Below are 279,124 nucleotides of genomic sequence, written 5' to 3'. Positions count from 1 at the left end.
GCTAGGGCCGGTATGCTAGTGTTGGTGTCAGTTTCGTAGCAGGTAACGTAGGCTGGCAGGTATTATGCCGCCACCCTGTTTCCCCATTCCCTGCGCAGCGACAGAGCAACCGCTCTCTGTGTGTAGTGGCGCAAGCAAAATGGCTCGTTGAGTCACTTTCTTCCTCCCGTACACACAACTGGGAAGACCCCGCCCCACACACACTTCTTTTCAACACGCACGCACACACACACTATGGTGACCAAGTGCCACATCACTTCATCGTTGGGCGCCTCCGCCCATTGCCTACACACACTGCTCGTTCGTTTCCTGCCGCTGCTTAACAGAGCATTCATTCCGTAACATATCCGGCCGCCGCACAAGAGAGGTTTAATTTTCGGTTCCCAGCCGTACGGAACCATGGCCACCATTTTCTTTGCATCCCGTATGGCCAGCTAGTGCGGCCAGTTTCAACACAGCTTCACCATCTCCACATACATTTACGCGGGTCATCATCGAATACAAGTGAAAAATAGCTCTTCCCGATTTACTCTTCATCCAAGAGAGAGAGAAAACGGTGGCCCTTCGTAACTACAAAGCGCACCACCTCCCACACCTCGGCGATGCGCAAATTTTTCAAGCCCAACACAGCAGCTTTGTCCGTACGTATCACTGTCCCGCTAGTGGGGTTTTATTGGTAATTTTTCGCTGCCAGTTCGCTTTCACGCCAGAGAGCAAAACGTTCACTGCCAACGGACTGCAATCCGTGCTGCAAAAGGCATATAGGGTGGAATTCACGCACGAAATCTCGAAAGAAAATTACCCGCAAGACGCACAGAACACACACACGAAAACCGTCAGATGAGTTGCAAGTTGGAAAATGAAATGCAGTAAAAGTTCGTTTATCCGTTCGGTTTGCCTATCGGCACGGATAAAACGCGACTACGAGTAATTGGCAATGGCCGAGCCGTGGTGGCATTTGCACAGTAGAGTCCGTGCCTTCCTGATTCAAATTCCGATTCAAAAACAGCAGTTGAGCAACAGTTTTTTTATTGTGACTCCGAAACATTCTATTGCGCAAGAAGCACTGCTTTGTTGTTAGCACTGAAGAACAAAGATATTGCTTTCGTTTAGCAGAATGTAGTTTTCATTAGCCAACGGCACACCTATTTTACACTCTAGACATGTTGCGGAAGAAGCCAAGTGAACTTTAGCCATGGCTTATCATGTTAAGAAGATAAAAAAGTGGAGTCGTCTGGTTCATTGTTGATTTACCTGGTGGTCACAATGTTGTGGTTATTGAAGAATCATAAATTCTGATGGTGTCAAAAGTCTGAATATTGCATTGGCTGAGTCATGAGTGTGAAGCCGCGTTACACGTTACAGAGCTGTTGGCTACCGGAACAATGATCATAATGATGTGAAGATCAGTCATGCAATATCATATTGTTTTTATAGGAATACGAACCATTTTAAAGCGACCAATTGTCTATATGAATGAAAATTATTTATTGTCTTTATTCTTTTAATATCGGGTGACTACATATATGTGTAATAATGAAATCGAGTAAATGATTTTCACCGAATTGCAATAAATTCTTTGCCCCTTTGGTACCTTCGATACGGTCATATCAGCTACGAGATAGTTAGATTTACTATCTTGTAAGCCTTTTCACTCAAATGGGCCTAGAATTTAATTATGAAGAACCGTTGCTGATTGTTGTAGTTGAGGGCCTCAAAAAAATCGAAATTGTTTGTTTGTTGTCCACTACTAAAAGCAATTCAAATAAAATTACCCACGCAACAACACTTACTTTTCCGCCCTGAAGTACACTTTGCTGCTAGCTAACCGTTTTTGTATCTGATCGAATGTTTTACCCTTTGTTTCCGGCACGAATAGAAATACGAAAATGGCACCAAGCATACAGAATCCACCAAACAGCCAAAATGTGCCAGCCTCGCCTAGCCCATTCCGAAGCGGATTAAACGTTTTCGTCATCATAAAGGACAGTGCGTAGCTGGTGAACGTTGCCAGCGAGCTGGCGAGATCTTTCACGTCGATCGCAAACACTTCACCGATCATGATCCACGGTACGGGCCCAAAGCCGATCGAAAACATCGTCACAAACAGGGACAGCGCAAACACGGGTAGCCATTCGAGATCTTCCACCTGTGCTGGGCTGTTTTGCAATAGATGAAAGTACACGCCCAGCACAACATGCGATACGCACATTATGATGGCCGAAATCATTAACAGCCAGCGGCGTCCGACTCGATCGACGGTGAATGCTGCCAGCAGTGTGCCGAAGAACTGCATTGCACCCACGATAATGGTAGCGACCTCGTGGTTAAGCGAATCCGAAGCGTTCTGTTGAACAAAGAGCACGGCGTGTTATTAAGCGAATCGGAGAGTATTTTGTATGTAATTTACCATGAAAATATCTGTAGCATAAAACAGTACCGCGTTGATGCCAGACATTTGCAGGAACGTTACCAGCCCGATCATCGCAAGCAGCGCACTCAACGTTTCCGGGGTGAATAATGATTTCTTAATCGATTTCTTGGGTTGATTCAGCAGTGCGTCCTGTTCCAGCTGGAGCTGCTCTATCTCGTAAAAGCATCACATTTTGGTCCTCGCAACCATTTGAGCGTCTCGACTGCTTTAGTTTTGTGGCCCCGTTTAAGCTACGAGGAGGAATGTAGATAATGCGAGTTTTTAGTTTCATTTTTTTCATTTCCTTCGATTGCAGTGCTACACCAACCAAGCAGGAAGGAGTTTCTGGCATCAGCATGAATATGGGACCGAACAGCAGGACGATGAATCCGGAAATAATATTCAACTGGAACACATTCACGCCAGCGGAAATGCTGAATGACATCAACATGCCCAGGTTCAGCATGAGCTGGAAGAAACTGCCCACAGTGCCCCGAATACGTTGGTCTGCTATTTCTCCAATGTAGATAGGAACGGACATCGAGTAAGCGCCTGCAGCGAATCCCTGCAGCAAGCGGCCCAGATACATCATCACTATGGCTTGGGCCCACGTCAACAGCACCCATCCTGCAATGCAGACAATAAGCACTCAGGCTTGACCAACAATGATTCACTCGGCCTACTACGACCATCAATGCACACCCAAAAGTAGTGGTAAAACGAAGAAAAGGATGGTATTTTTGCGTCCCTCCGATTTCAGCATCATCCCGCATGGTATGGCCGCAATCGCACCACCGATAGGCATAAAGGCAATCGTCCAAGAAAATTGATCGTCAGTCAGGTTGAGGTTTCCTTCGCCATTTTCGAGTATCTGGGGTCCTGCTGGTGCGGACCAGCCAAATACCATTCCGATCGTTAGTACGCCATAGGAAGCTGTAAACGGTACGCATTATTACGAAATAGAGAGAAAAAGGAAGATCAATCGTCCAACCGCCTCAATCTGTCCGGAGATATGTGCTGGAGCTCATCGATCATTTTATCAGCGTTTCAGATAATTATCATACTCATTGATACTACTCATTGATCGGTTAGTTATCTCGTCACTGTCAAACACGTGTTGGTTTATGCTTCAAAACAAAAACAATTCGTTTACGCAATCTCACACATATATGAATCTTATCACATCCACAGACAATTGATTTTTAATTTGTTAACCTAGCACATGTCGCCGAACGTTCAAATTCTTTAGCGTGTGAAATCCTTAGTTACACATTTTAATGTTGCACCAACACGAACAATTAAAAACTGTGACACTTCTTCGGTAAGAAGAGAATCGAATTTCACCACTCAATTACCTGCTAAAGCCGCGATGTATTGATTTTGATGTGCGAAATAGTATGGTAGCTTGCCCATCCTTGCGCACCAACTACGCACCAGTATTACTGTAGGTGCGAATGGTTTAAGATCAGTCTAAGCAATACGAACCATTACACTCTAGCTGTGTCACCTAACCATTTTACAGTAGCACTGAAGTCCAAAACCGTTGATAAGCGGCGAAATCAAATCACACTTCTGAAAGCTGATTTTTATTGTGATGCGTTATCAGGCTTAAGATTACGCCGATAAGATCCGTAATTGATGAAGCATGGATCATTGTGTCTGTTTCAGACAAATTGTGTTAGGCAAAATTAAATGGGCTGTATCTTCGCTTTTTGTTGAAACGTTCAGGGAAGCACTGGATGGTTTTTATGTTTTGTTAGCGATGTGATTTAGAGTCTACCCTTTTTATTCTCTTCGTGAACTGTCGGTTAGCAAGTTCTGTTTCGTATTTTGATAAACAAGACTGAAATAACGATTGAATGAAGTGTTTTTGCTAATCTGAATTCCGGTAGTAAAGCGACTCGTGCATCACATTTAAAAAACGAAATGCCCGCTCAAATGAAGCTCTTGCAGCACAGTGTTCAATTCTCGGTCAGGAGAAACATGCTAAGTGTGGAATTTATACGATGGTTTGAAATATTTGCTTTCATTATACGATAGCAATATGCTTAAATATATTTCAGCTATCATTTAACCTCGTTAATTTGTTTTTGTTATTTCTTTTAGTTACATGCGCAAACTTAAAACTTTTTTTTCTCACCTGTAATCACAACTGTCAAAAATGCGCGTAAATGTATTGGTGAGAGAAGCGTCGTGAGCGTACCTTCCACCGTCACACGTTTTGTTTATAGGCGTCAAACACTTTGACATCGGCAAACAGTGGCACCGAGTGGCATTTTCTTTTCACGATACTTTACTTGTTGTATAGCTTTAGAATCGGAGATAATTTCCGTAGCTCAATCCGCTACTACCGTGTTACGGCTGCTGGTTAAGGCTGCTCGTTCGTGCGTTTCCGTGACCGGCTGCAATTGTTCGATTTGCGCGATAGTCAAACACTCTGCAGCAAAGCACGCCGCAAAATGACACAACAACTAAAGGACCAGCTTAAGTTTGATATAGTAAGTTGTTGCATCGTGATGGATTGTCATTGTAATACGTTTGGTAAACCAATTTCCAACCTATTCCCTGTCTGGCTAGGAATGGGGCCATGAGCGATTAGTTCGGGCGCAGCAAACGGTCGAAGTGCGACCATTCGATGTGGAATCCTGGTCGCTTTTGGTACGCGAAGGGCAAAGCCGGCATGTGAACGAGGTAAAACACGACAAAAATTGCAACAAAAACAGTTAGATACAGTGTGCTGAAATGCACTAAAATATGTCACATTACTTGTAGGTTCGATCGTTGTACGAATCGTTGGTGTGTGTATTTCCGACGACCGCTCGGTACTGGAAGGTGTACATCGAGCAGGAGATGAAGTACCGCAATTACGAGCGAGTGGAGAAGCTCTTCCAGCGGTGTTTGGTCAAGATCCTAAACATCGATCTGTGGAAACTTTACCTGACTTACGTGAAGGAAACGAAAGCTGGACTCAGTACACACAAGTAAGCGTTCCCAGAACCACCCATTGGGGTAGCATAATTTTGAGTAACCTTCATTACCTTACCTTGCTTTTGTTTGTTTTAGGGAAAAGATGGCACAGGCGTACGATTTCGCGCTAGAAAAGATCGGCATGGATCTGCACTCGTTCTCCATCTGGACCGACTACATCATGTTCCTGAAGAGCGTCGATGCTGTGGGCAGCTATGCGGAAAATCAGAAAATAACGGCCGTCCGGAAGGTGTACCAACGCGCGGTCATCACGCCAATCATCGGCATCGAACACCTGTGGAAAGATTACATCGCGTTCGAGCAGAACATTAATCCGATCATATCGGAAAAGATGAGCGTGGAGCGGTCGCGAGATTACATGAACGCGCGGCGCGTTGCGAAAGAGCTGGAAATTGTGACCAAGGGTCTGAACCGGAACCTGCCGGCCGTACCACCGACGGTAACGAAGGAAGAAATTAAGCAGGTGCGTGTGACGATCGGAAAAGAGCAAAGGCTCAGCTGGTGACATATGTAGTCATTGCCGATTCAATAATGCATTTACTTTGACAGGTGGAGCTGTGGAAAAAGTACATTGCGTTTGAAAAGTCCAATCCGTTGCGCAGTGAAGATAATGCGCTAGTAACACGCCGCGTTATGTTTGCAATCGAGCAATGTTTGCTCGTTCTTACACATCATCCAGCCGTGTGGCATCAGGCGGCTCAGTATCTCGATCAAAGCTCGAAGCTGCTCGTGGAGAAAGGGGTACGTAACCGAACGAATCCCGGTAAAGGACTTTAAAGCAAGGTTGTGTGTGATTCTTATCATCGATTTTAGGATCTCAATGCGGCCAAAGTATTCAGCGATGAGGCAGCAAACATTCTGGAGCGTGCTATCAACTCTGTGTTGAGCCGCAACGCGTTACTCTACTTTGCTTATGCCGATTTCGAGGAAGGGCGGTTGAAGTACGACAAAGTGCACCAGATGTACAATAAGTTCCTCGCGATTAACGACATTGATCCGACACTGGTACGTGTTGTGTTTGTCACGGGTTTACGAGTGGTGAAAATGACACATTTTTCCTTGCTTTCCCATTTTTAGGCTTACATACAGTACATGAAGTTTGCACGCCGGGCGGAGGGAATCAAATCGGCCAGAGCCGTGTTTAAGAAGGCACGCGAGGACGTGCGCTCCACCTATCACGTGTTTGTGGCGGCCGCACTGATGGAGTACTATTGCAGCAAGGATAAGGATATCGCCTTTCGGATATTCGAACTGGGGCTGAAACGCTTCGGTGGTAGTCCTGAATACGTCATGTGCTACATCGACTATTTGTCGCATTTGAATGGTACGTTCAGCAGCGTAAGCATGTCGCGTTTGCATCGGAATACTTCAAAAGCTCAACTGTTTCTTATTTTTAGAGGACAACAACACCCGCGTCCTGTTTGAGCGGGTGCTCTCGTCGGGAGGACTAACGCCACAGCTGTCGGTCGAAGTTTGGAACCGCTTCCTGGAGTTCGAGTCCAACATTGGGGATCTGTCTAGTATCGTGAAGGTCGAGCGTCGCCGCAGCGCCGTGCTGGAGAAGCTGAAGGAGTTTGAAGGCAAGGAAACGGCGCAACTTGTTGATCGTTACAAGTTTCTTGATCTCTACCCATGCTCGCCGTCCGAGCTGAAATCGATCGGGTACAGCGAAACGCGAGGAATGCTCAGCGTGACCGGGGTGAAACCGCCGCCCGCACCAGTCCCGGAGCAGCCGGAGCAGCCGCAGCAGCTTGCCCGGCCCGACTTCAGCCAGATGATACCGTACAAACCGAAACCGAATGCATTCCCAGGCGAGCATCCCGTGCCGGGTGGTACGTTCCCGCAGCCGGCTGCACTTGCCGCCTTGTGCGCTATTTTGCCACCGCCCGTAAGCTTCCAGGGTCCGTTCGTTTCGGTCGACAAGATAATAGAAGTGTTCAATCGCATCCAACTACCTGAAGGTACGTTCTACGCCTACCAACTTCTAGTATGTTTAGGCGATTTTTCAGCGCATGTTAAATTTTGTTTTGGTTTTCCGTTCCATAGTTCCCCACCGCCAAGCGATAGTACTGCCGATTCGAGATTGTTCGAGCTCGCCAAATCGGTCCACTGGATCGTGGACGATAGTACGTACGCGAGCGAAGGTGGCCTTAAGCGGCGGCGCATGGCACCGGGCGGAGAGGACAGTGACGATGAAGCGGTGGCACCAGCCCCGCCCGCCAACGATATCTACCGTCTAAGACAGCAGAAACGGTTCAAGTGAATGCATGATGATAGCCTGCGACGCCACGGGATTATGCTTTTAGGAACAGTGTTTCGCCCGCTGCCGGAAACATACATAGTTGTAACATATATTTGTAAGGACTAGGCGAGCTCGTCATATCCACGCTCTGAGAAAGTTTTAGAGGACAAAATCATTGTGGCTGGTAATCAGCATACCGGAATGTACAGAGGCAGTGTGCGATGCAAACATTCGGCCACGGGCAGGTATGAATGACGTCTAACATGAATAAAACAAACAAACGAAACCCTGTATAGATAGAAATGATCGATGCCGCCGGGTCTGGGGCAGTGTTTTTCACTTTGCTTCTAGGAAGTTTGATAGTTTTTATTGTGCAAAAATACGTTCAATAACTGTAGAGCAGTAATGCGTCGATCTGCGGCTCGGCATGAAAACAACGTAGCGCCGAAGGTTCCGGCCTGCATCCCGTCAGTAGCATAGCTCGGTTCACAGGAAATAAGGCGTAATGCGCTGGCTTGGTATGACGCGTTCTTCGTTCGGGACGGCTTTGAATATTTTCACCTTTGGATCATCAATGTCATTTTCTTTAAACTCTAGTATCGAGGCGACGTTGCCACAGCGGTAGCAGTAGTTCGGTGCCGACCAGACCGTCACCAGCTTTCGGTCGAACTGGTAGTTAATACCCTCGTGTACTAGCTGATGCGCCCGGCAGATCATCTTCAGCATGTTGATCTCCATAAAGTCGCGCGTCACCGCCGACCCGAACAGCCAGCCGGCACCGCGCGGACTCTCCGCCCACGTGTCGATGTCGTCCGGATCCGACCAAACCAGATCACAAAATGCGCCCTTGTGCGGTATCTCCTGGTCACGGTTAATGGTTCGAATTTGATCGAGCGTTTTGATTTCCGGACTAAGGCCACCGTGAACGCAAAGAACTTGTTCTTCAATAATCTGGAAGTGGGAAGTGCGAAGCAGAAACATGCCCGTTATCAAAACTGTCTACAGTGCACGGGAGGGAGATGGACATATCCTGCTTTCCATCGGCGTGCTCTTACCGCGGCAATTGTTAGAAGGTCAAACACCCTACAGCAATACTTCCACGGACTAGCGTTACCGTACTTCGTGTAACATTCATCGTAAAATCCGTACACTTTGGTGATTTGGCGCGACTCGTGGTTTCCTCGCAGCAGCGTGATTTTGTTCGGGTACCGTGCCTGCAAATCGGAAAATTGCGCGCTCGTCAAACAGATCATGCCAGCCCCCGGGACGGGGCGAGGTACACCCTACCGTACCTTTAGCGTAAGCAAGCGCGTGAACGTTTCCAGACTGTAGTATCCCCGATCCACAAAGTCTCCCATAAAGATGTAGTTCGTGTCCGGCACTTGGCCACCGGTGCGGAACAACTCTTCCAAATCGTAAAACTGCGAACGACAAGAAGCGAGCGGTGTAAGGGCGATGGATGGGGAATTGAAAATAGACCTGCAGGTGTCCCCGCCACGAACGACAAAAATCGCCCGCAGCGCATGGATCCGAGGGTTGGGATGGGCCACGGGGCAAGTGCGGCCGGGCATTTATTCTTATCGCCCTCGCACCGGCCGACCGGCGGTGACGCGTGATTCATCTAAATATATACGCAGTTCGGTAAGAAAGATGACGGGGCGGGTGACAAAACGAACCTGTCCATGGATATCGCCGCAAACGGTGACGGGTGTGCTGACGGGCTGTACGTTCGATTCCTCGATCAGCAGCTCGCAGACGATGTCGCACAGCTTCTTGAGATCATTTTCCGGCAGGTACTTGCACTGCTTCACAATTTCGATCCACTGGTCCAGGTCCGAAGCCATGGCTCCGCGGGTACGCTGCTGGCAGGGAGTGGGGGTGGAAGATTCGTGGTCGCTTTGTAGGATTTATCTCGGACACGGTGATATGGGGTAGCGAAATCTTGCGAAGAAACAACACAATGCGAGTCACCCCTTCGGCTCTTCTGTGTGGAACCTGCTGTCAAACAAAGGTCGACGTTAAGTTGATCAAGGTTAGTAGTAGTGTGTTTTTGACCGTAATTTTTGATGTCGCTATAAATTCATTTACTAAACATTGAATGTCACAACTCATAAAATAAATGAGAAAAAACGTATGAAATTGCACTCTTTTCATTGATGCGATAAGTTCTGTGAGTTGCTGCCAAAGCCGTAACGGCATGATTTGAAACATGTCCGTGTCACACGTCGCGCCCATCCATCTTGACCAGCAACCTGTCAAACGCCGAGAAGGAAGGAGCCAAGAAAAGAAACACTCTGCGCAATCAATCGATCGGGGAGGCAGGAAAAATCGAGTTTTTCACCTCGTCCAGAAAGGAAAAGCTCTGGTTCGCTCGTGTCCTCTGCGTGTGTGTATCCGCGACTCCGATTGCATTCGCGCAATGATGTAGTGCATTGCGTACGCTTTACACGGTCCCAAAATCGAAGTCGAATTCCTTCGGTGCGATAAAAAAAAGAAGCCCCCTTGTTGTATATCGAGAGCCGTCACTACGCACACACAGCAGAAGTTGGAACGGGCAAAGGCGAAAACCTACCAAATAGTGCTGTGGTGCTGAACCGTTCGGCAGACGAAAAGTCAAGGGCCAGTGCGTGCGTGCGTGCGTGCTTGCGTTACTGAGTGTGTCCGGCGGAGGAGGTACTCCGCACAGGTGGTGAAAAAGAAACAAATCCGTGAAAGTTTGCGAAGGGTGCTTGGATTTGTCGACCGAAGACGGCGGCGACCCGTTCAACGACAGGAAGAGGAATTGTGTGTGCGTGTGTGTGTGCACTTGTAAGAAAGGCACAGACGGTACAGAACAAAGTGTTGTGCGGGGTGTGAAAGCGTTTGCGCTGTTCTACAGCGTTTTGTGCGTGCAAACTAAACAGTTGAACAGCGGCAGCCCATCAACAGCACCAGCATGGAGTCACTGATTCCGATCGTGAACAAGCTGCAGGATGCGTTCACGCAGATGGGGGTGCATATGCAGCTTGACCTGCCACAGATCGCGGTGGTCGGCGGCCAGTCGGCAGGAAAATCGTCCGTGCTGGAAAATTTCGTCGGAAGGTCAGTTGAGTATATGCAGTAGCAGTAGTGGCGATAAGATATGAAGCAGAGAGCACGAAAAGCGTGTGAAGGGGGAGGGAAAAGTCGATGCTTTTTGTCGATTCATTCATTACTCATTCTAAAACACCACCTCCCTTCCATCCAGCCCGAGCTGTCAACGATTGATCGTAGCGAAAGGGTTTTCCCAGGGTTTTTTTTTGTTGTTTTTTGCATAACATGTCTTCCTCTTTGCGGGGGAGGCGATTGTGTATCCCTTGTTGTGTTTAATCCTTCGGCCCATGTAATGTGAGAAGGATGGTGGTTCCTTCATCCCATGCTCAAACAAGAGAAGAGCGCGCGCACACACATACACGCGCGCAAGACTGTGAAACTGACGGAAGTGTCATTGGGGCGAGTTTGAAGGCACCTCATCAAACATGATTCACCTATTCCGCCGCGCGAATGTGGGGTGTGGGATGGATTTTCAGTCGGTACAATTCGCATACGTTCGTAGAAAAGGGGGAGGGCATTTTTTTAAAAACGGGGGAGCTGAAATTGGGGAGTCTCCTCGTACGTTTTCGTTGCCGTTTTGGTGTGCTGTGTGTGAGTATGCATTGTACTGTGTGCTACGGAACAAACGGGCTGACCGTACACGGTTTATGTGCGACTAGGATAGCGCAAGCGAGAGAGAGATGAGAGACAGAGAGGGCGCGTACGAAAGAGAACAAAATGAGCAGGAGAGCGAACTGCGTGCGATAAGACGAGCGAGAACAAGATAGCGGGGAACCTTCTTCGCGAAAGAGCGCGCGCGGTCCAACCCTCCCACCCTCAATATGAGCGGGTCTAGCGGCGGGGCTCTTCTTGGGGTGTCACCCCGTGTGTCGTGTGTGTGTGTGTGTGTGGAAGCTATCAGAGGAGTCGAAAAATAATCGATAATAGAGTGGACTTTTATCGAGACACACCGTCCGCGCGTCCTACGCTCTGTGCTCCGCTACATTTCGAACGAGCACCGTGCACACCTCCATTGCCTACACACGTCCAAAGGGGGCCAAATAATGATTTTTCTAACCTCCCCCCCCCAAAAAAACAACCATAATTGAAGAACCAGCAGTTTATGGAGGCGGCGGCAGCGGCGGTGGCACCCTTATCTAAAGCTACGGGTCGTTTCGGAGGTTTTACTTTTTCATTGCTTCTCCCTCTCCCTCTCTCCCCCCGCCATCGTCATACTCTGAGAACAGTGAGCATTGGCGTGCTCTAAAGTCATCGGTTTGCTCACAATCGTGCAATGTGCACTGGGATGACCTACCAACACCATCCAGCACAGATGCAAACGCGCACACAGAGCACTGCTGGTGGAGCGAAACATCTGAGCAAATACTCGTCGGCACATGGAGAGAAAACTCCCACAGGCGTCGCATGACGGTCGGTGAGCTGTGACGTATGTGCGCAGGCAGCATGTGGGGGGAAGGACCATGGTGTTGGAAGTGAAAATATTTACACTTTTCTGCCCTTAATCTAAACCCCCGATCGTATGTTCCTGCCTAAGATGAATGCTATCTTGTACCAGCAAATTACAAAACAGTATTTAATGCAATCAGTGTGGTGCCCTTGTCCCCCCTCAGGTTGTAAGCGTAGAATCTAACCGCGTGTCCTTCTGCTCTCTCATATTCTCGCTCAAATTATTTTGTTGTCTACTCACAAACGAACCCCCCCCCCCCCCCCTCCTCTATCGGAGCACCACGGGAGCAGAGCAACGCACACTTGTGCACCATCACGTCTACGTGTATATCTACAAACACTTCCGCTTTCGTCCTTACTTGCGCGTTAGTAGTGGAGCTTGCAGAAGGAAGAAAAAATTACATAATATCCACGATAACGGGTGAAGACGACGGGAAGGTGGTTTTGCAACTGCAGCGCGTTCTTTTCCCCCATTCGTTTGCGAGTGTTGCGCTGCTGCTGGCGTATGTCCTTCGAAACATCAGGTGGAGTGAAAGAACGGTGGACAGGAAATGACACATTCTCGACTAAAACGAGTAGAAGAAGCTCATTTAACCATGACTAACGTTTAGCATCACTTCGCATCATGACGTGATGCTGATGGGGAACTGCGGGCAATCGACACGACACGGGATATGGGGGATACACAGCTTTTCCTCCCTCGATTACGGGCAGGAAACAGAGGCACATTCATTACGAGACGACTTGCAAGAAAGATAAAAACACTTTTCGATACGAGATAGGCACACACACAATGAGCATTGCTGTTCGACCAACAGCAGGGACCGGGCACAATTGCAAGCTGCTGCTGTTCTATAGAGCGTGTACAGTTAAATGGTGTGTTGCGTTGGACACTATCCAGCAGTAAAGCTGCATGTCATTAGTACTAAAACTTACTGCACGTTATCATTCGTATCGGATTTGTTATTGATTTGGTGCTTTTATTGTTCCATTACAGAGATTTTCTCCCCCGAGGATCCGGCATCGTAACGCGACGACCATTGATTTTACAGCTAATCAATGGAACTGTGGGTAAGTTGGATTGAGTCAACGAAACAAAAAGGCAACAAAGAAATACCATGAGTTTAATATATCATCCTATGTTGTACCACAGAATTTGGAGAGTTCCTTCATCAGAAGGGTAAGAAGTTCTCCAACTTTGAGGAGATTCGGCAGGAGATCGAAGCGGAAACCGATCGCATTACCGGTAGCAACAAGGGTATCTCAAACATACCGATTAATCTTCGCGTGTACTCGCCGCATGGTAAGGTGACGTGTGAAGTTCATCCATAGTGACGGTTTAGTAAAAAAATGTTGCTTTTGCGTGTTCCATTTCAGTACTCAACTTGACGCTTATCGATTTGCCCGGTTTGACGAAGGTACCGATCGGCGATCAGCCAGCCGACATTGAGAACCAGATCAAGGGCATGATCTTTCAGTTCATCCGCAAGGAAACGTGTCTGATTTTGGCCGTCACGCCCGCCAACACCGATTTGGCCAACAGTGATGCGCTCAAGCTGGCCAAAGAGGTCGACCCGCAGGGCGTCCGGACGATCGGTGTCATCACCAAGCTCGATCTGATGGACGAGGGAACGGATGCGCGCGATATTCTCGAGAACAAGCTGCTGCCGTTGCGCCGTGGCTACATCGGCGTGGTGAACCGGTCGCAGAAGGATATCGAGGGCAGAAAGGACATCCATGCGGCCCTGGCCGCGGAGCGCAAGTTCTTCCTGAGCCATCCGAGCTATCGGCACATTGCCGATCGGCTCGGCACGCCGTATCTGCAGAAGGTGCTCAATCAGCAGCTGACCAACCATATCCGTGATACGCTGCCGAGCGCTGCGCGATCGGCTACAGAAGCAGATGCTAACGCTGGAGAAGGACGTGGATCAGTACAAACATTTCCGCCCGGACGATCCAAGCATCAAGACGAAGGCTATGCTGCAGTAAGTTCAATGCGCGCGCAAGATCGAGGGCGGGGCGAAGCGAACGCGTGTTGGTTTTAAATGGGCGATTCATCTGCTTTATCTTCCAACAGAATGATCCAGCAACTGCAGTCGGATTTCGAGCGCACAATTGAAGGTTCCGGTTCGGCGCTAGTCAACACGAACGAACTTTTCTGGCGGTGCCAAGATCAATAGAATATTCCACGAGCGATTGCGTTTCGAGATCGTCAAGATGTCGTGCGACGAGAAGGAGCTGCGGCGTGAAATTTCGTTCGCCATTCGCAATATTCACGGTATTCGTGTCGGTCTGTTCACCCCGGACATGGCGTTCGAGGCGATCGTAAAGAAACAAATCTCCCAGCTCAAGGAACCGATCCTGAAGTGTGTCGATCTGACCGTCTTGGAGCTGTCTAATGTTGTGAGAATTTGCACAGACAAGGTATGGTAGGCGCGGTGTGTTGGTTGCTTTCGTTAGTGCGGAATGAAGTATGTAATTTAAAAAAAAAATCTCGCCTTGCCTTTTGTTTCCTTGCCAGATGGCTCGTTATCCGCGTTTGCGCGATGAGACGGAGCGTATCATTACTACGCACATTCGCCAGTGCGAACAAAAGGCCAAAGAGCAGATGATGCTGCTGATCGACTACGAGCTGGCCTACATGAACACCAACCATGAGGATTTCATCGGTTTCGCAAAGTGAGTGTCCGGGTGGGGGCGGTAGTGCTTTGGGTATGTCATTGAATGATTGTCGTAAATATTTGATTATTCCCGCAGTGCTCAAAGCAAAACCGAAAATGCGGTCAAGACGGGCACTCGCAACCTTGGCTCGCAAGTGATCCGCAAGGGACACATGTGCATTCAAAACCTCGGCATCATGAAGGGTGGCTCGAGACCGTACTGGTTCGTGCTAACGTCCGAGAGCATCTCGTGGTTCAAGGATGAGGACGAGAAGGAGAAGAAATTTATGCTGCCCCTGGACGGGCTGAAGCTCCGTGACATTGAGCAAGGATTCATGTCCCGGCGACACACGTTCGGTCTGTTCAATCCAGACGGACGTAACGTTTACAAGGTAATATGCTGTAGAGCACCCATGAGAGTTGGTTCGGGAAGCATCAACGTTGAAGGTTTGAATGCTAAATATTGTTCTTTCTTTCCACAGGATTACAAGCAATTGGAGCTGTCTTGCGAAAGCACTGATGATGTGGATTCATGGAAAGCATCCTTCCTGCGTGCGGGTGTGTACCCTGAAAAGGATACTCCCGCCAACGGAGATGAGGTGAGTTTGTTGTTGCATTACATCCTGATACCAGTGGCAGAACAGTAACTCTTCTAACATGAACATTGTCGACACAATGATACTGTAAAAAACACGTGATTCTGAGAAGAGTGTAATTGGGTGATGATTTTTCAACATCAACTGCAAATTCGTGACTGATTTCATTCTATCTTTTTCTCACTTTTGCACCATTCGCGATCATCGAAGACGGAAGCGGAGGTTGGTTTAATAATTGTTTTATTAAATAATTTGTTGACAGAGGTTGTTCCCCCCACATCCTGCTTCCAGATAGGTTTCTACTCCACTTCCTTTACAGCACAATATAGATGTTTCCGTTGTCATGTCTGTCCCTAGTAGCACTTTAATCAACACACATTCTCTTTGCTATCGGTCCAACACATCGGTCACCGCTTAAAATTTGGTCAGTGGGTTAACAAATTTAGCCAGTCCACAAAGGACGATTTGTAAAATGGGGCCGAGCATTCCATTGGCTTACTCTCCCGCGGGTCGTTTGCTTTAGAAGAAAGTTATTGCCTTACATATCCGTCAACCGTTTAACGAGTTGTTTGATCGTTCGTCCTGTTAAATTGTTTAACTCATTTCAGAAATTGCTATCGCATCAGCAATCTCTAGTAGATGATGTTAGTAAGACAGATACTGAAGTACGCAGTAATGTATTTATGAGATGTGTTTTCCTTTGGTTTTGGATTGTCCTCATTTTAAAATCTACTTCAAATAGCTCAATATCAATTTCATCTAACACTACAACGATGATCCTACCAGCTATAACATTAGTAGGACTACATAGAATATGTTTTCTTTACATGTATTGGACTAATTTCAATTATGTTTTTCGTAACAAAACAGCTGCTGAGTACAGCACACTAATATTGTATAGCGAAAATGCGTTGTTTCATATATCGTTTTTATAACTTGGTTAACTTATGGTTGAAATGTTTGATATTAAAAGTACAATGTTTGATCATCAAATCAAATTGGCACTATTCTATGTGTTTATCATCCTCTGTATCCCTTGTTCTCTCTTACTCTGAAATACACATCTGTAACATATACTGATCAGTTTCGGGGGAAAATGTTGTAGTGCGGTTGTTGCACTGTAACACTGTTTCCTTCAATGTGTTGCCAGACGGTTTGGGTGGTTTGGCTTAGTGTGTGCTGTGGTATTTTTGCTTCACATGTTTTGTTACTAATGAAATGTAAGCAAACCTGCAATTAAAGATGGTGCTTTGGTTTGGATTTCACAAGCTAATATAATTATATTGCCGTGTATTAGATATAGACGTTTAACATGATAATGCGTCCCAATTCCCACAGGAGAGTGGAGGCGAAAGTGGTCCAACTGGACAGTCCCTTGATCCGCAGCTGGAGCGCCAGGTAGAGACGATACGCAATCTTGTCGAATCGTACATGCGCATCGTCACCAAAACTACCCGTGACATGGTTCCGAAAGCTATTATGATGCTCATCATTAACAATACCAAGGATTTCATCAACGGCGAGCTGTTGGCGCATTTGTACGCTACCGGCGATCAGGTATGATTGGGATTGTGTCTAATGTGCCAGTTGGAACATTAGAAGAATGAAAAAAAACGACGGTATTTATTTATTCTTCCAAACCCAAAGGCCTCGATGATGGAGGAAAGCGCGGACGAAGCACAAAAACGTGAAGAAATGTTGCGAATGTATCACGCGTGCAAGGAAGCGCTGCGTATTATTGGTGAGTAGTAGCATGGCCATGTTCGGGGTTGCTGTCAGTGTGTTTAATCTGCCATCTGGTGCTTGTTGTCATTCCCCAATTTTAGGTGACGTATCGATGGCTACCTTCTCTACGCCCGTACCACCACCGGTGAAAAATGATTGGTTGTCGAGCGGTCTCGACAACCCGCGGCTGTCTCCCCCGAGCCCGGGCGGTCCGCGTAAAGCTGCACCACAGCAGCAGGTAAGCGTGCCATACCTTGCCCCGCTGTTTCGTGCTGTCTGATCGGGCGCGGACGTTCAAGCGATTGTTGACTCGATGTTGTTACTCTCTGCTTTTCCAGGGTTCGCTCAGCTCTATGGGAGCTCCGGCTGGCCGGGGACCACCACCAGCACCTGCTAGTGCTAGGCCGGCTCCGGCAATACCGAACCGACCTGGAGGTGGTGCCGCACCACCCCTGCCCGGTGGCCGTCCAGGTGGCCAGGCACTACCGGCACCATTGATTCCATCGTAAGTATTACCGTTTCCATGCTCGTTTATCTTTCTTTTGGTTTTTTGCTTGTTTTTTTTTTATCTTCTATTTAAACATTTAAAACAAAGGGTGCTCTACTAAATTATCTATTTCAATAGCGATCTTATTTATTAATTTATGATATCATTATGGTTCTGTTGTAACTTTGTTTAACTTTGTACCCTTTCGCGAGGGATTGCCATTGCACTGTGCGATTCTATAGGTACACAGTTGTTCAGTGTTTCCGTTACGCTTTGAATCATTCTTCGCTTTGGTTTTACATTGTTTACGCTTAACCGCATCTGATTTACCGTAGGCTTTCTGTCAGTTCTGTTGCTTTTCTTTTGAGTAACAGTTTTGAAATTTACCGCAAGTAATGTTCGTATTTGTTGTCTGTCTTTTTTTAATTAACACCCTCCAAACCTAACTTTTACAGGCGGCGTTAAAAACTAACTAAACATAGCGAGCAAAGTAAACACACGAAACGTACACGTGAAAAGAAATCTCCTTATCGTATGAAACATGCAATTTATGTAGAGATATATACATATTATACATATACAAATCATACGCATATGTGCAAATGGATCGTTAACTTGTAGAGAAAAGTATGCAGAATGCGATTGGCGAGTTAGTTTCAACAAAACAAAACAAAATTTAGCAGGAATAAAAAAAACACAAAGTTTAAACAGGAATGCAGTCAATCTAACAGACAGGAAGGACGGTATCATCTACCGAACCAACACTAAACTCACACGGAAGAGTTAACTATCTCGTGTTTGATGATGACGGGTTGATCCAGTAAAACAGTATCTAAAAACAACAACAAACAAATTGTTATATTAAAAATTGTTCCACGCAAACAAACATTATGTATGGGTGGAAGAGTGAACCAAAGCAAGTATAATTTAATTTTGAGATATATTGTAAAAATGGCATCACATTTTTTTTGTGCGAATTTCAACCGTGAAATTATTAAAACAACAATTCTGTTACTCATACGAACGGCAATCTCCCATTGCTTGCATTGCCCATTGCTGCGATTAGTTATGTCTTTCTCTCTAAAACAGTGATGCATTTTGAGGCATGTTATTGTTTAGTCGTTGTGTTATACAGCTTATTTGAGCGTTTGAAGGATACGTTTCATTGCGTGTGAGATTTAACCCCTAGCTGGGCCTCATTGCCTCCCTTCCCTTCAAACGATAGAGTAATGTGTAAAGCCCGTTAGTTAGTTAGTTTTCATCGCCAGTTGTATGTGTTAGGATGCGAGTGGTGTAAATCACGAATCACAATCGCAAAGCAAGTAGGAGAGTAGTAGAGAAACGATGCACTTTCCATGTTGTTGTAATACGTTTATGAAAACTAAATCCAAATGTCGAATCCCTACTTATATACTTACAAACACGGAGAAACAATCATGCAAACCCTTGAAACGATCGTTAATTAGAGTATTGTACGTTAATGCTTCATTTTCCCATCTTCCCCATCACTTTGTGTTTGGCGACGAACACCACGCGCACGGTGTGACGTTCACTCTCCCCTTTGCTATGCGCGCGCGCACATTATCATCACACACCCACCCACCCACACACCGATCCAGGCGTCCGGGTGGTGGTGGTTCCGTTGCTGGCATGGCACAGATGCTTCCGGCCAGCACCAGGCAACAGATCAACCAGCAGGTCGGACAGGCCGTCACCAATGCCGCCATGAACGAACTGTCGAATGTGTTCGCCTCGAAGTTCAAGTAAAGTATTCCGCTTCCAGTTTGTGCATTTTCATCCCAAATTTACACTTGCTCTGTAATGTGTGTTGATGTCACCCGGGGAGGGCGTTGTTTGTGGTGAAGGGAAGGCGAGAGAAGAGAAGAAGAAAAAAAAAACACACAGGACAAATCAAATAATCACACCTAAAACCATGACTTGGGCGCGACTAAATGCATACACCTCCTTCACTGCTACATGCCATGTGTGTTTCGTGCGTACTCCCTCCTATATAGCGCATCCTTTAATGCTGCAAATGTATTGCCGTTAAACTCCTGCGACTGTGCATGTCCCCATTACTATCGGTTTTTCCCACCGGCGTGTTGTTACTTACGTTGTTATGGCGGGGGCTTATTGTTAGGGTAAAAAAGGGGGTAAAAACCGGGCTGCAAACACTACACCGCTTGTCTGAAGCGATAGTCCAATAGAGTCTGGTTTATAAATAGTGCAACAAGCAGCTGGTTAATGCGTATCAGGATGCGCATCAGAAGCAAAAGGAAACATTCCACATAGTGTAGTATCACGTATGGTAAAGAACTTAAAATGGAGGAATAAAACACACTAACTACCAGTAGAGTATCAGTACAGGCGCAACCCACGCGGAAACATTCATTGTGCACTGCTAACCCCGATGGAAGAACGATTTTCATCCAAATTGCGTAAACCACGCTGCACCTGCACCGACATGAGGATAGCTGCAAAACATGTTGATGTGTTGATTGTGTGTTTGAACGCTTTAGTGTCTTTGTGTGTCTAGTTTTAAAATGCAAAAACAAAAACAACTGCACCCATCCAGTATGGTGCGCAACCCCGAAAAACAGAAGAGAACGAGAAAAGGAAAGTGAAAATACATCAGCACTGTTGCGAATACAAATACCAGAGAAGTCTGCAGCATAGGCAAGGACTAAACACTATCCCTAAATAATCTAAACAAATCCACTCAAAATGTTTCATGCATTCTAAAGAAGAAAAAAAAACACAGAAACAAGAACATGATAACCAACTATAGATGCACCAGCAAATAAAAACAATACGGCGAACCATAATTTCTTCTAATGTTGCGAATGAAGTACTAATGATATTAATGGGCGGCAAGTTTCACAGCGCACTTATCCTCCCAGTACGGAAATGCTCTGCGGAGTTGTAGTGGAATTCTATCATACAAAATTCATTCCTCTATCGGATGCCCTCTAAAACCCGCAGCTTCGGGCTCTTTAATTATACCAATTCACACACAAACACAACACGCACACTCATACACATGATCCATACGAATCAGAACGATGCATTGTTGGGTGCAACGACAAAGTGTGCACTTCCAGTTGCATCAGAGGTGGTATTCACAGCACACACACACACAGGACAGATAGAAAATACAGAACAGGCGAGCGAGAGAAAACGGTACCAGTAAGAAAAAGACACAACAAAAATATTACAAGAAATGAATATAAATATATACATATGCATATATAAATATAGTTCAAAGATAACGTTGTTCACTGTTTGCGTGCGCGGATAATATTTAAAGAAAACGCTTAAAATTGTAGAAGTTTATAGAAACGAAGCTGTGAGCCGAGAACGATAGCAATGTAGTCGAAACCTAAGCAAAACGAAACACACACACACACACCGTACAAGGGGGAGGAGAAGACCGGCCGCTAGTAACGATGGAGCAGGCAGGCAAGCAGAAACAACCAACAAATGTAAAAGAAGCGTTGTATATTCCGTATAGTTTAGTGTACGGCAGGCAGTTCCCGCAACAGTTTTGTTTTAAGTATTTTATTTCGTTAAACTCATACCACCCATACAAATTGTGCTTTGTATATGCATCCTACTTTGGGTTTTCTGTATGATTATAGTTTGAGCTTTCTTGGTGTACATTGTTACTTCCTAGTTGTGTAACATTGTAACATTGCACTTGTTTTTTTCTTCATCTTTTGAATCACAATGGAGTTACGATACGAATTGGTACGAATGTCTCTCTATTCTCTGCTGCTGCGTCTAGCTCAGCTTGAGTTCTTTCGTGCAATTGTTGGTTGCGCAGGCTCTTGTTACATACAATCTTTTCATGCGATTGATTTTAATCAATGGCACAACAATAAGCAACATTATTATGGTGAAATCGAGAAACGTAGGGTTACAACGTATATAGGTCAATTAGTATTGTATCTGTTGTTATTACGAAGCCTGTTTAAATCATGAAAGGATGTGAGCATTTTCTCTTTACAATCATTAGCCGTAGCGACTGCAATTAGTTCCCTCAATCAGGACCAGGACGCCATGGACTCAATTTCATTTGCTTTAGTTTATTTATCAACAAAAGCCCAGAAAAAGATAATGTAATTAATCCCTCTTTCAGGTTGCAGAATTGATTAAAAAAAACCTTATTCCTGCTGCCCTTCCTTGCATTGTTGTGGAATGGGCTGAATGTTGACATTTTATATGATACATTTTAAATCATCATTTTAATATCCTGTTTTTTGATTGAATGCTTTTTTTGCTGCGCCTAATTTTAATGTTGTGTTCAATAAGTCGGATATGGTGTTTTTTTTTTAAAGTTTCACCCGAAACTGTGTTTTCCTTCCAAACCCGAAAACCAATTTATTTTATGAATAAAAATGGTAAAATGTAGTGTTCTTGTAGTAATCAGAAAACAAACTGTACTACCGTTATGTTTAGGCTGGATATTCTTTCCCCCTCTCTCTCACTCTAAATAATACTAAAGCTTCTAAATCTAGTAAAGCAAACCATTAAAGGTCTTGAAATCACTTTCCTGAAGCTGGTTAATTATGTTAAAGGTAAACCCGATGCAGAATCTCTATTCTGTCGTGCATGTTATATCAGTTTGAATCCGCCATCTTCAATGAATAATAGGGCGCGTATGCAATACCAAACACAAAACTACGCGTACCAATAGCAAAAAGGCAAATTGAAGAAAAGAAGAGTTAAACATACAAAACATACAATTTCATCAACATGCGCTTTGAAGAGAATGCAGAAGTAGAAGAAGAAAAAGAAGAAGATGAATAAGAAGAAGAAGCAGAAGAAAAAGAAGAAGAAGAAGAAGAAAAGGGAAAAGGATTCGATACTTACTGATGTAAATCGAAAATGAAAGCAAATGAAACACACTCATAAACACTGACACACCCTCACACGTGAGTAAACAATGCAAGCAAAACATCAACATGTACCAACAGTACAGAAAAGAAAGGCACACAAAAAGAAAAGAAAAATGCATTCTCCAACATATATAAAAACAAACACACGTAATAAGCAACGAGCAAACAATGTATAAGGATGTGCGATAGACGTACCACCATGATGCAAGACAGGTGAAACAGATGAGAGAAGGAGAAAGGAACGAAACCAACAAAGCGAGATCAACTGAAACAAACAAAACCAGAATAAGAACTATACATATTATATCTATTCTATGACAGAGAAAAATAAAGTATAACATAATTAATTGGAATTGAAGCTGGGTGCGGGATAATAATGGGATAATGGATGAAACGTTTGTGCTGTGAAACTCATTATTCGCATGTCTGTCCGTTCGTTCGTCTGTCTGTCTGTCTCAACTGTCTGTCTAACTGCTTCTACCGCCCTGTATGGGAGGCCGGCTGCCTCCGTGAGGCGGTAATCGGAATGGCGATGAACTAGCTCTGCTTTGCTCTCGGGTCGCCTGGTTGCGTGGCATGGTGGTTTGCTGTCTCTTCTATTCTAACGTTCAACTAATGCTCCACACTCTGGGGCGCTCGGGGGATTCATTTGCTAACAATGTATGTTTCCATCTACTAGTTTGTGAGAATATGGGATTGGTTTGGATTGGGTAATTAATCTTTGTTTGTCCTTACTCGCATTACGTACTGCGTCACTTTTAACGCCTTTCTATTCTGTTTAACTACTATTGTATGCATTTCCTTCATAATCGCAATTACCCACACGTCGCACTTGTATTTAGAAAACAACCATTTTTGTGTAATTCTTTCAACTCCTAAACTGACCCGTGTTCTGTTAAATTATTGTAGTCGACCTGCCCAGAATGCGCCACCGCGCCTACCGGATCGACCGTACAATGCCATGGGCCGGCCATGAACGTGACCATATATACATATATGCTTGAATGAGGATGTAAAAAGGTGCAAAAAAAACAGGAGTGTGATGAAGAGCATGATGGATTGTAAAACCAGAGCCGAGCAGTCGCCGTTATTGTGTTGTTGGTAGTAGCGAAAACTGTGTGTAGTGAGGTAATGTAAGAAGCGCCCGCTCCCGCTTGGTCCATGGACCAGAAACACAACTAACACGTGAACTATTTGTTAAGTGTATAGTTCCTTGCTTTTCCTTCTTCTACACTGCCCCCCCCACCCCACACACACACACACACACACACACACACACACACACACACACACACACACACACACACACACACACACACACACACACACACACACACACACACACTCAAACATACCTAACACGGGAGTGGGTGCGCATAGTTGGTCTCACATTGAGCCACATCATCTTCGATCTTTGCGACCGATCATCAGCTTCTTTCTTTTCCTATCAAGCTTTGGAAGCGATCGTGTCGCACCGATGCTTTCTTGCCTCTTTTTCAACCTTTTGCTCAGTACGGGATGATAAGTACGTGCAGCCGAAAGGGTATCGAAACCATTCCGTTTTGGGTCAAACAAACAACCTGCAAAATGTGGGCCAAAATATCGAGATAGACGAGTGAGGGAGTATAGTGTGGCGATTTATACAGGTTTAGTAGACGATTGTTCAGGTTTAGGCTGCTACAGGGTATAATTATGCTGCTGCTGCTTGTTTTTAGTTAGTTAGTTAGAAAGGAATGTTAACTTATGAGACCTTTGTGTACCACATGGACTGGATATCACCTGGTGGTAGGTAGCAGCGATTATAGGCTACGAGTGTCACCGGTGCAGGCTGTACAGAAGTTTAAGGAGCATCAACTGTAGAACGGAAATAGCGTACGCTTAGAACAATTCAAACACAGGGTATGCACGATACGATATTAGAATAGTGAGAATACATTACAAAGCATAGCCACATTTCGTACTGGTACTGGTTGGTAGTTGGGCGGCTAGTTCCGCGTCTTGGCTGTCCCTATTCCAGTACTCACTAGCCCTCGCGACTCCCTTTCGAGCGATCGAACGGTGAAACAACACTAAGACCGACGAAGTATTAACGTGTTAGGGACATTTGCTTAGACTGTGTAGAAAGGACGATAAGAGCTAGCTGCTGCCTCCTCCCATCTAGCCTGGAACGATTTGCGAAATTAGCAGAATGGACTTAAGCTTAATCTAACAATTATTCTTCATCGAGCGCAATGGGCATTTCGGATGATCATCCCCCGAGTCCAGTCCGTCACACACATACACATACACACACATCAAAGCTCAACACTATTCTAACGTGCTAAAGTATTATTTTGTACATTTCTTGTCATATAATATTTTGTAAATAAATCACCCTGGATGGTGGAAAAAGCGAACGGTAGAAGAGTTTGCAATGCTCCTTTCCAGAACGGCGATGGCTGGAGGGCCACGTCATGCATTCCTATTTTTCCAACGGACCAGAGATACCTCATCTATCGTGTTTAGTGGCTTCGGTGCCATTCTTCTTCTTCACACAAAGTACATATAGAAGTTTGCAGCACAGCAAAGAAGCTGTAATAAATAAGCCATGGCCGGACGTATGTGGTATACTTTTTTTTTCAACGGTTTATTTGTTGTTGTTTTATCCGAACACAATATTGTTTTCACATTCGTTTCTATTCGTTCCTGTTTACCAATGGTCTTGTTGTTGCCTAAGTTTAATGTCTTATGTGCCCTGACCCCACGCCTGCCACTGTCCTGCGTTAATCTAAATGTATCCGTTCTAACCGTATCCCCGGAAGCTTCCACAACTTCCAAGTGTTGAGCGAGGGGAGGCGAAAAACAGGCTCAAAACTGTGCGCAGCGTGCGCTTTGCTTCTCTTCGATTCGAAGAAGATTGAACAAAAAAAGGAGAAAAATAAATACCCATTTTCACGCTGCATTCATCTGGTGCACAATCCTTGTAGCAGGCGCGTGGTGTGGTGGTGGTGACACGGGCTGCCGCAGTGGGGCGACAACCGGCAAAAGGCATGATGGCGATGATGAGCAAAGCGAGAGATCCGCCGCTCAAAAACCGCGCTTATTTCAGACGATGTGGTTACAGTTCCGTCTTGACGTACTTGTGCTTCAGCTCCTCGATGCGCTTGATGAAATCAGTCTTTTCCAGGCACCCGTCGCATTCCTCATCCCAATCGGAGAGAATCTTCTTCAGATCGCGCACCTTCAGCTTCTTCAGATCGACGGCATTCACATCGATTTGTTTGTCTGCAATCGAAACGGGAGCGAGAAATAGTGAGTGGAGCCAATTGGTGACGAAAGTGGGATTGATTCCCACCATTACCCGTTGCTCTTACCGTATCGCAAATCACAGATTTGAGCGTCCTTCTTCTTGAGCTTCTCGCAGATCTTTTCGGCCGGCATGGACCAGCTGATCGGTTTGGACAGCTCACCCAAGATACCGGTGGCAGAATCTTCGACACCGCCAAGGTAGTAGCACTGCGTGGATGCGTGGCGCAAGCGAAGAGAAGAGATGGGAGTATAATTACACACGCTCCGGGCGGGACCATTCCACGGGGCAACTACTTACGAAACGCTGTTCCTTGTTTTTGGACTTCTTACAGAACGCCCGGAACTCGTCCTCTATCCGTTTGGTGTCCTTCTTTGTCTCATCCGACAGTGTTTCCATAAATGTGTTTACCGTCTTCACGCAGACTGGAATGGGGTCGACGTGGGAGGCGGGAGGGTGAGAGACAATTGCAAAACGTTCGTATTAGAGAAATCGTTCTATTTTACGACACACGATTGGTGGAGGATGGCAATTCTTACCTTCACAATCACCTTCCCGCAGGGCGGTACTGTGTGGGAGCAGGAACAGGATCAGACAAACCGTGCCCAGCAGCACTAATCGGCCGCTTAGAAACTTGCGTTCGGCCATTCTGTAGCTAGAATATCTCGGGAGGATGAATATTCCGTTGCTTAATTACAATGCTAGCCTCTTGGTTCCGCCCGGGGCAGATCTGTGTGCGTTCGTAACAGTGTTACGGACTCTTTTGTAAAATGGGAACCTCTATTGTGGCCTGTTGCTGCCTGTACGGTAGCAGTAGAGAAAAAGCGATCCGTGGCCAAAGCTGATTCGGTATCGTCACCCAGAACTCTGGTCTCTTCCCGGCTACAAATATAACGGAACGCCAAAGACGACGTGTACCTGTCGAATTGGCAGACAGCTCCCAAGTAGCATTTTTGTGCGGAGGGTCATACAAAAGTCAGATAAGAGAGTTTGTTGGACAGTGAGTTGTGTTTAGAAATTAAAGAAAACGCATTAGAACTGACGCAAATTAATACACATTAGAAGTAGAAACTTAAAAATATAAACTACTATTAATAACAGATCGGTAATTTATACATTGCTTTAGTTTATCATTTTTTTTGGAAGAGCCTTTTTTGATGTCTGGAGACTGTTCGTAGTGGTGGGTTCTTATTGGAATTTCCAATTGGATGGAACGATTCCGTTCCTATCCGAATTGTTCAAACGTTCCGTTGCATACTTTGATGGGAGAGAAAAAAAGGGTAATACTAAGTGCGTTTTCGAGGTGAACGGTCATCATTTTGTTGTTTTCCTTAAATTGTAAAATAAGCGTTTAAATGGTTAAAATGCTCATCAACGTTGAACAGGTATGTTTACTTAATAAAAATGACGATTAAGCCACAAAATATAAACTCTGTAATATTGCTTACCACAATATGTTATAGCCTATAGGCAAAGAGCAGCTAATATACTGTTTTCCGGGCCAGTTTCATGTGTGAACGGCATTATTCAACAATCGCGCGAGTTTTTTCAACAGCCCAGCTGTCATAAATAATGAGAGCCGCTGAAAAACATCTTGAAAGTTTTTAATAATGCTGTTCACATTGAAAACTGAGCCGGAAAACAATGTAATACAAAATGTTGCAAGCCCTATAACCACACAAAAAGACAAAAGAAATTGAAAACCCCGCCTCAGGTACAAGTTGGATAAAGAAAAGCTTTTAGTACATCTGATTGCTGCAGTAATAGGTGTTACACTTTATTTTAAAGTACATTTCCGTCACATTATTGGGGGAAAAACGATTTCGTAGAAGGTGCATTACACTCAGATGAGCTTCATATCTGATTCCGTGCGTGAGAAGTGTTTGGTCATATTGGCCGTTCCAAACACTCGATGATGTTCCCTCAGTCGAACGGCATTGATCTGCAAACAGAAGAGAGCATTGACGGAGTTCAATATTCTTTTTTGATGCAATGAAGTGCCCTCTGTTACCTCAATGAATCCCGTCGACGAGTAGGGTGAAAAGTTACCATGCACCTCCATCGATGCCAGCTCTTGGTTGTACAAGGAGTGCATAGACTCTCGCGATGTGACCATAACTGTGGCGTAATACAGGCACAAATGCAGATGAGATACAACAATCGTTAGCCTTCCCCCCTTTGCCGCTTCTTACCGTGTCCCTTGAACATTTCCACCACCACCTTGCCGGACACGTGCTTCTGCGACTCGAGGATGCACTTGCGCACGTACTCAGCCTCGGGCGCGTACCAGTAGCCGTTGTACACGTAGTCTGCCATCCGATCGGCAAGATACTTTTTTACCCGCAGCACCTCCCGATCGAGGCAGTAAATTTCCAGATCCCGGTGCGCACAGTGCAGCACGGTTACGCCGGGCGTCTCGTAGACGCCGCGCGACTTCAACCCAATGTACCGGTTCTCCACGATATCGATCCGTCCCACGCCGTGCTCGCCGCCGGCCTTGTTCAGAAACGCCAGTATGTCCACCGGTCTTTCCATCGTTCGCCCACTGACCAGCTCGGTGACGCGCACCGGCAGCCCGGCCTTGAACACGATCTCGGCCACGGTCGGTGTGTCTGGGGCGCGGGTTGGCGATTGCGTTAGCTGGTACAGCTCTTCCGGTGCCGCCACCGACGGGTCCTCCAGGATGCCCGACTCGTAGCTGATGTGCATAATGTTCGCATCCATCGACCAGGGTGCTTTCGTGGTGGCACTCACCGGGATATTCGAGCGCTTCGCGTACTCCAGCAGATCCGAGCGGCCCTGGAATCGCTGGCAGAACGTTTCCATGCGCCACGGGGCGATGACGCGGATCGTTGGGCTGAGCGCGTAGCAGCTCAGCTCGAAGCGAATCTGATCGTTGCCCTTGCCGGTGGCGCCGTGCGAGATGTAGCTGCAGCCACGCTGCACCGCCACATCCATCAGGCCCTTGGAGATGCAGGGCCGCGCCAGTGACGTCCCGAGCAGGTACCGGTCCTCGTAGATTAAACCCATCTGTACCGCCGGCCAGACAAACTTTTCCACGAAGAAATCCTTCATGTCCTTCACCACCACATCGGCGGCGCCGATCTTGAGGGCCTTTTCGCGTGCCGCCGCAAAGTCCTCCGTTTGGCCCACGTCGGCCATAAAGCAGATCACCTCGTAGTCCTGCTCGAGCAGCCATTTCAGGATGCAGCTCGTGTCCAGCCCACCCGAGTAAGCTAGCAAAACCTTTTCTTTGCTCATTTTCGTGAACTTCCGACGAGAGGGCGTGTAGAGAATTAAAGCTCGACCGTTGATTTACCGTTGATGTTCGTTCACTCTGTTGATCTGATGTAGTCGGCAGCTGAGCGGTAACTGTGGCAACTTGCCTACTACTGCGTGTGCTGCTGAATGGGTGTGTGCTCGTTGTTCTCGGCTATGTTCGTCGCGTACTGATAATGGCACGGGCCTGTTGTGACTTTCCCTCCCGAACACACCCCAAATCCGTACACAAACCCCCACAGCAAATCGTGCGAGGATCAGCCTATCGCCCTGATCTCTGACCCTCCCCGGTCGCCGGTACAAGCTTCCAATCGAGTAAAACGGAGTCATACCGTCCGGGAGATGCGAAAACCTGTGATGCGACGTAAACAATTCCAGTATTTTTGGTTCCCGGTCCCAGAGAACTGTTACGCGTCAAATCAAGTCAAGTGCACCAGGTTTGATTATTTCAAGCAGTTTTATTTGCCCAATAAATGTGTGTGTGTATCTGTTTGTGTGATTTTTGTTTGTTTGTTCGTCTGTTTTGTAGGCTGTTGCTGTTGTTCTTACGGATTTCACTGGGCTGCTGAAAATTTTAATTAACACCCATGTTACTAAGATTCTTATTTACCATCTTTACCCGCCCGCTCCTACTAGTAGCACAACACAGTATGTTTGCATTGCGTGCTTCTGTTTTTTTATCTTGTTTCATGTTTCACTTTTCTCACGTCCATCCACATTTGTTCGTTCGTTTGTTATAATCTCTTTTCCTCTACCATCCGTTTTTCTTCCACATTTTCCCCCTATTGCACACGCTATCGCCCTTTCTTGACATTTTATATTGTTTTAATATATTAAATCATTTTATAGGTTCTGTTTCTCGTCTACAATTGAACATTCTTCCACCTTTCCATGTCTGCTATGCTCACTGGCAGCTGATACCTCCTTGCATTCGCGCTAGTGCGAGCATTGATTGGGAGCCGAGAGGGGAACGCGCAAACACAAACCACTTTTCGCCCCCTGTTCCTTCCTCGCCACCCGAGAGCGCCCGTTCGGCGGTTGCGAACGAGATAATTTCATTATCTATTGCTATTTTCTTGACTCAATTAATCGAGCTTTTTCTTCTCATCGAGTCCGACTTCTCAGCCGGTCGACATCATATAGACAAGTTAGACTTTTGCATCATTTATAGTTTAGCGTTTAGTTTTGCGTTTCATGTTGCTGTAATCTTTTTTTTTTCTTCTTTAATTATTATTCCTATTGTGTTTAATCGGCTAATGGTTTCTAATAGGATTTTGTGTCTCTTACTGCTTTCCAGAAGCTCAGAGTGTGTGTGTTAACAAGAATGTGAAATTCGGTTAAAAATTAAGCCTTTTCAAAAATGGGGTACGGGTATATTCTCTCTCATCTTCTGACCTGCTATGTATTTGGACGTTAGATGTTTTTAGTTTTGTTGAAGGTAAACAGGTATGGTTCAGCTGTTTTTTTTTTTTATGTTCATTGTGGCTGTCTATTTGCTTAATGCAGCAGTGTTTTGCCGGGTGCCGATTGAAACAGAAACGCATTCGAGGATGTAATTATATGCAACCAGCACAGTAAAAGTTCAGCCACGAGCAGCTTAGCTGACCGAACGATGAAAGCTTCAGATGGATGTATCGCATGTTTGGAGATACAAAACTATGTTCACTGTTTCCGTACAGGATTCGAATCGAGAAACGAGCATCTATAATAAGCTACAAAATGTACAACTGCGTTTCGCCGTGAATGAATAGAAGCTCTTACGTTTTAGCAAACTACCTGTGCAAGCATCGTAATGTTTATTTTGTGTAAGTTAAATTACTGTTTCATGAAATCAAGATTCTAAGAGAGGGATGTATTGGCATGGCCCAATACCACACTTGCACGAAAATGGAAACAATCCGTTATGAAGGCAGCTAATAGCTCTTGGGAGAACCTCAAAAAAACAGAAACAATCACAACAACACGACGGAGCTGTGGGACTTTTACAGTACTCCTCCCCCCCTTTCCCGCTCATGCCACGCCACGAAGGCTCTGGTTGGTTGTTTGTATCTTGTCTATACATGCGCTTCACTGGCGTCTGGGCCAACCATACCATACCTTCCAACACACTGTTTTACTTTTCTTCACGTTACGTTTGTTCGGTTTCCTCCGTTTGCGACATTCATCAACATAGAGCGCTTCTTATGTTTGATAATCATTTCGTTTGGTTCTATGCTTCAGAGAGTAGTAGTAGTAGTAGTTGTAGAGAATTATCATTACACCAGCGGGTGCGAAACGGGTTTCCGAAGCGTATATAAATCTGTTTAAAAATAATTAATTCAAAACTATATGGCATTTTGCACAACTCTCGCGGCGCGGAGCGCGTGACCGTTGAGTGTATATTGAGTTATAACTATTGATTATATTTCTCCTTTTCCTTCGCTGATGGCGTGTAGTGCCATCGGGAAATAATAATAATAATATGTAATATACGGCGCGGAGTGTGGCCGTGACAACTATGAACACCTCTTTTTTGGATCATGCTTCTCGCTTCCATACATCACTAAGCACACTAGCATTCAAATTATACATAGCTTCCATTAATCAGTATGTACGTGTCAAAACTATATTCCATCGTTTGTATACAGTAAACTACTAATATATTGCTCACAATGGTAGAAACCAAAGCACAGTCGATACATACTCAACAGACCAAAAAGGAACTACACGGAAGTACGGAGAGAAATCAAAATAACGTATAATAATAAAATGAACACGTTACGTTATAGCGCTCAAACAAACACGTACGCGCTCGGTTTGGCTTCGTGTGGGGGATGTTCATTCGGGTGACTAGCGTAATTCGAAGCAGAATGGAGGATGATTCTCGACCAAAATCTCGATTCTCTTATAGGCGACACTCATGGCAACACGTTACGATTACATCAAGCACCACCGGCAATCCACGGGCCCGTGCCTTTGGTAAGGATTAACTCGTATGTTGCATTTTGCTTGCTGTGTAAAGTGTGAAGTGTGCCCCACTGACTTAACCTTCCAACGGTCTGAGAGATGGCATTACTAACCGAGGCCAGTATTGGAATGTGCGCGCCACTGTGTTATTGCACGAGAGCTGTGCCTGGTGGTGAGAAAGCACACTAGATCATACAACGTTCTTACATCAAATAGATGACTCTTTATCTAAAGGAAAAAAAAGCTGAGTATTATTTACCACTTCAACGGGACACCGAAACGTCGACTGACTTCCTCCGGAATCCCGTCGTGTTTTCTTAGTATCTCATATAGAAAGAGCGTTAGAAAATTGTTACGACATCATTACGGTGTGTGTGTGTGTGTGTCTTACGACGAGGTGAATAAAATAGTAAAGTTGATTACAGTATTGCATTTCCCGAAAAAAATGCACTGCCCGCCAACGCTTGCGGGGCAGATGCGGAAAAGAAAGAAAACAGATACGCAAGCAACAGAATCACATAATCAGCATCAAAACGTGGCGTACGATAACGAAGAAAACATAGTTTTTAACCCGGTGCGAGCGAACGCGCACCGGAAGCCCTTAACTTCTACACACTAATAAATAGCATCGTGGCGGAACGCCGCCACCTGTGTCTGTGCTGTCCCGCGTTTTGGCTGCAGCGAATGTTAGCTCCGCAATCCAGTTTGTGTTAATCGAATAGTAGGTATCTGCTGCTATCCGCGCTGGACTATTCTCTGTCGTAATTCTTTGCGCAAAATTCCCCGAAGTAAGAGAGAATACTTCCTGTATGTGTGTATTCTCTTAGTTTTGTTTACTATTCTGCTAGCAATATAAGAGCTTTGAAATCGTGTACAAATTACCTACACATCATCGACCCCGTAACGACGACGACCGGCACACATGAGAAGAGGGCGTCGTGCGCGGAGTGCAGAGACGTTCCACCGCGGCACCGCAGTCGGTGTGGGAAGCGTCAGCGTCTTTCTATGCGATGCGCTTACGTCGGACACAGCACCTTGAGAATGTAGTCCGTCAGCAGTGTAGGAACGGTTGGACTGTCCTCGTTGATCGCTTTCAGTACTGCAACGGGAACCACAAAACCGGGGATAGTGTGAGCATAATCGATTAAGCGATAAGTGTGTTATTAAGGGATGCTTACTCTTAATCAGCACTTGCAGCGTTTGATTATCGGGTGTACTGTTCAGCTGGTAAGGAATGACCGTGGTCAGATACTTTGGATCCATGCCTGAGGGAATGCAGCCAAAAGTCGAGAGAGAGAGAGAGAGAGAGACATTCAAAGATTATGTGGGGATTGTAAAAAAAAGGTCATCTTCCAGCTTGCTTTGCAACGCACTACTTACCCGAACTGTTTGTGGCACCGGCCGATCCTTTGCCCCCTGCCTTTCCCTTCTTCTTTTCCACGTGGTACTGGCGGCGACGGTTCTGGACGGCCAGCAGCAGCGAGATGAACGTGTTCTTGAGCTCCTTCTCGTACTCCAGCTCGTCGCGCAGTGCCAGCTCCGAGATGAGCGTCTCGGAGAACTCGCGAATCAGCACCTCCATCTCCATGTACAGCTCGTTTAGCTGCGTGATCGACAGGGAGCGCAATTCTAGAGCGAAACAAAAGGTACGTTAGAATATGCTGCCCCAAATGTTGTTTCTTTGCCCTGTTCCTCACTTTCTTCGTACAGCGGCGAGCCGAGCACTTCCTTGGCCTTCTCAATCACTTCATTCTCGAGCTGCCCGTCCTCCGAGCCGGTCTCGTCCATGATGTCATCGATCTCCTTGATCACCTCGTCCGCCGTCTTGATCGGTTCGTTGTCCGCGTGCAGGCCGCCGAGTATGAGCGCATGCATGTCGAGATCGCTGGCGACCGCTTCGTCCTCCGAGCTGAGATCCTGCAGCAGCTCATCGTCCGGTGTGCCGGGCTTGCGCATGCCAAGGTTCAGCGCCGGGACGTGCATCTGGCGCGCGTACGTTTTCGACCAATCGATCGGTAGAATGTTGCCAAAGTTGCCCGTAATAGTCCACCACATCCTGTCGGAGGTTGAGAAGAGCGGTAACATGGGTAAGAAAAAACGTATATGCGAGGGAGGAATTAAAAGGTATTTTGCTTGTGAATACCCAGCGCAATTGCAGTAATGATGTTGGTTGAAAGATAATAAATCATAAGATTAAATCCATTTCGTTACAATCCTCCTGCGTGTGTAACATGGGCTGGGCATAATAAATCTGCGTGCCACACCAGGCGGTAGTGACCCATTATGACGAGGAGCTTTTTTAAGGCTCAAACACTGGGGCTTCTCCCTCAATGCTACTGGCGTATTGGACATCCATTATCCGAATACTGCATCGCCCCAATGCCCAATAATTGCTGCCACTGGTTCAAGGTCGCGTGGCGCACTGACACATGAGCGTCGCTACGGAAGCTTCGTGTTACACTTCCTTCTCCGTAACTGGGTCTTGCCGTTTTGTCACTAATCCTTTCTATATCCGCGTTCGCGTTCGTTGTGTGTTTTTTCCCCAATGTCGCGGACGTTCTGCTAACGATTCTGTCCACCAAGGAATGGCTTTTGGCATTTGAAAAGCGCTAGCTTGGGGGAGTGTGAGTTCTTTTCTTCCTTAACATGACTCATGGACCCATGCACCATACGAGCACCGTATGCACGTGTTGAGCATGTGTATCGATTCGTTTCTGGACGGTATGTGTATAGTAGTAATAGAGCGGTCCTACTATTAATTTATTCAACGTTAATTACACTTTAACGCTTTCCGCGTTACGACATTGCTTTCTTTTTACAATGCAAACGAGCTATGGAAAGGAAGCATATAGCATGATGTTTTTTATTAAGAATAATTCTGAAGACTCTATGCAATGCGTATTTGTGTGCATAAAGGGGTAAGAAAGAGGCAAACCAATCAGTGCAAACCGAAAGCCTTCGATGCATGTTTCATCATCAATTGCAAATGTGCAAATGATGAACTGTTTCCAGCTCTTGCTTGTGGCGTATTACATAAATAAAAATTCAAAACGAAAAGAGTTGAGCCAAATAGAAAAGCAGAACCGCACGAGGCCTATCGTTATGAAGCCCATTCGAATGCGCCATCAATAATCAACCATACAGCGCTGGTGCATGAGCCCCAATAATGCACAAAAATAGCACCAGTTTGCCTATCAATGTAATCAACGTGTTGTAGCGGTTAGACGAAAAAAAAAAACATAAAATACAGTGTGAAGATTATTGATTTTTTTTTGCAAATGCTTCTCCGGACTACACGGTGGTGGTGGTGGATGTTTGTTATAAACATATGACAGCGAAAAGCCACCAAACATAGTAGGCCCAAAACGCGCAGTGCGTTTCCCTTGCTACGCAAAGTTTGTTTGCGAAAGGTTTTTCTTTTTTTTTATTATGTTGTTATTATATGCTTGCGCAAACTGTCCGCTGGGGGCGGGGGGTTGTTTCTCCGCCTTTACTCTCTCGCGATGATGAGCAGCAACGCGGCAATCGCTTGCCGATTGGGGCAATTTTATGACAACGGGGTGCCAAAACTCCTCCCCGGCTCGCATACTTTCTTCTTTTAGGGCTATAATTTTCACGTGAAAAGTTCATTCAGACGGTAGTTGGGAGAAAATGGTTCAGCCGCCACGAGTCGCTGCCGTACGCAGCGCTTCCTTTCGCTCTGGCTGAGGATCCAAGACCAATGCATTTGGGGGAAGCGGGAGTCTTGGGTGGGGCGGGGACCGAATGGATGACGCTCCGTCCGTGAAATAAAATTAAACTGATGACTAATTTGCTTCAATCACTCCCGCCCGACCACCGCAACCGGCACGGCTCGTCTGCGTAAAAATGGTGCTACGTGGTGGCGGTGCTATGTACGCAAGAGTGTGTGGTCCTACTGCGGCCTGCCCACAACCCCAGCCGTCCCCGGATTTGCCACCCACAACGGTCACACTTACTGGCACTCGTTCATGATTTCCTCCTGCGAGCGGACCTGCACCGGGGCCAGCTCCTCCACCGACTGCTCGTAGTTGCCGAAGCATTTCGTGATCTTCTCGTCGAACGTGTTGACCAAATCCTCCAGACTGCCGGTGAACGCTTCCGCAAAGTCGACGTTGTCTTTGATCGGTCCCACCTTAATGTTGTTGTTGTTGTTGGCAGTGGTGGTGGTGGTGGTGGTGTTCGAGTCGCCCCCACCCCGCACCGTGTCGTCCCCGAGCAGCAGGTTGTCGTTCAGCTCGTTCAAGTCGTCATCCTTCTGGTTCTGCTGCTGCTGCTGGTTGCCGTCAAGCGAACGGAGCGATTCTTTCAGATTGTTCAGATTCAGCGTGTCGCTGATGGTTACGGCCGCCGTTTTGCCGTTGGCCACATTCGAGGACTGGTACTCGACCGGGCCCCACTCGTCGCTCTCCTCGAACTGTGCCAATGGTGCCTCGAATTTGAGTTCGGCCATCTTATTAGCCAGGTCCCGCATCACTTTTTTTATTGCGCAAAACTACACACTCGCGTCGAGAGGGGAGGGTGGGGGGTGGGGAGGTTTCAAAGAGAATGGCACACTAACACGGGCGGAAGGGCAGAACGGGGGGTGGTGGCACGGGTAGTACTGTTCAATAGACAGCAATTATTTGTTTTCCGCAACTTGGAATGTTGGAGGAAAGGGGGTTGGAATCGTTCACTAAAAGGTAGAAGAATATCACAAAACACACACACACGCACACAGGTTTTGCCTTCCGCAAGGGGACACACACCGCAACCCCAAACTTTCTCTCTTCGGCCCGCTCGCACGCCCTGCACAACCAACACTCACGCACAGCCACAAATGGGCCCTTTTGGACGAATCGAAACCGAACCAGCGGGAGGGCTACGCTTCTTTATCATCCGCATACGACACGAAAACAATCCAAGTGGCACTAGCTTTTTTACACCTCTCAACCAAGCCCGCGACACCACAGCACCAGCAAGTCCCCAACAGAACAAAGCACCAAACCCAGCGCAGTAGTGAGAGCGATTACGCCGCGACGAAAAGCACTATGTCGGTCGGTCGATATCGCAGTACCACGGGTAATGTTGTTCGTTTTTCCTGCGTGTTGAAAATTCTGCACCAAACCACCCTTCTTCGGTTGCTCCAATGTTTTGCACAGAGCAGTCCGGCGAGAGTTTTCTCCTCTCCAGCGCCCGGCAGCGCGAGCGGGACGGAGCAAACCACTGCTAAAGGGCACGGTGGGCGAACCGTTGGACACGCAGCTGTCACTCGGGTCATATGACATATTGAACATACAATAAATTGGATGCATAAACATTGTTAAAAAGATTTTATTTGTTACATGAAAACATGTTTTTTACAGTAAATAAAAAGTGTGTGCCATGTTTAAGGAAAATACAGAATGAAAATAATGTTTAATATTTTCACCCACTGTGCTACGCTGCACGTGTATATAATAGTCAAGTTGAAAAGTTCGTAGAAACAAGGCACATTTAACTTTTCTTAGTAAAAAAAAACACATCGTTCGTTTGGAAGAAAACACAACAAATCAGCATCGCGCATTGTCCTTACAATTTTGCAATATTTTCCCTAAACTATCTCGCTTAAATTTACGTAAGCTGCAATATTTGCAGTTTTGAGAGATATATATGCCATGAATCAAGCATGAAAAGGACACCTTATTTGAGAATGTATAACCTTCAGAAACGAGCGATCGACAAACCCGAATAACGATTCTATATATTCTGTTCCTAGGGGAAAAAGAAATACCGAAAAATGAAGTGCATCTAATGATACATAAAATCGAAAATAAATTTCAATCCCCCTTTGCCGGGATGCTGCATGCGCCACCGTTATCCGTTTCCCAAGCGCTGTTGTGATCCTCGCTGGCTGGTAAATATGCTGCAACCCCTACAATTCCACTCCCCCCCCCCCCCCATCCATCCCCCCTAATGTAATGCACGCGTTCGATCGTGTTGCGCTGCTTCTTGAGCATTCTACGGGAAAAAGAAGTTCAATTTGCAGGGGAGGACTACGTGATTTTCCACACCTGCATGTGTGTGCGTGTGCGTGTGTGTGTGTGAGAGAGTGTAGTAAGTTGCAAAAACACAGAGAGCATGAGCGAGTAGCAATGAGCGAATTGACGCACGAACGGAAGAAAGAGACACCATGCAAGGGGGTGAACTCTTTGCACTCTTGCCGTCTTGCGTTCCTGCCAGAGCCCTTAACAACGTGCTTATCGACGCTCCGCACCCATACAGCTACACGGACGGCGTGCGTGCGTGTGCGTGCCTGCTGCAAAGAGAGTATGCGAAGAAAATCCAGCATTGAAAGGCACACCGTTCTTCGTCTCGGGTGCGTTTTCGGTGGGTTCCCGACGCACAGCAGGAAAAGACATCCCCCCCCCGAGGGGTGGTACAGGCAGTGTAAGCGAGAGAGAGAGAGAGAGACGAAAGTGCGGGCCAGTTGGGGCCAAATCCTGTGTGGGTGCTAGAAGAAGGAACACGACGGGTTTTTGTTTGTTGCGAACAACGGTGGAACGGTCGCAAGTAGCAATAGAGATACAATCGGGGTAGAGATCGTCCCGACTAGACTCTTGGTACAGTGAAGTGTGTGTGTGTGTGTGTGTGTGTTTGTGTGTAGTGTAGTGTAGTGTAGCAGCACAATCCCTGCTCAAGAGGTTCCCCCGGGGGCTGCGGGGTCGCCCAGTGCAGAAGAAGGAAGAAAATAGAAAAAAAAGGTAGCTTATTTTATCCCCGGCAGTGTCTTTGCGTGAACAGTTCCATCTCGAAACCGCTGGTGCGCGGTGGTGGTGTGGTTTATTGTTTGCTGTGCAGCAACGGGAGGGAGGGGGGAGGCAGTCGAAAGAAAATGTCGGCCAGTTATGTGTGGTGAGGATCAATCGATGAGGCAACGGGGTGCACTAAAGGTGGTTAGTGAGTAAGGGTACAGGGCAGTAGTAATCGCGACATAAGGGAAAAATCCATTCCTTCCTATCGTTGCCTTCTACCGAGTCGTCGAAATTTTTGCATTAATTTGTGGGTGCAAATGCGCTCCCTCCCGAAGGGTGTTGCGGGTTGGGGTTTGGCTGCTATTGCGTCGAGAGGTGATGATAATATTATCGAGACGAGGACAACACACAGAGAGCAGATTGGCATTGATGATATGCTGCTGGGGTGCTTGTGCTGCTGCTGCTGCTGCTGAGGGGTTGGTTGCTTTGCTAACTCTCGCGCCTGTGTGTGCGCCTCGCTGGTGTATATGTGTGTGCGCGCGCGTTTGTAAGATTCACCGACGACACAGCGGCGTGTGATGATGGTGATGATGATGATGATGATATCCCAACCGAAGAAGGTGATCGTGCGTGTTTGTTGAGCACAGAGCAGTAGGCTGCCCCGTTGACGTGTGTGTTGTGTGTGTGGAACTGTACATCGAAAAGTGTATGACCGCGAGGTAGACGGACAAAAAGCGAGAAAGAGAGAGAGAGACAGGGCGGAGGAAGCAGGCACGGGATTTCGATAAGAAGTGGTAATCTTTTATGCTGTGCAGGAAATTCGATCCACCCCAAAAGTGCGCGACATACACAAAAGGCAGTGGTGTATGATGGTGCTGTATTTTTTATTCACTACCTCCACCGACATCTTCTGCCCGTCGTTCTACCTTTGTGGTGTTGTTCTGCTGTGGTGCTGCTGCAAGAAGCAACGAAAACGAAAGGCGAGAGCAAGCGAAAGCGAAAGTAATAGATGCCCACACGCGCTAATGGGTGCGAAGTGAGCATAAAGAAGAAGAAGAAGCAGAAGAAAACACGGTAGTTGCTCCAATATGCTCCTTCGCACACACCTAACCAATCGTCGACCGTAAATTGGCCCTGCAGAAGAACTACACGGATCGGCAAACCCTCCACCACTGCTCGCGCCCTACGCTTTTTACCGCGGGGATGCGTATTTTGCCTCGTTCGTTCTGCTCACTCATCGTCGTTCTTCAGCTACAGGGCACACGGCAGCTACGTTACAGCGCCGCCTGCTGCTGCTGCTGCTTTTGCTGTGTGTGGTGCGGCGTGCTGCTTGTGTGTTGGTGTTGTGTGCGAGAGGAGCAGCAGCAGCAGCACCGTTTATCAGCGTGCAAAGCTAGAGCAGGAGAAGGAGTGTGTGCAGTGTGTGTGCGCTTGATTTGATGCGACGGTCGAGAGCCATTTACCCAGGTCGAAGAGTGCTCTGTGGTCGTGTGCATGTGTGCATGTGTGTGTGTGTGTGTGTGGATGGATAGTTTAGTTTTGCTGCTATGCTGCGCTGTGCGATCGAAGAAGCTGCTGCTTCTATTACGCTTGTGATTGCTTCGTTCTGCTGTACACATCGTGCCACATGCACGGGGACACGGACGCAAAGTTGCAGAAAAATAAGTCTGTTGCCACTCTCCACTCCTGTGCTACTGGGAGGAGGGGGGAGCACAGTTTCCCAGCTTCACCAGCGCGCTGGTGGGGTGTGTGGGGCAGCTGGGCGATCATCGCATCGAAGGGAAATCTAGTGTGTTTGTGCTCGACAAGCGTTATTTTGTTCTCCTTCTCCCGTTGGAATTAGTTTGACACTTGGAAGGGTTTTTCATTCCCTTCATGCCGTGTGCCCGTGTGTTGTAGCTGCGAAAGGGCGAGATCGTTGTGACTGAGTGTGAGTTGTGTCTTCTTCGTGGTGTTTGCTCGTGGTTTCCTCTTACGTGCATATGGCATGGCGCAATGGAAACGGGATGATGGTGATGTGTGTATGTGTGTGTTGTGCCCACACAACTTCAAAAACCCTTCGTTTGTCCCCCCCCCATGCCCGATAGCATTGAGTGCAGATTTTTTTTCTTTCTTAAGCTTTACGTGTTTGTGTTTATAATTTCCCTTCTCTTCTTCTACTTCTAGTCCTTACGTTTCCTTCTCACTGTCACAGAAAAAAGGACTGCGTGCGGCTGCAAAGCAAGGATGCGTTTCGCACCGTAACCGTGTGTGTCTCTGTTGTGTGTGTTTGTGTGTGCGTGTGTGTCTCTTTGTACATGAACGTGTGTGAGTGTGTGGTGTAGTGTTTGCTTGTGTTTCTGGATACAGTGGTCCCTTTTCGAAGCTGTGTGTAATTGATGTGTTGCAGAGCAAACGGTCCACGGTCGGGGATGCAGCAAGCAAATGATTGCGCGTGTTCGATGCCCTGGCAACAGTGAAGACAGTGGTCGTACATTCGGCAATCTATCTGTGTGACAACGCTTGCAGAGTGGTGTGCGGGGAGGGGAGCATCCTACGATAAACAGAGCATCCTCGGGGCGATCGATCCCCCCCAGGTTGTGTGGTTCACTTCTCATTAGTGTGGGGCCGAGGCACAGTGTGCCATGATGCTGCAGTGTCGTCGCTAGCAAGTGGAAACGGATACGAAAACAGCCCCCGAATCAAGGGGTGTAAGAGCGAGGAGGTGTTATGGTGTTCTATGGCTACCAATCGCAACCGTAAAAGACACCGTCCGGAATGTCCCGGAAGCGGGTGTTTGTTTTTTGCTACTCCGCACGGAAAGTGGCCCGTGAGATGTGAGATGTGAGATATGTATAGTATACATCCGAGTGAGCGAGTCGCGTTAGGAAGTGAGAAGAATAAAGTGAGTTGGTGTGTGAGAATCGAGGCGACCGTGTGACGCGCGTGACTCAGTGAGGGTGAAAATTAGTGGCACGAACACACTGAAGAAGCGAGAAGGGGGGAAGAAAGTGAGACGGAGCAGATCGTGGAATTGGATATTGGTTTTCCGTGCAACTTGGGCAAGGGGAGGGAATGGTGTGTGGTTAGCAGAGCTACACTGAAAGCGACACACCCGTTGGAGATTGTTGCTGCCGGAAGGTGCAAGGGTCGCGTAAAACTAGCCGAAAGAATCACGAGCGCGAGCATACGCGAACGATGGATTTCATCGACGATCTGCTGAATCAAATGTCGTCCGCCTTCAACCAGGAGACGGCCATCCCGAAGAAGGAGGAGATCTCGATGGACGAAACGCTCAAGTGGCGAGCGCTGAAGAACAATCAGTTTGCATCGCGGACGCGCCTGCCCCAGCAGCAGCAGCAGCAGCAAGCGGGTAGCGGTGGAAGTGGAACGCGCAGCGGTCAGACCAACGGACGCAAGAGTGCTGGTGCGACCAGCGGCGGTGGCAGTGGTACGGCAAGCGGAAGCACTGCGAGGAGGGAGCGGCGTCGAACGGTGGGAGGAACGGGCAGCAATAGCAGCAACGACAGTGGCAGCAGCAACGTTGCAGTGGATGAGGGCAGCAGATCGCCGGCGGCACTGCTGGGTGACAACGGTTGCTTGACGCCCCCTGAGGCAGCAAACGGAGGGGGAGAGGACGGCGGGGAGGACGAAGAGGACAACATTGAGATAGAGATAGCGAAGGATATTAGCGGCGAGGAGTTGCAGGAAGCGCTCGGGCTAAGCCAGCTGATCGAGGTCGACTCGGCGGAAGACTTTGCTGCAGGCGGTGCGATGGAGGTGGATGAGGATCGGCTGGAACCGTCGGACGATTCGCTGCTGCCCGGTGGTGATCGGAAAAGTAGTCCACCAGCCCTAGCGAAGCTGGACACAGAGAAGGAGGAGGAGGAGGAGGAGGTGGTGGACGGAATCGGGCAGGAAGATTGCAAACCAGAAGACGAGATGGACACTAAGTCATCGCTGCTTGAGGTGCCATATTGTAGTAGTGCGAGTGTAAGTCCCTCGATGGGTCTGGCGCAGGGGAAGGACTCGACCGGCGATCAGCAGCAGCAGCAGCTGAAACGGGACACGGATGAGACGGATGCGGCGGATGTGCCGATGGAAACCAGCGAGCTGGAACTGGAGACAAAGTCAAGCAATACGCTCGAGGGCGAGACAGCAGCAGTAGAGGGAGATGGTACGGGGCGCGTCTCCGTTGCAGAATCAGCAAGCAAACAGGAACCTGCTCTTGAGCAGGGTAGCGAAAAGGGCGAACCGACCGACGGTTGCAGTTGTGCCGCCGAGGGGAACGACGAACAGGATCACGTTGCGGTGGCGGAACTGGACGACGCATCAACACTGGAAGATGACGAAGACGATGTGCTCATCATCAACACCGACGAGATGGACGAGGTGGTGGAGCTAGCGGAAACGTCCAAAGAGGACGAGGAAGACGATGAAGATGGCATGTCGGACGGCAAGATAGCAGCGGAGCAATCGAATGCTGACGATCGTGCGAAAACTGCGTCCCCACCGAAAGATAACGATGCCAGTAGTACGGCAGTGGTGTCATCGGAGAAGCCGGATGAAAAGCAACCAGAACCGGAACCGCTAGTCGTGGTGGCCATTCCCACCGAAAATGTGACCGAAAGCGAGGAGGAAAAGTTTAACCCACAGGAAGAAGTGGCCGGAGCGTTGCAGGGTGACAAACTCAGCCACGACGATCAGTCTGCGGGCGATTGTGGCGAGGTGAAGTACTCCGACGCTTTAAAGTCTTCCATTAGCGGCTCGCCAACGAAGGCGGACGACGAGGCACGGTCGGACGAAAAGCTGGTAGAATCGAAGACTGACGAAGCAATGGCGGCGGAAGATAGGAAGCCCGCCGAACACGAAGCACACTCCGACGCAGGGTCAGCAAATACCTCAACGGAGGATGGCGCCGACAAGACCAAACAGCCGGCCGGACGAACGACACGGAGCAAGAAGGGAGCCGCTGTGGTGGCTACCGCTGCTACTGCGGTTGCCTCGGCTACCAGCACAACGCTTTCGCAGAGACGATCCCAGCGCTTCCAGAAGGAGTCGGCCGGGGCGGCGGGTGATGGTAAACCGAACGGCGACGTAGCCAGCGAACCATCCACGATCGTGGTGAAGGAGGAAGAAGTGGACGATGGAGCGACAGCCAAGAAGCGTGCCTCGGTCGGGCCAGCTAGTGAGGCTAAGGTGAAGGGCACGCTCAAGTCCGACCGGAGTCTGCGTAGCAAGCAGCAGGGAAATGCCGGTACGCTGCCGGCACAGCCCACCGTGATGACTCGCCGTGCCTCGGAGACGGTGAAACCGGCAGCGGACGAGGCAAACGAGTCGCTTGATACGATGGAGACCGGCACCGACAAGTCGATCGTTGGTCGCCGGGGACGGAAGCGATTGAGCCAGGAGCGGTCGGTGCCAGCTGCCGCTTCGGTGGTATCGAACGAGCCGCCGATGGTTCGTGCGCGTGAAAAGCTAGCCCGCGATGAGCCGGCCAAGGTGGTGGAAGCGGCCGAGCAGCGTCGTGCCAGCCGGTCGGGGTTTCCCGCAGAACCAGAGGAAAGCGACGCTGGTGCCAAGGTGACGATAGCGGCGACACCCGCGCAGCAGGAAAAATCCACCCCTCAGCAGCAAGTGCCGCAGCGGCGTGGCAGGAAGCGGAAGAATCCAAGCACCGCCGAAGCAACGCCACCAACGGCTACGTCCACACCGTCCGGTCCCGGAGCTGCCAGCGCGGACAAACCTCCGCTCCATCCGTACAAACGCGCGGCCAGAGTGTCCAGGGACGGCAGCGACGGTATCCTGGCGTCCGCACTGGCCCGCCGTGACAAGGTGGATTCGCAGGGGCGCCTGTCGCGTCCGATCAAGCTGTCCGCCAAGATTCTCGCCAACGAGGAGCTGCGCCAGGGCTTCGAGCAGCACAACAATGGGCGTATCATCATCGGATCGGAGCAGTCTTCCCCTGCCGTGGTGGTGCATGAGGAGGAACTGCCCTCAGGTTCGGTGGTGGAACCGGAGAAACAACGCAAACCGGCTCGAGACGTGGTGGAACATTCGGTCGCTAGCAGCAGCACGATCGGTAGCAGCAGCGAGGATGTAACGCTGGTGTCGGTGACCTTGCCACCAACAGCGAAACCGGCTTCGTCCGGAACTTCGTCCACCAGACGGTTGCCGCCATCTCAGGAGAAGGAAAGTGAAGCGGGACCGTCGGCACAGCCACAACAGCAAAGCAGGAGACCGGCCGAACCGTCGCCCGCCGATCGGCTAGCCGCATCGAAGGCGCGGGCAAGGCAGGCGGCCAAAGCGAACGCACCGCCCTGTCCGGACGTGGATAGCTTCCTGCAGGGAGTTCGCGCAATGCGTCTCGGTACCGCGAACCGATCGCGCACCGATGACAACCGTAAGCTGAACCGCCGGCAGCAGAAACGGGCGGACAAGATGAAGCTAAAGTTCATGGCCGGGTTGGGGCTGCAGCGTCCCAGCGCCCAGCAACCGCGCAACGGTACCGATGGGGATGATTTCGACGTGCAGATGTCTGTGGGCGAGTCGGATTCGAGCGGCAGCGAGGCTGACTTTGTGCCGCCGCAGAAGATCGGTACGGTGGGCCGGCCGAACGTTACGTTGCGCCTGCGCAAACCGGAAACGCTGCTGGAAAATCCTCCACGCAAAGCTTCCCTCGCTTCCGCCGCCGGTCCGGCGAACCGTGTGCCGCTCGTAACGGCCCCATCCGGTCCGGTGGGCATGCCGAAATCGTCGGCCGTTAATGCTAACCGCCAGGCAGCGAATGCACACGCGCGCCAAGTGGGCAAGCAGTCGAACGGTGGCAGGACACCGCTAGCACCAGCGAACGGTGCCGGTAAATCGCGCTCATCCGCCTCGCCGGCAGTGATACTGCCTGCCACAATGACAACCCTGGGCGCACGGTCTTCCGCTTCGAAAACGGTCGCTGGCAGCACTACGGCAGGGTCGAAATCTACCGCCGCGACGCTGCTAAAGGACAGGGAAACGGAACAGTTCAAACGGTCGCTGCAGCGGCTCGGTTGCGAAATTACGCTCATACCTACGACGGGTCGGGCCGATTCCCGTGCCGTTCCTTCGCCGGCTGCGCCTGGTCCTTCGCGGAGCGGGCCGGCCACAAATGCTTGGCCAGTTCGTCGCGTAAAGGATACGGCACCGGCTGTGGGACAGCAGCAGCAGCAGCAGCGACCCCGCTCGCAGCAAAACGTCGCCACGCCTCCAATCCTTCCCGGTACGACCTCGCCGAGCTTACAGATTATGTTGGGTGGTGGGCCAGGATCAGGACAACCGGTACGCACAACTTCCGGACTGGTGGCGTCCAGCACCCGGACAGCAGTGCCGGAGAACGAAAGTTGCGCTTCCGATTCGCTCGTCTGCCACTGCCGCCAAAAGTCGGACATATTCGTGGCGAAAACGGTCGGCAATGGGTACTGCACGGCGGTGGACGATATCGATGGCCAGCAGATTGGGTGCTGCAACGAGCTGTCGAACGATCTGCTGAACATGCTGCGACCGAGTGCACGGGTCAGCTTTCAGCTGCTTTGCAACATGCACCGGAAACGGCTGGAAGACCACGGCTGCTGTGCCATCTGTGGATGGTTTTGTACACAGGTAAAATAGTAGCTTTTAGTATTGTAATTTTATTTCTTTATGGGTAAATTGCCTTGATGTTTGTTCGCAGTTTGCTTTATGTAAAACCACCGTCACTAGGGAAGCTGGGGAGTGTGAGTTGTTCATCCCGTAAAATGTACATTTCTCACGACCCTGGAAAAGAAACCCGTCAGCAGATGTTTGTCGGAAGGAGGATCGGGCGAGGCGTAAACCATTTTATGATCGGTTGCAATTTTCATTTGTGCTTCAACACAGCATCCCACATTGCATCGAGTGTTTGCATCGGTATTCCGTGCACACACGTCGTATTGCGGCCAGTCGGACCCTTGCCGTGGCCAACACAAAGATTTGAATCAGTTGTAGGAGAGGGAGGGTTTGCAGGGAGGTAGTTCCGCCATGCGTTTATTATTAGAATTCGGTCGACTTACTGTTTTTCTGCGCACTGGCGTGAGGAATGGAGCAAAGAATCAAGAATGTAGTTTTTACCCAATCTTTTGTAGCCGGGCGGCGAGGCCGGGGTTCTTTGGTTATGATCGGTACACGTGCTTAGAGCAAACATAGGAAAGCAAAACTCAAATCAAATAGAATCAAATGTTGTTTAACAGTCGCGAGAACCACGAGATGAAAGGATGTTGTGGTTTAATGGGTTTTTTGGGTATAAAAATGCATCTTATTGATGTAATTTCTATCATCTTTGAACTAGCTAGCGGAAGCAATGTTATTTAGTCCCATGTTATAGCGTTCCCATTGCCGCGTTTGCAGCACAAAAAGGATTGGAACTAATTTTGAATTGTAATTTCTTTCCCAGGGTAACTTTGCCATGTGTAAAAATGCACATCTGTTTCATCCGAAATGTGCGGACAAGTACACGCTCAACACACCGTACAATCCGGCCCGTCCCGGTGACCATGCTGCCCCCACGCTGGTGCTCAAATGTCCGCACTGCAATCAAGAGTGTCCGAACGGAGAAATCGAGGTGAACATTCAGCTCACATCGCCACCAGTGCTGCTGCCCTCTCGAAAGAGTATGGTGTAAGTATGAACGAGCAGAGCGGGCTTTTCCGCTTCCCCAAAATTAACAATTAACCAGCTAAACTAAACACTCGCTTTTGCATCGTAGGAAGCCGGCTAAGATGACGGTTTCTAAAACTGGTAGCGGCGGCAGTAGCAGCACGAACGGTATCAGCGGACCATCCAACGGGAAAGATAGCTTCCGTACGACCGTTCAATCGTTGGTGCCGAGCAGCGTAAAGAACATGCTAGCAACAGACCACAGTAGTAAAAATGGTAGTGGTGTTAGTGCTTCCACTAGCGCCAGTTCAAGTGCCAGTAGAACAAGTTCGGCAAAAGACGCCGGCAGTACGGCGGGCACCAGCAGTACAGGGACGAAGCTTCGACATACGGCGAAGGATTTCACCAATGCCGTCTGCACGAAGAAGGATGATGCACTAGTCTCGGAGATTATCAGTAAGTGTGCCGGGGGGGTGAAGATTGTTAGCAGCCATTGTCGATGGTACTGATGTCATTGTTGTTTTCCTTCCCTAATAATTGCAGCTTCCGGGTTCGACATCGAGACACGGTTTCGGGAGTACCATCATGGGACCTGTCTGCATGTGGTGTGTAGTTACGGTACACCGGCGATGGCCTATCTGATCATGTGCCGTGCCCGCTCGGTCGACTATCTGAACATCTTCGATCGGGAGCTGCACACGGCAGTGATGCGTGCGGTGGTCGGCTCCAAAAGTGACATCGTGAAACTGCTGCTGGACAGCGGGGCGGACGCAACGCTCAAGGGCCCGTACGGTATGACCGTGCTGCATTTAGCGGCTAAGCAGGGTCAGCACGACACGGTGCGTACGATACTGGAGTGCGCTAGACAGCGGCTGACGGCACGCGCCCTGATGGCGTTTGTGAACGCGGTTGATAATGGGCGCTGGACGGCACTGGCGTGGGCCGCTGAGAACCGCCACAAGCAGACGGTGGAGCAGCTGATCTCGATCGGGGCCGATGTGAATGTGTGCGATCGATTGAACAACACCTCCCTTCACTGGGCGTCCCTGTCCGGCTGCTCCGATACGCTGTACCGGCTGATGACCAAGGACTGCAATCCAAACTTGCAGAATAGCAATGGCGAGACACCGCTGTAAGTGCCACAGAAGTGCTTAATCGTGGTAGTTTTCAAGTAGTAAATGTTTAAAATGTCTTTTAATTGTTTTTTTGGCACTTATTATCTATTTTTTCGAAAAATTCACGTATAAGTGACTTATGATTTCTTTTTTTAATTTACACAATTTGGTAATGAATGGTTCGTTCCTCATGGAATGTACCGTAATTTTATGTTTCGTAAGCTGAACTTGTTAAATTTTTCATAAAAGACAGAGAAAAAAAGTTTCGTCGCTTGTTTTATCAAATTCTTTAAGTGACTTATGCGCCATACGGCATGCTACTTTTACAAAAAAAAAAGATTTTAAATGTTCATGTATTGCTTAATTTGCTCCTTTTACATATTTTTGTATTTGTTTTTGTTTAGTTACAGCTTTTTATATACATGATAATCAATTTCTTTATAATTGCAGACATATTGCTTGCCGCCAGGGCCATGCCGAAATTTGTGTTGTGCTGCTAGCCATGGGTGCTTCATTGAACGTTCGTAACACATCAAACCAGTTGCCGCAGGACATTATCCTTGATCCGAACAGTGAGTGTGGCAACATTATAGCAGCGAACGTGAAAATGCGCAACCTATCAAATAACCTGAAGGAAACGCACATCATCTGCAGGTATGAATCAGAGTACAGTGAAATAAATGCTGCTTTGATATTAGACCTGATAACACTCATCGTTTCGTTTTCTTCTTTAAATACAATCTACAGTGATATCTCCAATGGCAGAGAACGGCACCCGATACAAGTTGTGTACTATACCCGGGGTGCTAACGAACGTCAGCTTACCGTGCCGAAGTTAAAGTACATTCAAAGCAATGTCCAGATCGACTATCGCGTAACAATTGACACTGACGCCCGCAACATGCACGTTTGCTCCTGCGTAGACAGGTGAGTTAATGGGTTCCCACTGAATATTACCATTACATATTGTAATACGTTGTATTAGTATGTTTTACGTAGCCATGCAGTTGCCGAAAGTGTTAATAGTAATTGCCCTTTACTGTATCTCTCTTCTCGCTAACAGTACCTGCACGTCGAAGGATTCGGAGTGCCTGTGTTCGGAACGTACCTGGTATACGAACGATGGCCGGCTGGTGAACGATTTTAACTACCTCGATCCGCCAATAATCACCGAATGTGGCGATCTGTGCGACTGCAATCTGCGTTCATGTCGAAACAGGGTCGTGCAGCATGGTTTAGATGTACCACTGCAGCTGTGCTACATCCCTGGGAAGGGTTGGGGCGTACGCACGATGGTACCGATCCCGAAGGGTACCTTTCTGGTCGAGTATGTCGGAGAGATACTTCCGGACGAAGCGGCCAACCATCGGCTGGATGATAGTTACCTGTTTGATCTAGGCAATGGGGTAAGTTGAGTGGCGTACCAATTGCCAACAGCGTGTTTAATTGTCCTTTCATACTCTCAACACTTAGTACTGCCTCGATGCCAGTACGTACGGAAATGTGAGCCGCTTCTTTAACCATTCCTGCCGGCCGAATGTTTCGCCCGTATCCGTGTACTACGATCATAAGGACCAGCGGCATCCAAGAGTAGCATTGTTTGCCTGCCAAGACATTGGAGTTCAGGAAGAAATATGGTAATGCGTGTGTGTGTGTGTGTGTGTGTGTGTGTGTGTGTGTGTGTGTGTGTGTGTTTTCGTGCTTTTCCTTGGTTCGTGTGATTTTAACGCTTTGTATTGATCTATTTCAGCTTTGATTACGGGGAGAAGTTCTGGGCGGTGAAAAAAGGTTCATTAGCGTGTCGGTGTAATACGGAGAAGTGTCGCTACAGACAAGCAGAATAAGAACCGTCGCCGAAAATGATTGCCAGCGGGGAAGATTGAAGTATCAGTCAGACACCCCAAAAACAATAGTTGAGGCGATACAACAAATCGTTGGATGTACCAAACCGTACAATACCACCAGAAGAAGGAAGTTCGTCGATTCATGTTTCGGATTGAGGCTATGTAAGATGGGTGTAAGTGAAATGGGGAAAGATTGGCTCTGCTAGGGGAGATATAATATTTATTTATAAATCCTAATTGTGATTAGATAATTTTGTGAATTGAAATGTGTCCATAAAGCAAAATGGGCAACTTCAGTGCGGTGTGTATTGCCTACTCCACAACAGAGAGGAGGCCCCCACCATATGTACAAAACAATACAGAGATTGTACAGTTAACGCGAGGAATGATCTTTTGTAGGACGGATCTAGGGAAACTCAAAATTGTACCAAAAAGAGACAAGCAACAAAAAGAAGAAAACTGATATTTAGCAGCATGTCTGTACATGTTTCGCCATATCAAACCGTTGATTCATCACAGAAAACGGTTCGTTCGGTAAACAACCTGCGTTTTTGACTTATCTAAGTTTGGTCTATGTTGCCATTTTTGCAATTTCTAGCTAGAAACGGACACAGCAATACGGGGGCAGCATGAGGGATATGCAGAGCGTGTATGTTAAGCAATCATTTAGTCACTTGTGTAAATTGCTATATAAATATCTAGATTGACACTCAACGGCAGACGGCTGTTGCGGAAACAATGCACAAAAGAAAAAAAAAAACGATCCCTTGCGGTAACAAATTTTGGTTTAATAAAACAAAAAACAAAAAGAAAAGGTTTAGGCGCACAGTTATGCTTGTGTGAAGGTTAGTGTGAGTGTAGCAAAAGGATTTCTTACCGGAATTTCAATAGTTCGGTTGGGTTTGGGTCTTCAAACAAAGACGACGACTCATTTTGTTTGTAGTATTCCGTAAAGTATATGCCATATTTAGTTGCCACCGATATTAGTCTTCTTGGTAGTTAATACAGCTTAAGTCGTCAATAATTCATTTATAAAACATTTTTGCCGTAAGGTTTTATGCAACTGTGAGACCTTAACTTTACCAATGTTAGTAGTGACTAGAATACCGGAATGTTTGCTTCAGTTCGCGGAGACGATGACGATGGAAACAAAATGATTTCGTTCACAAAATCAAAACCAAGAAACTAATCTAATCACTCTACAACAACTCATAGCATCACCTTGCTCGTGAGCATATTTTATATCGTTAGGAGAATAGAGATTGTGGATTCTGTTTTTAATAAGTATTGATATCATTTCGTGGCCATGTTGCGTGTCTTTGTGGAGTAAACAGCAAGGAATAATAATATTAATCATAATACAAAGTTAGTTTATGCCTTGTGAATCAGATTTGACATTAGCGCTATCATACCAAAGCAGTGGGAATCGGTCGATTCTTATTTAGCTCAAGACTATTCATCTATTTCCTAGTTTACAGACATCGCTGCTGTTTGTACTCCCGTCATTAGACTTTACAGTATCGATTGTACGTAGTTCCTTTGAATAGTTTCTTTTCTTTCGGTTTATTTCGCTACCTTGCTTGCCGTCGCGTGATGCCATATATAAATTGTAAGTAATGCAATGCGTGTGTTGAGTTGTTAGATAAAACGGAAACCGATAGGTAAAGACAAGGGAGGTAAGGGAGACATCTGAACAGAGAGCTAGTATCATATTTAGTGTGGTAGATACAGAGGCAACTTAAAACAGTGGTAAACAATAAAACGACAAACGGTCGGGCAATGCAATAAGAGTGTCCATTGGTTGTGCAGCGAAAGAAAATGAGACAAGTAATGAAATTTGGTTTACTAAAGGAAGAATTTATAACTGTGCGTTTGTAGTTATGGAATGGAAGGAGTTGTTTTAAAGCGCAGTAGGCTGCCATACGTGAAGTAAGGATACGAAACGATACGTTTATCCTGTGATTCTTTGGATCACAGAAGGCTCTGCCTGAGTTGAGGTTCTAGCGGAAGGTAATGGCTATAGTTAGTCGTGTTTTGTCCTTCGTTTGAATAGCTTCAGATTGGAAAGTGCTCTGTAGTGCTCTGTGAAAATCGTTCAGCGAGTAAGGTGTGTTCGTAAAAAACAACGTTAAGGTTTTGCCTGAAAATAAGTAACTACTGAACTGTGAAAGCGTAACTACTAAATGCAACAATTTTTTGATGAATAGGTAAGTTTTGTAAGTGAAATCATTGCGGATAGTATGTCGGATTTCTTGGGCAAACGGCAGAACCGCGTTTAAGATATGCAATATTCGTAATTTGTCGATAAGTTCTTACTAGAGTAGCCAGTCTTTCGTAAGACTTATTATTCGTAGCTACCTTAGTTGGCAGGAGATTTGGAGATCTAACGGAAGACGTGTCTGCGCTTTTAAGTACAAGCGTGAATCGATTCTCGTTCGGGTCGGAAGTCCCCCGTAGAAAAGGCTGATAGTCTGGTGACAGTGTAAATCGTTAAGGCCGAAGAAGATGTGCGATTCGAGCATTAGCCGTATTTACGCACAGACTGCGAACAGTCATAATGGCCAAGCAAGTGAATTTTAAGCAATTAATGTGTGAATAGTTTTTGTTCTTTTTTTCATTTGCACAACAACCGTTGTCGGTCAAGGCCTGCCTATAACTAGCGGGGCTTGACTTTCAATGACTTAATGATTAGCCATAGCAGGATAGTCAATTCCTAGGTATGGGGAGGGGCACGGTCCATTCCGGGCTTGAACCCACGACGGGAATGTTGTTAAGTCGTACCAGTTTACGACTGTTCCACCAGAGCAGCCTAATAATATATTGTGTTTAGCTTTGAAATAGTTCGAAATTACTTAAAATTTATAAAAATTCACTAATCCCTGAACAATACGTTTTGTTCGTTTTGGAAAATGATCGACTTGGAACCAATGGCTGTAGCTTGCAAATTGCTAGTTTCCGCCATCGATCGTAAAGTTCATGAAGTCAAAGCCTACTGCGGAAATTAAGAAATGGAAGCATTCAAGAATGGAGAATGTTGATGTGGCCAGATTATTAGAATCCAAATTTGGTAAAAAATCAAGCATTAGCTTTTGGGGCACACGTTTGCAATCGGCCGCATATTATACTGTTTCTAGACGACTCACACATTTTCCATGACAATTTTTACGATAGTTTCCTTCTATAAATCCTGGTTCCATCGCGAAAAAATGGCTCACTACGTTCGCAATGTCTCAAAACGTGTGGTTGTCATGGTTTTGGGAGAAATTGACAAATCTGTGACAATCACGATAGCAGCCTTTGCTTTAGTTTAAAAAGTGAGATGCCTTTTTTTAAGTACAAAAAACTCGAAACTGAAACAATTTACTATTCGGCTTAATCCAGTGTAATCGTCAGGTTGTAAAGTCAGAACTCAATACTAAAGCACTTTTTATTTGGCATGATTTTAGTTGAACGCTTGATGGTTGGCTGACAGATCAATTAACAAGCATGCATTTGTATGGAAAACTGGTAAATGAAAAAAATCATCAAAATCCCTACGGCGTGTTGAGGAAATGTTCAGATTCAATTTTGTTGAAGCAAGAGTTGCTCTTGCTACACCATTCAAACATGGAACACTAAGCAGAAGAAGAAGAAGAAGACGTTTGTGGCTTCGGCAACTCATCCACCTTTTTATCTTTACAAAGGTAAGGGATTCTTTGCCATCTTTTCCATAATACAACAAGGTATCATAATTGACTAAAGCATTCATTGCCATTGAATTTCGGTTCGGTTGAATTTGGTTTAGAAAAAAACGGCACATATATTTTTTTATTTTATATTTACTTTTATTCCAATCATGCAGCATCTGAATGGACTTGTGTCGATCGATAAAATTATTTACACATAAAATAAGCATTCATCGACGAAAACGTTTTTTCCGTGTCCTGTCTTTAGATACTGTTGCACGTTAAATAGTTTAAGTATACACTATGAGAACGAAAATGAAACTACACAGGAGTGTTGTGGCATGTTTTGGGGGAAGTTACTTATTAAAAAAAAAAAAAAAAAACTACGTACTCTGTTTCACCGCAAGTGCTGCAGTGTCTGGGATTGGAGTGTAAAACCGTAAATTGATTCGTTGTGAATTGTGTGACTGTGAGGTTTTGGGCGTTTGTGAAGTGTTGTGTTCGTTAGTTGTGACAGAGACAGTGATGATAAAAACTTTCTTGATGGAAGTTGTGTGATAATGGATTATAATTATAAAATAAATTACTCTGCTTTGCCTCTCGCTGTCAACCTCTCGTCTCTCTGCCCGTCCTTCTTTATCCATTTTTTTCTTCTATCTATCTATCTATCCCATTCACTGCATCTTCGTTGCCCTCACTTCCCGCAATCGTGCTACTCTTTCTTGCCCTACAAAGACATGCTAAGTTTCCGTTCCGCGAAATAAATAACGTTAAGGTAGATTTGGAAGTGGGATTGTTTCGTATTATGCGTCTTGTTTCAATAAATAAGTGATTTCTTTTCCAATCTCTATTTAAAGTTAACGATTTGTTCGATCATGGGTTTTGGGCGGTTGTGGGGGAGACCCCTGCCGTATGCCGTATGCCACCCGCGCAAGCCGCCGCGATCGATGCACACACGGGGGCTAAAGTTACGAGAAACACTAACCTTGTCTTGTTAAATCCCTTTAACCCCTCTTCTCGACCGGAAATCTCCCCGAGAGTGCCCGCATCGGATCGATCAAATCGGAAACTCAATAGAAAGTGAGAATAGGGTCGTATAAGCTTGTTGCCTGGCTTGGCTACTATGCGTTCCGTTGCGCCATAACTACGGTTATTATCTATCTCGACATCCTTTCCCTTGTTACGAACTATCCTAGTGTGCTGTGCGTTGTATTGTCGGCCCGCCCTAATAATCTCGAGCGCCGAAGCCCTCTGATGATGGTTATAATGTGGGTTAGCCAATGATGGGATGATTTTTGCTATATTTACTGGTGTGTGTGTTTGTGTGTCTATGGTTGATAAGTGCAGCGAAGATGCATTACACCGAACACTTAGCATGCTTCGGTGCCGGTTTGTTCTGTGCGCTGCATTGCACGTGCACTAAAATTATATCTAACGCTACTGTAACTGTCCTGAAGCATACAAGTGCTGGGTGTGGTTCACTATCGTTGGTGTTGCTAACCATCTAGGGTGGGTGTACGTAACGTGAGGGAATGTGTCGGCTTTTGCTTTGCTAGGGATAAAGAGGGGTTTGTGTTTCCGAATTTAAAAAACAAAATGGAAATACATTATAAATAGTAAAATCAAGACCCAGCCCCTTAGGGGAGGCGTCCGTCATTCTGTGCTTCGCTCTAGTGCCTGGGCGATGGAAGAAGAGTGGTTTGTCTAGTCAGTTTGTTTGTGCGGCGTGCATAGCCTTTTTGCGAGACACGAAACGGCGAACTAACGTCGCACGTGATCCACGGCTAACGCGCTAACGTTCACGGCTTGCCGCGCGCTCAGTCTGGCCTTCCCTATACCGGGCACAGCGTTGGCATCGAGCCCCAACCATCCGATGGTGTGGGGCACGATTACTGCGCGCCGACCTCCTTCTTATGCCATGACTTTGTGGGGCTGCATCCACTTCTTCATGTAGTAGCAGAACAGGGTCGATAGGTAGACCAGCACCATCAGGGCACAGGTGACGGCAAGCGCCAGAACCGATGTTTTCGTTGGGCACGGTTCAATGATGGTGACGGTCTTATCTGTGATAGGGGTAGATAAAGCACACATGCAAAGAAAGAAACAAAGTGTTACAATGCATCCACTGCTTCTGCTTCTGCTAGGGGAAGTTTGACCAAAAACACTTACCCCGGCCAAAGTCAGTGCTGGCTTCGCTGCGCAGGAAGTCACGGTTCTTCTCATCGCCGAAGTCCAACACCAGAATCTCCTGCGAGATGTTCATATCTTCCTCCTCCTCAACGGTGTCATTGCTGTACGAAAAGGCAGAAAAGAATAACACATTATTGTGTGTGAGTGCAAACGCACATCATTGCTGTATATCTACCTGGCCGTGACGGAACGACGCTTTCTGCCCCAGGACTCGACTGAATCACGTCCCCATTCGCAAACGGCCGGTTCGCACGGTCCCAGACAGTATTTCACGTTGCACTGGAAGATCACACCGTAGCTCTCGGTGAAGCGGAACGCCTCGTAGATCGATTGCAGCGCATTGCCGTCCTGGGTGAAGGCTGGGAAGATGGTCGGATCGACCGGGCAACCATCGTCGTCGATGATCTGGAACGTGCTCTTGGAATCCTTGGCCATGGCGACGCACGATCGGGCGAAGATGCCGTAGGGAGCTGGAAAAGACACACACAGTACATGACAAAACGGTGTTCGTAAGGCCCCCGGGTCCTTCTTCAGGAGCGTTCGGGTCGGTTTCTAGCGCTCGCTTACTGTCTTCTGGGATTTCGATGCGGAACGTCAGACGGTCTCCGATGCGCACGGTTTCGACCTCGCGTGCACGGGCGTCCAGAATGCGGATCCTTGGCGGCGGTGCCTCCGGTGACGAGTTGATGTGGATCATCTCTGGATCACGAATTGGCAGCATGCCGAAGGAGATGTTCTTGGAGCTCATGTCGTACGTGCACTTTACCTTGTAGATCTTGTCCGCCTTCGTCATCACGACCGAATGGTGCTGCAGTACCACCGTGTTGCTGTAGATGCCGGTCTGTGTATAAGAAACGTGCGACATATGAATTAGGCGTATCATACACCAGATACTATCGGGGGCAACCACCTACCGCACTCTGAGTATTACAGTCCTGTCCGCCCATGGTTAGGTCCAGACGGAAGGTGTCGGAATTGATGACATCAATATTACAGGTCTCCGATCGTCCCAGCGCGTAGATACGTCCGTTGAATGGTTTGTTGGTGCGCACCTGCACAGCAATGCGTGTGTCTTTGCAGTGTACCGAGACTGAAACGAGCGCATGTTTAGCAATTAGCTACCACAATTGTAGAGTGATAGCAGTCAGATCACTTACCATCATAACACGTTCCAGTTTTGTCGCAGTTGGCATCGTTACGCGTGAGGTTATTGACGGCCGGATCCTCAACGGTGTCAAAGACAACGGGGAGTGTATTTTCAGCCTGGTTCGATTGCTCTGTAATGATTGCCAGAGGTCATTAGGTTGGTGCTACCTTGGTTAGTGCACCTCCACAAAGATGTGTGGGTGAGTGTGGGTTTACGTTTGCAGTAAAACTTACTCTCGCAGATGTTCTCAAAGTAGTCTCCGCTCGGCTCGCCGACATCGATCAGGGGCCGCTCACCGTTCAGATAGGTCGAGGGTCCATCGGGCAGAGACTTGTGGTCGAGATGGTACAGCCGGCAGTTGTACTGGGAACCGGTCGGCTGGCCCAGGTACAGGAACGAGCGGCACAGGAACTCGCTCTCGATTTCGCACGCCAGCTTGCAGGCCGTTTCGGAAGTCACCTGCAGCTCCTTGTCCGTGTAGTAGTGCAGCCCGACGTACTGCGATACTTTGTCGTCCGAGACGCCGATGCGCGGCAGCTGGAACTGACGGCTAAACTTACAGGCCTGGCTTGGCTTCAGGCACAAGTTCTCGAAATAGTCCACGCCCTGGGCATCGACCAGCTGCACGAACTGGCCAACCGATCGGCGATCGGAGTCGCTCAGCACACACTTCATGTTGTTGTAGTCGTACTCGACCGAGCGGCAGATGAAGCGCTTCTCGTTCAGACACGCCGACAGGCAGGCCTCCTTGGTGCTGGTGTAGATGAGCGCATTGTCCAGTCCGCGAATGATCTTGTTCGGCACACGCTCAAAGTTCCACGGGCGCTGGCAGGCGTTTTCCGAGCGCAGCTGCAGCTTCACCATGTAGTACATGCTGGAGGAACGTTGGGGCGTGCTGGCCGGATTGTTGGCCGCCGTCACGTTCTGCAACTGGCAGAGCGTCTCCTGCGCGGGCGTGAGCGGGTTGACGACGAAGCTGAACGCCGCCGCCTGACAGTCGGGCTCCTCCCGGCACCAGCCCTGACACTCATACAGCGACAGATTCTTCACGCTGTAGTACGTAGTGCCCTGGAAGTCGAAGTCGGTCAGCTTCTCGAAGGCGACGCGGGCCTGCACGAGCTGGTCGGCCGCCACCAGGAAGCAGACGGTAAACAGTAGTAAACTTGCGGGACGCCACTTCATCGTGATGCTTTCGTGCGAAGGCGTATATTTGGAGGGCTAAAGAAGGCTCGATCTGCAAATGGAAGAGCGGAAGAAGAAACGAATGTTTGAATGCAAGACCATTAGTCAAGTTATTAGGGGTGCGCGAGGATGGAAGGCGGCAATCCGTTGAGTTAGAACTTCCTTTCGGGCTATGTATTTAATAACTTGCAGCGAGGCACTGTTTGGTGCCTTACGTGTCAGTACCTTAACCAGATGCGGGATCCGCTAATTGCGTCGGTGAATCTTCTGGGTATGATTAATGATAGTTTAAAAGTGTTTAGTCACTGGCTAACTACTTCTCGAACTTTTTGACTGCTTCTTGTTTGAAGCAGAAGCAGCAGAAGCCAACGAACATCAAAAACTTGAGTCGTTTTTTTGAGCCTGAAATAATAGAGGCTCTTGTTTGCCCGGAACCGAACTCAATCGTAAACTAATGCGAGTTGAGTTTCATTCACTTTTCGGTTAAGCTCTTGTTAGCTAGTTAGTTCCAGAATACTTTTCGGATTATGGAATTCACATACCAACAATTGATTTGATATTATGTATCTTTCCACCATTTGTAACGGGTTTTTGGTTCTTTTGGTGTGTCGTTTAATTGAATCGCTCGGAAATGTACACGGTGCTTTGAATCATCGCCCAACTTTCAAACGATCGAACGACTGCTGCAAATGTGCCGACGACAACGGACAGTACTACTGGTGCTTTCGAAATTCCCCATACTTTCTACAGTACCGTGCAATAAACCGCGCGTCGGAACAAATTCGAGAATCAGGCCATTTATGACGCCTCTGCCTAAGCAGATGGCGGTTTACTGCCGCGCAATGTAGAGCAGTCGCGCGCCGCGTGGTCTGCTTTCATTTCGGCGTTTTATGATTTTATGCTACAATGGCATCGGTATGCCAGCATTTATGTTTATGGTCGCCTGTTTGGACCACTGTCGTGTGTCTTGTTGTCCGGACAGGAGGACAGCGAGAGGAGTGCGGGGACAAGCGATCGTAGGTCTCGAGCAGTAATCAGGTGGAAAACAAGTTTATTGAAATGAAATGATGGGATGTGGTTTGGTGTGTTCTCCCGTTGTTTACTGGTGGCTCCATTTCAACCTTCTCTCTCGCTCCCCGCCAACCGGCATCGTAAGCCGGCAGGTTTAATTTGTTGACACTTTTCCATCCGCCCGGTGAGATCATGGCACGCGAAACCGCTCGATCACCGTTATGAGCATTCGGGCGGAGATGATGTCAACATTTGGGCCATTGACCGACATTCACACGGTATGCGTCAAACATGCGTCCATCAAAAAAAGGAACGATCTTTGTTATGTTTGCTGCTTCTCAACCCCCCCCCCCTTTCACTTGACTCGCTTTTGTAGACTCCCCTGCTGTTGACACTCAAAATTTGCATCTCAGTCAATGTATGGCGGAAGTGGGACCGATAAGCAGCAGGAATTGCTGAATAGAAGTGGAGTGCTGTGTTGTGCTCTAGCAAATTCCACACCATTTTCGCAGGCTCTCGATTATAGGCCATTCGTTGGATTAGCGCAAAATCGTTTCCTTTTGCAGCGGAACCCCCCCACCTCTATCTCTCTCTCAATCTCTCTTTCTCGTTTGAGCTCGTTTCCAAAGCACGTTCAATAAAAATGATGATACCCATCGGCGAAATCCATCCGAAGAGTTCGATTGATCGTTAATTTAATTTATGCACCACAAATCAGCATCCAATTGATCGACGGACGTCGGCGCTGGGTGTGTCGAACAGGGAGAACCAGAGGAAATACAATCGTACACCCCTATGTGCTTCCATAGACCCGTAACGACTGGATCGCTCTGCATTCTTCTGGTACCGTCTGGGAAGGGAGCGAGCGGAAAATTGGAATTAGCTAGCGAGGAGAGGGAAACGAGCACCCGGGTTCGAGGATGGGCGTGAAACCAGAACCCTTAGCCAGTTCGCTCACGAAGTAATTTCGTGAGCAGTTTTTACTTTTTAATCCGACCAAGCTTCGATAGTTTTGATACGTTGAAGTTTGGGGCGTTAAGCGAACGAGTGCAGCGGTTACGGGAAACGGTAGAATTGAGAAGGAAAAGAAAACACTCACGTGTCTGTTGTGTGCGAAAAGCAAATCCTGGGAGCTTGTTGGAGTTTGCGAAATAAAAGGTAATGGAAGATACCGGAAAGGAGGGATAGGGAGAAAGAAAATTGAGATCACCGGTTGGTCTCTGCTGCTAGCGGCTCCGTTCCCCTTTTTTTGCCCACCAGCAGCAGAGCACAAATCTAGTCCATCTTTAGTAGCTCGCGGACGCAATGGCGGTGTAGTGTGGCGCATTTGGTTTTGCAGCTGGCGGTGAAAAATGTTTTCCAACTGCTCAACTGGCCTGCCCTGCCTGAAGTGCTCGGAACCCGTGGCCGTATGATGTGCATCTGTAACCTAGTAGTGGAAGCCAGCGGATCGTTTCAGCTCCACTTTCGGGTGGGTAGCGCAACGAGGGGACGGAGGTGGAGGAAGAGCAGGGGTACAAGTACTGAACCCGTTATGCGAAAGTCTTTCACTCTGATTTTTCTTCCATACTTCCACCCGGGAACGACTCTAGTGACTCTAGAGGACAACACACACACGTACTCCAAAGAACTATTTCGATCTCTCCGCAAACCACCCTCATACAAGGCGGGATGAAAGCAAGCAACAACAAAAAAATGGTCGTAGTTGGTGACACTTTACACAACTCCCCCTTATTCGCATTTTACAGTGCTGCTAAGGGCACCGTATGTGATACTGTGTGTGGGAAGGAGGTGGTGGAAATGCTTCAGTTCTGTATTTGACATTGTTATACCTCTCCATCCACGGAGGGCAGCACGCGTGTGTTGTGGGCTATGTGTTGTTGAAGCTGCTGGATGCATCCACAAGTACCCGTATAGTATGGGGAGACGGGGTTCGTTCGTACACCATCTGGGTCCCATATGCCTGGGCTGTTTGGTTGCGCTGTCACACTATCACGAAAGTATCTTTCCCGGTAGTGCCTTGCTCGAGTGCAGGTACTTCGGTAAGTAGCTTAGTTACGAACGTTAGTTTCCTTTCCGTACGGCGCTTGTATAATCGGGTTTGCATTGCAAATGTGTGGAAACCCTGTGGGTGAACGCGGGGGATAAGGGAAAGCGGCGAGAGGGCTCGAGAACATGTGTCATTAATTAAATGTCGGTGTGCCGCACGCTTTGACCTAGATTCGGTGTTGCGGTGTTGCGAAAGATTAATGAAGATTGCAGCAGTCAATGAAGGTGTTCTGAAGCTAAATTTCCACCCCAAAATGACAGCTTCCAAAGCGAGACGTAGAGAGAGAGAGAGAGAGAGAGGGAAGAGAACAGCAAACGATCATACGGTCGGGGCAGTAAATTAAAATGGGGGGATACTTTTTGTTCTTTTAACGCTCCACGGGTCGATGGCAAATTTACGATGCCCGGACGTGAGATCGTTCAGAATTAGAACGCCGAATTTCGGGCGGGGTAAGCGGTGTGAGGAAGGTCTTCGTTACTTCTGTTGGTTGTATGTTTTTTTTGTTGTTCCCGTAGCTGCTGGTGCTGTGTAGCGGTAGAAAAGTTTTATCTTCACACCACCGTTTCGCGCCCCATCCAGACGGAAGCGCGATGGCGCAATTAACTGGGGCACACCAGTAATCGACACAAAAGAGGGAGAGAAAGAGAGAGAAGGGGAGGGGGGGGGTTCTCTCAAGTTCCCGGTCGTTTCCATTTTTCCCATTGCTCCACACACAAACGCACAAAAACGGTGCCTCTTTTGGAGTAACTGTAACCTGGTATGAGAAGGGGGGATAGCAAGGTAATAAAAGAAAAAGGGAACCAAACGAGCATGGCTCTGGCACCTTACCAGGGACTCTGGCACAGGCTCCATTGGTGCTTATTGTGCTAATTTTACAAAAGACGACCAGCAATGAAATGCCAACTGTGCGTTATGTATGTGTGTGTGAGAGAGATAGAGTAAGTAGTGAAATCAGAACAGATGGGAAGGGTGAACCGATGCCATGATCTCACGTGCGTGCGATTCACGTCACTGTAAAGCCTCGAAAGACACTAATCCTGAAACAGAAATTCCAAGTTTAGGTTCCTGCTCCTGCTCCTGCTGCTCCGAGCCGCTCTGGATGCTTGCAAGGGAAATGGAATAGAATGGCCATCATCGTCTCGTACACACGGAACTAGAAAAACTTGATTGCCTTGAAAAAGAAAGCTCCTCTGGCTGATATGTGCCGAGCTCTCTGGGGTTACTTTTCGCTAGCGAGTGAGTGGAACATTCTACGACAACCAGCTGCCCCGGGAACAGCAGCTCCATCTCATAATGCCCAATTACGGTGAAGGGGAAAGCACGCTAGAGCAAAACTGGGATAAAGTTGTCCGGATTTGGCCCCAACACTCCAGGTCCAAACGGGCATAGAGAGCCCGGCAAGGGAGAGGACCACGGGTAATTAGACTTTCCATCGCCGTCGGACCACGGAGGAAGATCCTGTGAAAGGGGGCTTTATCGGGAGCGCGATTGTGCCGCTTACGCTCCTAAACCCTCAGACCTAGATGGCCTAGACCTTTATTTGTCTGCCGCTGCTTCGGATAGCCATGCCATATGCTGCAGGCCGCACGTTAATCTGCTTATGGAACCGACCAGTCGGCGCAACGGTACTCGCTGTAAAGCCGTGGCAGTAGGCCGGCAGGTTCATTTAGCTAATGCAATGTGTGTGTGTGTTTGTGGGTCTGTTTGTAATACTTTCTTTCCCACCGGCAGCAATCGTTACCGACCATCCGAAGGCCTGCCCTAAACAATGAACAATGGCGGACCGCGGCGTTTAGTTTAAAAATTAGTTCAACACGATGGAAGGGCTGCGCGGGGCCTGCCAACCAGTCCCGCAGTGCGCCGTGAGTGTGAGTACACATTCAAAGAGCTCAGAATCTGAGGTCCATGGTGGATGATTTTGTTTTTATGGCCAACGGGAATCAAGTCCCGATGCGTTCGCGGTTTGCACTGGCCAGAGCAACCGGTGGCGTTCGTCGTCTTCTTCTCCGTCCTCGAATGTGGAGAAAGAGAGTGAGTGAGCGTGGCAAGTGTACCAAATTTTTAATCGTGAATTATAAAATGTGTCAAAAAGGGGAAAGAAAGAGAGAGAGCAAAAGCAAACGGTAGGAAGCGGCGGTCACGTGGAGCGATTTCCCAAACCCCCCTCCCAACGGGATCCCGCTAACGGGCGTCACTTAATCATGCAGTGTTTGCGCGCTTGCATTCCGTTCAGCGGGCGATTGAGCGATGAAGAGATTAATCCGCTTGCCCCGGCGGTGCTAGAGACCGCCGACAGGCACCTTAACGGGTGGAAGCGACAGGTGAGACACAGGCGTACGTGTGTGTGCCGCTTGGAAGGGTTATGTTTTTGTTGTGTTTTGTTCCCGTTCTTCTGTTTCGCTTCCCACCGCTTATTTGTGGTCCGGTTGTTTGATTTGGTGTGGTGGTTTTCTTCTGCATCATCCTTTCGCGCATTCTGATGCACCAACGGTGTGCTTTGTGTGCGTGTGTGTGTGTGTGCTGTGCGCCTAGACAAACACACGCAATGCGTGCCTCGGCAACGGAACGGGCCCCCAGCAGCACACTGAAAACATACGCTCTCCGCGCAAGAAACCCGCCGGAACTTTGCGGTTAAATCGCTGCGCGCGCATACCCTTGCGTGTATACGCTTTGGCTGTGCGCGCGAGCTGTCGCTTGTGCTCTTGGGGTTTTTTTTTTTTTGGATGCACGCCGACGTTCGAAACGGGAACGCACAAGGGATGATGAACGGATTCGGGGTTCGGGGGTGGTAAAACAAACCGAACGAAAGGGAAGGGAGGGGATGGTAATAGAGCACGAAAGGTTCGAGAGTGTTTTGTTTCCCATTTTTTCTGTTTCTGTTGTGTGTAGTGTGTGTGTTTTTTTTGTTCCACCTCCCCCCCCCCCCTATCTTCTTGATTGCTTGTTGCGCGATGCAAGGCGATTGCTTCTTCAACGCGCCAGCCCCCCACGTGTAGAGAACGAACGCGCGATCGCACAGCTACGCATAGAGCGGTCGGCAAAGGCAGCAACCATAGCCAAGCATCGCTTCCCGCAGGAACGTGTGGCGAAGAAAAGCGCAGTAGGAAGAGGGGGGGGGGGAGAAAATGAGTTACGGGCAGGAAAACTTTTTGCCGTTGTACATAACTGTTGTTGCCGCGATCGCTTTCGTGCGCTTCGTTCGGCTTACCTTAGACTGCTAAGTAGCTTTTACTTGGCTCACAAGCCGAAACCTTTTCCGCGCTTTGCCCGATGCACAAGGAGGAAATGGTGGTAGTACTTCGTTGTTTCTGTGTATTGTAGAACACAGCAGTGCTATTGTACGACTGTTGATAGACACTGATCAAACCCGTTGTTTGCGTGACAGTAATACGTTCCCTTAGGACAATCATCGATAGAGTGACCTTGAGGAAAAGCGGTCCTATCATGTATCATGCATTTTAAAAACAAACAAGCTCAGTTTCTGAGGTTCTTTTGTCGCTAAAAGCTCCGTCCTCAAAACGGTGACAACTGTGTTCAACCTTCTTCAAGCAACCGTCCCGTCTATATCGTGTATTTAATTAAAAAAATTAAAATAAGAAATAAAATCCCGGTTTAAAATGGGTACGGAGAAAAACTTATCTTCTTTTTTGCCCCCGGACCGGTGCTTTTTCCAGTGCTTCCAAAACGAAGGGGGATCAACGTTATCACGGAATCAGCATGCTCTCCCTCCTTTAGCCAACAATAGGCAGTTTGACAAACGATCGTGTGCCGCTCGGAATAATTGTTTTAATTTTGGAAGCAGATACCTGCCCGCGCGCTAACGTACAGAATTCGTTCAAACAGGCGAGAGGCCTGGGAATTGGAGTGAAAGAGGACAATGGGGGAAAACGAAAAGAACGTGCGTTCGAGCTAGGTCTTAAGGGTTAGTGCACGCGATTACTTTAATGCTGTGGCCTACATTCTTTCCACCTGCTTGTGTACCGCCAGCCACGTTGTTTTGTGATTTGGGAAAATCTTTTCTTTTATTTGCTATTTTTTTTGTTGGTTAAGTTGATCTTTGTGTGATTGCGGTACGCTGCCACAAGATGAAAGGCGAATTCTTTTTTTTTCACAAAGCACAACAAGCCCCAACCACACACGAGCGCCTCAATTCGGTACTAATGAGGTTATGTATGGTCCAACGCACTGCTGCTACTTTGACAAATGGTTACGAATTCGCCAAAGGAAAAACACGAAAAAAGAAGGGAAAGATTTATTGGATCCCGCTCTCCCTCTTGTCTGACAAATGAGGAAGCGATTGTGAGATTGTGAGCTCGAAGAAAAACCTTGTGCGGAAATGTAGCTAATGGTGCAACATCTTACTTCTTTCTTTCTTTTCTTTTTTAATTCCACCATTCTGCAAAGAAATGGGAAAGAAATTAAACACGACAAACCCGGCGCTAAAACCGCAACGGGATACGGGTGGATCTCTAGGGGTCTTGGGTCCATCCATCCATCGATCGGAACGGATTGATTTAGCGAGCCTGAGCGTGTGTTCGCTCTTGTCCACATACAAACTGCCGTGTGCAGCCAATTTGATCGCTGGTTTGTGTGGCTTAGTTTTTAGTCAATTTTAAAACAAGCATCGGGAACGGCCAACTCTTGTAAGCGCCCGTGGGCAGGAGAGACAGAGAGCGAGTCTGTGGCGGGGACATAAGTTGTTTGTTTGTTGTTTTGTCTTTATGAGAGACACATTTTCCTAGTAGACGGATAGCAGCATGCGCCAAAGTGGTTTCTACTTCCTCAAGTGATGCGGAACGATTAGCGTTTGTCGGTGGCTAACAACCGAAGAAGAAGTTGTCAGTCCTCCATGACGTCGATGTCCCCTTCACGTCGCAAAAATGGCACAAAAGTCCACAACAGTGTTTGTTTGCTGCTGGATGGCAAACGGTGGAGAACTTTGGGTAATAGGTTTTACTGCTGCCACCACCCGGGACCACCGAGTACTCTCCGCTCGCCAATAATGGGCAGTAGCTCTTCTATATCCCCAGCGTCCAAGAGCATCATTTGTAATTTTTGCTCTGAACGATCAACAAACGACTTGGACCGTACTTGACTGACGTCTTGATGGAACCGTCATCAACAGCCGCCTGGAATGCGCCACAAATCTCCCGGGTGACTACGGGGGAAAAACAAAGCGCACAAAACGCAGCCTAGCCTAGCTGTACTTGCCAGGCATTTGCTGCCACTGCCGCCTTTCCTTCAACCGCTGAGGACCGACCGACTGGGTCCCACACTGCGTCCTCAAACCAGCATAATGTGGAGGAAGAGGAAGGCAGGCTCTATGATTGAGTCATTTGATGACTCGCTACGCGTACGCGCAAAGGAAGCTGTGACCGCACAGGAAATGAAAGAATCGCACCACGCTCGCCTGGCTCGTGGTTTCACGGAGCGGCTGTGTGCAAAGGGCGCAAGAAGAAGGCACGCACGGTTCTACTCCGCTGCCGGGTGAGGTCATTGGGGATGTTACTAAAGCGTCGACGAGAAGCTGAGAACTGGCAGTACAGGCAGTGAACGGGAACAGCAGCCTGGGTTAAGTGTTAATTATTCATTCGTACTCATTTTCATCGCGAAGCAATAATAATTTCTTACACTGCAATGAAGTTGGCAGAAAGCCAACGGGGAGCTGCCGCGATACATTATGTCGGGGGGAAGCGTTAGTTCTGTGCGTTTCACCCCCGTTTTTGCCCTCCCAAGGGCACACAAAGGCAATGCTTGGGGTATGGGGCCTTGGAGAGGGATTAAAAGGTTGCAATCTTTAATTGCAATCCGGGAGAGAGGGAGAGAGCGAACACAATTAAGCCGCTGCTGTGACAGGTACGGAGTGTCAGCATGCATCAAAAGCGCCCGCGTGGCCCGTCCATTTGCAGAACGCGGCGCGACACACAACAACGACTTCATTAGACGCTTTGTTGCATGTGCATGCCCCTGTGCCGTTCAATTCTCTTCCACCATCGCAGTGTGTGGTATGGAAAAGTTGCATTTTTCCCATTTCCCGTTTGTCAAAAATCTGATTACATTTTGTGCACGGTAACGGGGGCGCGCGCGTTAATTGCTTCCCTTAACCGAGGCTTTGCTGTGGTCGGATTGTTGGCCAGCCCAGGCTTTGCGGGTCACGCGTCCACCAGCGCCACGTTTTGACGTCTGTTGACGCGTTTCTGCATCGAACCGGCCACCGTAACGGGCCACAGAAACACTTTGTAAACATGCCGGTACACGGCCGAGTGTTTGTGTGTGTGTGTTAGTAATTATTATCGTTAGTTGTTGCTACCATCGCGGTCGCGGCCAGAAATAGGAACCGAGCGATCGCGGAAAAGCAGCGTGCCCTTCTCGCCCGACCGGTAATGACCTGTTTCGTTGGCCTGGACCCGCCTGGGACAGCAGAATAGGAGGATGGCGAGGAAGGCAGGGAGAGGTAAAAAACGGGGCTATTGCCTGCCTGGAGGGAAGCATTTCTTTGCATTTTTTCTGCGCAGCACACACACACACATCCCGACCCAGAAAAACGACCGAGACACAGCGCGACTGCTATGTGTGTGTGTGTGTGTATGTAAAATTATGGTGCATTGTGTAGGGCAAACTAACGCTCCTCCGGCTGCCCTCCTTCTCCTCCGCGTAACACCATCGCATTTGCATAAGTTCATCGTACATTGAGCCCCTTCCTCCCCCTCTCAATACCCGCGGACATGCACGCACGAGATGGATGTGTGGGCAAGGCAAAAGGGCCAAGGTATGTGTGTGTGTGTGTGTCTGTCTACCGTAGCTCCCGGTTCGGGTGCATCGATGGAACATTTGTTTTGCATACAAATGAACAACAGCCAGAAGAGGATGGGGGATAGGAACTCCGCACGCCTTCATTTGGGACCAAGTTCAATTTCCCAGGAACGATCCGCACACCGACCGTGCGATGGGGCGGGCAAGATTAGGCCCCCCTGCCTTTGTGGGAACGGTTGATGGGGGCAACCCAAACCCGAAACTGGGCCATTGCAGGAGAAGCCTAAGGGATACAAAGAGTGGTCCTCCGAAACCCTTTCTCCCCTTCTCCGGATTGGAATTGGGTTTCGATTTGTCATTCCCGTGCGCCGAAATGACGAAACGTCCGGACCGGCTCGGCTCGGCCAGTAAAAGCGTATCGGTTCGCGCGCGTGTGTGTACCAATCGTGTGTAACCTTTCACCAGAATCCCAAATGCATGTCCGGCGACGTATACACGGCCGGAGCACTCGAGAAGCGGGGGTGCTGCCACCGTTTGCTTTCTGTTGTTGCTCCTAATGCAAGAACGGACGCCGTCGGTGGCGCGCGCCATTACAATGCATCCAACTCTGGGGCGCTGTGCGGACTACGAGGATGACTTGCGGGAAAAAGCGGTGGTGGTGGTGATGCTTTTTTCTTTTGCTTTGGTGTGTGCCTTTTAACCTTTCGAGAACGACACACTGCCCCACTGTGGTGGGGCGAAGCCAGTCACGCCACAGTTTGGTGTGTGTGTGTGAGCCTCCCCCAGCAGCAAGCGGGAATGCCAAAGAGCATCGTTGCGATGATGGCGATGATGATGATGAACCGTGCATGGGGAAACACACACGGCCATACGGTGTGTGCTTGGCGCCGTGCAAAGTAGAACTTGACATAATTGAACCAATCGACATTCGATCGGGTGAAACCTTTCCGGTTGTTTCGTTGGCCGCCGCCGCCGCGTTCGAAGGTGTCGGAAGATTGAGCGCATCGAACCGAAAGCAGGCCCCGACCGCCGGACGACCGAACTCCCCCTCTTTGCTAGGCGCGTCATTTCACCACGAAAGCCACAATTTTGCCCACCCCGTCTTCCCGCGCTTCTGGAACCACCCCCCCCCCCCCCTTTCTGGTGTGTATGCGCGTGCGGTCCTCTGGCAAGGGCAACTCTCTGGAAGCACTCTTCACCATTGAAGTGTCCCGGGAAGGCTTTTCTTGCAGGCATGCTTGCAAAAAGGGACAGGAAGCAGCAAATCCGTCCAGTGCTCCGTCCAAGTTGGTTGGAATATCAAGCGCCCTAAACCTCCCAGCCGCCGGAGAGTCTCACGGCTTGGTAAATGATGTCATGATGCGATTTGAAATGGGTTTTGAATGAGAACGGCGCGCGCGCTGACTCTTTTCAGGTACACTTCCCTCGCTTTGTGTGTCTTCGCTGCGGGCGGATATACTTCCCTGGCCTCACGGTGCCAGTACTACTTCACACCACCGGAGCCAATCCGGCGCAGGGGGAGCCCAACCGGGAGCGCGCGCTTGCGCACACTCCAGCACGGTGGACGACTTAGCCTACATGTTGCTTTTTAGGCCACGTAACGGAAAGTAATCGATCGTTGCTGTACGGGGCCACACAGCACAACACCCCCCCCCCCTTTCGGCGCGCACCATGGACACCGTCAGCCATCTCGGGTGTGTGTGTGTGTGTGTTTTCCGTGTACCCGATGACTCAAGGCCAAGGCGGGGTGCGCACCTCCGACCAAAAGCAGCAAGGGAGCGAGGAAGTCCCTACTAAATGACAGCAGGAAGCGAACCCGATCGGAAAGCGATCCCCGTGCATCGATCGCGATTTCTGTGTGGGGCGCACGCGCAGCATGAATCGGTGTTCTTTTCATGGGGAAACCATCGGGGGGAGGTAGATACACGGATGTGTGCGGCTTACTGTTTTGGTGTGAAGCGCATGCCACGTCACGATGTTGACGAAGTCTCTGAACATGTTTTACACATTTGCTGGATATCGATCCCGTGCGCGTCTTGTGTGCGGGAGATTGGTTCCACATTCCACACGCACACAGACACAGAAACCGCAGATTCCATTTTCTCTCCGTTTGCGGGAAACCCACCACACACACAAACACACTTACACACATGCAAACCTAGGCTACATAAGTGTGCTAACTGTTTCTGCTGTGATGGCGCATGTGATGTGGCTAATCTTAAGCCTGGATTGATCGATCGTGTTCGTGTGCGCCTTTCCCACCTGCGGTTCACGCTCGTTCCAACAATTCGAAAACGATTGATCTCTTCGCTTTACGTGTTTTGCTCTGGCGAAGAAAAACCGGAACGCCTACCGTAAACAAACACAAAATGTGTGCTTGGGTAGGGAGTGGTGGGAGGAGGGAGGATGCTCAGGCCCCGGAAAAAGTATGCCCGGCACGCCTGCACTGTGTTCGATCGTAATCGCTAGGCCAAATAGCTAAACCGGCCCGTCGATTGCTCAGCGCCGCGCACCGGGCGTTCGTCGCCTTCACCACCACGTTCTGTGTGCAATCGCCAGTTTCTCGGGTATGGTTTCTATTTTCCTTCCTCTGGTTTGCAGGCGCTATATTTTGAGATCCGAACAATTAGGCGTCCGATTGTGGTTGTGATTTCTCCTCCGCAGGCAGCCGAAAAATCCAGCACACTGATAACGCACCCCACTAGGGGGAGGGGCAACAGCAAAAAAAAAGGCTCCCTCCCATCAAACGCATAAACGAGGCGAAATTAAAAGAAAACAGATGCCAATTTGTGCCGATGGTGAAATTTTGATCGGTCGTCCCGAAAATGAATGAGATCGCGCAGACGACGAACCCCCCCCTAAAGTACTGGTTGAGTACAGGGGAGGGGATGAGTCGGTCGGTGAGAGTGTAAAACCATTGGTTTTGGTGGTGGGTTGCGAGTGTGGTGTGTGCTAGGATGCAGGGTCATCGTTTTCCACCCGATTGAGACCGAACAATAGCAGAGAAGCGGGTGGTGTGGGGTGGGGGTGAATGTACGCGTGAATGAAAGTGGAATTGCGCTCCGCGTATGATGATGACTGCCAGATTTCGGAATCGATTTCCATCTCGTGAAAGATTTCCCCCGGCACGATCTCCCGCGCCTGGTCGGGATGAAGAAAAGAGGGAGCGTGGGGTGGGTTTGGCGGCAGGCATGGCGGAAAGCTCTTTGTCGTCGGTGTTACTGGGACAAAAGAAACCTCACCGCGACCTCCACCTCCACTCTCTCCTGTCTCTTTCTCCCACCGTTCCACACTTTCTCAGGCTCACGGTGGAAAATCGTTACTGTTAAGGAGGAGGGTGAGCCGACAACAACAACGAAAAAAGTGTGAGAAATTAGTGCACAGCCGGTAGACACTAGCGTCGTGTCCCATTCAGCTTCACATTCCCATGAAGACTTTTCACCACCGTCCCTCCCATCGTAGCTGTATGTATTAAAATCCAATATGCGAATCTGCCGCCTGCTGCTCTAGCATGGCCGGTGGAAAAGCTTTCGGAAAAGATGCACCCAACTCCTCCCCACCCTGCCCCGCTCCAGCCAGGCACGCCTGCACTGTGGCACTGTGCACTGAAATACAGCGGTCATGGGGCTGTAGTGATTTGAGATTCTTCTCACATTGGCCTTGTGCCTGGCTCCGAAGCGGAGGGTCGATGGGAGGGAAAATGCGGCGTTCAGGCAGCGGGGGCAGGTTGAAAGCTTTCGGGCTGGGATTATTATTGAAAATCGTGACCGCGGCTGTGGATAATGGTTTTGGTGCTACTAGGGGTCGCGGGGTAATAACGGGAACCTACTTTTCACTTTCGTCGCAACTCCTCTATCCACCACGAATTTGCCTCGGCTCACCCGGGGCTTGCAATATGGGGTTATGCATTGAAGCAAAAGAAGAAGATGGTCGACCTCGTGGCCTCCCCCCAGACCTGGCCCCAGAGGTCTAGGGGCCAGGTCGAGGCCAAGGCTTTCCGGAGCTGCGGACGCAACGCCCCGGCTCTTTCTAACTAATCTTTTAATTTTGGGGCAAATGCTCCCCCCCCTTTAACAGGTTCCCCTGAAACGGGCAAGGGTGTGGCTGGGGAAGGTGATGAAAGTAATGAATTGAAGGCACCCATGGGCCAAGCAGCGGCATTGCTGTGCATGATCATGGCTGAGTTTGCGTGCGCGTGTGTACAAAGAGAAAAGAACACTCGCTTGATCAACAATAGCATTTTATTAGTTTGGAAGACCAACAAAAAAAACCCAATAAAGTCACTATTTGCAGGGCGCACAGCATTTTCTTTTTCGTTAGTTTCCCTCTTCCCTCTTCTCTGAAACTCCCTGAGCATATGATGAGAATCCGATCGGGTTTGAACGTTAATGTGTGTACCAATGCAGTCGGCGCGCACCTGGTACGAGCGGTAAACTAACGGTCATTTTAAAACTGTCTGGCCAATGAACGGAGCACAATACCGAACCGAAGGGGGCGAGGAGGGGCAGCAAACACCGGAGTGAACGGGTTCAGGGCGTGAGTACGGTTGGCTCTGGCGGGCTCTGGCAAACAGGTAACCGGGAGCTAAATTGATGGATTTATGAGAAATGGTTTGCCGTGCACAGTGCCCCGATGGGAAGATTTAACTGTTCAATTAGAGATAGAGAGTGCGGGGAGGCAAACAGCAAGGAAATGGTGTGCAGCGGGAGGAGTGTACTTTTGTTTTACTTAAAGCCTACACCTATTTGATGGGCGCAGTGTTTGAACCGTGAAAGTATCATCATCGGCGATGCAGTTTCAATTATTTCTGGCCACTCTGGCTGGGGATGAGCAGAGGTCGAAGATCTCAGCCAATGCATCTATTTAATCTGTTTTTTTTTTTGTTGTTGTTCACCCCTTTGGGAAACCATCTGTGCCCGCGCCGGGCACATGATGATGGACCCTATTGAGCAGCGGGGATGGAGATAGCAGTAGCAGGTGGCAAAGGTTTGTTGGGAGAGTTCAAATTTTTTGCCCTCCACCAGCCAACCATCAACTATTATTGGTAAATTAGGCGCCAAAAATGCTCATTAAAGAGGGTGGAGTTTTGGGTGGGGTTTCAAATCTCCAACGTCCGTTTGTTTGCTGAGCGTAACGCGTTTTTTGTTTGTTTGTTTGTTTCCTTGCGTTTTGAAAATTTATAAAATAAGGAGTTTTTTTTTTATTTTTCTCCTTAAAGAGGGGAAAAAATGGTACGGCAAAGGAAAACAAAACCCCAATCGGAAGCGAAAGCTATTTAAATATGGTGCTTTGAGAAGAGGTGTGAACATTTGCAACGCTCAAAAAGGCCGCTATTTGCACGCTTGGAAATAAATTGGCTCCTTTTAAGGGATTTCCCTCCTTCCAACCCAACGAAAGGAAATGCGTTGCTGCGGTTGTTGCCAATGGTTTCGCTGATTTTTGACGCTTGTGTAAAGGTCATTGATATTTTCCAAATGGACAGAAAATTCGGTGTGTTGCCTTTGAGAGGTAGAGAGCGAGTTGCCGCTATCCGATCCACAACTGTGGGCTTTTCTTTTCACACACTGGGTTAACATAAAAAAATACAAACGAAACGGCAAACGTTTCCTCAACTTCAGCGGTGATCAATGGCAGGCACGCCAAACTTTTGCCAATTTCCATTGCCAACGACAAACAGCTGCTTTTGCTGCTGTTTAAAATCTCATTTTCATTCACCCAACTTACCCGCGGGAGGAGATTTTAACACGCGGAATGATGGCTTTTATGTGCCCTTCTATTACGGGCATGATTTATTTGACTCCTCTCCCATTCTACGCCATCACACACACAATAAAAACCCGGAGACTTTTGTTTACCTTGGCTTAATTTGACTTTTCCCCAATGTGTCGGAGAAGAAGGGGAGAAGGGGCAACACAACCAACACAAAAGCATAGCACGGTGGGGCCAATAAGCGCACACAATAAAACGGGGAGGGTAATGGAACTTTCTTCCTTCGGGCGTGGGTGGCGGCGCAGAATGAAAAGACAATTTTTAACACCTTCCACCACAAAAGAGAATCCCCATTTCCTCCTGGCTGGGGCTGCCGGGGATAAAATGACCTCATTTTTTTTCGTTTGCTTGCTCCGTCAATCGAAAGTCATAAAACCATTTTTGTTCCCAGCACAGCATGGGGGTGAGTAATGATGGCCGAAAAGTTTATTCCTTTTGTACTGCCAAATTACAGTGACCAAGAGGAAGCAGCTGGGCACGGGCATAGAAGCGTAAATCGAGCGTAACAAAAAAAAAAGCACAAGCCTCTGTTGCGCTCGGTGCTTCTTGCACACACAATTTAGATCGGGCGTACCACTTTCACCACTTTCGTTCGACAACCGGCACAGTGGTATTTGTCACCAATTTCTGCCAATGGTTATGGTTGATGCTGCCAATGGCCACTCGCGGGTCCTGGGCAGCCTGCCGTTTAACTGGTGGAGAGGGGAGGCGGTGCACATTCAATTTTGCATTCAGCGTTTTGCCGTTGTGACCCAGTTCTTTGTTTTGTGTCGCTCGGTTTGAACCCGATTCCATTCAGTCCCGGTTTGGATGAGTTGGGGGGTAGGAGGAAGAGACAGGAGGAGCAAGTGGCAACCCTTCTGTGCTGCCAGAGGGTTGTAAACGGTAGAGAGCTAACCAGAGGGCCCAGCTAACTTCCTTTCCCGCGGTGCGCGATGGCGAATCTCGGATACCGTGGAGATCGATACAAACTGGTTTGACGGTTTGCGAGGGATGGTTTTCTTGTTTGTTTGTTTATTGCTTCCTTCGTGCAAAGGAAACTGTGCCGATAGGGGAAAAGAGCGGCAGCCGATATGCTGTTTTATGTTAGGGTAAATGTACCTATAGTGGTGGTAGTACCAATAGTGGTGGTATTGCACTAAAATGCGGTTCATACGGCAAATTACAAGTAATTAAGTTAATTAAGTTAGTGTAAAATGTTCTTTAGCCTTTTACAAAGGGTTTAAAAGTTAAATGGGGCCATTCCGTTACTTAGTGACCGAAAAATCCATTGTTTTGTGAAATGAGTCAACATTTTTCCAAAATCCTTAGGATTTCATAACGAAACTCATTTTTCTGTTAACGTTCTAAATGACCACATAACCACGCAATTACTAGTTTTTCAACATAACTGTTATGAAATGTTATTGTTTTACTAAAATTATTTGCCTTTTGACCATATTCATGCATTTTTGAGTGTTTTTTACCATAGTGCCATTATAGGTACACAAAACAGGCATGTTCCTATAGTGGTTATAATTATAAAATCAATAAAAACAGGTCGTTTAAGATTTTTTCGAGGATAATTTTGACATGTTGTACTGTTTTCACTAAAATAAGCAACAGAAATGAGTTTTATGTAGGTAATTTACCAAAAACAGGCCAAAATTCGCTTATATGGCTGAATGAAAAATTGACTTCAAATCAAGCACACTCTTCCGGGTGTAGGTTGATGACAGGTGTGATGCAGTACTTTAGTCAATAGTTTCATTGATCAAATTTATACATTTTGTTACGATCAAATTACGCAAGAAACCTATATTATGGCAGTAATCCTTGCTATTCATACGAAAACAGCTTCAAAACTAAGTTTCATTGATATTGTACACCGTTTTGATGCATCTTTGTTTACCACTACTATAGGAACACAATACGACGACTATAGGAACCATACCACCATTATAGGTACAACGAAGCAGTCACAAAAATATGTATTTTTTCGTAAATTTGATGTATTTCATGATAAAAATGGTTGTGATTGCGTAGTTAAAACATATTCCAATTGCTATGTGTTAAAATATTCAGAAATTATCCTTCCTCACACATTAAATCCATTAAAACACATCGGTACCACTACAAATTGCACCACTATTGGTACATTTACCCTAGAACCTGTTTTTTTTTTTAATTTTTCCACATAAAATGAGCCTTGCCTGCAAGCTGTTGGTACCAACAAGTGACACAGTGAGCATGATGAATACAATGCCGCTAAAACAGTACGACAGTCTATGAAACGATTATTGCACAACGAAAAACGGGAATGATTTACCATCACAAGAAGTAAAAGAACATTCCCTTCCCCTCCCCCAGCAGCAGCAGCAGCAGCATCATCGGGAGCGGGGCCATCGCACTCGCGTTACATTATTCTGGGTTGAATGTACGAAAATACATTTCCCTCGAAGTTCGTCATCAAACCCCGGCAGCCGTTTGATGTGAGACGAATGAAACCCGAGCACAAAGCAGGAGAAAACCCCAAATTCAACCTCCCCCCTTTGCAAATGGAGGAAACATTTCGAAGCAATTTCCAGAACAGAGCAACCGTGAAGTGTCTCCTCGCCCTGCACTCTCTCGCAGCAGAACAACCGGCTTTGCTTTTCCGCTTTGTAAAAGGAAGAGCAAGGGGATGATGGGGAAGGTTGGGGGTGGTCTTGTGCACTGCGTTAACAACGTCGCGGGAAAAGCGTGATTACACTTGACGGTTAATCTATTTTTAATTGGAGCGCACGTTAGCTCTTTGGCGCTGGTTTGGCAGGGTGGGCGTTTTGTGTTGCAAGGCCCGTGGTGCGTAATGGCAACATAATGACAACATTAGACAGAGCCAGAACAGAAGTTTCCTGTTAATATTATCATCAGGGTGTGCGGGTTGCTAACGCATCACCCACGCAGCCAGCCATCCCCGGTCGCTCGCCCGCCTGCTACTTCGTTATGGGAGATTAGCCCGACGCTGATCTGCGTTTGCATCCTCTTTGTGTATGGATTTATGTTTTTGTTTTGTACGATTGTGATCCCCCTCTCCCCCCCCCCCCGTGCTTGATGTAAGCTTAATGCTGTAATGCTTTTCGTTTTGCCGAATGCACAGTTATGTTGAGCCGTGTGCTTTTTTTGTTCGTGGCTCGATACCTTGGATTTTTGGAACGGGTAGGAGTAAAATATTTACGCTGCGAGCGGCCAGGAGTGAACACACAGCCTCCTCCTTCCCTACCGAGATGGAACAAGTGCGTGGCGTCGACGATCCATTCCAGTAGGGGCTGTGTGGCATTTCCCGCGTTCCTTCCTCGGGCGTTGGAATGGGGGAAGGGGGTTTGCGGGCGGCAGACGCGAACGGAAGTAGTTTATTTATTCATTTGTTTGTTCACCTTAATCTGCTCCACAGAGAGAGAGAGAGCGGTATGTGGAAAGGCATGGGCTGAGGAGGACCCTGTTTGTAGGCTTTTTTAAGGTTTCTCTGTGGGAAACAAGCTTTGGGTTGCAACTTTATCTTTACATATTTTTTCTCGGTTTTATGCCTCTGTAAACGGCAAACAAATGCGGTGCCGCTAATGAACGCAATAAACAAATCCCAATGCAGTTTGCTGGTGCGGTCCGTGTATTGCACCCCGAATGTTTAATGGTGCATTTTTCATGCATCGTGTGATGAAAACCAAAGAGAAATAACCGAGTCTGTTCCTTCCTCTTCCAATACGCCTGTGAAGTGTGTGTGTGTAATAATAGCTTTAGCTAGGTTGCTCCACACCCACAAGAAAAAAACGGTTAAAAAATAAAGCACCTCCAGTTGGCATGCTATACTAGGCCCAATTTTAAATTATTTCATTACCGGTAACGGGTGTTTCGGGCATCGTTCGGACCCCGGGGGCAGCCTGGAAGAATCGTTCCAGGGCAGGCTGGAAAATGGTGCGAGGGAAAGCGGTTGCCGTTTTCCGAATCTGATCTATTGCCTTCGGGGGTTGAAAACGTTTGGCTTTGGGCTGAGGCCGATGATTTTTGTTGCTGTGTATTCTCCTTTGCACTCCGTTTCTGTGTGGCTTACAGAACTGTGCTGGATGTAGCGCTTGGAGTTATTGGTAGTTCGCGAGATGATTCCCGCCCGGTGGTTGCGCTGTACATTTTTCACTTCTTTTCGCCCGATTTTTTGTGCAAGGTTGCGGAGCGTGTAGAGCAACAACACACACCGGATGGATGGGGAGCATATTCTATTCTGTTCATCTTATAAAAGCACAACAACAACCACCACAAAACACTCAATTTCGACAGCGGAGGGCGTGCATATAGAAGGCAAAAACAGCAAAGCCAAAAAATAAACCATCGTTACGCAGACCAGATACGCGTGATCGGGCAGGTTTTGTACCGATTCCAATTAACGAGCCTCCGTTTTGGGGTGGGTGGGCCTGTGTGGTGAAGTGGCTTAGAACGCCACCGTAGTCCCGGGGCTCGGGATCATCGGGATCGGGTTAGAAAAGTATGCAGCCTCCCCGGGGCAATGATGGGGAGAGTGGTGGCTTCGGGCACCTAGAATTGAATTCGCCCCAAAACTTACCAACACCGCTCCTTTCCGTGGAGTGAGGCGGGCGCCCGCGCTATCGATTCGATGCGTTTGGTATGGATTCGAACGAAACGTGCTCTTCAGCTTCACGTAGGTATGCTGCCGTGGTTCATCGAACCGTCGTCTTTTCCAAGGGGGTGTGGTGGTTGGTAAATGTCTTCCACCCGGGAGGCTCAATCTTGTGTATCGATCGGTCCGGCAACTCGTGTTCTCGAGCTACGTTCTCGGCTGTGTGCTGTCGTTTTCAATTAAAACGGTGTACAAAAAAAAAATAAAGAAACAAAACTGCACCTCTATCTAATTGAGAGAATCTCATGATTTCAGCCAACCGTGTTCCGGTAGTTCCATCCTCAACGGGCATCTACGGGCGATGACACGGTGCCATTGCGCATCGCGGGAGGTTCACGCGGGAGGGTCGCACGTAAATTTTTCGTTCCATTTTTAAATTGATTCTTTCAGGAACGTTCAAGTTTTTTTTCTTCTCAATCTTCACCCCTCTTTCCCAGCACCCTCCGTCCTCCCCCCAGTAAGCGTTCTTTATTTGCCGGATCATTTCCTGTGCGCGGGAAAATACTTCATCCGCGCGGCCTTGGCGTTGGCGGCGACCCTGAAGCTACTGGGTGAGCGCGGCATTCTGGACTTATTATTCCACAATTCGTCACCGTTACGGTGTTGGGTATTAAGAGCCCCCACATTTTGGAACGTACATCGGGGGCTAGGGTCTTCGTTTTCTATAATTAAACGCGTGAGGAAAGCAGATTTGAAGATTGGTTGCTTGCGTGCATTTTTTGTTGTCGTTGGGACGCTGTCATCACCCGGATGATGGGATACAGCGGATCACCTCTTGCACAAAGGTGTTTCGCCTAAATTAATGAAGTTATCTTGAACGGGCCCTTACATTGAGGCCACAGCAGCGTTGGCTCATAGGTAAGATGAACAGATGAAGAAAGGAAGAAAGGTTCATCCTATCGACCCGGGACCGGGTATCTTATTTTGGGATTTGTTTACATTTTGTTGGTCAAACAGTGGCGGAACTTGGGAAAAACTAACACCCAATGCCGGGAGCGAAAGTTAGTCCACAGCGGCACCCCCGAGAGTTAGCTTTAATCTCTCGGGGCCCAGACTTCTCAGCCTCGTCGCAGTGTCCCGGCTAGGGTCGAAGATAAAAGTTATAAGTCGTCGTCTAGTTTGTAAAGAAATTCTACGTCTTCCTTATTTGCATGACCTCGGTACCTTCCACCACCAAGGGGACATCTCAATCGAACCGTTCTGTTGGCGGTTTAAGTTTATTTAGGGTCTTCTCTTATCCCCGATATCGTCTTATCTCGGGTTGCTCTCGGGCGAAAAACTGTTTACATCCTTCACTCCTGGGAAACTTAACATCCTGTTGTACTGGTATTTTTTTTGTTGGTGGAAAAAGAGACGTGAGCCCATGAAGGGTACACCATTGTTCATTGCTGCACTGTTAGATACGCTTAATCAGTGCGTACCGTGTGAAGCGTGGTTCGTAGAAGAAGGACCCAACCGACTCGCAACATGTGCGGTGCAGCAACGAAGCGTACAGGATAATTGAAAGCATTAAAACGAGCGATAAAACAAATTAAACAAAACTTTATCGCCTGCCCCGTAAAAGGCGGTGGCGGTGTAAAACATTTAACCATTGTTCGTACCATCGTCAGCCGCCCCGTCAGCATCATCATCATGATGTGTGGCCATCGTAGCACGAATGTGTCGCTTCTACAAAGGCGCAGCACAGGGTGGACGTGATAACAAAAAGAGGTGAGAGATAGAGAGAAAAAAACGAGACCAACTCCTTTTTCGTCCCAATTGTCGGTCATCATTCGGGCTGAAATGTCTGCCGGTGGTATGTAATGGGTTATTTTACGCCCCTGCCAGCAGCAGCAGCAGCAGCAGCACAAAAGGGTTTCTCCGCCGCACAAATAAAGAAGGTGGAAAATGATGGTTCAGTTTAATTTGAGCTCGACGGACACGGGCCTCATCCGTCGTCCTCCGCGTGATCGGTCCGATTTGCTCGGTTTGCTTTCAATGGGAGGCCACAGGACCACCGTACGAATGTGAGATTTTTTTTTGCACAAACGCTTACCAAGCAGGAGGATGGTAGTGTGTGGTTGGGTGGTAGGGAAGAAGCTTGTACAGCGGTCGATTTTCCGCTAAATTAAATTTATCACTTCCAATCCTGATGGTTACTATCTTAATGCTGTTGTAACTGATTTTAATGGATTCCGACGGAATGAAACGCGTGCTAGAAAGGGCTAACGAGGGAGCGAAAGAGGGTAGCTTTTGTGTTGGGAGCGATGCAATCGTTTTCATTCATAACTGGACGGGTTTAAACGACCGTAGTAAGAGTACGGGTGCGGGTTAATATGGCAGACACTGATGGAAGTGATAAATTGATATAAATCGTGCGCAAAATGGGACTCATTTGCCACACACGCGTTATAATGAGCGCATTGCATCTTTAGCAAAAATGAGTTAACTATCATCGACGTATCCTGGCCATGGCACCACACGCGTTTAACGGCTCTGACAAGGGGTTTTTGGCGCTCGTCGTATGCGTCGTAGCGCTGATGGTTGTGAGATCTGCTTATCAGTTCTATCGAACCGATTACATGTAACGATTATGCCAACTACTATGCCCCGTTATCGGGATGATATTGACCTGCGCAGGAATGCGGTTTGGTACGGGGTTGCGTCTCCGTTTAATCACCACTTTATACCGGGAGAGGGAAGCGACGTTGCAGCTGTACCAGGGCTGCTTCTGTCCTAAGAACTGAGCTGAAACAGGCAACAGGCTCCATCACTCACCATGTCTCTCTCTCTCCCCCCCCCCCTTCCCAGAAGGTTGCTGTTCCGTTTGCTGCAGTTCATCATTATTCGCCATTCGCCTCGATTCGTTGCGATCGTTAAAGGGTGGCATTCTTCGTGCTTCTCGCCCCGTCCGCTTTGCGTCCCGTCCGAATCTCGTCGGGCGTGAGATGGTGTCACCGACATCAGAACGATTCCCAGTTCCCAGTACCATTCTGCTGCCACTCACGGCGGCCGGGGGAGTGAACGAACCACGGCTTCTGGTTGGGAGGGAAGTCATACCCGCTCGAACGATGCCCAGGTTTTTCAACCCCGATGGGTGCCGTTTGCTGTGGACGCAGTTTTCTAACAATTTACATCGTAACAAACGTACTCTGACGAGGGGCTGGGCGGGCGGAGATTGTAGGCGCAGAGTTGCAGAAGATCGGACCAAGTACACCGGTGGTTAATTTGACCCGTTCGGTTCGTTCGTGGCTCCAAGCGTATTGTGGACTGTTGCCTCGCCTGCCGTCGACTCGCAGCTTGCGCGCTAAAACGCGAAACTAATTGTCCGTACCTACACATTTCCGCTCGTTTCGTTTCGGAAAACGGTGTGCTGAGCGTTTTTTGGGAGGAGATAGTTTCAAGATTTTTTTTTTATTTCGTTTGTGGGAGGACGCTTTTTTCTGTAGCGACTACAAGAAAGGTTCGTCGCTTTGTTGCAAGAAACGACTTTAAATCGCTTTTCTCGCTGTCCCAGGTCTGGACGCGAAATCCAACCCGGAAGAGAATCCGAAAAAAGGGAACTAACGCTCCCTACTTGACTCCGGTAGCCAGTCGGAGGGGCCACACGGCTCCGGAAGTCGTTCCAGAGCGAAAATGCTGGCAAACAAACGGCAAATGCGTTGATGAGCAACGCGCTCGTTCGTCTTATGCTGCTGCGGCTGCGTCTAGTTGGACGGTAACACATATCTCTGCGCTCACGTGTGTGTATGCGTGTTTGTGTGTGGTTGGGGATATGTTTGGTTTTATTATTCCTCTCCGTACACGGTCGGTAAACCCGAAACGAAGCGTGCCTGATTATAAAACATTGACCTGCGCCGACCGCGGCCACGCAAGTACCGTTGGCTGCGATCTTGCGCGCTCGTGCGCATTTTATTCCGCGAGTATGCTTCTTCATCTTTCTGTTTCCACCTTCTGGATGGGCTTGCTTTTCCGAGGCGTCAGTTAGCTTTACTTTTTTTTTCGTTGCCTTTTTCCCTTTGCATCGCTTTCTTATGCGATCCCATTTCTCCATGCCGCTCAGAACGCCACCCGTATGCGCCTGGTACGCGGGAGCATCGTCGAGTGACTGTCGTTTGCTATCCTTCGCTTGTAAAATTGCTCGTAAAGGCGCACACGCGAGAACCTCCCATCATCCCCTGCCCCACTCGATGAAAGCGGTAGGGCCAGCAGCAGCAGCAGCCGCCACAGCGGAGAGATTGTAATTCTTTATACGATCGTATTTTTTGCGCCCTTTACTCATACCCACCGTCCTGCTGGCTTCGCAGATGGGAATCATGCTCTATGCTACCAGACTTCTATGCATCTTCTATGCAATAGAATAGCTATCATTATGCCTCGCTCGGGTGTACCGGGTGTGCTGTGCCTGTCCTGATCTCGTCGATCCCGTGTTTGGCCGGGTGCATCCATACAATTTACAAAGGCCCGCTCTGTGGCCTTACCTTGACATCCGCCCTTACTGAGGCGCGCGCACGGGAGAGAGGAGGAGTTTCCTTTCTTTTGCGATGCGCCGATGGTGGCACAAGTTTATGGGTGCCTGCACGCTGCGTTACATAAACCAGCCGAAGCTGAAAGAAGGAAGGGAGGCGACGAACCGTTTGCATGCAGATATTTGCATCCAATTTCGCTTCTATCACTTTTTTCTTCGTCTATGGGTGGCTTTTTAAAGGGAGAATGCTCCCTGTCATCCTGATCTAAAGAAGGCTACGTTTTCCTCGGGGGTTTTTCTTGGCATCGATGTTCGATCGCGCCATATTCCTCCGCTCACCCCGTAGGCGCACCATATGGTCGCATCGCCATGAGACGGTGGTTGGAAGTGATTGGAAGCGATCGGAAGTGGCCGGCGGAGAAAAAAACTGGTCGGCAGCTCTCGGCACAACCACACCCGGCGGTGGTGGTGGTGGTGGGTGGTGCTGGAGGTTCATTCTGTTTTCCTTCCTTTTTCACTGTACGTAGGAAGAACTCGGGGCGAACTCCAAGTCGCTGCTGGAGTGTGAAGTGGGCTTTCCAGGGCGAGAAGGAAAAACTTCACCAACGATCGGGCATAATGATGCTTGATAGAGGGGGAAGCGGGATGAGCTGGCTCCATCGAGAACGGTTTTGTGTGTGTGTGTGTGTCTTTATGTATATCTAACACTGCCGAACAAACGGTGCGAGGAAAAGGGTTGTTTTTGTGGTGATCTTGGCGTCAATGCCATCCGGCGGAGGCGCAGAAGCAAGCGAAGTATAGGATAAGGAAAATGCAACTCGAAAGGGAAGCGAAGTTCTATTAGAAATTCGTGCCCGAAGGCAAAATACCGCGAATCGATTTAGCATTTATAAGAAGTAGGAGGGATTTGCCAATGGCACCAGAAGAGAAGGAAGTGCACTGGAAGCGTATGCAGCGCTACGACGGTGCACGGCGCTGCTTGTCGTTGTGAAAAATGGATGATACCATCTTCAGGGCGAATGCGATCTAACGCCCGCCAAAGACCGTATGTGTGAGGAACAAGAAGATTCCTCGCTGCAGATCGGAGGGCATAGATTCCAATAATAGCGAAACGAACACACAGACACACACAGACACACACACACAATAAAAAGAACCATAGGCCATACATTATCCGCTGTGAAGGCTTGTGCACGATCTGTAGCCGAGCTTCGGTCGATCAAAGAAGCGATATGCTCTCGTGGAGTCGGGCGGTGGGTATGGTGTGAGGGTTAGCAAGGAGCATAGAGCATATATGCGATTGGCATTAAATTGCACATGCTCCAGCGCTCGCGGATGAATTATCGGACCGATCGACCACTTCCGCAATTTTCCAACCAGGCATGGAAGAATGCACGAAACAACACCCGTAAGTAGGATAGAGTTCTGGAAGAGCGCGCGCTCACACAGAGACACATACACACACTTGGGCAAGAACGCGAACATGCTGGAAACGGCGGTTAGGTGCATGGTAGGAGTTGGAGGTGTACAGTACCTGTTAGATGATGTGCGGTAGAATGTTAATTCCTGCAGGTTCGGCTTCACTTTCGCCACCAACTTTCGATCTGTTCGGCAAACGGTTGTGGTTGGGTACACGAGGTGTTGAAGTTCTTTTGCTCCGGAGGTAAGCTCACAGTTCCATAACGTGTAACGGGTATACCAGCTCCACTAAGGCAGTAAACACCAAGCTCACACCAAACACACGTACACTTGAGCACAAATGCGAGCTTTTCGCTTATCACCGCAAGTCGGTTCTGTTACGTCCGCGTTGAACCCTTGCTGCAAGCTTGAAGGCACTTGCTGCACTGCTGGCGGTCACACACGGTGTCAAGTGTCAAGATGCGTACAAGACAACGTTCGCCCGCACGCTGCACGGGCACGATCTGTTTCACACTGGCCCTCTCTGTTATCCCGCTCGTCAGTAACGACGACGATCACAGCAACTAGCACGCGCACACAGGCTCTCACACACGCGGTTTTGAGAATCAACAAAGCTGCACCCTGCAGAAGACGGGAACGCACAACACCCCTGGTGGACGCTGATGCTCTGGTGGGTCAAACGAAGATCGGACGAAGGGGGGAACCGCATACACAACGGAAAGCACGCACGCAACTGGGGATGCTAGTACGCGGAATGCATCATGAACAATGGTTCGCCAATGATGAACCGGTGCCTTTTTATGGTCTCGCGGCAAAGAAGTCCGCGGCGTGCTGTTGCGCTTTGGTTCGAAAGTTCGACCTTCCGAAGGAAAAGAGACCGAGAGAGCGAGAGAGGGCGATAACGAGAGCGAGCGCGAGCAGCTCAACATCCCGCGCCGCGGTAACGATCGTTCCCGGTTCGCTTCCGTCTCACTCTGGTACGGGTGGTGCTTACGGCTCAACGGGGCGGGTTGGGATCTGGGTTCGTCGATCAACCCCTTTCTTTTTCTCAACCCCCGTGCACGCTTTGTGTACAGCTCCCGAGGGGTGTGCGTGGCGCCAGAATGGGCACATCCAGCTAAACCCCCTTTTCGGGAGAGGGAGAGCCAACCCCCATTCCGAGCGAAGCTCGCTCTCTCTCATCATCTCCCGCGGTACTTGTTTCTGTGTCGGTGAAGATCGTCCGTTCCCGCATTCCTCCGCATCCGTTCGCGGGCGGCGTGTTCTCACCGTTCGGCCTTCCCCGGGTTGTCTCCCGGTCTGTTCCCCGTGGAAGGGCGTCAGAACGAGAAAGCTGAAGATGAATTGGAACGAAACGAATCGCTGCGGGAGAATCGAAGGGGGTTGAGAAGAAAAGGTATGATCGTCCTCGAAAATAGAGAGCGGAAGAGAGAGAACCAGCGATAGAGAACGAGCATCGCACTCGGGAAAGAAAGTTCCGCCCGGGCTTTGCTGTGCACGATCGAGCGAAGGTTGGCTTTTGGGTGAGAATTTTGCTTTTTCCACCTTTGTTTCGCGTGGAGCCGGCGGCCAGAGCTTTTCTCATCCCCTTTCTTGGGATGAGGCGAGCGGATCAGAATTGGCCTTTGCGGAGAGCAGCTCTTCTCCGGGTTTCCGAGCTGCACGGCGCATACAAAGCATTCTCTCTGGCCAGGTTCGCTCTTCATGGCGACTTTCTTTTGCCACTTTTCCCCCCAATATGGCCGTTTCGTTTTTTGTTTACCTTTCTCCCTCTTGCTATTGGGTCCTCCTCTGCCCCAACGCCTCCGTCTTTGCTTTCTTCTCGATTCTTGATCGCTGCTGGCAGCATCGCATATGCTCGAATCCATCAACCCCCTGCCGTGCGTACGGTAGCAATCGGGTTGCCTTCCTACCGTGCCAGACGGTCTGATGTGGCTGATGTTTTTAGCGCCGGCCTTTGTGGAGCTTTGAATGCTTCGATTAATATCACCGGAGAGGATGGGGGAAGCTTAATGGGAGGGCGTTTTAGAAGAATGAACATGCGGGCCAGCTAGAACCGGTGGTAGACAAGAAAAAACGAAAAAAAAGGTAAAGGCTTGAAACAGCTATCTAAGAATTTCTGCTGTCATTTGCTTTGCACATTCCGTGTCGCGTTCACCTGGCACGGCGGCAGACGGAACACACCGTTGTTTGACAGGGAGAGAGCGAGCAGCTCAAGAATAACTGCCCGGTTTGGCAGAAGAATGTTTATGATTGATCTTCCGACGCCGGCCAAGTGCGCGAGTTCTATATTTAGAACCACCACTCGCGCAAAGATGCTAATCATAGCTGACAATCGGATTTCAGAACTTCAAAACAGTCGTTAAGCGCTGGGAGATAAATCGGACGTCGTCCGATGATGACAGTTGTGTGTACAGTTTGCTGTAATCTGTTTTAACGAGTTGTAAATGGATTGAGTGGTGGAAAATGGGAGGAAAGAAATAGCAAAACGCTGTGTAATTAATTTTGTGTAACATCTACAGCAAATATGTCGCTTTTGTTTGGAGAGATTGAGCGAGATTGATGAGTTTAGAATCTAAGAATTGACAACATAATTCCAGAAAAGCATCCACCAGCATTGCAATGTTGTTTTTGTCCACGACGAGAAATGAATTTCAACCACACGCTTTCCATTTAACAGCAGGTGTGTCATTCTATTGGAAGATCTAATTGGTGAGAACTCAAGTCCAGCAGCGCAATGTTCAGTCTAGCTCTAGTGCATTCAATGCATGTGGTATGGTTACAGAGTAGCTTGATATGGTGGCTGGTGGGAAGAGGGAAGGAATGTGCTCGGGCATGTGCTATGTTGATATATTCACTTCGAGTGGTAGCACATCTTATGGTAGCATATAGCATATAATAGCATTTACAGAAAGAGCAGCCATCTCTGGGACCAAACACAAACACACGCACAAACACACTTCCACGGAGCTCCGAGAGACGCTTTCCGGCACAGGGCTTGTACGCTGCCAACGTGTACCGGGCGTGTGTGGGCAAGGCAGCATGGGCATGAGCACCGGTGACCGATTTTACATGCGCTCTCGACAGCATGCTGTAAGCATAAGCATACAAACAACACAGGCCCCGGAACCGATCGCTAACGCGAGATCCTCCCACGACAACGGTGACCGTGGCCTTCCCTCGTTGGTCCCGTGTACCCGTGTACAGTTAGATGAATTTCAAGTGCAACCAAACGACCTAGCCGGAGAAGCGTTAGTACCTAGCAATGATGGTGGTGGTGGTGGTAGTGTTAAAAAAGCGACATGCTTTTGAAACGATCATCAGCAGCAACCTCTTTGGGCGTGCGCGCTGTGGCTGATCGCGTGGATAACGAGGGAAAGAATGAAAAGGTGTGGACCGAGGCGGTGTGGACCGAGGCGGTGTGGGTCAGGATGATGGTTTGCCGCGGTCCGCACGAGTGGCTCGGTACTGGAAGGAAAAGAAATGGCTCTAATTGTGGAATAGTACGTGATTTTTTGGCCCGAAAGTGTGGTACGCTGACGAAGTGAGCTCTCCCGTTGTCGTCGCCGTCGTCGTCATCTCGAGATCTCGTTAGGATGGAAGTGGAATCTTCGTTTCCTGTTCGAGTGTGTGGCATGGTTGTCGGTGGTTTGGGAGGCAAAATTCTTAACGAGTCAGAAATGTTATCGTGTTTTTTCCTCTTTTTGTTGCCCATGCGAGATGCAGCGCATGCAGCGTGAGGGTCGAGTGTGTCCAAACAAAGTGTGGAAGAATGGTGTTATTTTGTGTGTACGTGTCGCGCGAACACACCGAGCATTCTTTTCCTTTCTTGGCAAGTGTGAAGGGCTTGAACAGATGTATAGCAGCTGCCATTTCACAAGAGGAATACTGTCTCTAAGACATACTACTGGAAGGATTGCTATAGAATGCAAAGAATTATTTAAAGAAGCTTCAAGAATGTCAATTAAATTCGGATATTTTCTTTCACAACTAAGCGATTCCAGCGTTTTCGTACATACATTTAGGTTGCACCGATCGGGGAGAAAACATCCATCGAAAGCTTCAAGTGTGTTTAGTGCGGCTGATGAAGCAAAACAATATCTGATTTGGAGCGATAGTTGCGCCCGAACGATTTGCATCTCTTTCGTGACTGGATTCGCAACGGGCAGCAAACGGCCACGCGCGCTCATTGGTGTTGGTGCGATTCCCTTCAGATTTCGAAAAGTGTCCATCGAAAATCGAGAGCATTCCGCATCTCGATCGAGCGATCGCGAGAGCACCCAACTCTACAGTTAAACGCCCGCCGCACGGCCGATGAAATCTGTTTTAATTGATGTCTGTCGAGGTGAAATAGAATAAGAAAAACGATTTTTTTTTCTTTGCTCCCCTTCCGCGCGGTGAGGGTTTTGGGCTAACCACCGGCTGTGGTGTTACAACCGCTACTTCTAGCCGGACCAAGATCGTCCATCTATCGCCGTCCGTCCAGAAACGGTCCAGCGGCAAAAGGGTTCCAGGGCAGGCAGCTGATTTCGAACCGCCACTAAACGCTGCTGTGTTCTGCTGACGCTGCCGGGAGGTGGAAGAGAGCGAGGCAGGGCATTTGGGGTAGGGTGTTGGGTGAACGATTTTCGCTGAAGTACGACGATAAACTAATTATAGAACTACCGTTTCTAATCTAATTTAATCGCGAGTCTATCAATTTTTCTCCATTCTCATCTGCGCGCCGTGCTACGGATGCGATGGGGTTCGTTGCTTGTTGCTGCTGCACAACCGGTTTAAGTCGATCTTGCCGTTCGTTGCCTGTGCAAGCGGTGTTACTGGCACGTTTTGCTGGTGTAGTTGGTTCTGTGTGTGATTGTGTGCGTGTGTGTGTGTGTGTGTGTGTGTGTGTGTGTGTGTGTGTGTGTTTTTTTTTGTCGCCTGATTCTATGCTTGGCCCTTTTTTGTCACAAGGTAACGACGAAGTGCAGTTTTGAATGTTCATTCTCTGCCTCGTGTGCTTCGATCCGTTTCGATATCATGGGTTGGCTTTTTTTGTTGTTGTGCTTCTGTCTCTCGATGGTATTTTTGGTCTTTTTATGCAGTTGCTGCTTCTGTATAAGTGCTTAACACCTACATGAGTTTTATTCATTTACGTTGAATAAATGAAAATATTTGGTGCATATGAGATGAGTCAAGATTTTATACTTGTCATGTATGATGCTACTAGATCATTTGAGAATATTTTGTGAAGCTTTGTGATTAACTGATTATTTTGAACAAATAAAAGTCAACAACATTAATACTGTCGACAAGTTATGGTTCCAAGTGCTTGATCAAGTGACGTGTATAAGATACATGACGTTCCTCTCTGATATGCAAAACGCCTTTTTCTACTTCTACACTTCTGCATCTTATGTACGCCTCTTTCTACATGACTTTGCAAATATTATTCTGAGTTGACAAACAAATGAGTTGATGCAACGATTTTTGTTTATAAAATCCCTTTACATACATTTACAGCATTTCCTTAAATACTTCAGTATGTTCTGAAATATTTCTCATACTTTATGTACAAAAGTAATGGAATGAAACCATTGATTTGCCTAATAAAAGTACGTAATAAATCTACTATAGCATTGACCGTTACACAGAACATTGTAAGAGCTTGTTAAACATGTAAGTCTTGCGCTAGGATGAGAAACATAGAATGAACTAACAACAAAGGCCGTGCTGTTCAAACCATAACCTTAAACAAACTCAAACATACTGCCATTATAATCAGATTATACCCCTACGGTGTAATGGGTTGACTGTTGTTCGCGAGATAGTGCATAGGACAGTACATTGCTCTGCCTGAAGTCAACCAGAAGAACCTAAGCGTCCCAAGTCCAAAACCCGAGGACAACAGTGAACATCTGTTCGATCCTGTGCGCGTCTATGTGTACAGCGTTGTATTACATCGTTAAGCCATTACTGTAATCGACCCGTCCCGGCGACCGATCGAGGTGGTCGATAAACGCACACTTCAAATCATCGTCCATAGCTCGGCCATTGTCTTGCCGTCTTGCGGTTCGCTGTCTGGCGTGTACGGCTCGTTACGTGGCGTGGCAAGAGGCGACTGTAGAATAGTGTAGCGTTTCCTCTCCCCCCCCTCATTGGGGGAACATTTTTCATCCTACCTCCCCCCGGTACCGCAAGCATCGGCGGAGGCAGATCGTAAGGCCATTGTTTAGGGAAATTTAATATACGGCGCCATAACAACGCCCCTTCACCGGTCAGTAAGCAAAGAAGGAGTAGGTATCGATCGACGCTAGGAATGGTCGGGCGCGTTCGGTGTTCTTGCAGGGCATAGGTTACTCCACCGTTGCAGTGCCGTATCTTATCTACCTTTCTGGCACAGTTTTCCATCCACCAGGTCAACCTGTGTGTGTGTGTGCGCGGAATGATGCAAATGCGTCTGTGTACAATCGACATCTTAACCCATATTTTCTCCCCCCGGGCGAAGTACTTCCTGTACCTGTAGGGTATGCTTATTGCGACAATTTGTTGCTGTTGTTCTTGTTGTTTTTTTGTTGAATTCAATTTTAGTATTATCATTCCGCTAGTTAGTTTGCTCGCGTACGCTTCTTCGTTTGTTAAGCTACCAAGGGGTAAGTAGCGTTCTTGGGCCCTGAGAGGCCCCGGTTACCGAGAACGGCATGGGAAGAATTTTAAACCGGAACAGCTATGGGGGCGTGTAGGAGGAGAGTTGGTGAGAATAAAAGCACAACGGCGGAGAGTGCCATGGAAGGCGAACCCTTTTACACAATCTTCGTGCGAGATCCACCCAACAAACTCGGCCTGGCAAACAAGATCGCGAGCCCTTTCGCTGTGTCGCTGCTTGTCTCGATCGCTTCTGCACCGGTCCGATTCTTTTCCAGCTCCGTGGGGCCTTCGCGGGTACCGCCCTCTTCCCCATCGTAATGGCCCGTAATTGTCTCGGGTACCGGGTGGTGGTGGTGGTGGTATTAGCACCGGTACCGTAACCTGCACCGCACACGGTTGTCCCGGACGGCGCAGTAACCGTAAACGATGTAGAATTTCTTCGATTCCGAAATGCATCTGGAGCAGCAGGAAGGTGTTGGCGGGGCCGGCATTTAGGGTGCACGCGAGGTGGCGTAGTAGTGCGCCGTGCTAGTTTCGCCGTAACCGAAGCATGTGGTGTAATGGAAGGAACGGAGAACGGTCCAATATTTATTGCATAATGCAAAACGGTACAATGTAATGAACTGATTGAAATGAATTTTAATGTTGTTGAAGCATATTTTGTGTTTGACAAATTAAGGTAACACGACAGCAATTGTTAAGTGAAGACTAAAACTAGACTTTTGGTTAAGTTAAACGACCGCAGCAGCTTCTATATTGATGATGACGATTCATACATCGCTCTACATCATGCTTCACATTCCTTCAAGTTCCCTGCAAAGCTTTAATAGCCAATTTGTACTTAGGTCCAGCACCATCTTCCCCGCCGTCCATAGATTTGCTTGTTGACCAAAATGTGGGCCTCATCTTCGGCCAACTCATATTCCCACCGGTGGGTTATTGAGGGTCTAGGGGAGCTAATTTTCTGTGCTTCGTTTTTCTAACGCTTGGGTGTGTGCTGCGATCTTAAACCACTCTGCGACTAAGCAAACAACCATCGCGTGACAGTATGTCCTTAAGGTGGGAAAGCTTAACAGGCGGGCGAAATTATGCTCTTCCCCAAGTTTGGTTCCCCATCCCACCGGTTTCGGTCAAGGCAAACGGGGGCCGATAAAGCCACAGAGGGGGCAGGGCAGCGGTAGGGAGTGTCTGGGTGTGGGTATGATGCGTTCCGGGCGGCGTAAATGCGTCCCAGCACGCATGCAGATTTTTGCACACAGAAGAAGAGACGGGGTGCGCACGGAGAGTGGAGGGTGCGCGCGCAATGCGTGTGAGAGAAATGATGGAAAATGTGTGCTACAGGTAGGTCACGAGGGCCACGAATTGCGGTCGTAGGAAGCGAGTTTAATTTTTCATCACCACCACCACCCCACAACCACCACCTATTCATACTCGACCTGCTCGTCGGTGGTGGGGAAAGAAAGGGTTAGCCATTGTGCCATTCTTTGGCAGCCTTATGCCGCTTGTTTTAAAAGTTTGGCTTCACACACGCCTGTTTTTTTGCATTTCTTTTGTTCGCTCTCTCACATAACAAGTAGAAGCAGTGTTTGGAAAACATTTTACGGGAAACGTTTTTCGGAAGCTAAAGTAGAACGCTAAAGATAGGGTGCCGGTGTGCGAGGTATGTATAATGCGGAGCGATATGAACACTCGCGCCACTATTGGCGAATGAAATGAGATCCGCTCTGATAAATTGCTGGCAAGAATATTTGGTTCGTTCGAGCCGTACTCCGGACCGTAGGGACGGCTCAGCGCGCGGGTGTTGATGGTCACGGTGCAGGGCTCGTGCTCGTCCAAGGAGAAAACTCCCATATCTTTATGAGTGCCGAGGCCCGTCCGAGCGGGCAATATTGGCTTGTGGGAGGGAACCGGTACACACACACACACCCCCCTTCCCCTATTAATTCAGACGATCGGAAGTGGGACAGCCGGCAGAAAAGATCATCTGCCCGATTAGTTTGATCTTCGGGCGCGCAGATCAGCCCGCCCGACCGGTAACGGGGCCGGAAAGTGTGCGAAGGGCCGAAGCAAACAGGGGGGAAAGGGGGGACACGCGACAGCAATGGAGGCGTGTGTGCACGCGCGCGGCCTGATGGTTTAGGGGTGGAATTTCGCTATCGCGAAAACGGAGACGTGAGAAAGAAAGCGATCCCCCGATCGGGCCGCGTTTTCGGGCCGGTGTGTGTAGGAAGAACGGAAAACAGAAATGGGAAGGGGAAGCGGTGGTTGGAAAAGAAAACAAAATAGAAAATCCCGCCTGGTCACATCGCTCCACCGTTGCGAAGAACCCACCGACACACACACACACAAATACACAACCACAGAGTGTGGAGAAAGGCGGGAGGGCGAAACAATAGAGCGAGGAATGTTTTTGTGTGTGTGTTTGTGGAAAAACAAAACAACATGAAAAAGAATTGCAAAAAAAAAAACAACCCGAGCTAAATGGAAGAAAAACAAGGAAAAATTCGCGCACAGCGCAAAGATGATGAATTTTCTGTGATCCGTACGGCGGGAGAGGGGCCCTCCTGCCCGTGGAGGGAAAACAATAGCGCGCGCGCGAATGGAGTGAGCACCGGTGCAACGTTCCGTTAGATTTTCGGCCTCACACCGTCCTCGGGCCTAAACGAGTTGTCTGCCCCGGTCCGGGAAGGGAACAGCGCACCCCGAAACCGAACCCCCGTGTGTGTGTCCAGACTGTGTAACACTCGGCCTTCAGGTGCCGGTAAACAATGGCTAGAAATGGCCCAAAAAAAAGCTTGCAAAAGGAAGAAGCAGCCGAGAAAGAGTGACTCCGGTGCGGTTTTTACGGATGGCCTTTTTCGGGATCGCTGTCCAATCCGCAAGTCTCCATTGCTTCAGGCATTTTTCTTTTGAACGGAGAGGGTTTTCGGTGGTTTTCTTTACAATATCCCCTCCTGTCACCACCGTCGCTGCCGCGGTGCTTGTCTTGCGGGGGGAGAAAAACAACGCACCCAAAGATGTCCAAAAAAAAACTTCCCAGAAGGTCGCGAGTACAAATTGGTCAAAATCGACCGTGAAGTGGACTCGCGATTTCCTCCCCCGGATCGGGGTGATGGTGGCAGTGGTGGTGAGAACTATTATTGAGAAAGGGGCAATTATTCGCTTTATCCGGTTGTGGTTACGCCGGCCCACTGCCCTGTCCGGGCAAATGGTTCTCATTAAACGCCAAAAGGAGGTTTGACAAAGAATGGCGACCATTTGACCGCGATTATTGCATGAGTTGAGGGAATTTTTGTCTTCGAAAACAGGTAGAAGATAAACCACATTATGCTTAATGTCGTGCTGGTGCCGTAGAGGCGTTGTGCTGAGCCCCAAAACGTTTATCTACTACTCTCTTCAGTATTAAATTATGTAAGGAAAATGTCTGTACAACAGCGTGCCACGCAAACATGGCCATACAATTATACGCCTCAAGATTCCAGCCCTTCATCGCCAGGCTCTGCTGCTATCAATTGATCAATCAAAAACATTATGCTAGCCATCTTTCAGCTAGCCTGCCTCGGCAGCGTGCTCGCCATCAACCTCGCTGGCAGCTCTGGCAAAACGATAAGCGCCGTTTGAACGTGCACATGATTCTTATTGAATAATCGCTCGGCCAGATCTGCACTCGGCGATAATCGGCGCCGTGGACCTGTTGTTCGTTCGGCAGGGTGGATTTTCTTCCTGGCGTTGCTGTTCTTTACCCTCTTTCTTTTTCTTTTTTTTTTTTTTGCTAGCGTTCCCCACTCACCATTTGCTGCTGTCACGTAATTTTGCTCGACAAAACTTCGAGCCATCTTCCGGCACGGGAACCTGCTGCCTGTTGCACAGTTCGTTTGCCTGCTCGTGAGCCACGGTGTGAAGCGTAGCAGCAGAGAGAGGGGTTGGTGATGCTAGGCAACTGACAACACGGCATAGATAAGCGGTAGTTGCCGTTCACCCGCCAGCCAGCCAGCCAACCACTGGCACTGCTGGAAGGGTAATTTCATTTTCCCAATTTTCTAACTCCTCTCCCGCTCTGCGTTCCGGTGCCGTCTAGGCAAAATCCCCCACACGGACAGTTCCGAGTGGTATGGGAACGGGGAACCGGGATTTGGCCGGCGTTCTTCGACGGGCTGAGCTGATGGCTCATCACTGGGATGATCTTTGTGAAAGCATCCCCATTCTTACGAGCTGCGCAGCGCGTTTGAAAGTACGAGCGGCATTTCGGTGTCCCTCGGGCGGCTCATCCCCCTCTGTCCGCCGGCATGGAATGGGTTTGGGATGGTGGTGGCAGCATTTGGGGCTTTGCTTCGCATCTGTTCTCGATCTCAGCGCAATTTTACGCATGCTTTTCCCCTAACCCAACTTCTCCATCCTCCCATTCCTTGCCACCGTACGCCCAATGAGGCACAAAACCCGTGCAAAATGGTCATGTACTTTGGCTGCTGCTGCTGCTGAGGCCGTCTGCTTGGCCATATTTCAGCAGCAGCAGCACCGGGAAACGGTGGAAGAGAAGGGACCGGCTTGGCGGGGCGACTGCGTTGGGAAAGGTTTAACCAATTTTTCGAGTGATTAAATTGACTTTCTTGTCAGTCGTCGCCCAGTGTGTGTGTGTGTGAGTGGGAGGTGCGAGAGAAGCTGGAGCGAAAAACAGGGGAACAAACAGGCACGAACCACCGAGCGGGGTGGGGGTGGTAGCCGAGGGAATGAAACTGATACCTTCATTGCGTTCTTTGTGCGGCGAGATTGGCTCGACCGCGGCGGGACCGGAGCTTAGTGTTGGGATGAATTTTCCTAACGGTGCTTTTCCCAGGTGTCGGGAATTTAGAGCGTTGCCAGCGTTGCCAACCAGCGTTGCTGTCGAGTGTGTGTGTGTGTGTTTGGGCGTCTGAGCTGTGCTAAGGGTGGGCAACGGGCAGGAGTGTGCATTTAATATGCCACATAAAACGAGAAGTATGTGGCGATTGCACAAATTTATGGTATTTGTTCTGTGTGGTAGGAAGCGACTCTGTATGACAACACTGGTTGTTGAATTAATAATCAGAACCGCAGCAAATGTCACAACCAAGTTGCTTGAAGTTTGAGAATATGATAAAGCGCTGGAAACATATTATCAAGCTCTAGCAGTGTATTTTATTGCATCCTTTTCCTGCCAGTTTTTAGTTGTGTTATTGAAGGAAGCGTTTATAGTTTGAATCGTTTATACTGATATGTCCAACCTTTAGCAAATCTTTTAAAGTTGCAACCTAATTTAAATTATACAGAAAGTACAATTTATCATTCTTTAGCATGAGTTAAATATTTTTTGTAAAGTTCTATACAAAACGCACTAAAAAGTAATATAAAAATAAGAAATTGCTAGGTAACACTTGGAAATTATTCAAAAGGAAATAAATTAGACTATCAGAAAAATATGTAAATTATACGCAGGAATAAGAATTGGAATTATTTTGTTACTTAGTTCATCATTATTGTCATCATTGTTATTACTTACAGTTTTTCCCCGAGTTACGCGACACTCGAGTTACGCGAATTCGAGTTACGCGAATTTTGATTTTTGACAGTTCAGATGTCATACCAGTACAATTTTCTCCATCAATTGTCAAATGAAAAATAATTTGCATTTTTTCCAAAAGTTTTAAATCACTAAAAAGACAGAAATAACCAATTTTCCTCACCAATTGCATCAAGGAAGTAATAAATTACATAAATAAACTACATTAAATAAAAAAATGATGATTATTATAATATATTTTGGTTGTAAAACGTGATATTCGATATACGCGAAAATCCGAGTTACGCGAATGTCTCCAGAACGCATTATTTGCGTGACTCGGGGAAAGACTGTAGTTTAAAAGTATGATTTTTTTCTTAACAGTATTTGAAAGAAGAAAAAAACATCTTTTATACCTAAAATGTTTGTTGTTGTAATGAAACAAAAGAACAAAAGTTTGTTGTTGTACTGAAAAATGATATGCCATGCTTTTACAATTCTTGTCTGTTTAACATCTAGCAGTACTGCAGTTTACGTGCTAAATGGATTTTATAATTCATCACAATAATTATTTAATTATTATTGGTCAGATTCTTAACTCTGATACACAGTGGAGGTATCGTATATTTTTATGGCGATTTGATAAGATATACTTATAAAGCTACAGGATAATCGTTGTAATAAAGCTCATTTACATCGATTGACCGCATAGAAAGAGTGCAGAGATCATTTACTCGGTATATTGTCAGCAAAATGCCCGGCTACACGTCAGATACCCTACCGGACTATGAGCAAAGATGCCATCTGTTGGGTCTGGACTCATTGGAGAAACGCCGTCACATTTCCCAAATAATGTTTGTTGCTTCGCTCATATCTAATGCTGTGGATTCACAAATCATTCTTTCATCCCTGCATTTCTATGTTCCAATTCGTTCCTTACGCCCTCGTGCTCCTTTATTTGTTCCAAATCGACGCACTTCAGTTGGTTCAAATGATCCTTTATTACGTGCTGTGAGATTGTTTAATTCCTGCGCACACCTGTTTGACCATCACCTCTCCTTACCATTCTTCTGATCCATCTTCCGAGCAAATATTTAATAAGTTTAGTTAATAGGTATGTTGTTAAGAATTCAATTCAGACAGCAGATATGTAAATAAATAAATAAATAAATAAAAAAAAGTGACAGGAAGGATTAACGAAATTATGTAAACATAATAGCACTTCGCTGTGATAAAAATACAACTTTTTTTGTTTTTTTTCTTCAAAACTTGTGAAGGAATGAGTGATAAACAAACATATGAAAAGGTTTTTACTAATGTAACAATTAAACTTCGATAAGCTCTTCAGCTCACCCCTTTGCAATGTTATTTAGAAGCGATATCGATTCAAAGTTTTGCCAAGTGCAATCTGGTGCTACATTAGACATTATGAGCAAAGCCAAATTTCAAATTACATTTCCGTTCAACTGAAGCTCGATATGGAGCAACGAGACGAGGAATTAGGATGGAAATAAGGGAAATGGAAAGAAAAATAAGGGTTCGCCTTGCAAGTGACTGCGTTCATAACTCCGACCTTTGCCGAACTAGAAGCATCGGGGTCGGAATCAACTGGAGTGAATAATTGAAGTACGCGTATAAACTAATTACAAAGCTGGTCGAATAATTCCACTTTAGCAAGGTGTGTGCGTATGTATGTGTGTGTTTGGAGTGGTATTAATTAAGTTTCCTTTTGGGCCAATGCGAATGCCCTTTCTTAGTTCCGCATTTCGTTGGTTGTATTTGCATAGCTATAATTTTTCGTTATCCCCCGATCGGCTGACTCAACTCTTGGCGTTGAGCTGATCACGCAGGGCGGCTCAGCAGCACTACTACGCCAAACAACAAAGCAAACCGCCAATAACAAAATGTGCGAAAGCAAAGGGCGACAACCATGTGAGTGTAGCACAAGTGCCAAGAGTAACGTCAAATTATGGCACACACACGCTAGCAATACGCCGCAGGAATGGTGCCTTCAAGAACGCCACCCAGCACGCTACCGCTAAAGTTCCGATCAAGTCCGATAAAGAAACCCCTTCCCCCCCCCCGCCCCTTACGGGAGCACACATTTAACCCCCTCCCAATGTTGCTGTTCCATCCGCCTCCCCTCACCGTACTGCGAGGGTGGCTCATTTATTTACGCAAAATTTTGCGGTTTCGCTCATCGTTCTGCTGTGCACCGTAGCGTGCCAACCATCATCATCTAATTCAACGTGGAATGCAGTTGGGCGCTAGGGGGAAGTGTACGGTGCCGTTAGTTGCCGCCTCTGTGCTCATATAATCAAGGTTCCCCGGCGCAAGGTTCCTTCCCAGCAGCTCCGTCGGACTCCACGCTTGGTGAAAATTCGTGGGCAAAGAAGCAACAGCATCAGGGCGATCAGTCAAGTGGTGTGAGCGATCTGGATTTAGTACTGGCGCACAAGAGGCGCCCACGAAAAAGGGAGGCGGCCCGGGCGTAACGCGGCCCCCTTTGCGCAAGCCGGTGGGATCGATAAACAATTTGTCGGAGGCAGGCATAACACAAAATATTAAGAAACTGATTAAGCTGCCTCACTCCCACCCGGGCCGTCCGCGCGCGTAGCTGGAGTTGGAAGATGAGCCTATCCGTTCCCGGGACCCGTTGGGAGTAATCGGGTAGTGAGTGTGAGCACCCACACGATCACGGTGCTCACGATTTCCGGCAGCGAAGGTGCAGCAGATAGCAGCCACCGATTAGAGCGATTTCGATGCGCAACCTGCGGCCGGTGATGCGGCGAGTGAAGGTGGCGTGGCGGTAGTTAATGAGTTTTTCCCCGCCAGGCAACATCGCTCCCATCGCATGCCCGCGTGCGGCGAGCGCCGGTGGTGCCGTGGACTGGGAATCGATTTTATTTTACGATACCGATTTGATTTCCCGCGTATCCGTGTCGCATGCTGGTGCGTTCCGTTTGCGATTACGCTTCAGAATCACCACCATCATGCCCGGGGTGGGAAGGAACTGGCGCATAAAAGGATTGAGGTCAGTGTCAGTCAGCGCGCCGGGTGCGCCCGCAGGCCAATGCAAAAATTCGACTCCGCATGATGATTTAGGAAGTCCCGGATGACGAAAGAGGGGCAGGGTATGACGATGGCCAAGGGATCGTGCTCCTGTTCAACTCGCGCTGGAGTGTAGTGGCGCCTAGGTTATGTTGTTGTTGTTTTTTTTTAATTTAATTTGTTGTACTGCCACCGGGCATTCGCAGTGCTGTGTGCGGGGCACAGCATTGGCGAAGAGCGGGACGGCAGGAGACATGTATGCTTCCGTAGATCGTTAATTTAGAGACCGTTTGTTATCGGACGTCCCCGGGTGGGGAGGTCCGGTCCCGAGGGGAGGTTCGTAGACCTGGGAGGCATTTTTCGCTCACCTTCAACGCAACGCCCTGCATCGCTGGGGCGCCCTCGAAACTGGCGCGCACGCTTTTCTGGGTCGTCTGGGCCGTCGTCTTGGAACCGTTTGAAAGACGGCCACAGCCAACAACAAACAAACACAAAAAAAAAGAACGGCAAAGAATGGCCCTACCGCACACGGGGCGAAGAGAGAGGACACTCGTTAGCCATTCGGTTTGCTTCAGTTTTTCAGCCCCAGAAGGTTTCCCAGAATTGTTCGTTCCCAACGGAACCGGGCGGTGGCCGGCACGATTCTAGTTCCGGCATCCGGGGAGAGGATGTAACAGATGATCCAAATTGTTAAGATTGTCGGGTTTTGGTCGGGGACGCACGACGCAACCCCGCAGGAACGCTGCCGGGTGGCGACGGGTCATTATCCCGCTTGTTAACATTGTGGAATGCGTTGTGACAACGCGCCAACGGTAACATTTCATTTCGAAGCTAATTGACTACCAAGAGGGCACAAGAGAGCGCTTGCACCTCTCACGGATGAAGCTGTACCGCTAGGGGATTTCCACGCCCGGGTGATGCAATGTGTTCCAGGGCCCGTGTAGAGTTTTGACGGTGGTGGGCATAGGAGTGGGGCGTGAATGTTACTTTAAAATGGTAATCTTTATTGCACTTCCGATTGACTATTCAGTAGCGAATGTAGCGATTGGAGGAATTTGGGGGGAGTTACTGTGAGGGCTATAAAATTACAATAAATCTTCGCCGAACGTTGATGTTAATGTTTGAATGCAACAGTTTGTTTGATTTATGGAGTTCAGTTTTGTGTTGTACAACAATAGAGCGAAACTAATCCCGGAATAAAATGCTGTAATAGTTGCTTTCGGAATAATAATAAAGGTGTTTACAACGCAAAAGCCATCGAGAGCAACTGGTTGCATGCCTTACTAGGTGGATTAGGAACACGTGGACAGAGTTGCCTGCATAGAGAGCATCAACATGTTCGCTAAGCGTCCTGTAAAGCTCTGCATCAATGGCTGGACAATAGAGCTGTCAGTTTCAAAAACTGTTGTATCTCCACCACACACCACTAGACGACAACCGACAGAGTGGCCTACATATTCGCTACCCCGTAATGGGCCCCGCTCGCCGTGGTGAAGACAAATTATGAAACTTAACTGCATTTCCTTCCCAAAAACGTGTGGCCCAAATTTCCGAACGCCAGAACGAGTTTCACTGTGCGACGCACATCTGCAACAACGCGTAGTGAACTGGACTGCGCCAACGAAAGGCTATTTGAGTGACACTTAGGAAGGGTTTAGGTTTTTGCGTAGCAGTGTTTGTTTGGACATTCATTCAGCCAAAATCCGACCTGGGAAGGTAAAGCAAAACAGTAACAGAATCACCAAATTAAACTGCTCCAAAGCAACAATGACTGCTGCTTGCGCTCGTGAACGGATTTTGTCCACGTTGCTGGAGCTGAGCAGCGGTCAGTAGTAGTCGGCTAACCGCCGCCTGGTGCCGCCCAGAGCCCAGGGTTCGATGTTCCGCTTGGAAACGTCCCGTTATGAAAGAGCGGCAATTGTAACCGTAGACCCGTGCAGTGACCGACGACGAGAGCGGCCGGCCGGCTGACTGAGTGACTGACTGACTTAAAGCCGCTAACTGCCCGCTACTGCTGACACATTTCTGAGGCCCACGGTGCGGTGGATAAGAATTAATTAGGCATTATCGGGGTGGACCTATCGGCGGTGCTGGGAAAAAGGTCGACCCGAACGAAACGGTGGCGTAGCGTCGTGACAGTTTGAGGAAGGGTGACGGACGGGGACCTACGGAAGAAACGGGTAGAAGAAAAAAACTTTCCTCTACGATGGTTACCGTGAGCTGTCGGGCAGCCGTTAGTCTTGGCCTGCGTTATCGCGGTGCGCCCTCCCGCGGTCCAGGGCCACAAGGTCGTCGTGATCGTGCGATCTGTTTCGTTCCAGCGTCCAGATCTTCGCCCCATCTTCGCTATGGAGGGTGAGGGTTCCGCTCCGTTAGTTTTTTTTGTGAGCGGCCATGAGAACGAGGCCGCCAGAAGTGGTTCGCTAGGTTCTTGACGTTTCGCTTGGAAATGGAAAATGGCGTGAATTTTGTTTTCATTAAACATGCAAAAAAAACTGGGAAAGAAGGTTCCCGGCAAGCAGCTCATTGATTAGTTGTTTACCTGCCTGCGATGTGTTGGACCACTTGAAGATGAGCATCGTAGGAAAAATTCTAAGCTGTCATGTTTACACAAAACCAGCTTGAAACCCGTTCGCTAGGAAAACATGACTGGAAGCGTTGTGCCTGTAAAGCCTATGTTAATCTAATTCTCCCAACATTACAACAAAGATCGTCATTTGCACACGCACAAGTGGCACGGCCGGGAAACGATTGTGATTGAGATGTTTATTCACACTCCACCAAACCGTCCTTCGGTAGCTGGCCCATCGAGATGTGTGGAAAATGTGTGAGTGCGGGCTCGAAATCTCGGCGGTTGGAATTGCAGGAAAACAACAACAACCTGACGAGTGAGCACTATCATTGTTTTCCAAACATCGTTCATTGTTTTCCACCTTCTCCCTCGGGACGGGTTTGCGCTAGTAGGTTAGTTGGATGGTGCATAGTTAGCATATGAACTGAGCTCTCGAAAGGCATGCAAATCAAGGGCCTTCTCTAGATTCGCACCAACCCCCAGCCCAGCCCGCATATACACTTAAGAACTGTCGAGGCGCTCTGCCTATTGTTTAGCGCTGGAGAAATGTGTGTTCGCAGAATTTCGAACGCAGGCGTTTGTGTGCGTGTACCGATAGATGCATTCCTTCCCATTTCCCGTACTTTGGCACGGTTCTTGCACCTAGCACGGGAACAATGAGACAACCCGCGGGCCATGCCAAGCGGGCATCGTACAGATTGGAAAAGGGTGATATATTCCGCTGGCAGGTGGCAGGAAGGCAGCAGGTGCACAATGTCAAGAATGTGGTGCACGTGTTTGTTTCATGTGAAGGTGCGCAGAATATTAGTTTGAGCCATACATTGACATATTTTTACTTCAATGTTTTATTTGAACTCGATGTGCATGTATGGTCTTAATGTTGTATTATAAAACGAATACGATCAATACCACGAAATTGTTTTCAATTATTAATTGAAACAGTGTATACGTTTAATTGTAAAAAAGAGAAAAAAACATCTTTTGAAGATCAAAATAATCCTAATGTTCTGACAGGCAATGCAGATGGAATTGCTTATTTTTGAAATTGATCATTATTCTGATTTCTAATTGCTTATGTCAAATAAGAAAATGTTTAAATGAAAGGAAGATTTTAAGTTTTTATTAAGTTTAAAGATTAATTAAAAGAGGGTTTAAAAGAATTATTGATTACACTGTTAAAAACTATCTAAACGTGAAAATGTCTATCAAATTGGAATGTTAAATATGTCTTTGTTAATCGGTTGCAGGAATTTAGCACTCGAAAGTCATACAAAATTATTCAAACAAAATTGAAAGCTGGGTCAAACACCGCTTATTTCAGCATTAATGTTTAATAGTTGTTCATTAGTTTTGTATGATCAAAGAGGGAGATATTTATTATAAAATTGCTTGTACATATGTATGTGGCAATTATTCTACAGACCAAAAGTTATTGAAAGAGATTATTTGACTGATCAAGTTATGTCGCTCTTAACTAAAGCAATAATATTTCCCATAAAATGAGCTCGACAGGAAAATAGATTCTCAAACAGCGAAAACTACCGTGTATATTCATCCAAAATATCCGTAAAATGGTAAAACGCAAAAAGCTTAAAATTAACCTGGCAAAAGTTTCCCACCTTTAAGACCCCCCGAGTGCATTTTGACTCTCACCGTTAGTTGACGGTAGCATAAAAGGGCATCAAAGTCAACAGTTGTGGAATTGTGTGTTCTGCTGCGTATTTTTTTCAACTAATAGGCCACCAACACTGGGCTGGCCGGGTCGACCTGGCACGACCTCTGCAAATGCGGATTATCTTTGTGAGCGGAAGGAGGAATGGGGAGTGGTAGATGGTTCACTCACAGGTTCCACCGACCCGGCCATTGCGACTGGCAGCAGTAGCATTGCACTCGGGGTGAGAAAAATCCATCAACCGATACCATAAGCATCGCCATTAAATGGGCTCATTGTTGTGCTCACCCCACGGCCCCACACCAAGATGAGCCCCCGAGGCACGTTGAACTGCACCGTAGCGCGGAGCAAATTCCTTCAGTATGTTAATTAATTACCCTCCAAATCGATGCGCACCGGTTTATAAACCCGCAACAGGCCGCGCGGGTGGCTTACTTGTGGTCTGCGTGAGATCGCAGCGGGGACGGGGGAGAGCCGGTTTCAGTATTTGTCACCTACCCCTCGGGTGTGCCGGAATGGCTTCGTTGACAAATCAAATAACTTTCACCTCCTTGTGCAGGCGGCGGAATGAGTTCAGACTGTCCGTTACCCCTGTGCGGGCCTATGTGTGCCTGGGTGCAACTGTAACGTTGTGCAAATGAAACCCGCCAAACGTTCCCGCCGTGCCCGTTCATGTTTGCTGTAGGCGTTTGGGGCCCGCGCGGGGCATGGGGCATGCGGTTATGGCATGCGGAAAAACTAACTGAACCGTTCTGGTTATTTTTCTCATTTTGTGCCCAACTGCCTTCACTTCCAACTTCGCTGTTGCTGCTTTGTGTGTGTGTGTGTTGTTTCCGCATTTCTTCCAGCCGGTTTTCTAACCACAGTCGACGGTGGGGTTTCCACGGGAACTGCGACTCGGTGGGAGGGGAATGCGGGGAGGGAGGGGGGACCGAGCACCGAACGATTTCGCCTGGACAACACACCGGTACCGATCGGGACCGACGGCCTTCTCGCTTGGCCGCCGTCCTCCACGGCTGCCGCCGTAAGCTAAACACGACTTGCATAGTTGCTTACAAGTCGTTGGGAGGCACCGTATGACTGTTTGTAGGATGAGCAGAAAACGGGAGGCAAAGATTCCACTCCACACGGACCCGCAAGTACCTTCCTGCAGTACGGCAGTGATCTCACGGCATCAGATTCATTTCCAAACCGCAACACCTGGAACCCGTGGTACCCTTCGGTCGCGCGGTCCCGATATTCTGCTGCCTTTCGCTTCGTGTGCCTGTCTAATCCCAACACACATTCAAACCTGAATCTCATCACCGAGCTCCTCCTCCTCCTCCTTCTCCTCACCACTGCGCAAGAGAACAAACGGGGGAAGGAAGCGCACGAGCAAACGATCGAAGTATGACTAAATAAAAATTTTAATTCGAAAAGTGAAAAAATCTAACGGATCAAGCGGTCCCAGCCAGCTCTTTCCTGGTGGTACGATAGCTTTGGGGATAGGGATTTGAGCGGGCTCGAAGCGGGAAGCGGAAATTTGTGCCGCAGAACTTTGTCCGTGAGCCGAAGCGACGTGATTTTTTCTTCTTTCCCCCGGCTCGAACAGAGCTCAGCACAACGTTGCATTTGTCTATTGCTTTTGATCGCCGGACACGGACGACTTACTGCCGATGCTGTCTAGCCTTCAACCCTCAAAAGCAGGCCATTGGAAAACAAATCCGCCGGGGCAACTCGGCCAAAAGCGACTGGCATACTTGCAGTGGGTAGAAATTCGGTATAAACATCAAGATCACTTGAAGATTCGCTGCTTAATTGGCGTCTTGTAGGTGTAGTAGGTGTTCAGGTTGTAAATTAACTGCTGGGTCTCGTTACACTAACAGTGAGCTAGTTCGAGCTAAAGATGCCACCAGTTCAAGAGAGAGGGGGGTTACATTCAACAACAACAACTACCAACTGTACACGATGGTTTGAACCAAACCCCTAGACAAGTGCGGTGGTATGTGGGGCGGGTTGGTAAGTGGTTTGACCCGCGTACTAACCAACCTTACCGAAGGACTGGATCTCGTGGACGGTTGTACTTGGTGCAGGGACCCCAAAACGTATGTGCCTGCCACACAAACTGCACACCAGGGAAAGGGAAACGGCACCGAGCGTTAGATGAAATGAAAGGGAATGACAGGTCGGGGGCCACTGCCAGCTGCTACACCGTACGACAATTACCGCGTCGCTGGGTTCGGAACAAAAAAAAAACCGGGCCTTGGCCAAGGGTGCCCACTGCCTCCCGATGCTCTCGATTATGCTGCGCCGATGATGCTTGAAGATGCTGCCTCTGCCCCCGGTTTGTTCCGTAGGAAGTGAAAGAAGTGAGAAGATCAAACTTTCACTGGTTCGGCGGGTTTCTTCGGATTTGCTGACTGCCGGTGATGGTTACCTGTTTACCTAGGTAGCACCCCCGGCCAGGCTTCCAGGTCGAAACCGGTCGGGGCTGTGTTTTCATTTCGTTGCAATTGATTTGAGGCGTACGTACGGTTGTGTTTGCTCTCATTGCGGCGTTAGTGAGGCGGTTTGGAGAAAAACAGCCCGCAGCACAAGACCCCAACACTAAATAGAGGTCGATTGATCGTCGAGCGAGTACCAGCGAGCGCAGGCGCGCTCGCGCACGCCAGCAGAAGATCAGTAGGTTGTGCTGCTGCCTGGCTTAAAGTAGGACTAGTTGTGCCTGATGATGCTGTATCTGTCCATGTCGACCGATTGGAATTTAAAACCCTCTCTCCCTCCTTTAGGATGCGTTACTTTTCCGCTGGGAAACCAAACGACCGGTTGAGGTTCGTCGCTTGATGGGGGTGAAAAATGAAAATCCAATTGCATCACGGTGAATGGGTCATAAAATGAGCCCAAATCGGCAGTCTAAATTCCATGTGTATGGGCCGGTGCTGGTGTTCTCTGGCGGAAGGGTAGTGGACTGTCCAAGGAAACCGGTGCGCGTGAACTTCGCGCGAAGGTGTACTATTTATCACTTCATTGATGGGATTGAACTCAATTCCGAGTCGCCAGCACCACTCCGATGTCTTCCATACAATCGCGTGATCGATCGTGGGTTTCGGGCGGAAGGAAGGCTGAAACACCGAATGGGCCCAGGGGGTGACAGTGTAAAAGTAGGAAATTGCTCCCTATCGCGCGAGGCTTATCAGAGGAGCGTACACGGTGCGACAAGCGCTCCACTTGCGTGGTGAAATGGGAGCAAATTGCAGTAGGCACTTTCAATTTGTTACACCAGCCAGTTAGGTGTTGTTTGGCATCACACCTGCGAATGGCTAACCGGCTGTTGGCTGTTTAGGTACCGTGCTGTGGTCCATTTGCATGCGTGAAAGTGTCCGTTATGGGTCGAGTGTCACCACATTAACGGTAGTTTGGCAGTTTTAATGCGCTAGATATGGCAAGGAATCGAATGTATCCGGTTAGGTGGAATTGAATCCTGTGCCCAGTTATTTTATGCATCATGGAGAGAATATGTGCAAGAATCAACCGTTTGTATTCTTACTAGTCTTGCCACACATAAATGTTGATGCGTTCAAAGGACAACATAGCTATGAAATCTTAATGCAGTGGCAGTGAGTAAGTTATTAAAACTAATCTTTTGGTCGTTAGGCTATCTTTCGAGGTCACGTGCTGTTGCCTGCTATAGAAAGCTGATTAACGATAGCTGAGATAAAGATAAAATAAATAATGGGATCTAATAATGTATAATGTATTAAACTGGTCACATCGTTCCAACATGTTTCTCACACCAATGCGCTGCTATGATGTTTTACACCCATGTGCAAACAATAATAAATAAATCCGTTAGTGACATTAATCGTTCGAGCGTTTGAAGCATCACCGAACACAAGCAGATCATGCGAACATCATCGGATAAGCGTGCTTTTCTGCACTTTCTGCAAGGTACGTGTTGTGCGCGCCTAGACAAAAGAATAAATAAATAAATAAAAACACAGCCTAATGTTCTTGCACATTTTATTGAAAATGCTTACTTTCATTGCGGGTTGTGTAGTTTGCAGCCAACACGCATCCGACATAAAACACGATCGCTCTCGTATGTGACGGACGGTGAGCGCAACATCGCGCAGGCGTCGAACGGTCGCGGCCGTTTCGTGTGAACCTACTGAAGGGCTTTCTACTTTAATGCACCACGAAATAATCGCTGCTCGTAATTGTTTATTGCGTACACCCATCAAACCCATCGAATGGGCGCTTAGCTTTAACGCGCGACCCTTGACGTGCATTGCCACAGGAAAGTGTCGGTTGCGTGATCGACGTCGATCAAAGGCCACGGCTCGGTGTCCTATCACCTTCGCCGGTTGCAATGGGTGCATCTGCTGAGTGTTTAGCACTGCAGCGCAGCCCCTGCGAAAAAATATTACACCGTTGTCGCTAATGAATCGGTGGTACTAGTGGTGAAACATCGCCTCTTTTCTCTGTCATTACACGCCGAGCGTCGGGGAGAGCTTTCGGGCGCAGCAAACAAAAGCGATGCAATGTTTACAGGGCGTGCATTATGGTCGTTTTGCAAATATATGCACGGCAGGCGCGTAACTCCCAAGGCCGCACTGGGCTGGGTAGGGCTACCCAAAGTTCACGCGCATCAAGCTGCCATGCATCGACCTGTCACAGTGCGGGCGCGCGCGCGCGATATCCATCTGGCTTTGACCTTACCGGGGTGTCTCTTTGACTCATTGTGGGCTTTGGGTGGGACTGAATGCATCTATTATCTATTTGTTTTCACTCCTTTCTTAAAGTAAAAAAAAACCCCGAGTGTCCCATGATATTTGCCCTGGGTGCGTACAGCGCAGCTGTTGGACTTGGGGGCACAAGCGATCATAAGACGTACTCATTGTGTATTACCTGAAAGCTGGCACAATTAACGTGACTGTACTTCAAACTGTTCCACACTCTGCCGGGAATGCTTTCGTGCGGCCGGTGAATGGGTGCGGGACGATTCGACGCATGTGGTCGTGGGATTTAACGACTTTAGCGATTACTAATGATGCGCTTAAGCCCTTTTGGTGGGTCATTAGTCGATTGATTTAGGGAAAATGAGCCGCCCGTGCGTCCTCCTTCTAAGTTGGTGATTAAACTAGTTCGAGATGCAATTGTTGGTCAGACACACAGGGCTCTGCAGCGTCGTTTCGGAACCGTTTGATTGACCGGACGATTCCGCGGGATGATTAACGTTGTACTTAGTGGGACGTATTTGGGGCCTCCGAATACACCACCTCCGCAGCTTCACCCGATTTCCGTTGCCTTCCGTGATGATCATGCTCAGTTGAAAGTGAAGCATGCCGGTGGTGTAGAGTGAGGGGAACGCGCTGTGGACTCTTGCGGCAGCGGAGATTTGTGCGCGGGCTGTGCACACGAACCTGCTCGTGGAAGTGATTTCTCTTCCGTTCCCAAATGCACGTGCCTCGAGGGGGTGGCAATTTATGTTGAAGCGCACGGGGCGAACCAAGCAAAAAGCTAATGGAGCTTTGAAAAAGCTCCCATCGACGTTTTGAGTGCCTTCAGTGCGATCGAACACTTCATTTAGTAGAAAGCAAACTTGTTGGAAGTGAAATGGACGTTGGTGTTCTTATGTTTTGGTTTAATTTACGAATTAATGTGGAAGATCCGAGCGAGCGAATCACACCTTCTGTGTGGTTTACGTTCATCCTTATAAAGTTACTTTATGTTGTCCCCAATTCTTCGATCATGGCATCTTCAATGGATATTGCACAATGTGGAAATGGTGTTATGCGCCCCAAGTCGTTATCCACAAATTGTTGAACCATTAAACGAGCAGTACATAGGTGCATTGGCACAGCATTAGTACGGTTTTGCCGCACATTGCGTCAGAAGAACTAGAATGGAAAGAATTGCCATACCGAAACGTCGAGCAGTGAAGCAGTGAAGACACTCTAGCCCGAACCGAACGTGAAGATGCGTGCGAAGATGATTATGATTGAGCCCCAGCCGTTGCCACCCTTGGCAAATCCGGACAGTGGATAGGACGGCGTGACAGCCAAGAGAGACAGGCATGTGTCATTTGCTAAAGCTCACTGCACACACACACAGCACAGGCGGTGAATGTAATCATGTTACTGTACCCACCGTGCCCACCAGGCGTCTAATAACACTTACTGTTAATGCAATTAGTTTCAGCACTTGCGGTGTCTTGCGGGCTTGCGTACGAACACTCAATGGTAAGATGATGGCAAACGGCAGAACGATTCTCTCACGTCATCAACTCGGGTAACTGAGCGACAGATCGAGATAATGTGACGTGGTACGATCGTCCCGATTTGCGGCAAAAAAAAAAGAATTGCATTGATGAGACGACGGGGTGTATAGCATGTGTGTGTGTGCAGTAACCGAACGCATTGTGAATGGGTAACTGTTTCAAATCGGTTCAGTCTTCTTCACTGGATCGTAAACTACTTGACGTAAAGTTCTAATCACCTCGATGCGCTCAGAATTGGAGCAAACTGTGTGTGTCTGTGTACGGTTCATGCTTACCCTGGTGCAACGATAACGGGTTTTGGTACGGTTTGGCGTTTTTGACAGAGCGACACACATTTTTAAACCCAAAAGGCACGCGCCGGCAATCACGGCAATGACGCGCTCGCCACGCATCATACAAGCGTCATTACTAGTGAAAACGGTGGATGACAGTTAACAGTTACCGGTGGCGGTTGTAAGGTGTTTGACGACTAAAATGCTTCCCTTTTCCGCAATTTGCGTCTAAATTGGCCCGCCCCCGGGGGTCAATTGTTTTGTTTGTTTTAGTTATTTGCTGCTTCATCTAGGAATAGGTACAATTGTCATACATCAATGAGTATTTACCTAAACATTTATATCTTGAAGTGCATTAATGACTGTTAATGCTTTTTATTCTTTATGGATTCATAAATATTTTCAGAAGCTAAGTCGTTTAGGATTCTCTTAGAATCTCTTATGAAGAAAGGATGTGCGAATTAGAGGGAAATGTTTTAGCATAATATACAACATTGAATGTACTTTAAATGTACATGTAGTGCTGCTAATATTCAACGTTGAATGTATTCCAATTCACAATGTAATGCAAAGTACAAATAAATAGAACTCGAAGTAAAAACAATCTTTATGCAATGAATATTATTTGGTTCTTCTATTCGGGTTGGCTCAGTGTTTTGCGAGAGTTTAAGGGTTAAACTTATTCTTTTTAGTAACTGGAAGCGTTATTTTTCTCTTGTATTTTTGTTTTTTGTTTGAATCTTTTATTCTGGTTCAAAAATCAATGTAGTATTAGTAGTCGTCTATTGGGAATCGTAGTAGCTATTATAATTAATTTAAATAAAAATCGTGATAATGGGTACGATCCTTAGGCTGTTCTAATAGTTCATTATTGTTTTCTGTTTAACAATTGCTATATTTTTAGATTTAGATTTGATGTTATGTAGTAGTGTGGGAAAATTTCAAAAGAAAATCCATTAAGAAACTAATGAAATCTTGGAAATTCATGATTATTATTTTCAAGATTGGTGATTCATGGCCCTTTATTACAGGGTTTTCCAAGCCTCTATCGAATATTAACATTGTTATTCACCGCGTGCAAGATGCTAAATCACACCAATCTGATAATTAATTTCAATCATAATAATTTTTGATTTCTTCAGCATGATTTTCAACACGACTCAAACTGGGTTGTATTTGATAGTTGTTTGTCTTCTTCTTCTTTGGCTCAACAACCGATGTCGGTCAAGGCCTGCCTGTACCCACTTTTGGGTTTGGCTTCCAGTGACTAATTGATTCCCCCCATAGCAGGATAGTCAATCCTACGTATGGCGGCGCGGTCTATTTGGGGATTGAACCCATGACGGGCATGTTGTTAAGTCGTACGAGTTGACGACTGTACTACGAGACCGGCTACGAGTTGTTTGTAATGTATTGAAAATCATGTTTTGAAACTGAAGTTTCATTTTGAAGTAAATACACCATTTGACTGCTGTTGAAAAACATCTTGGATGCGGTGAATAATTACGTGCACATTCGAAAGTGACTTGGAAAATTCTGTAATTTGCGAATCTTTCGAAAAGTAATTCCAATCACTCATCACTTCAAATGCATATGAATGAATCCATGCGAGAAATTCACTAAGCATAACACTAGTTTTGTCACACTTCCGGGATAGAGGCGATTTAAGATAATAATTACTACATTTCCTACCGGGGATCATCGGATGATCCGGTCTTACGTGTCATTGGAACGTAAGTGAAATCTCTCCGTCCATTGATAAAGGTGGGGTGGCAAATAGGGGACAGTTTTTTTTGCATTGCCCATTTCAATTGGTGCCCGACCAGATAGGTTCAGGGTTTGTTTTTGCAGCAAACCAGACCGAGACACTAAACGCCTGAGAAACCTGTTTTGCTTAATCGAACTGTTATTTAATGCGGCACTCACAAAACATAGAGACACACCATTACACACACACACAGAGAAAAACACACATTATCCGATTGATTCGCTGGTAGAAGAGACGGGGGAGGCTTTCATGCTTTTTGCGCATAGCTTCCATTACGATTGCTCGAACCTGCAGCACGGCCGTTAAGTACGCGATCCTGTAGCGTTCGAGCCGTCGCCGTCGTGCCGAAAGAACCAAGCAGCGTTGCAAAGCCACTGCCACGGCGCCACATTATGCCACACCAAACAGTGGCAGCGTGTGCATTGTGGTGTAATACAGCGCAGGGTGTAGGGTAGGCAGCAAATGGTCAGTCGTGTGCACCTGTGCAACGGCCACCGGGCTGAAGAGTGTCTTTCACCTCTGCACGCATCGGTTACACGCCGTCCGTTCGCTGGCACAAGGCAGTGGGTGAGCTACATTCTAGAGCAGCCGCCGCCACACCGCCCGGTGGGGTAATTTCATGAAAGTGCAAGTGTACTGCAAAGTTGTTGTTGTTTGTTTCTAGTACCGAGACGTGCAGAATGAGGCAGTCGACCATTGAGTGAGAGGTTGAAGGCGCCGCGATGATCATCAGGTTCAGGTAGGGCCGTGGTTGATAGCGATCGCATTCGGGTCGTGAGGCAATTTGAAGGTGTTGCAAAGTGGTGCAGCTACTAAATTGTTGATAATTATTCTTGGTAGCGAATCAAAATGAAAGATTTCATTTCCACACGATCGCTCAAAGGAGCAGAATGCAACAATCGATTGCATTCGGCTGCGTCCGCTAGAACTTGTTTGGAACGCAATCACTTTTACCTTTGCAGAGACACAAGATATTAGGCTAGGGAATGCAAATCTTTGCAGGTTTGTAGAGTAAGCTTTTAGGACCGTCGACTTCCTGGTTCGAGACCACCTCCCTCTTCACTCTGCCATACTTCTTCAATTAGCGTCTGTCACGTGAGTCGCGTTGCGTCGAGTGCTGGCTTGGCTTTAAAACCTCCACTCACTGGTATGCAGATGGCTTAAATAAAAATAAACATAACTATCCGCTCGACTACGCTTCTCTTTCTCCTGGTGGGACAGTAGTGCCTCCCAATTTACCCCTGTCCACCAGCAGCCATAGCAATACCGAAACCCGATGTGTTAGATCATCAGAAGGGGGGGCATTACGCTGCAGATCGGGCATCTCTTGCAGGCAGACCAGGCGGACACCACTGTTTTGCAGCAGGCGAATTGCAATTGCATCGCGACACGAACCGGCATTAGCCACCACCACGCCACGGCACGCACCAGAGCTCTCCCGCACTCGGATAAGCACACACACACACACACACACTGAAAATCGTAAAAAATAGACACATAGCAAAAAATAAAACCAAACTGCACTAAGACGCAAGCCCGCCAAGTTGGCCAGTAAACAAGCTGGCCGTGCCGTGTGGTACTTGAACGGTTGCAGTGGTGCATTAGGCGATCGTAGCTGGTCTGCAACCACCACCACCGGTCGTTATTAATATCGAGAGTGTGCAAGCTTTGATCCCGGCCAGCTGCACCGTGCCAGCGTTGTTGGTGCATGCAGTCTTGAAATCACTTTCACCCGACCAGGACATCGCGCGAACGGAGCAGCGGTTAGAGTTAGAGTGCTTCTTTTTTACGGGCGGCCCAAATGGTGAACGTGTGCCGTATTGTGCCGTGTAGTGTGCAAATCGCAAGCAATAGTTGTAAAAATTGCAGGTTTTGGCAGTATAACGTAGTACAGCGAGTGTGTTGTGTGGGTCTAGTGTGAATCTAATAGAAGCATTCTTAACAAGAGAAGATTTCCGCAATCTTCTGAAGTGAGCATTCGTTTCGTGGTAAGAGGTGAATTTGGTTTAAAAAAACGAATCAGGGCTTAAAGTTTTTACGTCATTTGTTTGATTGCGAATGCCTCTGTGAATGGAACCAGCTCGTTTGCTGTGCCGTTCTGTAACGCGAGTGGTGGCGTGGTGGTGGTGAATATCTTCTGCCCTCTGCCCCATACCGTGCCGTGCAATGGTGACCGTTCCAATCCGAATCGGTCGGTTACGTGAACGTCGTATCTCGGTGCTGGCGCGTTGGAGTGGTGTACTGCTGCTGCTGCACCTGGCGACGGGCGACGAGGATGCAGCGCGACTGTCGCCATTTCCGGGCAGGCACATCGGCGTGCCAGATCACGCTGGGCCAGCTTACGCAACGTATCACACGCAATCGGCTCCCTCGGAGGTGGTGGAATTGACCGGAACTCATCGCCATGGCAGTGCTGCCGCTACCCTGGATCAGCGGCTCGATCCCAACCAGGCCGATCTGGTGCTGCCGAACTACGAAACGTCCTCGGTGCGTTCGGCCGCCGGCCTGCCGCCGGTGTACAAGTACACGGACAACGTGTTCCGGGTGCCGAAACGGAAGGCGAAAACTTCGCACCCGGAACCGATGCCCAGAAAGTCCCACTCGAACCGGTCCGTCGGAACCGGTCGGGTGCCGCAGCATCAGGCCGCCGATGCGGCATGGTCGTCATCCTCCACGGCAGCAGCGTTGGCGTATGCGCCCGGCAGTGCAGCGGCACTGGTCGGGAATCACCGTCCGGCGGAGCGGTGGTTGAGCGAGGAAAGCACCCTGTTCCAGCTGTTCACCGGTCTGTTCGATCATAGCAATTGGAACATCCTCGAGCTGAAGGCGCGCGTCGGCGAACAGTGTGCGGCCCACGTGGGCCTGTACTTGCGCGATCTACGCCGCCAGCGGGGCTGGGCGTTGAAGGGTAAGTTTTGAAAGCTTCTATGCGCAGCAGGGATAAGAATTACGCAATTGAAGTCGCCAACCAGTGTGTGCGAGGTATCATGAGGGCTGTAGAGTTTACGCGATGGAGGAATCGATGCTATCCCTTGCAGCAATGCACGACAGAGGGACATTGCTGACGAGCTGAATGGTGTGAAAATATGAAAAGTCTGATTGTGGTGGTTCACGGAGGCCATGCTCTCCCGTACGTACGGTCTGTTTTGCCCATTTCATAATCCATGTACAACGATGTGTGTGTATGGCAGGCAATGACCCAGGAGGGTGGCTTGAACTGGCCCCTGGTGGAGCACGTATTATGCGGTCGATTTATTATGTTTAGCCACTCCCTGAGTGGACCTCAATGCACAACGCAAACGAGGTTCATTTCACACCGTGATTGATAGATACGGCTATACATAGACTTCATGGCTGCTGGAGTTTCCGCAGACAAAGAAAACGCGAACGTCAATTGAAATTCCTTCCACTGACAGCGTTCCGCTACTTATCAAATGGCATCGTACATCGTTTTGTCCACTTTGTCATCTTTGTGAACGATCTATTGCAAAATAAATTATTTTGAGTCACACAGAACGGGACCCGATCCATCAAACTCTGGCGACTGTGTTGTGTAGGCATTCGTACCTTATGTTGATATTAGGTCGGTAAGGGAAAGAACTCGTGTAACGAGAACTGATTATGTGTGTGAGTAATTATGGTTTTAGCGCTCTCCCTCCGTCTCTCATCCTGCCTTTCGCTGTAGCTTTTTGGTGCTGCAACATCGGGCGGAAGAAACGTTGCTGGTAACGGGATCCTAAATGGGAGATGATCGATGATGCATTATGGCCGTGAGGGGCACAGAAGGTGCAGTTCTAATTAATGAATCGTCCAATCATACAGCAACATACGCGATTCGGAGAATCACTTCCGGCTGCGTACCTTGCATTGGAACAAAAAAACTCATAAAAAACTGTTTTATGGTTTATTGGCTGTTTTGTATAGTTTATTTTATTTTCAAACATTCTTTGTGAGCAGTTTTAACGAAAGATACTGTAACGAAATGTGTTTAAAATTGCATAGAACTTAAATGCATATTAGAAGACTACTTCTTGATTGTGGAATTCTTTGAGCTTGTTGCTTATTGTAAATTACAAATATCTTGAAATTAAACTGAAAATACTAATTATACTGATACTGAAAATACAGTGAAAATCATACTGATGTCTCACATTATTCTTCACATTATTTGCGATAAGAAAAAGGTGCACAGAATACAACATTTGTTATTCGTACTCCATTTAAATGATTTTGAAGCAGCTCTTTCTTGCCATTAGTCTTGAGCAAAATTATAGTGATAATACGTAATAAATTTGAAGAATGAACAACAACATTATTTAGCTTTGATTCATATTCAGCTATATTTTCTTAGAAGAAATAATTACTGAAAGCGTAATGTGTTCCCCTCTTTTTCATATCATGTTGGGTTACTTTTACGAAATCCCCATGGGAGTAAAAGATTTTTTTGTTATTTATATATGCTGGCTAGACCATAACTTAAGCATGTTTGCTGAATCATGGAACCATGCGGGAAAGAGATTTTCTTCCAAACTTTGGGACAAAAAAGATCAATTACTTAACATGTAGGTCAAGAGATTTGTGTGTGTGTGGACGCGTTCGCATTCAGGGTTCGTAATCACAAAGTACGTACTATACGTTTAACCGAGAAGCAGGAAAGCAAAAAAGCCAACCCTCAGCATAATTGAGATTAAGTTCTGAATTGGTGGTTAAGTATGCGAGCATTTTTTTTCTTCTTCTTATTCCATTTTCTCTCCATCGTTTTGCTAGTTAGTCTGTCCTCTTATCTGAACCTCGTTTACGGTGACCTGGTGTAACAATCTTTTCAAACAGCAAGTTAAAAAAATGAATTTAACAAGTATGGCGTTTGGTCGAGTGCAATTGGTTCTAAATTTAGCTTCTATTATTTTTAAATTAATCCGAAATACCCGTTGCACAATTAAAAGCGAGCTTTTTTTGGTATCTTTCGTTGGATCGATTGTTCTCGGGATTTTTTTTCTTGTTCGGTTTGGTGTCCAACCTACCCAACCTAACTTCGACATGCAGATTAGTGGTAACGGTTCTGTCGATGCGCTGCCGCCGCCGCTGTCCGAGAAGAATGAACTCCGCCTGAAAAGCACCCAACCCCATAGTGGCGGTAACAACGGCGCAAACCGGCTGTCTAATGAGAAAGCAGCTCGGCTTTTTGTCTTGTCCCGCGGGACCCATAAGTGCCGGGGTCCGAAGCGGTTGATGCCGTCCAATTAGAGTGCGATTGATCGGGATGTAAAATTGGTTGGTTTTTTTTTTTGAGGATGCTTTTGTACGTGCGCTTTGTTGGCGCTTTTCTTCCGCTTCTGTTCGGCACGAAAAATTCTGACCATTTTGACCCGTTCGAATGAGCGGGGTGAGGCTGAGGATGTTTCACAGTTTGCCGCATTTTTTTTCCGTTTCACCCGTTCGGCTGAAAGTCGCATGATGAGGTAATGCACGCTCACACCTTTCAGCAGCTCGTGTGCACTACTTTCTGCTTCCCGCCAGTGGTTGGTAAGGTCTTTTTTTTGCCGCGCTTAAAAGCGGTAATAATTGGTACACAGTTACGCACCGGTGGCTTCATTTGTACGCACTTTGTTTTTTCCTCCCTGTCCTGCGGGGCGCCGGCGCTTTTCGTTTTTTCACCCCCCCATCCCGGGGTGTTGCTTTCTTCTTGCGGTTCTTGATGTTCTAGGGCTAGCGAGTTGGTACGGCGATGGTGAGCTTGGAAGGCTTAAAGGCCGATTCCAATTGGCAGACACATACGTGTACAGAGTGTCCCGACAGGGCGCTGTGGTTGTTGTTGTTGTTGTTTTTTTTATTTGGGTAGGACAGGCGTTATGCGCGTACGGTTATTATGTATGGCGCGATCCAACCTGATGCCCGCTTTTAGTAATGCCGCGCGCTAATAGAACACGCTCTTCAGCCTTGTGCAATTATCTGACAGCGTACCTATCCTCGCAGCGGCAAATGGGTGGGTACCGATGGTCAACCCGTTGACGGGGGTGAGTACATGAAATAATAACGATAATAAATGCAGCAACACTAGAACGGTATCGCGCGTGAGCGAAATTGGTGGAGCTTCAATTAGTTGAACGGTAGTTTTAACGCTTCGATAGCGCACGAGTATGTGTGTGTGGGTTGGGAGTACATAAGGGTGATGTTGTGGGTATTGTTTATGCATAAAAAGTAACATGATCATAACGATAACGTGATGGGTGTGATAGGTGTTAATTGCTAAATTGTAATTTGTTAGCACCACAATCGAATGCGGCGATGGAACGACTTCATTTGCAAACCGCGTACCGAGAGGCCAAAATGAGCAATAAATGCAGATGATTATCATGTAATTGAGCTGTTTCTAATTTGGTTGTGTCAAGTGTAGCTAATCGGCTAGAAATTGGTGTTGAAAGGCTCTATCTCAATATTGATTGCGAAAACACAGAGATCGTTTATTAAAGTGAATCATTACAATGCAAGATTTGCACGAGCGATTCTGATTTTTCATGTAGACATCCCATCTCTTTAATTTTCACTGGTTTTTATAAAAAATACAAGCAAGCAAATACTGAAGTTTTTATGCTATGCAACGGTTTGATTAATCAACATTTTTTAGATGTTAATTTCAAGAGTGCATACAATGTAGGGAAAATGTGCAATAATCGTAATAATAACCACACAAAGATGACAAATTTAATTTAGACGTGGTGTATTAAGGTAAATAAAGAAAAATGCAAGAAATTTGAATGAGTCTTATGCTTTCAAATTTATTTGTCATCATTTTACGGTTATTTTCGATATAAACGTGTTGATTGTATTTTTAATAATATATGTACACAACTTATATATACCATACTTACGTACCTCAAATGGCCCTTGATGAAAGATTTCAGTGCTCATCTGAGAGTATATTTGAATATTATAAGGCGAAAGCCGGTAACTCGTTTCCGTGGATTATCACGAGGCTCTATGTTTAAATATTAATTTTAACTACATCATGTGTTACAATACAACTTAAGCAGTTTTTTTCATATTATTCTATGTTATCTGAATTATAAAATATATGCTGCTTTGGCAAGCTATTACCGACCTTGATTGTTTCGCTAGATAAGAAGCAGAAGATGTACCACACCTTGAAAGTAAATAATGGCCCAAACCACCTCTATAGAGCATTCTATCATTATGTAATCTTTTCGCTGAGTTTTGTTATTATCTTTGAAAACCAATTAATTATAATTATTATCCCATTCCTTATCATTCCCTTCCCTAACAGCGAGCGATTCCAGCGGCCGGTACGGTGGGCAGTACTTCTTCGGCAACGAGTTCTGGATGGGTTCGCTCACGTTCTGCGACGAGGTGAACCGTGTGCTGCGGCTCACCCCGATGCCACCGGGCGCCCGCCAGCTCGAGATGCGGTTTTTTGTCGCCAAAATTTCGGTCCAGCTCGAACGGTTGCTCTCCGCACAGGTAAACCCTCCATACCGGACATGTAGCCATGTTTTGTTGCTGTTGTGCGTAATGCGCGTTTCGTGCTCGTTTCAGTCCAGCTCGATCCTGCTGGGCCAGTGTCTGCCCAAGTCCTGCACGATAGACGACATCTCGGAGCTGCTGCGCAGCGATCCAATGCTGAGCCTGCTGAACAACAGCACCCTTAACGTGGTGGCTACCGGCGGGACTGCTGTGAGCGCGCTCACCATCGCCCACGTGCGTCCCGTCCCTGGCAGCTACAATCTGTGGAGCGATCCGAAAGTGTTTGCACTGTTGTACGTAACTATATTGTGCCTTTCAATGTCTATTAATATCGTAACCATGCCTGGGACCGGGATGTTTCCCCGGGTGCGACGAGCACGGTGATACGGCGCTATACAGACCGCCATGATTCGGATGTGCGGCAAGCATAGACGCACGCACGGCTGGGGCGGTGCTAAAGCAGTAATAAATTTCATTAATAATTAAGTTGCCTATTTTCAGCACGGTCCTAACGGTGATGGGCGCGGTCATAGTGTACGCGTCCTGCGGTACCGGTGTGGATGGAAAGCCGAAGGCAGCACGGTACTCGAAGAAGGCGCACGGTCCGCCGCTTGGGGCCGAGGGGAACCACCACATCAAGCGGGAGCGCGGTGACGGCGGTGGCCGCATGGGAGATGCGCTCGAGATGCACAAAATCAACGTGGAAAGCAACAACAATGTGGCGGGCGGTATTGGGCAGCAGGCACCGGCTGCTGCGGACGGCGTGCTGTACAAGGATCGCAAGGGAACACGATGTAAGTGCTTGTACAAGTGATGTTATATGAGCCGATCGAACGCCCCCCGGGGAGTGTGTGTACGGGTGCTGTAGTTTGGTTGGTTTTAGGCTAGTGAGCAAAAGTTTTGGGAAACTAAGTTGTACGTGCTCAGCCGGTATCGTAACAGACGGAAGTTGAAGAGCTTGCAGTTTAGTTTAGTAACTTTTCTCGAGCTTTGGAGCGCGCTGTTTGTGCGACCTTTCAATGGAAACACAATTAAATTAACTAATTCAAATTAAAGTTTTTTTCCCTGCTCTAACAATCTGTTTACTATCGAACAACAACAAGGAATAGAAAATAATGCCAAAAATACAAAAAAATATTCGTTAAATATTTAATTCAGAGAAGTGAATGCCACAGCTATACTTTTTTTTCTACCAATGATTTAGCCTCTGATGGCAAAGGTTACGTAACAGGAGGAGCATTGAAGTTCGCACTGTAGTTCCATCGTTGCACCGTTACATGCCGTTGGATATTTCATAGCTCTTCTTTTCTTTGTTGTTTTCACACAGTCTCACTGCACGACATCCTGGCCTGCTTCGACGTGGGACCGAATGCGGCCTCCATCCTGTCGGTGGAACGTGCCAACGAGGTAAGGCTAACTGAATGCTGCGACCGTGTGTCACCTAAATGGAATGAAATGTAGTGCGAAGGAAGCACAGTAACGGATACGCCCGTGCGAGAGCAGCAAGCGTACAACGAGCCCTCACTTACCCGACTGGCCATTCTGCCATCGGAGTTGATTGTGCAAGAAGCGGCAGGAGCAATTGTCTTGCCAGCAGCAAAAGCGAAAGCGGATAGAATCTTTCATGGATCCTTACTGGAATGCTAATTCCATTACGACGAGGCGCTGTGCAAACAGAATCAAACGAGATTTAAAGCTTTGTGTGTGTGTGTGTGTGTGTGTGTTTGTTTGTGTGAGAGCGGTCAATATACAGCTGATGAATGATTGGTAGTCGAACCAAAGCGCTGCGTAAATCCGATCAATACCGCACCCCTATTGATCGGTGGGGTGCAGCACGAGCTTCATGTCGGTTAGAAATGGGATGAATAGCTTCTGCCCTCTGCTCGCTAGACGAACGAGACGAACATTATGCTGCGGGGCGGATCAGGATGATGCAAATGTTACATCCATGCTCGGTGTGTACCACGAATCGTTCAATGCTTGATTTGTGTGCTGCTGCTGCTGATGCTGCCCACAACCTTTTGGTCCGAACCTGGTTGGTCATTAATGCTGACCCATGCTGAAGACGGCCAGTTTTCGGTCGTTTCACTTTTCTTTTCTCCTGCTCCCATTTTGGACCCATTTCCACCCTAACGGCGGCACCCAGTGACGAATGGTACACCGAGACCCATTGATGGACCATTTCGATAATAAAAACCGTTTTGTTTCTTCGGAAAAGGCAATCAATCGAATGTACTCGTAGAATCGGTTGGTTTTCGAATATAAATGATACCCCTGGGGCAGCAACCACCCCTGATAAAGGCCATGGTAGGCGAACCCGCACCGTAATCGATTGAAAAGCATGGTTCGGACATTCCACGGAGGTGTCCCTTTTTTTTGAAAGCTAGAAATGTTCATCGTATGTATCCATCTTTCGCATTAGGATTCGCTGACGTGTGTGCATGGTTTGCGGCTCTACTCGCTGCTGTGGACCGTGCTCGTCCACACCTACCTGCAGCTGTTTGCCGTGTCGGAAAATCGAGTAAGTATCAATGCTGCATAACAGCGGAATCAAATCTCTGTTACCGACCATACCGAGAGCAGAACCTAATACCTAATTGCGTTTCTGTCTCTGATTCCAGTTCGGGCGCAAGATTGCAGAACGTTCCTTCCTGTATCAGCTCGTCGGCAATGCATCCTTCTCGGTCGACACGTTCTTCTTCATTAGCGGCCTGTTGATCGTGTACCTGTATCTGAAATCGGTGTCGAAATCGGGCCAACCGACCACGGGCAAGCAGGCGGAGGATCGGACCAGCCCAGCTGCTGCCGCCGGTACCGGGACCCGTGAACCATCGACGGGCGGTGCGCATCGAGATGCAACCCTTGGGGGAGCGACGCGTAAAGCTGGCCTTTCGATCTTATACCGTTACCTGCGGCTAACTCCCGTCTACTGGTTTACGATTGTGACGAACGAAATCATCCTAAAGTAGGTTTAGTCCTCTTGTTTCAACCCCGTTCCGGTTCCTCCTTCCCTTTTGGATTGTGGTTATTTCGGTTTCGCTGCAGAGCAGGCTTCGGGCAGCCATTTTCCCTTTATGCATCCGCCTGTCATGGTAATGACGATCCAATTCCCCAGCCGACCAAAATGTCTTAATCCTCCCGGGCATTGGGTCAGCAGGGCTTCGATCGTCTACGCTCCAGATAGCGTGCAGTCGCCCTCGCACGAAAGGCCATTGGGGAGACCGTTGTTGTCTTCGCTTTTCAACCAACGAGCCCGTGCAGAACACGTGTAAAAGCTCGTCGATGGCTGATGATTTCCTTTCGTTCCCCTGTTTCCAGATGGACGTACGATCGATCCGTATTCACGCCCGGCATCATCGATCACATTACCTGCGATCGGTTCTGGTGGCGCAACATTCTCTACGTCAACAACTGGTTCCCGTTCACTGAGATGTGCATGATCTGGTCCTGGTACCTGGCGAACGATATGCAGTTCTACGTCATCGCGATCGTGCTGCTGATGATTTCCTCCAGGTAAGCAAGCACCACGCACCTTGCCGCCGGCAGTGGAATGCTGCTGCTGCTGCCTCGTACCACTACGGCCTGCGGCAGGTTTTGTGCCTATTTTTGGAACGCGCCCTCGCGATCCACCGTTCCGTCCACTGCTGGTCCACCTTTTGGCGCGACAGAACTGGGTGCACTTGACGATTGAATGGACCTATTTTTGTGCCTTCATGTCTCTGCTATTGCCTTTCTTTCTACGTCTACGGCGTGTAGAAATTTCCGCCTCGCCGCCGGTCTGCTGTTCCTGTGCCTGGGCGGTTCGTGGCTGCTGTCGATCTACTTCTCGCTGCACTATCGCTACACGTACAAGGTGGCGGATCCGTTCGAATCGTTCGACATTCTGTACGACAAACCGTGGCAGCGTATCGGACCGTACATCGTCGGTGAGTTTGCTGTCCAGCTTCGGTCACCCGACCTTTTACATCCGATGACAAGCTAATGTTCTGCCGTGCCGGTTTGGCCGTTCCGAACTCTCCCCCCCCCCCATTGACAGGCATGATAACGGGCTACATTTTACACCGGCGTCCAAATGCACCGAGGATCGTGCCACCGTTGCGGCTGCTGCTGTGGACCATTTCTACCGGGACGCTGATTGCGCTGATCTTTGGCGTGTGGAATGGTGAGCTAAGCGTACACTGGACGGCTTGGTATGTCAGCGTTGGACACACGGGTAAGTGAGACACATTTTGGAGTCGAAGTGGAAAGTCGCAATGTGTAACTATCATGGCTTTGTTGCTTTTTTTTAAATGCTGCTATTGTGGCATGTGCGAAGGCGTAATCGTTTGAAGGGTTGAAAGGTTTCCGTAAATTTGGCATCGGAATGCATCTCAGAAAAGTGCCACAGTACATTCTTTTACAAGTTACAGCGGCAGTTACTCACCAAGTAATCGAGGTCATATTTTGAAATTATCTACTGTTTTTTACTTGCCTCTATCTGTTTGTTGTCGGTTATTTTTTTGAAATTTTGATGTTCAAGTGGTTTTATAAGACGCATTTCCACATTTTATTTTATGCATCAAACGAAAAGTAATTTAATTTCCCAATTTAAACATATTGTCTCTCATTGAATTAAAATCTCTTTACATCTCTTTTCATTGTTTTCCTATAACTCTATGCATAAGACCGTGGGGAAAATGGGAAAATCAAGGATTTAATGTTTTGAAAAAGCTTGTGAATCATTTGAAAAAATCATAATCACATAAAAAATCTCTTCGTTTGCTTTATATTGGTTTAAATTGGTTTATAAACTGGTTTGCTGTAGAAAAAAAATTACTACATCCAACACCTCATTTTCACTTCTCTTTTAATCATAATATAAGAAAGGAATGAGCTCCTAAATTTAAAAAAAAAATAATCCGCTGTAAAAGCGCTAATGTAGTTCATCATTGTTGGCTGACATTTAAACAGGGCAGAATGATGCAATCATGGAAAATGAGTTATGCCTGGAGTTACATTGATTGATGGAAGCGGTTAATTATTAAAAAACACAGAAAAACATGTTGTCCACTGTGTCTACTCGTTTTTGCAGAGGTATTGAAACCTCACACACACACACACACACTTAACAAATGAAACATACTCCGGTAGCGAATCTGTGCTGGTGTTATCGATCATTAATTTATAATCCATATATTGAGTAATGTAGCACAGGAGTTGACTTGTGTGTCGGTCAAACCTGATTGGCTTACAAGTCGATTTCGATACCAGCCTGCAGAGAGGGGTGAGATGTTATTAAAATCAGTCGAATAATAAGCTTCATGTTTCATTTCCACATTGGCTTGATGAATAAATAATTAGGTGTTGTGGATTTTTATCGGCACAACACATACCAGAAAATGGAAAATGGAAAATGTGTGGTAATGAGTCCAAAACGACACGTCGGGGAGAGTTAAATTAAATCCACTAGTTGTCAGAATGTCACACAACAGTAGCCGTCTCGTGCCGCTGTGAACATTGTTTCAAAGCACATTTCTATCATGAACATTGTTAACGAGCGTACGCAAAAAGTTGGCCACCGTAATCAGCGACAACATTGAGCACAGCTTTCAATTGTTCCCGAGAATATTCATCATTCATCCCGGTGCGAGGGGGTGTTAAAGTTCTCCTTCACATAGAACAGCGCACATCATTGCGGTGTTTTCTCCCGAGATTTGTGCCAGTTTGGATGACAATCCGTGAACTGTTCCGCCAGAGGGCAAATCGAGCCCTCTTCTCCCTACGGGAATGGCAAAAGCGCGTCCGTCGCAGTAGCGCACATTCCAACAACTTCAGCTTTCTGTTCTAATGAAACTCTTTACCGTCCGCGCTTACCATTGAAATGCAAATGTTGCCGTCCGCTGTTCCTGGCGTCCGCGCTAGTGTGCGTTCAAAAGGGTGAATAGTTGGACGGGCTGGATATTGGACACCAGCGAACAATCGTGAGCCAGCAGTCACACTTCGCTGTGGAGTGAAGGCTCATTATCCATCACGGGTCCACCGGAGACAAAGAAGCAAAAAGAAAAAGCTTCTCTGCTTCCTATTCCTTCCTGTTGCCTTTCAGCAGAAACAAAGCATCCAACGCGTCGTCTCTCGGAAGACGCTTCGTGTGTAAGCTGAAGCCAGGTGGATTCGAGTGGCGATACAAATGATGATAATTTGCACTTCAAACGCTGATGGATGCTGGCGTACCGTGTTGGTGGGTGCAGGGAGGCCACTCCGAACCCTCAGGAAGTGTGAAATGGCTGGTAGGAGAAAATTTTCGGTACAGCAACTAGAAATTACCTGTGCATTCCTTTTTTTTGTGTGAAATCGTCCGAAACTGGGGAAAAAACCTACCCGATGCCTTCTTCGAACCACTCAACCGCCAAGAGTCGCCAACATTCGTGCGGTGTGTGGACGCATGTACCATGAGCTGGAGAGCTTGTTGACACTGATTTGTGTTGCCAAAATGTACAGTGGAAAAGTCGGTGAATGAAACCAAAATGCTTCAAGTCGAAGTGCATCCGGACGTTTCCCTTCCCATGACTGTACTCTCGCTCGAGTTGATGTTCAATTTCCTTCAGTAACTTATTTAAAGCTATACGTCGACCCTCTCTTCTCGGCGTTTCCTCTACGAGCTATGAAGCATACACTTTACTCTCAACATTCAACAACGGGTAGGTGTCGGGGATAGGACGGGGGTGGTCACTTCCAGTGTGGTGCGTTTTCGCTTTCCTTGTCGTGATTCAAAAAAAGAAAAAAAAAATAAAAAAGGGAAAAGCTTTGAGCAACGCCCGTCCGTCCTACCTTCCTACCTTCGACAAGCTGACATTAGAAGCGACCGAATCGACTAATTGAAGTGCTGCTCAAAATTGTACACCTTCGTTGCTGGATCCGGCCCGGTGAGGCTGGGGTCAACGTTACGGAAGGGACGGAAGGGGAAGAGTGGATCATCATCCCCAGCAGAAGAAAGCCAAACCGAACCGAAGTGAGGTAGTGTGGAATGGAATCCGAGGAAGCGGTAGGGGAAAAAGTGAATCTTCGTTCCGTTTCCGATCGATTTGATTCGTCAAAAACGGCTATCTGGCATTAGTCTGACCATTTCCTTGGGTAAAATTTCGTCCCCCTCTGGAAACTCCCAAGGGCCTGTGCGCGCGTGTGTGCACTGTTCAATTTGAAACGATTGATGATGACCATAAGTGCAAAAGTGTAGGGCAGCAGTACACACGCTGTATCGCTGCCGCACGGCCAAAGGGGTTGAGGAATGCGAAGAAGCGTGATGATGACTTTCATTCTGGAAGGTTGGGAAATCGAGCTGACGTTGTTGGGTGGGATAGAGATGGGTAACATCAAGAAAACCCTAGAAAAGCAATGGAGACATTATGGTGAGTGTGTGTGATAGTTCAGTACAGTGAGTTTCTCTTCCCAGATTGGATGTAGAGGGAAGGAGAGATAAAGAGAGAGAGAGAGCAATAAGCTCGGGCTTTGTAGTGCATTATTGACAACTTATCGGACAGTACTTGTTAAAAATGGCAAAAACAATAGGAGATTTCACATACTTTCTGCCAGTCTTAAAGTGTTGGCGTGGATTGTAAGTAACGCCTTTTGCTGAAACACTTTCTTGTAAGTTTCGAAGCTACCCTATCATCTCTATTATTCATTTACCTATGTGTCAAAAAAAGAGACTCCGTTCCCTGTTTAAAAATACACCAATACAGAAGCACAAAGTAACGCTCCATTCCATTTTCCGGAAGGACCTGGTTGCTTGGATTCGATTCGACGATAGACATCTTTCAATGGCTTCTATCAAAACACGAGCTCCGAAGACGATGAAGAAATGTGTCCCGTCAGCTGAAAGTTGGTAGGTTGAGCTTTCCAACTTGGCACAAGACCTTGGGGTTGATGGGAACCTTATCAATCCCCCCCCCCTTCTCCCCGTCGTCGAAAGCTATTCATGCTTTGAATTGAAAACATCTTCACTTGCACCGTTACTGGTGCAAGTTAGTTTTCCACCCCTTGCGCGCGTACACGCCTTGCGCAGGGCAATACAATAAATTTCCATTTTCTAAATTTGGGTGCGGAGAGTAAAAGGAGAAACCCAAACAAAACGTTAAAAAGCCATCCACAATTACCGTTGACCCAATCCGAAAGAATTCAATTTGCTGCGACCTGTCAGCCTACTACGCGCCACCACAGCCACACCGTTAGCGACGTCAAAGAAAACAATTGTCGCCTTGCCGCTCTTGAGCGTTGAGTGTTGGAGGGAGAGAAAATGGCGAAAAAACAATTACCATCATCATCACATTTCCTCCTGTGCCCGCTCGATAGGCTCCTGGAACCGTTCCAACGCAGCTTTCCAATGCGTAACCACATGGAGGCGGACGAAGAAGCACCCGTGAGATATGGGGCAAACTAACACCTGGGGACGTCTCCCGGTTCGGTTTGTTGGTTTTCCCTTTTCTCTGGATTTGATGGTGTCTTAATTGAACGTGACCACGATGAAGTTTGGGCGCTGGCTGTTCTGGAGGAGTGTCCCAGCAGGGACGGTTAATTAGTCACCGGCAATCCGGATTGTATTGCATCAGGGGGGGTTTCTGGCTTTGACATTCCACTTTTCTGTTGTTCCACGAATGTTGAAGTAATGTCGTTGCCCGTTGTACCCGTGTCCCCTGTGCCGGGGGGATTGGAATCATTCTCGAAAGTAGTATTACCTTGTGGAGGTGAAAGGGAAAAGTTTTGATTGAGATATACTGTTAGCGCCAGGGAAAAATGTTCACCTCTGTATGGCAAAGTTGGGCCAGCTCTGCTGTACGATGGCGAAAGGCAAACATTAGCTTGTTTGTTACTCGCCAAAGGTTCTTGACAAAGTTGCAAAAGTTGCATGACATTCAAGATTCGCGTCCAAAACTTTTCCATCCATCCAAGCGGTGCTTGATCGGCCCCACTTCAGGCAAACACGGTTTGTTAGCAAAACTACCGATTCAGTTTCCGCTTCCGGAAATGGCATTGTTGCTGCTGCTTGCTGCTGCCCAAGCAGTTCCAACCGATCGATATGCGACTCTCCCGAAATGTAATCGCATTAATTTCAACCGCTTTCGAATTATTCATGTGTAACAGCTGCAGTAATCAAGTAATCGGTTGGTGGTTGGGAGACCGTCCTCTTGCCGCTTCTCGCATCTTGGTTGCGATGGCAGCGAACCCTCTTGCTCGGAAAGTTGTTCCATTGTCCTTGCCGGTCCCTGCTGGCAAGCAAAACGAACATCGCTGAGCAGCTCGTTCGTACACGCATTTTAAGTTTGTTTATTATCGTTGACGGAAAAATCAATAATTGAATCGCCGCGCTTTGCTATCGGTGTTTGCAAGGCGTACCCGCACACAGCAAGGCACACACCGCCACCATCCCCCACCCACTGCAAACTCTTGTATAAATCGATTTTTGACCAAAAGCATCTTCCCTTTTCCATGCGCTCGCAATGATGATGGTAAACGTTTCGGTGGAAACGCTGTTCTCCATTTTCCCACAGCCTGGGGATTGGCGCTGATGTGGATCACGCTGTCCTGCTGCTGGGGCTACTCGCCCTTTGTGAACGGGCTCCTCTCGTACCGGGGGTTCTTCCCGCTGAGCCGGCTCGCTTACTGCACCTACCTGATCCATCCGGTCGTCATGATGGCTACCTCGTTCCAGCTCGAGGCACCGATGCACCTGCAGCACGTCATCATCGTAAGTAACCCAATGCCATCTCACCACCCCCCCCCCTCCCAATTGATAGTCTCAAAAAAAGGGGAGCAGGGTTACTGAAAATTCCAAATTTCACTCCCAAACCAATCATCCAGTGGGATACAATTTTCCGGTCACCCGTTCAAAATTGATTGCTTTTCAATTCTATTGTTTCGTGCTTAGAGGATGACCTCCTCCCAACCCCTTTCGAATGCCCACGATTTTAATCATGTTTTTCTCCCACTCATTTTCTCTCATTCTCTCTCTCTCTGTCCACATTTTCGGGTGTTTTTTTCTTTTTCTTGTTCAATGTCATTTTATCTCCAGATCACGGCCTTCTTCGGTAATGCGGTCATCTCGTTTCTGATCGCGTTCGGAATGTCACTAATGTTCGAAGCGCCAGTCATTAAGCTGTTAAAGCTGTTCTTCCAGAAAGCACAGTGAAACAGTCTTTCCCAAATGAAAGACTCGCAGACACCGACAGACAGACAAATAGACAGACCGAAAATCCAATCGCACGCGTACGCGTGACGCGCGTGTCCACTCAAACAAACTGACCCTATTTAGCTGGAGTACAGTTTTCACGGTCATCTCAAGAAGCGGCCGCGTGTGCCCAAATCGCGACCCGGGGTAGCTGGAAAACATAAAAACCAATCGCAGTCGACCATGGAGAAAGTGAGTCGCTCGAGAGCGCGTGTGGTGGGAGCCGGGAAAAGAGTGAGAGAGAGAGAGAGATAGCCGTGGTGTGATGGTGCGTGGTTGGAAAAATTGCTATCGTGTGCAATCGAGAGAGGAAACACTTCTGCGGCATGTGATCGGTATTTCAAGCTCGCCATCATCATCATCAGCATACACATCATCATCATCAACATCATCAGCGACCTAGCACCATCATCTCCTGCGTTGAGTGTATTTTACGGAGGCGCGTGTCAAAGACTGATCGGGAAAATTTGTGTTTTTTTTGCTTTGTACATCGTTTCGCTTGCTCCAATCCTGCCCCGCGCCAGTCTCGACCTTCTTTACCCTCCCCGTGCGTCTTGTTTATGTGTTTGTTGCCATCTTTAATTTGGCTGTTTATTTATGGCGCTTTCTGTGTTCTGTGTTTCCTTTTTTCCCCGAACAAACTTTTAATCGTATCAATCCATACTTCTGCTCACCAAAACAATGGCATCGGAAAACAGATAGCTGTTGACACGCGGAAGTGGGCCGTAAAGGGGGGGAAAATAACATGCGTAACGTGCAAATTGTGTTCCGATTGGAATTGGAATTGGAGACGTGAATTTTGCGTTGTTATTGCTGTTGTGTGTTGCGCCAAACCATGCGCCATTGGTAATTGACATTGTAAATGTGTGACTACCACACCGTGTTTTAGTGTGTTCCAGGACAAGTGCAGACCATCCCGGTGCGTACAATACCAACTAACACGTTACGTTTAGGTTAGAATGTTTCATTGGATAGTTTTTATGTGTGATGTAAGCTGTAGAGTAACGGTAACAATAAACAACCTTTTCAACAAAATATTTTTGTGTTTGGTTTTCATTTTACTATGTTATTGAGCCATTTTGTGGCTAGCTGGTGTGATTGTTCGGAGTAGACAACAGAGCAGAAGTAGTTCATCTAAGACGAAACTACCCAATAATCTGAACAAGCCTTTAAGCTACTTCCTTCAATACTTACCATCCAATGCAGTACAACAAACACACACGACAGCCGAAAGCAACTTTACACAAATCACATACCTTTATTTGTCTCTATATCTCGTCACTGTGCGATAACGCTATGAGAGATGGGTGGTTTTGAGGGGGCTTTGTTGTATTGAGGAATTGATAATGGGGATGAACGCAATCTGTATGGTTGTTATCGAACAATTATGATCAAAAAGTGCAGGAGGATGAAACATTGAAAACAGAAGCATTCGATATGTTTCAGTTTGTTTTGTCCTTTTTCCGTTGTTTTGCTGGGAGGGCGCAGTAGTAGTAGTAGTAGTTGTGGATGGATAGTTTTGTTTTACATTTCGTTTCTCTAAATTATAACTCAAGGGCTCTAGTATGCTAGTTTTGTGCATCCAGTTCTACCGTAACACAGAAGCAGAGTCGGGCAGGTTGGTTGGAACTTGGAGTACCATTACGTCCTGCCTGCCTTTCCACTTATGTTGGTGCTTTTATGTTGTATATTCAAACAAGATCAAATTTCTAAACACAAACCAAACCAACCGCCTTGCTGCTAAATACCTACACCAATAACAACAACCGTCCCGAAAGTGTGAGAAACTTTTCGTCTTTCACCTGTAAATTCATACTTCGTAGCCACTCGTTATCATTGCCGGGTAGGTGTAGCGTGTTGAGGATGTTGTTTCCATTAAGGATAATTTGCACATCCACTGGATGGTGTATAAAAGCTCTCACGGGGATTTTTGTATTTTTTGTTTCTGTTGTACGTTATAGAACGATGATATAGTATCGTTCGGTCTGCAGGGGAGGAGCGTTATATGAAAGTCCAAAAGTTTTCTTAGCAACTTCTCACAAACTCCTGATATGCTTCTGAATTGGAATGGTGTATAGTTTTGTGCGAGTGTCCTCCGACTTTAATATATTAGTGTTTATGTGTGTGTGTTTTTTTTCGTTGGATAATGTATTGTCAGGATACTATCGGGAGCAGCAGTGACAGGACAGCTTCACATAAATATCTACCCATTATAATTCTACCACTTTGGAGGACTTCGATGGAGCGAAATGTTTTGATGAGTTTTTAAAGCATTCAAAAGTTTAGGTTTGGAATAAAGTCATTCCGTACCGTTCACAGCTGGGTTTCTGGAAAAGGTAAGGTCGTTAGGATTTGGTATGTGTGTGAGTATGTGTGTTACTGAGCCCTAACTTCTCCTACTAGTACACCACTACTCTCAGCTAGGCTGTTTGAAGAAGGCTGTTTAAGGGGGTAGATGGGGGGAAAAACAGTGTGGTTCTTATACGCCGGTACCACCGTAATACGCCGGTTATATATGCTACGCCCAATTAGCTTGCCTAATATATTCTAGCCATCTAACACTACACCTCACGGTTGTCTTACTTTTAAAGCGTTCGAGGATTGTTACACGTTGCAGGATGGATGAAGATCTTGGTGATTGTGCACTACACCATCGTACACGGTTACGATATGAGGGATGTGGCTGGAAGTGGGTAAACTTTCTAAAAACATTGAGTTCTATTTGTTTATCCCTAAAAACACTACAGCTACCCTGGATGGTTGAAGCCGTTAGATGATATGCTGGCGACGGCAAACGGGAGGCGCTGACTGCATGAGCCCCACTGTGTGAGCATGCTTCTTCGATGGCTCTAGCGACGCTCCCATCGGTCAGATCCTTAATGTTGGAGAGATTGGAGGGGGAAAAAGTGAAGAACATATCTTTAATACATAGCGCACGCAGCACAAAACTTTCTCAACGATTCAACAAACTTACCGGCGCATGGAAAGATGAGCATATTCAACTTTCGTTATACTATTAATGGATGGTTTAGGCGGGAAGGTGTGGTTGGTGTATGTGGATGAAGAACCGCGTGATAATGCACATTCACTAAGGACACAGCCAAACGGGGGTGGATGAGGGAGAAGAGGAGATGCGTACGTTAGCCACACCATTATGCCAGTGCAGACGCCGTGACCTTCAGCTACACTTCCACCGAGCAGAACGTCTCTTCAAGGATCGTGTCCAGCTCCAGCGAGGGTATGCTGTGGCTTATACTTCTCTCAGAACACAAACTGACAGCTCGCGGGGCATTGTAATCTATATCAGAAATATAATTAACAAAGAGAGGGAGAGCGCGAGAGAGAGAGAGAGAGAGAGAGAGAGAGAGAGCGAGAAATGGGAAAATGTCAGGAGAGATGAAAGGGGATTAGTTAGTATAAGCTTAACAGCAATAAATGGAACCGTGGTAGTAATTATAGGAGAAGAAGTAATAACAGTGGAAGAAACAGTAGAATTAGTAGTAAAAGTAGCAAAAGCAGCAGGAGTAGTAGTAGTGGCAGTGGCAATAGTAGTGGTAGTAGAAGCACCGTTACGAGCTATTTTCGTTTACTCTCTTCTTTTCCCAGTATATACACAATATCTAAGCACTAACGTCAAGCATCTCTAGCTGGGGAAATTGTTCCTCTAAACGCACTACAATACCACTTGCTTAAGAGCGAAATTGAAGTTAGATTTTCGTTGAAAAAGATGGCAAGCTAGCGAATGTGTGTGTACATGTATATGTGTGGAATAAATTAAGAAATGTGTGGTTAGATGTAATTGATGTTGTGAGGTGTAAGCACGCAGTAAATGTGAAAGAAAGCAGCGAACCAGATGCGATGCTACAGCTATAGTGCTGTGCTAGCGCGAAGCTTTAATCGATAATTATGGCATAATTGCAAAGGAAGCAGCATTGAATGGCACCGAACGCTATATTTGTCGATGTTAATTATTTATTTAATTCTCTCTAATATGTAGTGCAAGCCAGCAGCGAGCGAATTGGAGTAGCGAGAGTTTTGCGTACTTGTACATTGTCATTGAACAGGTGTTGGGAAGTACAGTGAGGATCTGATGCCTATAGCCAACAGTTGATTTAAATATTTTCTGACACCTTTTACGCAAGCGTTCTATTTCCCATTTGTCCAGCGTTCGTGCTTAATTGAATTTGTGTCACTTACCGATAATCACATTGCTACATCAAACAAATTTCCCTCAGCGTGAGTGTGCCCTCGTGAATGCACATCAGCACATTCCTAAATCAGTGCTATGATTCAGATGGCATCACCACAAAGGAGAGAAAAACAGGAGGGCAGAGGAGCGCTTTTTGTCGAACGACTAATGAAATGGTTTTCCATTTCGTGGAATTTTTACTCGATTCCGATGCGATGCAGGTGCAACACCCAAAACGTATCGAAATTGGCATTGCTTCGTACATTGTGCACAGTGGCGAACCGTGTTTTGGCAAATGGTGGTTTGATTTATCTTCCTTTCGTGCATGCCGTTATCGTAATTAATCAATAAATTAGACTGATGGCAATCGATTCATCGAACTGTTGCTTCAAAGCGAATGATTTGGCGGTTATCGTTTATGGATGATGTTTGCACTGTGCCGTCCATTAAGGGAAGTGTTGCTGCCCAGTGCCATTTAATAAAGCAATTTGAACGAGAAATGAAAGCTTCACTGCAAATAGTATTGCATCAAAGCGATCAAAGTGGAAATATTTCAGCAAATATTTGTTCAATATGCTGACCATTGTTGCATGCTGACCAAATCAAATTGACCGAATACAGGCTCTATTGCTCTATAGCTTAGTAGCTTCAATATATTTCTAGATGGCTATTAATCCAATCAAATGCCAATTCATCGAAAGTGCAGTGAGTGTAAAAGGTTAAACGCGTCAGGGGAGCTAAGGAATTTGAAATTTCAACAAGCATTAAAGTATCGCCATACCACGTTTAAACGGGCACACAAAAAAGATATTCAAAAAAGGGACGAAGGGATCAATAAACGTTTCCTTCGGAGAGTGAAAAAAGGATTGTCGAGCCCAAAAAAAATAAAAAAGATAAATAACAGGTCAAGCAGTCGCAGAAAGGTCAGGAAATTAACCCACCATTAACTGTTCCCGTCGGGCGGGTAATTATGTGACCGTACAAACGAAAATTAAACGAAAAAATAAGAAAGAAAAAAAACCCGGGAAAGCCTGTAAATGGTGGCTAAGAGATATAATAAAAGCGAACAACGTTCACGCCAATCTACACGTTGGCGGCAATCGCGAACCGTCCCAACAACGGAAGGGTTTGCGTTTTACTACCGAAACCACATCCTATCAACAACAACCAAGTGCGATTGGGTGAGATAAATAAATAATGAAACGTAAATACTGTGCAACATTGCAAAACTTATCTAACTGTTTTGTGGTAAAAAATAAATAAACTCCCAACTCTTCAACCACCCGACACCATTAAAATGTGCGGGCGGTCATACTTTTTAATCTCATTTGCTCGCCCACTGACGCTGTGGGCCGGTCAGGTGTGTGTGTGTTCCTTCCGCCAAGGTGCTTCAATTAATCCTTATTTTGTTTTAACGCGTCTCGCGTTGGCGAACCCTTTTGAAGCGTGAAGCGGAAGGAAAGTGTGGGGCGTGAAAGAAAGGAGTGGAGGTGACAGGAATCCTATTACGGCATAAATAACTCAACCGCTCGTGTGTCCGGCAAGCGCCTGAAGTAACGCCGCTCAAATTACAGCTTGCAAAAGGCAAGAAGAGCGAACAAGAACGCACAAGAAAAAGGGTAAGGGAAAAGCGAAGATCGGGGTGAAAATTGGAACGGAAGGCTGTTGGGTTGAACTAAACAACGAGGATGAAACGATCCTCACAATTTATTACAAAAAAAAAGAAAAAAGAAATACCATAATAAACATTGCATCCGACCGACGATGGGCGGGTTAAATTAGAAGCAGCCTGAAAGTAGCGCCCCGGTGGCAACAGGCGTAAGTAACGCTTAGGGTTATGACACCGAGGCTCGTAATGAAGCCCACAAAACCGCCCAAGGTGACGTCGTGTTAGAACAAAAAACACAAACTTCAAGAGTTCAGCCGGGTGTCACACAAGACAACAATGCACAATAGGGACGTTGTTCGGGAATATTTAAAGACAATCTTAGCAGGCAGGCAGGCAGCAGCAGTAGTAACAGGACTTGCTCCTGCTAGTAGGCCAGATTCACTGTATTCCCTTGGTGGACGTTGAAAAGCAAGTAATCCAAGATGGCTGTAATCAACGGTTAGCGAACAGTCGGTCCATTCATCCTTCCATGGACCAAGAAGGATGCAAGAAGGCGTCAACATGTGTGATGATGATGATGATAGAAGGAAGCATTCTCCAACATAAAAAGAGGGAATCATCAAACCGACCAAGAACGTCTCAAAGATGATTCCTCGCTGATGACAGGCCTCTCGAATTGATGATTAACCCTGAACGAACGGTGACGACGGTACTTGGGGAAAGTTTTGTTGTTGTTGTTGTTGTTGTTGTTGTTGTGATTAGATGGTATTAGCGTGAACAGAGTAGGTGATAGTAGCGGGCAGCGTGGTTAGTCACCACCACCAGAAGCACAGAGTGTTGCTTACATCTACGTGTCAACTCACTGAACCTATGTATGGCATTAATTCGCACCAGACTGACTGCGTGATCCTGTAGGTCGATGTTGCGGCGCCGGTCCCGGTCCCTCGCCAGCTTGGCCCGCCGCCGCAGGCAGCATATTACCAGCAGCGCCAGGATGGGGAAGCCAATGATGCAGGACACAATCGGTATGATCACCGTCTCCGGGGACACTGCCGCGTTTGACGTGCGGGACACATTGAAGCGAAACGAAACAGCCAGCATTAGATGGTTCAGTTAGATGTTGGTAAACGTAATCGAGTGGCATAATGTACAGAAAGTGGTGGCCAGGCATCCAGGGCAGGCTTACCAGTGGGATAGATGACTATGGTGGGTCGCTTTGTGTTTTCATTTGTAGCGAAGCCTTTCGAAATGGTGACGGACGGGGGGATGTACGTGGCGCTATGCTGGCGGACGCGTCGCTGTTGACAACAGCACGGTAGATTACTGTGTGTTGTTGGAGTGGCCACTGTCCAGACAGCATCGAGCGCTCATTGCTCCACGAATGGAGGGCCGGTGTTTTATGAAGGAACAAGTTTCACGAAAAGGGGAGTGGGGAGAAAATTCGTTGATTGGATTCTCGAACGCACGGACACACACACACACACACACACACAACCGCTTTCGATCCGTTTTGGGCAAAGCTTTCGGCCTGTGCCTGTAGTTACAATAAAAATCTACACAAGCCGAAACTAGTCTCACTGACGATGGCGTGTTGATGGGACTTTGTGGCGTGACGAAGAACCGACACAATTCCTGTATCCTGTGTGTGTGAATGGCTGTGGAGGTTTGGAAGAATTTAATATCGACCCGCCATCGACACGCGCGTGTTTCGGTGTAGTTTTTGCACAAATTCCTTAATTTTTATTGACGTGCACAACCCGCCGGTCGGTTCACGGCTCCGCAGCACCAAAACTCTTACACACTCTTAACCCCGTTCCGTTTGCGAATGTTGAATTATGCAAAACGAGCTGCTGCTCCAAACATTCAAACAGCACTTCACTCACAAAGAGCACCCCCGTATCCGCACACACTAGCTTCCCTCTTTTTGTGTGTGTGTATGCGCTACCGAAAATAGTACAATCGATTGAACGAGGGAAAGAATGCGAAAGCACTTTCTTCTCGACGGTCTCGATGACAAAACGGTCGCGGAAAAACTGGGGACAGAGGCCACCACACGGGAGAGCGATTTTGCCAGAATCAATTAAAGCGATCCTTTTACAGCGCCATTCCTACCGGCCATCACTCCCGGTCCCGGCAAAAGCACTTGGTGTGTGCGTCCTCCGCGCTGATCTACTTATTCCGGCACGCAAACACTTATCCACGGCACGTGTTACTTGAGCGCGTGTTACGGAGCGCGATGGCACAGGCAAGGGAAGTTTGTTTGTTTTGTCGGATGCTCTTTTGCACACTGTCACTTCACTTTCACCGACACCACACACACACAACCTTTCGTCGAGACGTTAAGTACCCTTTTTTAACCCGACAACGGTGCCGACAACCGACTGTTGGCGGCGGGAAAACGCAATCGGCTGTTGCTACTGCTGCTACTGCTGCAGGACAAATTCCACCGGAACCGCTGGACGGTTGAGCCGCTACTACTACCAAGCAGTGCGTAGTGCTTCCGTTGCGAACGGTATGACGCTGGCGAAAGCTCTCGAACGGGAAGCTTTCGGACGACTTGCTCGTCCGATCAGGAAAGAAAGGGACGTTCGTGTTCGGCATTCGGGTCCAGTTTACCGGCCGACCGCGGTTAGGTTTGGTGCATGCGCACGACGCCCCTCAGGACGCCGCGATTCCCCTTTTTATCAGAATCGGTCCTTTTCAGGACCGGTAAGAACGGACAAAAGGAAGAACACGTAACAAAACAGGCACGAACCGAGTAATACAGTACGAAGCGTAGCTGGTGCTGGCAGGCCTGCTTCATCATTTCTCTAGCGAATCTTTTAACAAACCGGAAACCAGGAACAAAAAGCGGTAGAGCAATAACCTTCCTGTGAGTGGCACTCTTTCTCTTTCTCTCGTGGTGTCGAATTTCCGTGTTTCCCGAGGGAATGTAGGTGCTTTTTTTTGTTGCTAGCGGTGGCGTTTGTTTTCTTCTCCGCCTTTGAATGCTCCGGTGTTTATTGAGACGTGAATGTGATGCGATTTTGTAACTGGCAGAACCTGTAAAAATCGTTGCCGACCTTTGGGAGACTGGGACAATCGAATCGACCCGCGCGCAGACGTGTCCTTTCTTCAAGGCAAGGTAGGAGGCCTGTGTGGAAAGGCGTTCGTCCGGTCGGGTTCGATCGGTGAGCGTTGCATTGGGGAAAAAGGTGAAAGTAATCGGTGAGAACGGTAGCAGCTGTGGTCCGATAGATAGGTGGCGAAGGAAAAACCGCGCGCCGAACCGGAATATAAAACACGGCCAACAACGTCCGCCGGCCATTAAGAAAAAGGAGTAACTCCATTTACTCCGCTTTACTACACCAGGCTCTGTTCTCGGGGAAGCTGTTGGACGCTAAAAACAGCTGTTTTGACCAAGCTTTGTGTCTGAAAAAGGGCCTGAAGACAGAGCGGAACATCTGCACACGGGGGCTTTTACGTTTATGGTTTGGTCGAGATTTCAGTGAGACACGGCATGAATGAAAAAAAAAAGGTACCAATTCTGGGAGTGCATCAGGGCAGGTAATTAGCCGCAAACAACGGGGAAACTGAAAGCTAAAGAAAAAACAACCCCCTCCACACCTCAGCATCCGTCAAATCCGCGGTGTCTGAGGTGTTAGCGAGACCCGGCTGAACCGGTCGTTGTGCGCGGCTCATAAAACGTCGAACCGTGCCATAAAAATAGCTTACAAAATGGGCAAATAAAGACCGGCTAAAGAAGGCCATATAAAAGCATCTCGGTCGCATCACCACCACCACCGCCAGCGGCAGCTCCACCTTTCGATCGCTGGGAGAATGATCGTGCTCGTGCGTCTGGTTTGCTGGTGGAAATGTAAATGAGCTGCCAAGCTACCAAGCTGCTGGAAAGTGGCCGATGATTAACCTTTCATTTTATTCTTTAGCGATCCCGGCATCATAATTATGGGAACAAAAGGGAGGATGGAGCGATGGAAAGTAGGTATTATTTCGGTGGGTGCTAATAAATTGACCGTATCTTCAATCGCAAAGGGGGGAGGGGGACGGTGGTGGCAAAGAGCAAAAGCCAAAAATAAAATAATACGGAAAGTGAACGGGCGGAACCCGATCGCGGGCAGAATAACGTTTGAGGCGGAATTGTGAAAAAATAAATATAAAAATAAAAAAGAATAAAAACCCGAGCATGCCCAGACTGGGCAATTTTATTTGGAGCAACCGATGAGATAGCTTAAATTAATTAAGCATCGCGATTAGTGTACGAATTCGTGAGTGGTGGTAGTAAATGCAATGCAATGCACAGTTAAAAATGCAATGCAATTCCACTTAGGGGGATTGAAATTGAACGTAATTAGCTCTGGAGTCTTGGACATTAAACGCATATTATTTTAACGGCTATTTTTGGCATCTTCTTATTGGCGTAACGACCTACGCAGTCGTGTGTAGCATATCTGCTATACAGAACTTATTATAATACACACTATCAGCTATAGACAGATTGTAACATACTTCGGAAAGGCAAATCACACCATTGCAACACATTCATTATAACACATCAGCAAATCAATCCACACCATAGCAACACATCCAGACCATACCGTTCATAGAAAAAAACAATTGAGACACATTTATCGAAAACAACCGAAACGTGCAACATAAGCAATTCAAGCGTTACTGCGGCAAAGTGGACAAACAGAGAACGCATAGCAACTTATTGCTAAAAGCGCAGTGTAGGCAAAGAACGACGAACGCACTCGTTCTTTGGCTAGAACAGTTGAAACTTTCCAGAACCTTTGTAAAAACACTAAAAGCGCAGCATAGGTACAAATTGACAGACACCTCACTCCAATACAATGTATGAATTGTACTTCATATCAATAACATTTATTTAGGACAAAAACACATTCCAAAACCAAATGTACGAAACCCACTGAGTATAAATAAAACCAATTCCGACCGTGGCAAGTCAGATTCTTTCGGACTGCCAAGATAGGACGTTACGCTTCCTAATACTTCGCTTTCCAACTTATTTCAAGAGTTTAGTTATGTCCCCCTACCCAAGGTAAGGCTTCTAAACTCCAACGTTTCCAGTAAGGGAAACCTCCTAAAGGTTTCTATGATCGCCTGGAGGATCAAGTGTTGAAAAGTCCGCTTCGAACAAAGTGTTATTTCACCTCGGCTCATGTCAGTAAAAACTGACCTACCGCGACGGTACTTGAGGTTCAGCTGTACGCTCATCATATGGCGACCGTAGCTTTCGCCTAACCCATTACACGTGTAAGTTCGCGTACTGTACCATGGCACCGCCAGTATCTATGCGTTAAAATGAATGAAAATGAGCCTCCAAGGATCGTCGCCGCGAATGACCGAATTTACGTTTACTTGTATGAATTCACACGTAACGGCGTCGATCACTCCGTCAAGCACTTATGGTTTACAAATAATACATATTTTGAAACAAGCGCCGATTATTGTCGCTGGTGAATGGAATCGAAGACATTGACAAAACTGACGCACATAATCAACATGATCTATTTTTCAGTGTTTAGTTCATTTTCGGTAATGTGTGAACATCTTCCCACGAACAGGAGTCAAGCGCTTCGCATGTTAGCTAGAATTATTTGTACCACGCAACTGAGTATATTAAAACCTTTGCTTCCAGGCCCAATGCACCTGCCATTGTATCATCTGGAAATTCTCAGTATGATCATATTAAAATTAATTAAATTAATTTCTTCTTTTGTAAACATTAAACGTAACGCCCTATTACCCTTTTATTGGGTTTTTGTATTTTTATTGAAATATTTTCTTACAACATTTATAAATAAAACAGTATCCTACACAATGGAACAGCGTGGATTGGATTAAAGGATTTTTTCAAAAGTAAAAACATTATAAACACAGAGACCCCACACAAACATACCATGCAAGGATGTGTAATGTAAAACATTAAATGAAATTAACTAAGCCGCCCCTGCATGGGGGAAAAGGGTCTCCTCATACGTCACGGACTTGCTCCCCGCTTGATTAATTTATGCAACAGAAGGCGCGTGCCTCTTGCCAACATTAAACATTAATGCGAGCCGGTTGTTTTCTGTTCCTTGCCACACTCCAATGATTACAGTTTGTTTGGCCAAATTTTCCCACCTCTCTCTCTTTCTCTCTCTCTCACTCTCTCTCGCTCGCTCGACGATAGCTTATTCATAATCATGCATTGCCGAAAAAAGGAAAGGGGGCGAATGGAGGAAGGGTTAGAAAACAGCCATACAGTCTAGAAACAGCGGCAGCATCTTACTCACCCTTTCACCAACACCGGCTAACAGTATGGGGCAAAGCTTTCACAAACACATTGTCTGAATTGTCCTAGCCTCGCTTGGCAGAGTGGAACTGGTTAGAGAAAAGAGGAGCAAAACAGGAAAAAACAACGAAAATGTGCTTAAAGAAACAACGCAGCCAAAATAATGCAGGATCACTTTGAGTAGGGTCATGTTGTCGTCACCGGTACCGAGTGGGAGCGAGGATTGGGGGGGTAGGGGCACGTGGAGCATACTTTACTGCCTGCGATGGTTTGCCCCTTTAATTCGATTGAAGTTTCCATGCACAGCCCATTTTGGTGTACCGTGCCCTCCAGAAGTTTTGGGCCCCAAAAGGAACAAAAACTGGATCTCAAACACATACACACCATACACAGCTAGTGTAACCGAATTGTGTACAAACAATAGAAAGAAAGCAGAAAAGTTAGGTTACAAGTAAGGCTTACAGCAAAAAAACAACAACAAGCTTAGTCCTCCTTTAGGAAGGTGACAGTTGGAAATTGTTTTGCTGTTCGGTTTTTCGATACAGTTTTGTATGCTTTGGTCACGATTTTTCGAAGGATTTTTTGTCCCATCCGAATCGGGTGGTACGTTGTGATTGAGCACACACTTGCTTAGTCTGGTTTTGTTTCATGTTCAATTTTGCGTTAGATTTTTTCGCAAACAGCTCCTAAATACGATACGCCGTGTGTGTATATCTTCGCACGTCACATGGACCTTTACGCGAAAAGCGAAAGGAAAAATCTCCCCCACGACAATAGGATTGAAACACGCACCGGGCACGGGAGGGAAAAAAAGGAAAGAAAGAGCGTTCGACAGTGAACGAGCGAGCGAGGGCGAGATATGCATTACGCTTGCTTTGATTTGCGCTACGCTTTGCTCCCATGCCGTACCGGCAAATCCTCTCGCCACGTGGCGTGGCTGGATGGGAATTTGCCGAACATTTCCATACGCACACGCGTGTAAAGCGAACTCGACGTTAATATCCTGCGGGACACTTTATCGATTATGGGGGGCTGATGGGTTTAAATTAAAGCGTCTTTGATTGGCATAAAATTGCTTTCACATCGAGCGCTCCCGATTTGCCTCCTTCCGACAATCCCGATGGACGGATCGATCGATCGATCGGGCAAGAGCTCGGGAGGAAGGCGGGGAAGGCTTAGCTTCGTTCAGCAGAAGTAATTCTACTCCCAACCAACCAACCCCCCCAAAATTACAGCCCCAGCTATAACGACCGGCGGTGTGCAAATTAGTTTTGATTGCTGAATGATTGGAAAATGGTAGAGCTCGGTAGCCCTTGTTGGCATGCCGAACATTCCCAAACCTCCCCCTCCCCCGCCTTCTAATCCAATCGAGTTAGCGCGACTAACTTTCACTCTAATCCGATTTTGGGTGATTGTTCGGCATCAAGGTGCCAACGTGGAGTCCCGCTGCACATGCTGCTTTAAATCAATAATGCATCGATTATCCTTTTTGCTAGGGAAAAGTTTTACCCCTCTATCGGCTGTATGCGGACGGGTGCAGGGACATGTACAGCGCACAGGTTATAAATATTCATTCGAAGCAAATGAATCACACGACGCGTGGCAGATGACTGCTGCATCCTTTCCAGATCGGGCACTATTTTTAGCCATTGGACGTGGGACGGGACGGAGAAAGCGATAGAGGAAAGGTGACAATTTGCCATCCCCACTTGCTACATCAACAGCAGTGCAACAACGACAGCTGCCATAAATTTCCACTTGGATGAGTTTTAAATCAAATTTGAAATTAAAACAACTTGTGAAACTAGTGCAGCTCTCTCTCTCTCTTTTTTTTCTCTCTAGACGGCATTCTTTACACTTTCGGAGTGGATGAGATTTCTGCTAGAGGTTGTGAAATTAATGCTAAACGCAGTGACAGTCTATGTGTGTGTGTGTGTCGGTCGGTTTGATAAGCCGTTTTGTCGAACCGTTCTTGCGCCAGCCAGACCAACTTTCCATCCGTCTACGAACGTACGATTACGATGCAGCCCGTTTCGAAATCTGTCAAAGCCAAAACCTTCCCAAAAACGTACGTCCTGTTGTCGGTTGCCATGGCGGCAGTAGGTTGCAATAGAGTACGGGCTTCAGCATGCTACGATCCCGGCGCAAACGGTTTCCCAGTTTGTGCAACGTCTGACAGCTGACTCCAGCAGCAGCAGCAGCAGCAGCAGCAGCAGGGAAAGCCGTTGTAGTCGAGAACATAACACGACTACACAAACAATTTGGTGCATTTGCTGTCCGAACAATGGCGGTGCTTCAAATGCCTCCTTTTACATAACTTTAGCCATTGTTCGGTGGAAAGCGAACATCGTTGGTGTGTACCCAAGTCAACCTTGCTGGTAACTTCGAAGGACACGCAATCCCGTACAGGGAACACTGCTCGTGCCACCGGAGAGCACGGAGTGAGTGTGTAGCGCACAAAGCAAATGCCACAGCAGTGTTGCAGGGTGTGTTGACTGCTCGACTTTTCGGAACTGGGCCGCACCAGGACCCGGCCCGGTTGGCCCATTTTGTAAGTCTTTAAAACTATTAAACCCCTCGGCTCTGCGGTGGAGGCTGTTTTACTGTTTTGCTAGTGAAGCGCCCGCCCGTTCTCTCACGTGAATGGATTCACTACATTCAAAGAGCGAATACTGGCGGCTGGCACAGCCCATAGTCTACCACCAACCTCCCCATCTACTGTTGGAGCCGGTTTGGGATTAGATCGGGACAGGTGTTTGGGATCGTTCGCGGGATAACGTTAGCGTATTGTTACTGTTTTTGTGTGACCTATATCTTTGGAGTGCGTTCTGGTTTACCGTGCCGGCCTGACTTTGATTTTGTCAAGCAAGGTGCGTGCACACAAACACACACACACACACACATACACATACATACGTGTCAGTAAACCGGAAAAGTCAAACCCACGAAACGAAGCTCGCGAGACTGGCGACCGGTATACCGCGTGCTGTTATCTTTACACTGGAGCGGCGCTAAACAATGGTTCCTCACAATGGGAAGGGTTTTTGTTGTTGTTTTTGCTCTTCTCCATGTTAAAGGTGTTGCTTGGGGGGGAGGGGACTTAAGTCTGTACTAGTTTAACCCCTTTATGTTGGGCCTTTTCTAGGCTAGAACACCATAGAGCGGGAATTTTCACGCAACGATACGCTACCGTAAGCGCGGGCCCTCCCCGGGAAAAACCACCCATTTGCTGACCCTGTAAAGCGTTACAAAACACCAACACTGTGCAGGAATAAAGGCAGGAAAACGGCAAACCCCAAACAACGGACAGCAACAATGCCGGGGCATTGTCGAGCGAAGGAGGGCTGATAAAATGGGCAAAGTTTGCATATTTTATCGGCAGCGCCCCGAAACGGATACCTGAGCATACCGGCCAGAGAAAGAGCTGATTGGAAAAGTTATGCAGAATTCCTAATTAATTGTTGCCTTTCCGATTCATCCAGCCCGAAAACGGGACAGTTGCCGTCATGTTTTCGAGCCGTAACATCAGTTACCCCGCTCGGAGTGTGTGTGTGTGTGTGAGTGTTTCTTTTTCTTTGCACCACGTTGACAACATCAAAGGGCCGGGGCACCGTGGGCATGAGAAAGCCCACCCATGATCCGGAGTCGTTCGCGGGGTGCTTCTGTTTTTTTTATGCGCATCGCATCGCCGAAAATGATGACAAATACGGGCAAGAAGGTAAATAGACGTCAAATATCGTCAAATTTCGTGACGGCCCTGATGGCTCTGAATGCTCGTCACCGGTTGAGCGGGCAGGGCTTTTTTATGTAGACCATCAAAGTTGGCGCGCGGTGATGCGCGCGAGACCCACGGTTGTTTCACGTTCTCTTTGTGCTGTGCCTGCTTTCCATCGTTCGCCCAGCCACATGGGAGCAATATTGAAATCTCGTCAGTTGATTGCAATAATATTTGATGATGTGTTGACGACACACGGATGATGCGAAACCCGGTCCGTTAACGGTGGCGATGTGGGGTTCCCCTGTCGCGCCCCTTTTCCCCCATACTTTCAGTGCTAAACCCTGTGACTGTAATGCGTTGGGAATGGGATGGGATGTGGGCAGAAAAATTGGACCACAATTCATGATGTGCGAACGATCGAATGACCTTGGTGTGGTGTGTAGCGCTTCTTCGTTCAGTGGGAAAACCTTTTTTCCCCTCCCATTTGTGTGCTCTTCACTTTTCCACTTTTAATGGCACTTTTATTTAAATTGCTGTATCGATTTCTTACATCATTTTTTCATTCTTTCTTTTTGTTGATGTGGTTTGGTTGGTAGATTTGGTTTAAGTTGAACAGATGATCGTTTTATTGCTCCCGTGCAAAGTTATGGTCCGTATCGTCCTTCGGATGGCGGCGATACAAATTTCACCTGCGCAAAACGTATTGTTTGCGATTGGTATTGATTGGTTGTGATTTTATTCACATGTGTGTTGCGTGTGGCATTTAGCTCCATTTCTGTGTGCTTTTAAAAGTCAAACGTAGAAAAAGGGTTTAAATACAAAAAAACACATTTTTCTGTTTGTTGAAGTGCATTTTATGGCGTGCTTTTAACATTTTCCCCCCTTGTGGAAAAGTTAAAACACAGAATAGAGCATAACACTGGTGCCACGTCATTGAGCACCCGAAAGAACAAAGAGTCATAGCCGTCAAAGTTCTTTGGTAGATTGATTACCTCCAACGAAGCTGAAGTTTATGCGCTCAAGAAACACATACACTCCCCCTCACTCAGACGCAGACATGCAATGGCTGTGAAGTTTATAGTGCAAAATAGAAACACAACACATTTCATATGCTCTGTTGGCAGCCTCCGATGGGAGAGTCGTTGGAGTAGCATTTTCCACTGATGAAAAACTTTAGCAATTGCGCCTTCCTTCAGTACCTGCCATTCTGGGGGGAACAACGGGGGAAAAAGGCATAAACTGTGTTTATTCGTATTTCTTGCTCCTCTTTTTACACTACATCCGCTATACACTACAACCCTTTGCGTATCGTTGCCGTATCCTTTTTTTATCTGCCAAGCTATGTGTGCCGCGATGCTGCTGCTGACGGAATCTTCAGCCCGCGATGATAGAGCAAAGCACTTTCTGCTGCCGGCAACTGGCGCGCACATGTACCGTACATACCGTAAGCTAATGTTATTCAACGGCTACGGCTCACTTTTGCCTTGCCAGTCGCCAGTGCCGGGGTGAGGCAAGATGCATTTGAAGTCATCAAAGCGAGGCAGAACTTCAACAGCATGCTACTACACTCTTTGCTACCGTTCCGCGGTAATGGTACACTCCCAGGCAGACATGTAAAATAACAGGTCACTCTTGGGGGCATAGCAAGCATGAACGGGAGCGGGCAGGGATAAAAGTTTTGAAAATTGAATTGCCAACCTGGCACGGTGGATTATAGTAATCACATTTGCTCTTCATTTGCTACCCATCTCCCGATTTATTGAGAAAAAAGAAACGAAACTCTACCATCGTCTAGGTTGGGGAAAAGTTTCAGCAGTGATAGGGTGGGATATGTTCTGAATTTTGCACACGTCCTTCTGTCCTTCCTGCTGACTGCTGACGGTTGGGCAAAATGGGGGTAAAAAGCCACAATAAAATACCCCAAACCCGGACTGTGGCACGATAAATCTGTTGCTGTTACTGGAGTGGGTGAAAATAAGAAAAAGCAGATATGAAAAGAAAGAATAAAGTGAAGCTTACTCCCATTAAAACCTCGCGCAAAAGTGTCATCAGCAAATAGTGTGCGTGGATATGACGCAGAACGTGCGGATTGCTTGGGCACAACATGACACAAAAATGCTCGGAATGGGGCAGCACATCGGATTAGTTACAGTGCGGCGGGAGTGTTAGTCGGTAGCAGGACAGCAACAGTTTGATAATTTAATAGAATTGTTTTCGTTTGTTTTTCGAATAAATCCGATGCTTTCATTATCACATTTGTAACACAAGTATACAGCAGTTTGATAATTTTAGTGTAAAATTATAAGGCCTCATTAGGATGAATTCTTTTGTCAGGTCTTTATTTAGAGCAAGTGTGATTTCTAAAGAGAGGCTGTTCTTTTATTCCTTCAATAAATGTATTTTCAAATTTGTTTAATCAGGTAGTTTGGATGACTTGCCCTTTAAGGATATAATTGTAATGTGTTAGTAATAGTTCACACATTGAATTACCTTAATAATTACTCGCACTACAATAGCGAACTTTTTTCATCATTATGAAATTCTAACGACATATTTGGGCAATGTTTTGGCTTGACACTGGAATAATTATGATTTTGATGTAAAAAAATTAATTTGAAAACAATAATTAAGTTGATCTTTTTTGTTCCCAAGCCTACAATTATTTGTTATTTTTTTCAAATGTATTGCTTAATAATACGTCCAGCAAAAATTTGCTGAAGCCACATAAATTAACCCGAGTTACTCCACACAAAGATAAAGATAACACATGAATAGAAGCACTGTTTTATAACAAACAACTTATTCAATCCATGGATTCGGATACGGACCCTTATTCCGCGCGTCTTTTGCTGTGGCATCATGGAACGTCTGTGACCATAATGTCGGTCTCAAAATACAGATGTTTCTCTTTGTGCTTCTCTAGCACAACAAACGATGTCGGTAAAGGTCTGGCTTGGCTTTCAGTGACTTATTGGTTACTAATAGCAGGATAGTCGGTTCCACACATTATTATTATTATTATTCATTTAACAATTTGTTGGCCTCTAGGGTTTTAAAAATGTGTTCTTATAATCTAGGGAAACATATGAGAGGAGGAGTCACGAAGACGGGAGCGGCATTGGGAAACTGGGAAGTTGAGTTCGAATAGGAGATACGAGTCATTAAATGCAGAAATATTACGTTTAAAGTCCTACATACAGATGTTTAAAACACTGCAATTCCTTCGTGATGTCTTCATGATAAAGCTACATGCGGTTAAAGTAGTTGCAAAATTCAGCATACGATCAAAGTAAGAGGAAGACCTTGCAACCTCAGCTCATTGCTGTAGTAGAATGCAAACCCCTATAAATCAGTAAATTCCACCCTTTTGTATACGTCGTGTAAATTTCCCCAGTAGCTTCGTAGCACAAAACTTGTACCGCACTGTTCCAGTCCCCCCCCCCACACACACACACACCCTTCCACCAGGCCGCCAATTCGATGACACAGTTTCATCTCATCCGCTTTACGTCATCAGCGCAAGGATAATCCCCTCCCAGGGTTGCTCGGTGTCTGCTGCTTGTCGCTTTTCCCGCAGGGTTTCCCCATTGCCAACGGTCGAGTGTCGAGTGTCCTTTTAACGGTCGATTGACAACATATTTCGTCCACTTTAGCCATGCCCCAGCATGTTCGTCCGGTTCCTCCTAGGCGCGCTTAAGTATTTCCCCAACCGAAAAATGGAGGCCAACAACAACAAAAAAAAAAGATGTCACTAACTTCTCCCACACAGTGCCGTTGAGCCAGGAACGGCTTCCTTTCCTTCGCTTTCGCGCCTTCCTTTCCTTTTCTCCATTTATTACTTTCACAGATGTAGATGGAGAATGGTGGGGTAGGGAGGGATAGGTCATGCATGACGTTCGTATTTTAGTTCACTAAACCAGTTTGCCCAGCATTCATGCTGTGTGGTTGTGGGTGTGTGTGTGTGAGTGTCAGTGTGGTTTTTGCTATTTACTTTTCACCACCCCCCGCAGTTCGCGCTAGTCGGCATCGTCCTCGAGAGAAGCAGCAGTCGCTCGAGGACTTGTGCCTTTCGACTTGGCAGAATAACAACAAAAAAAGGGTAAGAAGCACAGCCGTGGAAGCACATAACACGCCTCGCACGGGGACGCTTTTTAAGTGAACATCGGTGAGTAAACAGTGTAAGTGAGCAGGAGTGAAAACTACGATCCGCCACCGTTTGTTAGCTGCCCGTGGTGGCCACCGACCCGATTGTGTACGCTCGATTAGTCGCATGGTTCATTTATCTCGATTAGCTAGCTACTTGCAGACTGTCTGAGAGAGGTTTAGCATCTGGTAGGAGGGGTAGTGTGGTAGACGAACGCCAAAAATCCCTTCATGCTCCATGGACCAGCAATATGGTCAAATTGTTGCTAATCGAGCCACTACGCAGAGATTGAAGTTGACAATCGATTGTTAGTGAATTGAATTTCATATTGTTTTTTTTTCCTTTGTTCTGGAGGATTTCTGTGAGTTTTGAATTGAAATTAGGGAAGTAAAGTTTGGCGGCTCGGTTGGTTCCATTGCACACCAAACAATTCCACCGGGAATGTGCTCAAAGCAAACGCATTTCTTTCCCAATTATAACTTCCTTTGCCGAGGGAATTTAAATTCCCAAAAACGAGCATACTTTTTCCTTTCTTTTCCCATAGTGTTTCTTTCAATTTGTACCTTATCCCTTGAGGCATTTATTTCCGTCTTTCTGGTTTCAGTTCTTGGGAAATTCAAAAACTCCGAAAGCAAAGATAACATTTTATGCACTAAGTTTTTCGCTTATTTTAGCGAGTTACAGTTCAGTGAAACAAGTGAAGGGGCCATGAGTTTCCCGTCTCCTTTAGCATTGTCTCGCTCTGCTTATTCAAGGCATAGAGCTCCTGAAAACCGACAAGAGAGAGCGAGAGAGAGAGAGAGAGAGAGAGAGAGAGAGAGAGAGAGAGACAACGAATAAAAGGGGTGGAAATGTACGGAAAACCCAACTAAATGTCGGAAAATACCCACTACCCAAGGTAACGTGTAGTGCAACGAATTTTCCAACATTCCCGCCATCTCCATTTCGTTGCTGTCATTAACACGTGCGTGCATAATGTTGCTCGCCTGTCTGGAGCGTATTGCAAATGTGTGTCGGTTTTACCACCCACCACTCTGGCAAGACGCCCACAAACCCTCACCGTTGCACCCCCCGGGAGCGTATTTTATATTTTAGCACAACCCCGCTAATGCCCATCTGGTAGCCATTAGTCAACGTGTGCCACCTTCCTGTTGTTGTCGTACTAAGGTTTCATCCACTTCGTCTTTTTTCCGGGCGAAGTGTTTTTTTTCTTGTGCTTCTCCTACTCAACATTCCTTGTACTCCTCCTCCTCCTCGCTGGTAATACTTTTCACGCCATTGAATGCCATTTTTTTGTGCCACTGCCTTTTTCTAATCTCTTCCTCACCCTGCGCCACGACCCCCTCTGCCAGATGGAAAGCTTCATCCTTTAGTATATAGCAGCGTCTTTAGTCGCAACGCGTCCTGAGACGGCGAAAGAAATACACACACACCCAACACACATACACACGAACGAACGGGAGGGAGGATAAAAATAAAAAAGTAGAAATGAATGAAACGCAACACCGACGGAAAATAATCACCACAAAAACGCAAGCCGCAAGCCAAATGCCAAAGTAGCCCCGGCCGCCGCTCCAATGGTGCTAAATCGGATCGGCGGCTTCTACTGCTGCCAGCACTACTCGGGTGGAGATTTATTGTGCTAGGTTGTGGTGTGAGGGGGCATGAACTGGGCGAAGCAAGCATGGATCGTAGGAAAGGAGACGGCAAGGCCCAGCGAGGGGCGAACGGCACGGGGGTTGAGGTATTGTAGTTGAGTTTGCAAGGAATCATATTTACACCTACCACACACTGCTGCTGCTGCCGTTGTTGCTGCTCACTGGCATCTTTTTCCCTTTTGTTTTCGTGCTGCGTGCTCCCTTCCCCTTCCTCCCTGTGTGTGTGCTCTTCCTCGCATCCCACTCCCCCATCCCTTACACAACACCAACAAGGCCACTAAGCCACTCCCTCACCCCCATATCCCCGTAGTTGCTGTGTGTAGCCAATTTCCCGTCCGAGTGCGAGGCATGTATGTAATAATGATACTGTTGGCAACGGCACGAAACCTGTCATTCAGATGGAAAATATGAACGGATCGGCATCCGTTGGGATTTCGAGTGCGAGAGATGCTCTGGCGAAACCGGAAGATGGATCACACAGTATCCGCTCGGTATCGGCCACGAGCGCTACGGTCGGTTGCAATTTTCACCACCAGTTGCCGTTCTACATTTTATGAGCAATTTACTACAACCACAAAAACACTCGATAGGTTGACGATTTTCACTTGATTGTGAACTACAGTAGAGCCTGACTGGTTGAGTCCTTTTCAGTTGGGTTGTTCACTAGCTGGCTCCGCAATAGTTGGGTTGTCTCCCACCAAGGCAGGTAGCTTTGACATAAAGAAACATCGGTATTGTAATCATGGAGCTATTGAGCAACGCCATTGTGATGAAACAAACAAAACCCAACTATTGAGTGCGAACTTGGCACGCAATCGTATCCCAATCAGTGAGGTCATATTGTATCTCAACTAACTTATATTCTAATAAGTGTAACGTCCTACGCGGACATACCGGCTTGTACAGGCTATCCAGCATTATTGCTTACGGGGAGACGGTCTACTCGAGGCTTGAGCCCACAACGGGTATGTTGTTAAGTTGTTCAAGCGCGAGACTGTATCATGGGGTGGGCCCAATTCAAGTCAACTAACTACAGTGAACCCTCTCTTATTTGATACTTCTCCAATTTGAAAAACCTCTCCTATTTGAACATTTTCCACAGTTCCTTCATTTCCAGTACATTTTTGTCCCTCTAATTTGGAAAACCTCTGAAATCTGTACCACTCTTATTTGTGTATGGTGTTGCCATGGTTATTGAATGATGTATGCTCAAATTTGCAATCGTATTCGCAGTTTCCTATACCAACAGTAAAGACTGCATACTAAATGTTCTGTCTCTTTCTAGTTTAAATGCAATTTTCATTCAATTTCTACCTCTGTAATTTGAAACCCCCTCTTATTCCACATTCCCATCGCCTTTCAAATAAGAGAGAGTTGACTAAGAATGATTTTACATTCATTCATCATTTTGCATTTATTATTACAGTTAACTCTCTCTTTTTTGAGAGCCGATGGGACTGTCAAATAAGAGTGGATTTCAAAATAGAAAGTGGATTTCAAAATAGAAAATGAATGAAATTTTCTTGCAAACTAGAAAGAGATAGAAAATTTAATATGCTGCCTTGTTATACACCCTACCTACAAATAAGAGGGACACAGATTTTTGAAGTTTTTCAAATTAGAGAGGCAAAAATGTACTGAAAATGAAGGGACTGTCAAAAATGTTCACCTAAAAGGGGGGTTTTAAATGGGAGAGGTCTCAGATTATAGAGCGTTAACTGTTAACTGTGAATTTTTATTCAATTTCCTTTTCCCATTTGACAGAAGCTTACACTTTTCAAATCTATAACATCGCTATGAACAGGGAAATAAACAAATAAGCAAAAAACATCGCTTGATTCTATTTCCAAATACCATAGTAACTCCACATCTGATTATTTCACCCTTCGCTAATCTCCACAGTGTTCAAAATGATATATTTATACTTGAAAGCGTTAAAATATATGAAACTAAACAATCAACTTGGCAGACGAAGGCACGAGACCGCGAGCAGTTTCGGGCACTCCTGAGGCAGGCCAAGACCGCAAAGCGGTTGTAGCGCCGGATAAGTAAGTAAACAATCAACTTATCAACCATTAGAAACCAGGTTTTTTTAAGCAAACTGTCATTAGATTCACACTCAATCAAGTAGAGTTTAGCTAATGTGTACTGTATATAGACGATTTTTAGTAGTTATATCAAAGAAGGCATTTCTACATTAAGTTGAATGTTAAATGTTGAAAAATAATTTAACACTTCCTTTTGTATCGAACACCTACATGACATTCAAGAAAAGATACTAAAAGCTTGATCCAAACATAAACTACAGCATGATGTGTTGAAAAATATCTACATGAAATGAACCAGGAGTGTGAATGTACAATCTTGGCAGCAAAATGACACTTAAGAAGGGCCTAGGAGATTCTCATAATTTTTAATATTTAAATATATTTTTCATTGCTTGATGTCTCTTGAGAGACCGTTAAGTTTGTTAAGTTGAATCCCATGCTCATGAACTTTGCGCCAAAATCCCGTACAGCACTGTGCATGCGATGCCACCTCAATAACGAGGGAGTGGTTTTGCGTCAGGCCAAGATCGGAACGCATCCGAACGCTGAAACGCTCGACCAGCGACCGAGGCGAGAACAGGAAGCACAGCGATGATGCGCTCCCCGGGGGGGAATGGAAAGGACCAAAGGGAGGCTGGTGTTGGTCCTTGAGGGGGGTGAGGGGGAGGGCGAGCAATCCAGCTTCGCTACAAAACATTCCGAAATGTAACAAATCCTCTCTCGCTCTCACCCTTTCTTTCATTTTCCCATTTTCACTCTCTCTCTCTCTCTCTCGCTCGTTCTTTTTTTATCTCTCTGTTTCACACTTCGAAGTTGCGGTCTCAGTTTCGCTGTTGATGTGTTCCTATCTTCCATTTCGAAATTTCCACCACCAGTACCACTTCCTTCCACCCACAACAGGAAGGGCAACCGAAAACTACGGTCAGCCAGAAGTCAGACCGAAGTAGCATTTACTAACTGGCTGTCGCGCACCAGTTGTTGTCGTCGTCGTCGTCGTCGTCGAAGTAGCCCGGCCGCAGAAAGGAAGAAGGGTGCGTGTATCATTTGCGCTCCTTTTCACACTCGTTCGCACTCTCCTGTTTCGCTCTCTCGCTCGCACGCTTTCCTTTGCTTACACGCATTGGTTCAACTGTGGACCGATTTTCGCGTTTTCCAGCGCGTGTGTTTCACAATCGATTTTCATTCGGTGTCACCCGGTGGTTGAGTGGCATGTGGGGGGAAAGGGGAGTTCCCCGAAGTCCGAAGAACGGCTCGTTGTTTGCGTTTCCGCGACCAGCTGTACCGATCGTGGAAGGAAAGGGCCGAAGCGCGGCACGGCTGCCGCTACTGCTGCTGCTGCTGCTGCTGTTTGGTGTTGGCTTGCAGTTACTCGCGTGGTCGCCAGTGATTCGGTTCTCTTTCCTATCCGCTCCCGCTTAGTTTACAACAAGCACAAACGATAACAACAACAGTGAATTATTTTTATTCAACAAAACAACACCCTAAAACTATCGTCAACCACGGTGCCTCCCTGTTTCCACACAAATGTGCTCTCCGTGTTGCTTGTGTAATTAAACCTGCTGCACAGTTTACATCAGCCAGCACAATGATATAACTTTGCTTCCCTTTCGGTTCGCTGTAGGCGTCGCGCAATCATCACCAGACCACACATGTGATTGTCCGTGCGGTACGTTTAGCTTCGTATAACTACCATTTCACCTTTCCCACTTAAACCCACGTACACAAACACACACACACACACGTACAAAGAAGCGAGATGGGAGAAGGTAGGATGCATGGTGAATATTAAAGTGTTTGCTGTAAAAGTGTGATACGCGACGCCGCATGAAGCGATGGAGCAGCCCAGTCGCTCGTGCACCGTCGTCGGCGTGTAAGTTACCTTTCGGACCGCAAACACACACACACACGCGCGTGCTTATACCCCAGTTTGGGATGGGCAGCTTCGGCTGAATGAATCTGTCTCGTCAGTTAATTGTGTCGCTTTGTGCGGGGTGTAATGAGTGCTGTGTAAGAGGGTCGTGAAGGTTCGTTTGAGGCGAGTCCGATGGTGTGTTGCGTGGTGCGACGATTGCATGCAATTTGCGGATAAATCAACAAAACCAGCTAATGCTTCGATCGAACAAAAAAAAAAGAAACAAAACCCAACAAACAAACCAAACAACCAAAAAGCTCGAGCTAATCGAAAATATCGTCCACAAACACACACACAGAGAGAGAGTGCAGCCCACGTGGTATGGTGCCTGTGTTCCCTGGGATTGGCTCACTTGATCTTGCTTGCGTGAAGAGTGTGTATGTGCGGTAACGTAAGTTTCATGTAACGTTGGAAACGGGGCGCCGCGTGTGAGTGTTTGCGTAGTGTTTGTGCGGCACGGCACACGAAATTGATTGATTTGGCAAATGGAACGTGAAGAAGGTTTATCAGATCGGTCACACAAAGGGAAGCGATCCTTCCCGGGTCTGCTGGATGGGTGTTGGTAGAAAACGGCTGGGGAAAAACAGCACAAAAGAAGAGTTCACCGGAAGAGGTGAAAAAAGGCAATAAAACTTATCTACGGAAAACAATTCGTGCGCCTTTCCATCTTCCCATCCTGTCTCCACCACAACAAAGACTCGATTTCGTTCGATTCTACTCGGCCCCGAAGGAGGGCCCAATCCAGGCTAAATTGGTTTTGTGCTAAAAGCGAAAGTGAACCGATTCTATTTATTTACCCCGGTGCTGCTGATGGTCGGTGTTCTGTAAACGGTCGATGGAGGAGTTCTCCTCTCCTGTCTTTTGTGCTTTTGTTGTTTGTTCTAACCTGCCCCACTCGACGGGACGCAATCAATTGAAGCACGTTTACGTATTTTCACCCACCGTTCCCGGCAGTGACATCCGCCAAATCCGCCCCAACAGAAGCTAAATGAGTGTAGGTAGCAAGCGTCTGCTAGCAAGCGCCGCCCGGGAACGGAGCACTGTCGAACGAACGACGAAACGTGTGCGAACCGTGTTTTCGTGGTAAACGTGAGCCTGTTGTTACAATGTTATTGCAATTAGATGGTGCTATAGAAGCGACTGCCTCCAGCGAACGATTACAGCGCAGCAGCAGCAGCAGGACAAAGGACATCATTACAGCGCCGTGGAATGAAGCCATCAATGGTACCGTACTCGGCAAAACCGTACCCAGCAACGCGACCGTCAGTAGGCCGACCGAGGCTCGATCGTACGCACACGTAACTGGCTCGATGGCGCACGGCAATAGTAGCAGTGGCACGCTAGCGACGGCACTCGTGCCACCGAGAGCGCCGAACGGTACGGTCGCAACGTCCACCACACCCACCGAACAGCCCGCCCGAAAGGTTGACATATTAATCTATCCAACAGGTGAGTGACAGGTGTCTCGTGCTCCAATGTACGCTGTGGTACTAGTTTTTTACTTTACTTGGTAGGATTTAAATTAAACCAAGAAAAAACCCGCTTCGTTATCCGCCATTCTTTACAGTGTCGCCGGAGACGATCGTCGTACCGATCCTGTCCTGCATCGTTGGCTTCCCCATCTTTGCCCTGCTCGTCATCTGCTGCCTGCGGCGCCGTGCCAAGATTGCCCGCGAACGTGACCGGAGGCGAAATTTCGATCTCAAGGCAAACACCATTACGCTCGTTCGCTTCAATTCGCACCACCGTAAGTATTGCGCCAGTGGTTCGCCGCCGTTTTCCCCCCGGGAAAGTGTGGGAAGTGGTAACTGGCTTTTTTTTTCTTTCCGGAGAATTTGGATAGTTTCTTTTGGAGGAGAACATCAACTCTGTCTCAAAATCCTCGTGTGTTCGTGTGTGCCTTAAGGCGTGCGGGACGCACAGCGCTTCATCGTGAAGCAGCAGTCGAACACGTACAAAGGAACGCCGTAGTGACAAGATAGTACAATGGAACGAAACAACTGAAAATAGCGTAGAGTGAAAGACAGACAGAGAGAGAGAGTGAGAGCATCATTCCAGCTTTCCCTCAGTAGGCCCTGCTACTACAACACGACGAAACGCTGCCGGGTATGGTGTATGAGGGCAGCAAAGAATTTCGGGTAGATGGTTTTCGTGAAATTTGCGAAAGCATTTCACAAAAGTATGTTTCCACTCTTCGTTTCCGTTGGAATGCGGGCAGAGGAGCCGCTTCACAGTGCGCGCGTCTTTGCAGCAGCCGACCGGGGAATAGTTCAATTAATTAAACACTGTCCACAAACCAAACTTGCTGGCTGCTTACTGGTGATGCAAAACTTTTTCGAGCGCGTCAACAAAATTGATTCAATTATTTCATCGCGGCGTGTACGGCGCGTTACAACATTTGCGCAAAGTTGGCGCCCGCGTGGGGGAGGTTCTATTGGTCGCCTATTATGAATGCTACATTGTTTGTGCATCAATCAGCCGTCGCCGTGCTTGTCCTGTGTCTAAGGGAGGTGCAAGCTGTTTAGAGGCGAAGGAGCTGTGGGAGTAATTAGGCAAAGTGATGTAAATAAAGTTTGGGGCCCGCAATGTCCGCGGGAGTAAGTTTGTTGGACAAAATCTCCGTCCCCTTCGGCGATAGACGAACAAATGCCCTGCGGACTGCGGTTGCCGAGTCTTTAAAGGGAATTGCACAGTCGCGAAAATCGTTAGCGTGCGAGGCGATGGGGGGATGCGATCCGGTGTGGAAAACGGCGGAAAACGCTAGCACATGAATCACATCTAATGGAGGACAATTCATCCGTTGCGGGAGATCTGTGCAGCGTGAAAGACTGGAAGGATACTGCACGCTTGCCGCCAATGTGTGTGTGTGTGCCGGTGTCAGTGTCTATGTGCGCGCACTGAATAAGGTTTATTGAGATTTATTATCTAGCGCAAAGGATCCTTTATTTAGATTAATAAGCGACGCGCTCTATAACGAGCACCAAATCGTCGTGGCCCCCGGGGTGGTAGTATTGGTGTTTGGAACGATGTTTCTGGTAGGTGGAACGATGGCTATGTTTCGCACTGGCATGTTTACGCGAGGCAAAATGGCAAACGCGAATTTGCAACGGATTGAGTTTGGGTTCGGAATCACCAATCGTTATCATTTTTCATGAACTGTTTGATTGGGTGTGTTTAAGTGTTGTGTTATTGAATTATCCTGCAACTCTTTAGGGACGGTAAGCCATTTGTCTTGCCTGGGACACTTTATTTAAGCTGAAGTATCTTGATTCTTTGTAATTGTAGTGTTATTACAATATATATAATATGGAAGTACATACCATAGTGATGTGAAAGTAGCGACAGTTTCAACCGATATACAGGGTTTCCCACGATTTATTGGTTGGTTCCCATCCATTTTTTGTGGGTTCCCATATTTTTTGGTGCGTTACCACGATTTTTTGGCCGTTTCCCAGAATTTTTTGGTCCAGTTGTATTGATATCTTATAGGAAAATACCTATAAATTATGGGAACGATTCAAAAATCTATGGAATACGATAAAAAAATCGTGGGAACGCACAATAAAATCGTGGGAAACCCTGTATAATCGAACGAAACCTTCTGGAATTAACAACACTATTGTATAAATTTTTAAATATTTTTTTAAAACAATAAAAAGTTCGTAATATTGGATAATATGACACAATATAACGATACAATTAGACCTCGTAATGCTATTTGTCCGGTCATCATTATTGGTCTTTCAGAAATTATATATTTATTATTTTAAAAGCTTTAGGGAGATGACTAGTCGACTTCATATTTCAAGATTTGTTTCTGTTTTGCAATATTCTTATAAAACTAGTCATTCTTTAAGTGTGGCATCGTATAAAAAGGCTTGAAATAATAGGTAATGAGTATTACGTTTGTATCCGTGAAAAAGTGCCCTGAACCCGCAGTATGCAACCCAGTATGAAAAGGAATGTTATTTATTGGGCCCAAGGTTCTTCATTAGGAGATCCCGAACCGCTCCATTAGTGGAATGGAAATAACAAACCCCAGACTCTAAACTAACCCAGATCCTGAACCACTGCGGATCAAAGGCTAAATAATAAAGCCCAGGCTCGGATAAATAATTTCTCCATTCCCCCCAAATGAAACACGACCTTAGAGAGGAATGATGTTGGTAACGCTGCAAACAACCCACCGTATGCATATAGATCCTACTTCTAAGAAAATGGCTACAGCTCTCACCAAATGAACCACCACATTACGCAAACAAAATTCAATACTGAAACTATCCACATTTTAGCATTTGTGGACGGTAGTCGTGGGCATGCTGCCTGCCAGGGAATGGAAAGCTGATTTGCAATGCACTGTCTCTATATTTGTCTTTGGCAACATTGAATTGGAAAACTTTCAAAGCTTCATCGGAGAAACAGGATCGATACGGATATTACCGTTCCTGCCGCACGCTATAATTACTCAACTAGTTTCAACCATTAAACAACGTTCAACTCTTCCAACACTTCTTCGCAAGGGGGAGAGAAAAAACGAGCATAGTAATAGTTTACCTTTTAATGGGTTACTTGAAACTAATTAAAAGCTTGCCATTCAGCGAACAAACCTCCCCGCTAGTAACATGGGGGAAAACAACTTTACCAGTTTGCAATCGATCTAAAGTTTCCGCGCCCAACAGAAACGCGATCGAACCGGAGCCGGAGTAAACGGTACACTATTTGCCACTGTTTGATTGAAAGCCAAAACAAAACGGACTCGCTTGGCGGAAGAATCTGATACGCCTTCAAAGGGGTAGGTAAAGCGTTCGTTAGAAGTTTTCGTCGGTTGCGGTAGCGGATTGAGTCGGCCTGGTGGGTTTGGGGGGAAATCCCTGCCCGGTGGATGTACTGGGAAAGATTTATGTTTAGCTGTGTCCATGCAAACGATACGTCAAGGGTTAACAGGGGTACCAGTTTCGTGTGTGAGATTTGTATCAATGGCCTTAAGCCTTAAAGCTCTTTTAAAGCCAGATTAAACAAAGTCCATTAGGATGGATTCACAGTGATGCTCCGTCCTAGATAAACTATAATACGATGTGAACTTTATTCGTCGTTTGTGCTCATCATCCTTTCTTTAAATTCTTATCGCACGTTCACTCACTCACACTATCGTTAAGCCCTCCGCATGTGTACACAACTTCAAACGTTGATTCAAATTCACCTCACGCACAGCTGCAACACACAACCACACACACACACACTTGACGCGTGGATCCACCACGTGGCCGACATTAATGAGCTTCTGATTGTCGGGAGCGAAAGACTGTGCGGAACCATCCGCACCGTAATGGTGATCTGATTAGCTGGCACCACTTCGCCACCGACCTCCGAATGGCGACCAGGATAACATTGTCAGACGGCCAACTATGCCACTGCCACACTCTCAGCTCGCAGCTTTGGTTGCGGTTGCAGCAACGCTCGCGTGGAACTAACCACGCGCCACCGTTTGCGCGTAATGAATGCGCAAATAAATAAATAAACGAGTGTGTATAAATAAATAATTGATTCGTTCGCGTAACGCAGCATTACATCGGCCTTTCGGTGTTCTACAACTTCATGGCCTCTCCGGGTGTGTGGCATCCTGGCGTCTGGTGTTTGATGTGGTGTGGTTGGCTTAACGAGACAAAAGCAACGCAAAAAAAAGGGAATTTAGCTCGGTTCGGTGCTGTTTTTCCGTGCAATTCCGATCGAGTGGGAGACTACCTAACGAAGTGGCAATTATTCCCATTTAGATCGTGCCCGTTGGGAGGTGGGAGGTTCGTCAAACCCATCCCCAGGCACACGCCCTATCGAGCGAGGTCAGTACGACTCCTGCACCTCCCGGCATTATAAAGTTGGCAAACATTCCCAGCATCATAATCCACCAGCATGAGGATTGTGCAAGCGAAAGGCGCAAGAATGTTGTGCTCTGGTTTTTTATTGTGTTTCGCCGTCTTTGCCTTCTGCGGGAAGCGCGGCGAACGCGCTAAACGGCTCCATTTTGCTGTCCCTTTGAGGTTTGGCCCGAAGGCTGACCCCTAAGAAGTCGTGATCGTCGGATCGACGCTAATGCTTACTTTGGCACTAGTTTGCTGTTGCCTTTTCTGTTGTTTCCATTCGGTGGATGGTGGAGGATTATGATGCAAAATAATTGAGTGTGGTGCGTGTTTGTTTGTTTGGGTTGGGATGGAGTTGGAAGGCAATGCTAACCACCACCGTTTCGATGCGATTCGATTCATTATTACCAAATGGTAACTAAGTCGATGGTAGATTGTATAGGGCGTCTCAGTAGTCTCGGTGCTTCCTTCTCTTTCGCCGCATAAAAAGTTCGCTCTATTTCTGGCGATTTAATTCTTGCTTCAATCAAGACGTATCCCTGGAAAAGCAGAATCATCGTTCATTTGAATTGAGCGCATCAGCACAGGATCGGTGTTCGGGGGCGTTTCGGTCACTGATAATGAAGGATATTGCGTGGGAGCTACTGCTAAAGTAAGCAAAAGATTGATAGACATACAGATCTCTTTCATTTTTTTTTTGATTGTATGTTTAATATTATACTATATTTACTTTTTGAAGAAATATCGGACGTTTTTATATATGAACACCGGTATAGTTTCGATAAGCACCTGAACTTAAAGCATGTCAAGAGTAAAAGTGGTAAAGTGTTAACAATTTTTATAAAGAAAATTGCTTATTGGTATCAATTAGTATACCTTTAAGTGAAGTATAACATCAATAAAACAACAAATGTTTAATATTATAAAAATGCTCAAGGTGGGTTATTGTTATCATTTGACTAACGAAGATAGTAATCTGAGGAAAAAGTTAAATGATTTTTTATAAAATTTTATCTTCTGTAACTTTTTAAGAATTGATTTAGAACGTTTTAGTAGCTTGCTGTTTTTTTCTTCATGTTTTACTGTTTGCCAGTCATATGACCTAAACATTTTTATTTTTCCAAAATCTATTAATATTTTCTTTAGTTTTTGGTTTTTTGTTTTGATTGTTGTTGTCAATTATTTGTTTCATCGTTTACATTTCTATGTTTTTTAGAGTGATTAGCATTGCTTTTCTGTATTCAATATATGTTTTAGTTTTCCTTCTTTTTTACATTAAAGAATAATTTATGTGTTGTTTTACACTTTTTACTATTTTTGTTTGATATTAATTGGCATGTCTGGATGTCATGTTTTATGATTATTTTCGTATATTTAAAGTTTTACAACTCTAACATGTTTATGGGTAACAAATGTTGTAAATAAATGTAAACCAGAATCTCTTAGTATAATACAGCCTGAACAGTGGCGGATTTAGGGTGTTAGGGGCGTTAAAAGAAGTGGAGGCCCCACGGTTGGTGTCGAGCGGGGGGGGGGGGGGTTTGCATATTGCTGCATAAGGTTTTGAATCAAACACACTTTAATGGTTTGCTGGCGGGGGGGGGGGGGGCTCAGAATCCCTGTACTGGGCCCCTATAGTTTATGAGTCTCTTCATCCATGGGGCCCCTATCTAGCACAGAAGATCTCGCTGAGACTACTGTACACACTGTTCTATATGCTAGAATTACCATACACGGGGCCCCTACGTTGACGGGGCCCCCCGCGGCCGCTCAGTCCGCGCACCGTTAAATCCGCCACTGAGCCTGAAGACACTGTTTTTTATAGCATGATCCAACCTCTTTGCCGCTTCAAATACTCACTCTCCCATGTAACTCGCTGTATTCACACGGAGCCCCCGAACACCTATCCAAAGGCACATCTAATTAAATTAAATTTGTATTCAAAGCGCCTTTCGTGGAATAAAGCTCAAATTAGCTTGCCGCAAGGATGATGGTGCACGATGGAAGCCAGGCGTCCTTTTTGCGGAATTCAATTCAACCACGGACGACGAACGAACCTATCTTCCGGGCTCGCAAGCCCACTCTGAAGCATTTAGTACAAAACGTCGCCAGCAGCAGCAGCATTTATTACGGTGTACCCATTCATGGTGGGCTGCTGCCTATTTCTGAGAACGCTGTGGAGCTTGTCTGGTCCGGGAGTGGAGCAATTTCGCTTGGCCCGCATTCCCAGAACGCTCCGCTCTGTCAGGTTTAACTAACTTCAGGAAGACATGTCGAGTGAATGGGAACAAAGAACCATCTGCCGCCCCTGCCTGTTCGGAATGCATCATACAACGTCGCACTGGTACGAAAACATCCTTTTCGTAAGGAAAAGAGTAATAGAGATTGGATTTTTTTCGCGCGTGTGTGTATTGACATGCATTCGTCAGTTGCCTTCATTCGCGTCCTTTGCCTCCATCGTTATAGCGGTCGCAGAGATTCAAACGACCAGAACACATCTGTACTACGGGTGATTGAAGAAAGAACCATCTTGCTCTTTTTTGTTGCTCCATAACTAATGCAAATATATTTTACCTTCGTCTTTTTTTTTTGCTTTTTCCTCCAACAGTCGGCAATCAGCGTTCGATTCTGCTGCAGTCGAGGGAGAGCCTGAGCCGCGGATACCCTTCCCTCGATCTGGATACGGTGTACGAGGAGAAGAGTGATACGCATGGCAGCAGCCAGGTAAGGTTGATGTTTGGTGCTGTTTTGCTCCATCCTCGAAGAAATCTTCCTCCCTTTCTCCCTTTTTACTACATTGCCTTTGTTCGATTCAGCTCGATTCGCCCGCCGCCCACATGCTGCTGACCGATCCACCCTCCGACACGGACAACGAGCAGTGCTAGCATTCGGAGAGTCCGGTCGGTTCGAGGGCACCGAGCCCAACGGAACTGACCGGACCGCTCCTGCCGATCCGTACCAACACGATCACCGGCACGATCGCGACCGCCGCCTACGGTGCGTACGGCAAAGATCGGGACGATACGGTGCTCGAGCTGGTCCGCGGCAAGCGGAAACGGTTTCGCAACACCAAACACAAACGGTTGGCCGTTTCGCACAGCGAAACGAATCTGACCGGGCTGGGCCGAACGCACGCAGCGTGCAGTAGCGGCGTCATCAGCCCGGCATCGGCACGATCGCCACGGGAAGGAAGGGATGCAGCACGCGTTGGACGTACCAGTACCACCAGCTTTGACGAAACGACGACGACATCAGCCACGATGGCTACGGCCAAGGACGGCAAACCACCGGCTAGATATGGGTCGCGCAAGAAGGCACCCCGGGTGCAGCGGCAGAAGGAGGTGTGCGAAGGTATCCGGGCACCGCTCTGGACCACCCTGACCCACGCACAGACAATAAGTGACTATGAAATCTGAACAGCTTCCCAGCCGCAGCATTGCGTTCAGGTCGGGCGAAGGCACAGGCTGCGTTTTACTGTTTTGTTTACGCGGCATCTGTCCTTCGTCAAACTGACTGGTAGTTAGGAAAAATGTGGCTAGATTTCATACAACCGAACAGTTTTGGAATTGAGCAACAAAGGGAGGGAAAGAGAGAGAGAGGATTAATGGGAATTTTCGTGTGGTTTTGGGTTGGCCAAGCTAAAACCTTGTTAATTATATAGCCATAATGTTGGGTCGGAGGCATAAGCATTAAGCATAACGCAACACCAGTTTAGGTCGAATACCGATTGATTGATACAATGAGACGAGATTGAGCAATAAGCAACAAAAACACATACACATAACGGGTCATAATGGAATGAATATATAAATGCGTAGCTAAGCAAAGCATCTTGTTGAAGTAAACTTTTAAATAAATGCAAACTTTAAATCTAACGGGTGTTTGGCAACCCCCAAAAAGGTACATAAAAAAGAGGACAAATAATCCCATTAATCGATTACTATATACACGTGCAAACGAGCAGTAGCTATGTATACAATACCTATATACCGATGTTGAAATGATATGATATGATATGATATGATATATATACAACTTTCATCGCGCTGCATGTAATTTTTATCCTTACCCAAGGTAACGGTTTCCTTGCCCGTTCGTTCGGGGGTGTGCTTGTTGCAGTGTACGGGGGACGAATTTAGCACGGAACAAGGGATGAGCAACAAAACACGTTGGTAATAGACTTCGTGCGCGCAAATATACAATTGAAATGCACGAGAAGGAGATTAACAAAGAGATTCTAACATTCAAAATGTAACAAACGTAAGGGCTTCGCCTTCTCTTCACTTCGTGTGCTTGAAGAGGCGAGCCATCGAGACGGGTCCGTTTGTCGCGGTTTCAAAGCATTTAGCATTTAGTAATTGTGAGAGTATATGTATGTGTATATGTGCGTGTGTGTGTGTTTCATTTCCAAAAATGCCAAATAACAAACTCTGTGGATTGTCAATGTTAAACAACAAAGAAAATTATATATATACTATACTATACCATACATACTCCGAGCATTGTTGCTACCATGTGGAGGTGCTTCCATTGCTTCAACTTCCGTAACGTCCGAAATGTTTCAAACGACTCAAACCAGAACTCGACGTTTATCAGACAAAATCGTAGCTAGTTTTATTGAGACGAACCCACACACAGAATTCGTGTACAGTCGTATAACCTTAAAGCGAACGTGAATACACCAGCGTCAATGCCGCCACGCCACTCCCTGCGCTTCTGCTGTGTCTACTTGTAGAACTCGTGCTCCGTTTCATCCTTCTTGATGTTGTTCTTGTAACCCTTCTCGAAGTCCTTCGCCAGCACAATGTATCGGTTTTCACGCACCGCGTGCATACCCGCCTCCTGGCAGATGGCGTTAATGTCCGCCCCGGAGATCTTGTCCGGCCGGGCGACAAAGTCTTCCAGGTCGACATCCTCCGACAGGTTCATCTTCGCCGTGATGGTCGAGAAGATCAGTCGCTTCTGTCGCCGGTCGGGCAGCGGGAACTCAATCTTACGATCGAGACGACCCGGACGCAGCAGGGCCGGATCGAGCGTATCGGCCCGATTAGTGGCCATGATCACCTTCACGTTCGTCGTCTGATCGAACCCATCCATCTGGTTGAGCAGCTCGAGCAGAATACGCTGCACCTCCCGATCGGCACCGGTCTGCGCATCGAAACGCTTCGTCGCGATCGCATCAATTTCGTCGATGAAGATGATGGCGGGCGAGTTTTCCTTCGCGAGGCGGAACACATCGCGCACCATGCGCGGCCCTTCGCCGAGATACTTCTGCACGAACTCGGAACCGACCACACTGTTGAAATGGGGGGAAAACAAACACGCATTACATTAGCATTGAGCTGTCCGGCTCAACATGAAACATGGCCCTTGTTTACGTACCGAATGAAGGCAGCTGTTGTGTGGTGAGCGACCGCCTTCGCCAACATTGTCTTGCCGCAACCGGGCGGTCCGTACATCAGTACACCGCGCGGTGGGTCAATACCGATCTGCTTGTACAGCTCGAAGTGTGTCAGCGGCAGTTCGACGGCTTCGCGGATTTCCTGCTTCTGCATGTCCATGCCACCAATGTCCGAGTACTGCACGTCCGGCTTTTCGTCCGCATTCAGCATCGAGATGGAGCTGTCCGCCTCCGGTGGCAGAACGTCCACCAGCGCATTGCTGTGCTTGTGCAGGGCGACACTGGCCGACGGCTTCAGCAGCTCCCGGTCAATGGTGGAGAGAATGCGCACGTAGTAGTTGGACCCGGTGGTCGAACCGACGATACCGGTGTTCTGATCGACCGCCTCCAGGAACTGGCCAATTACGAGCGGCACCGACTGGATGCGCTTCACCTCTTCCTGCGCGTGCAGGTACTCCTTCTTCAGGTTGCGCTGCTCATCCTTGATGTACTCTTCCTGCACCTCCAGGAACTCGAGCATCTTTTGCAGCTTCTGTGGGGTGGATGAGCATCGGTGGACGTGGGTTTAGCAAAGGCGGTGAACTGTAATCTACGCACAGCGACATTTGTACTAATGTACTACCTTGTATTTTATGTAAAGATCCTCCTCCAGCGGTTCTTCCAGCGGGTTCACAACGTCCTTCATTGTTCGCGTGTCGGACTCGTCCTGTACGGGTAGGAATGGTAACCAATCGCTGTTGCTTAATTCCGTTGACTAACGCTTAACTCCGACTGCCGCTAGCAAGCCCACAGGTGCAACTACACCCTCACACTTACCTTATCAGGAATAACCATCTCGGCGTCAATCATTTTCACTATTTTTTGCAAACTGAACAAGTAAAGAGCGGACAACGGCAACAAATATTGCAATGACTCGGGTGATTTTTGACGGATGAGCTAGCGTCAACAGAATTTGACAGCTGCCTTGTTCGGCGACGGCCAAGGTGAATAGAACAGAACAGCGGCATGTGTATTTTTGAATGATATGGAATGATTTAATTTATTTCAATAAATTGTAGGAAATATTATAAGCATGCTGCAGCATGCAAAAAAGACACCAACTTGGTTCATATTCCTGCAATAAAATAGTTTTGTTTTGTTTTCGGTCAATGTCGGAACAAAGGTTCCCGGATCGGATCGGATGAGAATTTTTTTCTGGTGACCATCACTAAACGTCATGTCAAAATGGTACCATGTACGACTACACCACTGTGCGCTATTTGTTTTGATCGGCACCACGCGGAAATTAAGACGATTTGTGCCGGGAATCTATATCATTAAATAAATTCACGTGTGTGTCCAGTTTCGTCCCTCATAAAGATATCCAAAATGGGTAAGAAAGCGACTACCGAACTGCAAACCCGTCTGCAAGCGATAAACGATGAAATGGAGTTTTATATGGAGCTGTTCAACATACCGGAAGCCAAGAAAGGTACGCATCGGTTGGGGACTTTCTTTTTTGCAAATATGCATTTTAACGAATCAAACTAACACAATCGAACATCTATCATGCCCTTCTTTTTGCAGATGAAGATGAGGATGACTCTGAATATCTGCTCGATTCAGTGGAGAAACCGAAAAAACCACTCATGAAAAAGACGGATGATACCGAAGAGGACAGGACGCACCAGAACATAGTGAAGCAAAACAAAATCGTATCAAAGCACTTGGGACGCAAATCAAGCACAGACCCGCACAAAGTCGAGCGCAAGAAGCTGAAGAAGGAGAAACAGATGAAGAAAAAGCTGAAAAACATCAGCATGATGGCGATCAAGCAGGAAAAGGAAAGGAGCAAACTGATCGAACATAAGCCGCTGGTCGTGAAGCAGGAAAAGAAAGCGGGGCCGATTTTCAACGCGGAGGGCAAAATAGTGTTCTCCAAGGTACAGCTTGATGAGAGCGATGTAAAGAAAAAGGGTATGTTTTTGGATTCATGACATTTCCTCGACAAACAGGCCTAGTAATGTGTTTGCCGTTTTTTTCATGTTTTCCTCCCATAGGAATTGAAACAGACACCAGGAAACTGCTGAAGAAGGTCCTGGATAACAAAAAGCAGCTTGCGGAGCTGAAGGAATCGGGCGATATTGAAAAGTATGCAGAAATTAAGAAGAAACAGGCGTGGGAGAAGGCAATGGCCAAAACGTCGGGTCAGAAGGTAATGTTTGTCCAGCTGGAATATGTTAGAAATGATGGTGCCACTAATGTTTGCCTCTGTAACTCTCTCCTCTTCGACACAGGTCCGCGACGATCCGGAACTGCTCACGAAAAAACTGGTCCAACGCAAGAAGCAGATTAAGAAATCAAAGGAACAGTGGAAGGAACGGGCACAAAAGATCGAACACCAGCAGAAACAGCGACAGAAGGAGCGTACGGCCAACATTAAGGAGCGCGCTCAGAAGAAAAAGAACACCAAGCTGAAGAAGATGGCCAAGAAGGGACGAGTAATTCCTGGATTCTAGAAATATATACGCAATTGAACTCTGTCGGTAAACTATTGCGTTCTCCTCCGAACGTCCACGCAGGTTTCCCATTTATTCCACCATTTCCGCATCTCTAATGAGCGCGCGTGCCAATAATGATCATAACAAACTAAGGGAAGGTAAGGGGATGGATGAGTGGTTGGGCGACACACACATACACACGGTAGTACACACGGTAATGATGTGACATGATGTTGGATACAGCGACAACCACTGTACGAGAAGCTTCCGTAACACCGCTCCACTCTAAATTTGCGACCCATTCCGTTTCCGTTTTTCATTCCACCGCACCAGTTGAATGAACTCTAAAAATATTTGCTTACCGTTTCGTTTTGTTCGTCATTTACGAAACGTACGTCATAGGCCGCTGTCCACGAGTGTGTGGCGTGAGCCGGTTAAAGAGCGTGCTCGCAAGAGGCACCTACTGGAGTAGGCGTACAGGTCGCGTCAAACCGGCGAAAGGACACGACGCCTTTTAATCGCCGTATCCCCTCCTTCTAGTTTGCACTTGAGACACGTCTGGGCCACACCATTCCCACCAGCGCCGCCGCCCTTTCCGACGCGCCTGTGCTTTATATTTAGGTGACGGGAGTGTTATGGTTGTTTTTTTTTGTTCTCTTCACTTCACCGTTTGTCTTATTTATATTTAAACAGGATGAGCTAGTTTCAGGATCCGCGTTTATTTATACTAGGTGCAGACAAGACCTGCTGACGCAGGCACGCCGGAGCACTGTGGGGCACTGACGTGGGGCCAAATGGTGCACGAGACGTCCAAACGGGTGGGCATGCCACAAAAAAAGTCCACGATAAATACACATACAGTGCACAGTTTGCATGCATTGCAGCCGAGCCAGTCAGTCGGTTGGGCGCCCTTAACGTACTTGACCCTTCTGGTGTGGTGGCGCCGTGACCTCTCGATGATTACCAGTGTCGCCGGCAGTGTGCATAAGCATTACGAGAATGAAAAATATTTAAAAAAAAAAACGGCCGTCCTCATCTGGGTGTTATTATGTTTACCCTTCGGAGCCGCTAAATGTCCTGCTCGTCACAGTCACCCCTACTGGAAGGAGGAAGAACCATCACGCAGTCACACGCAAGTCATCAGAACGTAGTAGGCACGGGTTGCCAGGGTGGCGGGATACGCGTTGTGCCGTACTCTCTGCTTTTGTGCCCGACGCTGACGCGTTTACGTCAACCGACCGGCATCACCCCACCACACCATAGTGGGACGAGTGTGTGGAATGTTGTATCGCATAGTAAAATGCTTAGTCGCGTCCACTGTGCGCATGCTGCAAGCAACATGGAGCACACACGGAGCGGAAGAGGGTGAGGGTGAGCGATGAGTGTTTGCTTTGGCGCGGGTCTCCTTCTCTACCCATCCCTTTTCCCCTCAGTATCACTTTGATTGGATTTTGCTGTGCCTGTGCATGCTGGTGGTGTATGCTCGGTAATCACTTGCCCAGTACCGGGGGGTTCTGCCTTTGCTCTGACGTCATTACGACGCGAGTCGCTCGCTCTCGTTTCCTCTAGTGCGTCAAGTGTATCGTTTCGTGTCACACAAACACACTCACACACATAAACACAGCAAATTGCCGACTGAGTGTAGAAGAGAGGAGCAAATGGACCCGCGAGAGACACATTTCGACGGTTTTGAGCGAGGAACCATGCGCCTCCATCGTGGTGGAATTGATATTTAGAGCAAAACGCAACCCCCTACGTTGGAGTAGAGTGTGCAGGGAGCAAATGAAGGGAAACAATAGTAAAATAAAGATAGCATCGAGAGAGAGAGAGAGAAAAAAAAGAGAAAATGCGAGAAAGAGAGTAAGTGAGCACGCGTCTAACCTGAGCGTGAGATTTTGGTGGTATACGATTGTGGGAGAGGACTGTTTTTCTGCGTTGCGAGGATGGCATTAATTGTAGGTTTGCTTTGGTTTTCGGCTGTTCACGGGCACGCAAGCAAAATGCCACCCACCATTGCAGACGAGCGGTTGAAAAGTGTCTGGAATAATGCACAAAGGTTGTAAAGAATACAATTGATGCACACGAAATAAGAATCTCTTTCAAATCTCCTACAATTCAAGAATGACTTCTTCTACATTTTCGACAAACTTTCCTTGCAATTGTTCAATCCATTACAAACGGCACTACGCGTAGCAACAGACCATGGGTAAAAAACTGTATCCATTCAACGGGACCAACAACGACTGATGAGAGAAAGCGTGCCTGGCGAACGGGCTCTATCTCTCGCTCTCTCTCTCTCACACACACACACACACACACACACAAGACAAAAGAGCGGAGAAGCTCAACCCTGCTTCACTGCCAAATGTTGTCTGCCAGCGCAAACTGAGGCAACCGCTCTACTGGTCTGGTACTGAGAAGAGAAAACCAAAACGAGCGCCGAGAGTTTGTGCTGGACGGAGCAACCGTGTGCTGGCTTCAGTTCCGTTCCAACCGTCGTCGGGGTTCGTGCGGGTCCAAAACAACACCACCAGACGCACTGGGCTCGGCCGATCGATCCAAGCAGTCCTGTTGCGACGGTGTGTCCTTCGGGCTGTCGTGTGAAGGCAACGGGCTCCGATCCCCCTCGCAGCATCCGCAGCCAGCGAAGGGGAGCAATTACGCCACGGCCACGGTCCCGGTGCCAATAGTGCTAGAACAAGCAGTAGGAGAACAAGGCAGACGCGGCAGACACCAGGCGGAGTGCAATAATACCTGCTCAATCGAAAACGGTGGGACACGACGGAAGGCAAAATCACATCCCGCAAGGATTCTCGTTTTGCTGTGCAGTGTGTGTGTGTGTGTGTGAGGATTTGTATGCGGGAGTTACTGTGTGAGGTGTTTTTTTTGGTGAAGTGAAAAATAATAGATCCGTCTCCGTGGTCTCGAGGGTTGCCGTAACATAGCGGAAGAAATCCGATCCAAGCAACCAGCCAAGTGACCCAGTGGTTCGGCCGTGTTTTTATGTTCTACGAGCGGTGCGTACAAGTGAAAAGGCTTACCACTCCTTCACGGTGGAACGCTAATTGCTTTATTTGAAAGAAACACCTCAAGAGGGTCGGCAACAATTGCAAACGACAGCGGCACTGGAGTATCCAGTGAGTCCACGTTCGGAGTGCGCCCGCTGGAGAAGCTGTACGGGAAACCAAAAGGTAAAGGTTCTGCATCCCGAATGTTATGGGTGTGTGTGTGTCAGTGTGTGTGTGAAGGAGTTGTAAGTGTAGCCGTACGCAAGAAGGAGGCTGTACTTGTGTCAGACGACGAGCCCCATTCTGTTCGCGTAATGCGATGAAACTGGAACAGTGTTAATGGGTTGCGTAGGTGGAGGGAACGTAACACAGACAACGGGTTGCGTTATGCAAAAGCTTCCCAAGCAGCGAATTTCGCACAGGTATCGTTTGAACGCGCAGCGGAGACAACACTTTCTGCCCCAAAAGGATGTCTCCGAATAGTGGTGGTTATGCCACGGCGTGTGTAAGAAATTTTCCACACTCCATCTAGCGCCGATCTAGTAGCCCACTGTTCTGCACGGCACACTCTGTTGCGGCCCGTCTCCCATTTTGGCACGACCCGCAACCCGCACGGTTCACCAGACCGATGTTCCGATCGACACGGATCCATTCATTTTTTCTCGCTCCCCATTGCCCACGAACACAGCACGAACACAGCCACCGAAAGCAATCCGTCTCGTCGATTCCGTCAATCGATTTTCCGACGCCCCAACAACACTGTCTTTCCCTCGGTCCCTTCGCTCTAGCGCCATCTCTTTCCTTCGTGCACACCGCTTGCTAGAAGAGAAAAATGTAAACCCTCTCCTGTTACAGCTACATTTTGCACTTTTACAAAGCTTCCACCGTGCGGCAGGTGTATGGATCTTGCACCATGCAACAAACTCCCGCACCGCCGGGAGTACCCGGGGCCGTTCAACATTCTCGGCAGGGCTGTACATTCTATTCCCCTATGCTGTTTGAGCTTTTTTTGTTTGTTTCGTGTTTATTGCTCGCTCCCGTTCACTCACCAGCAAAACATACCTTGCCCACTTCAATTCAGGTTAGTTTTCCACCTTTTCTGTGTGAGTCACAGGGTTTGCATTTGCTGTTGCCTGCCACCCACGAGCGCCCCCAACCTGGTTTTGCCCAACCCGGCAAGCTGAAACACAACAGGAGCACATGATACGTTGATATGGGTGAAAAGTGGCACGAAAGGTACGAAAGGGGTGGGTGAAATTGCTGTGCGAGGAAAAGAGAAAAAGGAAGCAAGAAAAACAAAGAGAGAGAGAGAGAGAGAGAGAGAGAGAGAGAAAGGGAGCGTGGGAGTGAGAAAGAGAGCGATAAAAAAAATGAATCGCCTCAAACACACACACACACACACACACACACCTATAAACATCCATCTTTTGCTTTGTCTCACTCTCGCAGCGCTCTGTTTTCTTTCTCCATTTCGTTCTTTGTCTACTTTTTGCGCCTCCCTCACTGCCCCCGTCTCTCAAACCACTGTCCTCCTCACCACTCTCTTTTGTACGCAAAAAATGGGTTCTGGAAATCTTTCGCTCACCCTCGCCGAATCTCCTCCCCCGAACAGCAGCAACAACGAAAAAATCCCAAAAATACTCTTCGTTATTACAATTTCTTGGAAGCGTGTTTTTGTTTCGATTTTAGGTTAAGTTTACCGAATCGTGCCGCCTTGCCCGCTTGACTGCCTTCCCTTTCCTTTTCACCTTTTCGCATCCCTTCGCGTGCGTGTGCCGGTGGAGGTGCCTGGTAGCGCACGAGATGGGCCACCGGGCTAGGAGCAACAAACGGCTTCCCGCCCAGCGGGGTTTGTTCGGCTTCATGCCGCCGATGATGATTCACAAGTGCGGTGTCTTGCCGCAAGACTTTCTTCAACAAGTTTTACGCACTTTGCTGCGCTAGCTCGTGCCGGTTCGTTCGCCCCCGGGACACGCGCCGCATTCTCTTCAGACCCACTCGCTTTGATTTGATGTGTTAAATTCCGGGAAAATTCTTCGCCACGGCATTATATAACACGAGCTTTCGATTGGATTAATGTGTTGCTGTGTGTGTGTCTGCGTTTCACCGGTGCTGTCTTTCGCGCTCGGAAGTGTGTGTACAGAGAATTGTGCTGCGAGGCACTTTCCCCATTTTGCACAGTGTCAGAAACTGTGCTCCCTGTTCAGGTTGTTGATGCAAAAAAGAAAAACAAGCTGTTCAATTACACCACACACCAGTGGACGACGCTGGAAGTGCAAACATTTCGCAACCTCACGCCAGGGCGGATTAACGAACAGACGCGCTCGGAGGACGAGCAAGCAATCACATTCACAAACACGCTTTCTACCCTGCTCCATCTAGCAGCCTTCACCTCGGTTCCTCCCATTCCGGTTATGGAACTCCGTTTTATAAACAAAACAACAAAAAAAGAGGTGGCCAGGTCGTCACCGTCATGCCGGCAGTACCGGCACATGTTCGCACCGTGATCCAGCAGCGGTAGCAGCAGCTTTTGATGCGTGCGTCAAATCCTCCCATCTCCAAGATCGTTTCTCACACCGATCGTTTGTGTGTGGGTGTGTTTGGAGATCATGTTCTTGCGATATTTGCGCACTCACACACAAACAAACTTAAAAAATATGTGTGACCGGCATCCACATTGCCGGCATTTTCCTAACAACTAAAACCTTTTTCCCTTTCCGTTTGCAATTTATTAGCGTGATATGATGTGTAATTGCTTGATCTTTTCGACCCCACAGAAAAGGGATGACAAAGAAAGTGTGTGTGTGTGAGAGAGAGAAAGAAAAAGGATATGTGTATGTGCGCCTGGAAAAGAGAGGGAGAGAGCGATAGAAAGCATTAAAACGGGCGAGCACGTGCTCATTTGCGCTGGAATCTCAGCAAATCTCAGCAGGCGACGACGAAGTTGAACTGTCACCACTGCTGCTACGGGTGAAATGTACCAAGCACAATTTGTACTTCAAGGTTTTTGTTTGTTTGTGATTGCCTCTTTTCGAGCCGTTTGCACTCATATTACGCGCCCCATTTCGCGTTTAATGATTTTATTTATATGCAATACAGGGTTTTACAGGGGTTCTCATAGTTGTGAGACCCTTTCTTATGGGAAGTGAACTTCATATGTTGGAATTTGGACTCTATGGTACTCTTTTTGCACAGGCTCCATCGAAAATCCTATTGGATTTGTTCAACAAGGGTGCTGTAGTGTCCAATTCCCATTACATTAAGATTGCCCTTCATTGTGTAACTGAGGGAGATGGTTTTGGGAGTGGTGGCCCCCTTTTGGTGTATGAGAATGTGTACCCAATCCAAATCCTCCTCTCTCTCCCTGATTGCTTACCCCGTCATGCGCTCCACCGTGCGATCTTTGGTTATTCGATCCCCGAACCGATCGCTTTGTTTACGTGTGCAGTATGCAGAGAGCAGCATACAGCATCCACAAACCTCGTGCTACCATCAGTCTCTCTCTCTCTGTTTCCGCCTCTCTCTTTTCCTCTGCTGCTCTTTGCATCTTCATTACAATCTTTTTTGTTTAAGAAAAAAAGATCCCGCCTCCTGGTGCCGTCTTTATTCGCTCCCGGTTTTGGTTTGTTTAGTTTCAGCACCACCACCACCACCACCGCCACCACCACCAACAATTAATAGGCCGAGAAGGGAAGAGGGAAGGGAAGCCGCAAGACCGTGAAGTGGTACACAATGTCAAGTCGTGTTAGGTGTGTGTATGCAGTACATGTGTGTCGCTGGTATGAGTGTATGTTGCGCACGGTGGGGGTTGGGGACAGTCAGTGACGCAGTGCCTCGACCGCTAAAATCGTTTACCTACGTCAATCGCGAGGTGGGGGGAGGAGAACACGTCGAATCTCGCGCGCGCACACACCGCAGCACCGCACCGCATCGTCAGCACGGCAAAGAGTGTGCCATCGCCGTGTGTGTTTATTACGCGCAGCAGCAAGAAAGAAAGAAAGACGTCGAATAGGGGAGCAAACATTGCGCGCCCGCAGGTCCCCATACCCCCCCCCCCCTCATTCGCTCGCACTTGCTTTGGGCCACCCTTGTTCTATCTGCGACGGAGTGGAGGGGTACGTGTGTACATATTGAGTGGTGTTGCTTGCATGCGGTAAGCAAACCACCTCCACCGGCATCCACTCGTAGCCCCCCCCCTCATCTCCCCTCTCCACCCCCTTCAGTGCTGTTTGTACGGCGTGCTTACGTATGCGCGAGGGAGCCGCGCACACAGAGAGAGAGATAGAGAGAGCACGGAAGGAGAGCACGAATTACACGATGCAAGAGAGTGACGCCGGTTCACAAAACACAAAAACCACCACCGCTCTAGCAACCCCTTACCCAGACCGGGGGGGGGGACCCGCCTGCACACGCTGGTTTGCAAAGGTTTCGCGGTGTAGTTGGCGGGCTGCTTTGCGTTTGGCCGGTTGGGAAAGTAAGTTGCACGCCCGTCCAAGTCGTGTGGCCGCGTGCGCCTCCCTCACTGGTAGTGCTGCGTCTGGATTGTGCGTGCGTGTGTGTGTGTGCAGTGCTGTGTGTCTCTGTGTGATTGTGAATGACCTCAGCCTGCCAGTGGAGTTGGGGCCACGCTACATCACTGCTTAAAATCCACTTATCACAATCAAAAGTACATTTCACGTCGATAGGCAAAGGTGCTGGAGCAAAGCAACGAGGAGGAGAGAGCCGAAGGTGTACAGCGTGCATGAGTCGTGTCGCAAAAACACCGATGGGACGCGGGGTAATAAACACGCTCGCCAATATATTGTGTGCGGTGAGGGGGTTTTATTTTTGGATGGCACTACAAAAGAAAGCAAACGAACCTCAACAACAACAAAAAAAAAAATACAATTCTATGTTTTGCTCTCGTTTCCCTCTCACCAACACATACACACACACATGTCCGTCCGACTTCCGCGTCGGCCTGACATACCGGCCTCATGGTGGTTCCACAAAAACCGCCCGGTCACGCCACGTCAAATCGGGCCGACATCGGATCGATGGGAAGCGGTGACCGACGATGCCAGACGAATGAAACCAAAAGCAGTGGAACGGGTGGACGTATCTGGGGCGCAGGTTCCTTGCATACACACACACACACACCCTTCCCTCCCTTCCCTTCGCTGTAATCGATATTCGATCTTTTTGCGATGTGATGTCAAACGGCGAAAACTCATCCTCGAGTGGGTGCCATACATGCAGTGTGTGTGTGTGTGGTGTTTGGTTTTTGTTGTTGTTGCTGTTTTCTGGTGTCCACCCACGGTGTGGACACCATGGTGTTTGAGCCTGCTCGATGATATTGCCAGCGTCCTTCGGGCCTTCGCAACATCACCTTCATTGCGCGGTGTAGCACCGGGAAAGGAAAACGCGAAAAGGCAAACTAATTGCGAGTGGAATGGCAAAGAGGAGAAGACACAAAAAAACACAAACATATGAAAAGGAAGGTGCAGGAGAAAGCATCTGTACTGACGCAGAACATCACAGATCGCTCTAGATGGAAGACCGGCAGAACCGATTCGGGGTAGCCCGAGTAGAACGATCGTGCTGTTTGCCGGGGCGGACGGCAATTTGACGCAAATTCGGGCAAACACGGAGCGCGATATAAATCATGCCATGTGGTGTGGAGTGTGATGATGGTGGGCCAGAACAAAAAAAAAAAACACACACACACACACACCAGCTCGAGTGCCGGCTCTGTCCATTCCGGGGCATGTGTGGTTTGGATGATTTGTGTCAGTTTTTTTTGGGGGTTGGTTTTTGCTCCTGTTTTATTCCGGGTTCAAACGATTTCATTGCTCGATCTGTCGCTGGGCGCAAGATGGCCCAGTTGGAGTATGATTTATTGTAGGTTGTTGGTCCCGCTGCAAGCGATTTTCAATTAATCCGGACACTACTACTGCTACTACTACATCCGGATTGAACTGCATCTTCCTGTCCTGCCGGAACGACCTGTGGTATCTGGCCTTTTCGATACTACAAATTCCTGCTTTTGTTTTCGTTTGCGTTCACACAAGCTCGCTCCCTTGCGTTGTAATGTAACTCACCCATTCCCGTGTGTCTGTGTGTGTCGTACCCCACGATAAGATAACAAGATGGGAATGCTGCTCCCCGGTGGCAATCGTGGCTCTCTTCGTCCTCATCGTTCGTCGTTCTGTTGTTTCGGCCGGAGGGCAATTTTTGGAGTTGTTTGTGACTGTATTTACTTTTACTATCGCTCACTCGCGGTCGAGCGGGAACGACGCGGGGGCTCTGTGGTTGGGTTGGGTGCAACGGTGAGGCTCGGCCTGGTGAGAGTAAAAGTAAGCGTAATCGGTGTGATAAGACAGCGAAGGAAATATGCTATGCAGCGAGTGCGTGTGTGTGTGTGTGCGTTCATCTATTTTTACTTTGTATTTTTATGTGCCGGCCAATACAACGATACTCCTCACGGCCAGAGCATTCAATTCATCATGGTCCGTTTTGGGCCTTTTGGGTTTTTTTGTTTGGAGTGGCACGAAACTTAAAAGCAGAAACTGCGCACCTTCTCCGTGGAGCGATAAGAAGCGCGGTGGCACGCCAGTATGCAGACACATGGCTTGATTTTGTGCACTGTGGTGTTTACTATTGTGTTTTGTAATCTAATTGTGTGTTGTCTATCTAGATAGTAAGCAGTACGTTTGAGCAACGCGCATTTGAATACCTTTTGCTCATACGATTGAAAGCTTTGACACGCTACTGACCCTGAAGACTCCGGTTTACGGTACGAGCTGCTCGAGCTGCACTATCTCGTTGTTATATCTACAGTTGTTGTATTTTGAATAGCTTTTCATCGTGTATGTTTATGGACGTGCCGATCAGTTCCAGCGTTAACTGAGCTGTGAAATGATTTAATGATTTTATGAAGATTAAATAAATAATAATAATAATGATCCGATACTTATTATCGATTGAATAGCTCTTGATGGTCTGCAGCCAGAGCTTCGAGGTTCTCTTTCGCTGGAAAAGCTTATAGGAAAAGGCTCATTTGTATTCTAAGCAGCACTGTGAGCTTTGCGAACGGATATAAGTTTTCGATTTGGGAAAAGTTTAATTTGAAGTCGAGACAACTTCACAAAAAGTCTTTATCCTTTAAAAGACGTATGGTATATGTTTCGTTACACATAATCTTTTTCACAAAAACACTGCATTTTTCTAATTATTTATAAAAATATATGGATTTTTTTTTTCATAAATAGCAACATGTTTATGAAAAAACACTCAAACGATTCAAAAACACTTATTTGAAACATGAAAATTATTATCGATTAATAAACTGTTGTGCAACAAGAAGCGGGTTTAGAATGTTAATGCCCCATAGACAACTGTCGCATTGGACGACCCGATGGTCTAATTGTACACTCGCCCGCTTCTGCAAGGCGGGATGTGAATCGTATCCTAGCTATGGAATATGGATTTGCTCTCTTCCTACCTTATAAGGCGACAGAGGACAGGTGTCGTCGCTGTTGTGGAGCGTGTGTGGTGGATCGCCAACATCAAGACGATAAAGAAGAACACTCAACAGAGGAGCATATATGATTTGAAGTCACTAATTATAAAGGCCCACTGATAAGACAAAACGTGTGTCAACAAAACCACCAAGATTGCCGCTCTGTCATCTAAAAGCACAGAACACTAGACTTGTTGAGAGCGGTATGTGTACCGATAGCGTTTGTTTGCTCAAACGTTCACAATTTGAAGCTGTTGAGATTGTTATGTACTTTTAAGGAGTTTTTGAAACATTTTGTGGGATTTATTATTTGTTTCAAATGTGTGTTAACCAGGTTTCGCAAGCAGCTGTCCATATTCCATCTTAACTCGTTTTATATTTTCAAATTTCATGTTTCACTGGCCAAGTTTATATTAATATGTCATTCCTCTTTCTTCTCTCACTCTCCCCACAACGCCCTGCAGGTTAAATAATGGACCGCATCTGCAGTAGAGCAGTGGGCTACGCTTGAGATCGTCGCACAACTGCCAGCCTGCCAACAGCGGATTTAACGAAGCGGAAACGAGGGCCCGGATCAAGTTACCGAAAATTTTGCCAATTTGCCGCTCGTAAGGCTTCGTCGTCACCACCGCGGTGCGAGCGCAGTGAAAGTGCAGTCGAATCGATCGAGCCCATCTGGCGAGCCCCGCAGTGTACAACTACTACGTGCGACTGAACGGCCGACCGGAGCCCAAACACCCTATCCTACCGGGCCCCCTTCTCCCCCCCCCCCCATCCACCCCCCTTAGCATCTAGGAGCCTAGGAGCCGGAGATCGATGGGCGAATATGGCACACTGGACACGAACACCATTACCAGCAGTAGCAGTGCGTCCTCCGTTACGTCAATTCTGATGCCGATGCCAATGTCGATGGCAGCAGCAGCAGCAGCCCCACCCACCTCCTCCTCTTCCTCCTCTTCCGCGGCAGCAATGTCGGTGTCTGCCGCGGGCAAACCGTCGCCCTCCTGTCCCTCCTCGACCGGGGCGGCTCCGTCCGTCGCGATGGTACTGGCGGCAGCGGCCGCCGCAGCGACAGCCAACAACACTACAACGAACCAAATGCCGTGCAATCACGTCCAAACGTCCACCTCCTCGTCGTCGGTGGAATCTGACAGCTACCATTTCTACCATCACAAAACGGCCGGCCCGAACGGGGGCAGCAACGGGGTCGGAGCGGGGCCGGGCTCTGCCAGCGCCAGCCATCACGGTACCGGTGGCGGCGGTGGTGTCTCCAAGGGCAGTGGGAGAGCTGGGACAGGGCACGAACCTGCGTCATCGTCCGGCATGCCACGACCGTCGGCAGTGTCGGGCAGTAACGGGGGCGCCGGCAATGGTGGCGGCGGCAGCGGACAGCGGGTAAAGTGTAAGGATCCAATACGCGTCGGTTTCTATGAAATCGAGAAAACGATCGGCAAGGGCAACTTTGCCGTGGTTAAGCTGGCACGCCATCGAATTACCAAAAATGAGGTAAGTACCGCCACCGTCTTAGTCCGGTGGGTCTTCCCTACCAGTGGGTGGGGTATTCGGATACGTTGGGGTATATGAAGGGCGGGCTATGTGTGTGTGTGCGTCCTAAGACGGAAACAGTTTACAAACCGTCGTCGGCTTAAGTGAAAATACAGCCCCAGGACGAAACTCTTTGGGGACGTATTAATACCCTCCCGTTTGCTCCTGTCCTTGGATGTGTGTGTGTGGTTGTGTGTTTGCGTGCGCTCGTGTATTCGTCAGAAATTCAGCACACCGTGAGGTTTTTGCCGGCCCAACCTCTCTCGGAAAGCGGTTCCGACGGGCGGCAAACAACGAAACGACGGGTCCCTCTGGGCAGCTTAATAATGTGTGGCTTGCGCTGGGCCTGGCACAATGCTGCCGCCGCTGTCTCGCAAGACCATAAGCAAACCGAACATAATGTTCACCCGACAGGAAAATAGAAGAATGTAATTAGTTAGCCTATTTCGGGACATCGGGTAAGGTCAGCACGGGGGGATAAGGTTCGTGTCGGTTCCGGCGCATTTCTTGGTAGGAAGCTTGTTCTTCCGAGCAATCGAAACGAAGATGGATGGACCACTGTTGCCTGTTGCCTGCGCAAAGCGATGATGTAGAGCTACGTGGAAGTGAAGGTTGTTCGTGGACGCAGTGGGTGAAAGATAGCACACAAAACGGGAGATTATTTGGAACCGATGCAAAGTTCATCGCTGCTAGTCGCTCAACGGGATGGGTTTCTGAGCTGTACAACCTGATACTGTTGTCTCGGAAGTTTGTCTGCTACTTCGGAATAAGCTCCATTGAGAGGTTTCTTGGTAGGATAGTAGGAAGTGTCTGTGTGTCTTTTACCTCCCCAACTTCTGAAAAATATGAGCAACAATAGTCTGATGGTTTTTTTCTACTATTTCTACGCTTTCAGGTAGCAATTAAAATTATCGACAAATCCCAGCTGGATCCGGGCAACTTGCAGAAGGTTTATCGTGAGGTTGAAATTATGAAGCGCTTAGACCACCCGCACGTCATCAAGCTGTACCAGGTACTGTGTGTTTGTCCGATTCTGGCGAAAGGGGGGCAGACCCTCAGACGACATTAATATGCAACCGCGCGTACTACTTCTTTTTTTTGGCAGGTTATGGAGACCCAGAGCATGATTTACATAGTCTCGGAGTATGCTAGTCAGGGTGAAATTTTCGGTAAGTTCAGCGGGAAGGAGTTCAGGTGCTTAGCCATATTCGTTTGATGGTGCGGAATTCTAAACCTCTTGGCAACATTACCGGTCAAGTTACGACTGTTCGATAGTCGGTAGAGCTCATGAATTCGGTTTACCGATTCGAACACAAGATTGCTACTCCACCGGCCGCGGGGGAAACGGGCCAAAATGCAGATTTTGGTAGCATGTTTCATACCGGTTTAACGATCCATTACCCAAGTCGGCTGACATGCATAGTAATTAAGGTCAGGTTGAACTGGAGTCCACGACGTCTGGCTGACCTTTGTACGCTTTTCGGTGTTTCATTTTCGCCCAAGGCCTGTCACAATTATGGCTATATTAATCGTATTTAATTTTGTCCACCCTGCGTTTTACAGATTACATCGCAAAGTACGGACGACTTAATGAACGTGCTGCTAGGAATAAGTTTTGGCAGATCTTATCCGCCGTAGAATACTGTCACAATAAGGGCATAGTACACAGAGATCTTAAGGTAAGGTAGCTCTGGTGTGGATAAGCTAGTAAAATCGAACAAACCTTCAATGCCCTGTTCCTACCCACTCTGTTTCACAGGCTGAGAATCTATTGCTAGATTCCAAGATGGACATCAAAATAGCGGACTTTGGGTTTTCCAACTTTTACAAAAAGGGCGAACTGCTGGCCACCTGGTGCGGTTCGCCACCGTACGCCGCGCCGGAGGTGTTCGAGGGCAAGCGGTACACTGGGCCGGAGATTGACATATGGGTAGGTAGTGGGTTGGTTCTTTGTGCCTCACAGACTTTTAACGGTTCCCCTGTCTTACAGTCCCTGGGCGTTGTGCTGTACGTGCTGGTGTGCGGAGCGCTACCGTTCGATGGATCATCGCTTCAATCGCTGCGGGATCGTGTGCTGTCCGGCCGTTTTCGGATTCCATTTTTCATGAGCTCCGGTTAGTATAGTAGGCTTTACTTGTCAATGAGTTGGTATTGTCACGCTCTTTTTCTCTCTCTCTCTTCCCTGCACGCTCGCAAACAGATTGTGAATCGCTCATCCGTAAGATGCTGGTGCTGGATCCGTCACGCCGGTTCTCGATCGACCAGATCAAGCGGCACCGCTGGATGATGGTGGAAATCATCGACACGCCGAAGATTAGCAGCATCGTCATCAATGGGAGTGTGAGTGAAGTGAGCGCCCTCGAAACGGAACCGAACGAGCAGATACTGAAAATTATGCAAAACCTGGGCATCGACATTCTCAAGACGAGGGAAAGCTTAAAGGTGAGCCACCGTGCAGCGGACGCTTCCGGCCGCTTGCCAAGGGACGTAAATGATGCGTTTTCTTTCGATTTCGCAGCTTCACAGCTACGATCACTACACCGCATTCTATTTGCTGCTACTGGAAAGACTGAAGAGCCGCACAGTATCGCACGAGAACGCCACCACCGTCGCCGGTTGCATCGGTGGCGGCAAGTCGGGCATGCACGAGTCGCAGCGCCGCCGTCCAAGCAACGTGGCCGAACAGGCAATGCGCAAGCTCGCCATCAGTGCGCAGCACAAGTAAGGGTCGTTGTGTTCCATCTCGCTTACCCGCTCACGCTAATCCTAAACGTTCTGCGTTCCTCCCCATCCCATCTCTAGGAGCGACCAGCCGAGTTCGTCGCCTAAGCATCAGCAAGTCTCGTCCGGTTTGAACAATCACAGCTCGGAAACGCTGCACGGGCTGCTGTCGGCGGCACAGCAGGTCGGTTCGGGCGTGTCCCCCGCGCTGCCCGCGATGGCCCCCGGCATGATGCTGCTGCGCGATACGAGCATCCGCGAGCAGCAGCCGGTGCTGAAGGACAGCTCGTACTTCCGGGGCGTATCGTACACCTCCAGCTCGGGCTTTACCGATGCGTCGCTGTACCAGCTGGCGTCGTTGCGCGAGCGCGACTGCAGCTCCACATATCTGACCGGCACGGTCGGGCTGCTGCCGTCGTCGCTTTCCTCGAACGTGGCGGGCACGCTGGCAGCGGCGGCAGCTGGGGCGTCCTCGTCCAGCGCACGGGAGAGCAACTCCATTGTGCTGCGCGAATCGGGCATCCTGTCTAGCCGCATCTCCTCGAGCCGGCTCTTGTCCAGCAACATCGACAAGCGCATTCTGCAGCAAAGCACGGAAGATTGTCGGCGGCTACTGCAGCAGGTAAGTTCCATCTAAAAGGCTCCATGTGTCTTAAGTTAAAGGGGCCCCAGTAGTTTGATAAGCCCTGTGGTAGTGGCGTATGCGGGGAGGGAAGCACAAAAACGCGACCTAAGCAAAGAGGTTGACCAGTGTGTTAGCGCTAGCAGAGGCGAAGGAAAAGACTTAATAAAAGGAATAAAGCATCCTTTGGTATGATCATGATTTCTTCTGTTTGTTTTGTTGTTATGAGTTTTAAGCTTAAGGTCAGTTGGCATGCCGGGTATTGTTTTAGTGCAGTTGGTTCAGTCCTGTAGCCTCTCCATTAGATATCACCCGTAGCAGCAGCCAGTAGCACTGCAGGTAGTAGTAGCAGTAGCAGTAGTAGTAATAGTAGTAGCAGTAGGCAGCTTGCAACTCCTCCTTAGTACATAAGTGTCGCAGAGCGTGACCGTTGATTTGTGTGCTATCCCGTTCCCTTTAAAGGCACGTCCCGTATCGATGGGTGAATCGAATCGGTATACGAAACCACCGTCCCATTCGCCGGTGAACAGCGATCTCCACCAGACGGCTTCGCCGCAGCCGCCCTCCCAGTCGTCGCCGGCCCAGTCGTCCGCGGTGCCCCAGTCCCAGCGCTACTCGGACCCGCTGAATGGGTTCAGCAAGGACTACCTTACCAGCGCGTCATCGAACGCCGAAACGTCGATCACGGTGCCACCGTTCAAGGACTACCTGAACAACATGCAAACCTACTCGTACCTACAGCACTACGAGCCCAACCTGACCGTGGCGAGCTCGGTAGCGAGTGGCCATACACCACCGCCGGCGACGTCCATTACGGCGCAGTACAGCTCCAGCACGGACGAAGGGTGTGAAACCGATCTGGGAGGTAATTAGCGGGTTCGGTTGGGCGCATCGAAACGCTTCCGGTAATCTATTGCTTATACTGCTGTTCTTTGCTTTTCTTTTTTTTCTGCCCCACCAGACGAGGACGTACAGCAGTCGATCGACAAGTCCATTCAGCGGCTCAACTCGTTCGCCAGCTCCAGCTCGTCCAGCGGTGTCGTCACCAACATCCATCCGAAGAGCCTGAGCCAAAACCTAAGCTGCGACTCGTCGCGCAGCAACTTCTCCACCTTCGAAAGCTTGGATCTCAACCTGTCCGACTGTGCGGAGCTGGCGGGCAGCCTGCCGTCCTGCACCGCCACGACGGAAGCGTACGAAAGTGTGGCCAAAGATGAAGGTTAGTTGGTGCGGCCGACATATGAAATGGAGTTGTTTTTTTAACGATCCCATTTTACATTTTAGCAACGTTCCGTGCCGTCACTAGTGCGGCGTGCATCAATCAGCCGCAGTGCGTGTACGCCATGTCGGACAAGGTGGTCAGCTCGTTCCTGCGCGCCAACACGGTGTACCAGGACGTGCACAATGGGGACCATCGCAGTATTACCCGGTCGCCGGTCGATTTTCGGTAAGCGAGCGAAAACCGACACTAAATGAGCCGAGCGACTAATCCCAACCTTCTTTCCAGCGAGGGCCGCCGGGCGAGCGACGGGCTCGTGACGCAGGGGCTGGTGCACGCGTCGGACCACCCGCTCAACTCGCCGGTCGCGTTCAACAGCCAGCGGCTGAACGAGACGTGCAAGGCGAAGGGCGTGCTCGAGCTGCACCTGCTGCAGAAGGAGGCGGCCCAGCTGAAGGTGAAGTATCAGGCGAACGTGCCGCAGGACGAGATCAACGTGCGCCAGCTGCAGCACAGCCAGTTCCGGGTGAACCCGCTGGACGGGCTGCTGCTGAAGCCGCTGTCCGGCTCGGCGCACGGTAGCGCGTGCCTCGATCCGGCCAGCGGTGGCACCGCCACCGGCTACTACAACAAGGTGGCCGACTACGTGGCCCTGTCGCTCGGCGTGAAGGGTGGGTGTGCGGGGTCGGCCGGCGGGCAGCCCGAGCCGGCGCTCGGGAAGCTCGAGGCGGAGCAGCTGTTGCTGCGGGCTGGCGTCGCCCGCTCGGACCAGCTAAGTGCTGCCGCGGTACAGCAGCTGCAGCAGAAGCCGCCGCTCCAGCAGCAGCTGATGCAGCACCGGCTGCTGCAGCAGAAGCGCCAGATCCTGCAGAAGCAGGGCGCGATGGAGGCGGGCCTGAGCCGCCGGCAGATGCTGCGGCAGCACAGCTACAAGATCGCGCAGCAGACGCAAATCCTGCCGCCGCTGCCGTACGGCGAGATGGGCGAGCCGGGGGACGGGCCGGCCGGCGGGTATCCGACCCTGCAGTCCGTCCGCGAGACGGCCATCCTCGAGACGGAACCGGGCCAAACGCTCAAGGAGCAGCTCGAGCTGTACACGCACCTGCAAGCGCACCATTCGCATATGCATCACCAGCAACAGCAACATCAGCAGCAGCAGCACGGGCTTGGGGCAGGATCCCACCTGGGAGCGGACCGGGGAGCGCTTTGCTCCTGGAACACGCTGCCGAGCTCGATGAAGACGTGCCAGATCAGTGATGGAGCCCCGGCAACCGACAGCCCGTGGAATGTAGCCGCCCTCTACCATCAGGTACATACGACACAAAAGTAATCGATCGATGAGGTGCTCCAACAGCCTCGTCCATTAGCCACATCATACCATCATCCTGCCCCATGACCTGCGGGTGGGGCTTCGCTTTGGGTTAGCCGGGGGGGTTAGCATCACTCCCGCAAGCATCTTCGCACTCCGTTGCCTCGCATGACAGCCTGCGCTGGTGTGTGGGGACTTCCTGGCTATCGCTTAACGCTGCTACACGGTGACATCGGGAAGCGTAGACGGGAAACCCACATCCATCAATCATTGATCCACGCGTAGTACCCCGAAAGCTTTAGGGCTGGTGTTACGCTAACGATATATGCCTAAACTACCGAATGTAGATATAGCAGTGTGTGTGTGTGTATGTGTGTGTATATTTGTGTTTACATTATAGATCCTTCCCACGCTCCTTGCTAACAGTACGCCATAGTAGTAGTGAAATCGATCGTTTTGTTTGTTTTGTAACTGAAACTTATCGTCGTTTTAGATTGTAGTGGAAATGATACGTAATGCAATGCGCATACATGGTTCGTTCGTTCGTCATGTTCATTTGTTCGTTTGCATAACGTTGGAGGTTATTTTAGAAAATCATACCCGATAACATGGTAAAACAGTTCGAAATAAGCTTTTAACCGTCCTGCAAGTAATGTACTGAATACAACAGACAAGAGCTAAAGGTAAAATAAGAAGTTTAATGGATTAGGGCAACAACACTAAGCGCATATGTGATGCATGTTGTTTGACATAATCAGTAACAGCAGCAGACAGTGCCATCGCAGCTTTCCAAAGGATCTAGTAAATGAAAGTTTAAATTGGACAGGTTAGTCGGAAGGAGAAGCAACAGTGATAGTGGTTTTCCTCATTTGTCTGTTGTTATCTTAGATTTAATGCTACATATACATTGCTTTTTTACAGTTTATTTTCATTTAGTTGGTTCACACTGCACGAAACTCAACCTCCATTATCATTTTCTCGCTTAGCTAACTTGTTTTGTTCGTTCGTTGTGTTATGGTGTTAACAATGTTCTTCTTTTTGTGTTTTTTTTTCGTTAAATTTCTTAGAACGATGCACCCTTTTATGTTGTTTTGTTTTGTTTTTCATCAGTGCCAATAGGAAGCCTGTTCTAACTTCCCTAGAGTTAAGACTACCATTAGTAATTAGTTTGCTGTTTCTGTAGCTTTCGATGTGTGCAGACGTAAGCAGATGCCGTATCATGCTCATTAGAAATGAAACCCCGTGCTTCACAGTAAATAGTAAACAGTAACAGTAACTATAGGGTAGCATTAAAACCATCATTGCAAACATATAAGCTAAACCGCACACATACATACGCAAACATCCAATCAAGATCGGTCGAGTGAGTCGTGTTCGTTCGTGTATCGTCCCAACAGAATGTACCGCCGGCCGGGCCGCTGTATTCGCCGTCGCACTGGATCACGCCACACACGTCCTCGATCCAGCACTCGATGCAGCTACCACTAAGCGAAAGCCCCATACCGGAGCTGGCCGAACAGATGGAGTCCATTTGAGCGGAGAGTCGCGTTGCGCCCGACGACGGTGGCGACGAACGTTCAGTTGCTTACTAGCGCCACGTTGGTTGCGGTTGTACAATAGGAAGGATGAGGTGGCAACAGTATTCAGCACATGTCACCGTAGCTTGCCACAGAAAGGCTGTTCGTTGTATGCTGAAAGTATCATGGGATTAGCTATCATTAAAGCAAGTGCAGCGTTTGAAGATGTAAGCGGTAGAAGGTGTTGATGATTGCTCGCCTTTCCTTCGTTCGTTGCTGCCTAATGTTTCATCCCTAGCGTCGGGTTTTAAGCCGTTTGTAGCGTTTCAAAGCTATTTTTTTGCAGTACCAGCACGTCCCAGCACACTTAGGAGACGCATCGCCTGGCAGTTTGTTGAATACGGAACGAGAGGAAATAATTACTTGTAACAACGTCAACGAGACTGGCCATTGTCAATTGATATGAAATTGAAATAACGTAAGATTCGGTGGTAGAGAGAAGAGAGAGAAAACAAAACTCCGTAACGTAACAATTGCTACAGCAGTACGCAAACAATTACAATTACAATCATATACTCGCAGAAACCTCTTAACCTACCCGCCAGCACCGCCCAGCAAGAGCGTTAGCATGAATTTCGACGCTTCGGAAGATTGGGAAGAATTTTTTTTTAACGTGATAGTACGCGAACACTATTGTAAACTGCGACTGATTCATCTGTACGTAAGCGAAACAGGACACGGCGTGGCAGTCGTGTTAGGCGAACCCCAGTAGCAGGACCACACTTGATAGTGCAATCGCTATCAGGGACAAGCCGGGGGTGGTGTAGGCAGATTGGCACTGTTAGCGTGTAGCAATCGGAGGGTCTACTTGTACAGTGTGAAGTGATACTAAAAACAAACATCTAGTCGATAAAGGATTGATTTTCTACGGTGCCCCTCAACGGCTAGGCAAGCGTTTCCCGCAGTAGGAAAGTCAATTGAAGAGTTATGTTACGCTTACCGTTTGTTTCGATGTTGATTTAATTTTCGTTTTAGAAAATTTTACAAACGCTGCCATAAGAGAAATAATGCAAATTGTTGTTACACGCTCGATCCCACCCGAAACGTTACGTTTGTAAAGCGTTTGAAGCGGTGGCAGAGCGATGGATTGTGAATAGTGGATATAATATATTTGTTTTTATTTCCTGCCTTGGTTTATGATTTCCTGTTGCAGGGCATTCCGATAAGTTTAAACAACATAATCACAACACACACACACACTGCAGTTGGGAGAAGTATTACCGAGCTTTTTGTTTTGTTTAATTTCTATTATTACAATTATATTTTTATGATTTGAAGCAAGTCGTGAATCAAAGTTTACACATTAGATACATTCTATCAACCGATGACTGGAAGCGATTCATGAGGGTAACTGTAAGTCTTTTCCGAGGCAATAAGAGCTACACATTAGGCAACACATTAGCGAATAACGAACAACTGCCAAGCATTTACACACAAAAAGAAGAAGAAGAAAATACTGCAAGTGTATTCCTACACAATGGACCGAACATGAACGAAGTCATGGTTTATCGAACAATCTTCACTAAACGAATTGCCGCGAGTGTGTTTTGTAGAGCTTTATAGTAATACACAATCAGCACGGGAAATACTGAGTTCGAAGCGTTGTGACAGCTTGTAAGAATAATCGTTTTGGTGTTGGCTGCGTTCGGCACGTTCACAAACACGCAAACCGTACATCGAAACTCGGCCACGTCCACCCCAGCGGGAGCAGGGGATGATAGTTAGTGTTCATGGCCGATGTTGTGTATCTAATATCTAGCAGCGAATTTGATCATCATTTCATCATAATCATCATCTTCATCACCCATCCCAAACATTTACACATACCAGTGGTGCGGTGGCATCCGAAGCCAGTGAAGCAATGCAAAACAAATGAATGAACCAAGGGACCGGATATCGGTTTGATCGAAAGAAATTTAGTAACATTATTACTATCACTACTACTATTACTACTACTATTGCTACGACTACTACTACTACTACTATCACTATTATAACTAGTACCAGATACATTCTCATGTACAATAATTGCTCCGGGCATGTATGCAAACGATAATATCCACACAAACAAGAGAACGATGGAGAACAACCATGTAAAAAAACGATAAAGGTCAAACAGAGTACGGCAAGGGGAGCGGGAAAACCGCCCTGTATGATGGAAGGCACCAGTAGCAAACAACACAAACAATGGAAAAGCGCCAATTCTATATATCTAGTCATATCAATCGTACACACACACACAAACACACATATATAGAAGAATGCAGTTTGTATTCCACAGTAACATTTCATCATTCGATAGAACATATTTAGAGCGAGATAATAATGAAAGGAGATACAGAGAGAGAGAGAGAGATAGAGAGGGGAGAAGAAAGAGAGGTGGATAGAGATAGATGGCAATTTGAATAGATTTCGTGGTACACATTATGCCTAGTCCAAACGTGTAGCGTCGTCCATATAACTAGTCAAACTCTATGATACATTACCGTTGACGATGGAAGCAAGCAAAGCAAACCGAAAAACAATACACAATTTGAGGACGAAGATGATGAAACAAAAAAAAAACAACATGAAACTCCTGAAGGAAGGGGAGCGGAACAATAGTAAGTGCGTCAGGGAACAGGGCGCCCTCTAGCATCTAGAGTAGAGCAACCAATATGCAATCAATACTGACAACGAGAGTGAAACAATCGTTTGATAAGGATTTGCGTCACTGAAACTAATAACAAAAAAGCTAAAACAAACAAAACCCTTAATCAATCGTGAGTGCTGTGTATTGGGTGAAGAAGTTTTTCTAACATTCGTACCACTCGTTCCACTCGGAGGCGAACGGGGCGGGGTAGCGCTTATCTACAAGCGACCAGGCGCCTCCAGCACCAATCTACGAGCGACTAGGCGCCTCCATAAGGATTTGCTTTGCGCACCACCACGCTTTACGGGCGCGGTGACATCGACTCACACGAAGCTTAGTAATCAGCGTTGCCACAGCAACACACCCGGTGCACAGTATTTCGTGCCGTTAGTAAGTAGGGGGGAACGAATCGATTAGCGCGAATAGAATAGCAAACAATTTGAGCCGCACACAGGCGAATGCTACGGCATGTCGTCCGGTGTTGATGGCGTTTTTTGCGATTTAATCACAATAATTACAATGCATTCAATTACATTTTCTCCTACCAAAAAACTAAAACAAAAACAAAAAAAAAAACCTAGATGCAGATGATAGTAGTAGCGTGGCTGCACGAGTTTAGTGTGAAACCGGTACACCTAGTGAAATGAAATCGTACGGTAACTATTATTAAACGAAGTAAAATTACAGGAATCGTGTCTAGCAAAAATAAAACAATTTGTCCAACCTAGCAAATGGACGAGAGACGGTCACAAGACAAAGAAGGTAGCAAAATGTATTGCAAATGTAACTCTTTAGTGAAGCATTCAAACAAAAAAAAAACAACTTAGAAATTTGGTGGACTAGTCACATAGTAACAGCAAAGTATTATCATCTGTGGGATGTGGTGGTTTAGCAGAATGCAGCAAATGATACAATTAAACAACCAGATGTGCACCGAGTTTCCGCCATACAACTCACCGCGAGCGCATGGACTTTTCACACACTGTTGCGTAAATTGCATTCGCTACTCTATCGACTTACGCGTGTTTGTTTACCATTTTCCAAGCCGAAAAGTATTACCGGTGCGTGGCAAGTTTTGGTATGTTGCTTCGTCTTTGGAAGGCGAAGTGTCACAAAAGCGCTTGACCATCTTGATAGCGGACAAATGGTATAATGTATAGAATTGCACAAAAAAATGCGCGCTCCATCATTTTACAAGCTCTTGAATCTAACAATTCGAAACGCTTTGTTAAAAGAACCAACAAAACTAAAGCACACTCGCCTGCAGGGAATGACGCGCATTGGGAACGTGTGAGTGTGTGTGAAATTAGACTATTGTAGCGCGACCCTGGGCAAGTGGCAAAGTGAACTCAAAAAGGTGTGCAGAAACAAAAAAAAAACCATCACCTCCGGACATAAAATTCAATACAAGACACGTACAGCAGCAAAACCACGATCAACAACAACAACCCCAATAATCCCACTACAAACAGTCAATCGTTAGTGATAAAGGAAGGAGAATGGTGATGAAATTTGCTCTGGAATGGAAAATGGCTAGAGAGAAGGAACTAGACGCGAGATGAAGAAACAGACACTCAGATCGAAGGGGCAGTGTAACGGGGCAACCCCGGTAAGAAAAGATGTGCAGCATTAGGAATGAACATTAGAGAGCCATGGGGCGGGAGCAGCTAAGGAGAGCATCGTAATACAAATGGATGTGAACGAACACATATTGGTTATTTAGTAACATTACATTTACAGGAAACGAAAACAATAACATTATTAGACCGTGTTTGTAAGGAAAGCAGACAAGGAAAAAGGAAACATACAATTAAACCGTAGACTAGTTATAATTACTTGATATACATTTTTTCACAAGAAAATATACTTATAATCACGGACAAATAAAGAAATATTGTGAATGATACCGACGGCAAACGGTTGTGGTGGTTTCGATTCCGTTTGCTGTTTTCTTTCCACCGGCAAATTTACCGCAGATAGCGATTGGTTGTCTCATTTTTATTACCACTGGGTGTTTGGAGTACACTTTTATTTCGCTTACCATCATTGCCTTTCTCTATCACGTTCGAAAATTCCTGTATTCTTGTATATAACATCTAAAATTGTTAACAAAAAAGCTTTTGGAATCATTGTGTTTCAACGTTTCCGTGGCATTGTGTTTGTGTAATTTGGTTTGTTTCAAATGGTTTTACTTGTGGTGTATTGTTTGCTGGTAATTTTCGGAACAGAACGGAATGTAGATAGGACGATAAAGAACGCTACTAGGGTAAGGGTCGTAAAAGTTACACAAGCTAAAATAGTACCGACTGTTCACCCGTGAGATTCCTTTAAAAGAGCATTCGGGGCAGTATAATAATACCGTTCATGTTTACATTGCATTTGGCACGGCCGTTAAGTATGAATTACTTGAGCTAATGGTTACACATGGAGCTGCTCACAATAACCTAAACCCTACTTTACCAGCTGGTCTGTCTGTCATTCCACACACGCAAAGCAACTATTACCTAAGACAATGCACGAATAATACACAATTATTCCGTCGACATGTATATATCGTAAGAATAATAGCTAGACAAAAATTGGTGGTTTACCAGACACAGTTTTCTCACAGTATTGGGGGAGGGGCAGGTTACGAATGGGGAATGAGAGCATCAAATTCTCTCCTAAGGTAATGGGTTTGGAATGTGTATACATACATATATGTATCTAGCGGCCACTCCATCCAGTCGCATCGCCTACACAATGTTCATCTGTATCTTGATCACCACCGTATTATTGTCGGCAAATTTGGCCAAAATGTCCTTAATTTTGGCAAACTCCAAAAACCCAAACCCGCGCGGACTGATGTCCTGGTTTGGGCGGTGGAACGCAAGTATCTCCGGCTTCGACATGATCGTGTCGTGCTGCGACAGTTCCGGCGACCGTACGTTCAGCAGCGTTATCTTGATGCGTCCCTTGAACGGCCACTCGAGATGGTAATCGTTCTCCGACTGCATCAGATGGACGTGCAGCCCGATCGAATCCTTCGTGCGTGGCGACACGTTGATGCGGGCGCAAAACTTGTACCCGTGCGACGAGGTGTACGCTTCGCTGCTGTAAAACATACAGTTACTGTTTGCTACCATCGACTCGATTTTGTTCGAGAAATCGTCCAGTTTCCAGAGCAGCACGCCCCCGCTGTACCGCGGATCGACCTCCTGGTTGATTTTGGTCAGCTGAATCTCCTGCTTCGACAGCTTGATGCCGAGTATGTGTACCTCCTGCTCCAGTATGACGATGCGTTCGTACATCGAGCGAACCAGCTCGTTGGTGCTCATCTCCGGCACACTGTTTTTGGCCGGTGGATCCCAAAATTTATAGCGATCGTTGCTTCCCGTGTACGTCTCGAGCAGTAGCTGCAAATCGTGAATGGGGGAAATTCAAATTTAGCAACCGTCAAAGCTCTCACGCACGGATATTGCGCTACCTGTAAGTGCTGCTGACAGTCTGATGCAATGTGGGCGCTCATCGCAGCTTCATCCGGAGCAACAAACTTGCACTTTACCCGGGCAAACGGGCACGGTTGACTTTGCCGGGACATGGCGAACGGACACTGCCGCAGATGGGTATCGATGTCGGTGGGTGAAAGCTGCTCGCCGCAGCCACGCATCGAGTTCGGGCACGGCTTTTTGATTTGCGATATCTCACGGCGCGTGCAGTTGTCCGGAAAAATGTCACACTTGATGTCGAGCGGCTCGTTGTCCAGCGGGCAGTTGGAGTTTTTCTCACTGGAAAGAGCAGCACGGAACGGGTGATTTGTTAAATAGTAGCACATGAAGGGCACGCGTATTAGCTTGTGATAGTTACTTCAACCAATCCGTAATGCACTTCCGACAGAACCGATGGCCACATTTCGTGAGGATGGGCTCGTTCAGCCAGCAGTAGCAGATGGGGCACTCATACCGCGCTTCAAGGACGCCATCGTCAGCTTTAGCGGCACTCTGTAGAAAGATTGGAGGGAAAATACGATAAAACCAAATCATACCCTTTTCATCATCCCGCGAAGGGGGAGGGAGAGGTCGAACATAAAAACTAGGGGTCGCATAAACATGACTCATTCCGATACATCCGGGAGCACAGCCAGTGGGGGAAGGGCGCATTTCATCCACTATCTCGCGGTTCTGGTAAACGGGTTTTACATACCTGTAAACAGTTTTCCTCGGCGGATACTTCTCTTTTCACGGGTCTACTCATTTCTGATCATAACTAGTGCACGAAAATATTGAACCAAACAAAGCGATTTGTATATCTTCCGTTTGTCAACTATTTTGCTTCTGTTGTGAATGGTCGCACCAAGATGACTACAAAAGGTGTTCGAGAATGACGGTTGCTAATGTGAGCGATTCAAAACTGGTTTTACTTTTGAATCGATAAAATATGCATAAAAATGAACAGCTCTTTTCATTGATACTTTTAATATTTTCTGCGTGTGGTTGTTTTTGATTTGTGAAGTTAACATCGTTACCCAAAATGCAGATAAAAACTCGCCTCGTGCTCACCTCTACTCTAACTACCTTTTAAAGACTTGACAGAACTGTCACTGCGGACGTGTACAACATTTCCCGACATCGTTCGATCGCCCTCTGCCGCCTGTGGAAACTTCGTGCACAGATCGCATTTTATCAGCGATCTTTTCGTTCCATCGCAAGTGTTGGGAAGCAGGAACGTTTCACCATCTCTGTGTTTCACCTGTTAGTTTTATCTGCGTGGTACAGTAAAGTTGCATCAGAATGGCTTCCACACTAACGCCGGAGGAGAAGGAGCATCTCATCACCCGCAACCTGCAGGAGGTGCTGGGCCAGGATAATCTTCGCGCGGTCCTGAAGGAGCGCGATCTTAAGATATACTGGGGTACGGCCACGACTGGCAAACCACACATCGCTTACTTTGTCCCCATGTCCAAGGTGGCCGACTTTTTGAAAGCCGGCTGTGAGGTAAGTGAGCTCGTGTAAAACTCGCAGCCCCACCGTTGCATCAGGGGCCACGTTTTCTTCTACTATCACCTTCACTGCTCTTATCGCCCCTCCCAACCGATTGCAGGTAACGATCCTGTTTGCAGATCTGCACGCCTACCTGGACAACATGAAGGCGCCGTGGTCGCTGCTCAAGGAACGCACCAAGTACTACGAGGCGGTTATCAAGGCGATGCTTACCTCGCTCGGAGTGCCGCTGGACAAGCTGAAGTTCGTGTGCGGCACGGACTATCAGCTGTCGAAGGAGTACACGCTGGATGTGTACCGGTTGTCCTCGGTCGTGACGCAGCACGACGCCAAGAAGGCGGGAGCGGAGGTGGTGAAGCAGGTGGAGCATCCGCTGATGTCGGGCATCCTGTACCCGGGTCTGCAGGCGCTGGACGAGGAGTATCTGAAGGTGGACGCCCAGTTCGGTGGGGTGGATCAGCGCAAAATTTTCACCTTCGCCGAGAAATACCTGCCGCAGCTGGGTTACGCCAAGCGTATTCATCTTATGAATCCAATGATCCCGGGACTGGCCGGCGGCAAGATGTCGTCCAGTGAGGAGGACTCAAAAATCGACCTGCTCGACAGTGCGGCGAAGGTGAAGAGCAAGATCAAGAAAGCGTTCTGCGAGCCGGGCAACATTGAGGACAATGGACTGCTAAAGTTCGTGAAGCACGTCGTGTATCCGATGTTCAAGGAGGGAGAAGCATTCACGGTCCACCGCAAACCGGACTTTGGTGGCGATCTCGTGTTTGCCGAGTACGACCAGCTGGAAGCTTGCTTTGCCGCCCAGGAGCTGCACCCGGGCGACTTGAAGGCAGCCGTCGAAGTGTACATCAACCGGCTGCTGGAACCGATCCGCAAGTCGTTCGACACGGATTACTACCGCGAGCTGACCGAACGCGCCTATCCGGCACCGGTGAAGGTGCAGGCAGGAAAGCAGGCCGGTGGTGGTAAAGCGCAACCAGCAGCAGCAGCTGCCGGTGCGGGCACAAATGCTGCTGCGGCGGTCGGTGAAAATACACCCGACAAGCTGGAGCTGAAGGTCGGCCAGATCATGGACGCTGTGAAGCATCCGGACGCCGACAGTCTCTGCGTGCTGACGGTGGATATTGGTGGTGGTGAGCGGAAGGCGATCGTGAGCAATTTGATGGCTCACTACACGCTAGAGCAGCTGCGCGACCGGTTCGTGGTGGTGCTGACCAACATGAAGGCATCGAAAATTCGCGGCGTTGAAAGCGAAGGCTTGGTGCTGTATGCGGCAGGAGCGGAAAAGTGTGAAGCTTTGGCCGTTCCGGAGGGTTCGAAGGTGGGCGAACGCATCATTGTGGAAGGGTTCGACAATACGGGCAACCCCGTTCCGGCACTGAACCCGAAGAAGAAGGTGTGGGACAAGATTCAGGCGGAGCTGCACACCGGCACGGACGGACAGGCCCTGTGGAAGGAGTTTTCGCTGATGACGCTGAACGGGGATCGGGTAACGAGCACGCTGGCAGGATGTAGCATCAAGTAGACCCGTGGCTAAGAAGGAGAGAAGGGACCTCTGTGTTTACGATGGCATTTCGCGACCGCTGTTGCGCTTTGAGAGTCTTATTTTTTGGTGAACATTTTGTTGCAACATCATCTCCGTTAGAATGATTAAAACGCATGATTTACACTCATTTCATACTTTTGCAGAGAGTAATTTATTAAAGTCGGCATCGCAAATGATTCAAAACATAAATGTTGTTCTTTTTCATGGGATAGCGATTTTAGGAGAAATTCCATTTGAAAGAAAAGCGAAAATTAAATCAGCTAAATGGAAATGCTGGCAACACTTCGCCTAAATTCCGAACGTAAATAAAAACAAAAGCACGTGCGCTGGAAGAGCATGCGTCAAAGTCAGCTGTTTGATTGGGTTGGTTGTTTGTTGTGTTGATTTCGCGGCTACCGGTGCAAGAGTTAGTTTGTTTTTGCGTTACCTGCGACAAAGACTGGCAAAACTGTGATAAAGCATTGTATTAGTAAACATAGCATAAGTATGGTGCGTGTGGATTTATCGAAGCTTACGCACCTTCAGAAGGATGCGAGCCAGGTGCGTAATATCTGCATTCTGGCCCACGTGGACCACGGCAAAACCACGCTGGCAGATAGTTTGATCGCAAGCAATGGCATCATTTCCACGCGCTTGGCTGGCAAGCTGCGCTACATGGACAGCCGGCCAGACGAGCAGGAGCGTCAGATCACGATGAAGAGCAGCAGCATTGCGCTGTACTTTCGGCACGAATCGAACGACGCACACAGCACCGGCGAGGAAGAGTATTTGGTCAACTTGATCGATTCACCGGGCCACGTAGATTTCAGCAGCGAGGTGTCAACCGCCATTCGGCTTTGCGACGGGGCAATAATCGTGGTCGACGTCGTGGAAGGCGTTTGTCCGCAAACACGCGTCTGTCTGCAGCAAGCGTACAACGAGCAGCTGTCCACCGTGCTGCTGTTGAACAAAATCGACCGACTGGTGCTGGAAAAGCGGCTAGAACCGGCCGAAGCGTACCACCATCTTGCGCAGGTGCTGGAGCAAGTGAACGCCGTCGTAGGGAACCTGTTCGCGACGGATGTTTTGGCCCGGGAACAGATCAGTACGACGGCGGATCAAACATCCGCGCTGGAGGAGGCGGACGATTCGTTCCTGTACTACACACCGCAGCAGGGCAACGTGCTGTTTGGTTCGGCGCTCGATGGATGGGCTTTCGATTTGGCAACCTTCGCCCGGCTGTACCACGGTAAGCTGGAGGGCGTACAGGACAGTGGCGAGCTGTTGAACGCACTGTGGGGAGACTATTTCTATTCACCGCGCAAGAAAGCGATAGAGCCCGGTGCCACGGAAAAGGGTCGCAAGCCGCTCTTCGTGCAGCTGGTCCTGGACAATCTGTGGAACATATACGGGTTGGTGGAAAACCGAGACGAAGCGAAGCTGCGAACCATCTCGGAACGGTGCGGTGTGGTGCAGAATGTGCGCGACCTGAAGCACGCCGATGGACGGGTGCCGGTGAGGAACCTGTTGGCCGGCTGGCTGCCAATGGAACGATCGCTGCTGGGTGCGGTTTGCCGAACGGTCCCCAACCCGACCGGCATTAGCGAGATGAAGGCGGAAAAGCTGCTCTGCTCTCGGTTGGCCGACTTCGCGTCATATCCGGCGGAAACGCAAGCTCTCAAGCGTGACATTATGCGTTGCCGGGCGGACAGCGAACGGTTGATTGTGTTCGTTTCGAAAATGTTTCCTATCGAGCACGGTGCACTAGCGGGAGCGAAGGACACACTGGAACGTTTAACGAAGGCGCTCTCGCTCACCGAGCCTGAGGACGGTGGATGTGACGGGGAGACGGAAATATTTCTGGCCTTTGCCAGAGTGTACAGCGGTACGCTGAGAAGAGGATCGCGCGTGTTCGTGATTGGACCCAAGTATGATCCACGTACGATGATCACGACGGACGATGCCGGTGCGAATCCGCACCTGGTTGAGATCGAAATCGATAGTCTGTTCCTGCTCATGGGCCGTCAGCTTGAACCGGTCGATGCAGTGCCGGCAGGTAATATCGTTGGCATCGGAGGTCTGCAGAACGTGGTGCTGAAAACGGGTACGCTTAGCAACACCCGCTACTGTCCACCGTTTGTCGATCTTCCCCTGATAGCGACACCGATCCTGCGCGTGGCCGTTGAGCCGAAGGATATTCAAAAAATGCCCCAGCTAGTGCGTGGGCTTAAGCTGCTCAATCAAGCGGACGCTTGCGTGGAGGTGCGCGTGCAGGAAAGTGGTGAGCATGTGCTGTTAACGCTCGGCGAAGTGCATCTGGAACGGTGCATCAAGGATCTGCAGGAAACGTACGCAAAAATTGAGCTGAACGTGTCGAAACCGATCGTACCGTTTAAGGAAACAATCGTCCCGTTCGTACCGACGTCGGAGGATAATCCAGAGGAGGAAATAGCAAAGGATCGTGAGAAAGACAAAACGGTTACGCTTCAAACGCCAAACCGGCAGTGTACGATCAAGCTGATAGCAATGCCACTGTCGCAGGAGGTGGTCGACCTGCTAAACACCAACGAACCGGTACTGAAAGCCTACATAAAGGCACACGAAGCGAAACAACCACTACCGCAGGCGCTGCAGGATTCGATCAGTGAGCTTCGGGCGGGGCTGACCCAGCTGCTGCCCGAAACGGTGCCGTTCGATCGAATTTGGTCCTTTGGGCCGAAAAAGTGTGGTACGAATTTGCTTGTAAACGGGACCGATTTCAAGCATACGGCCGTGTGGTACGAGAATGAGACGACCGAGCAGACGGCGGACGATCCACGCGCGCAGTACGAGTCGTCGTTTTTGAACGGGTTTCAAATGGCTTCGTTGGCGGGACCGCTGTGCGATGAGCCGATGCAGGGCGTGTGCTTTTTGGTGGAACGCTGGGAATTAGACGTGACGATCGGTGTGGATCTTGCTTCGGTTGCGTCTCACGGACCACTTTCAGGTACGTGGTGGTTGAAATGAATGTACGTTATTTGAAGAAACGTAATTAAATGATGCTTATTTCTCACACTCTGCAGGTCAAATCATGTCCGCCGTTAAGGAAGGATGTAAGAAGGCTTTCCAGAATCAACCACAACGGCTCGTTCACCCAATGTACAGCTGTAACATAACAGTGAACTCGGATGTGCTTGGTAAGTGACTGTCTTTTTTAAATTTAGAATTATTTTTTATTGAAAAACACAAATTGTACATTGGATATGATTGAAAACGGTTTAGCCACGTGCTGGCAACACTGTGTCAATAATGACATACCTACCCCTCGCCATAGACCTGTCAAAATCGTTTTGTTTTCTTGGTAGCTGTCAAACGTACTGCGCATCGCGTTGTCAAACCGAGCACATGGTTTGTTGTCGATTGGAACAAGCGGCGACGACGACCAAAATTCCCCAATTTTACCGACAGAAAGGTAAAAAGTGTGCAAAGTTGCTTGTGTTACTTTCTTCTGTTGCAAAGTGCGTGTGATATTGTGTGTAAAAAGCCCCATTTAAGCGCTCACAGCAATGGGTAAAAAGGCAAAAGTAGGAAAGGATCGGCGGGATAAGTTCTACAAGCTCGCCAAAGAGTCCGGGTACCGGTCGCGTGCCGCATTCAAGTTGATTCAGTTGAACCGACGCTTCGGATTCTTGCAGCAGTCGCAAGTATGTCTCGATCTGTGTGCCGCTCCCGGCGGTTGGATGCAGGTGGCGAAGCAGAACATGCCCGTCTCGAGCATCGTGATCGGTGTGGATCTGTACCCGATCAAGAACGTGCCGGGCTGTATCAGCCTGATCGGCGACATTACGAGCGACAAAACGAAGGCCGATCTGGCAAAGGAGCTGAAGACGTGGAAAGTGGACGTCGTGCTGAACGATGGGGCACCGAATGTGGGTAAAAACTGGCTGCACGATGCTTACCAGCAGGTCTGTCTGACGCTTAGCGCCGTCAAGCTGGCCACGCAGTTCCTGCGCCCGGGCGGATGGTTCATCACGAAGGTGTTCCGCTCGAAGGACTACAACGCGCTGATCTGGGTGCTGAAGCAGCTGTTCCGCAAGGTGCATGCGACCAAACCGTCCGCTTCGCGTAAGGAGTCGGCCGAAATCTTCGTCGTCTGCCAGTACTACAAGGCGCCGGACAAGATTGATCCACGCTTTTTGGACTCGAAGTATGTGTTCGAGGAGCTGGACATCCAGTCGAAGGACATTTCGTCGAACAACATTCTGAAGGAGTTGGAGCGCAAAACGCCCAAAAAACCGAAGGTGGAAGGTTACGACAGCACGGACGTGCGTAAGATTATAACCGCGCTGGAGTACATGCAGAGCGACAAGCCGCTGGCCCTGCTGAGCCGCGTGACAGAAATTACCTTCACCAAGGCGGACGAAGCAATTGCAAACCACCCGCGCACCACGACGGAGCTGAAGGAATGTTGCAAGGATATAAAGATCCTGGGCCGTAAGGATATCAAGGAACTGTTGCGCTGGCACAAGCTGCTCAGCCCGGAGTTTACGGAGGCTGGCGAGGACAAAGCGGACGATAAGAAAAAGAAGGGCGAAGGCGAGGATGGAGCGAAGGACGACGACGACGAGGAAACGGATGTGGACGAGGAGATTGTGGAGTTGAAGCAGATTGAGAAGGAGATTGCGACCCTGCAAAAGGAGGAAGAGCGCAGCTCGAAGCGAATGCGCAAGAAGACCAACAAAGAGCGGGCAAAGCTGAACGAGAAACTGAGCCTGAAGATGGTCATCAAGGGCGATGCCGGCCCGACCGAGCAGGGTGAGGATATGGTGTTTTCGCTGAAGGACGTCGGCACCAGGCAGCAGCTGGAGAGCATCCTCGACCAGGCGCCAGACTTTGTGGTAGAAGATAAGTCGGAGGATGAGGGTGCGGAGGATGGCGAGTACGTGCGGTACGATCGCGAGACGAAGGGCGATCTGTTCGAGGATGATAAGCTGCTTTCCACCCAGCGAGCCGATAGCGATTCCGAGATAGATTCCGACTTCGACGAGAAGGGCCTTGCGATGGAATCGGACGACGAGGAGCTGAGCTTCGAGGAGGACGAAGATATGAAGGATCCGTCGGACGATGAGGACCGCAATCCGCTGATCACGGATCTGGACTACCGTAGCAAGGTGGACAAGCGGCTGCACCGGGCACAGCTGTGGTACGAGCAGGAAGCGTTCAAAAAGCACGACCTCCAAGCGAACGACGAGGAGGTGGTGGATTACGATCTGGACAAGATGATCGAGGCGTACAAGAAGGCGGGCGTGACGGTGCTTGGTACGGAGGGCGCCGATAACGGCAAGGAGTCGGAACCGCTGGGAAAGAAGGCCCGCCGCCGGTCCAAGCATGATGTGAACAAGCTGGACGGCGACGAGTCGAGCGATAGCAGCAGCTCGTCGGAAGATGAGGACGAACCACAGAACGCACAGGCAGTGGGCACGATGGTGCACAAGACGATAGAGAAGGTGGGTGGCGACAGCGAGGGCGGCTTCGAGATTGTGTCCTCCGAGAAGGTGCGCAAGCCGAAGAAGATCAAGCTGAGCGAGGAGGAGCTGGCGCTGGGACAGATGATAATTTCGGGCAAGAAGACGCGCCGCGATATCATCGATGCGGCGTTCAATCGGTACATGTTTAACGATACCAACCTGCCGGACTGGTTCGTTGCGGACGAGCTGAAAACGATGCAGCGCCATCTGCCGGTGCCGGAAGATGTGGTGGAGAAGTACCGCAAGTCGAAGGACGAGTTCAACGTGCGCACGATCAAGAAGGTGATGGAGGCGAAGGCGCGCAAGAAGCGGCACGCGACCAAGCGGCTGGAGAAGATCAAGAAGAAGGCGGAAACGATCATGGAGAACGTGGACAACACCAACCAGGAGAAGATTCGTCTACTGAAGAAGTAAGTATTGGAAGGTTCGTTCTGTTTTGTACAAATGTTAATGGTTTTCTGTTGTTGTAACCACTTCCCCAGGCTCTACAAAAAGGCCGACGCGAAGAAGAAGGATGTGACGTACGTGGTGGCGAAGAAGACGGGCGTTAGCGGCAAGAAGGTGCGCCGACCGAAGGGTGTCGAGGGTCGGTTCAAGGTGGTCGATCCGCGCATGAAGAAGGATCGGCGAGCCGAGATGGCGAAGGATAAGCGTTCGAAGAAACACGGCAAGGGTCGGGGTAAACCTGCTGCCGGCGGTAAGGGCCGAGGCGGCAATGCCAAGGCGAAGGCTGGGGGCAGTCGTAAGAAGTAAGGTTATTTTTTGGTGGGTTAATTCTATTGCTAGTGTAGAGCGTGTACACACAAGAATAGCGAGAGCAAAAATAGAAAACAAAACACATCGCTATAAACACTTATAAATAAATAATAAAGATACATTTATGGAACATGAAGGTGCATTCTGTAGCTTAAATTATGAAAGGGAAGCAAAACAATACGGCGTGTTAGTTAATCGTGTAGGAATTAGTGTCGCTTTTATTGCTCGTTCGATGGGTTAGCGATGGTTCCACAGTGGAACCACAAGCCAGACTACTAACAGTAGTTCTGCTTGGGATAAGGAAACGGCAGCCTTCGAGGCAGCCTTCTGTGCGATCGAACCGTTGCTTGTGCGTTTAGGCATAACGGTGGATAGGACAGTGGAACTGTTAGCACCTACTGTGGTCGACGAGTTCGATTTAACACTCGATGTCGAACCACTCCCCCCCGATCCTTTGCTCGTCGGCGTTGGAGTGATCAAAGGCGCTGGACGGTTGGAAGTCGGTCCGTCGGAAGCTTTGCCGTTCGCGGGCTGTCTCCGATCGCTACCGCCCGCTACTTTGCACTGACTGAGCACCTTCCAGCCTGCACAAATGTTACTACCGGCAAAGGTACAGCCCATATGATAGTTCCAAACGCCCGCCGTAGTGTAGTTCACCTGAAAGCACTGAAACTGGCTCGCGGACGGTGCTGCTTGCTTTGCTAGGGAGGGATTGTGCGGTTGCAGCAAAAGGTGCGTCATGTTAACGAGCGCAACGGTGCACTCTACCTCACCGGCGGTCGCAATGCAGCTGCTGTAGTTGTTAGCGGATTGACAGAACTTGCAACTGAAACCGTGCACTGCTAAGGAGCGCACAAGAGTAAAGGATTAGTGGAAGGATTTGAGGACACAATTAGGCGGGAAAAGCAGCTACCTGTACTCCATGCCAGTGGTAAAAGCACGACGATAACGGAACTCCAATGTGGGAACATGGCGTAAAAGTCTGTTACACTACCGTTCGGGAAGTATTTCGCCGCGTGACTAAAACCGATGGACTTGTAGCTGGCAATGAACAGTAACGTGTACAGAATATGGTCTGCAACAGAGAATGTACTGTTTGGTAAAAGGTAGAACAATCATTCCAACTGTTTCTTTCGAGTGTGCAAACGGTCCCACCGATCCCGCTTGCGTCGTCGTGCGTTCGATGCTCATTAGACGTGTTGAGACAAAATTACCAACAAATGCTAATTGTGCCTCCAGCGGGTTGACCAAATGAGTAGGCTGTGTCTAGCTCTTTTTCGTATATCGTTATTTTTTTATTCATAGTATTGCTACTAACATTATGTTAAGCTTATCTAGCGCCGTTATTAAATAGGTATGTGGATTTGTTTCACTACTTCAATTATTTGTTTCCATTCTTATCGCTCTACTGCTTCTAGTTCACCATTTTGTTGTGTGTGTGTGTGCATAAACATAGTGGTAGAAACGTGTCCAGTAAAATTCGATTCGGTTCCGCTCTATACCGAACCCAAACACACCTGTCGCGATGCTTCTTCTTCGAGCATTCTTTAATGTGTACGCTTACCAACGCGCGTTCCGCTCTCTAGAATCCTTTTCTGTTTTTTTACTTTATTTTACGCGGAATCGTATACTATTTACAAAGAAAGAAAGAACAAAAACACAGTTAAAGAGGATACAAATCCTCCCAAACTGTCTACTCGAAAACCAGCATTGTAGCACACTGGCAGGCTAAGAAAAAAAGAGAATTTTCTCTCTCTACGGTAATACAAAAACCGCTTCCTTTTAAAACAAACCCGGCCAACCCCGGATCCGGGCATTACTATTGCCTGGTCGATTTCCCAATTTCCTTTTCCGGGCGCGGGTGTGCGCGTTCGTTGGTATGATGGTGTGTGGTTAAATTAAAAGATAAGAGTTTGCAATAAATAGTCTCGAATAAAGTAATGATAATAAATAAGCAAGATTAGCAAAGCAATGTGCGGGGCAGAACGCGAGCAGCATCCAAAGCGGGAAACATTTGCCCATTGCACACACACACACACGCACCTCGTTCTTTCCATCACTGGTCGCCATGTTACGTGAAGCATAGTAAAAGCCTGCTGCGCTCCTAAAATCGGAGGATTGCTAAATATTACATGCACTTGTGTGTGTATGCGTGTGTTTTTTTCGGTTAAAATTCCATCCTCTCTCTCTCTCTCCACCCCTTTCTCACTCCCCCATTCCAGTCCCGGTGACTGTGTTTGAGTAGGCCTTGCGGGCGCAGTAGCGATGAAAAGAACGAGATATCGTGGATTCGTGTTGGGATTGCTGGCTGAGTTTCCCGTTTGCTGCCGGAGCCTAAGCCGCCCAAATGCTGCTGCTGCTGCTGTATGTTCACGTGTCAGTCAGTCAGGGTGCAAACCGTTTGCTTAATCCTGTCCTTAAAGTTGTACCGTACATCGGAATCGGTAGATAAAACGATTCCCGGATGGCGCCGGCCCGGTGCGTGGTCGCGATCCGGAACCGTTTTATGCGCCCGATGTGTAACTGTTTTCGTATGTAGCGGCTTGGCGATTTGCGCTGATTAAAAGTGCGGCTAGGTTTGTAACACTACTGGACGTGGCCGCAGACACGTGGAATATCCGTACAGCTAGTAATCGTATTGATCAATAAATAAATAAAGGGAGCGCGGGTCCGAAACCCAGGGCCGCCCAACCAGGCTGGCCAGTTTCGTTGGGAGCGAGCTACATATTTGTAAAGTATATGAAGGTATTACAACTAATGCAGGTGGATGATCATAATGGAAAAAGGAGGAGGGGGAACACATGTAAGGAATGGACTGTCGCCGCTGCATCCGCTATCCCCTTACTATAGCTTCCCTAAAAGCGGACAAAGGTGGTCGTCTTCCCCGTGGGGTTTTTGTCGTTTTGTGTGTGTGTTTGTCTGCTGAAGGATTGTAACATCCTCTGGCCCTTAATTTTCGCTGCCCACTGTGCCGTCCGTGGTGTTCTGGTACGTCCGGAACGATACCGACTCGGTCTGCGTGTCCTCGGTGGCGGCCGTGATGGCGGCAGAGTTCGCACGGTACGACGAGACGGGCTGCCGCGACGGCACCTTCCACTTGTTGTACGTGCTGCTGGCGGGCGTCTTCGCCGGCTTCGAGGCGTAGTAGCTGGAGGTTTCCGGCGGTACGCACAGCATACCGTACACGTTGATACCGGGCAGCCCGGCGTACGTTGGCTGATCGTGCGCCAGCGGTCCCTCTGTGTATTGCGGGTGGGAATGGGAAAAGAGACAAACATTCGATTAGCACCGTGTGGAGGCTTCTCCCTTTCCCAGCTCTGCTGCTTACCGAGCCGATAGTGGGGCGGACACTTGCAGATCACCAGATAGTGCGACTTGCCCGTCCGGGTGTTCTGGAGCGCTAGGATGGACCAGTCCTTCGGGGCGCGGCAGTCCCGCAGCTCGTTCGTGTTTTCGCACGTCTTCGCCAGCGTAATGGCGCGCTTCTGCTGATTGCCCACCAGCTTGATCGTGTGGTTGTCGTCCTCGTTCAGACTAGCTGAGCACGGATCGCGGTATCTGCAGAAAAAAGGCGAAAATAGATGATCGTGAGTGAAGAATAATTACAGCAGCGCGCGCAGCAAAGGGTTTGTCCCGGGGATGTGTGTTCGGATCGCGTTGGCTCTCGGGAAGGGGGGGTGATCAGAGGGGGGGAGGAATGGGTGGAGGACAACACGATAGCTTGCTGAGAGATGCGCTGATAAAGCGGTGTTGTAAGTGCCGTTAATGAATGTTGTTTTTTTCCTTCTGTTGGAATTGCTTGTTTTACTTAAGCGTTGCCGTTGTTACCGGTTTATACAGTGACAGAAATTGTTATAGGGTCATCTGTTTTTTTAACAACTTTTTATATCGGTAGGCTCCCACCTCAAACGCTTGTTGTTAAATTGTTTATAATGATAAACAAATAATTCGTGTAAGGCTATAACGAGTTGATGTTTGGTAAAAACAGCTGATAAAGAGTGCTGACGGAGACATCGTTATTATATGTGTTACGTTTACGTCCAAATAGCTCTTGAATTTTGTAGATCTAGAGTTATCGAAATGAATTCAACGTATCGGCCGATGATTTTAATCTGATTGGAGGCAGAACAATTATTCTTAACAATTAGTAATAATAATGAAATACACTCGCGTCAGGAATCCGCTGACTCGGCGCGGTAGCGAGCCGATGGTAGGGAGTTGCCGATGCAGCCGTTGGTCAACACGACACCGGACACCGTCAGCAGATTTCAGAACGCATCCCACACATATCTAAGCGTAGGAAATGGGGACAGCTAGGTTTATGTTTAGATTCAGAATTCATCCGCGACATAGCTGTTAAGGCCCTATTCCAGTATAGGAATAATTCAGGAATTCACCATCTGTCGTTGACCACATTTGACAGCAAAATCCGCTTCGCCAATGTAATAACACGCTCGGAATGCTGGAACGGAATTTTATGTTAAATCTTTCTTTCTATTTAAAATAATACTTTGCTGAAGGAGTTCTTTAGCAAAGACACTTTCGAGGTAAAAGCTGTCAAGCCATTTAGACGTACCAATTCCATTTAAAATTCCCAAATGTGATAGAGTCTTCAAAAAAAGCGATTGATAAGGATTTTTGTAAATAAATGATGATGAAATGTTGTACATGTTATAAGGCTCAAGTCAGCTTTCCACCAAAATTTGCTCGAGAATGAGAATACGCTTAAAGAAACTTCTGCCACTGTAATTGATCCAATGAACCAATTAGTAAACCGAAACCGAAGCTCTCTTGCACGGAATCTTCACGTATGTCAGCTTGGTTGAAATCTTAACACATATTAACCAATTGTAGCGTAAAGATGATATTTGTGCGTAACAGTCACTAAGTGTGTGTGTGTGTTACAATCTTCGTCATCTTCAGACATGATTCATGCGGCTCAGTTTTCCTGTTGACATTCCGGTGTTGAAAACAACGACGAACAACCGGCTGTGCAAACGCTGCAACACCACAGTATTGGTGAAACGCTCGTTTGTGGCAATGGTGCGCCAGTTTTTCGGGACTCTCGTCGATCGTCGCCTTTCGAAGCGAACTGCCCGTGGTGACAGTTTTTCGCCAGATGGCTTCCAGACAAGAGTCTCTCCAAAACCGTGGTACGTTAGGCGCTGGGCGCCTCCTCGTGGTGGCGCTGCTCGTGGCAACATGCTTCGTTGGCAGTGGTAGGTGTTGTGTGGAGTAACTAATTCCGTTTTCCGCGCGTAACTAATACTGCTGCTGCATTGATATTTCACCTCTTCCCCAATTGGGCACGTTGTGGCAGGATTGGCATCACTGAACTGCAAAATATGTCACTCGATCGGAAACTACGAGGAGTGTCTGCGCAGCCCGTCCGCCCCGTGTACGGCCTCGCTCGTCAACACGTCCCACCTGTTTCTGTCGTCCTCCAATCCGACCCTGCGCAACGTATCGTACCCCGGCCCAGTGCCGGAGTTCCAGTGCTTCCAGGTGAACTACACGGTTGGTGTGATGTGGCACTACCAGATGGGCTGCACGTACGCGACGACCAAAATCTGCGAGGGTTGGAAAACGGCCAGCAAGTGTCTTACGACTCGCTCGAACGTCATGGGCGTACCGGGACGGGTGAAGGTGCCACTGCGGGCCGATTATAACCCGAACGGGCCACCGATACAGATCCATCCGCGCCCGAACGCTGCGGCTGCGGCCGTACCAGTGCAGCACAGCACCCAACCACTGAACTGCAAAATATGTCACTCGACCGGAAACTACGAGGAGTGTTTGCGCAGCCCGTCCGCCCCGTGCACGGCCTCGCTCGTCAACACGTCCCACCTGTTCCTGTCGTCCTCCAATCCGACCCTGCGCAACGTATCGTACTCCGGCCCAGTGCCGGAGTTCCAGTGCTTCCAGGTGAACTACACGGTGGGTGTGATGTGGCACTACCAGATGGGCTGCACGTACGCGACGACTAAAATCTGCGAAGGTTGGAAAACGGCCAGCAAGTGTCGTACGACACTCTCGAACGTCATGGGCGTACCGGGACGGGTGAAGGTGCCACTGCGGGCCGATTATAACCCGAACGGGCCACCGATACAGATCCATCCGCGGCTGAACGGTGCCGCTGCCGCCGTACCAGTGCAGCGCAGCAGCAAGTCGGTCGCTTCCGGACGAAGTGCCATCGAATGTTTGTTCCTTTCGCTGGTGTTCGGTTGGGTGGCAACAACGCTGCTACGATACTGAGGGAGGGCGATGGTAGTTGAAATAAAGTTTTAAGAATTATGCTGTATGCCCGAAGAACGGTGCTTTTCCCCCCGTTTTTCTGTGAACAACATGTTCCGTCTAGACGCGCCCGGGGTCGGTACTAAGACTCGGCAGACTCGGTAGACAGTAAACCTTGCCCGTTGAAGGTTGAAGCCGTTACGCGTAAAGGTGTGTAACGGACGCACGGCTGTTCGGAATAGATATATTATCAGTGTAAGTATAGGAGTGCGTAGTTTGTTGAAATTAGAAAGCTACACACGCTGCATGGAAAGCAAAGCGCGTCTCCATACGGTGCACAATTGAATCGAAAGTATCGCTCGCTGCTCACAATCAGATCATCTCGCTGCGGCGTGTAAGCGATCCCCATGCGGTGCGGGAAACTCAGCTTCTACCTTCCCACACACATAAGCACACGTGGGTGAAGCGATGAAGATAGTAGCACACACACATATTGTGAACCAATTATTAATTGACCGCTTTCAAACTGGCGCTGGCCGGGCGATCTGTTGCCCTCTAATGTTCATTAACTTTTGCCTCGCTGTTTGGTGGTCGATCGTTGATCGGAAACTGATGCGGCCACCGTGTGTGTGTGTGTGTGTGTGAGGGGCTGAAATTTCAGGTCACCGAAATTTACCGGACTCGGCCAATCGAACCACTTACTTCCGGTCATTGATTCCGATTGCGATCGGGGGATCATCATTACCCACCAGCAATCGAAAGATGATCGATCGTCGGTGGAATTTAATCACTCGTGCCCGATCAGCGCACAGGTGCGTGTACCATATTCTTTCCGTGCTGTCCACACACACACACACACACACACACACATATGTGGGGGTGATGGTGAAAATTTTCGAGTTGCCCCTTTCTCTCTCTCTCTCCCCGCCTCCCTTACACACTTTACACGCACCGGGCCGGAAGGTGGATGATTTTTCCGATCCGGCAGGCCCAGTAACCCGGTTGGCCTCGGGACGCGGTTATTGCAACCAATTTATCTCCCTCTATACACATACACACACAGACACACAAACGCAGACATATGGACAAACCAATGAAAATTTGGAAAATGTTCGGCCACTCCTCGTCCGATCGAACGAAACCCAGTTTTTCCCCCACGTGGTCCGAAGGGAGAAATTTTCGCATATCGATCGAGTGCAATTCGATTCGATTATGATTTGCCGTGAGTGAATTGTTGTCTGCTGACTGGTGATGAGGGGAGGTGGGTGGGTCACGATCGCGAGACGGAGAAGCAGAGCAAAATAATCGCACAAATGAAATAATGCGAATAACAAAATGCGAACACACCACATCAGGGAAATGAAACAATTTTTTTTTGTGTAGAGGTGCTGCTGGTGGAAAGTTTTTGGAGCGAACTTCCTCTCCTCCTCATCCCCTAATTGCCAAAGCAAGGGGAGGTTCGATTATTAAATGGATCTTTCCGATTTGCAGCTCCACCGAGAAATGTTCAATCATAACCGATAAGAAATGGACTGAAATCTTCCTGCACTGATGGGCGATAATTGAATAATGCTTTTGCATTAAGCTTTTATTTTTACAAAATTAAATTTATTTTGCATGAGTTTGTGCATGCGAGTCGCAAGTTGAAAAGATAAAGCAAACATTTGACTCCTTCAACGCTTTGAACTCCCGAGGCAAACAGTCAACGCAATGGAATTAATTAATCAAAAAAGGCATAACAAGATAAGTACAATGTTTCGATGACTTGTGCTCCCCGCACGGACACACTTTTCGCTAACATTTGCTTGGCGGTGTCAATCGGTTACATTTATCTCTTTCCGCTTTACCACCCCACGGGCTTAATGAGCTTGCAACCCTTGCGGGTGATTATTGTACACGCGATTGCAGGAATGGAAATCATTAGAGTTTACACAGTCGAAGGGTCCGAGCGGTTCGCTTAGATTCCCTCATCGGTGGGAGGTCACACCATCGTGCGGTTACGGTCGGAGAAAGTCCCACCACCCTCCCTGGGTGGAGGGAAATTTGTAGCCAATGAGATTATTATTTTAGCGTAATCATTAGCCCGGACGAGGACGCTGCGTAAGCAGAAAGGAGCTTTTGTTACGTGCAGCCGCGCTGATCATACTCCCGCTTTGTGCATTGATCGATGTGAGTGAGGTACAGGTTCAGTTTGACCTTCACTTTGCGCTGCAAACACCACGCCAAGGTGGTGCAATCAACAACACTCAGGGGGATGTAAATGACAGGGAGATATTGAAGGGTGGATCTTATGCCTTTTTCTTCCCGTCGCTCGTTGTATGACAGCATGGTGGTGATCGCAAACGGGGTTAAAATGATTGATAGTGTATGATTTGGTGTAAGTGATGGATAAACAAAAAACCCTCGGCATGCAGTTTTTATTGTCTTGTGATGATGCCCTCCCGCGTGGTGTTCAGCGGGGGCAATTGATTTTTACAACACTCTCGCTACAAAGGAAAGCTAAAGGACGCAGTTAAGCGACTGCTTGCAATGTGATGGCCAAACAAATGCGGTGTGTTTGTTGTTTGCTTTCTCTGCTCACTCATCACTTCACTTCACTGTTGTACGAGTGTTAATTTATGTGTAAACTGTGGCAATGATCCAATGTGGATTAGTGTGCGATTAGACATGGGTGATTAAATTCCGCTGCGATTTATTTTAATGAGTGCTGTTAACAATTCCGCGCACGAAAGCGCATGGATCGATCGATAGGTTCCGATAGCAAAACACGACCAAGGTGCCCGAGCGCCGACGCGGACTTGTAAATTTTGCAAGTTATCGCAGGAGAGCCTCCAAGTTTTCCCCCCTCATGTTGCATAAATTCTTCGCCCGAGTTCGAGCGAGGTCGTCGTTGGTCTGAAGTTCGACACTAAGTTTAATTGGTATGCTTTGCCCAACACTGCCCAAGCATAGCATGGGCTAATCTTAGATGAATTGGTTTGTTGTTGTTCGGAACTTGTTCGTTTTTGTTGCATTTTGAAGTCACACTTGCTCGCACAGACGAAAAACGATACCAGAGGATCGATGGCCTGGCTTAAATCGGGCGATGCATCAGCGAACATGAGCCAACGGGTGTGCAATCTTGAGCTGAGTGGCCGGCAAACGATCCAGCAAAATGAGCTACTGAAGATAGGAGGGAGAGCTCTGGGTAATAATTCCTACTTGGGTCAGTAACGGATATGTTAATATAGAAGCAAAGCCCAACGCGAATGGCGCCCGAAAAATGGTGTACGTTTTTGTAGATCATCATCAGCAGCAAAAGATACACGGCAAAAAGACACTGCTGCTTGTCGGTTGCTGGCCATGGTAATAGCAAGCAAACGGCTTGTTTGACTGTAATCATGGTCGTGTAAATTGTGCCTGCTTCACACCATGACCCATTGCTCAAAAGCTTCCGTGGCTGACACATGTGGGGGGAGGTTAGGAGGCTTGTTTCTGGATCTGGCCTCCCTGCAGTGGACAGTGAACGCGAATCTAAATCAGTCAGGTGGGAAATGAGGCTACCCGTGTTCAGCGCATATTCATTATGCACAGGGCACAGGCGATGATGGTGTAAGAGAGCGTGCCATCGCGGACCTCGCGGCCGATCGTGTTCTTATTCTGGCTTTACCATCGATCGGCATCGTGAAGATGTCGCGAACAACCAACAGGGAACGACAGGGAGCATCGAGCGGGGAGAAAATATTGCATATTACCTAGACATTAGCGTTCGTTGTGGTTCGTAGGTTCGCTAGGGCTAGGGAACAATGTTACCCTTTGTCCGCTGGGACGACCTGTAATGCCGAGCTGAGGCACATTTTTCCAGCAGAAGTATGTCCCCGCGTGTTCGAGGCATTCGATACGCTCACACCCTTTGGTCTCCCCGAGTGTGCCTGCTGCATAATTGAAGCTGGCAGGGGTTCCAAAGAGGAAGGAGGTTGTGCTTCATTACAACGGCAGCACATTCTCGTACTAGTTGTCCCTCTGGGACGGGAAGGTGGGCCTCGCAAGGTGGTGCCCATCGGTATCCGAAATATAGATTTTAACGGAATTGCATTGTTAGTGGATGAACCGAAACGGTGGAATGGAAATTTGAATTCCTGGCTCCTCCCGGTGGCTTGAACCGTTGTCATTTGCTCGCCACTGGCTCTGGCTTTCCTGAGACAGTCGTGCATTAGCTTAGAAGGTGGCCAGCCCCCCAAAAATGCTTGTTCCTGTGCGGGAATTTACATCGTGATCGTGTTTCCTGGTGATTTAATTAAATACGTGACCCCTGCTGATGCTCCCGGGCGAACGGTGCTGTTTCGTAAAGGGAATAGAACATGTAACCGGAGTGCATGTCCCATGTTTGTGTGCTGGCATCGTGCACTAGCACTAGAAATTCTTACACGGCCCTATAAACGAGTAATAAACATTTCAATTCGGATAATGAGAAAAAGAATGTTAATGTCGTTTTTGCTAAGGATTGCCGGGGTGCGGGTAACGGCGAGTCGGCGAATCGGCTGATCAGTTGTAATGCAAACCGAAGAGGGTGGCTAGAAGTTGCTAACACGATCCGGTAATGGATCTTTAGTACGATGAAGTGAGATTGCTGGAGTACTGTATATAGAAGTATCACTTTTTTAGCTTGAGTATTATTTATAATGCTAAAATTTAGGTTCGATATGTAACTTGCCCGGTTTCACTATACATCTCTACACTTTTGTAATATCGTTGATGAGATTTCGTTACATACACATCCATATTTTCTCGTTAGATGGATTCCCCAATTTCACATGATACATCATAGGGTAAAAACAGAAATATTTGATAGCTTGAAATCGCTGCAAACATGTAAATTCACGACACCAACAGTCTACAGCATCAAAACAAACGATTCCTCTATGCCACACTTATGCTCTTGAAACATCAAATGTAAATATCCTTTCTCAAAGTTTCAAGAATCTATCTTGAAGTCGTTAAGGAATCTACAATTTAGTTCCGGGCAATATAAGACTCCTCTCTACTTCTTTGGAAATATTGGAGATGTTGAGGAAACTTACTATAAATCCTGCTTAGGGAATCAAGACAGTCTAATCACATTTGCCTTAAAAAAGAAAATTCGCCTGAAGCGGGCTACGGACTAAAGTATAAAAAGCTATAATTAAAGCCGGATTGGTCTACCCACATCAAACACGTTGAGATCAATGGCAGGAAGTGTTGAAATCTATAGAGAAACCCTGCAACGTGTGACATTTTAAACCCCTCCCCGACAAGTACACACTTTCCGCCTGGGAGTAATGAAATCGATCACACGACGCATAATCGACACGGGCGCTGGTGCAGAAAGGTTCATTGAAATCATCCGGTGTGCAGTGTTTACCCTTCCTCCCATCCCCTCGCATCGTCTCACTGAGGTCTGGGCACGACCTGTGCGATAAACCTGTCCGACACTAATTCGATTACCGTGTAGAAACGATTTATGGGTTCTTTTCCCGCTTTTGTTGTAAACACACAACGGCACCAGACACACATGATACACACACACATACACGTCTCTCATGCATTCCCCACACCGGTGTAAGAAATTCAATAAACTCCAATAACTGTAACCTCCCAGAGCATGCTTTTGCTGTGCCTGCTTGCTTTGCTGCCTTTTGTTTGTGCCAATAGCTCTTCTCTTCGCAATAGGGCTTTTTGTGCTGTGAGCCACGAGGGCGATCGTGCGCGTTGTGCGGTGGTGCGCCTGTCATACATCATGTTTAGCAGCTTGTTTAGTTTAGTTGCACCAAAGCATAATGAGACGCGCGAGCTTTGCGAACGAGTTTGGTGCGTTTGGGTTGACGCAGTCCGAAGACCGAAGCACCCGGGAAAGCTTCGAAGCATGATTGATGAGGGTAATTGCTTTCTGCACTCATCCGCCGTGACCGTGAGGCACTGCCGCGCTTCTCCCCCCTTTCCCGCTGCCCAAGGAGCAGGAGCCGCTGTGGGACCGACTGGCGATGCGCTTCACGGCCCGGCAGACGCCTTCTTCCGGCATGGTGGGGAATGACGATCCCACCAAGCCCACGCCGACCGACCCACGGTCACGGCGTTTCGGTGCGGAAAGTGAAAACCCCAATTACGTGTGTGGCGGGCTGCGTCTGCGTTCCACCCTCGTAAGCGCTGGAGGAACGTTTAGTTTTTTTGTTCACACACCAACACAATTTCTATCGGCCAGAGCCAGTTGGCGGGGTATGTGGGGCGATAGTTTTTGGGGGTTCTAAGGAACTCGATTTTGTCGTGAAAAGAAAACAAAATCGCGGAAAATTGGAAATTAATCAACCATTCACAACCATCCATCCCAGGTATGGGGTGATTGTCTCGGCAAGCTCCACAGCCTTGAGCTTTCGGGGGCCCGGGAAAGACCTTGATCTACAAATTCCGACGTCTCTCGTCGTCCCGAGGTCACTTGTGGGCATTCGCTGCCAGTGGGGGTAGTTCAATGACTCCGATGGAGGCGCATCGAAATCAACATATCTGTTGTGAGCGTTGCGGGAAGAGCCATTTTCACCAGTCATGTCAATTGATGGGGCGAACGACTCTACCTCCTGCATGGCCATCTTTCCAGACGCTCTCGTTACTGATTACGAAGAATGTTTTAATCGGTTTCGACTAAGCGATGGGTGGTGGGTTCTGGGTTTGAAAATGGGAAAACTGAACACACGGAACAACGCGCGCACAACCCAACCCGCAAGGGACTGTTGCCCTTTGGTGGTGGTGGTTGGCGCACAACAACTTACCTCGGCGGGCAGGCACACAGTGGCTGGGTGTAGTTCAGACGCACGTAGACAGCATTGCAGACCTGTTCTCGGACCCGGTGGATGGTTGGGAATAATGAGAAATGAGAAATGAAGGCAAAAAATAGAATATTGATTAGAACACGGCAGCAGATGAAGGCTAACGGTGTGTTTGTGTGCGCGAGCGCTGCGCCAATGCTTACCTGCTGGATGGCGCACTCGGGCAGGAAGTAGATATGCTGATTGTGTGGGTAATAATGGTACTTGGTGGGTGCGAGGCCAGTCTAAAATGGAAAGCAAAGAAAAAAAAAAGGAAACAAATGTGAGGAAAGGCGAACATTATCGGCTAATTCTGCTGCGCATTCTGGTGCAGCATGGAACATGAATTTGATTTTCGAGGATCTCCTCATTAGGTGTGCGTGTGTGTGTGTGGCAAGTTTATTTTTGGAATTTGGCGTAGATGTTGTTTCTTGGCGTGTATAGGCATGAGTTGGAAGCATTAACGGTGATTTTTGAGAAAGAAGAAAAGAATTACACACATGGAAACCATTGCCACCGAACTTAACTGAAATATCCCACTCGCTGCTCTGTGCATATTGTTTTGAGTAGCTGATGCTATCAACTTTATCCTATACCATCACTAATTACACATTTATCTCTTTCTCTTTTTCTCTCTTTCTGTCTTAATAGGAAAACTGTACGCCGTGATAGGGCGACGGCACGGGCGCATCCAGTCGGCGGATCTGATCGAGGGCAGCGGCCAGTTCGACGTGACCGCCGTCATACCGGTGATCGAGTCGTTTAACTTCGCAACCGAAATACGCAAGCAAACGTCCGGCCTGGCGATGCCGCAGCTCGTCTTCAGCCACTGGGAGACGGTCGAGATCGATCCGCACTGGGTACCGTCGACCGAGGAGGAGTACCTGCAGTACGGCGAGAAGGCCGACTTTACGAACGTGGCCCGCGTCTACATGGACGCGATACGCGAACGGAAGGGTTTGCCGGTGGAGAAGAAGCTGGTCGAGTTTGCGGAAAAGCAGCGCACGCTATCGAAAAATAAGTAAAAGCATCGTGCGGCGGACTGTTTGAGAAGCGTTTTAGAAAGAAGAAGCCGTAAAACGGACCCGACAGCGATACTTTTTTGAAGCACAACAAGAAAAAGGATTTCATTCTTCATTCTCTTGGCACAGGGACAGCGCAGGTAGTTTTGTGGATTGTTTTACCTATTTCTGATAAATTTAAGCAGTTAATCCTTAACATAATTGGTTTAAAGTCAGTGCCGTAATGGATGCTCGGTTACAGTACGATCAGCAAAGTGACTTTTCCTTTTAACGGCCACGTATTGAGAACGCGAAATCGCAACACGGTTTATTATAGATTCGTTTCCAGCTAATAGGGAACGGGGAGAAGAAAAAGAAGGCCAAAGCGTACGGGGTTGGACGTGCTGTGACCGAGCCAACACAACCGGGCAAGAAAAGCACAACCGGTTGAGGGGATGTGCTGCTAATCAACCGCAGACATATCTATATCCGTGGGTGGGTGGGTGGATGTTCTGTCGTTTCGATCCTCAGCAAATCAGGCGAAAGGCGATCCTCAGCGAAACCGAACGCCTGCGAACACGAAAGCGTGTAAAATAGATCAAACCACCATCGTCACCGCGTCGACGATGGCGCACGTTCGTCGCTTGATGGGATGGGATCTTTTCGGGTTACGAGGGGCGGCTGACCTAGAAAGTAAAATTTTTTAAAGCTCACACACGATTCCCGTCACACGGGTATGTGCTGTGTGTGTGTGCCGTGTGTGGTGTAGTTTTCCATCAACTGCAGCCCCGGGGTAGTGGGTTTGCTGTGAGGTTTTCCCCGGTGGATCGTATTTCCACGCCATGACTTTCCCCTGCGACAAGAAGCTTTTCGCTTTCCTTCTCCGTGGACTGTGCAAAACCAACATGGTCCAATGGTAGTGTTCTGTGATACGATCCCGCCTATTTGCAGACTGGAGGTGCATCCGACTAATTACACGTACATTGGTTGCGGTGCGACGACAATGGTTTCAACCGCAAACATATGCGTTGAGTATGTCAATTAGGAAAACGATGATGGCAAACCGTACAAGATCGTGTGTAGCGTGTAAGTGTACGGCAAGCAGCAGCAACAAAAGCGGTAGCATCCCATTCCCACACGCGCGACTCGTTGGCATTTTCCCCGATTTTCCCATCGGTCGGAAATGGGAATGGATAAGCGGGAGCGGGTAGCCACCGTAGATAAAGCTGCGTTGTGTTCGTCTTGATTGGTTTCACTTTCACGTATCGATGCACGGATTTACATGCGCATCTCCTCCGTGCGGGCAAATCGAGCGACTCGAGAGACGGGAAATGACATGAGAGGAGAAGAAGAAATAATGCGGACACGGTGAAACTGCGCGCAAGAGAGTGATTTCGCTTTCGTTGCCGTACGCCGCTGGTACGAATGGTATGGTGGGAAACGTTCCATCCCTGCGCGCCGGTAAGACACGGAGGTTTCCCGTCTGCGTTACCGTCTACGTTGATATGACGCTATCTTGATATGGCGGGAGGCAGACGCACCAGAATCGCACAAATCACGCTGTGCTGAGGTGGACGAAACGAAGAGCCAAATGGACGGAAGTTTTGGAAATGCGCATGATTTCACCCACGGCGCACGGTCGGCGCGGGTTTGCCATGTTTGCTAAGCGCGAGCGGGAAAGTTATACAGTAGCTCCGACACATGATGCGGCCGCCATATCCGTATCGTTGCAGGCAGAAGGGTTTGTTGGGCTGAAGGAGCACCCTACGCTGGCAGCGAGATGCCAATTAACGGTGCACACCGTGGGCAGAATGTCGTGGTCGCATAGTTTTGAGTCGGACAGTGGCGGTATGGTTTGGGGCTAATTAATTGGGGGCCCGCAGTAATTGGGTGTGCAGGTTCCATGTCAGTGTCCACGACAAACCGGAAGGCTGCGGTCGCTTCCTTCCACACGGCCGTTTACCGTCGCTGTTAAGGCAGGGCAGGCAGGGGTTGCGGATCATCTCGGGTAAAGAATGCTGAGCCGTGTTGTAGTGACTTTATGAAACGTAATTAAATTCCTTAATTGTGTAGCATTAATCCCGACAATGTTGGTCACAGCAAAACACAAGTTGAACATAAAAAAATCTGGCAAAAAACAACTGGTTCATGAGAACGATGGAGAAAAAATCCAACCAAAGATGGAATGTGATCCATCGGAGTGCTTGGGAAGGTGTTTGTGCTCTGGTCAAAGAGGTGACAACATTCTTCCGCTGGTCCACTTCCAGCAGCCAACCGCAAGAAGCGACCGATTGCGGATCGATTCGCCGCGGATCAATGTCCGGATCGTTTTTCGGATCACCTTACGCGACACGGTTAGGCTCTTGCGAGCCACCAAGCCTCACCCTTCCGTCGGGTCGCGCTTCGCGCGTGGAAGAAAATTACAAATTTCACACTCGCCGACTGTCGTTCCCGGTTGATTCGATCGTGATCGCGAAAAGCGCCACCCCTTTGGTTCGGTTCCGTCGATCCGCACGACTCCTGTGGATCGTTCCAAGTGGAGCTCACACTTCGCCGGCTGGGAAGAAGTAAACCGTGACCGAACCGTGTGCCGCCGTCTCGACCCACCGTCCGTAGGGCCGGAATGACGAATCGTCGGGTCTGCCATTAGGCCGAATGAGGTCTGCACACAGGACGGGGGTATCGTTTCGCCTCGGCGCAAACTGCTGCCACCATCGTCGTGACAGTGACAGTGATTGGCAGTGGCAGTCAGACGGGGCCTGTCCCGTCCCGTGCTGTTTCGGCCACCGCGTTTGTGTGGCTCGCGAAAAAGGCCGCGGTAGCACCCAGTGCGAAGATGATGATGGTGGTGGGTGCTTTGCAAGGGGTGCTGTGATTGATTTATGCCGACTCACATTACGATCCGCCCGGTGCTGATGGCGCTTGTCCGGCAGCTAATCTGAAGCGCACCAGCGGGGGGGATCGCACCATCGGGCTGGCTAATTAATAATGCCAGCAACCGAACGACAGCATCCACACACACGCGCGTGCATTCGATGGCGCTGGCGGTGGTAAACGCGGCAGCTCGCGCGGCACCATTTGAAATGCAGCTCCGGTCGGCGCTCGGCGTCATAATGACAGATCGTTAACCAATTATTTTATTAGCAGTGTGGGCGATCGTAACGATCGCCGCTAGGTTCTTTGCTACCGCCGCGCGTTTGAGCGGAAGGGAAGCTCGGGAGAGTTTATGTTTTTGTTGTTGCTAAATCTACAGCGCAAGCTAAACAACGGGTGAGTCGAGCGGACTCTTGCCTGCAGGGGGATTTTTTTTCGTATGTGTGCGCGCGCTGTGTTATAATGATGTTGGTTTTGCTTGTTTTCTAATGATTGTTTTGCTTTTGTTCCAGTGATCCAGAAAGATAAAGTAGGCGCGATAGCCAACCTCCCCGGGGAGAGAAAAGATTGAAAAGCAAACGGCGTAGAGTCGACGGAATGGCTGGAATAGCACCGAAACCGGTAGTCCGATCAAGTGTTTGCAAAGGCAGTAATGGTAGGCTGAAACCAATCCACCAGATGGTGGTGGCCGCCGGTTGCGATACGCTGCGGATGTGATCCGCACACTGTGGCTTGATCGTGCCGGATTAGCGTGCCAAACCGTGGCGAATGCAGCGGCAACAGTCAGGGCAACGGGAATGTGTCTCCGACAGTTGACAGTTGTGGGTAAGGTACGGTACGGCTTTCTATTCGTCGCCGCCAGCGTCCTGCTTCCATGCTACTTGCCAGCAACAGGGGTTGCGTGCTGCGCTCCTTCAGTGGGCCAAGGGCGTCAAGGCTAGGAAAGGCTTCTTTCTCTCTCTGTCGGTCAGGTTCATTGTGCCGATTTACGCCCCGATTGGGAGGTTGATGCCACTGTGGAACAGCATTATCATCCCCAGCAGCTGGTATTGCTGCTCTTGCTGCTACCTCCATGTGAACTATTGGTTCACGTTCGCTTATCCGCGTGTGAACCGCGGCCTGGTGGCGCTACGCGATGGTGGGAAAATTGTGAGACCAACGCCAAGCAGAAGATAATAGCAGCATGCTAAGCAGGCGTGCGAGAAAATTGGGATCTTATTTTCCCCTCCCTCTTACAACGGGGAGAGGAGAGAGAGAGCTTACACCTGCATCATAGACACACAGAGCCATGCATACAGACGCATTAGCAAGCAAACGCTGGGGCTCAGCAGCAGGCTGAGGAATATTTACCGTGCCGCGGGTTTTTAGATGCGTATCGGCTCGGCCCGAAGTCACCCCGATGCCGGTAAAAGCGGTAAAAGCAGAACATTTCCCTTCCCAGCTCATTATCGCGAATGGGAGTGTTTGGGTGCAAGGCAAAGTGCAAGCAGCGCCCCCCGAGCATGGGAGAGTTGTCGATCGGGTTGAGAACGGCGGATGGTGGGACTCAGTTTCACTGCTGATGCTTCTAAACATTTGCTAATTTATTCTTCGCTTTCCCAGCGACTGACAACAAACGCCCAGGGAGACGGGGTGGTAGTGCACACACTTTTCCTTTTGTTATGCTCGCGATGAGCGTTGGTGGTGGAGGAGGCGCTGGTGTAAATTTGTTATAAATCATTCTGTGGCTGCCCGAGGGGCCAGCTTGAGAAGCGGGATGGAGTGGGAGAGCAAGCATCGTTATCCAAGGGCACAAAAGGGGAAATGATCTTCATTATCTGCAGCTGCGATCAAGGGCTGCCCCGTGTGCGGATGTACGGTATGGAATAGCAGGTGATAATGACGTTCTTGCACAGCTTAAGACGTGTTATTTACGATGATAGGCCGTTGAAACTTTAATACGATACGGTTTGATGGGATGTGGTTAGTGAAAGCGATCTTTGTCTGTTGCAGTCGTAATGGAAAACTTTTTATTTTCTTTGCTGCTCTTGTTGTTACTGTTTTTGTACAGGATCTTAAACGATGAAAAGAACATTAGAACGATAAAATGTGCGATCAATGAAGGATCTTTTCAGTGCCTCTCATACCACTCTCATAATGGCATTTGGCAATCCAACTAGATGAACGACAAAACAAATTCATGAGAAAGCTTGAATTTGTGATGATTTTTTCGTTTAAAACGCTAATAAAAGTTGGAAAAAACCTATTACAACTTTTGACAATCTTTTTGAATAATCGTCGGATTGTCAACGACGTCGAGTTACAGACTAAAGTGAGCAAAGCTCACGCATCTAAGCGAATGCACTGATTGCATTGAATGATGTTTATATATGCTTTATTACAAGAAGCATGTTAAACATATTACTACACCCTCATCCTCGCTGATCTTCATTCTACGCGGCTCACGTAACACATTCGTGCTTTGCAAATGCAATAAACATGTACAAACCGTGGTCGAAGGAACAGTCTCCGTTTAGGCCGCTTCCCACACCTCGTTCGTACATATTTCCCTTATTTCTTTTTCGCGCAGTGCGTCCGATGGGGCGGCTTTTCCATGTTCAACACCCGCAGGGTGGAATAGACGATCATTTCTCTTGTGTGGTGGTTCTGTTTGCCGCTATCGAATGGCAAATTACACCACCACCACCAGCACCACCTTCGTTTGCACCAATGAGCCTGTGCGACACACGTACGCGGGAGAGCGTACACGGCCGATGGCAGCGAAAGGACAATTTATGTGGTTCCAATTTTCAATTACCTTAACATTTCTCCTGACCGCATGATCTCCATGCTACGAGCCCGACAACAAGGCCAGGGAAGCGCGTGTAGGTCAAGGTTTGACACTTCCTCTCGTAGCCTTACAGCAAGGGGTTAGGTTACGAAAAATAAAATTGTTTGCGCTAGACTAGGGTGGATTCATCTTTGAACCAATCTGTACTAGAGCTGCTGAAAGACTGGAGCGTTGCAAGCGGACTAAGGGCCGAGGGAAAAACACCATCAGCTGGGCTGTTGACTGCTGGACGGTGGACTTTGGTGCAAACTTCCACCCATTGGCAATGGCGATACCAGTAAAAGTATTGCGCCCGTGGAACTAAAGGAAAGATTTATGAGCCCAACGGTGAGCCGTTTGTCCCACTTTCGGCGTTGTGCTGTGCTGTTAGCTACGCTTAAGTAAAGAGAAAAAAGTCTTTGTTTTTTGCTGCTGCTACAGCAAACATTCCCAAGCGTACTGAAACGCTTTCCTTCCATTTTTCGTAATATCACCAGCGGGCAAATAAACCATTACATTAAAAATATCACAAACACGCTTCGCTTCGGTCGAACTAATGACACACAGCGAGAACGCCAAGATCATTGACTTTTTTGCTGTGAACTTCTCGGAAAATGGTAAAATGTGAACCGATCTGTCTATTGTAGTGCTGTTAATGCGCGCCATGCACCCTCCAAGCAGAAATGTGATACTAACCTCACCCTGAAATGTATGCAACGTTTAGATTGAACTGTGCCTCAACGCAACGTTGTCGTCTCCGCAACTGGCAGAGTGCATTCTTGACGGAGGTGCGCGTTCCCGTGCAAACACAATCTAACGGATCTACGCTTGTCCAAAGTGGCGATGGACAGAAGAATGGACATAAAAAATAACGCTCCACGGAAACAACAACAACTTACGATTGTTTTTGTTCTGAAGCTCCCTGGTCAGCTGCAGTTCCCGTTTTCCCCACATCGTTCCATCCCCGCTCGACCGGTTGGAGTGATGGAATTTAAAATTCTAATTTTCCGCCAACACCGGCGTTGTACGGCGAGGAAGGAACGTTCGGAATGTGGCGGCGTGAGGGGCGTTTGTGGAGCATGTTTTAATAATAAAATTAATCGCGTTGCGCGGCGCAGCGTTTGTTTGCGCAAAAAGCCACTGCCCGAGCGGGCGTGGGTCAGTTTTAGCGTAATTTTAATTACATTTCCGCACGTTTAACATGGGAGTGGTTCGGGGTGCGTAAGATTCTTCCCGGTTGGATAGTGCATGCCTTCCCACTATCTGTTATGCGGGAGGGCGGGAGTCAGTACAACATTCTTTTCGCTTGTTTGATAAGGGAAGGATGTGAAAGGGCTTGCAAAACTTTTATTACCGCAGCATACATTCACGCATCTTCAAGCAGGTTGTCACCTGCAAGTCGCGCGCAGCAAGAAGCATCGCGTAACAGTTCGTGCTATCCACCCGTTTTCAGCTAAAGAGCGCGTACGAACGGAAACGGGTGTAAAACGAGTGACGAATAAAGCAAAAGGGCGAGTTTTTTTGTCGTTGTTTGCTCACTGCTCTGTTGACGTCGGGAATGCCGTGTGCATGAACGGTTGCCATTACTTCGCACTGAAACGCAACTGAACTCGAAGCAGTGGCCATTCCACAGTAGGTGGGTGTGCGCTAACGAGCTGCCTCGGGTATGATCGTCGACCGTACCTTCGGGTGTGTCCGCGCGGCCATCGTCGAAGTTGACGTTGGGTGGTGATTACATGCTAGCGATAGTCGCAGAAATCCATTTGGCGGGAAATGGGCATGAAATTAATAATTAACTGTCCATCAGTGCACGCCAACCCTTTGGAGAGCATGAAAGGAAGCGATCGTACGCGTGTGGCGAGGATCAGCCTAGGTCGCAAAAATGGATGGCAATTGGGCAACCTCAATCATTGATATTACTGTGACGACTGTAGTTGCATCGATATACCATATCGTTAACGTTAATGAAAGGGCAAGCAGCTCATCGGGATTGTAACGATCATACAGTCAAATGGTGAGCGAACAATGTCCAGAATGAACGGTAATCATGATGGGTGTGTGAAGCTTCTGATTTGCCCCGAAACGCGAATCAATTAGGAGAGCGTTGCTGAAAAGTTCAATGCGACCGTTGAAGCGTTTCCCTTTTCCATCAATACTTTGCGGTTGCCAATGTACGCACACGACTTTCCGCTTAGCTGCATATGTAATTTTTTCCAATTCAAAACAAACCATTTGCTGCGGTCGGAATAACGAAACTGTGATAAAAGCGACGAACCCTCCCCAAGTGCCGCACGCTTTTGAATGTCAGCTAGGGAAAGGACAGAAACTGAACTTGTGGCTCACTACAGGAACGGGGTTTTGTTGTTTGTTTGCTGGTTTGCAGCACTCCCAATCTTTGCTGCGGTTGGTTGACCCACTATCTGATCCCTCCGTTCGCGTTTCCGTGTGCCAGAACGGGAAGTCATAAATCAAACATTGTAACCCAGCCCTCCATTCCTTTGCGCTTAGTAGCATGGCTGGGTGCGATCACGTAATGAAGATCGGTGCAATTTTTAATGCAAAAGGAAAGACACTCGGATCGAAGAGGCTCAAATCAACCCACTGAACTTCGAACCGTTGTCGTCGTCGTTGTCCGTGAGTGGGTTTTGCGTTTGTTTTTGCGTCCTGCTGGAGGCTCCCCGTCGGCGCAATCGGGAGGCCCGTGGGAGAATGGAATGGAACAGAGAAATAAGTGGAATCAAATGTCACGATCCATCGTATCCATGGGGTTACGGTGAATCCGTGTTTTTGCTGCCGCTAATCCCGACGATTCGTTTGCTGCGTTCACGTGTCCCCTTTTCTGAGGAGGTTCCTCGCCTCCTCACTCGGCATACAAGTCTTTCGTGCACACCACCGGTACCGGTTAGTATTGTAGCTGATGGGAAGTTTGTTTTTGTTGGACGGATGCAAGGAGGTAAAATTGAAGAAGAAAAAAACCATTACACAAGGAACATTATTATTTCGCAGTCGCTGAAATACTGGCGAAAAGAAAAACGGAGTCGGACAAGAAATGGATAGCGTTGCCTGTTTTTTCTGTTGCCAATCCAGCACCCAGTGGTGGAACGTTGGGAACGGTTGTGTTGTTTGATGGTGCTGTTGCTGCTGCTGCTTCGTGTTTAGCACGGCGTTAGACAAATGAAGGAAGTTTGTTGCGCGATAAGAGTGCACGCTGCACGCGGCGGGATCGATGACTGTGCGCGGTTGTATTGGCGAACATGGCATGGCATGATCTGTTCGATCTATGTGGTCTGGTGGGAGCGATTGGATTGTTTTTGCTGCTTCCGTTGCTGCTGCTACCAGTGTGGACGGCTAATGAACCTTGCGCTTGACATTGACTTTACTGCACTAGGTGGGTCTGTTGGATCTTTAGCGTCTTTTGTGTGCCGTATCGGTAGATGTTACAGCACAGCGACTGCATGCTGCTCGGTCGTTGCTTTCGGTCGTGAGATGAAATTAGGGAGAGTCTTTCTGGTTCTACCGGTGGTAGCATCACGGAAGTTCTAGAGTGCCGTTAGACCAATTTCAACAAACCGAAATGTAAGTGGCATGCACTGAGTGGGCCATTTGATTAGCGATTGGCGTGTCGCTTCCAGCTTGAGTCTGTTAAGTCTTGTGCAGTGCTCGTTCCTAAAACGGACCTCTAACTACCTATTAAATGGTGATTCTGCGTTTGAACGTTTTCCCTAATGCGTTTTGTTCGAGAGGTTGCGGTTCGTAACTGCTCTTTAAATTTGAGTTTAGATATTCAACGATATAAGAGATGACTGGTATCAGTTATCATCTTCAACAAGGGGCATGTTAAGGTATTAAACGATATAAAAGATTTTTAACACGATCAAATGATCAGATTGTCGTTGAACAAGCTCGAGTTCGAGATTTCCTCTACCTAATTGTATCACATCAAGTATCAACAGCCGTGATGAATCACTGCGGGCTATAAACCTAATCATTGGATCAAACGTACATCTACTCGACAGTTGTACTCATTCCTTATTCGAACGCATACAGACAAGAGGGTGCTCTACATACGATTTAACCATCTGATACCGCTAATCACTTCCTGGGATCACTGCTGTGTTTCACTTTCAACCATCCAACCATCTAACGAACCGCGTCCAGCGTCATGGAACAACTTTTCTTAAACATGTGTATTACTTTCGCTCGCACAGATCAATAGCCTGGAATCAGGTTTACCTCGATCGAGCGTCTGTGTATGCCCCGCGGCGAGAATGTCATACAAAATATCGGTCAGATCCGAGTCGGTAGCCGCGTGCGAGACGATGACCATGCGCAGCACAGATTATAGTGTTTACCCGTGTCTTAATAATCGTCATCCCGAACACCCTGATCGTACCCGGTGATCGTGCGTCTTTAGTCAGAAGGGAATGGGGATGGTTTGAAATACGAAATCAATTGGTCGCTCGGGAGCCATCCGGAAATTGATTGCCTACGGTAAGCTACTAGCATTACAGGCCAAAGGAGAGGGAAACAATTAATTAACCAATCGAATTGGTAGTCATCCCTTCTATTAAATCGATTTGTCTGGAAGTGAGTCCCCAGCTGGGACGGCTTCGTTTGCTTTAATTCCTGTGTCATGTCATGTCTTCCTCTATTAGCAACCAAGCTGAGGAAATAAGGCTAGTTGGTATGGTTTCGGGAGGTTCAGGCCTTTGGGCAGCGATCGTTCGAAATGGCAAAAAAGGTGTCAATAATAGGGAGCAGCAGCAGTAGTAAAAGAGGCAAAGAAAGCAGAAAAAACCTTACCAACCCTTGGCCGTGTGCTGATCTGATGTCTAAATTAGCCACTTTTAAAGGCGGTTAATCACCATCGGTCATTAATTACCGAGCGGAGCGTCAGCCGCTGGTTAACTGGTGATGGAGGGTTAAGGTGTAATATTTTTTTGCTCCTCATTGCTCAACCATTTAGCCCTGGCTCCGGTGCTCGGGATTCCTGAAGTGAAGTGAGTGCTCAGCGGTGCACAATCGGGAGTCAAACTTAATGAAGCGCACTTGGGTTGGATTTTTTGTTTGTTCCCACTCTGTTTTGGCATATGGTTTAAAGTTTCTTTTTTGCCACTTTACAAACCGTGGTTTTGCGTCTCTGCTCTAGTTGCGGAGAGCTGATCGCTGGAGGTCAGTCAGAGATCGCACGAGTGCGGAAAAAGCGGGATAAGTGTGTCGAATGTGTTGGGCTTTCTTTGACTTCACTTGATCGTTTGACGTTTGATTCGGGCAGAGCAAATAAGGTCTAGTTGAAAAAAATACGACATATTCTTCACGCACCACTCCGGCTTTAGGCAGATGTGTAGATACTGTTCGTGCACAAGTGCACAGCACTTCAATGCAAGCAACTTTTGCCGCACCGTTTGAGTGGTGTGGATGAGTGAGGGATGTATAAACAGAGTGAAACAGTGGAAGCATCAACAAGGACTAGTGCGTCCTTAGTGCAAAGATCTCATTTTCATCCCCTAACTCGCTGGGTGTAAGTTTATCAGCACTCATTTCGCGTTTAAATTCCAGCACAAAAATAGTACCAATACGTTCGTTCCAATTGGAACGATTGGGGAAATTTATGACCGTCCACAGAGTGCACGACTCGTTATGCGGACGTTGTCACAACTCGATACACTGTCTGGCTGCTAATTTATTTTCACACCAAATTTGGCTCCCCGTGTCGAGCCTGTTTTGCAACAGAAAACAATGCCCGTGCGGGTTCGGGTTCAGACCGTTCCCGCAGGCCCTTTTTGCACAAACATATACACGAAAGCCATTAATCAACACCCTGTTTGACCGACTGGCGGCAGTGGCGGCGGCTTTTTTAGTCAGCAGTGGCAGCCACGGGCAACCAAGCAGGAGTGGAAGTGAAAAAAAGGAAGAGAAATAAATTAGACAGCTTAGGGCTTCCGTTTGGCCGGAACAGTGCTGCTAGGGGAAAGGATGCTGCTGTTCTCGTGCCGGATCCACCGAAAAGATCATACCGAGTTTGGTTTGGCGGCACGTGTTTCATCGTATCGTTCGTTTCGGAGGGGGGAGGGCTGTTGGGCCGTTAAGAAGAAAGCCATAGAATGTAGAACCATCGGGCAGCTTCGAAGCACTAAAGATGAAAGATAAAATTCAACGTTCTGGTGGCTTGCTGAAAGGGTCTAGCGACTAGCCCAGGGTGGGAGTTCAGAGATCACCCGCGAGGTGCATAAATTATACGCCAATTTGTTGAACGAGTTTCAACAATCGGCGGCTGTTGGATTTATTGGCTGCAAGCGTGCTTCCCGGCAGCGAGCAAAGAAATCGGGAAACAGTTATCTTTATACATTGTGTTTCGAAAAGGGGGAGAAAAGCGCATGTCTCAGGTGAAAAGGGTACGTGCCTGCGGCTGTGCGCCAGACAGCGTGTGGACATATATGCTGTAAGTGTGTTACCAATGCGACCAATCTTGATTTATGTTTTCGGGTTCGTCGCTTAAAATCTTGCTTGACGGGAAGTGCGCCTGAAGAGGATTTTTTGAGAATGAGAACCCCCAGGGAGTGATGGTTTGGTACGGTAGATTACCATTTTCAGCTCCAAACAGTTTCGTTAGCCAGTTAAAACGAGTTCAAATTCCTGCCACAGTCACCAAAAAAGTAGGTTAAAACTCTTCAGACGACCTTTTTGGCAAATGAATGTTGACCGTAAGTAAGGATTAAATTTTGCCCCACCGCTGGCTCCCTGAACGGTCCAATCCAATTCATCAACCGCCAGCCCAAACAGACAGGGCCGCGCGTGTGAAAGAACAATAATCCGCCAATGTTGTTCGATTAAAGTGAAGCAATTTGTTTGCTGCCATGTTTTGCGCGAACCAAAACGGGCCACCGGTTTCTGTGCTAAACTGGAGTGAAGTAAAAACCAATCCGCCCTGGTGGTACGCCTTTTCCATGTCCGTGTTACATCTTTTCTTCCGATCCTGCCCGCCACGAAACCACCAAGCTAGCGGAATTTGTTTTGTTACCATTCAACCGCTTCTCGTTTTGTGTGTTTATGTGTTTTTTTGCTTGTTTGTTTGGCTGAAATCTTTGCACAAATTTTGCTTCGGTTAAAGGTAAAACAATCGACAGTCGTCTGGTGCGGGGCTGGAGCAATTCCCTAGACGAAGCAAATAAAACGGCAAAATGGAAACGAATCCACCAATCCAGCAACGGTGCACGGTGTGGTACGTACGATCGATGAGTGGAAAAGCCGGCATTAACCGCTCGTTTGTTCGATTTTGTGGGCCCTATCTATGCTATGCTAATTTATTTATCTCTTCCGCGCCGTAAAAAGAAGTTCCAACTTCCCGAATCTCGTCGCCAGTTGGGTGTTGAGGCGGTGAGGAGCGCAAAGCCGAACCACTTTAACTTCAAGCAGCGCTTGTCGATTGTGCGACGGTATCTGGTGCAATGACTTTATTTCTCCCGGCACTCAACCACATACATATACACACACACATACGCCACGGTTGATTACCCGCAGTGCTGCTCCGGGTGGCATCGTATTTCTTCTGCTCCAACAACCGGATAGTTTCCAGGGGAAAAGCGGGAAGGAAATCGCCGTGGAGCAGAAATTTGCATTTATCCGTTCCGATCGTTTGCAGCGCGTGGTTCATTCGTGCTTCGTGTTCAACCAGAAACCCTTCAACCCTGCTCCTCTCTCCCTCGCGTTCTAACTTATCACCCCAATGAATTTCAATTGCGATGATAACGATCGGCATTACCATCATGCCTTCCCGTTTTGCCATCAAATTGCCCGCGATCGTCATCATTATTGTGCGCTGGCACGAAATCATCGATCGATTGCCGCCCAGAAGGAAGGGCTCTAAAGATCTGCACCATACACTACCAAGCACACACACACACGGTCATGCAAAGGACGCTTTCTTCTACTGGACAGAATAAATGCCAGACAAAAGCGACCGCCAGAACGGCTGAGTTGTTTGGACACCGTTGGATGCCTCCGTTCCGTTGTTGTTTCGTTCGTAAAATGCCGATAGCTCCATTATTTGATGCTTGCAGCATAGATTAGACCGGAGGTGGCACCCCGTGTTGGCCACGGTTCATATATTTCTAGCTTCCCTATTCGCGGTCAACAAAGGCAAACTAGAAGTAGAAAAAAACCCAAGAGATTAGCAACAAAACAGTGCTGATGTGGCCGTGTGTTGTGCTGCAGGTTCGTTACTTTCTGATCGCAACAGTCGCTCACGAACGCGGGCAGTAGCAAAGCGAACGGAAAGCTGTGTAATTCTTGTCTTGTATAGGACTTCCTTCCGCCCTTCCTACATCGGCCATCATTGTCCCGATAGACGGAGGAGGCTTATTGATTGTTTGATTTATTAAACAGCTCCCCAACTTCGAGCACGGTACGGGAGATTGGAAGAAGCATTGAATTATGAGAATAGTTGCCGAATGGCCGAAAGGCCAGTACCAGATTGGCAGAGCGTGTTTTGCCAGGGGAGAAAGGAATATACGTACGAGTAGAACAGCGTTTAGCTGCAAGCTATTTGATTTTACGTGCCTTTGTGGGGTGGTCTATGCGATTCGTCCAAGCGATCTACGGCGACGGCGAGAGGGAAAGAATGATCACACGCGCGTGACAAATCGATAGTGTTCGGCTTTTAGGGGTTAAGAATTTAGTCGTTCACTGGAACAAAAGCGTGCTGAAACAGTTGCCCTAGTTTACTTGTGCAATGTCATCCGTCTACAGGCGTTGGACAGCATTTTGCAGGCAGAATCAATTCCCCCCAACTTAGGATTCGGCAGCAGCTTGAATGAGTCATCGAAAGTTGGGATGATAAATGAATGAAATTACTTATCAAATTTGTACGAGTAAATTGTTTTTTTTTTTTTCTTGTGACCTGGTTTTGGGAGCTGCAGAGGCAGAAACATTAATCAAACCAATTTCGGGATGTGCAAAATGATGGAACACAGATGAGACAGAAATTGAAACAATTTTCCACATCACGTGCGGGCCGCGCTTCTGCTGCCGCCCAAGTGTACGCCTAAGAAGCAGGAACAGTGCTAACCACATACACACATGACACGTACCGTTGATGGTCGTCATCATCACCGTTGATTGTTGGCAACCTCCTCCCGACGGCGGTACAATACACCTAATACATTGTAAAAGTGGTGCATTTGTTTTGCATAACAAAAAAAAACCCCCTCCTTTGAGCGTAGTTTTTACCCGTGGCCATGCGATAGAAGGTCTTCGCGCATGGTGAAAACGATTTAATCGAAGCAGCGATCATGGAAGCGATTCGCCATTTGATAGCGCGCCCAGGAACGATGGCCGGCCGCAGGGATATGGGTGGAAAGCAATTTGTTTTCCACCATCCTTGTGTGCACGGTGCTCTAACGGTGCTTGGCGGTGGCATGGTACCAGCCAGTAGAAACTGTCTGCGCTTGGCTTGGCAGTGGCAGCACGGCGTGCGCTCCGGTACTACGCCGGTTGATCTAAAGGTATTTCGTTCTATTCTTGCCGCGCCACAATTTAATTGTAACGTTGGTTAGAAACCGCACATTACACGATTTACTGCCGGTACTGTCGGGAGGTAGGGCGGCGAATTCTTTGCCGCCGGAACTGCTCCACAAGGAACCTTTGCCATCGCAGGCGCTATGGAACTGAGCGAAGAAGATGAAGGTGGTACGCTGGATCTGCTATTTTCTGTTCTGTATTTAGTTGCTTCGCATTTGAGGAGGAACATAGCACAATGGGAGAAAGGAAAGGAATCTGCTGCCAGCTGGTGTAGTTCAATGGCTGTGTTGCAGATTTTTTTTCCGTTTCCTATGCGTTTGTTTTCTTTCATTCAACGTACGCCTTGGAGTTGGTTGCTAAATCTTTTTTTTCTCCTATTGTTGCTATCTTTACTTTTTATCACTCTGGTTGGTAAAAACCGGGCAAGAAAAACGCAATGGGCAATGAGCAGTTTTCGATTGACTGTTGCTTGCTCACACAGGAGGCTTCCCCATAAGCGCTTCGTGCGATGCTCAATTTTGAGTGGGAACATGGGCGGCAAAGCGAGTGAAAGGTAAAGTGGAAAAGTTTTGCCTTCTGCGCCAGCTGCCAAAAACCGAATGTGTGGCTTCGGAAAGGTACGATAACCTGTGCTGTATGCCGGTTTGGTGTTAGAAGTATGCTACCGTTTCCAGGGGCTACGGAGCTCCCGGCCGGCCCAGGCTGTGAAAGATGCAAAATCCAAAACCATGCACCGAGCGGGTTTGCTTTGTTCGCTAATTTCTTGCCACAAAAAAACTTGGGATGAAGCAAAAAATCACCCCATTTGTGAAGGTAAAGAAAGCATGAAAAGGAAATTGTTGCCGACCGGTAGCTCCCCATATAAGCTGAAGCTAATTTTGTGCGCGGCCGTGTTCGCACAAAGCGCGTTCCCATTCTTAAGGCGTGCCAAAGGGCCTTTTGACGTTTGACTGGCAAATTTTACTTTTCATCTAATCGACCGGTCCGATTTGCATGTGGTAGGTGCGCAGCGTGCGAGCAGGCACGAGCATGATTAGCGTTCATCTGACCGGGTGTATGTTTTCTATTTCTGATGGACCGAAACTCGGTAAGGGCAGGCGGCAAATGAAATCATTTCGCAAACGTAGATCAAGGCATCATATGGCCAGGCCTAAGGGAGCTGCTACTAGCCGGTGGTATGGTACCACATGTGTGGCTCGGGAAGTGTATCGGTGGATGATCTAGAAAGGTAACGGGTTTCTTGGCTGAACAGAATCAAACAACAAACCGTTGTGTTTGGATGTTCCATTCCCAAGGGGGCGTAAGTGCTTTTGTTGTGGATGAATCGGTCGGCCCTGGTGCACCATCGGGGCTTTACCAGCCGAAAGAATAGCTCATCTGCTTCGGCGCAACTGCTAGGAAGCAAACAATTATGCACTGTTATGAATCGGACAATTTTCATGAACTTTCTCTTTTTTTACTTCAATAAAGCTCCAGTAAAGATGTTGAAAGGGCTTAGATTTACACTGACTATAAAATCGATGCACTTTGGTAGCTATAGCTCAGCTGTACTATGAACTTTCTGCGCCGGAAATTGAACAACGTTGGTACGACACTAATCCAGTTTATCACGACATGTTCTTTGGCGGCCGGAACACTTCTGTTGCGAATAAACAAAACAAAACAAACACAAGCGAACCTGTGTACTACGAAATCTCCATTTCCATACGATGTAGCTCAGGTTGTAGCTCTGACAGAAGGCGTCCAACACGTGCACTGGCAGCCGCGATCGTGCTGACAAGTAGTTAATTTATGACCACTGCCATCACTCTCCGCCCTCGAACCGGGTCGAATTGCTCAGAGACGACAAAGGGCAATGTTGAGCTGGACAGCAGTTAACGTGTCGCGATTGTGTACACCAGACGAAAGACCAACACACGTTTGGTCATCGATCGCGAGACTGACACACTTGAGCCAGCGCACTCGTGAAATCATGTCCACCAACCTCTCAAGTGCTCGAGCGATCGCTCCAGTAGCACAAAGCTGTGAGAAGGAGAAAGAGTGCGAGATAAAGGGAAGGAACAAAGCAGCTGCATAATTATGCTTCCGAAAGAGTGGTGCCGTTTTGGACGTGCTTTGGGGGTTTCCTTTTTGGTTTCCGTTCCATCGGCGTCTAAATTGCTCCATTGAAATGCTTCTGCCCGAGTACGAGGTACTTGTTGTGAGATGATTGTGAGATTTCGTGCTGAGCTGTAGCGAGCACGTGTGGACACTTGACGATGTTGCTGGATGTCGCATACACAGCGTCCATTGTTCGGTCGTGGTTGTATTTATAAGGAAAAGAAGCATAACAGATGCATTTAAAAGACAAATCCAAAATCGTCGAAACGTTATCCATAAAACGACCAAAAACAATGCAAAAATTTGTCCAAATCCATCGCAACTCGGTGCCGCAAAGTCTCACTGTGCAAGTGGCGCCTTCTAAATGGAATTAATTTGACCTTGTTACCGAGAACGGCAACTTTCTATCGCCAACCTTACCGCCAGCAAACACGCGACTCGGGCAAACGGCACATCAATTCAACTGCAGAAATAAAACTTTTTAAATTGCTTTAATTTGTGCGTTTGGCGTGGGCGCTTATGGCAATCGCATGCTCCTCCGTCGCGACCTCTCCCCACTCTGGCGAGGGAAGGGATTAATTAAAATCGTTTTTAAAGAGCGAAACGGAAGGGTAGCATTCATCTGTTTGCCCGCAGAGATCGCGCGCAAACGGGCAATCACCGTCCCCTCCTCCCGTTTTGGCTGCGAACGATCTTGTGTGACTTGTGCGTTCGTTTGCCTCCTTACTTTCTTTCACGGTTACATGTCTTGCTTTCTTTCCTCAGCCGCAACGGTAGCGCCGGATTGCCGGGGTTTGCTGTGTCAGGCCAGCTGGCGACCGTCGATGCTGGCCTAAGATAAATAGCAAAAAATTAAATGGACAATTTAGCAGACAACCAACCAACCAATCTCTCCCCACGCCGGCAGGCAAATGGAACAGATCGCGCGCGCGCGGCAGGAAGGGCTACCAGAGTTTGCACTCTAATTATGTGCTGCTGTTGCTGCGTTCGCTCGCTAAGCTAGAAGGCAGCACATCTAAATGAGCAAGGAAAGCGGTGTGTAACAAGAGAGGAAGAGGAAAAAAATCTTCCCCTCGCTGCACTCCTTCCTACATGCTCATTGTTTTTGTGTACGCAAGCCATAAACGCACGGCGCTGCATCTTTGCCACTGGCCCTTCGGCTCGGGTGCTTACCGGGCCTGCTGGCTGGTGAAGTGATTAGGGATTAAGTCCGGGCGGTTTTGTGGGCGGTTTATGCGCTCGCTAATGATGGTTTCCTTTGGGCTTAGAACACTTCCCCAGGCATCAGTGGGAGGGGAAATCCGCATCACTCTGCTCCCAACTACTTACAACGCTGCGATCGCCCCCTGCCGGCCACCAACACGAACTGGCTACGGGTTTACACGGCTCGTGAAAGCATCGGTTTTGCTTTCGTTTGATCGGCGGTTGCTTACCTGTGGGGAGGAAACATAAAAATAAAAGCATAAGTACACACGGGCATTGAGCAGTAAATCTTAGGGAACGGCAAAGGGGATCAGGATGAAATGCATCATAGATGACACGGGAAAGGTAGTAGGTTAGAAGAAGCATACGTGTGTGTGTGTTTGCGTGCGTAGAAGTACGTTTTTTTCCTTTCCAAGCAAATGCACAAACGGAAGCGTGAAAGGAAAATGTTTCTAAACTGCACCGGAAAAGCTTCGACGTGAAGAAGCGGCAAGCAGCAGCGCGGCTACCAGCGGCTAATAGAAAACCCTTTGCGTTTGCTGCGCTAATGCGCTAATGATAGGGATTTGGGAGGCTTGGCAGTGCGCCACTACGATCTGGCCTGCCAGCTACAATGTTTACTGTATTATCATGTACCTCCGGCGTGGTTGTTTGCCGGCCAGGAAAACGGAAAGTGGTTCTTACTGTGGTGCGATTCTAATCCGCACCACCACCCAGTAGTACGGCTAATCACAAGGGTGCTGAGAGCTTTTATCGCTGTACGATCGTAACGAGGCACCATTGGAAGGAAGAGCTGGGCAGTGCTGGGAAGAATTGATTATTTGAGATTTAATAGTAAGCTATTTACGCTGCGGGGAGTATGTTTGGAGTAGGTTGTGGGTTTTTTGTTTTGCCGGGCCTAATTGAATAACTAAGCACAATCACGATGAAAGAAGGTATCAATTCTTGGGGCTCGTAAAACTTGATGATGCTCACACTATTTTGTACGTACATTTTCTATCTTATTTAGGAAGAATATTTTCTTCAGAAGTTAACGTTTTTGCTATTTTTTCAAACTAAATTAATTAGTAGTCTTAAATGACTTTAACTTTCAATCGAATGTATACCTTCAATAACGATTGACCGATCGATAAATATATTTTTTATCTGATCGTATGATAATGTGCTATTTTCGCTCCGTTTTGGTGGAACGAAAAGTACAGGAAAAGGTCCAAAGGTAGCTCCAAAAATAGATCGTCACATTTACCCATTTTACTCGTCGGTATGAGGCTGGCTGGAACTGTTCGAGCGAGCGCAAGGAAAGGGAGGCTGCATCGTTAGCGGCTTCTAAGGTAGCCAGGAACTAGGTTTGTGCTATTTATGGCCTGAAGTATGTTTTTGTGTCTGTGTGTGTATATGTTCCTTCCTGCTTCTCACAATCAACCGCAATTCAGTCGGCCAGCCAGGTTGGCTCCATCGAAAATTCGATGCCAATCCTCGGTCATCGAGGCCATCGGCACATTATGCTTCGTGGTTTATGCGCCGATCGGTTACATGCCGCGCTTTTTCTCTTCACTGCGCCCCCCAATCTACTCCTCGTTGTGCCGAATCTAACAATGCCGCCGGACGCCGATGGAAAGCAGCTCGAAAAACGAGAGAAAGGTGCTAATGATCTCATCATTAACATCATCATCCTTACCACGCTGCCAGTCAGTCGGCAGCAGCAGCAGCAGCAGCAGCTCGATGACTTCTATACCTCGATGCACACAGTTACCGAGACAATTACCATCGAAATCTGTACGGGCGATCAAGTTTGGGCCGAGGCAAGCCTTAACGCTGCCTGCCTACGGGTTGGGAATCTTTTTTCTCTATGCGAAGTCGCGTAGAGATTAGAAATGAATCCTGAACCATTCCATGTCGCTGTCTTTCTCATTGTAATACCGCCCCCGAAAGGCAACACATTTTGAACACTACCCTCGCGACGAACGCAAAGTGAAGGGGCAACATTTAATCTAAATCGATGAACCCCACCTCGATGAACGATAATCAGAGCGGCTGATTGGATCCCCGTGTCCATCGCCATCAGCTGATTACACGCCGACTTTCGGTCCACTCCACCTATTTGCCCGCAACGCCATCTCAATCTGACCGGCCGAATGCCAGCCAGCGGTACGGCTAACTGAATTATAGCTTGTTAATAGATAAATTTCATTAAACTTGCTCCCATCCGGAAATCGCAACCATCCGTCTTGCTGCCTGCCTGCCTGCCTGGTCGGTTGTGTGCTTCGCGTATGTGGGCGCCTTTTTTCAGCTCGTCAAGTTGTTTTTCCTTCATTCGGTGCCAGAGGACCACCGACTTGTACCACTCAGCTGTGTGACGATGAGCCAACCGCTCCAACCGGTGGAACAATAAAACTAACAGTACTTACATCGTAGCACGATGAGCAGGAACACCGTGAGCTTCCCTTCGCTCAAGTGTACGCACGCGCAAGGGCGTATTGATTGCGCTTGGTAAGAATTTATGAGTAGTGCCGAGCTGAAACACGGGCGGGACAGGCGAAAGTGGTACGCGAAGAGTAGCAAAATAACACACTCATGTAGAGATGTGTGTATTGCGCTTGATATCGCGCCGCCGCAAGCTGCCCGGGGGAGGATGACGCTTCCTATACACCGCTTGTACGATCGTTCAAGTCTCTTTTGGCGCCAATCGCGCCGATGGTCGCGCGGTGGCCGGTGGCGCACGTATCGAGGCGGCTGAATTTAATGATAATCGCCCACAGTCATACAATCAATCAACGCGAACCAGTGATGCAACGGGGAGAAAGGGCGGAGCGGTTAGACGCAGGCCGGAACGCTCATTCCGAATTCCCTTTCCCGTTGGATCGACGGGGTCCGTTGCTCCGTTCCCGCACATGAAAAGCTTTCAGAAAGTATGTGTGGGGAAGGGTTTTTTTCCTCCTACGAAGCCAACTGTCCCGTTCTGCAGGAAGGAATCTTGAGTCGTTGCTCCTTATTGTTGTTCCCGTTGAATGGTTCAATTGAAATGGCGTTCATGTTATCAGCTTGAATGGGTAAGGAAAGGCACAAATACTCAAGATAGCGAAACATTGCCACACTTTAAATTGGTTAACATGTTCAACTATCACATTTTGTTTTCACGCTTGAAACTTGTTTCAATTAAAAAGTACCAAAAAGAAGGTGAAAGTTGCCTATGATTAGCTTAATCATCATATGTAAGATTGCACCCTTTGTATCGAATAGTATTCTTTTAATGTCTCAATTCAAGCCAAAATTAACATAGTTTCTCCCTTTTTACATGTGGCCATCAGAACTAATGATGCATCCCACTCCCAGTCAATGTAATTCATCAGCATAATTCACTACAGCAAGCATCATTTGCTCGGTGTTAATGCAAAATGATTTAGCTAGACAATTCCAGCCAAGCTGCTTACTATCAATATTCATTATATGCAGCGTAAGAAACGATCGGGGCCGAGTATGAGTCAATTATGTTACACTCCTGAGTAGTTAAATAGCCATTACGAGCTAATTGAATTGAAATACTTCGATATGAATCGCTTGCTACAATCCGTAAGCCATCGGAGGCGTGAAATACAATCATACATCGCTCAAAGAAAGCTTATTGAGGCTCTTGCTAAAACACTTGACCGCGCTCTAAGGCTCAAAATCAGGTTTTTGGCTAAAAAGCAGATCAACCACAAAACAAAATAGAAAACGAAACTACACGAAAACTAGTTGCTATCTTTTCTAAAGAACGGATCCCCCTAGGTGGAGCGTGAAAGTGAAATTTGACGGAAAATCTTTTTCCAAATCCCCATCCCCGAAGCCGGCGGTGGCAGCGACGGCGTCGGGTAGTGCTTTTACTTTGCAACAGCTTTCAACTGAATGGCAAAATAGCGCCACATTGTGCTCTGCATGGTGCGGCCTAATGGCGATTGGAGCCTCTCCCTCTCGCTCACACGCTTGTTGTCGGTGTGCGATTATCGGAAAGTGCGCTTATCGCAATCCGTGACCTCCGATCGTGTTCCATTAGCCGGCCGCTCAAGCTCATTAAACAGGCTGCTCCGGCCGCAGCTCTTAAAACAGGTGGTCGCCGTCAATTGCAGTAAAAACTAGATGAAACAATCTATACCACCCATCAACAGGAACATGAAACTATTCACAACAAATACGGCCGCGGGATGAAGAACGAAAGTGAGAGCCATCATCGTGCCCATGGCGATTGAACCGCAGCATCCCAAAGGGGTAATAAATTTGCCGATTGATTTTTCACCTGCCACGGCAGGCGAGACCTGTTTAGCGTGGGCTGTGCGGCGATGGCTTGGGAACGGAAAGTCTCGGGCCGAGTGGGAGCAGGAAACAAACAACAAAAACCGAATGCTGATATGCTGCTGCGAGCGGGATCGGGCATCTAAAAGAAGCCCATTCCAAAGTTCAGTCACGGATTTTTTGGCGCCTCGCGTGAACGTATTTGCAAATTCCCCCTAGCAACCGGGGCCATCAACAAGTCTACATGTCTACGCCGAGGGTTCCTTCTCTTTCGCCGACATCTCAATCGCCGGTGGAAGGTTGTTTTGCGTTTTGCATTGTATTTATGATAATTTTCACACCGTCTGCTAAAGGATCTAGGGTGGTGGTTGGTTCTCGGGTGTGTGTGTTTTTTTGTCGATCTTTACTTTCTACGAGAGTTCCGTGTTTTGCTTACTTTCGATCGTAAATCAATCGGTAGCAGATAGGAATAGCAGATGGGTTGCTAGAGGGGGGGGGGGGGGGGGAAGTTTGAGGTCGACCACTGATGGGGATGAACCCGGATTACGCTTTCCTTTCGGGTAGAGCACATTGTTGGAGCGATTGGAATTTAGCCGGAGCTGATCCGTTTAGCCGTTTTATTACTTTCATCAAGTTCTGACAGCGACGAACAGTTAACGTCTCATTAGGGGAAAACGATTACCTGCTTTGTGGTTCTAGATTACAAGTCGTGTTTAGCCATCGTTTTGCCCACTTTTTGCACATCGTCCGGCTCAAAGAGTTCAAAGACTGCGAATGAACTTAGCGGCGGGCCGTAGGTCAAAGTATTCGCATAGGCAAACGAACTCTTGCTAATTAATTGATTGATGAGATGAGCTGCAGAAACGGTACGATACAGAAGCGTTAAGCATCGGTGTGGTGTGAGGTGAGGTTATCGTCCTGCTGCTTAGCTCGATCGCGCGAATGATGAGATTGCTTTTTTTTCTTCGGATGCTGAGCAGCAGCATATTTGCCCCGATGTTGCTTCGTATTGAACCATTCTTCCTCTCGTGTTTAGTTCTTCCCAGCTCAAACGGCAATTTTGGTCTATTTGTTCTGGGTTGAACGTGGTTAAATTCCGATAATTTGCATCGTTACGGGGCGGGGTGTTGTTGCAGAGCTCGCTTGAACAACATAGCAAGAACATAACCCCCGTGCAATCATCCGGGGGCAGAACTCATCGAGCGAACCGAACAAGGTGAACCATCAGCGTAACAGCGTAAAATTGCTTCCGATTGAGCTTTAGTTTCTTGATTGTGTGTTGAAGTCGATTGTACGGAGGTCGTGAAGTGATTTGTACCTTTGGAGATAAGCATCAACAGGCCGCAATCGACGTGTATTAACGCGATTGATTTGCTAATGATTACAAATCGTTTTTGTACGGCCTTGGTGAGTGTATGTGCGATGAAAAGGGGAAAAGAACTTTCAACCATTATTTTGAAATAGTTTTTCAGTGCAACACTCCTGCCGAAGTTACATGGAACTATCTCCGGAAACTAGCTGCTGCTGTGCTTGTTGGCAACAATTGCTACCCATGTAGGTCATTGCGTATTGTTTTGATTCTTTAATTGTGCGAGCGTTAAACCAGATCTCACACCGGCGATAGGCCGCAGCTACACTTTCACTGCCAAACCAATGATTACTTATCAAAACGCATTCAACGCATATCATTTTACACTTTCCCCCTCCCCCCTCTCACGGTGGTACTGATTGTGGTGTGAGTGTTTGGAGCAGGGAGGGTACTCTCTAACTCCCGCTCAGTGTTGGCGAAGTTTTGCTGCATTTCCGAAGCGAAACGAACGAGGCCGGCGATATGCCCGTCCCGCACTGTGGAAAGCGAATGGTACGTTTGGGGTACTTTGTCTCAAATGAACCGTGAAGTGGAAAATGGACGGGTTCGATGATGAAGATATGGAAAAATGGCAGAATTTCTAAACCGCCATTGACCGGTAATCAGGTCATTAGATTGTCTGTGCTGAACTGCAACAATAGAAACCGAGGGAAAATGTAACAGAGTGCAACTTTTTTTCTCTCTGTTGCAAGACCTTGGATGGAATGATAAAACGTAGGTACGGCCTCTTTATATGGGCAATGTACAGGCAAAGTTCAGGGTATGGTCGCGACCGAGTCGCAAGCAATGGATGTATGGAGCAATGGCTGTAGTCGATATTTGTATGATCAATTTCCTGCGATAATTCATGCGCGGGCGAGAAAGATCGCTTCGAAAGCACCACAAGCAGAAGGTCGGTGTGCATGCTGATCATTTAAATGCCTTCGATTGTGCATCACCGTTTTGACCGTTTCGTGACACAGCATGAAACGAATTATGTCGGGTTCATGCAAATCATACAAATACACACAAACACACACACATACACACTTAACGCAATCGATCGTTATCAGCCCTATTGTGGTTCGACCGTTATGACCGTGCGATGCGACGCGATAGTGGTTGTAATGATCGCACCATTTTGAGCACTCTTGGAGTTGGAGCCTTGGAAACGGGGGTTTGTGATCCCTTGTGCCTTGAACTGACCTTCGGTTGATGTTTTATGCTAATTCATGCCACGAGAATAAAAACGGGTCAATTTCAACAGGAAAACATGTTGCAGCAATCATAATCGAAATATTTGTCTCCTTTACCGTTCCACCGTACCGTTGACAGCCTTGTAAATGCATCTGTGTTGGGGTAAGGCCGAACGGACTCCACACTAACGTGCTCCTCATGGATGAAAGGCTTTCCAGACCCTTTCCAACCGAATATTGAATATAACCGAACGGGAAGAACGGAGGCGAGACCGTTAATTTGTAGAGTGGCGATTAAAACGATAATCATCACAGTTAGAAAGGGAATGGGGTAGAAAGACTGGGTGCGAAGGGTTTTTTTCCCCCTATTTCATTTGAAACAGATACGGAAGGGAACGTTTGGTTTGGGGAGTGTTTGGATAAATCGACCCAAAAACCTATTCCCAGCGTGCGTGTGCAACGGGATCTTTTCCCACAAGAACGCCAGGTAGCTCTGGTGAGGCAAAGTGAGGGATACCAGAACGCCAAGTGCAAACGCGCATCCGAGTGTGGGCAACGCGGAGCATGCGAGAAAAATCAACAAACGGAAGAGAGTTTACATTTTCCATGACTCAATTACATTCGTTTGCGTTTTGGGTTCGACAAGTGTTTGGGAAGATTCCTTCCAATTCATGGCATTGTTTGCGCTTTCGGGTAGATGTAATGCGTATCAGTTGAAGGCAAAGAAAGTTGCCTCCAACTTGATTGAACCAGTTCACCGTTTGTCGTTTTGTTCCACCACCGAGAACGCTTCCGCGGACGCTTGCAACGTACGAAATAACGGGAGCGTGTCATGAGAATTTGCACGAAAAAGGCATTCTTTTTTTTTTCGTTGTTATTGAAAATTTGGCCTGTCTGCACTGAAATTGCAAAATATTCGTGAACCGAAAAGGGGGCTTTAAATTAGTTTTCCCGAACACCTGAAGCGCTCAGTTTGAAGCGGAATTTAATACGACCGTGCAAATGCATCCATAATACGGTTCGTCGCTTACCGCCGATGTGTGGTACACAAAAACGGTCTGCAAATTCTTAAAATATCCCAGCCCAGCTTTTCGCCGTTCCCACATGCTTAGGGCCTGGACCTGTAAATTTGCTACGGTCCGAAAATGGACGAACGTTGTGAGAACCGAAACAAAAATGAAGAAGCGCAGAAGCAAAAAAGCATTTTCCGGCATATTAATAATGCTTTATGAGGTCAGTTTTATGATCTAACAGGTAGGGCAAGGTTGATTCCAAACCCCCTCGTAGCTGGCTGAGCCGGTGACGCACGGTACGGAAACAGTAACGAAGGCAAGTAACAGTACCGGGCCGGCGGTGATCAAGCCATGAAACTGACCCCAATTTTAATCACCCTAATCGCTCCCGGTCGCGGTGAGGTCCCGGAAGGCGGGGCGGCAATAATTGTTCTGTGTTACGTACTTCGCCTGGCAGTCGTTGCAATCTGCCCCGGAGTCTGTGTCTAAACATTTATCCTACTTCAAAACAATAGCAGTTTGGGGCATTTTTTATTTATTTCGCGCATACTTGCGGTTTAAAGGGCCGTGATATTCTGCTGGCGATTCTGAATTTTACCGTACACTGTGTGGTTGTCTTTTGCCGTGAAGTAAAGCTCACAACACATTTCGATTCGGGTGGTTGGGTTAGCACTATCTTGTGATGGTGGTAGTAGATTTGATTTGGCTCCGCTCTCTAACGCTCGGCAAAGCGTTAATGCTACAAGAACGCATTCTCCTCCCAACGTGGTGCGAATCACCGTTCTGTGAAGTGAGCATTTCATTTTAATTACCCGCCCTGCCAGCCCAAAGACAAAGGCCCACAAAGGTGACTGGACTTGCTTGGAGCGGTGTGTTTGCGCCTTTGTCTTGCGTTATTTATTTGGCACGGTTTTTGGAAGTGTTTGTTCGTTTATTTCGTTCCAACCAACCATCCAGATGCAGTCCAGCTGTGTTTCGATTCCCGATTTTATGGGTCAACAGAGTAAATGGTCGCAAATCGCGTCACAATTGGCCTTGCGAGAGGGCATTCGTTTGGTACCGCTACTTTTTATTTGACTGGCGCCGATTGCTTGGAAACTTAGAGGGAATGTAACGTTTTTTTCTCGCCTCAAGTTGTTTATAGAAGCGCCTGAAGCTATTTCTAAGAATAATAGAATTTTACACAAGATTGGATGCTCAATAAAGTGTGTTCTTGGGTTTGATGTTTTGAGTGCCAAATGGAAGCAAGAGGCAGAACAAAAACGGCAGTGAGAAAATTGTCCAATAAGAGCAACATCCGGAAGGGTACAAGTTCTCGGCAGCAAAACCCGTTTGCAGTCACAGAAACTTAGTAAGATGTATAAATCGTTCCCGGGAGTGGTACTGATGACGATAATTGATTTATGCTGTGTTGCGTTCTTGCAGAACGGATGTGTAGGAAATGATCTGTCATTTTTATGAAAAAAAACACCATCGTCTCTCACAGATGCGGTAAAGAGAATATCCCACTAGCGTAAAAAGCATCAGAAATTGCTGGAAACGATCGCCGGCAAACCGCTGCACTGACGTCATCTGTTCCATTTCCTTCGCATTCTTCGGGGTAAAGTTCGAATGGAACAAGTTCACAAAGGTGTGAACCACCGACGACCACTGCTTCAGGATCAACCTGTCCCCTGGGATGGTTTGCAAACATCGTGGGCAACCGAACCTCACCCCATCAAGCTGGACGGTGACACTGAGGTTCTCATCATCTGCAGCACCGGCACTAACAATCATCATTAAAGTTTAATTTCAATCGACCCGGTATATACCGCTAATAATACAACTATCCTAGGGATAGGAAAGTGAAGGCTGGCGGTGCGAACCGAAACGTTCCAATTCGCACCCCTGGCGACCTGGCGACGGTGCAGCGAGTATCATTGCAGGGGTGTGTTTTTACACGCTTCGCAGTACACCCCGTTTTGCGACAGTTGAGTTAAGGGCGCGACAAACTCGTACATTCGATGGATGATTGCGTAGGGCAGGGACTTGAATGCCGCTCTTAGGTGACGAACCCGGCGTGTCATCCGTCCGCGGTTGGGTTAATCGATCGTACTGGAGGCGGGGGTCATATCAAGGGAGAGAAGAGGCAGCGCAGTACGCCGCATCGCAACGGTTATGCTGTAGATAAACATAAATCATCCCTCGCCAGCATGCTTATTATTACCATTATCGTCTTTCTTGTGGTCAGTTTCGTCTTTGCTGTGACGTGATCTCACATCTGCATCCGACCCGGCAACGAGCGTCGTGTGGGAAGCAGCGTTAGTGAAATGTTGCCAATCGAAATCCCAGCGCATCCCAGCATCGGCTCTCATTGCTCTCTGTGCGAATAATTATTAGCAGCAATCATTGCTCCAATCCACCAGCGATTTGAATTGCTAATCAAAACGCTTTCTGGGAAAAGTGCAGAATGGAAAAAAAATGGAAATCTATCGCGGGAAAAACGCGCAATGCTTTCGGAAAGCGGTGGCATTAAAATTCCTGCAAAAATCAATCCCAACCCCGGGTACAAATAATCAGCCATTAAGATGTCAGTTCACGTTGGTGTGATAGTGTGGTGGTGGGAAAGGAAAATCAATTTTTCCATCAGCCTAATAATACTGCACTCGCCCGTCCTCGAGATGGGGGCCAGTTGACGTCTAGCTTGAAGGATGTCGTTTAGCCAGTGAGTCCAAAGAAACAACGCTCCACTCTCGGCGCAAAGCTGGGCGCCGGAGGGAAGTGATCGATTCGAAAGGGAAGTTTGTAATTGTGTGACCAGCGGAGTTTGGTGCGGGTAGCAAATTCCTTTTCACTGTAACACGGTTCGAGCATTTGGGATCTGTGGGCACGGAGAAAGAGCGAGAAAGGCAGTGGACCGCATTTGTCAGCTAAATCAATTTTGCTCTTTCGTTGCTCTTTTACCTCTTTCGTCCCAACAAGTGTCAACTTGTTCCTGAGGGGAATTCAACGGGAATCGGATGGTTGGTACAAACTCTCACTTAACCCTGCAGCAAAAGTTTAAACAGAAAGAAAAATAAAAAAACCAGCTCACACAGGGTAAAAGGAATGTGCGTACAAGTTGTGTTCTGTCCAGCAATAATGCTTCCCATTCCGAATGATTGCGCAACATCAGTTCTTGCGCTTGCGATGATAAAAAAAGAGAGTTAGAAGGAGCGCACCGTGCTGCCTGCTGGATCGTTCATCATCCATTCGCGAGCACATTAATTTGCAGCTTTGAAGGCTATTAGCGGTTGGCATGCCGTCACGTTGCATCAAACCGCTCGGCCGGTGGTATGTCGATCACCCGGGATCGGAAGCTGGAGCGAACTCCGGGCGCACATCTGCAACGGCACACCGTTGGGACAAACATCAGGTGCGCAAGCGCAAGCGGGTTGTGGTTGCGCATCGATGTAGTAAAACTGGTCCCCCACCGGGACCGGTTCGATGGGTGGCATCGTTCTGAGGGCGCGTGTGTGTGTGTGTCGGTGGTTGTGTTCTAGGAATGATAGGAAGCAGCACCAGAATGGAATCGACCTTCGCGATCAGGGAACGGGAGCTGATCGGATGCTGTCAAGAAGCACAGCCAAGATGAAGCGATCTAAGGGCAGTAAAGAGAGAGATAGGAGAAAGATCGAGAGTGCCAGTCGGTTGTAAGTGCGTGCGGTCGTGACGATCAATTCGATTTATGCACATCAATTGCCAGCTTAGCGGTAATGTGTCGATCGCAATCGTATTTGATGGAGCAGAAATAGCAAAACGATAGACTCGCAGGCAGCTATATTTATACACACCTCAACGAAATCGCCTTATTCGTTGCGCAACGGCTCGAAATGTTATGTCAGAAAGGGAGCCATTTATCATAAAAGCAACGCAGCAACGGTTTTGCTATACGACAGCAGACCTGCCATTGTTTCTGAAGCATCGCAACGTGGACGGTGATGAGTAAACAGCAACACAGGTTAGGTAAACCGTACGAAATTAAAGCACGATCCGGGGAAAGAAACGTAAGTGCGCATTAAAGAACAACCTCCAGATCATGAGAACTGCTCCGGTTTTATCGTTGCTGCGTCGGTTGCCGCCGACAAAACGATGCAACATAACGTCCCACAGTGAACGGCTTCTAAAGGTCCGTACAAAATGAAATAATTAAAAGAGTGTGATTTTGATGGAACGTAATCGTCATAAAAGTAGATCGTGAGCACTTCGTTCTGCGTTCGCTTCCCTTGGGAGAGTGCACCATGAAAGGGCGTTTATGATAAACGTTAAATTTTATGCTCAACCTCCGTGGCGTGTGAAGTGTGTCAGTGCTATGGCAGTATGGTAGAATCGACACCGAAAAAAGGTATCATCCAAGGAGGGAGACCGTTGTGTGTGTGTGTGTGACGGTACGCTACCGAAACGGTGCCAGCGTTCCAGTTGTCATCGTTTGCGCTGGCCGGAACTCGCGATCGCGGGAAGAGCAGTGGCATCATGCACAAATGTAGAGAATTTGTTGAACGTTTTGCTTGGAAGCTGGAAGTGGACGGGCTCCTCCACGGTTACAGCCGGAAACGAGACGCCAAAGCGGGCGTGAACTGTCAATTCAATCGACTAACTGTACTCCCATACTGATCGATATCAGCGCAGCCAAAGACTGTTTAAGGTGTTCAGTTACTTGCTGTTCCCTACTTACCACGTGCTTTCTTGCTTTGCTCGCGATTATTAGAAGCCCACAAGAGGCTGCGTTGATGAGCGCATAAGAGCGTTCGTCTCGCTCCGTGTTCCGGTTGGTTAGATCAACATCATTGTACGCATCGGAATCTCGGGACTGCACGGTATTGGACGTTGATTAACTGCTGGCGGCCCGCTAGCCACGGCACAGTTCGTACGGGCCTGAGGCGACCGTACACGTTTGATTAGATCATCCAATTTTGTTTAATTAAATTTAATTCGAAACTCCGGTATATCCCGGGAGCGGACAAAGCGAAGAGGGAATGGCTTAATTTCGAGCTATCGCACACCAAATGCAAAAAAGAAAAGCAGTGTATGTTGCTATCTGACTGGCTGTCGGGTGCTGAACTGCCGAACAAATGGCACCAAACCAGCGCCCAGACCTGAGACCTTGTGATTGTGGATCTAATGTGATTCTTTCAGCAGCAGCAGCAGCTGCTGCTGCAAAAGCAGTGCCAGCACCGCCAAGGGCTTCTCCGGTGGCTACTGCACGATCATTATCCAATTAGATGGTACCGTAGGCTGTGAAGGTGATCATCTCCGGGTTTCGGTTTGGGTCATTCTTCATTCTGTCTCAATCCGTACGGGAGTTCCAGTCTCCCGGTCAATTACGGTCGCCTAGCCGTAGCAGTAAGGGGGGTCCCCACATCCTAGAACGTTTCGCCAAAGCTCCGTCGTTTCGTCTTTTCATCTAGATCCAGTGTAGGCCAATACCACCCAATAATGGGTTGTGGAAAAGCATCTCTCTCTCGCCCCGGCTGATTGCTCGGCGGTGTGCGCATCCGCGTTTGTTTACACATCACTTTGGCTGGCTGTGTCCCTCGTGCCGAGATAATTGGACGCTTTGGATTCACGGTTCGCAACGTTAATGTTCTGGATGCGAATTTGTGTCGGTTGGCAGAAAGGCAGGTGGAATCGAATGAAGAGATATGTGCACAGAACCGGGAGTTGTTTGTAGAAGAAGAAGAAGCAGAAGTGGAAGTATAAGCATTAATAAATGATGGTATACACATCGCTAATCCTGTGCTTCAACGCCCTGGGCTGTTTTGACAGGCAGACGGGAAATAATGGCACAGTTTGGTAGATTGTCAAAACTAGACAGCATTATAGTAGATGTACAGACGTGAAGGAAAACGATCTTTTGTAGTTGAAATGAAGTTAAGCGTACAGCTAATGGGTTTTTGGTATTCCAAAATAGAAGTCTTCTTTGTAGCGAATCTCGAACAGAAAAGAATAGTCTATTATGAACGAAATCGTGAAGCAACCTACATTAAAAGCTTCTTCCATTGGGATTATGACGAATGTCCATGTCCATTATGGCGTAGAAATTGACCAAAAACGCTTCTTCTGATGTTCTCATATCAGGTTAATCTTTTGCTAATGTCAAGGAAAATTGCAATTTTAGAATTCTTATTACATTTAAATCTTATACCTAATATTCTATTCTTTGACTGTTTCGTAGTAAACCTCGCGATGTTCTTTAGCTAGTGCTGTTTCCCAATATTTGATTTATAGTGTTATAAATCAGTTTAGTAGATGGTCCCTTATCATCCCATTATAACGATTAGGTCGTTAATCAATAATGCTCGTTTGATGAGCAAAACGTACAGCTCATAGGATTTCCGTTAGTTCTACAAGCTGTTTACGAATCCCAACAGCACCGTTCACAGTTCTAACGATCTTATAATCAACATAAGCTTTATAGCCCACCAGGCCTGCAGGCTACTGATAACTGTTCACATTCTTCCAACCGCCCAGCAAACATTCTTTGCGAACCTTTCAGACACACGTGGTGATAAAAGAGACAACAAGGGGAATCATTCTACGGTTGCGGTTACGCGTCAAGCATGTTTTGCATAAAGGCGCTTTCGCCGCGCGATGTCGTCCTGCCCGGTTCCGGCTGTACGTAGTGACACAAATTCTTCACGTTTCGCCACTTCTTGTAGTGCAGAGGAATTGCCCCTAGCAGGACTGACCACAAGACTAACGGTGCAGAATCGCCCTTTTCGCGGACGGGTTGGGGCGACAGCGAAGGGAACAAATTACGTGACGCGACGTCCAGTTAAAAGTCGCCTCGTAAATCTTGCCACCGCCCAGAACACTGGAGCACAAACGTTCTGGGCCGTTTCGCGGACGTTTTTGTAGCCAGGTACTGGTGGTTAAGCATGCGAGCTTTACGTACCAAGACACGCCTACGGCTCATTATCGGTTCGCTCAACCACTTCCGTCCACTGTGGCCGTGTGCTCCAGAGACCTGCATGCAAGACGCGGAAGACATTCTCCAGGACGGGTTGGTGTCACAAGCTAATGCGTCCCTGGAGCACACTCTCACCTTGATACGGTGGGTGCGATAACGCTTGCAATAGATCAAGGCGATTGATGGGTTCGGTGGATTCGTTTTTTTTCTGTTCGTGTTGTTGCTGTCTATGCACCAACCGACTGCAGCGGAACGATTTATCTCGTCCGCCGATCCTAACATGCATTGGGACGCCCTTAAAGGCGCTCGATTAATTAGCGTATCGCAGATTGCTTCGGCGGCGGATCGCATGCTGCCGGGCCGCCTCCTTACGGCGATCGTTCGCGGTCAATATTCCGCTGTAATGGAGCTGTTCTCTGCGCCCAGGGGAGTTGTTAAGCTTTGGAGATAGCAGTGCTGACTTGATTAATTCAGCGTTCGGGAACATAGTGCCAGTGTCTAAGGCAAGCCTTTTGTCAAGCAGTGAAGCGTCGAAAAGCCGACGTGGCCTACTGCAGAACCACACACAGAACCGACCGTCTGCCAGCGCTCAGTCGAGTGTGCGTTGGTTTTGGCTGCGTATTCATACGGGGCCGAATGAACCGTTAAGGAACCGTTCGATGGGGCGAGCTTAACGAGGTACGAAGTACGACGCCGTTGCCGGTAGAAAGCATACGGTACGTGGAACCCAAACGCAGTGGAGTTTTGCAGTTAGCCGGACCTGGACAGCGTGTTTTGATTCTCGCAGCAGACGCAGCAGACTATTCGGATGGGCCTGCTGTTTGTTGCTGTTTCGCTTGCTGTTCGTCTAAATAGAGGATTTGCAAAAATAAACGCACCTACACAGCGGAGCGGAAGAATGTTGGCCGCCATCCCTACCCAGTGCAACTTTCATCGGGAATGAAGCGGGGGCCATAAATTCAATGCTAGCCATTTGCCTCGCCATAGTGCACTGCTACAACCTACTTTTGCGTCGAGAATGGACTTTTCCCCGTCCGGTTTTTGCTCGTAGGTAGGCGATGTAGGTGAGACGATGTTGCTGATTTGTTCTACATTTTACCCGCCCGGAATGATGAGGTGTTTTGCAATTAATTAGAAGCTTTATTGCCGCCTTCGGAAGGCGCTTAAAGTGCTTTAAGTTGTTCTAGCTATCTGGGAGGAGTTATACATCGTAAAGTGTTGCAATGGTGTTGCACAATAAAAATGTATCATTTTATGGTTCGCCAGATCATAGCTTAAAAAGCCCGCACGGTCACGGTTAGGGGAGTGTTATGCAATTCTTGGCTGACAGTAAAACAAACCCCAACATGTGGGGTTTTACCCCTAAGTAAAGGCAGTAGCACAAACCGGAGGAAAACGCTTTCCCGGAACCGTCGACTTTTCGTACCGTCGATTGCCGTGAGAACCAACACTGGCAGGTCCCGTTGGCTAGATCGACTTTGGTGTGTCATTTGATGAGATTTTTGTTTTCGGCTGCTTCGCTCACCGTTTCCACCGCGCATCGGGAGCGCGGGAACGACGATGATGCCACACACTACTCGGTCACTGGAACAGTTTTGTTTTAGTTTTTTGCCCCATCACGCTATACCCTAGTTTAGGTCGCTTCAAAAATTAGGCTACAATCTACCTCCCGATTACATCGCATTCTGCGAAAGAAGGATGCCGTCCTGCTGTACCAGAATGCTTGCAGACCACCCCGAAGCGTCGCAACGGTTTGGCGAGCCGCTTAGCGTTTAGTAATCGCCACACCGAGTGCTTTCCGGTTGGTGATACAATGTTAGAAACAATCTTTTCCGAAAGCTGCCTTCTCATCTCATCCCCCCAAAAACTTACCTTATCTTTATTGTTGCCGGCCGGTCCGGACGCGGTACCATTTTCCGTTGCCGGAATCGTTACAGCTGGTGGGGTCTGCTGGGGCAGCTGATTGCTGCTGCTTGCCACCGCGTTGCTGCTGACACTGACCTTGTTCACGTTGACCGTGCTCGGTCCGGGGCCGCCCGAGCTGACAGTCGGTTTGTTGGCCTGGGCAGCCGCAGCCATGGCGGCCGTAAGCTTGTTCTTGTTTTTGTTCGAGCTGTTTTTGTGCGACAGACGCCGCGGAGTGCTGGCACGGATCGGGGCTGCCGCCGTCGTCATCTCCAGCGTGGCATTGCGGGCGACGGGAGCCTCCGTGGAACCGGACGAACCGTACGAGGCGCTGGTAGCAACGGTCGAGCTTCCCCGCACGGACGTTGACGTGACGGAGGAGGATGCTGCGGTGGTGGTGGTGGTGGTGCCTGCAGTGGTGCTAGTTCCCGCGGTCGAACTGGCCGTGGACGGTTTTGTTGCCTCCTTGGGCGATTCCTTGGACTTTGCCGGTGTGCTTGTGAGGGCGGCCGCTTTCGGCATTTCGGAAGCGGTGGATGAAGCTGCTGCCATGTCCCGGTTGGAGCCGACATCGGTCACGAGCGGTTCGTTTGCCGTGCTGGAAGCAACAGCCGCGCTCGTCGTGTACTTTGCCGTCGTTGTAGTCGTCGTCGTCGTTGTCGTTGTCGTCGTCGAGGGTACGGTTGAGGCGCGGGGCGAACTTAGCGATTCGTCGCTGCGAAACGCTTCCGGCAGTTCGTTTTCGGCAACATCACGCTTTCGGCGCCAGTTGCTACCGAACGTGTGGGCCTGCAGATCGCTGATCAGCTGCCGGTACTGCGGGTTGTTGAGGAAGAGCTGATCGATCGACAGAAAGTCGTACCCGTCGTCGTCGCTCTTCAGCTCACGATCGTCCCCGTTGTCCGAATCCAGCTGCACGGTGGCCGCTGGTGCCGCTTCCTCCGCCCGCTTCGAGCTGGCGGGCGATGGTATCGCCCACGTTCCCAGCGCTAGCAGCTGCAAGCTTACCGCCAGCACCAAACACTTTTGACAGGTCACCATTTTGCACCTGGATGCGGAATCGGATGCTCGGATGGGCGATGCGCAACCCGGAGTGACACTTTTCACGAGTCGGTAATTATATTCGCCACACAGGGGGTCGCACGAACCACGGCAGGGGGGGCGGCTTTTATGGGGTGCAGTTTTGCAGCACAAAAACGAAAGGGAACGGAGGTTGAAAGGTGACGCTTAGACACTTGAGGCCGGTCTCAACAGTTCCACATTGTTTCACGTTGGTTGGGCGGGAGGAATAATAATGCTGGAGCCGGTATCTTGAATCGGGTTTTACAGACCTCCCTCTTCCAGAGAGCGACAGATCGTTGCGAGATCGGACGAAGGAAGCACTTTTCCAAGACAAATAGTCCACCGGCTCGGGAAAATGGCTGCAAGTTCTGCATCGAGAAAGTGGGAAAGGTAAATAGAGAACAAAATTATAGGTTAGTCTTTGCTGTTAAAAATTATGATGATGATGATGATGATGACGATGAGAAACGCTTTTTTGTACATTTTGTGGATCGTGAAAAGATTAGGCGCAGCTTGGCTAGGCAAAGAAAGCAGACGGACAGAACAGAGGTAAAACGACGAGAAACAGACAGCTGGTAGACAGATGCTTTAGGATAAAGGGGCAGTTTTTTTATTATTACTACAAGCGACCCCTTTCTTATCGAGACTCTTTGGTATCCATCAGTCTGAAGGAGGGGATGGCTTTCGGGCACTAGTCAAAACGCACCGTTTATTGATGCCATTACGATAAGATAATGAGTCAAAAATGGTTAGCTTGGCGAGGCACTTTGAAATGAGGGAGGATTATGTTTTAATTTGGGCGATTGTGGTAGTATTTGAGGGAGAGAGATATCTTATTGTGCGCTTAATGTGCGTTGTTTTGTTGTATGATCATGTTCGTTTGGGGGTGGTGATGAATGACGAAAATAGGCTATTTATATACAGAACATCATGATACCAAAGTTGTTTGGGGGTTTCTAATGTTTCAAGAACTGTTAATACGTTGATATCTTAATTCTCTTTAGAACCCCTCTCTACGGCAAGCTTTTATCGGGCTTCTTTCTCCAAGCTGTATTTAAAAAGGCAAACCACAAGGCGATGGAAAATTGCCAACACTCTTTAGGGGCGCCACAAAAGTGGTCCCTATTTTTTTAAGGAGATACGCAACACGCTTTGCGAACTACGTTTTTGGTAGAATTCGATTTATTTTTTTCTTTTAAGCCGCGGAACGGTGAGTTCGGGAGAGACGCGAAAATTTTGTGTTGTTCGTTCAAGAGTTGCCGGAGAAGAAGTGTGTGTGGGGTAAGCCGGACGGATATGCGCGTGTCGGTGTTGAAACGTTTAGGACGAGAGAGAGAGCGTGTATGGAGCAAGCCACCGTTTTTATAGCAGCGGTGCAGCATGCTATCACTGTTTGTCCTGCTCTAGCTTTATGCGCAGTCCCTGCCTAACTAGCCCGTTAAACATTTTATGTCGGTAGTTCTAGATGTGCGCACCAGATGGCGCTCTGGTCGCTACAGGATTCCCCTCCTAGATCGGTGTTATCGGTATCGCAGAGGAATTACTACTCTTCGTTGAGATCTGGTAACACCGGTCGATACGTTTTGATCCTTGCGTAAGATAGGCGGTGGTGGGGCGAAGCTGGTGGTTGCTCTGGCTGGTTGTAGCGACGGCGTGGGTGATGTTCGTGTGGCGCGGTTCCGGGCTATCGGCGGTTGGTTTGTTGACGGCAGCTGTATGGTCGAAGGCGACTGTGTGGCCGTTGGCTGCTGATCTGGCAGCGACGACTGGTTGGACGATGGCAGCTGGTCGAGCGTCGACGGTCCGGGCATCGGAGTTGTGAGACGCTGGCTCATCGTCGATTGTTGCGTCGACGGTGGTTGGGCCACCGGAGTAGCGTGTCGTTGGCTCGTCAGCAGGTTGGTCGGGTGACGGTTGTTGCGGGGCTGACGAGATTATTCCTTCGGTTGTATATGCTGGCTTTAGGCGGTCGACGGACACAAGCGATGGGTGTCCGTTTAGTAGGATCTGAAAAGACTTTGAATTTCGAGTAAGTACTTGGTATGGGCCGTGATAAGGTGTGGTTAACGCGGGACGGACGGTGTCATTGCGCACAAACACATGCGAGCATTTGTTCAAGTCGGAGTGCACAAACGATGTTCGGTTGGTGTGCCAGGCGGTGTTAGAAGGTCGAATTTTGCTCATCGCTTCTCGGAGTGACTTGGCAAAGTCGGACTGGTTGACCAGTGCTGGTTGCGGTTTTTCGACGAGAAATTCGGCGGGAATGGTGAGGGTCGTTCCGTACACGAGTTCTGCAGGCGACGCATTAATGTCGTTCTTGAATGTAGTGCGTAATCCGAGCAGTATGAGTGGGAGATGTTCGCTCCACTTCGATGTATCTTTACAGCAAATTGCAGCTTTGAGAGTGCGATGCCATCTCTCGATCAACCCGTTTGCCTGCGGGTGATACGCGGTCGTTCGAATGTGTTTTGTTCCAAGAGCTCGCGTCAACTCCTTGAACAGGGAGGACTCGAATTGTCGTCCCTGATCGGTTGTCACGTGAGACGGAACTCCGAATCGTGCAATCCAATGGTACAGCAGTGCTGATACAACCGTAGTCGCGGTGATGTCTGGAATCGGTATAGCTTCCGGCCAGCGGGTATATCGGTCTATGATCGTGAGGCAGTATCGGTTGCCGTTGCTAATTGGAAATGGCCCGATGATATCGATGTTTATATGGCTGAACCTGTCTTGCGTTGCCGGGTACGGTACGAGCGGGCTTTTCGTGTGTCTGCCTATCTTAGCGCGTTGGCATGCCAAGCAGTTTCTGGCGAATTCCTGAGCGTCCCTTTTGATATCCAGCCAAACAAATCGCTCTGTCATTAATTTGGCAGTGGCTCTCGCTCCAGGATGGCTAAGGTCGTGTACGGCGTGTAGAAGCTGATTCCGGAATGATCTTGTGATGTACGGTCGAATTATTCCACCAGGGCAGTCGGCGTATAGCGATTGGGTGCTTCCTGGTATCGGCGTTTTTTGAAGGAAAAGGTCGGTTCGTGTTTTACCGCTGAGTATATCGGCGAGCTCAGGGTCGTTTGTTTGCTCTTCGGCGAGACGTTCAAAATCGATTGCAGGTGATGTGTTTACAATTTCGATTCGTGAGAGTAGGTCGGCGGTGATGTTTTCTTCTCCCGATACGTGGCGAATGTTGGTGGAGAATTGTCCAATGAAGTCGAGTTGTCTGGCTCGACGCGGCGAGGAGCTGTCAAGAGTCTGGCGAAAAGCGAAAGTTAAAGGTTTGTGGTCCGTGTAGATGCAGAATTCACGACCCTCTAACTGATACCGAAAGTGTCGTACAGCCAGATAAATAGCGGTCAACTCGCGGTCGTATGTTGAGTAGTTGAGCTGTGCCTTCTCAAACTTTTTGGAGAAAAATCCTAAGGGCTGGAGTTGGCCGTCGATACGTTGGTGGAGAACGGCTCCAGCGGCGAAGTCGGACGCGTCTGTCCAAAGTGACAACTCTGCGTTTAAGGCAGGGTGAGCTAACAGCGCGGCTTGTTGTAGCTGTTCTTTACATCGGTCGAATGCTTCACTAGATTCGGGCGTCCACTTTAGCGGTGTCTTGTCCTTCTTCTTGTTCCCCGGTGTCATCTCAAGTAGGATGCTTTGTGTCGTCAGGGCATGTGGCAAGAAGCGTCGATAATAATTGATCATCGCGAGGAATTTCTTCAGCTCCATTATCGTCGCTGGTTTACTCAACTCGCTGATCGCTCGTACCCGTTCTGGGAGAGGACGTATCCCTTCTGCGTTGACCAAGTGGCCAAGAAAGGCAATTTCTCTTCGGTTGAATTCGCATTTGGCCGGATTGATGGCCAGGTGGTGTTGTTCGAGACGCTGAAACAGCTGGCGCAGGTGTTCGTGGTGTTCTTCCTCTGACGACGAGGCGACAATCATATCGTCTATGTATGGGAACACGAAGTCGAGACCTCGGAGGACATCGTGAATGAGTCGCTGAAAAGTCTGCGCAGCGTTTCGTAGGCCGAAGGGCATCGTGGTGAACTCGAACAATCCGAAGGGAGTTGTGATCGCCGTCTTCGGTATATCTTCGGGATGTATCGGGATTTGGTGATATGCCTTGTGCAGGTCAACCTTAGAAAAGATGGTTTTTCCCTGCAAATGCATAGTAAAATCCTGCAAGAAAGGTAGTGGGTAACGATCTGGAATTGTTTTCGCGTTGAGGGCCCTGTAGTCGCCACAGGGTCGCCACGTCCCGTCTGCTTTTTTCGTCATGTGCAGAGGACTGGCCCAGCTGCTGTTAGATGGTCGGCACACTCCTAGCTGTACGAGAGACTCGAACTCGGCGCGAGCTGCAGCATATTTTTCGGGGGACAATCTACGCGGACGGGCGAAGGTCGGTTGTCCAGTAGTCTCTATGCGGTGCGTGACGTCGGATTGCAGGAGCGTTCCGGGCGCGGTCCGTGCAGTCAACCCAGGGAATTCCCTCAACAAGGTGGCGATTGGCGAGGTCGAATCGCACACCTTTACGGTTGGCTCCCCAGGATGTAGATCAGGAACACCCGGCGTTCGTAAGTTGGTTAAGACGTCTACGAGGCATTTGTCGCGCAGGTCCACTAAAAGGTGAAAATGCTGGAGGAAATCGGCTCCTATTATTGCGGTACCCACATCTGCGATCACGAAGTTCCACAGAAAGGCGCGTCTAAGACCAAGATCCAACGTGTAGAGTGACTCTCCATACACTTGGATAGGCGTACTGTTAGCAGCAAATAGTTTCATGGTCGATGGTTTGCAAGGAACGGAGCTGTGCTGTCGAGGTATTACGGAGACGTCGGCGCCGGTGTCGATAAGGAAGGGTTGGTTAGTTTTATAGTCTTTGATAATAAGGCGATGACTGGCCGATGATATCGAATCGACTAGAAGCTGGACGTCTCCCGCGTTCCGTCATGCAGAAGTAGTAGGAGTACCGTTATTTTGAGGACGGCTGTTAAACGAGCACGGAGCGCGGCAGTTACGCGCTTGCTGTCCGTATCGGTCGTGGTAGAAACAATAGCCGTTAGTGTTAGGATTAGTAGCCTGGTTCGTGTTGCGATTGCGAGAGCGTGAGCGGGCCCGTGAGCGTTCACGAGCTTGGTTCTGGTTCATTAGAGTTTCTAAGCGTTGACTCAGCTCGGCTACCTGTCGTGAAAGGCGGTTGACCTCCTCATTCCGCACCTCGGCGATGGTTTGGTACGGACCGGAGCGATTGTACAAGGCGAAAGAGTCGACCACTGAATCGGCTACCTTAACTTTCTCGTCGGCGTTTTGAGAGGACGCGATCACGGCGGACTGAACGTAGGGCGGCATCCGACCGATCCAAAGATCGATCAACATGGAGTCGGTCATTGCACCGTTTGCTGTTCGCCGCATCTCGGCTAGCAGTTGTGAAGGCTTACGGTCGCCGAGGCTCATTTCGGATAGCAAACGGTGTAGGCGGCTTCGCTGGGACTCTTCGAAATGTTGTATGATGGCTTTCTTCGCGGATTCGTAGCGATCGGTATTTGGTACGCTGTCGAGAATGGGACGCAACTCGGGAAGAATTCGCGTAGGGATCTGTGTTTTCAGGATGTTAAAACGTCTAACATGATGGTGCGGAGAAATATTCCAGGCGTCGAACCAGTTCTCCAAGGCGTAGAAGAACGTATGGATGTCAGCAGTATCCAATTCGGGCGGCTTGAGACGCATGGCGTTCACAGTCTCGACTTGGAACTCCGGAAGGTCGGTAGAGGCGTCACGAGCGAGAGGGGTCATATCGATTAAGTATGGACTCGGTGTGGGGAGTCCAGCTGCGGGGCTGGCGACCACCGCAGGACTGGCGGCCACCGCAGGGCTGAGGGCAACTGCAGGGCTGGCGACCGGCGCTGCACCTTGTTGCGGGCTGCGCTGCATCTTTCCGCGTCGGGGTTAGTAGTGAATAAAAAGGGTGGATCTTACCTTAATTGTTCACGTAACCAGGGTGTCGTCGTTGCGGTCGATCGGTATGAAAACGCTTCAGAAGCCGCGTGCGTCGTCTTCCTTCTCGGGTGGAGAAAATGTCGTTTCCTCACTTGCGATGAAATGGTGCACAGAAAATGGCGGCGTCGTTCTTCTTGTCAGCTGGATCCAAGCGGGTTTGCCTTCGAGCGAAAAAATCGTGATGGCGGCGATGTGTCACTACTGCTACGGCTGGATTATTTGCGTGCGCAACTCGACGTTGGTGTCTTCCTTCTTGATCGCACCCGTAGATGGAAGCACACACAAACGGAAAATTCCCAGTAGCACGAGGTGTAGAAACAGCTTGCGTGGCGGTGACCGGCGTCGAGGAGACCACCAGCGGAGATTGTCGTCGATCCGCTTCCCGGAATTGCGTCGATTGCGTCAGCCGTCGAAAGCTCGGTGGAAAATTTCTGCTGCGCCGATGATGGTGTGTGTGCGCTTGTCTCGCTTCGAGGCGGCGCGCGTGTGTGCGGGGGGTTCTTTTGTTCGAAGAATGCAGGAACGCTCCGTGTAGCTACGGGCGCACTAACACGGCGTTGCTGCGTTTTTTCGTCGGCCCGCACTCAACGTCCTGTGAATGATGAAAGGGCGCTCGTTGCGCACTTTGCAGGGAAAGGGGGGAGGAGGCCAGCCGCGTTGCCGGTACCTCTAACGCTGGTAGCACTCCCGGTCGTAGGCACACACACACACGCGTTGTCTTCTCTGCGTCGATCTCCGATGCCGGTGGCACGTTTTAACACGTTCAACGCGGTACAAGTTTGCGATGCGTTGTACACACACCCACTCACGTACGAATTCGCGGCGTCGGTTGCGGATCACGTCGGGGTCACCAGTTTTAGGGGCGCCACAAAAGTGGTCCCTATTTTTTTAAGGAGATACGCAACACGCTTTGCGAACTACGTTTTTGGTAGAATTCGATTTATTTTTTTCTTTTAAGCCGCGGAACGGTGAGTTCGGGAGAGACGCGAAAATTTTGTGTTGTTCGTTCAAGAGTTGCCGGAGAAGAAGTGTGTGTGGGGTAAGCCGGACGGATATGCGCGTGTCGGTGTTGAAACGTTTAGGACGAGAGAGAGAGCGTGTATGGAGCAAGCCACCGTTTTTATAGCAGCGGTGCAGCATGCTATCACTGTTTGTCCTGCTCTAGCTTTATGCGCAGTCCCTGCCTAACTAGCCCGTTAAACATTTTATGTCGGTAGTTCTAGATGTGCGCACCAGATGGCGCTCTGGTCGCTACAACTCAATGGTCGGTGGGTGACATTTTCAAACCAGCACGAACTGGAACCAAGGCTCGATCGACGACAGCGACCTAGATCGGGATCTGCCACACAATTTTCAGGTCAAACCGGAGGCTGATTACGATCGCTGCGCTACGACCCCGTGCGCTTTCGTCGCGCATGTAAGTAACACATCCAAACCGAATCGTTACTTCCGCACGCCGGATCCCACCCAGGCCCAAGGGCCTGAAGCGTCACAGCACCGGTGCGATCTTCCCATTTGTGCGTGCAAGTCGCACAGAGAGCGATCGGGTTTTGCAAGTGGTGGCCGTGGTGGAACCGCACCATTCCGAGATCGAGATCCATTTGCGTACTCTAGTTGCTTAATTGACTAGTCATGCTGGCGGCAGTTGGGGTTTGATTTTTTCCTTCTTTTACGCCCTTTTTTTTGCTGTCGTTCCCGATCCGTAGGCACGCGTTTGCATATTTGCTTTGGATCCGGTTGGCTGAGGGAACGAATTGATCGTACTAAGGCGCAATTGTATCGGTACGAAGGCGCCAGCAGCTTCAATACAACTACGGCTGGTAGGAGCAGAGCAAACGCAAAGCCCTCCTCTTTAAGCCCTGTCAATTGTCGCGTGCCTCTACTTTTTTCTCAAAGTTAAAAGATCGTTTTTTTTTGTCTGAACTCTCACCATATTTGATGTTTTGTTTTTTTATTTGTTCATCAAACGCAATGCCTCAGTGCGTTGGCCTTATTAGGGAAGACTCTGCTCCCTTTTTTGTGGTAACCTTGCGGGAAGGTTGCACATCAAACAGATACACCTTCCGCGCACTGTTCGTTTCACCAGCGGCGGGGCACGGTTTCGATTCACATTCGTACGGCGGTGGGTGAGTTTTCAATGCTTTAATTACGTCCCACCAGCGAATACCGAAATGAAAACAAAAAACAAAGAGAGAAGCAAAGTTCATGTTACGTTTCTCAATTGTGAAACCCTCAAAATTGTAGATCACACGATCGACAGATCGGTCGGTAGGTCAACCAGGAGAACGCCCCATTTTCACACGTTGCAGACATTTTAATTAGCGAGAAATTGGGTTCGCAGGGTTAACCCACCTACCCGAGAGGCCCGAAATGTGTAATTACTGCGGGAAGTAAGGGTTGCCTTCTGGTAATTAATTAGACCGCGGTAGATGAATTATTTTTCCTCCTTCTTTTTTTGCCTTTTGTTCCAACAGATGATGTGAAGGTTTGAGATTTAATATTGTGTTCAGTAAAAAGATCGTGAAGCATGCAGATTTCATGCAGCTGCATTTTCTAGAACGCAACATAACTCATGCACCAACCAAATGGGTATCCAAATATTCGTCTATTCATTGCTCCGTACCTCCTCGCAGTGGAGAAAGTTGCTTTTGACCTACATTTCCGTTCTCTTGGCATCTTCAAGTGTAGTTACCTTTGCTGTACCGAAAACTCGGCGTAATAAATCACATCTTCAACAGGTCTGGCAAGCTATTTGCAGCACCCATTGCACCTGTTCGAGTGAGGTATGGCTCTAAGAGAAGCGAACGGCTCAGATCCCAAACCTAGGTCAAGCAGCCGCTTGTTGATGAGTACGGAAATTGGATCCGACACGGTTCAGTGTTACAACGCTACGGACAGTTTTATGGACTACTCGCACGCAGTTTTACGAGCATATCTTCCCGAGCGTGGAGCATAGATAGCGTAGCAGTAGCAGAGGCATTAAATTTATGACCACTCCTGTGCGCAGCCTCCAGCAGTGGCGTCTGCACGGCTCCTATTTGAAATCGATAGAGGGAAAAAAAAAAAAACAAAATCCAATCGATAGGTGGAAATAAAACAGCCCACTGTTAACCGTACGACAGGTGATCGTACTATAAAGGGCATTTCTCATTTCTAACTCGTCCCGCCCGGAGAAGGTGTCGGCAGCAAACACGTTCAAACAAATTGAGGCAAGAATTTTCACATCCAGCCTAACCCGTTTCCTTCGTAGTCGCTGTCGGAAGGAGGCAGAAACAACTTTTCTCGAATGGAATCAGGTGTCAAAAGGCGGTGAGCGTAAAATATACGTGCTTGTGTGCGTGCGGGCGCATTTCCTTTCCCCATTTCGATTCAGATTGAGCTCGTAAATTTGGATTCTTTCGTAGTGGGAATCGAACCGAATGCGGGACCGGGAAATGGGCGCCCGGCTCACAGCCAATGATTGCGTTCCGTAATCGATTGGTGATTATGGTTGGGGCCCTCGGGACTGGGTGGTTAGAAACAGTCGGTTGTGTTGAGGCTGGCTAGTTTTAGCTTCTCGTTAGCGCCCGACGTGTTCTTGCACGCCGTACCAGAAATGGGTGAGAATGGATGAATGGTTATGGGGAGTTAATGAGAATTAAATTTATGGTGATATATAGTATATGTTTACAACTTTATTCTGCGTGTCAGTGCTTTGTGCTAACGCTTGTGGAAAGCTGCTATGTGTGATGCTTGCAGTATTAGTGATACACAAACGACCGAGAAATAGACACAAAAGTCGATGGCCTGTTGCAGAAAAGTGCAGAAAGAAGGCAAAAACATAAAACAATGCAGTGATAAGCAGCGATGGTAAAAATTGTTCAGCGCCAGAACTGCGATCTCTCGGCCGTTTCGGGGCTGCAAGGCTCTCCTTCGGAAACAAAACTGTGGAAAAAACCTCACGGTCAATTGCGAGGGTGTAGTGCAATTAGATCGCAGTTTGCGCTCTTCCTTCCTGCCACCTGGGTTGGGTTCGTACCGTGCGCAAGATTTTCAAAGCCTGCTTCCAACGTAGTTTCGCAGTTAGCGCCTATGGTTGCGGGCCATGGCTGGCATTTGGCTGGCTTCGGTTTCTGTTTCTGGGGATGGGAAAATTGGATTTTTCGCCTCTTTCCGTGCAGCACCAACCACAACACACCCCTCGAGTATGTGTGTGTGTGTCTGGGGAGACTTGCTGGCTTTTCTCCCACCTCCCTCACACGGCTGCGGTATGGCTTACAACCGTTCGTGTGCCCCCTTTTCCACACATTCCCGGCCGGCGGGATCGGCAAGCCCACCAGCAGTGCGGTGCGAGATCCGGTGAATTCGGTGAGATAAATTTTACGATCATGAGATGATCATGATTACAGCCGTGGCAGTGGGTGGTTCGTTCGCCTCGTCATAATTCGGAGTGTAAGAAAACAACAAGCGGGTACACCAGCACAGGCACACACACACACACACACACACACAAAACTGAAAGTTCAACCTTCCTCCAGTGGTTGGAGAGAAACTGGGAATTTTTGTTTTGAGTTTCCATGGGGTTGTTGGGAATAGAAGCGGATGGAAGCTTGCATAAATCATAAAGCCATAAAGCGTTCGTCGAGTTGCGCTTGAAACGGTAGAAAAGGTATTGCAATAATTGTAAGCTTAAGCTAGGTGACATTTCGTGTGACATCTCCTGCGCAACCCAGCTCCTGAAACTCTTGCGCGAAAGAGTTGTTGTCTACTTTAACAATCTTAAATTTGGATTAGAAATTGGATTGTAGGTCAACAAAAAAATGAGGAATTTCTGTTTTTGATGTCTATATCAATAATTCGATTGAGGATATCATGAGCATTTCCACTAACAAAGATAATTCCTGCTACTCGAACATTTTTGTTCCATTCCACACACAAGCGATTGCTCCTGGGGCTTATCTTACGCGCAGTGAGTGAAAACAATCCCCCTGCGTTATGCTAATGAACTCAACTGTCAGCGCCGAAAAAAGTTGACTGTGCGGCATTTATCGCTTTATCGTGTCCTGTCACTATCACCCTCAACATCATTTCCAGTTCAAGAGCTGCACCAAGCTGCGCTCGCGGTCTCAGACGACAGATTGTTTTACGAACAAAAACTTGTCTTTCTTCCGTTGCAGGAAGTGGGCTACCTTGGCAGCCGTGCCAACCCCTCGCCCTCGGTACGGTTGTAATCCAAAATGCGCTTAGATGTATAAATGAAAGGGAACATGTATCTCTAACGGGCAGTTGATGATGGAAAAGCAAACAAAACACCCGTAGCCCGAGCGGTTGAAAAGGGTAAACATTAAGATGTCAAGAATCTCGTTTTGGTGGAGCGTTTTGTTTGACCTTTTTTTTGTAGGGAAGAGTGGTATGTTTGTGCGTTTTATTAAATCCCATGAAAACGAGACACTCGTTGCACCACGGATTGTGTGACGGAATACTGTTCCGGAATGGTGTACGGGTGCGTGATTGCAGTGTGCACGAGCAGCAACGTGATAAAAAACACTACTACGAGAGCTCATTATTTTTATGCATTTTAATTTCAGCACAATTTAGGCTACCGCCCAAACTCACTCACGTGCGAGACTGCGAACTGATTTATGGAAGGGTTTTCTTTTCGGTGGTTGTGAGCGGCTAATTAAACTACTCCATCATGGATGGTGGAGCAATCGGCAACCAGTGGCAGTGTGGAAGTGTTACCATAAGCTTTAACACAGTCATTAAAGTTTCATCCTGACCGTTCGGCAAACAGTTACTAACGTTTGTAACCGAGCAGCGCGTGGCACATGATGAATGTATCGCAGGAATAGTACTGTTTTCCTTTGCCTCTTCGCCTAATTATTGCCACGTTCTGTCCAGCACGGGAGGGGAAGATAAAGGCAATGCTCTCCGGTGCGAGAGATAAGCCCACCATTAGGTGGATACATTATTCATACAACGCGTGTGCCCGCACAAGCGCCAAATGGTGTTTGTGCCGTTAAATTGTTTAACATTTTAAAAGGCGGCCATTTGATTAGCCCCCGAACACCGGCAACACTGGCAGGCAATCAAATCTCAATTTTTGCGAACGCTCATTTCGAGAGATCGTTTAAGTTAACTGTTGTTTGTTTGCATAAAATTTGACACCTTTCGAGGGGCGCCGATGCTTGCGCGGCGCTCCTCATCATTTGTGTAACATAAATAGCAAAAGATGTTCTCGTGCTCGTTTTTTGCGGTCGCCAACCGATCATCCCCTGGGCCTGGGCGGGCCTCTGATCTCGTTTTACCCTCGATACACACCGGGACGTGAAGAATTTGTCAGCGTCAGTGTGTCCCGTTGCAGCAGCTTTCACCGCTGAGTGGAGCGGAAAAAAGTGAGAAGTGTTGCGGGTACGGGTGGCAAATATTGACGAAATTCCGTACCGAACCGTAACCGAAGGGAAGTTCTTTCCGCTTGCTAATAGCGGGGGTGGGGTGAGATCGTTTTTATTTTTTGGCACCATTTTTTGGGTCACTTTTTTCTCGATTCCCCTTTTTTGATGTGCAGAATTGTGTGCAACGTCGTGTTTTTTCGTGTTTTTTCGTTCTTCTTGTAGCTTTTATGAAGCTTTAGAGAAAACAATCTAACACCATTTGTATTTTTTCTTTCCTTTATTTAATGCTCTTACCGTGACTGGCTCGTCTGTAACACCTTTTGCCATAATTCTCTGTCCAAACAAATGGCAAAGGCCAGGGGGAAATATGTGGCACAATGGCAAAAACTCATTGACGTTTCGAACAATCAGTTTCGTATGCTGTGGTCATACATTTTTCCCCTCTCTATCGCCCGCTCCGCTTTTATTTGCTCGACCGACTCCTAATCGTGCGGCAAAGTAAATGAAATCATCGCCCCAGCCTCACCCTCTGACGCAAGCGACGAAAGTAAAGCGATCGCAAGAGGTGTTCGAATGTACCATTCCGGAATGTCAGTTGTTCGATGAGCTTATAATTCGGTCATCTGTTTTTTGTATCTTCCGCTTGATCGAGCACACACCACAGAAGACCGCCCGCTCAAAGCATCGGGCACAGATGTCAGTTCGGTTACCAAAGCAATACGAAAACAATTGGTGTCGGTTTAGAAACGGGTGGCCGTGCTGCCGGAAAACCGGAACACAGGAAAACCGTACAGCACACACCAAAGCCGAAAGGAAACCAGCCCGCGATCGCGGAAAGCTCAAAGATCGAAGATTGATCGATATGCCTGCTTTTGGTGCGGCGCGCAGGGAAAGGAAGTGCATTTATGCTGCGGAAAGTACTTCGGTTTGGGTAATGGGTTTTTCTCACCCGGCCCCATCCACTACGCGGAAGGGTTTCGCTTTCCCTCTTGCCTGCTGTAAGCTTGTTTTTTTTTGTTTACGCGAAATCGAGGACAATTCCAATATTGTCCGGTTGGCGGCATGCCAGCTTTTACAGCAGCGTCGCTGTTTGGTTTTTATTATTCAATTCGTTAATTCGATCCGTTTTGCAACTTTGGATTAGCCTCGTTCGCTGGTACCTTTTTAAATTTGACATCCAGTTCAGTCTGGCCCAGTCCATTAATGAATTGGAATATGCAAACAACCGACAGACCGCACACGGCGGGATCCGTTTTTTTGCGGCACCATTAATAGGATCGTAAACCGAGCGAATCTGATCGGGGCCTTATTTCGTTTGGGTGATGGGAAAACAGCTCGGAAGGAGAGAAGGCTCAGCTTTGCACACATAACTTGTACAAAGTTGTACGGAAACACAATCCATCTGGTGGTTGCTGGTATTTTGGAGCGATTTTAAACCCCGTAAAAGAACTGAACGCTCTTTCAGCGCTTCGGGGAGTCACTTTTGGGGCGCTTTTCCATTGGGTCTGTAATGGCGCAGCTAGCGGAAAGAACTGGCCACGGGAAACTGGCCGCGGAATTGGTCACAACAAATTTATGATCCGTTTTTATGGCAATATGGCAAACAGTTTTACATACGCCAGGGGACGCATGATGGGCTCTCTAACCCTCCCGCCCACTCACACGGCTTTACTGGCGGTGCTTGAAACGATTCAAAACAATTCACAGCTTCCGAAATGTGGTGAAAGCTTAAGCGCGTGGTCTAAAGAAAGAAAAAACGTGGATGGTACAGCATCTATTAACAGCTCCTTCCGTTGTCCGTAAACTCAAAGATGCTGTATGTTTGCCTTGCCAACATAAATTATGCACCATTATACCACTCGGTTTTATCACTCGGCAATGTGGTTCTCCAATTTTGTGCGAGTGAAAGTGCTATTATGGTTGTGGGTCGTTTGGTTTTATAATTGTATTAAACTTAGTATCCATGAGCATGCGATCGCTAGCCAATATAGTCCACAAGATTGTAAAGTTTTATGTGGAGTGGTTGTTTTTTTTTTATGGTGAGCTGTTTTTAATCGATTACTGTTTGAAAAATATGTAAATCGAAACAGAGGGGATCTGGCTGGGGATCACCCCATCCTCGAAAATAAACAATAAAATACTCATCATATAAATCGTCGATTCGGCTACACCCTCCGGGTTGGTGGCTCGTTTGGTCTTCCTCTTTAAATCTGTCCTACAGTTTCATTCATCGTCTCGTCTGCCGTATCGGATTCCGACACATTGGGAACAATTTGCTCGCATTGTCACCGTTCGGGAAAGCGCTCCCAACCCGATTGAAAGAAGTCAATTTTCTGCCGCATTACATAAAATGAGCCACACCGATTGAATCTGGTTCGATCGTATCGCGGTGTAGTAGCGGCTGAATAATGGGATGAAGAAAAGCGCAGCCTCATCCAAGTAGCCCCAGCCACAGCAGGACAAACGAAGCGGAAGGCGGTAAAAGAGTAAGCAAATTGTAGCAGGCTTCACCGTTCTTCGCAGCCTGCGCACCTTTGATTCTAGGTGGAAGGCACAACAGCATAGCATGCATGCTAGCACGGACTCGGACGTGGTAGGGAAATGAGGCAAAATAGATCTCTGCTCGAAGCACCCTCCGAGGCGAGGCGTTTGCTTTGCATCGATCGCTTCTGTCTGCCGTTGTAACATGTGGCCACAACCGGCAGGACGGTCTCAGTTTGATCTGAGCGCATTAATTTATGCATTCGACTAGGCCAGCAGCAGCAGCAGCAGGTAATGGGGGTGTACAGTAAGCTTTAGGTAATTTGGTGTTGTTTTGCATGCTCGGTCGGAAATTGCATTTACTAATACTACTACCACTCGTTCACTCGTTCGTTCGCCCCGTCAAGAACCAAGGATGTGTGTTGATGCTTGAGAGATGCTCTTTACTTTTATTGGGTCATTACGATAGGCGAATAAAAATGAAACAATTATAACGATCGCGTGTACACGGTATCTCCGTGCAGTGATCGCGGCGTGATCGTTTATTACCACCCAACCATTGGTAGATAATGTCGAAGGATGGAGGTTGTGAGGGTAATAAAACTTAAGGCCATGTGGAAAATAGAACACATAAAAGTCAATAAATCCATTGCAGGGACAAATTTATTGGTGGTTGCTTCCCCTTTTCACTGGTTTATAGCAACGCAGACTCCAAATGTAACCTTAACGTGAACATGTGTGCCGGTTAGCTGAGCAAGATGGGTCGATTTTTTTTACGATAGTTCATAACTCCACAATGGGCGCGGACGAGAAGGTTTAATTAATAATTGTAATTGTTCTGTTATCGGGATCATGTACACGTCGTGTTCGAAGCTGTCGGACTATCGTGGCGAACATAGCTTACGTGCGCGTGCAATTGATTTTTATAAGTGCATTTAGCGTTGCATGCAAGAATTGCAACGAACCAACCGCACCGTGCAGTGATTAATTAAGATTCTGCGCATTGATTACTCTCGGCTGTCGACGGTCGCTTTGATAAGAGTGAAGAACAAAAGGGGCAATACATTCGAAAAAAGGGGGTTCGTCGCTTATTAACGTTTTCTTTGATCGTTCTTCTCCACCGATCGACTAACAATATGTTTTGTAATTAGCGCACTGCCTCAAACCTACCTTCTTTAGTTTAGTAAACAGAATTGATGATTTTCAACCGTTCTACCGAATTGCACGGAATTGTTTTGGCCTGATTTCTGCTGTTAGTTGATCACTGCATTTAAAATAAGCTTTCAAACCAATTTGTAATTCTCTTTAGCAAGCACTGATCAAAACGCAACGCACGCTTTCAACACACGGTGAGTAACTCCTACGTTCTTGCTTCAGGTGTAATCACTCGTCAGTAAGATTGCAAACGCACAGTTTAACGAATTAACACGCAAACACAGGGCAGCTGGTAAACGATCCAAAGTGTTACACGGTTATAATCTTTTCGATTGAGCACGCTTTTCCGCTTCCGCCTTTGAGTAGGTTATATCCACCGAGATATTTTACTTTAATGTTTTCACTGCACCAAACAAGGTTCATAACCAGCTAGAAACACTTTACAAATATTCCTAATCCATACGTCCAAACATGCAAATCCAAACCATACACTGCCGAATGACTGCACTGCCACACAAACGATCCAGCGATCGTTCAACTTTCCGTCGCGACAAACTGCTGCGCAAAGAAAAACAGCCCGCTTTTCCCAAGTGTACCCGGGGAGAGTGTTGCCAAGATTGAAGGTAGAAAAGCAGTCGGAACGGTAACGGCGCGCGCACGTGCACTCTGGCCAACGACAGCTGGAAAACTGAAAGCCCGGTAGGTACGCGGTCCACCGTCCAGGGTTTCGCTCGGTACGCGGTTCCAGCACCGTCCTTTCCCGGGGTTCCAGCGCTGCGCTCCCCGTTATGCTTGCGCGCTGCAGCCGATGATGCCGTCGATGACGATCATGACGGTGATCACGATGATGAGGTTTGCTGCTGGATGGCGCTAATGCTGGCGCTCTTTCTCCAACCGCTGTGATGGGTGGGGTGGGGGGGGGGGTCGGTGGGAAGGCTACATAGGCATCGGATCTTGGAATAATCATTGCGAGAGCGGGAAAGTGGTCTAACGGTTGAAGCCGCGAATGAACACACGAATGAACTCCACCAGGCGAGCTGCGTTCGAAGAAGCGAAGGAAGGAAAAGGTAGACTGGTGGAAGGGCGTGAGGGCAAGCAAAGAAGCTATGAATGAAACGCTCCGTGAGGCTGCGAGTACGCTCGATCGTAAGCGTTGTAAGTGTACGGATAGACAGAGAGAGAGAGAGAGAGAGAGAGAGAGAGAGAGAGAGAGAGAGAGAGAGAGAGAGAGAGAGAGAGAAGAATATGGCATGAAGAGAAACAGAGATCGGCGGCGATAAAGGGTGAAAGAAAGGGGAAAAGGATGAAAGAGAAAGAAAGCGTTTGAATCTTGGCAGAATTAAGGGTTGATCGTGGCAGGGAGGGTGTGTGTGTGTTTGTGCGAGTGGCGATAATGAAACCGAACCGAACGGATCGAAGATACACGCGAACGGTGCAGAAAAGAGACGGAGTAGCATAATTTCTTCTTTGATTATGATCGCGAAAAGATGGAGAAAAAATGGAAAAGAGAGAAGAGAGAGAGAGAAAGAGCGAGAGAAAGAGAAAGAGTGAGAGAGCATTTTTATGTCTATGTGTGTGTGTGGTTGGAAAAGAGAAACGAGAGTAAAAAGCGAGTTTTTAATGTTGGATTAGAGGCCTGCTCTAGAGGTGAAAATCATCTTCTCCTTGTCTAATTCCACCAGCGCAGTCAGCTCTTTGCAGCATAATTTCTCCTCCACAGAGCAATGACTTCTCTCGCTGATCGTACTATCGAGTTGCAGCAGCGCGTTCGTGCACTATCAATCGCTAGTGCACACGATCGCGAGTGTGTTGGCGAATGATGATCATTTAGCATAGCTGGGGTGTGCAGTTTAGGAGAGCAAATAGTCTCCCCCCACGGTGGATTATGCTCAACCCTGCTCAGCTGTCTTGCCGCACGCTCTACACTCGCTCGCCCTGTCAGTCGCTCGCTGTGTATGATTGCAAACAACATAAAACAACTCATATGCTCACCGGGAACTGAAATACATTAAAATCAACCGCACATATGCGACACGCTGCAAATTTGTTTCTTTTTTTTGTGTGGTGGTTATAGCGAAGGAAAAAGAGAATCCGGAAAAAAACAGTAACCAAACTCGCCTCTCAACGTACACCGAATGTACGTCCGGAGTGCGAATCGACCCGCTTTTCTCGGGTATGAAAATTTGCATCACAACAAACCGGCACAATGCGGATTCCTCCCTTGAGAGTCGTGCCTAGTGGGAACGTGGAGTGTGTTTTAGGCGCGTAAACGCGTTAAGCATCATTGAGAATAGGAATTTTATTAAAAAAAAAAAACGAGTATCTTCCACGTGCACGTGACAAAAGGCTACTCCCAGGTGGAAGAGGTTCTTCTTCAGAAGCTGTTACCTTGAAAACCCCCTCAAAGATCTGACTTACAGTTCCTACTATTATTTGGGCATGTCCAGGCTAGTGAAACCAGTAATTTTGTTAGCATATATTCCACATTTCGGGGAGAAATAAAACACACATACACACCCAAATCGTTTCGCAAAGTAAAATAAGGGCCCATAAAGGTGTAAATACATATTTAGAAACAGACCCCCAAACGGCGCTTTCTACCGGTTGTGTTCGCATTGCGGAAGCGAGAACATTTTAATATTTTGCCCATTTTTTGGTTTTTTGGTTTTCAAAAACCGCCAACACCGCACTCGCTTTCTTTCTCTCTCTTTTCATTGCGCTTTCTGATACGTATCTTTCGGGCCAGTTTAATTTTATTTCTTCAATTTGCGCACAAAACATCTCTCTTTGCGGTACGTCCAATCGCGGTTGCCAACCAGCGGGTGAATATCACATCGTTAAAGTGTCGCTGAAACTGCTCGATTGTATGGAAATTTTTCAGCTCCAACCAACCGAACGCAGTTAAGCGAACGGAACGGATTGCTCCGTCGGGATGGTGGGTGTCCGAACCCGAGCCCGTGTTGGGTGATGTGCCCCCGTGTTTGTTTCGCCTTAGTGTCAAAACATAAAATAATCTTTGTTTCTTTTGTCGTTTCTGTGTGCTTGACCATCGCGTGTACCGAAAGTGCAGTTGTTCGAGTTTTTATTGCTGGAATTACTTCCGCTAGCGGGAGGTGAAATAAAAAAAGAGAACATTAAAATGCAGATCAAGAGACGTTCGTGTGTGTGCAAGAAATCGCATATCAATTGCCAAACCAACGCCCGATCGATGCACCGGAAGCGGTTACCCGCAAAAAGGGAACTAAAGCTCGGAGCCGTTGTGGACGCTCTTGTTTCAGTGTCAATCGATAATTTCGCTCCCGCGGCCCTTCGGACTCGGTTTCGTTCGAGATCGATCTAACGTTTTACCATATTGCATGCACGCGCTTAGCATTATCCGAATCTTGATGGTAACTGCCCCCAGGAGGGGGGGGGGGCATCGGACACCTTCAACCCGCCACGGTGGTGGAAGAGAAAGTGTGAAAACACTTTGTGGTGTTTTTCGCTACCTTTCGCCTCCCAAACCCCCTGCGGAATTACACATCCGACCATTCGGCATCGGTGGTGCATCGAATTGTTTGTTTGTCATTAAATAGAAGCAAACCAGGTTGCGGCACGCGGCGACCAATGGTAAAGAAGAAAAAAAACAAAACCCCCAAAACGCGTTGGCGTTGAACTCACTGTGGAGGGAAACACGGTGTGCGAGGTAAAACAACACAAAAAGACGATCTCGACAAAGCGATCTTTAAATGTGTACTTCCTCCACCTTTCTCCATGCCACCCGGGAGGCCAGCGGAGTATACACCTTCGGCAGCTGGTTGCCTCTCTCACCATCACCACCACCACCCTCCAGAAGCGCTCCATTCGAAGGGCGCTCAGAAAGCGCAACTTCACTTGCCTTAAATGCCCGACCGGAAGGGACCCTTAAATGGAAGGGAGCTATCGAGCAGGGCGACCTGTGATCGGGCAACCGAACGGGCGACCGCGTAATGGACCGCAGGGCCGAGGTTAATGATCAAAATGGTAATGCGCGTTTTATTAATTAATCTTACATTACAATCACATTTTTCCTGCCGGCTTTCCAAAACCGACGCCAATGGGATTTGGGCGCGAATCGCTCTGCAACGGGGCAATTGCATCGAGTGAGATGCGCTCGGTGAATTGATTTCTCGCCCCACAGCAGGTTTCACCCGGGCTGGACGTGTTTGTCTCTAATTGTCTCGTGCGGAAAAAGCTCAGTACCATCCTGCCAAAGCTCCTCCAAATGGTTAGTTTTTGTACACTTTACCGAAATTACACTCATTACGCTAAATCGTCCCCCAGCACTCGTGAAAGTAAAAGCCATATCTTTGCCTTTTGTCCTCGCGGCAAATGAGCTCGCTTGGAGTGATTTTGATCGTTTACCTTCGGGCGCAATCGGAAGCGCAATGAAACTGTGCGCGCGCTTATTCTGCAAATGAATCGGTTTCCTAGGGACGATTCGCTTCACGCGCGTGTTAGAGTGCTGTCCATTTGTGCGCACTTTGTGGTTTTAAATGGTATCGGGCTTGATGCTGGAGATGGCACTAGCCAACTAGTTTACCAACGAAGATTATCCACCGGATGGGGTCGATTGAGCGTGGAACGGCGAGGTGTCTTTTTCGGAACAAATGTCCCATCCGGGAGTGTAATTTGCTGTTGAGGAAATTCCATGGGGGGTCAGCGATTATGCTGCCGATGACCTTCTGCGTGAAATTTCACTCTTCGGTCGGAGAGGGGACTTTCATTTGGGGGATGGTTGGGCGGAATGATCAATATAATATTCACACATGTTTGTGAACACAGCTTTGTAGCGAATTTAGATGCGAAATGTGTGAATAATAGACTCAAAAAGGGACAAATGGTCCGCCCTACTTGTGTCAACCACAATACAATGATTTGGCAGCGGTTTCGCTCCCTAACGGTGTGTGCAATTTTTGGCGAAAAACCATTCACGGGAAACAGCTCCAAAACTGAACAGTCCCCCAATTATCATTATCGATCGACAAAAACACTCGCTACGGCCTGCACGCCTACCGTAGGAAATAGAACGTACAGAAACAGCACCACCAAACAACTGAAATAATAGTCCAATCTGTGTTTGTCTCGTGTTGATTGTGGGTCGAAACTTGTGTTCCGATTTGCACTTCCCCACCGTGCTTGACAAAAGCTTTACCCGCCACAGATGGAGCTAACGCGCGGTTACGGTAATACATCACCATCACCACCATCGCCATCAACCACCGATCGATGGCTTAATCGGCTGGCCGCGAACGATCGCGCACTGCTCTAACGATATCCGCTTGATCGATATCTCACCTCATTTTTGGCAACATTTTCGTAGCTTCTCTTTCCTATTCCGCTGTCTGTTTTTTTTTTTTGCAACTCTTTCGCACTGCGGTTTCTAAAACCGGCAACGGCAGAAGCACCCATATCGCATTCGGAAATTGATCACGGTCATGGTGATTTATCGCGTCCTATCGGCAAGCCCCTGGGTACACCCTCCTCCGTCGCTTTCCGTCGCCCATCGCAGGCTCGGCTTCTCGCGCGCATAGTGTAACTGTTTTTAAGCCAAACCGCTTTTTTTATTGCCTTCAAAACCTCTCGTGAAGTGTACGGTGAAGTGGCAGACACATTCCACATTTCATCTGCTCAGATCGGGTGCAGATCATCTTAACCGGCGGATGGATCCTCCTGGGTGTGAGTGTAATCGGGCGAGCGTAATCAAGACGCTGCCTGACACCGATAACCGGATAATGGCACACTTTTAAATTGGACGAGGGGGGATCGCGATCGTACACTACCCAGCGCAGCGCACGATTGTTATTGAATTCCGCTAAAAGTGGACATCTTATTATTATTGTTTGGGTAGAAGTTGGTCAAGATCGTGCTTAGATTTTTTGGATTATGATTTATTGTCTTCTCGTTATTGGATTGTTATGTTCCCCAACTCACCACCAAACAAACCGAGGGCAGTGCAAGAACAGTACGACGCAAACAGACGTACACAAACAAAACAACCGCTAGGTACAAACGAGAGGAAAGTGATGCCGTAACGAGCAGGTATAGGAAACTTATTAATTAAGAACTACCAGGCGCATGCCTGGAAGTAGCATTGCAGCAGCAGCAGCAGCACCAGGTGTCGGTGCGTGATTACAGTCAGTGTCCGGGCTAGAACGACTACTACCCATCTGTTTATGAGATGATGTTGTAGCTGTTGTAGCTGCCCTGGAAGGACTGACGAATTGATGCGGCATCCTATGGCGATATGATGGTTCAAATTACTGTACTACCGGTGTAGATAATACGCATCGTAACCGATCCTATGCCCAAATCGTACGTCGAGGCGTTAGGTGCAGCAGCTCTTACTAATTCGTAATATCATATGGTTTTCACCACATAAGCAGGCGTGGTAAGCAAACCTTATCGTGGAAAAGAACTAAATGTGAACCATTGCTACTTAGTATGTATACACGGTATGATGGTAGAACGTTCCCCATTTGCTGTTCGTAATCTTTTTTTGTGTACAGCAGCTACGCAAATCGGCACAACAACCGTGGTTTGATTCCGATCGTATCGTTTTGCAATTAAATTGCAGAACCAACTATTATGCATCGTGTCGAAAGGGGGAAGAATAAAAACGGGTAGTAAGCAAACTTAAGCTGCAAATGGAAATTGCTGGGTGAGATCATAACCTTTTTTTTCTCTACACCTTAAATCGTTGAACAAATTATAATAGGCTATCCAATTAGAGCGCCGTTTAGCGCAGTGCAAAGTGTGGCGGTTTGCAGGCTGTTAGTGCCTAGATGTGTGAACGTATGGAGGAAGCTTTGCTGGATTTGTCCGTTTGACGTGAGCAAGAAGTTGGCGTTGTTTCAACTAACGGAGCCTGCAAAGTAAGCAAATACACATTATTTTAAATATTCATTACCGAGCTTTTTGAGTGAGCTTTTTGAACGAAGGCACAGAGCAGTGTTTATATTAACAATTTGTTTCAATTATTTTTTTAGTTAAAGTTAATAGCTTACAGCAAAGGTTTGCCATATGTAGCATTATGTTATTCCGTATTAAAGCTTTAATAACTCAGCATTCTTCAAGCTACGAAAAAAATATAAAAAGTCAATACTATCGAACACAAAATGTCACGAAGAGAATTATAGTTACAAATTTGGTCCACGATTGGAAAAAGGTTGCTTATCTCCTCTGAAAATAATAATTAGATTTAAAGGATACTGAATATTTCTTCATCCTTAAGCTTCTTTCATCTATTTTTCAAACCTAATTAATGGGGAATGTTAAAAACTATGTAATGAGAACTGTTTTTAAAGCTGATTAACGTTACAATCAAATTGGGCTTCCTGAGGCACCAGTAAAATTGCCTTTTAAATGGAACTACTTACCTACTATGTAAACAATAACGCAAACCCACAATCCATTCTTAACAATGTAGTATTTATAGTTTAGGTTGGAAGGGTTATTGAAAAGTCACCAGTAAACAAGATGAATGACTTCTTATGACTGTTTATCAGCACCGATCAGTTTGTTAATCAAGGCCCTCGAAAAGCCAACCAAGATGTGGTATGTTTCCACAGAAACAGCTGATGCTATCTCCCAATCTGCCTTCAAGCAGTCCCACCGTTAGGCACAACAATTGAAAAAACGCGATAACGCCAAACGATGAACCTGTACTTTCGATTTTCTGCGGCTTCCCTCCCCCCCCCCCTTCCCCTTAGGCCCATCCACTATCGCTCATCTTTTTTCTTGCACGAAAAAGAAAAAGGTGGAACCTTCCTGGCCGCCCCGAGTACCGTACTGCTGCGCCCAATATTAGGGTTAAGCCGTGCACTTGGTGCACTTCAGCGCGCGCTACGATAAGAAGCGGGTCGAGAGCGCCACGAGATGGAAGCCCATCGAGCCAAGCCCTTCAACGGGGCCGGGGGAAAAGAAAAATCTTTAATTGAACCCTTCCCACGTTCCGTACGCAAGGATCTCCACCAGGCAAACGGACAACCCGATTCGTTTGTGCCCAGGAAAAGGTCACAATGGCGTGACGGGCACGGTACGGCACGTCGTGCACCATTCGGCCAATCCCTGCATCGGCTGCTTGCCCCGTACATCTGTTCGTGTGTCAGTTTCGAAGCTCAAAAATGTCATTCAGAATGGAAAAAGTGCATCACGTGAGTCCAACGCTAGCCCAAGCGACGAACCCTCTCTCTCTCTCTCAGTGCTCGGTGACAGAGGTTCATGGCTGATACCGCATGGTACCGCCGCGGGTAGATCGGAGCGGCGGGCACATAGACACGGGTCGGAAGCGTGCGTTTGGACACGATGGACACTCCATAAATCGGATACGACAGGTAATTTGAGTTAGTCCGAGAGAGCTGTGGTCGGGCGGCCGGGGTACCGGCAGTGCCCGCTGTGCCCCCTACCCCACCCATCGTCCAATGGTCATTAGCATTGAAATGGACTTTCCACTTTCTGGCCGGCTCTGGCTAGGCCAGAAGCCTGGCTGGGAAAACATTACGAGAAACAAAACGCACACAGGCGGTGGCGGTGGGGGGTTGAGGGGGCAAAAATGAAATCTGAGGAATGG

The 279,124-nt window shown here is 47.9% G+C and overlaps 23 protein-coding genes and 1 pseudogene across 36 annotated transcripts in view; 11 read left to right on the top strand and 13 right to left on the bottom strand.

Moving 5' to 3' along the window:
* The window catches only part of LOC120893769 (clathrin heavy chain-like), a 10,677-nt gene extending 9,763 nt beyond the window's left edge, over positions 1–914 (bottom strand). Inside the window, 1 exon segment of the mRNA XM_040295869.1 lies at positions 803–914. The gene's annotated coding sequence lies outside the window, so the exon portion shown is untranslated.
* Positions 915–1,773: 859 nt separating this feature from the next.
* LOC120893777 lies at positions 1,774–3,962 on the bottom strand (annotated as a pseudogene).
* Positions 3,963–4,632: 670 nt separating this feature from the next.
* On the top strand, positions 4,633–7,936 carry LOC120894251 (protein suppressor of forked-like). Its single transcript, XM_040296727.1, has 9 exons — positions 4,633–4,911; positions 4,991–5,104; positions 5,186–5,394; positions 5,477–5,864; positions 5,951–6,142; positions 6,215–6,406; positions 6,479–6,725; positions 6,799–7,366; positions 7,448–7,936. The coding sequence occupies exons 1-9, from the start codon at positions 4,873–4,875 to the stop codon at positions 7,662–7,664; spliced, it is 2,166 nt and encodes a 721-aa protein (XP_040152661.1). The 5' UTR covers positions 4,633–4,872; the 3' UTR covers positions 7,665–7,936.
* A 39-nt stretch (positions 7,937–7,975) lies between these two features.
* Positions 7,976–9,645, bottom strand: LOC120894249 (serine/threonine-protein phosphatase 6 catalytic subunit-like). Its single transcript, XM_040296725.1, has 4 exons — positions 9,320–9,645; positions 8,936–9,064; positions 8,699–8,857; positions 7,976–8,594 (listed from the first exon to the last, which is right to left on the bottom strand). The coding sequence occupies exons 1-4, from the start codon at positions 9,485–9,487 to the stop codon at positions 8,130–8,132; spliced, it is 921 nt and encodes a 306-aa protein (XP_040152659.1). The 5' UTR covers positions 9,488–9,645; the 3' UTR covers positions 7,976–8,129.
* A 285-nt stretch (positions 9,646–9,930) lies between these two features.
* Positions 9,931–24,923, top strand: LOC120894246 (dynamin-like). The gene is given in 18 exon segments (XM_040296721.1): positions 9,931–10,724; positions 13,159–13,232; positions 13,315–13,464; positions 13,539–14,035; positions 14,037–14,146; positions 14,239–14,317; positions 14,319–14,585; positions 14,683–14,840; positions 14,919–15,213; positions 15,304–15,420; positions 15,628–15,639; positions 16,026–16,082; positions 16,756–16,974; positions 17,065–17,158; positions 17,244–17,380; positions 17,481–17,647; positions 19,249–19,392; positions 23,437–24,923. Coding segments are annotated over 18 exon segments (2,790 nt in total). The 5' UTR covers positions 9,931–10,578; the 3' UTR covers positions 23,504–24,923.
* A 202-nt stretch (positions 24,924–25,125) lies between these two features.
* Positions 25,126–26,726, bottom strand: LOC120894250 (mesencephalic astrocyte-derived neurotrophic factor homolog). The gene is made up of 4 exons (XM_040296726.1): positions 26,353–26,726; positions 26,114–26,238; positions 25,881–26,022; positions 25,126–25,791 (listed from the first exon to the last, which is right to left on the bottom strand). The coding sequence occupies exons 1-4, from the start codon at positions 26,459–26,461 to the stop codon at positions 25,625–25,627; spliced, it is 543 nt and encodes a 180-aa protein (XP_040152660.1). The 5' UTR covers positions 26,462–26,726; the 3' UTR covers positions 25,126–25,624.
* Positions 26,727–27,562: 836 nt separating this feature from the next.
* Positions 27,563–29,399, bottom strand: LOC120894248 (argininosuccinate synthase). The gene is made up of 3 exons (XM_040296723.1): positions 28,006–29,399; positions 27,825–27,931; positions 27,563–27,755 (listed from the first exon to the last, which is right to left on the bottom strand). Exons 1-3 carry the CDS (start codon positions 29,072–29,074, stop codon positions 27,657–27,659), a joined length of 1,275 nt encoding a protein of 424 aa, XP_040152657.1. The 5' UTR covers positions 29,075–29,399; the 3' UTR covers positions 27,563–27,656.
* A 131-nt stretch (positions 29,400–29,530) lies between these two features.
* LOC120894247 (fasciculation and elongation protein zeta-2) lies at positions 29,531–37,250 on the bottom strand. The gene is made up of 5 exons (XM_040296722.1): positions 36,016–37,250; positions 33,736–34,094; positions 33,419–33,667; positions 33,217–33,303; positions 29,531–33,137 (listed from the first exon to the last, which is right to left on the bottom strand). Exons 1-5 carry the CDS (start codon positions 36,528–36,530, stop codon positions 33,055–33,057), a joined length of 1,293 nt encoding a protein of 430 aa, XP_040152656.1. The 5' UTR covers positions 36,531–37,250; the 3' UTR covers positions 29,531–33,054.
* A 1,083-nt stretch (positions 37,251–38,333) lies between these two features.
* On the top strand, positions 38,334–52,135 carry LOC120898169. 6 transcript variants are annotated; one of them, XM_040303638.1, is made up of 10 exons: positions 38,334–38,464; positions 40,936–46,380; positions 47,189–47,412; positions 47,501–47,847; positions 47,935–48,523; positions 48,957–49,160; positions 49,254–49,433; positions 49,570–49,912; positions 49,980–50,143; positions 50,257–52,135. In XM_040303638.1, the coding sequence occupies exons 2-10, from the start codon at positions 41,947–41,949 to the stop codon at positions 50,348–50,350; spliced, it is 6,579 nt and encodes a 2,192-aa protein (XP_040159572.1). In that variant the 5' UTR covers positions 38,334–38,464; positions 40,936–41,946; the 3' UTR covers positions 50,351–52,135. The 6 variants fall into 6 exon arrangements, with proteins under 6 accessions (XP_040159572.1, XP_040159576.1, XP_040159575.1 ...); XM_040303642.1 differs by lacking the exon at positions 38,334–38,464 and adding an exon at positions 38,617–38,778; XM_040303641.1 differs by lacking the exon at positions 38,334–38,464 and adding an exon at positions 39,304–39,563.
* A 163-nt stretch (positions 52,136–52,298) lies between these two features.
* On the top strand, positions 52,299–131,084 carry LOC120898171 (nose resistant to fluoxetine protein 6). 4 transcript variants are annotated; one of them, XM_040303647.1, is made up of 13 exons: positions 52,299–52,557; positions 53,797–54,033; positions 119,650–119,843; positions 119,919–120,139; positions 120,348–120,640; positions 121,174–121,253; positions 122,269–122,367; positions 122,468–122,811; positions 123,165–123,359; positions 123,603–123,772; positions 123,883–124,059; positions 129,371–129,567; positions 129,892–131,084. In XM_040303647.1, the coding sequence occupies exons 3-13, from the start codon at positions 119,706–119,708 to the stop codon at positions 130,006–130,008; spliced, it is 2,031 nt and encodes a 676-aa protein (XP_040159581.1). In that variant the 5' UTR covers positions 52,299–52,557; positions 53,797–54,033; positions 119,650–119,705; the 3' UTR covers positions 130,009–131,084. The 4 variants fall into 4 exon arrangements, with proteins under 4 accessions (XP_040159581.1, XP_040159582.1, XP_040159580.1 ...); XM_040303648.1 differs by lacking the exon at positions 53,797–54,033; XM_040303645.1 differs by lacking the exons at positions 52,299–52,557; positions 53,797–54,033 and adding an exon at positions 113,924–115,275.
* Positions 54,149–85,390, bottom strand: LOC120898173. The gene is made up of 8 exons (XM_040303649.1): positions 84,747–85,390; positions 57,586–58,586; positions 57,363–57,482; positions 57,120–57,295; positions 56,773–57,046; positions 56,381–56,675; positions 56,185–56,306; positions 54,149–56,078 (listed from the first exon to the last, which is right to left on the bottom strand). Exons 2-8 carry the CDS (start codon positions 58,532–58,534, stop codon positions 55,927–55,929), a joined length of 2,088 nt encoding a protein of 695 aa, XP_040159583.1. The 5' UTR covers positions 58,535–58,586; positions 84,747–85,390; the 3' UTR covers positions 54,149–55,926.
* A 197-nt stretch (positions 131,085–131,281) lies between the features above and the next one.
* On the bottom strand, positions 131,282–141,080 carry LOC120897873. The gene is made up of 5 exons (XM_040303012.1): positions 141,047–141,080; positions 137,032–137,211; positions 136,709–136,894; positions 133,022–133,345; positions 131,282–132,922 (listed from the first exon to the last, which is right to left on the bottom strand). Exons 1-4 carry the CDS (start codon positions 141,078–141,080, stop codon positions 133,230–133,232), a joined length of 516 nt encoding a protein of 171 aa, XP_040158946.1. The 3' UTR covers positions 131,282–132,922; positions 133,022–133,229.
* Positions 141,081–154,693: 13,613 nt separating this feature from the next.
* Positions 154,694–165,315, top strand: LOC120897147. Of its 2 annotated transcripts, none has more exons than XM_040301802.1 (5): positions 154,694–155,254; positions 155,330–157,069; positions 157,188–157,367; positions 164,084–164,199; positions 164,292–165,315. In XM_040301802.1, exons 2-5 carry the CDS (start codon positions 156,727–156,729, stop codon positions 164,358–164,360), a joined length of 708 nt encoding a protein of 235 aa, XP_040157736.1. In that variant the 5' UTR covers positions 154,694–155,254; positions 155,330–156,726; the 3' UTR covers positions 164,361–165,315. The 2 variants fall into 2 exon arrangements, with proteins under 2 accessions (XP_040157736.1, XP_040157737.1); XM_040301803.1 differs by having other exon boundaries at positions 154,694–155,374; positions 156,575–157,069.
* Positions 165,316–166,063: 748 nt separating this feature from the next.
* Positions 166,064–167,826, bottom strand: LOC120897144 (26S proteasome regulatory subunit 6B). The gene is made up of 4 exons (XM_040301799.1): positions 167,693–167,826; positions 167,499–167,582; positions 166,858–167,408; positions 166,064–166,771 (listed from the first exon to the last, which is right to left on the bottom strand). The coding sequence occupies exons 1-4, from the start codon at positions 167,723–167,725 to the stop codon at positions 166,201–166,203; spliced, it is 1,239 nt and encodes a 412-aa protein (XP_040157733.1). The 5' UTR covers positions 167,726–167,826; the 3' UTR covers positions 166,064–166,200.
* A 276-nt stretch (positions 167,827–168,102) lies between these two features.
* LOC120897146 (surfeit locus protein 6 homolog) lies at positions 168,103–169,426 on the top strand. Its single transcript, XM_040301801.1, has 4 exons — positions 168,103–168,347; positions 168,443–168,832; positions 168,916–169,070; positions 169,153–169,426. The coding sequence occupies exons 1-4, from the start codon at positions 168,245–168,247 to the stop codon at positions 169,372–169,374; spliced, it is 870 nt and encodes a 289-aa protein (XP_040157735.1). The 5' UTR covers positions 168,103–168,244; the 3' UTR covers positions 169,375–169,426.
* Positions 169,427–171,746: 2,320 nt separating this feature from the next.
* LOC120897143 (serine/threonine-protein kinase par-1) lies at positions 171,747–190,450 on the top strand. 4 transcript variants are annotated; one of them, XM_040301794.1, is made up of 15 exons: positions 171,747–172,547; positions 180,330–181,371; positions 182,306–182,422; positions 182,516–182,579; positions 182,974–183,089; positions 183,170–183,340; positions 183,401–183,524; positions 183,611–183,852; positions 183,929–184,131; positions 184,213–184,753; positions 185,216–185,618; positions 185,715–185,972; positions 186,038–186,200; positions 186,261–187,281; positions 188,679–190,450. In XM_040301794.1, the coding sequence occupies exons 2-15, from the start codon at positions 180,682–180,684 to the stop codon at positions 188,814–188,816; spliced, it is 4,251 nt and encodes a 1,416-aa protein (XP_040157728.1). In that variant the 5' UTR covers positions 171,747–172,547; positions 180,330–180,681; the 3' UTR covers positions 188,817–190,450. The 4 variants fall into 4 exon arrangements, with proteins under 4 accessions (XP_040157728.1, XP_040157732.1, XP_040157729.1 ...); XM_040301798.1 differs by lacking the exon at positions 171,747–172,547 and adding an exon at positions 176,756–176,838; XM_040301795.1 differs by lacking the exon at positions 171,747–172,547 and adding an exon at positions 176,916–177,141.
* A 3,023-nt stretch (positions 190,451–193,473) lies between these two features.
* Positions 193,474–195,815, bottom strand: LOC120897145 (TNF receptor-associated factor 3). The gene is made up of 4 exons (XM_040301800.1): positions 195,673–195,815; positions 195,337–195,470; positions 194,957–195,257; positions 193,474–194,885 (listed from the first exon to the last, which is right to left on the bottom strand). The coding sequence occupies exons 1-4, from the start codon at positions 195,721–195,723 to the stop codon at positions 194,226–194,228; spliced, it is 1,146 nt and encodes a 381-aa protein (XP_040157734.1). The 5' UTR covers positions 195,724–195,815; the 3' UTR covers positions 193,474–194,225.
* Positions 195,816–196,071: 256 nt separating this feature from the next.
* LOC120898436 (tyrosine--tRNA ligase, cytoplasmic) lies at positions 196,072–198,210 on the top strand. The gene is made up of 2 exons (XM_040304283.1): positions 196,072–196,463; positions 196,570–198,210. The coding sequence occupies exons 1-2, from the start codon at positions 196,260–196,262 to the stop codon at positions 197,998–198,000; spliced, it is 1,635 nt and encodes a 544-aa protein (XP_040160217.1). The 5' UTR covers positions 196,072–196,259; the 3' UTR covers positions 198,001–198,210.
* Positions 198,211–198,320: 110 nt separating this feature from the next.
* Positions 198,321–218,581, top strand: LOC120898433 (elongation factor-like GTPase 1). The gene is made up of 3 exons (XM_040304279.1): positions 198,321–200,986; positions 201,063–201,176; positions 217,964–218,581. The coding sequence occupies exons 1-3, from the start codon at positions 198,508–198,510 to the stop codon at positions 218,335–218,337; spliced, it is 2,967 nt and encodes a 988-aa protein (XP_040160213.1). The 5' UTR covers positions 198,321–198,507; the 3' UTR covers positions 218,338–218,581.
* Positions 201,357–204,399, top strand: LOC120898434 (pre-rRNA 2'-O-ribose RNA methyltransferase FTSJ3). The gene is made up of 2 exons (XM_040304280.1): positions 201,357–203,917; positions 203,990–204,399. The coding sequence occupies exons 1-2, from the start codon at positions 201,546–201,548 to the stop codon at positions 204,258–204,260; spliced, it is 2,643 nt and encodes an 880-aa protein (XP_040160214.1). The 5' UTR covers positions 201,357–201,545; the 3' UTR covers positions 204,261–204,399.
* LOC120898438 lies at positions 204,433–205,430 on the bottom strand. 2 transcript variants are annotated; one of them, XM_040304285.1, is made up of 2 exons: positions 205,177–205,430; positions 204,433–205,105 (listed from the first exon to the last, which is right to left on the bottom strand). In XM_040304285.1, the coding sequence occupies exons 1-2, from the start codon at positions 205,232–205,234 to the stop codon at positions 204,501–204,503; spliced, it is 663 nt and encodes a 220-aa protein (XP_040160219.1). In that variant the 5' UTR covers positions 205,235–205,430; the 3' UTR covers positions 204,433–204,500. The 2 variants fall into 2 exon arrangements, with proteins under 2 accessions (XP_040160219.1, XP_040160220.1); XM_040304286.1 differs by having other exon boundaries at positions 204,433–205,102.
* Positions 205,531–271,216, bottom strand: LOC120898435 (rho GTPase-activating protein gacJ). The gene is made up of 6 exons (XM_040304282.1): positions 270,550–271,216; positions 253,445–254,907; positions 217,477–217,557; positions 217,277–217,338; positions 207,592–207,821; positions 205,531–207,502 (listed from the first exon to the last, which is right to left on the bottom strand). The coding sequence occupies exons 2-6, from the start codon at positions 254,516–254,518 to the stop codon at positions 207,213–207,215; spliced, it is 1,737 nt and encodes a 578-aa protein (XP_040160216.1). The 5' UTR covers positions 254,519–254,907; positions 270,550–271,216; the 3' UTR covers positions 205,531–207,212.
* Positions 209,074–210,607, top strand: LOC120898437. Its single transcript, XM_040304284.1, has 2 exons — positions 209,074–209,482; positions 209,584–210,607. The coding sequence occupies exons 1-2, from the start codon at positions 209,383–209,385 to the stop codon at positions 210,516–210,518; spliced, it is 1,035 nt and encodes a 344-aa protein (XP_040160218.1). The 5' UTR covers positions 209,074–209,382; the 3' UTR covers positions 210,519–210,607.
* LOC120897859 lies at positions 259,475–260,458 on the bottom strand. Its single transcript, XM_040302990.1, has one exon. It carries the CDS (start codon positions 260,456–260,458, stop codon positions 259,475–259,477), a length of 984 nt encoding a protein of 327 aa, XP_040158924.1.
* Positions 271,217–279,124: the final 7,908 nt, after the last annotated feature.

This window comes from Anopheles arabiensis, chromosome 2, assembly GCF_016920715.1.
Source record: "Anopheles arabiensis isolate DONGOLA chromosome 2, AaraD3, whole genome shotgun sequence".
Taxonomy (NCBI): Eukaryota; Metazoa; Arthropoda; class Insecta; order Diptera; family Culicidae; genus Anopheles; species Anopheles arabiensis.
This window is presented reverse-complemented; position numbering and strand designations above follow the sequence as displayed.

Excerpts from the sequence above, each read along its gene's own strand:
- LOC120898433 (XM_040304279.1), top strand. The coding sequence starts at position 198,508 with ATGGTGCGTGTGGATTTATCGAAGCTTACGCACCTTCAGAAGGATGCG. Across the intron at positions 200,987-201,062 it reads GTCTCACGGACCACTTTCAG|GTCAAATCATGTCCGCCGTT; the intron begins GTACGTGGTGGT and ends CACACTCTGCAG. Across the intron at positions 201,177-217,963 it reads AGTGAACTCGGATGTGCTTG|GAAAACTGTACGCCGTGATA; the intron begins GTAAGTGACTGT and ends CTGTCTTAATAG.
- LOC120898435 (XM_040304282.1), bottom strand. The coding sequence starts at position 254,518 with ATGGTGACCTGTCAAAAGTGTTTGGTGCTGGCGGTAAGCTTGCAGCTG. Across the intron at positions 217,558-253,444 it reads CCGGCAACAATAAAGATAAG|ACTGGCCTCGCACCCACCAA; the intron begins GTAAGTTTTTGG and ends TTTCCATTTTAG. Across the intron at positions 217,339-217,476 it reads CCGAGTGCGCCATCCAGCAG|GTCTGCAATGCTGTCTACGT; the intron begins GTAAGCATTGGC and ends GTCCGAGAACAG.
- LOC120894249 (XM_040296725.1), bottom strand. The coding sequence starts at position 9,487 with ATGGCTTCGGACCTGGACCAGTGGATCGAAATTGTGAAGCAGTGCAAG. Across the intron at positions 9,065-9,319 it reads GCGGCGATATCCATGGACAG|TTTTACGATTTGGAAGAGTT; the intron begins GTTCGTTTTGTC and ends TGTCGTTCGCAG. Across the intron at positions 8,858-8,935 it reads CGCGCTTGCTTACGCTAAAG|GCACGGTACCCGAACAAAAT; the intron begins GTACGGTAGGGT and ends TCCGATTTGCAG.
- LOC120898436 (XM_040304283.1), top strand. The coding sequence starts at position 196,260 with ATGGCTTCCACACTAACGCCGGAGGAGAAGGAGCATCTCATCACCCGC. Across the intron at positions 196,464-196,569 it reads TTTTGAAAGCCGGCTGTGAG|GTAACGATCCTGTTTGCAGA; the intron begins GTAAGTGAGCTC and ends AACCGATTGCAG.
- LOC120897147 (XM_040301802.1), top strand. The coding sequence starts at position 156,727 with ATGTTATTGCAATTAGATGGTGCTATAGAAGCGACTGCCTCCAGCGAA. Across the intron at positions 157,070-157,187 it reads CATATTAATCTATCCAACAG|TGTCGCCGGAGACGATCGTC; the intron begins GTGAGTGACAGG and ends CATTCTTTACAG. Across the intron at positions 164,200-164,291 it reads ATACGCATGGCAGCAGCCAG|CTCGATTCGCCCGCCGCCCA; the intron begins GTAAGGTTGATG and ends TGTTCGATTCAG.
- LOC120897145 (XM_040301800.1), bottom strand. The coding sequence starts at position 195,723 with ATGAGTAGACCCGTGAAAAGAGAAGTATCCGCCGAGGAAAACTGTTTA. Across the intron at positions 195,471-195,672 it reads CCGAGGAAAACTGTTTACAG|AGTGCCGCTAAAGCTGACGA; the intron begins GTATGTAAAACC and ends ATCTTTCTACAG. Across the intron at positions 195,258-195,336 it reads TGCATTACGGATTGGTTGAA|TGAGAAAAACTCCAACTGCC; the intron begins GTAACTATCACA and ends TGCTCTTTCCAG.
- LOC120894248 (XM_040296723.1), bottom strand. The coding sequence starts at position 29,074 with ATGAGCAAAGAAAAGGTTTTGCTAGCTTACTCGGGTGGGCTGGACACG. Across the intron at positions 27,932-28,005 it reads GGAAATGTTCAAGGGACACG|TTATGGTCACATCGCGAGAG; the intron begins GTAAGAAGCGGC and ends ATTACGCCACAG. Across the intron at positions 27,756-27,824 it reads CGTCGACGGGATTCATTGAG|ATCAATGCCGTTCGACTGAG; the intron begins GTAACAGAGGGC and ends TTCTGTTTGCAG.
- LOC120898169 (XM_040303638.1), top strand. The coding sequence starts at position 41,947 with ATGGATTTCATCGACGATCTGCTGAATCAAATGTCGTCCGCCTTCAAC. Across the intron at positions 46,381-47,188 it reads GTGGATGGTTTTGTACACAG|GGTAACTTTGCCATGTGTAA; the intron begins GTAAAATAGTAG and ends TTTCTTTCCCAG. Across the intron at positions 49,161-49,253 it reads GAAACGCACATCATCTGCAG|TGATATCTCCAATGGCAGAG; the intron begins GTATGAATCAGA and ends TACAATCTACAG.
- LOC120897859 (XM_040302990.1), bottom strand. The coding sequence starts at position 260,458 with ATGCAGCGCAGCCCGCAACAAGGTGCAGCGCCGGTCGCCAGCCCTGCA.
- LOC120898438 (XM_040304285.1), bottom strand. The coding sequence starts at position 205,234 with ATGTTCCCACATTGGAGTTCCGTTATCGTCGTGCTTTTACCACTGGCA. Across the intron at positions 205,106-205,176 it reads ACCACTGGCATGGAGTACAG|CAGTGCACGGTTTCAGTTGC; the intron begins GTAGCTGCTTTT and ends TGCGCTCCTTAG.
- LOC120897146 (XM_040301801.1), top strand. The coding sequence starts at position 168,245 with ATGGGTAAGAAAGCGACTACCGAACTGCAAACCCGTCTGCAAGCGATA. Across the intron at positions 168,348-168,442 it reads CATACCGGAAGCCAAGAAAG|ATGAAGATGAGGATGACTCT; the intron begins GTACGCATCGGT and ends TTCTTTTTGCAG. Across the intron at positions 169,071-169,152 it reads CCAAAACGTCGGGTCAGAAG|GTCCGCGACGATCCGGAACT; the intron begins GTAATGTTTGTC and ends TCTTCGACACAG.
- LOC120897143 (XM_040301794.1), top strand. The coding sequence starts at position 180,682 with ATGGGCGAATATGGCACACTGGACACGAACACCATTACCAGCAGTAGC. Across the intron at positions 183,090-183,169 it reads TAGTACACAGAGATCTTAAG|GCTGAGAATCTATTGCTAGA; the intron begins GTAAGGTAGCTC and ends TCTGTTTCACAG. Across the intron at positions 186,201-186,260 it reads CGGTCGCCGGTCGATTTTCG|CGAGGGCCGCCGGGCGAGCG; the intron begins GTAAGCGAGCGA and ends CCTTCTTTCCAG.
- LOC120897873 (XM_040303012.1), bottom strand. The coding sequence starts at position 141,080 with ATGAGCGTACAGCTGAACCTCAAGTACCGTCGCG. Across the intron at positions 136,895-137,031 it reads CATAGTCATCTATCCCACTG|TGTCCCCGGAGACGGTGATC; the intron begins GTAAGCCTGCCC and ends CAAACGCGGCAG. Across the intron at positions 133,346-136,708 it reads TAATGCCATACATAGGTTCA|ATTACAATGCCCCGCGAGCT; the intron begins GTGAGTTGACAC and ends TTTCTGATATAG.
- LOC120898437 (XM_040304284.1), top strand. The coding sequence starts at position 209,383 with ATGGCTTCCAGACAAGAGTCTCTCCAAAACCGTGGTACGTTAGGCGCT. Across the intron at positions 209,483-209,583 it reads AACATGCTTCGTTGGCAGTG|GATTGGCATCACTGAACTGC; the intron begins GTAGGTGTTGTG and ends ACGTTGTGGCAG.
- LOC120894251 (XM_040296727.1), top strand. The coding sequence starts at position 4,873 with ATGACACAACAACTAAAGGACCAGCTTAAGTTTGATATA. Across the intron at positions 6,143-6,214 it reads AGCTGCTCGTGGAGAAAGGG|GATCTCAATGCGGCCAAAGT; the intron begins GTACGTAACCGA and ends CATCGATTTTAG. Across the intron at positions 6,407-6,478 it reads ACGACATTGATCCGACACTG|GCTTACATACAGTACATGAA; the intron begins GTACGTGTTGTG and ends TCCCATTTTTAG.
- LOC120898173 (XM_040303649.1), bottom strand. The coding sequence starts at position 58,534 with ATGAAGTGGCGTCCCGCAAGTTTACTACTGTTTACCGTCTGCTTCCTG. Across the intron at positions 57,047-57,119 it reads ACTGTAATACTCAGAGTGCG|ACCGGCATCTACAGCAACAC; the intron begins GTAGGTGGTTGC and ends TCTTATACACAG. Across the intron at positions 56,307-56,380 it reads CGTCGTTCCGTCACGGCCAG|CAATGACACCGTTGAGGAGG; the intron begins GTAGATATACAG and ends CTTTTCGTACAG.
- LOC120897144 (XM_040301799.1), bottom strand. The coding sequence starts at position 167,725 with ATGATTGACGCCGAGATGGTTATTCCTGATAAG. Across the intron at positions 167,409-167,498 it reads ATCTTTACATAAAATACAAG|AAGCTGCAAAAGATGCTCGA; the intron begins GTAGTACATTAG and ends TCCACCCCACAG. Across the intron at positions 166,772-166,857 it reads ACAACAGCTGCCTTCATTCG|TGTGGTCGGTTCCGAGTTCG; the intron begins GTACGTAAACAA and ends CCATTTCAACAG.
- LOC120898434 (XM_040304280.1), top strand. The coding sequence starts at position 201,546 with ATGGGTAAAAAGGCAAAAGTAGGAAAGGATCGGCGGGATAAGTTCTAC. Across the intron at positions 203,918-203,989 it reads AAGATTCGTCTACTGAAGAA|GCTCTACAAAAAGGCCGACG; the intron begins GTAAGTATTGGA and ends CCACTTCCCCAG.
- LOC120898171 (XM_040303645.1), top strand. The coding sequence starts at position 114,534 with ATGGTGACCGTTCCAATCCGAATCGGTCGGTTACGTGAACGTCGTATC. Across the intron at positions 121,254-122,268 it reads CGGTGGAACGTGCCAACGAG|GATTCGCTGACGTGTGTGCA; the intron begins GTAAGGCTAACT and ends CTTTCGCATTAG. Across the intron at positions 122,368-122,467 it reads TTGCCGTGTCGGAAAATCGA|TTCGGGCGCAAGATTGCAGA; the intron begins GTAAGTATCAAT and ends CTCTGATTCCAG.
- LOC120894250 (XM_040296726.1), bottom strand. The coding sequence starts at position 26,461 with ATGGCCGAACGCAAGTTTCTAAGCGGCCGATTAGTGCTGCTGGGCACG. Across the intron at positions 26,023-26,113 it reads AAAACAAGGAACAGCGTTTC|TGCTACTACCTTGGCGGTGT; the intron begins GTAAGTAGTTGC and ends GCATCCACGCAG. Across the intron at positions 25,792-25,880 it reads AATCTGTGATTTGCGATACG|ACAAACAAATCGATGTGAAT; the intron begins GTAAGAGCAACG and ends TTTCGATTGCAG.
- LOC120894247 (XM_040296722.1), bottom strand. The coding sequence starts at position 36,530 with ATGCGGGACCTGGCTAATAAGATGGCCGAACTCAAATTCGAGGCACCA. Across the intron at positions 33,668-33,735 it reads CTCGCCGCTGTACGAAGAAA|AATTGCGCTCCCTGTCGATC; the intron begins GTGAGGAACAGG and ends GTTTCGCTCTAG. Across the intron at positions 33,138-33,216 it reads GCTGCAAGTGCTGATTAAGA|TACTGAAAGCGATCAACGAG; the intron begins GTAAGCATCCCT and ends TTCCCGTTGCAG.